At 38.9% G+C, this 212081-nt stretch overlaps 3 protein-coding genes, 1 long non-coding RNA gene and 1 pseudogene across 17 annotated transcripts; 2 read left to right on the top strand and 3 right to left on the bottom strand.

Moving 5' to 3' along the window:
* Positions 1–4857: 4857 nt before the first annotated feature.
* On the top strand, positions 4858–11643 carry LOC116590724. 2 transcript variants are annotated; one of them, XR_004285714.1, is made up of 4 exons: positions 4858–4972; positions 7429–9699; positions 10192–10375; positions 10997–11643. It is a non-coding gene; the product is annotated as an uncharacterized LOC116590724 (long non-coding RNA). The 2 variants fall into 2 exon arrangements; XR_004285713.1 differs by having other exon boundaries at positions 10192–11643.
* Positions 11644–12797: 1154 nt separating this feature from the next.
* Positions 12798–26258, bottom strand: LOC116590076 (annotated as a pseudogene).
* DENND4A (DENN domain containing 4A) lies at positions 24229–168840 on the top strand. Of its 13 annotated transcripts, none has more exons than XM_032342910.1 (35): positions 40006–40303; positions 77350–77433; positions 80223–80344; positions 84425–84757; positions 91758–92007; positions 100611–100680; positions 101239–101408; positions 102192–102433; positions 103205–103271; positions 104971–105029; positions 106993–107137; positions 107419–107594; positions 111211–111311; positions 113884–114102; positions 115405–115550; positions 126988–127121; positions 130429–130564; positions 130932–131138; positions 131231–131359; positions 131616–131757; positions 132155–132286; positions 134764–134880; positions 135612–135743; positions 141159–142258; positions 147090–147279; positions 152180–152274; positions 153787–153962; positions 154057–154203; positions 155512–155710; positions 155948–156202; positions 157339–157456; positions 157580–157606; positions 158085–158247; positions 158411–158475; positions 166267–166403. In XM_032342910.1, exons 4-35 carry the CDS (start codon positions 84447–84449, stop codon positions 166401–166403), a joined length of 5757 nt encoding a protein of 1918 aa, XP_032198801.1. In that variant the 5' UTR covers positions 40006–40303; positions 77350–77433; positions 80223–80344; positions 84425–84446. The 13 variants fall into 13 exon arrangements, with proteins under 13 accessions (XP_032198804.1, XP_032198812.1, XP_032198801.1 ...); XM_032342911.1 differs by lacking the exon at positions 80223–80344 and adding an exon at positions 80038–80170; XM_032342913.1 differs by lacking the exons at positions 40006–40303; positions 80223–80344 and adding an exon at positions 24229–24494.
* On the bottom strand, positions 64319–66949 carry LOC116590720 (condensin complex subunit 2-like). Its single transcript, XM_032342923.1, has one exon. The coding sequence runs from the start codon at positions 66892–66894 to the stop codon at positions 64714–64716; it is 2181 nt and encodes a 726-aa protein (XP_032198814.1). The 5' UTR covers positions 66895–66949; the 3' UTR covers positions 64319–64713.
* A 3929-nt stretch (positions 168841–172769) lies between the features above and the next one.
* Positions 172770–204492, bottom strand: SLC24A1 (solute carrier family 24 member 1). Its single transcript, XM_032342922.1, has 10 exons — positions 204331–204492; positions 199061–201092; positions 185592–185712; positions 181789–181875; positions 180604–180695; positions 176581–176821; positions 176069–176454; positions 175248–175337; positions 174226–174392; positions 172770–173119 (listed from the first exon to the last, which is right to left on the bottom strand). Exons 2-10 carry the CDS (start codon positions 200960–200962, stop codon positions 172870–172872), a joined length of 3336 nt encoding a protein of 1111 aa, XP_032198813.1. The 5' UTR covers positions 200963–201092; positions 204331–204492; the 3' UTR covers positions 172770–172869.
* Positions 204493–212081: the final 7589 nt, after the last annotated feature.

Here is a 212081-nt window from a genome sequence, read left to right as displayed (position 1 = left end):
TTATACAACACAGAAAAAAATCAACAAATAAACCAATGGGAAAAAGTGGACAGAGGACCTAAGTAGAAATTTTTCCAAAGAAGACAAACAGATAGCAAACAGACACATGAAAAGATGTTCAATTACCAATCATCAGGCAAATACAAATCAAATCCACAATGAGATACCACCCTAACCTGTCAGAATGGCTAATCTCAGAAAAACAAGAAAGAACAATTGTTGGTGAAGATGTGGAGAAAAGGGAACCTTCTTACATTGTGGATGGGAATATAAATTGGTGCAACCAAAGTGGGAAATACTATGGAGTTTCCTCAAAAAAACTAAAAATAGAAATACCATACAATCCAGTAATTCCACTACTGGGTATTTACCCAAAGAAAACAAAAACACTAATTGAAAAAGATACACGCACCCCTATGTTTATTGCAACATCATTTACAATAGCTAAGATAGGAAAGCAGCCCAAGCATCCACTGATAGATGGAGGGATAAAGAAGATGTGGTACACACCCATACACACCCGCCCCCCACAGAGGGATATTACTCAGACATTAGATAACTGAGATCTTGCCATTTGTGACAAAATGGATGGACCTAAAGGGTATTATGCTAAGTGAAATAAGTCAAAGAAAGACAAATGCTGTATGATTTCCTTTCCATGTGAAATCTAAAAAACAAAACAAATGAGCAAACAAACAAAAACCAGAAACAGACCCAGCAATACAGAGGACAAATGGGGGTTTTCAGAGGACGGGGTGGTGAGGATGGGCAAAATGGGTGAAGGGGAGTAGGAGGTATAAGCTTCCAGTTATGGAATGAATAAGTCATAGATAGGGATGAAAGGTGCAGTATAGAGAATATAATCAATGGTATTATAACAGCATTGCATGGTGACAGATGGTAGCTATACTTGTAAGCATAGTATAGCATACAGAGTTGTCTAATCACTATGTTTTACACTTGAAACTATGTAACATTGTGTGTTTAAAAAAAATCTTTTTTTAAAATAATTAATGTTCAAACTGAAAGCTGGAGAGATGAGTTAGGAGCTTTCCAGGAGAAAAGAGATGGAAAGAGAAAAAGATAATTCAGAGAAAACTTGCATATTCTTTTAGCATTGATGTTAGTCTAAAACATCACTAATGTTAGTTCCTTAAAGGGAAAAACTATTTGCCTTAAATTTTTAATTGAGCAATTAGTGTCTAGAAAGGAATAAAGGAATGTGAAAGCTGCTTTTCTTAGAAAGCTTTTCAGTCCAATAAACTTCACCTCTGTTCATGTAGGTTTGTTTGAATTTACACATATATTGGAGTCTCTTTTGCACCAGGCCTTCTCTTTGGAAAATCTAACTTTTATTTTTATTGATACCTGCACTTATTTACCAAGTTACACACCAAAGCAAAATACAACCACATAGGGTTTTCACTATTTGAAGTTGGTGCCCATTGTTTTAATTTGCATTTGACTTCCCAGTTACTTGAGGGCCTATGCCTTCTACTTCTTTCAAACATGTAGGGGATGCTTGATAAATGCATTATATATTTTTGCTGCCAGTGTTTTCTGTATGTACAAATTCAAGGTTTTTTAGATTCCACATATAAGTGAGGTCATACAGTATTTGTCTTTCTCTGCCTGACTTGTTTCACTTAGCATAATGCCCTCACGGTCCATTCATATTTTCACAAATGGTAGTATTTCCTTCTTTTTTATAATTGGTGAATTTTTTGATAGAAAACACTTCCCACCCATCGGTGTTTACCAAATTGTGTTTCACAGAACACTAGTACCTATTAGGCATTAGTAGAGATCAAATCAGTTTGTATATGATATCTTCGTCCTTAGATTCATGGCACATTCTAGCCTATTAGAGGCAATTCTTCAAGCAATTTCCACGAGCAGCTTTGTGTTTTCCATCATTCATTTTCCATACTCATTTTTCATGTAATACCTATTAACATCCTGAAAAACAACCCAAGCAATCCCTTTTAGAAAATGTTAATCTACAAAGATGGGTGGGCTTCTACACACTTCAAGCATTTTTCCATAAACCTAACTTCTTTCAATGAGAGATAAGACTTAAACAGCATCCAAATACAAGTATATTCTTTGGCAAAGGCCAGACAAATTAACTTGGTGTTCTGGAATATCTGGGCTTTAATGTTTTATTCTATTTTTTTAATGTGGCTATCAAAGGAGAGTCAGAGGACAGTAGCTGAGTGCACCAGAGTACGATCACAAAGACAAATCACATGCACTCTTCTGCTAATGAGGGAGATTAGGAATTTTTTACAGGCTTGCTGTGAGGGCCCAGTGAGATTACCCATGTGAAAGTGCTGTCTATACCAGAGCATCTTGCATTGGTCAAAAAATAATGCCCTGGGATACTGTTGACTGTGGGAGTAGAAGTGAGAGGGGCATCCTATTGCTCTAAACAGAAATAATCATCACGGGCCAATTGGGTAAGGGGAACGATTTGAGCTCTGACCCAACCAGGGTATGATTTTTCTTTCCAAAGGAATTCTAGAGTCCACAGAACACTCAGATTAGATATCCCAGGTCTGGAGATACGAACAAGTTGGAGGGAGGAAAGAAAACACGACCTCACAGGGTTATTATGAGGGAACAGTAACTGTACAATAAATGTTAGCTATTATCAGAGAGCTGTAAATACTCAACTGTTTGAGAAAGTACATAATGAAAGTCACAAATGCCCATCTATAGAACAGAAAGCAGGCAAAATACCCACAAAATTATCAGAAAGAAAAAAATATATATATGCCTAGGAAGCATAAAAATATAAAACAAAATAAGATGACAGGACTAAATCTTTACATAATAACTAATACATATGAATGAGATTAACTGAGAGAGAAATACTCAAACTGATCTCCCCTACCCCCCAAAAATCAGTACACAAGAGCCACATCTAAAACCAGAAATTGATAAAACCCGATGTTGGTGAGAGTGGGGCAAGGATGTTCTTAAATCCAGTGTTTGTGAGAAAATAAATTGGTATAACATTTCTGGAAGGAATTTAGACTTATGGTATCAAAATGTAAAATGTACGCACCATTGTACTGAGCTGGTCCACTTCTAGAAATTAGCCTGAGGAGAAAATTGCACAAAAGCAAAAATCTGAGCACAGGATGTTGATCATTGTGTACGTTATGTCATAAAAAAATACAAACAAACTAAATGTCTAACAATAGAAGACTGGTTGAGTAAATCATGGTTTATAAATATCCTGAATGACTGGCAAGCATTAGTAACCATGGTGTTAGTCTGTAGTTTTTGACTTGGAAATCTATCCAGTGCAAATTCTGAGTGGAAATAGCAATTACAGAATGAGAAGTGAATTATAACCCCGTGTATGTGAAACTTTAGAGAGAGCTAAGGAATAACTATGGCTGTTGTTCTGGGTGATGGGATTTGGGGATGATTTTTATGTCCTGCTGTATAGTTTATCTTGGGTAAAAACATCAGTCATGAGAACTCCCATTTTTGTGTATGCATCTAAAAAACTATAAACCTTTAAAGCCATTGGCTCAGCCTCACAAGACCCCAGATGCCTAAATGCTTCATTCCTATCATTCTCAACGATAAGTTTTAGGAAGGGGAAAACAACAGATTGCTATCAGGAAAGCCTAGACAGGCTTCCTGCCTGGAGAGATCAATAGGGACTTGTCATGTCGACCCAGCTACCAAATCACCTCTAGGGCAAGTATTTATTTATTTGTTTTATTTTTATCCATTTTATTTATTTGTCAGAGAGAGAGAGAACACAAGCACAAGAAGGGGGAGAAGCAGGCAGAGGGAGAAGCAGGCTCCCCACTGAGCAAAAAGCTGGTGCGGGACTCAATCCCAGGACCCTGGGATCATGACCTGGGCCGAAGGCAGACGCTTAACCGACTGAGCCACCCAGACGTCCCTCTAGGGCAAGTATTTATTAATTAATTTATTTATTAAAGATTTATTTATTTATTTTGGAGAGAGAGAGAGCAAGAACAGGGGTAGAGGCAGAGGGAGAGAGTAAACTCCCCGCTGAGCATGGAGTGGGGTTCAATCTCCTGACCCTGAGATCATGACCTGGGCCAAAATCAAGAGTCTGACGCCTAACCAACCAACGCCACAAAACAATGACTATTTTAAAAGTTAACGGCACAAGGGCACCTGGGTGGCCCAGTGGGTTAAGCCTTTGCCTTCGGCTCAGGTCATGATCTAAGGGTCCTGGAATGGAGTCCTACATCGGGTTCTCTGCTCAGCAGGGAGCCGCCTTCTCCCTCTTTCTCTGCCTACTTGTGATCTGTCTCTGTCTGTGTCAAGTAAATAAATAAAATCTTAAAAACAAAACAAAACAAAACAAAAAAAACCGTTAATGGCACAGAGGAGAGTGGGGTGCCTGGGTATTTAAAGCAACTGTTAGGATTAGGGTTGAAAAGTTACTGAACGCAGGCCCTTCTCTATCTGTTTGCTTGTTTGTGTGGGAGGTTTTGGCTTATAGAAATTTCTTGGTTTCTACAGTAGGGCAAGTAAGGAATTTTCCCCAGTTAGGGCACTTTCTGAGGCTGCTTCACGATTCGGACAGCGGCACAGGTGGCTGTGGGCAGCAGCGAATCAGGGTGAGCCTAGAGAGAGCTTCCTACCGCGTCTATTTTTTTAAAAAAGCATCACTTTTGTAAAAACAAAACAAACAAAAACAAAAAAAAAAACAAGAAAATAAACAGCCAAGCTATTTCGTGAAGGTTAGTGTGGTCAGCAGTGTCATAGCACGATAAGGACTGAAAAGGGTTTCCTGGATGCAGCAACAGGGCGGTAGTGAGTGACCTGGTCAAGAACAGCTTCTGTGTGTGTGGTGAGGAGGGTGGTGGGAGGGGGGTTTTAAGAGAGAAGGAGAAGAAAGGAAGTGGAGAGAGTGAATTTCGGCAATTATTTATGAAAGTTTGGCCCTGCTGAGAAGGCCGGAGACAGAGCAGTAAGTGACTGAAGGGAGAAATGGGGAATCAGGAAGAGGGATTTGATTTGTTTTATTGTGTTTTGTTTGTTTTAAGATTGAAAAGGAGCTTGCTGATAAGAAGTAGATGATTCAGCAGAGAAGGGGGATGCTCATAGTGGAGTGTCTGGAAAAGAGGAAGGGAATGAAAACCAGAGCACCAGGAAAGGAGCTGGCCTTAACACAGAATGATGAATGCTGTAACTGGTGGGGCGGGGGCGGCGGGGGGGACAGGAAAACCCACCACAGAGATCAGACCCACAAGGAGATGAGATGGCGAGCTGCCTCTCCAATGATGATAGCCACTGAAATAAAAATGGCCTTTCAGGGTCCAGCGCCACTATTTTTAAGATGGTGGTACTGCTTTTATCATATAGTTTTGATCTGGGCGCACTTAACCTAAATGTTCATTATCCTGACTATGATGCCTTCATGGGCATATACATGTTTAAACTCATCAAGTTGTACAGTTTAAATAGCACACTTTATGGTACATGAATTCTGCCTCAATAAAGCTGTAAAGAATTTTTTTTTTTCTAGTTTTAAACTGGCCTGCCTCGGTCAACAGGGGGTGTGGTTGCGCATGACAAGATGGGAAGTGGTTCTTTTCCTCGGTTTTAGTTCTATGGGTTCTGTTTTTCCTAATCTTTTCTCAGATGGCAGAGCTCTTATTTGCAGGAATTAGAAGAAAGCAATTAAATAATTATAGGCATGAGGGTATCGGCAAATGGACGTGCGAAGTTTGGATGGAGATCCAGAACTGCAGAAATGCTCTCGGTGTCTGAGTAAGCCAGCATTGACAGCCCTGGTCAGAGAAACAATGAGACAGCAGGACAAAAGCATTTCTTCACTGTCATTTGGCAAAGATTACAGTTGCTGCCTTCCAGAGAGTTTGGTTACCCATTTTTGTGAATCAGTCAATGCCAGGACAGATATCACATCGCTGGCTGACTGGAGAGGGGAACGGACAGAATTGAGAAGGGCTTCTTTGTACCAAAAGGCAGGTTTGAGGACTTTCTTGCAGTCTGGGACAGAGTGAGCGTTGGCCCCTGACCCATGGGGAGACAACTGTCTCTGGTATTAGGTCCTGGGTGTTAACATTTTGGAGCAAGTAAGTCTTTCTTTTTCTTTCTTTCTTTCTTTCTTTCTTTCTTTCTTTCTTTCTTTCTTCGTCTCTCTTTTCTTATCTGCAAAACTGAATAGTCTTTGCCTTACCTGCTGCTCAGAATAAAAGTGTAAGATCCCAATGAAAACATCAAAAAAGGGTACCTGGGTGGATCAGTGGGTTAAGCCTCTGCCCTCGGCTCAGGTCATGATCTCAGGGTCCTGGGATTGAGTCCCACATCAGGCTCTCTGCTTGGCAGGGAGCCTACTTCCTCCTTTCTCTCTCTCTCTCTGCCTGCCTCTCTGCCTACTTGTGATCTCTCTCTGTCAAATAAATAAATAAAATCTTAAAAAAGAAAGAAAGAAAGAAAACATCAAAAAAGTAAAAGGAGCTGTGAATATGAGCTCCTAATGCCACTGCCACAACTTGGCAACGCAGCTGGTAATCTAGGGGTCTCTGGTTTGGGAAAAGGTTACACATCCTCACCTCTCCCAGATACTTGTGGCGGGTTTTGTTGATTGAGTATACCAGTCAATGATTCCTTCCTTCTACCCAAACTCGCATCCCCCTTACCTATCATAACAACACCATAAGGTAGACACTAGTGGCCTCATCTTATGGTGTTAAAAAAAGGTACAGAGAGGTTAAATATCTTTCCTTGTGTTACAAACTAATAACATTGAGGAGGTGGGATTAGAAACCAGGACTCAAACACCAATGCCTGATCTCCTACTTCTCTCCGCTATTTTTGAAATGCTAGTGTCTCCAGTATAGCAGCCACTGGTCGCATGTGGCTATTTAATTTATTTATTTTATTAAAGATGTTTATTTATTTATTTTTTAATCTTTTTTTTTTTAAGATTTTATTTATTTATTTGACAGACAGAGATCACAAGTAGGCAGAGAGGCAGGCAGAGAGAGAGAGGGGAGGAAGCAGACTCCCTGCCAAGCAGAGAGCCCGATACGGGGCTCGATCCCAGGACCCTGGGATCATGACCTGAGCCGAAGGCAGAGGCTTTAACCCACTGAGCCACCCAGGCGCCCCTAAAGATGTTTATTTATTTATTTGACAGAGAGGTAGAGAGCACAAGTAAGTAGAGCAGCAGGGCAGCAGGCAGAGGGAGAAAGAGAAGTAGGCTCTCTGCCGAGCAGGGAGCCCGATGCGGGGCTCGATCCCAGGACCCTGGGATCATGACCTGAGCCGAAGGCAGCCACTTAACCAACTGAGCCACCCAGGCCCCCCGTGCATGTGGCCATTTAAATTTAAGTTAATTAAAATGAAACAAAATAAAAACTTCAATTTCTCACTAGCCACCTTTCATTTGCTCAATAGCCATGTGTCCTCACCATATTGGATGGCACAGATGCAGAACATCTCCATCACCCCAGGAAGTTCTAATGGACAGTGCTGCTGACACTTCACTGTCATGCTTCGCAAAGCTACTGTGAGACAAATGAAATACCTTTACTTGATTTTGCTCGTCTTTCATCTTTATTGTCTAATTCTAAATATTCTCTCTAATCCCCCTTGAGCACTCCACCGAGTCCCAGGAGGGTGGGCCTGGGATTGACCCCCTGGCCCTGCAGGGCACCCAGCCCACAGGACAGACACCACGACTGTGCTGACAAAGACTGATGCTGACATTCTCCCCAAGTCCAGGAGGCAGCAGCTCGGAAGCCATCTGCGGCAACAGCACCGGGGTGGGAAGTGAACAGCCTGGATCTCCAAGTCTGCTGTATTTTTGCCAGATCTGTCAGAAGTAGACAGAAGCAGAAAAGATAAAGGGATAAATCAAGAAATGAAGTGAGGGGACGAGAGTACTAAGGCTAAAGACGCTAAAAACGCGTGATGGAATTCTCTTCTAGTTCTTCCGGGCCCAAGCGGATCCTGCAAATCCACGAAGGAGAGACTTCATGTGCCATTCCCATAGTGGGAGGAATTTCGGAGTCACTCACTCTCTTCAAACACCCACCAGGCATGAATTTATAATCCTGGATCGGATTATGTGTTAAAACGACATCCTCCTGATGACGAACGCTCTAGAATAAGTGGTGGAATCAGGTGTGGCTTTAAAGAAGAAAAGGAGAAGAAAAAGAAATGGGAAAAAAAGGAAGAGGCCATGGGTGACTCTCTCCTCATTTGGTCCTATGAATACCTCCTCCTTTGTCCTCATGCTCGATATTTAGAAGCCCCTACTCTAGTACTTATCCTTCCTCAGGATTCCTATATGCCTACAGGAGTTCTGTGAGGACCCATACAACTTTTGGCATTCATTCTGACCTCACACCCATCGAGGCCACCAAATTTCCACACCATCTAAATGTAACAAGTTTGACCTGCACAGCTTTTCTGCCCATGTTTCTCCAGCTCTTTGTGTAATTTAGGAAGTAAAATCTTCAGAACATTATAAAATACTCAGGTGATTCAGAGGTACAGTTTTGCAAGGCCTGGCTTACCTCATATGAGCATTATATTAAAGTACGGGCTCTGAACTCTTGGTCTTTAATTTGAAACTTTTGTAGCAGCTTCAACGCCTCCTTCCCAGAAAGAATGGTGGCCTTGCTCCAAACTACACTATATGTCTTCTAAGTATCCAGGATTGTTTTGGTTTCCTACAGCTGAGGGGCCACTCTGTGAACTGCTGTTGGCCAAGCCTGCTGTGAGGAAAACAGGATTCAGCCTCTGGGGTACCACAAAAAGGGCCAAGGAGCTTGAAAGCCACTTAGAGAAGAGGCTCGGTGAAAAGTGGCAGGCCTCCCTGAGATTCCTGGTCCTTCCCTATTGGGACACAAATGATATTGGAAGCCTGTGCTTAGAGTTTCTCAGGGGCCTGGCACTCTGTTCTGTCATCCCAGTGACTCACATGATAATTTCCCAGGCCTTCAAACTGGGTCAACAAGCTTTGTTTGTCTAGAGAGCTCCCCTGGGAGGCCACTCTAAGAAAAGCAGGCGGAATGGGGATGTTTGGCCAGGTGATTCTTTTTGCTGGCTTTCCGCCTGAGGAAATATTACCAGTATTCAGGCCAGGAGTTGGGAGAATTAAAAGCTGCCCAACATCTGGGTTGGATCAACAGTCACCGGTGTTATTAGTTAAGAGTTAACCACGCTGCTAATGGTGGTTCTCGCCATGAGAGAAACTTAGGAAGGTTCTTCTAGGTAAAAAAGACAGCAAGCTGGCACGATGAAGCTGGTCGTAGAAGAGAAGCTTCCATTAACTCTGTGAATGTCACCTGACCAGTTTCTTTCTATAGTCAAGTGTGGAGTCAGCCTGGGTCAGTACTTCTCAAATTTGAGCTGTCACAGACCCCAACAATGTATCTGAAGACTTAACAGACCTGAATTTTTTAACTTAGAATGAAAAGTTTCTCAAAGCAGCGTTGTTCATAATGGCTAGGAAGTGGGAACGAAATCAAATGTCCATCACCTGATGAATGGATAAGCAAGGGGATACAATGAAAAAATGTTCCATCTTGCAAAAGAACAAAGTGTTGATATATGTCACAGCAGATGAATCTTGAAAATGTCATAAATGAAAGAGGACAGACACAAGAGGCCATTCCATTTATGTGCAATGTCCAGAAGAGGGAAATCCAAAGAGACAAAGTAAGTTAGTAATTATCGGGGGCTGGAGGGAGAGGGAAATAGGTAAGGACTGCTAATGGGAATAGGGATTTGGCGGGGGCAGGGAAATGAAAATGTTCTGGAATTAAATAATCATGGTCATTGTACAATCTGTGAATATCTTAAAAACCAGTGAATTGCACAGTGTAAAAGGATTAATTTTATGGTATGTTAATTATATCTCAATAAAAAGTTATATGATATTATTTTAGTTGACTACTGGGTCCCAAGATAAATACTTTCTGTGGGACAGTGAATCCCTGTGTCTAGATTCACTTATGAGGTAGCTAGCCAGATGGTCCAGAAAGCATTTATGTTAACTTTGAATGGTCATAGAAGGACATCTAAAATTGAAGATATTCACAGCTAACTTGTAGACCCTGAAAATTCATCAGTGAAAACTCCAAGGATCCATAAACCTGGGTTTTAGAAACCTTGACCCAGATAATCTCACAGGATTTGTTCCCCTTTCAGGTGATGTATGGTGAGGACTTTTCAATAAGGTACTTTCCAAAGACAAAGCCTAACCAGGAACACCTTGGGATTTGCTTGTGTCAAATTACTCCATCTATACTCCAGGTAGTTGATAAAATATGGGCCCTTTGAGGATGAAAATGCACAAGCCCCAGGATGGGATGAAAATGGAGTTCAATACCAGGTAATCTAACATGGAAAATCCTCTGAGGAAGGCCTCCACTGGAGTCTTAATTGGGGCATGGATTGACCACCCCTGCTTTACACACTGTGACCTTCCATTAAGGGTTTCTAGCAATGGAATAAATGCTGCTTATATGAGAGGGGAAGGCCAGTGGGTATTTATGAGAGCAAGGGGACTTACCTATAGTCTGCTTGGACATGGGCAAAAGTGAAGGGTTATAGGGTATGGTTCATAGTGAACCAGATGAATTCAGTTCATCAAATCTTTACCAAGCACCTCTTCCCTACACATTATACAGTGAGCTGGTTCTGGAAAGTGTGACCCCTGCCTTTGGGGAGCCAACAGCCTGGTAGGGGAGACTGTTATGCTGAGTGTCGTGGGAAGAAACTTTATGTTTAAAGGACTTTGATAATTATTGAGTGTTAGAAAAACATATGGTAATAATCTATCCTGATTATCCAATATGCATGAATAGTTGGTCTGATTCCTGGCTCTGGGTATTTGTCTAATAAGAATATTTTTGTAGAATTAAGCATTAAGGCACTTACTGGATATCATTTACATGAATACTGACTGAATTTACCATCTCCCATAAGGACATTTTTGTGTTGTGCCCACTAGGTGTCTCATTATTTTGCAAGAAAATGGAAAACACAATGTTTCTTCCTGTGTCAGGAGTCAGCTACAGAAAACATCCAGCTCACTGGGCTAAAATCTCAGCCCCATGCTAAAGCAACCACTGTATAAAATGCCCACTGTGTAGTCGCCTCTCATTTGAGAAGAAGGAATGGAAGATGTCTCTGTGGATTCTCTTTCTCATAAGCCATGTACCTACAAACTGCTCTCCTAAAAAAGCCAGGACTAATAATATGAAGTAGGAATTCTTCCGCAAAGTGGACACTGAGACCTACAGGCTGTAGCACTATTATTTCCACCGGTTTCCTGGGCTAGAGTTTAGCTGTCATCTGCAGGTAAACTGACACCCCCAAACCACATCAGACTGTGTGCCCAGGCAGGTGTGTTCTTCCCTATTCATTGGTGTCAAAGAAATTGTTTTCGCAATAAAATCCAGGGTCTCTTCCGGCACTGGAAATTTCAAGTTTGTAAATGATATACAAGTGTTTATCCCAATATTTTCGCCTTTGTCGTGAATGACTTTTCTTTCAATGGTCTATGGCAGCACACTTTGCCTCTGAGTGACATCAGAGAGAAAAAGGCACCAGAAAACAAATAGGAAACCGAATGCCTTCAAAATTCGACTGCAACTTAAAGAGCTCATCTCATCAGGGTTTCACACTCTTCCAATGGGAGTGGAGATGGGTATAAACTTTCTGCCATGCAATTTGGCAATATCTACCAAGAATGCATTTCAGAAGTTGATATTCTTTTACCCTATGTCTGTCAGGATCCCAAGAGGAAAGGGGTTTCACCAGGATGGTTCAAAGGAAGAGACTTTAATAAATAAAGACTACTTAGCAACAGGCAGGCCAAGTTAAAGGAGTAAACAAAGGATGTCGAGGCACCTAAACAAAAGCAATAGTGGGAAGCTGTTACCATTTCTAGAGCTAAAGGATCGAGGGAGAAAATAATCTTGGAATAGAATCCAGTGGTAAGAGCTAGAACAGGGGCACCTGGGTGGCTCAGTGGGTTAAAGCCTCTGCCTTCGGCTCAGGTCATGATCCCAGGGTTCTGGGATTGAGCCCCGCATTGGGCTCTCTGCTCAACAGGGAGCCTGCTTCCTCCTCTCTCTGCCTGCCTCTCTGCCTACTTGTGATCTCTGTCTGTCAAATAAATAAAATCTTTAAAAAAAAAAAAAAAAAGAGCTAGAACAGTGGAGGGGGGACCACCAAGGAAGGGGGTTGGCTGGAGGTAGGGAGGGGCATGCAGCCACTGCCCCAAAAGTAGGGAGAGAATGAGGAGGAGATATCCTGACTTCTCTCTTTTCTTGCCCTCTGATCTCCTCTTGGTGCCACCCACTGACTGAATCCTAAAGGCGAGGAATCCTGGAGATGCTATCTATAAAGACAGAGAGCAGTATAAAGAAAGGCAGAGAAGGGAGTGGGGGATAGGAATGGAAAACAACCAGCACAGTCCTATAATCCCATTTCTAGGCATATATCCTAGGGACATAATCAAAGATGGGAGGAAAAAATTGTATGCAAGGTTGTTCTTCATAGAATTAAGTATAATAGTGAAAATAATGAAGATATTTTCTCCTACAATGGAGATGAGATATATAAATTATAGTGTGCCCACAATTTGGAATATCACTGTGCCATTGTAAACATGTTTGAAGAATCTGCGATGAATGCAGAAACACTTACCATAAAATGTTAATTGAGAAAGGGGATACAAAACTGTAGGCTTGGTATTAACTCAAATCCTTGAACACCTAGATGCAAAGGGAAAGCAATTTTTTGGTTGTCAAATGATCCTTTATTGAAATACTTTCCTTTGCAGTTAACAAGCTGGGCATTCCACTGCATGACTATTGATGTCATCTATGATGTCATGAGGGTGGCAGTCATCCACACTGCAGCCCTCACATGGGCAGTCCCCAGGATTTCTTTAACGGTTTAGAGAGTTCTCTGGCTACAGATCACTGCCGCATCTGTTGGGCAATATTGACAATCTGATCAAAAGTCATATTTCCACTGTGCTTCATGTTTTTCTGCTTCTTTCTGTCTCTTGGTGGTTCCTTGAGGGCTTCGATAAACAGGGCAGAAGGTACCACTTCAATCTGGGCCTGTCTATTCTGAATGATCAGTTTCACTGTAATCCTTAGACCCATCCAGCTGCAGGTCGCTTTGGTGATGTCATCACCAGCCTTTTTCAAAGACCAACTCAGTGGGCCAATCTCTACTCTTCAGGGATGTGACACCAACTTTGCCATGGGTGCCTCAGGTACACGACTTTGATCTCACTGGGGACGAATTGGGCTGCATGGTGGAGGTGGCTGCTATCAGATGGTTGAAGACAGTTATACTTTTGCCTCCTCTAGCTGAAAGCCAAAAGTGGAAAAACACACTTTCTTTTTCTTTTTTTAAAGATTTTATTTATTTATTTATTTTGACAGAGAGAGAGAAACAGACTGCCGCTGAGCAGGGAGCCCAATATCGGGCTTGATCCTAGGACCGTGAGATCATGACCGAGCTGAAGGCAGATGCCTAACCCACTGAGCCACCCAGGCACCCCCGAAAAAAACACTTCAAAAAAAATTTCTTTTTGGTGATGGGGTTATATTATCTTTTCTTCGAAGCTTCCAAGTTTTTATTCCTGTTCACAACAAGCATATGATACATCTGTGATCAGAGAGAAAAAAAAAAATCAATGCTGAAAAGGAGAGTTGACCTCACTGAAATGGACTCTGGTCAATTTAAAATATTGATGATGGATGCAGCAATTATTGAAGTAAATTAAAACCAATGGCATGAAGGGTGAACCTCAATCTGAATCTATTTGCTATCTGGACAAAAAGTGAAAGAAAAATCAGTCAATTACTACATAATATTAAATATCCAGGTGGATGATTTTGATTTTTTTTAAGAATTTATTTATTTATTTGACAGACAAAGATCACAAGGAGGCAGAGAGGCAGGCAGAGGGGAAGCAGGCTCCCTGCTGAGCGGAAAGCCTGATGAGATGAGATGCATGGCTTGATCCCAAGACCCTGGGATCATGACCTGAGCTGAAGGCAGATGCTTAACCCACTGAGGCACCCAGGCACCCGGATGATTTTGATTTTTGAGTACACTTTTTATTCTTCACTTGAATGGCAGGTATCATATTATTTCAGCTCTAGTTTAGGACTCTTCTTACCTTACAACTCTGGAAAACCCCCAAAGTTTCTTATACTGAAATAATAATGTTCTCTCTTTTAAATTTTATTGTTTAGTGTTCTGTATCATTTTAAAACTATATATATATATATACACATACATATATAGGTCTTTTTTTTTTTTTTACTAATTAGCCGATTAATACACAAATACATTCTTGTTTAAAGATTCAAACAATACAAAGAATAGGGAAGTTTCCCTTGGCCATCTGCTCACTTGGTCTCTTTCCCTTAGGTAACCTGTTTTTGGTTTCCTACATAATTCTTAAGACATTTGCTTATTGTTTACATGCATATATATATATATATATATATATACACGGTTTTATTTTCATTTTTTCAGTCAATAGTGTTTATATTGTACATCTTATTCTGCAACTTGATTTTTTCTTCATGTTGAAGCTCTACTTCCTTCATTTCAATGGTTACACAGTGTTCTCTGGTTTGGATATTATGTAGTTTGTCTGACCACTTCACCTGTTGATGGTTATTTAGGTTGTTTTTGGTTATCTGTTATTTCAAACAATGCTGTGGTAAACACTTTGCGCATGCCTCTGTTTGCATACATCTGAGCATCATTTCTCTAAGGGAGCAACTGAAAAATGGCATTTTGTGTTTGAAAGGAATAGGCACTTCAGTTTTTACTTGGGACTGTCCAGCAGCCTTCCAACAAGCTTTATCAATTTACGCTTCTAATATGATGAAAAGATGCCAAGCCTTGCTAATAATCAGGAAAATGAAAATTAAAATAACAATAGGACACCATTTTCACCATCTTGGGCTCACAAATTGAAAAAGGTAATACAAAATGTGAAGGAGGATAGAGATATGTATACTCACAGAAGGGTTCTTTTTACAACCAGCATCTACATATTAGGGAAAGGTCCTTGGAGACTTCGGAAAACTGATTACACTGGACTTCTTTTGATAAATAAACAAAGGACATTTCTGTTAGAGGGTCACTGACTTTTCTAAGAATGCTGTTAACAGCGCATTTGCCCGGGGCATTATTATCAGTTACTATTGTTTTGTAATCACTAATTCCTTAATTTGCTGAGTAGATAAGAACTTCTCCATTTTAATAACCACGTTGCACTTTCTCATAGGTTGCTTCAATTGTCCTCTGCTGCAGGGGACCTTGTGAGTTGTTACTTCAGATGAGGAAGTTGAGCTCGAAGAAGTTCAATGATTTCCCAAGCCAGCTAACAAGTAAAAGGGTTAGAGTCCTCCAACTCGACTCGCAGTTAAATCAGCTTCCCATTTATTCAATTGCTATTAAAACAAAGGACGGTGGAATTCCTCCCTGCTTCTTCTTTAAAGTTCAAGTCGTCTGAAGGCAACCACAGGGGGCAGCCTAGTGCAGCAGAAGATGATAAAACAGGCTGGAAGCCCAAGTAGGCGCTGTGCTCCTCCCAGCTGAGTGAACTTAACACGTCATTTCGCTTCCCTGGGTCTCCATTGCCTCTTTTAAAAAAAACTACTAGTACGGTAAGAAAGATGATGCCATGCGGTTCCTCCTTGTTGTGAGATTTTATTTAAGCCAAACTTAGACAAGTGCTCCTTCTCTGCTCATATATTTTATGAAATACCATTTTCTGCAATGGATTTTTTTTTTCTCTGCAAATATGAACCCACAGAGGAAAAACACCATGGAATGCTTTCTTTAGTGGAAGTCTGAAAATGTTCCCTGTCTCTCTTTCTCTTTCCTTCTCTCTGTCTTTTTCTTTCTTTTAGCATTATTAAGTTAAATCCTATGCCAAAGGCTAGGGAAATCCCCAGGGACAACAGCAAATGGTTTCAGGTAGCTGGCTGCATCTGAAAAGATGTTTTCCGCCTGGATCTCTTACTACTTGGCAGAACTCCAATTCCACCTACATTTTTTTGTTGCCTCTTATTACAGATTTTTAAAGCGACTTACTTTCCCATCCTATTTCTAATAATGTGAAAGCTTGACCCAGGGTTGTTCTTTATAGTTCCAACTTCCATAAACCAAAGATTCTGAGAGGGGAACGAGTCTTCAGAGATCAATTGATCCTGTCCTCTGTCTTTGAACAGATAAAATATTTTTCCGTTAACAGAAGAAGCATCTGATCCCCAGAGAGCCGGTGACTTATTTAAGGCTTCACACAGCTAGCAAGTGTCCTCCTACAGTACTTACTCCATTCTTATGGAAGGACAATTTATTGGTGATCCCAGCTCTCCCAGAAAATCACAATGGAAGTCAAAATGAGTAAACCATATGATCATTGGTTGCTTTCATTTTATCACACGTCACGAATTCTTATAGTTCTAACCATATTTTGATGCATTATTTATGAGAGCCATCTGGTCACAGGTTTGCAGAGAAAACTGTAATTTTAAAAGTGTGCTTCATTCTTCCAGGAAACACACAGCATAGCTTGGATCTAGCCTTCAACTGCCCATCAGTGATATGTGGCACAATCAGAATTGTTAACTGCATTTTTTAAAAATTGGGGTATAACGTACGCACACCCTCCAAGGTAGCCACTATTTTAACTTCTATCATCAGAAATTCGTTTTGAAGTGCAAAACCAAATGTTTTTGGACTTCATACTAATGGAATCATATAGTGTAGACTGTCTTGTGTCTCCTTTCTTTCATTCAACATTATGTCTCTTGAAACTGTTAACTACATTCTAAAATTGCAATTCACTTTCTGGCTCAAGTCCACAGGGAGTCTCTCAAAATTGGGTATATAATATGCCATCTGTGCACAGGTATTTGTAGTCTTTAAAGAAAGAAAAAAGGCAGTGGAGAAAAGAACTTTTTAGAAATGACTAGAATGATCTGTACTGCTCGTCACCTACTCTTGCACCATTAACTTTGTCTTCATCTCAGCTTTTAAATGGGCTCTGATCCATTCAAATATTCTCTTTCCTTCTCCTCATAATGGGTGAATACTTATCCATATCCAGCATTCCTCACTAGTGTTCCATAATCATTGGTCTAAAAGCTGGAACTTGCCTGAAGCTATCATCTAACACAGACCTCTCTCATTGACAAGAAAAGCATTATTATTCCCTATTTTGAGATTCAGCAGATGTTTACTGAACACATATAATCTTCAGGATGTTTTTCTAGATATTATGGGGGGAGTACAAAAATAAAGCAGGCATAGGGTTCTACCCTTATGAAACTCTACCCTCGAAGAGAAGCAGAGTAGTATGGATATCTACAAAAGAAATCATAATATAATCTATAAAACATTAAATGATACCTCTGAGTTTAAAGAAAAAAAAGTGCTGTGTGAGATCAGGGGGAAAGGTAACCTCTGGTGTCAAGGAAGCTTGGCAGGGAAATATTGGTACTAGAAGGATTATTAAGAAGTAGGATGCCATGGCTAGGTAGACTTAGTCATGCAGTGGTGGAGGAAAGCATTTTAGGTACATAACTATAAGAACAAAGACACTGAATTCGGAAATCATGCAGCAGGTACGGGGAGCAGTAATGCAGTTTGACCCAACACTACAGCAAGTGATGAAGAAACTTGGGGCCCAAGGTGGTTGAGGATTACCCAAAGCCATAGCACTAAGGAGAACCAGGATGGGGACTGAATCCCAGGGATCTTCCTTCTTTAATGTTCTTTCTATACCTTGATCAAGGCAACTTTTAGCTAATGCATACCTTCCTTACAACAACCCATTATAGATTTCCATTAATCAATTAATGGGAATTAATTAATTAATTAATTGGTTCAACGAACAAATGGACATTGTCATCTCCAAGGCTGATTTAGAATGTTTTATAAAAGTGGGAAGTAGGGCTAACATTGAGCTAAGATAACTTTCCTTTCTTTTTTTATTTATTTATTTTTTTATTCTGTTCAGTTAGCCAACATATAGTACCTCATTAGTTCTTGATGTAGCGTTCAACTTCCTTTCTCTTTAATTTCTAGAACTTTTCAAGTTATACCTCAGAGAAAATACCATAAATAACTGAGAGAATTAAATAAACCATGGAAAATTATCTCTGTATCATGTTTTCTACATGATATCCCTACACCAACTCTAAGCATTGACTCTACATGTGGTTTTTCCATAACTACTTTAACTTATTTTTGAGCAAGGGATAATACAGAAGAATCTGAAACCTTCCATTCTTGAACTAAAGTTTAAAAACATTCCTAATATTGTAGTACAACAAGACTCACTTCCTTTTAGCTTATCAACCACCAAAAGACATTTCCCCTTTGTACTTGTTATGTTTAATGTAACTATGGAGACACAATACTTTCTATGCAACGAACACACATGATTCTGGTTTAATGTACTCATTTTCTGAGAAACATTAAAAAAATGTGGTCACTATTAAACCTTTGTGCTACTTTGGTATTTCAATGTAAGTCCAGTACATATGTTAGTAAAATTCATGGGGGAATATAGTTACGAACCAATGACTATGGATTCTTTCTAATTCCACTGAACTGTTCCTATGAAAGCGTTGGTGCCAGAAAAAAAGAAAAAGGGTAATTTTTATTTGAACAAATTAGGCTATCAGATAATTTTATAAATTATAGGGTATATAAAGTTGAGTTTTGAGAATTCTATTTCTAGGCATATGACAGACTAGACATTCAGACTGCCCTTTCCACTGAAAATATTTAAATTTTTAAAAAATCCTAAACCTCTTCAAAGCACTGAAGCATAAACTAGAAACCAAGGAATTATCAGCCCAAAGGGAAGTAAAGTAGGAACCCGGACAGGTAACTGACAACATGGTTCAGGTACATAACACCAGGAGGCACCATTTATATTCTATTCACCTAAATGATGCCACTGTAATTGCTCAATTCTATGGCCTTGAAGTTGTTTTTGTCCGAACTTGTATTTGCTCAAGCTGGTGAACTTCAGCTTTGTTTTGGGTAGGGGGAGCTGGGACAGAAGATAAAGCCTAAGGCTTGGAGAATCCTATAAATAAGTCATCCTATAATAAAATAAGTATGCGGGTGCCTAGGTGGCTCGTCAGTTGAGCATCTGACTCTTGATTTTAGCTCAGGTCTTGATCTCACAGTTGTGAGTTCAAACCCCACATTAGGCTCCAGGCTGGGTGTGGAGCCTACTTAAAAAAATAAAATAAAATAAGTAGAATAAAATAAAATAATTCTATAATAAATCTTGGACACTTTAGGTGTGGGTGAAAAACCTATATACCCATAGGAAAATTCCTATTGAACTAAGCCAAACAGAGGGCCAAAAAATTCTCTTGCTGGAAGACTGTTATTTCATGATAATCTAAAATCAAGATAGATATCAAAATCCCCAGTCCATTATTATAAGTTGAGTAGGCCCCACATGCATGGAACAACAAATGCAAGTTGTTTTTAGAGGATAGTATCTCAATAAACAATTTTCTAAGGAAAATGAACAGCTCACAGCAACAAACATTAAAACCCCCCCAAAAATAAGTTATATGGGTGAAAACAGCAGAAACAATATCCAATAGAAACAACAGAAAACTCCCACAAAGATTTCAGATATTTGAATTATCAACCACAGAAAGTGAAATAACTGTTTTATTTCTTTTAAAAAATATAAAATGGAAAACACTTATTCAAAACAAGAAACAACAGAAAATAGTCTAGCAGATTTTTTAAAAATTCTAGACATGAAAAACATAGTAATGGAAATCAATAACTCAGTGGATAGGTTTAGCAGCAATTAGACACAAATGAAGAGAAAGTTAAGAACAGAAAGATATAGCAATAGAAATTATCCAGCATACACTAAAAAGAGACAAGGAAGGGGTGCCTGGATGGCTCAGTTAGCTAAGCATCAGCCTTCAGCTCTGGTCATGATCTCAGGGTCTTAGGACTGGGCCTCATGTTGGGTTTCCTGCTCAGCAAGGAATCTGCTTCTCTGCTTCTCCCCCAGCATTTCCCCCTGTTCAAGCTCACTCTCTTGTGTGCTCTCTCTCAAATAAATAAGTAAAATCTTTTTAAAAAAGAGAGAAGGAAAAAGGAAACATGAAAGCAGTTAATAGATATGTAAAATAAAGTAAGATATTCTTTAACATACATCAAACTGATTGGAGTTCTGGAAGGAGAAGAACAAGAAAATGGTACAGAGGAAATATCTGAAGAGACAGTAGCAGAGAATTTTTTAGGACCGATCTGTTTCAAAACACAGATTTAAATGCAAATTTGTTGTTAGGAGAATGATAAGACTGTTGAATGAAAAGACTAGTCATACACAGGGAGAAAATATTTGCAAATAACATTTGTCAAATGACTTGTGTCCAGAATATACATATATAAAGAATTCTCAAAATCCAACAATAAGAAAACAAACAACCTGATAAAATAATGGACAGAATTTTTAACTATATATCTCACCAAAGAAGTATCATGGGTTGCAAATAAGCTATGAAAAGTTGTTCAACATTAGTCATTACTGAAATATAAATCAAAACCACAATTAGATCCTACTACACATCTGTTAGAATAGCTAAAATAAAACAATCTGACAATACCAAGAGCTGGTAAGAACAAGAAGCAACCACATTCTCTCAAATACTCTCACATTGCAGACTTAAATAAGTACAGTTTAATGTACCGAAGTTTTGTGTACCTTATAAAACTGAAGCCTAATGGTACAGATACTCTAGAATAGAGAGTTTGGCAGTTTTTTATAAAGTTAAACATAGAATTACCACAGATGGAGCAATCTCAGTCTTGTGTATTAACCAAAGTGAAATTAAAACTTATGTTCATTCAGAAAACCTGGGCATAAATATTAATAGCTTTATTTTTAATAACCAAAAATTGGAAACAGCCCAGATTTCCACTGATGGGGCAATGAATAAACTGTAGTAGATCCATAAAGTGGTATATTACTTAGCAATAAAAAAGGAATAAATTTTTTTAAAATATTTTATTTATTTATTTGACAGACAGAGATCACAAGTAGGCAGAGAGGCAGGCAGAGAGAGAGGAGGAAGCAGGCTCCCTGCTGAGCAGAGAGCCCAATGCAGGGCTCGATCCCAGGACTCTGGGATCATGACCTGAACCGAAGGCAGAGGCTTTAACCCACTGAGCCACCCAGGCGCCCTAGGAATAAACTCTTGATACACGTAAGAACATGGATGAATCTCAAAAGCTTTTTGCTAAGTGAAATAAGCGAGACTCAAAAGATTACATATGTATGATTCCATTTACATAACATTCTGGAAAAGACAAACTATAGGAGCAGATTAGTGGTTACCTGAGGTCAAGTGTGAGGTGAGGGTCTGATCACAAGGCAGTAGCATAGAGGAATTTTGGGGGGTTGTGTTCCATATCTTGATTGTAGTGGTAGTTTTAGGACTCTACACCTTTGCCAAAGCTTATTCTTACTCTGTGTTATATATTTTTTCTAAGACCAAGATGGACAAACTGGGTAAAATACAGTAGGGTCTCTGATGATCTCTGCTGGCCAAAGGCAAACGATGCTCAAGAAAAAGTAAGGTCAATTCTTATTCTGACATGAGATTATGAACCAAACCTCATTTAAAAGTGAATAGTATTTCTAATTTTAGATTGCTAACATAGAGCAGGAAATAACCAATATACATCAGACTTAAATAAGCACAGTTTAATGTACTGTAGTTTTGTGTACCTATAAAACTGCAAAACATATGGAGACTAAGAATCAAAGAGGTTGTTGAAATTGTATGTTTGAAGAAACAAGATGAGCTCTTGAATTTTTCACATTTCAGCCAGCTGTTTTGCCATTAGAAAGCTAATTTTAGAGGGAGTAATCTTCTTATAAAATACAGTGTAATTAAGAAAAGTAGAGTTTTGGAGTTTTTTGTGGTTTGTTTTTTTTTGAGACTTCTAATTCAGAGTTGTACAGAGTGCTTGGTTTTCTGAACCAAACCAGCAAACTGAGAATATCCTGAACCATAAATCTAAGGTTAAACCAAGAAACTTAATGCTAAAGAATCATAATTAACTTCTATGAGAATTGAGTTCCAGCTCCTTTATATCAATGGACTTTAAAATTAAAAAAAAACTACAAATAATTTTTTCTTCAATCTGTGAAAAACAACATGGAAATCATAGTGTGTGAGATTACCCTTTCCCGCAAGCCAAACAACTATATTTGCTGTGTAATGCATGTAAGAGAAATGTGCTTGCCTACTCTTGCTGACGACAGTAATAGCTGCTTCCCTTGCTTTCTTTTTCTGGAAGGAATCATCAGCAACTTGGAACACACTGCCACATTTTTTGAACAATGGTATTTTAAAAAAAATGTAAGGCATCAAACCCAAAGAGTCAAACCTAAACCAAATAACTTAGACCACAAAGTCCAAACTAGTTTCCCCCATTTCTCAAAATTACTGAAACTGGGTGCACACCAAATCTCCAGTTTTTATAGTACCATGAGGACACTGCCACAAATGCAGACATTCTTTACTTTTCAGGCCAAAATTAGGCCATCCTTTTCACCCTGTTACAAAGACGAACAATGACTTTTCACAGCTAACTATTGACACAAACTAGATTAAGAGAAGACAATTTCATGAAATTCCTTACAGGTTCAAGGGCTATAGGAAGAAGGATATAAGTGTGTTGTAAGCAGTTTATTCAGTGCATGAGTTTCTATTAAATTATGTAATAAAAATCTTAAATTATAAATAATCCAACCAACTCCAGTCACTAGAGTAAGTTATTCTAACCAGCCAAGAACGCAAGAAACTTCTACAGAAAGAAAAAAAAATAACAAAACACCTAAGGAAACTAGCATCTTATACTATGCTGGAATCATGCTTTTTCTGAGGTTTTATTGTCACCTAATTATCATAAAATAGTGCACCCGGTCACACAATTAAAGCCAGTATCTACTGGCTTTACAGATCATGAGACTGCTGACTGGTGTGTGGTTAGGAAAACCATATCATTGAACTCTTGGCCACTGGCTGTGACATTTATAAGAATGTTGGCAATTTACCCACAACTACTACTGAAATTTAAAAAAGTATTTTAAACCTTTCCTTACATTTCCACGTTAAAAACGATCTTAGGTGTGTAGGAATGGAGAAAAACTGTGGAGAAATTATTCCGATCAGGCTGGTTTTGAGTGGATACATGTTTACAAAATGTTGTGAGATGGTCAGATAAGCAGTTCTAATGCATACTACACAGTTATCATGAGTCATGTGCTGCCTGAGAATTTTCAGTCTATCAGAGTGGCCCATATGTTGCTTTTTATCAAGTCAATTTCATTTCAGAATCAAAAATGAAAAAAAAAAAAAAAGAAAAAAAGAAAACTTTAAAACCCAAGCAAGTCATCTGTGGCAAGAGTGGGGCCTCTTGCAAAAACAAAACAAAACCCAGAAAACCCATACAGACTAACACATTTTTGAGAAACAGGCCTTGGTTTCAGAGCATTACTGCAGCATTTAATTCACGTGCTAAGCCTCTCAAGTACTTTTATAGTCCATTTTTAAAGAGTTTTTGTGCCTTCAGTTTTGTGCCACATTTTTTTTTTAAGATTTTTTAAAGTAATCTCTATAGCCAATGCAGGGCTCGAACTCACAACCCCTTAGGCTCCACCGACTGAATCAGCCAGGCACCCCATGATTTTACCACTTTTAGTAGAAACACTGTGGTAGTTTCCAAGCAGTAGCACTTAACTTATTTTCAGAAACTACATTTTAGCGACTAAAGCAGCACTGTGGATAAGAGGGTTATGTCCTCCTTGCAGTGCTGTGGCTGATTGTTACAGCATTTGAGAACTCTTTGATACGGACAGGGTACAGGGTCACCTAAAGAAAAACATTCTCCTAAAAAGGTGATAGCTTTCCTTATAAGAAATGACACGGAAAGTCTAACAGGCACGATTTCATTTATTTCATTTTGATTGCCTAAGTTTTCAGCGGGGCAGTATTCTATTTCAAGGCCATTCTGTTGCAAAACTTTGCTTTGTGGCTCTAACATAGCTGTGTCTGTTGTAAACCGGAGAAGACAGCCAAAAAAAAAAAAGAAAAAAGAAAAGGGAAGAAGAAGAGATCAGGGTAAAGAGTACTCCATATAATTTTTCACATGAAGTAGGTGACAGACTTTTAAAACCAAAATTTCTAAGTTTTCTGAGCTTCTACCCTAAATGACCCCTGTTTTTATTAAAGATTATGGTGATCCCTATGGAGATGCTAAAGTTTAGGACAAAAATGAGTTAAGGACAGTTAACTGTCTAAACAAATGATTGTCATCTGTATACTGTGAGAATTATGAAGACCAGAGCAGCAACAACAGTCACTCGTCATTTACTGAGGACAGATAAGGTATGTAGTCTTTTGTGATTCCTTTTGAGGTTTCAGGATTTGAGGTGGGGTTTAAGGATAAAAATGGGAGACCAAAAATTTATCAGTTAAAATAACTATCTGCATTGATGTATTTTTGGCTGATGGGGGAAAAAAAGGGAATATGTCTGTGGAATTTCTTTTTGTAAATGCCTATTTGTGTGGGTATATATAGGCGCTTGAATGTTTTTTTTCTAATGGCAATAGTTAATGATCATTCGTTCCAAATACAGAAATTGTATTAAGAACTAGGACAACTATTTTTACAAAATGAATGATAGGCAATGTGGTGAAAGATCTGAGAACTACCTCAAAAAACTGTAGACTTGATCATAAAATATTCAAAAGTAGAGAGTGGCTGAGATACAGTTGGTGTTGTGTACTTGCAGCGAAAGGGAGGTAGCTTTTTGAAGATTAAAAAGTCAGGGATTTTTCCCTAGTAGCTCCAAATCTGGACTATGATTTGTGATCTTAATAGATTCTCTGTTGTGAACGAGCTCAAACAAACAAAACTAATAACAACAACAACAACAACAACAACAAAAACAGTCCTTCCATGAGCTGCTTCATGTCTGGGCCTTTGATTCTAGTCTTGTTCTATACAAAAATTCCTTTTCTGTTCCATCTAAACTTATGTATTTTTTTAAGGACCTTACAAATTTCTCAGAGGTAGCTGCACAGTTCTTGAAAATATGAGCGTCATAACTTCCCATTCCAAGGACTTTAACTAGGTCAAAAAGGAAAAAAAATTGAGTGAGGTTTCTTATGCCCTGAATATGAAGATTTCGCTGGAACAAGAAGCTAATAATCACGGTCCAGAGACATAGTCTTTTCGCCAGCAAAACATATGTCACACACATCTCTCCTGTTCTAGTTCCAGAAATTGACAGATCTCACTTCATACTGGCTTAACATCTGGAACAAAACCTTGCTTCATAGATAGCTCATTCACTTAAGGCATAAATCTTTTTCTGACAATTCAGAGCAGTGACAGTGACAAGAACAAATTATTTTGGAAGACATTTTCTCACCTACACTAGTGAGCAGCTTTGAATGTGTCCAGTCCAGAGGATATTCTTATTGATCCAAATCAGCTTTTGATCCAGTTATTCAAATTCTCTGAATTTCTAAGTTCTGAGGACTGAGGTTAGCAATTTCATTAGCAATTCTTCCCCAAACTTTCATCTGCCATGATTTCTAATACACACTAACCTCCAAACGGGCTTGTTTAATCTTTCCTGTTGCTTTGGAAACCTCTATGTATCATCATTTAGAATCTATTTGTATTATTATAGTTCTTTATAAATAGACTCACTGTGTTCTCATCTTCAGGTATGAAGATCTGTTTTATAGTGACTGCTTTTATACATAGGACTTACTAATATTTTAAAAATTTGCTTTTCCTTAAATATATGCATTGGTTGAAGTATTAATAAAGCTTCTGTATTAGATCTTATCGATCATACTGCATCTATACAGGCAATGTGTTTCACTTTGCACATGTTCTGTAGCAAAATAAAACCAAACCTAAGTAAGTAAAATAGAGGGTCAAGTAAACAATCGAGTGGACTCTCCCAAAGCCACAACCACTTCTTTACCCTAATTTATAGTTTCATTACTGGCCACACTTTTATTCTCCTTACTTTTTTTAGTTTCTTCCTTAGATCTATCCCTTACATATGCTTTTGGATAATAACACTAACCTCTACTGAATTCCTCCTTCCAAGGCAGCTTGGCCAGTTTCATTTGAACTCTAGATGGCCCATATGATACAAAAGGCTATATCCTGAAGACCCAGGAATGTAATAGTAATGTTATTTCTATTGCCTTTTTCTCTCCTCTACTCTTTTACCTATCACCACTAAATGAAGGTACTATTAAACTAAAATGACCATACTCACATAGTCAACTAAATACCTCTCTCTGCTTGTTTTGTTTTAATATCCCCCCCCGCCTTTTTGGGGGGATTTTGGGGTTTTGGGATTTTTTGGGTTTTTTGGCTTCATAGAGTACAACTGTTTTAGAGCAGAGAAGTTGAGAGAATCCTTCCTCTATCATTTTCGGGGTAGGAAAGATGATTTAGTAATACTCCAATCTTTGACTAATTTTCCTGCTTAAAGTGTTATGATAGAGGTGAGTCTGGGTGGCTCAGTCAGGTAAGCAACTGCCTTCAGCTCAGGTCATGACTCCAGGATCCTGGGATCGAGCCCTGAGTTGGGCTTCCCACTCAGCGGGGAGCCTGATTTTCACTCTGCCTCTGCTGCTCCCCTGGTTGTGTGCTCTCTCTCTCTCTCTCTCTGCGAAATAAATTTAAAATTTAAAAAATATTACTAAAGCTTACTTAACAACATTAATCACTAGGGCAATGCAACCAAAACTACAATAAGATACCATCATACCCTTTTATGCCGATAAGAATAGATTAAAAAAAAAATTGAACAACCAAATAAATCAAAACCTGACAATACCAACTGGAGCAACTAGACCTCTTATACTGCATCACTGGTGGGAATGCAATATGGTACAGCCACATGGAGAAATAGTGTGAGAGTTTCTGATAAACAAAGTCTTATTTAAGGCCCAGCAAGTCCCCCTCCTAAGTATTTACCTAAGGAAAATGAAGACACAGGTCTACACAAAAACCCGTGTACAAACATTTAAAGGCTTTATTTGCAATCACCAAAAACTGGAAATATCCCAAGTGTCCCTCAGTTGGAAAATAGATAAACAAACTATGGCTGGACTGCTACTCAGCAACGGAAAGAAACAAACCACTGATGTATGCAACATGCAACATGGCAAATTTTAAATGCATGATGCTAAGTAAATAAATAAAAAACAAAAGTTACATATTGTATGAATCTATTTATTTGCTATCCTGGAAAAGGCAATATAATGGGAATAAAAATCCAATCAGTGGTTGCCAAGGGCATATGATGGAGAAATTGACTATGTCAGTAGAACTCAATGAAGTCGTAGAAGATTCTAGTATTGTTCTCATTACATGAAACTTAGTAGTAATGAAAACAGGGGAAGAAAAAAAAATAATGTGCAATAAATCAGCCAAACAGTTATAACTAGAATGTCTGTATCCCATGAGTCATTACCTGTGGACCAAATTTAAGAGGAAGTGACCTTGTTAGCTGTCCTTTCACTACTTCCTGATAGTAAGATAAAGTTAAAAATGCTCTGCTTTTGCATGTAGACTTTCTGCAGTAATAGTCCATTAAACAAAATTAAATTTTAAAATGTTAAGCATATAGAATAGTGAAAAAAGCCTGTGCCCATATAAATTTAATAAATGCTATAATTTTGCCGTATGTGTTTAGATGCTTCTTTAAAAAGCAATACAAGGCTACAATACAGTTGAGGTCCCAAATTTATCCAATTTCCCACATTCCTCCTCTAGAGGTAGCCACTGTCCTGAGGCTGGTATATATCCTTATATTTCAAGGATTTATCCATGTTGGTAGATGTCAGGAGATTTCACTAATTTTATTTTTTTTTAAGATTTTATTTATTTATTTGATAGACAGAGATTACAAGTAGTCAGAGAGGCAGGCAGGGAGAGAGGAGGAAGCAGGCTCCCCGCAGAGCAGAGAGCCTGGTTTGGGGCTCGATCCCAGGATGCTGAGACCATGACCTGAGCCGAAGGCAGAGGCTTTAATCCACTGAGCCACCCAGGTGCTCCAATTTTATTTTTTTCCAAATTTTTATTTAAATTCGAGCTAGTTAACATATAGTGCAATACTGGTTTCAGAAGTGGAATTTAGTGATTCATCACTTAGATAAAACGCCCAGTGTTCATTCCAATAAGTGCCCTCTTTAAAACCAACCCATCACCCATTTAGCTCACCCCCCACCTCCCTCTATCAACCTCTGTTCTCTAACGTTAAGAGTCTCTTATGGCTTGCTTCATTCTCTTTCTCTCTTTTTTCTCCTCTTCCCCTATGTTCACCTATATTCTTTCTTAAATTCCACATAGGAGTGAAATCACATGGCATTTGCCTTTCTCTGACTTATTTCTCTTAGCATAATAGACTCTAGCTCCATCCATATCATTGCAAATGGCAAGATTCCATTCTTTTTGAAGGATGGCTGAGTAATATTCCACTGTATACATATACCACATCTTTATCCCTTTATCAGTCAATGGATATTAGGGCTCTTTTCATAGTTTGGCTATTGTTGATAATGCTGCTATAAACATCGGGGTACATGTACCCCTTTGAATCTGTATTTTTGTATCCTTTGGTTAAATAGCTAGTAGCACAATTGCTGGAGTATAGGGTAGCTCTATTTTTAACTTTCTGAGGAAAGTCCATACTGTTTTCCAGAGTGGCTGCACCACTCTGAATTCCGACCAAGAGTGCAAGGGGGTTCCACTTTATCTGCATCCTCACCAAGATCTGTTGTTTCCTGTGTTGTTAATTTTAGCCATTCTGACAGGTGTGAGGTGGTATCTCATCATGGATTTGATTCGTATTTCCTTGATGATGAGTGATGTTGAGCATCTTTTCATGTGTCTGTTAGCCATCTCGATATTTTCTTTGGAGAAGTGTCTATTGATGTCTTCTGCCCATTTCTTAACTAGATTATTTGTTTTTTGGGTATTGTTTTGGGAAGTTCTTTATAGATTTTGGATATTAACCCTTTATCAGATATGTCACTTGTAAATATCTTCTCCCCTTCCATAGGCTCCCTCTTAGTTTTGTTGATTTTTCCTTACTAACTTTAATTATTGTATAATACCCCATTACATGATTATAGACATTTATAACCACTACTAGTCATCATTACTGCAAATAGTACCCCAGTGAACATCTTCATAGCATCTCCTGGGGCATATGTGTAAAAGCTTCTCTAGGTGCAGGATTTTCAAACTTTTATGGCCAATCCATATGGTGAAAAACAATTTCACATTCTATTCCATATATGCCTACGTGCATAGTATATCATCACAGGCCGAGTTGCCTAAAAGGAGATCTGTGTGACAGAAATCTGTGTGCAGGGCATTTATTGGGGAGTGTCCTGGGATCAGCACTTGTGGCAGAGTGAAAGAAGCACGAATGAGCAGAGAAAGTTTTGGGATCTAATGAAGTGGCATCAAAAGCCTCAGTTGATCCCACATTTGCTGCAGTGATCTTTCATCAGAGTAATTTTGAATTGGGACAAGGGAATCAGGACTTTATATACCTGTATTGACCAGTTACTGGATACAGCTGCACCCAGGAAGAAGGTGTGACCTTGGGCGAGTAGCTGTCTTCCTGGAAAGAGTCCTAGAGAGGGACTCAGCTAAAACTGTAGACTGCCAACCCTCCCAGAAGCTGTGTGAACTAACACTGCAGTCCTGGAGCGGGAGAATCACGGTGGCACACAAAACCATCCCTAAGCTAATATTTTCTGTTCTGTTTCGTTTATAAAAAAATGTTTATTGTAACCCTTAAATCAATTTCATAATCCACTAATGGATCATGAATCACAGTTTGGAAAAAACTGCTTTAGAGTATATACCCAGAAATGGAATTGCTGGATGGTAGGGCATATGTATTTTCAATTTTACTAAATATTGCCAAACGGCTTTCCAGAAGGATTTGGCTATTTAACATTCCCAGCACCAAAGCATAAGAGTTCCAGTTTTCCTACAGCCTCAATAACACTTGGTGTCATCAGATTTTTAAATGTTTGCCCATCTGATAGATGTATTACTGGGATAATACAGTAGAGAATCTGAAACCCATCCTTTGATGAAAGCGAAAACATTCCCAATATTGTAGGACACCAAAGACTGACTTCCTGCTGGCTTATCAACCACCAAGAGACATTTGTATTTCCCTGATAATGGGATAGCAGTTCAGTTTTTAGTCTTGCAAAATAAATCTTTTAGTCTTTTTTTTTTTTAAGATTGTATTTATTTCAGAGAGAGAAAGAGAGAGCACTCGCATGTGCAAGCATGAGCAGGGGGGAGGGGGAGGAGTAGAAGACACCCCACCAAATGAGGAGCCCTATGCAGAGTTCAATCTCTCAGGACCCTGGTTCATGAACTTGAGCCAAAGGCAGGTGCTTAACCGAATGAGCCACCCAAGTGCCCCAAATATTTTAGACTTGTAATCTGTTCTATAGCTCCTAACAAAGACGTAACATATAACAGCACAAAATACCTGTAGATCGAAGGAGAAAATTCTATGCCTTGAAACATGGCATCGAATATTTCACTTTTTTTGACTCCCCTAGGCAGTGTGGTTTGGTAGAAGCCTATTGGCTCAGAAATTGTGAGGCCTAGGCTCTGATCAAGTCCCGCCATGGGATTTGGTAAATTCACTCCACCTTGCTGTTCCTCAGTTTCTTCATCTCTACGATAAGGATTTTCCTATATATTCATGAGTTTGGAATACTGAGTTCTCACAACTGATTGATACTATGTAGCAGAGAAATCAAAGAACCGGGAATCTGGGTATATGGATTCTAGTCCTAGCTCTCCTCCCACAAGTGGATATGTATGACCTTGGACAAATGGTCACAACTTTGCAAATGGTCACTCTGGGGAAAATCAAATGGTTACAAGATGACCTCTAAGGTTCCTTCCCACTCAAAAATCCCATGTTCTGGTTCAGAGAAACATGAAGTCAGTTTATGAAAGCTGACATTCTCATAGAGCCATCATGATGTAGGTCAGTGATACATTTTAAATCCATCTCTGATTGCCTTTCCCACCTCAATTGCACTATAACCCAGTCCATTTAGCCCTACCCTCATCCAGTTGCCCCTATGCATTACCTGAACTCTTGCCCTCGAGATTTTCCCTTGCAAGCAACAACCATTTTTATTACCTTTAGTATTTCAATCCTTGCTGCTAACCTTATGGCAAACAGAGCCCCGTGCTATGTGATCATCAAGAAAATATGAAACCGAAGAATAGGTTTCTTGTCTCTTCACAGCTCCACTAATTCCCTATCACTTCTTCGCATAGAGTTTGTTTAAAACGAGCTGTATCGTTATCTACTCTCATCAGCCTGAATCAAGGATTCTGTGGCTCTCCTTTCTTCACTGTGCCATCCACGACCTTCCAGGCAGCACTGCACAGGCCAGCAGGGTTCGCCAGCACTGCCCTATTGTGCCATCTCTAAAAGCCTTTCTTCCATTTCAGTTCGAATACATTCAAATAAAAGCTTCATGCCAACTTCTTTCTGTTTCCCTTTCGGTAGAATTTAAAACTCTGTAAGTTACTATTACAACATCTAAATTCTATTAAATCAGTTAGTGATGTTTATTAAATTCAAAATGCTGATAAAATAATTACAACCAATTATGAAATCACAGGGTTATAAGCAGAGAATGTAGAAGAAGGATATCCATTTCTAGGAGACAGGACAGCAAATGGGGACTGTAAAGAGACTAAAATGGCCTAAGAAGCAGCTTTGGAGATCTTTTTGGTTTTAATTAAAATCTTTATCATTAAAAGGCCATTTTTCTCCAAATTCTGAAAAAGGTAATTGTTAGAGTTCTCCCCTTCTGGATTAACTTTGTCTTTAATATAAGTAGTTTGATATAACTGACCAGTCCATCTCTCTGTACACATTTGTAGGGGAGCCCAATCCTTATAGACGGCAGAGGCTTAAATTGTTTCTTTCAATTAAGAACCTCATGTCCTGGGGCGCCTGGGTGGCTCAGTGGGTTAAGACGCTGCCTTCGGCTCAGGTCATGATCTCAGGGTCCTGGGATTGAGCCCCGCATCGGGATCTCTGCTCAGCAGGGAGCCTGCTTCCTCCTCTCTCTGCCTGCCTCTCTGCCTGCTTGTGATCGCTCTCTGTCAAATAAATAAATAAGATCTCTAAAAAAAATTAAAAAAAAAAAAAAAAAAAAGAACCTCATGTCCTGAATCTGAAAGAATGAGAGGCTATCTCCACCATCCTGGAGAGAGGCACGGGAGAACAACGCATAGGCCGTAATGCTCCCTCCTCTTAGATATCGTCAACACTGGACAGTGACTTTTCTACCAAGAACAGAAAGAAAGGAGAGGAGGAATCTAGCAACCTCAAGCTATATCTGGATTATCATATTTCTTCTTTAGAAAGATTAGCCTGGCAACAAAAGGAAGGTAGGGTTGAAGAGGAAAAGATAAGAGATAGGGAATCCAATGAGGTGATTTCTACAACATTTCAGGTAAAACAACAACAAACAAACAAAAAACAAACCAAAAGAACCAGGAGTACAGTTTAAACTAGGTCAGTCGGAATGGAGATTGTGATGAGGAACAATAGTAACAGTACAACTGGATGTTAAAAAGGTTAATATCGGTTGGCTTTGATGATAAAGTGTTTAAGAAGGAGGGTGGAGAGAGGTGCCTGGGTGGCTCAGTCAGTTAAGTATCTACCTTCGGCTCAGGTCGTGATCTCAGGATATTGGGATAGAGCCCCAAGGCAGGCTCCCTGATCACTGGGGAGCCTGCTTTTCCCTCTCCTGCTTGCCTCTCCCTCTGCTTGCTTCTCCCCCTGCTTGTGTGCTCTCTCTTTGTCAAATAATTAAGTAAGATCTTTAAAAAAAAAAAAAAAGATGAGGGTGGGGCAGAGGAGTTGATTACTCACAGGTTTTGACTTTTGTGATTGGTACATGGTGGGTACTATTTAAGAAATTAAAGAATATAGGAGAAACAGGTTTGGGGTAAAGATAATGAATTTACCCTCAAATACATTTTGAGTTTCAGGTGAATTTGGGACCGAGCTGTCTAGAGGCAACTGAATATACATTCCCAAAGCACAGAAGAGAGATATGTTTCTGTCTCCCAGTCTGAAGAACTATACGAAAAACAGAAGTATTTTAAGTTTACTTTTTTCAGTTGCAGGTGTTTCCCCTCACCAATAAACAGGGCATCCCTGTTGTTTACTCTTGCAGAACACATGTCTGGGCCAATCAAGAAAAAAAAAAAGACTCTGTGTTGTCTGATTTGTTGAGCCTCATGTTTCCAAATATCCTAGCTGTAACAACAGTGCTGAGTCCATGAGAAAAGCTGACTCATATTTCCTGCAATTCAGCACAGATGCCCATCCTTCCAAATTATTTGAGCCTTTGGCCACTCCCAAAGAGAATCAAAGTGTAGGAACAATTTATGAGCATCTCTTTCATTTGTTGAGAAAATTCTAGTTCATCTGTTATTTTTTTCAGAGTTAAAAAAAAAAAAGCTTTTCCTGCCTTGTGCCCACCCCATCCCTATGCACCAAATAGGGGTACCCTTACCTTTTGTAGAAAGTCTAGGTTCTCTCGGGATTCATTCAAATGTTCTCTATTTGTCACCTTCCATTCCCACAATCAGAATTAATCACTCCACTCCCCCCAGTCTCCACAGCAATAGTCCCACCATTTAGTGCAGAACTTCTCATAGTGTGATTTTTATTAAAGGGAAATGCCTGGGAATATACCTTGTGGCTTAGAGGCATAAGGGGCTTATCTATCTTTGCTTTCCTTTTTTACCCAGTGTAGCACTTTGTGCATAAAATCTGACTGACACAAATTTGTCCAAAAGTTACAAAAATATGGTCTTACCATTTAAAGAAAGTCAGGAGGCATAACTGTCTATGGACAATGACAGTTTAAAAAGCCACACGCCGTATAAATGACTTTCTTTTGCAGATCATTTAAAAACTAAAAATTGAAATCAGAAGGACTTGTTGAGAAAGGTAGAAGCATTCACTTGAGGAGGGTGTTGGGAGGTGATAATTTTCAAATTTGTGAAAAAGTGCTGAGTCAAAGATGACTCCTCAGCAGGCCACCAACAGGCTAGACAGCAGTGGCTCAGACTGCTAGAGCCCTCCTGTCCCTGGACACCTCTCTCAAGGACAACATGACATTTCTCACTATTATTCTTGTGAGTTGTTCAGATAACTTGTCTTTCAAAAGTATTTCATCTGATTTGTGCTTTTAAGAAATAAGTAGATGCTGGGGCGCCTGGGTGGCTCAGTGGGTTAAGCCTCTGCCTTTGGCTCAGGTCATGATCTCAGGGTCCTGAGATTGAGCCCCACTTTGGGCTCTCTGTTCAGCAGGGAGCCTGCTTCCTCCTCTCTCTCTGCCTGCCTCTCTGCCTACTTGTGATCTCTCTCTGTCAAATAAATAAATGAAATCTTAAAAAAAAAAAAAAGAAAGAAATAAGTGGATAATTTGACTAGATTTCTACTAAATTTCAGTTTGTGGCTCAAATACACTGGAGTGTCATTCTAACACCATTGCACAATGAATAGAACTTGGTAATGTGTGCTGCTTTGTGGCACATCCAAAGAGTTTCTAAAGAATGATAAATCCCTGGTGGAAGGCTTTCTCACCCATAAGGAGGCCCCGTGGCATAGATATCAAGACCACTTTATAGAAGGCTCCAGGTTTTCACTTAAAGACATGGGAAATTTCTGGTATAGCAATTAAAGGTAAATAGATTTAACAGGTGGAGAGGATTAGGCTGTACAATAGCTTGAGCTTCCAGAGCTTTAAACTGTTATGGTTTCAGAGTTTTCCTTCATGCACCATTCAAACCATAGTATTTAAAAATAACTTTTAAGAAAAAAACCAGATACAGTTTCAGGTGTAAAAAATGGCATAATTTCAGAAATGGCATGAGGCCCAACATCTAAGCCACATTTTTCTATGTGGCCCAGGTCTGCACTGTTAGACTCCCTTGCCCAAATCACATTTAGGGTTTAAGTTTGTTTAACTGTGACTATAGTGACATATGCGTGGGATGTTGAGAGAACTCAAGATAGGACTGGTAAGGGCTCTGAGGTATTTAAAGTCACTTCCTGAGAATACAGTCAAATACTCTTATTGTTTTTCTACTGCATTTTTAAAAAAATTTTATTTATTTGACAGAGAGAAATCACAAGTAGGCAGAGAGGCAGGCAGAGAGAGAGAGAGGGGAGGAAGCAGGCTCCCCGCCACGCAGAGAGCCCAACGCGGGGCTCGATCCCAGGACCCTGGGATCATGACCCGAGCCGAAGGCAGAGGCTTTAACCCACTGAGCCACCCAGGCGCCCCTCTACTGCTTTTTAATATGTTCTTTCATAAAGTGTGTTCTTTGAAAAAAGAGTGTTCTTTGATTTAAAAAACAACCAAAACTTCAAACCTTTTCAACTTTTGAAACTTCTAAGAATCCCAGTCGGTAAACTATGCTTGTAACTATACATCCATAATATTTTCTTATTTTTTTAAAAGATATATTTATTTGAGAGAGAGAGAGTGCACAGGAGTGGGGGGAGGAGGGGAAGAGGGAGAGAGTTTGGAGCAGACTCCCTGCTGAGAAGGGAAGGAGTCCTACCTTGCAGGTTCAATCCTACCACCCATGGGATCATGACCTAAGCCAAAACCAAGAGCCTGATGCTTAACCTACTGAGCCACCCAGGTGCCCCATATGTCCATGATATTTTAATTGGCAAAGGTAGATAAAATATTTGCATTTTTTTCCTGCCAATTAAAAGAGCAATTTTTCTTTTAAAGATTTTATTTATTTGCGAGAGAGAGAGAGAACACACAGGCAGGCAGAGAGGCAGGCAGAGGCAGCAAGAGAAGCAGGCTCCCTGATGAGCAAGGAGCCCTACGTGGGACTGGATCCCAGGATCCTGGGATCATGACCTGAGCTGAAGGCAGATGCTTAACGACTGAGCCACCCAGGCACCCCTAAAAGAGTACTTTTTGTTGTGCCTCAAAGAGTAATTGACTAGATAGGTCTCACAGGGATTAAAACCCATGAAAGGCTAAATCTGCATCCAGAGAGAACGGGAGGTTTGCAATTGGATTTTTTTTTTAACAGTTTTATTGAAATATAATTGACACACAGGGGACTGCACATAGCTAAAGTGTGGAACTTGCTAAGTATGACATAGGTATACACCTATGAAACCATCATCACAGTCTAGATAGTGGACATATCTATCATCCCCCAAATTCTCTTGTGGCCCCATATACCATAATCTCTCCCTTGCAATCACTGACTGGCCTATAGCCATACCCTCACACTGGGGATAAAAACACTGTGGGTGACACAGGCACCGGGAAGAAGGAGCCAGCCTGGCAAAGATATTTAATTTTTGGTTATATGGAGTGAAAAACTCCATGCATGTAGGATATATTTAAAAATAAATGTATCGACTCAGTATTTCAAATAAAAAACCATCTTGATCTTTTGATCTTTATAACTTTATAGAATGTTTAATTATTTTAAATGTGGCAAAAACTTGCTTCCTTCTTTCTTTCCTTTTTTTTTTTACAACATTCCTCACACAAGAGTGATTTTTAAAACAAAATTTACCCAGAGCTGTAATCACTTATTTTTTAATGAAAATTAATAGTATCAATTAGACATGCACTTAGAATAGTTGAACATAAAGGGAGAGGCACATTGTCTGGGCCATTTTGGAGCAAAGGTTTACAAGACCATAGAGCATATTTTATGGTCAGAGAGCACAATTTTTCAGTGCTAAAAATTAATTGGTCCTATATTAGTACTTTTCATTATTATGTGTTAACTATCTGAGCTAAAAAGTTACACTAGTTCTTATTTCTTGGGTGGTGGTTTCTAAACTTATATGGAATGGTCCACTGAACACTTCAATGGGACCAAACAATCCTACTGATCACCAAACTCTTTTACAATTTTGGGGAGGAAACTCACCTGATACCTTAAAAAAAATACATGGTTTATAAAGTAGAATAAGAGTTATTGTTTACTGGGTAGAGTTTCAGTTTGGGATGATGAAGAAGTTCTAGTGATGGCTGCATAGCAATGTGAATATACTTAATGCCACTGAACTGTACACTTAGAAATAGTTAAAATAGTACATTTTATGTAATGTATAATTATCCAAATAAAAACATAAAAATTGATGTGATAGCAAATTTCACTAGAAAATGCACAGCTAAGCACTTAAAAATACATTTGGAACTACAACATCAATAAACTACACACTCATGGGGCACCCAGGTGGCTTCGTGGGTAGATCATTCAACTCTTGATCTCAGGGTTGTAAGTTCAAGCCCCATGCTGGGGGAAGGTATTGCTTGAAAATAAAATCTTAAAAAAAAAAACTACACACTTATAACGGTACATATTATTTTCCTTAGTAGCACATTGTACAAAAATGGTTAAGAATTGGGACGCCTGGGTGGCTCAGTTGGTTAAGCAGCTGCCTTCGGCTCAGGTCATGATCCCATTGTCCTGGGGTCGAGTCCCACATCAGGCTCCTTGCTCGGCGGGGAGCCTGCTTCTCCCTCTGCCTCTGCCGGCCATTCTGTCTGCCTGTGCTCGCTCTCTCCCTCTCTCTCTCTGACAAATAAATAAAATCTTTAAAAAAAAAAAAAATGGTTAAGAATGACTGACTGGGGGCGCCTGGGTGGCTCAGTGGGTTAAGCCGCTGCCTTCGGCTCAGGTCATGATCTCGGGGTCCTGGGATCGAGTCCTGCGTCGGGCTCTCTGCTCAGCAGGGAGCCTGCTTCTCTCTCTCTCTCTGCCTGCCTCTCTGTCTACTTGTGATCTGTCAAATAAATAAATAAATAAATCTTAAAAAAAAAAAAAAAGAATGACTGACTGGATTACCACTTGAAATAAAAAAACCCCACACCATTAAATGTACTTATTAAATAGCACTGATTAGGCAACTATAAGTTACACTAAGAAGACATACAAAACACTTAGAAACAACTTACATTATTTAACAATTTTCAGTGAAAGTAGTATTTTTCTGTATACAGTCTTATGTGATTGATGCTCATATATTTTTATAAGGAAACTGAAGATCAGAACATATAATTTGACCAGCTTAGTGTTAAATAGGCTCAACTTTAGGTTCTTTTGTTTTACTTGAAATCCAGTTCTTTGGCCCATATATTGCCCAAAATATAGACACAGATGTCATACTGCAAACTGTGCCCAACTTCCTTGCTCTAATGGCTTTCAGTTGCAATTACAGTAAAATCTGATCTTGTTTCTTATTTTCTTAGGCCCTGGGGGAATAGGCCCTCATTCACCTCTCCAGATTCATTCCAGGCTCCTCTTTATACTTTAGATTTTCCAGCACCAGACTCCACTCAGTTCTAATAGCCAAGGTCCTTATTACCACAGATCCTTTGCACAGCCATTCCCTCTGCCTTAAACAATTCCCTAGGCCATTTCTCACATTACTGACTCCTCATCCCTCAGATGAGCCTTTCCTGACACTCTGTTGTTGTTCTTTTTTAACCTATCCTGTTATTTGCTCTCCTAGGATTCTGTTCATCACCTTTGTACATGGTTTCTTCCAAAATGTGTGAAGTATTTATTGTCCCTCTTTTTCCAACCAGTCAGTTCCATGAAAGCAGACCTTTTTCAGTTTCCCTCATGGCTATTTGCATTTCCACCAATGTTTATTGACTGACCGACTGACTGAATATGATGGAAGAAATGGAGATAGGAAATAGAGCTGTAAACTTGGTTAGTAAAAGGGATAAATGGGATAAAAGGGACAAATATTCTGCACAATCAAGAAAGTTGATTTGAGGGGCGCTTGGGTGGCTCAGTGGGTGAAGACCTCTTCCTTCGGATCAGGTCATGATCCCAGGGTCCTTGGGATTGAGCCCCGTATCCGGCTCTCTGCTCAGCAGGGAGCCTGCTTCCTCCTCTCTCTCTGCCTGCCTCTCTGCCTACTTGTGATCTCTGTCTGTCAAATAAATAAATAAAATCTTAAAAAAAAAAGTTGATTTGAAACTAGAGGGACTTTTAGGGTCCTTCATTTGACCATGGAATAATATCTAACATTCATTGAGTACTTTCAGGCACTACGCTAAGCACTTCACATGTATTACACAATTTAACCTCAGAACAACCCTGTTGCTGTAATCAACCTTTATTACTCTCATTTCTCAGAGGCAATTTGCCAACAGCCACTAATGGTGGAGCCAAAGCCAGGTTTAAGTAGGCCATATCCCATCAATCCAATGTAATCAACACCCCTTCAGTCAACAATAGTAGTTTTATCAACGTACTTTCAGAGAACCCCCCTGAATTCCCCATTTTACCTGACCTTCAGAATCTTGGGACCGAAACCTACTAGGTGGTTGCTAACCCCTCAGGGGTTTTCTGGGGGAATCTGAGCGCTCCTGGTGTAGGAGCAGCCGCTCAAACGGACGCGTGATGCTCTGGCTGGGCAATGTCAGGACGGTCGGGGCTGCTGGGGAGGAAGGAGGAAGCAGGTCAGTTGGCCCAAGACGGATCCTTGACCCTCGGGGTGGTGAAAGGGGAAGGGAAGGTGTTTCTCACCCACGCCCGCCTCAGGCTCGGGATCTCCCGACCGCAGGGGGAACCAGCGCACATTTCCTCAACTACTGCTCGCGTCACTGGTCAGGGCGGCTCAGCCCCGCCCACCTTCTCCGCCCTGCTCAGCGTCAGGCGCTAGGACCCCACACAGCTCAACCCGTCCCCGCCCCGCCCCCTGGGGCTGAGCCTGGCTCGTGATTGGTGCTTGTGCGCAGCGATCCCCGCCCCCGCCCCCTCCGTCACTGCCAAGATGGCACCAGTCGCAGCCGCGGCGGCCGCGGCGGCTGGAGCCAGAGAAGGAGGCGGAGGCAGCGGCGGCTGCGAGGGGAGGGGGAGTCCCGTCTGACTGAGACGGCAGGCCTGGGCGGGCGGGGGTGCCGCGCAGGGCGGAGCGCGGGGCTGGGGATGAGCTAAGCGGGTTTAGAGCGCCGCGGCATTCAGTCCCTCGTGTCCCGCCGCCGTCTGGAAGGGACTGGGCACCACTCTCCAAGCTCGACCCGCTGCTCGCGCTGGAGCCAGCGGTGAGGTGAGTGCGGGGGTGGCGGCGCGGACAGCGGTGGCATGTGGAGCTGTCACGGCCCCGAGTGGTGACAGCCGTGGTCGCGGGAGCGGGGTCGGCCGGGCTCGGAGAGGTGGCGTGGATGGCCGCGACCTCCGCCCGGGGGCTTCTCAGAGCCGGACGGTCCTCGGCGGACTGGGTCCGCTCCGGGCTGGCGCGGCGGTATTGAGAGGAGCGCCCGCACCTCTGTGTCGGACGCGTGGGGGGCTCCGGTGTTTTCATTCCAGATTTTCTATTCCGGGCTGGTTCGGGGCTCTTGTTGTTAGGAGGTGGGGGTGGGGTGGGGGCGGGGGCGGTGAGAGGGGAGGTCCTGAGCTGGGATTTTGACAAGCTCGTTACGTAAGACGGAGGTGGCCTTCCGGAATCCCACCTGCTCGATATTTTAAACAGGCGGCCGCGGGAGCCTGGAGGGCCCCCAGAGGCCCGGTTTTCCTCTCAGGGGTCTGCTTAGCCAACCCTAGCCACCGTGGGTCGGGTTAGCGTTCAAGTTGGTCAGTTGCATTTTGTGTGTGTGTGTGTGTGTGTGTGTGTGTGTGTGTGTGCGCGCGCGCGCCCTCGCGCGCGCTCGTGTGTGTGTCTGTTTTTGCGGGGGGAAGGGGGTAAATGTTTCTGGTCGCCACCATTCCCTTTGAAGTTTATCGCTTTCGTGGGGGGCGGGGGGGGGAGGAGAAAAAGGAAAAAAGCTTGTGACCCAAAACTGGGTCGCAGCGACAGCTTTTCATTATCGTGCTTGTAAATGACAGATGTGTTGGAAGATTTTTGTTATTGTTCCAGAGTGCTTTTAATTCAAACGTATGGTTACGCCTGGAGGCTTAGAGAAGGGTTTTTGTCTTACAGGACAGTTATTTGTTGTTTGCAACAGCAGGACAGACATCAGTCAACAGGCATGTATTTATTTGAGGAGAAAACGCGTGTCAGCCAGCTAGAGACTCGTGAGGACAGAAATTGTATTACTCCGTGAATATGTTATTCTTTCAAACGCATTGTACATTAATTAAAATAATAGTCCAAGTGTGTAAAAAGCAATTTTACAAGATTGCAAGCTGTTGTTTGGTATATAGTCTCTATTTTCTGCTTGCTTTAATCTACCTCTTCTCTCCTCTTGGGGAAAGGAGGCGGAGACACCTGTAAACAGCGTAGCCCAGGTTACACTAATCTATTGTAGTACATTTGAGATCATTGTAAAAAGTAGTCTCTGGGGGACCTAAGATTAGGTGGTAAGTAAGGACTCTTGGGCAAGTTATTCAGTTTATGTTTAGAGTAGATCTGGGATCCAGCTTTTGAAAACTTAAGTATAAAGAATTTCTGAGCTATTTGAACCCTGTTTGAACTTGTAATGAAATAAAAGATTACATTTGGCTTCTCTTATGGGTACTTTGTTTTGTTTTGGCCAGAATTAAACATTCTGGACAACTTTTACTTCATTTTCACAATTTCCCTTTGAACTGCAGCTCTCAGTAGTCCAGACTACCATATATCATGCCATCATCATCATTATATATATGTTACATAATTTTTTTTTCTGAATGATCAAAGATAGACTTACTTCATTGTGGAATTTTTAAAGAATGTACTTTTTAGGAAAATTAGTTGATCTTGACACCAGCCCAATAGAAATAAAATAAGAGTAAATTTTGGCCTGAGTTTTAAATTTATGTACACAAATTTACACTTTAGAAAACTGGTGAAGCGAAATACATTTTTTGTTTGTGCAAGAGAGCCAGGAAGCTGATGCTGATTTGTTCTGAACTTTTCCACATGAATTACCACTGGCTTAAATAGTTATTGATTCTTAAGCTCCTGGAGCTGTTGGCCTATTTATGGCAGTCTGAATAATATTTAGAATAATTGGAAAGCTATAAGAAGGAATAAAGTATATGAAATTTATTAATTCATTCAAAAATAAAAATCATGGCAGAATTGTAAAAAAACACAACTTATTTTTTCATTGAGTGATACTATTTACACTACCTTTTTGTTTCCAGAATTCTTCTAAATAGTCTACCTACTATGGAAACCTAGATTTAAGCACTGATACAGATAGAGATGTATAATACAAATCTTGTATCATTCCTATTTAAATTGATGGCTCATTCCAAGTGGAAAGCAAAAGTGGCTCTAGCAGAAAAATTGACTGGTTATTCTTGTCCTCTCTGGTGTCAGAGGCTTATCTTGGGGCTTTCCTCTTTCTTACCAGATGTGGAAGATGAGACAGACTGAAGGAAAGCTGATAAAAAAAACTTCCTCTTTGTTTAATACCCTAGATTATTGATCATTGCTTAGTAGAATTTGTGAGTTGGGGAGAAATGAAGCATTCTATGCTTTATTAGTGTGTATCCTAGTTATCACTTTTGAATTCTAAAACAGCAGTGTAGAACTTTATACGTAAAAGGATTAATTTATATAGTTTTTTACTGTAGAAGGGAAAAATTTATAATAGTCAAAATGCCATATAATAGAGGAATAGTGAAACAAGTGATAATCCATGTGGTAAATGCAGTTTTTAAGGGTCCCATTTTCAGGAATATTTACTGACATGAGAAAGTACAGTATAGTGTTGAGAGAAAAGTAAGAATATAAAGAATATACTTTTGTTATTATTTATAGTATATCACATATACATGGCAAGAAAATTGGCAGGAAATAAATTTTTTTAAGATTTTATTTATTTGAGAGAGAGAGCGAGAGAAAGCATGAGCCGAGAGAGAGGCTTTTGGAGAGGGAAAGGCAGACTACTCGCTGAGCAGGGAGCCCAACACGGGGCTCCATCCCAGGACTCTGAGATGATGACCTGAGCTGAAGGTAGATGTTCAACCGACTGAGCCACCCAGGCACCTCAGAAATAAAATATTAAAAGGTGTCTGGTTGATGGGATGATAGGAAGTGTTTATATTTTGTCCTATCTTCTGAATAGTATTACTGTAGTAATGACAAGAGTGACATTAAAAGGTTTTAAGGGTCATAGGAGAAAATCCCCCAAATCCCACAAAACCACTACTCCAATGGGAAGACTATCTTACGATTCATTATTAGAAAGCTAACTCAAAGTATGGTGCTTATGCAGTATGCAATAATGGAAGGAGCTAATAATTTTAGGTGAAGGCACTCTTCTGGTTACCAGCACCAACCTCCAGTGGTTTTACATATGTAGCTGTTTCTATTAATGCACATTGTTACTCTCCAACCTCTTTTCTATTTGGATCTTACACCCAAACTGTTTTATATTGATAGTGCCACCTGTTGATGGATTGCCTGACTGAGTCTTTCCCTCTTCACCCCATCAGTCAATAGATAGCAGTCTTGGAATGTTTATGAGGTGGCAGGTATTTTGCTAGTCACTGAAGATACAGAGGTAAATGGAACATCATTTCTGTCCTGAAACTCTGGCTGAGAACCCTTTCTTCTGTGGGCCAGCAGTGCATACCGTGTACTCTGCTTTTCCTGTTCACTGCTCATGGCCTGGCACCGCAGTCAGTATCTTTTTGATGGTGCTCATATCCTCTTTTAACTTTCTTTATGGGAAAATGTTTCGAGGTCCAAACAACCAATTTACAAATAAGGTTTTGGAACATTACTTGATTGTATGTTGGAGAATCTTGTATTCAGAAGGACTGCTGTTACTGTTATTTTCAAAGTGTGTGATTCTCAGTGCCTTGTTTCCTTCTTTTAAAAAGCACAAAAAGTAGAAACCAGTAGGGAGAAGAGATAAACTATCAAGAAAAATATCAAGGGAGTTTTCCTGCTGTTGCTATACTTTATTCACTAAAAATAGTGAGTCATCAAAATGTATAGTAAGAGAAACTATTTCTGCTGTACTTTTAGTATCTCTTTGAATCCATTTAAAAATGCATTTGCCATGTATATATATACATAAATTCACAGTTTACCTGTTTTCATTTCCAAATAAAAGCTGAAATAGGAGATTGGAAATTTCTTAAATTTCTTTTTATTTTTATGGTAATATTTTATAGATGATACATTTTCTTGAAAAGCTTTAAAGATACAAAAAAAGTAGTAAGCACACATAATACTCATCATACAAAATGTTAACGTTTTTTCATTTTTGTTTCAGATATATTTTTAATATAAAAAAACTATGTATATTGGGGTGCCTGGGTGGCTCAGTCAGTTAAGCCTCTGCCTTTTGCTCAGGTCATGATCTCAGGGTGCTGGGATTGAGCCCTGCACTGGGCTCTCTGCTCAGCAGGGAGCCTACTTCCCCATCTCCTTTCTCTGCCTACTTGTGATCTCTTTCTCTATCAAATAAATGAATAAATTCTTAAAAAACAAAACAAAACTATGTATATCATAGTTATCACACTGAATGCTTAAAGAGCAGATAGAACTTTATACTGTACTTGAACATCTCTGATAAAGTTAAAGTCCTTTTTGTACTCCTCAGTTTCATCCTCCCTCCATCCCTCTTCATAGCCCCTCCCAAAGGCAATTGTTATGATAAATTTGATGTGTATCCTTCTGTTTTGCCTTTTAATAAACTTGACATATGAACAGTACAAGACATTGCCTTCAATGCTTTTGGAGAGCTGTGGACTTTGGGGCCATACTCCCTTGATTTAAACCTGGACTCTGCTACTTAATAGTTTTGTGACCTTAGGAAAATTTTTAAATCTTCCATGCCTCCTCATCTATCAGATAGGGATAATAGATCTGCCTACCTCATAAGGTTGTTGTAGAAAGCAAATGAGTCTATATAAGGTGCTTAAAACTGTGCCTGCTCCCCTCCTATTTAAAAAAGATTTATTTATTTATTTGACAGGCAGAGATCACAAGTAGGCAGAGAGGCAGGCAGAAAGAGACCGGGGAAAGCAGACTTTCCGCTGAGCAGAGAGCCTGATGCAGGGCTCATCCCAGGAGCCTGAGATCTTGACCTGAGCGGAAGACAGAGGCTTAACCCACTGAGCCACCCAGGTGCCCGCCCCCCCAACTTTTTTAAAGTGCTGGCTAATTTAAGCAGCTGCTGATAGGATTTTATCATGGTATACATATTTTGAAACTTTAAATTTTTACCCCCCTCTGCCATTCTTCTTGGCCCTTGTAGGTCTAGCTCATTTGTGTTGACTGGTGTGTAGTGTTCCACAAGAGGATATACTGCAATTTATCAAGTACTCTATTAATGAATGCTGATTGTTTTCATTTTTAATATTTTATAACAGTGCCTTGTGAACATCCTTGTATCTCCTGAAGCACACATACCAGTGTTTCTCCAGATCATGTATCTGATCATCAAGTTGCAGGGTCTTAAGATATATGTATCTTTCTCTATACAGAATATTTATATGATATTGACAGACATTTTCTCTTCCTCCATACCAACAGTTAATGTTGTCAGAATTTTTTTTTCCAATCTGATTGGTGTGAAATGGCATTTCATTTTCTATTTTTATTTCCTTTCATCTTTTCTTATATGTGAGCATTTTTGGTTGTCTCTTGAGTGATTTGCTTGTACCTGTCCTTTACGCATTTTTCTTCTCTTGGGCTGTTTTTTGTACTGCGCTGTAGGAGGTTTTTTTTTTTTTGTTTAATGTATTCAAGATATTTACAAATGTTAGTGAAGTTTGTTTGTTGGTAAAGTTTGTTTGTATTTGTGTTTTGAAGTTTCCAAATTTCTTGAACAATGACCATTATGGACCTAAGTTATTGTGAATTTTACACTATAGTATATTATTAACCAACTTTACAATGTACTTTATTAAAATATGTATCTATGTTCTTCTCTTCCTGAAACTATGAGGAAATGTAATATACTGTAAATATATTTTACCTAAAACTATTTAAACTTTTTGGACTTCAAAAGCCAGGTAGAATTTTTATTAATATAATTAGTACCACAATTTTTCTTTCATCCAAAATATGAGTCCTCTGGAGGAGAGTTTCTGCTTCAAAAGTGCTTACCAACTAAGGAATAAGAATGTGCACATATTAAATGACCATAGGCACTTACATGTACAATATGGTAAAGTATTCATCAATGTTGAGATTGTTTTGCACAGTACTAACTGTATTTCTGTTTTTGTCCAACCTACTATATGACTTAAAGGACCAAAATCAATCTGATTAAGATAATAGCTTCCCTATTATTATCATTTTAAATAAACTTAATTTGGAGTAGTTTTATATTTGTAGAAAAGTTGCAGGGAGTTACCATGTACCCTGTACCCAGTTTTCCCTGTTGTTAATATCTGACATTTCTTTGTTACATTTGTTACAACCAAGGAACCAATATTGGAACATTACTATTAACTAAAGTCCATATTTTACTTGGAATCATTAGTTTTAACTAATGTCCTTTCTGGATTCCAGAATCCTGTCCATAATCCCACGGTACATTTAGTCGTCACGTGTCCTTTGTCTCCTCTGGGCGGTACTGGCTTTTTCAATTTTCCTTATTTTGATGGCCTTGACAGTTTTGAGGAGTTTGGGTCAGATATTTTGTAAAGTGTCCCCCCGGTTTGGGTTTGCATGATATTTTTCTCAGAGTTAGACTGGGGTTTGGGTTTGGGAAAGGACGACCACAGAGGTAAAATTCTATTCTACCTATATATCTATATCTATATTTATATCTGTATCTATATCTAAATATCAAGGGTACATACTATCAATATGACTTATCAGTGATATTTTTAACTTCAGTCACCTGTGGAAGCAATGTTTGTTTCTCTACTGTAAAATTTTCCCATACTTTACTTTTTGGAAGCATATCACTAAATGGAGACCATACTTAGTGGGTGGGGAATTAAGTTCCCACTCCTTGATGGGGAAGTATCAGCAAAATTATTTGGAATTCTTCTGTAAGGGAGATTTTTCTCTTCCCTCCATTTATTTATTTATTCAGTCCATATGGAGTCAAGGATACTCATTTTATAACTTTGGGTTATAATCCTTATACTACTTAATTTTGTTGTTTAGATTGTTCTACTTCTTTCATGTTAGTTCCTGTGACCAATAGGACATACACTATTGTTTTGTGTTTTTTAGCACTTCTTTACTTTCTAGTACTATAAGGTGCTCCAAACTCATCTGCGTATTCTCTGCCTCAGTCCTGCAATCAATCTTTCTCCAAGGATCCCTGGTTTCTTATATTAGAGAATATTAGAAACCAAGATCTGGGCCCTGGATGTGCTCATTGATGCCGGAATATCATTGTTTCTTGGCCTTCTCAGGGCACAGACCCAGGAAATGTATGTATGCATCTTAATCTACATTATACAAATATACAGCTATTTTTGTATCTATCCACATGTATCTATATGAAGCTAAACATGAATTTATACTCTTAATCTTTGACTCTACTTCAGTACCATCTGGTTCATTCTAACTGTACCTCCTTGCTTATGTATAACCTCCCTCTCCAAAAGTAAGAAACCTAACTCTCACCATCTGCCATTCATTTACTTATTTGGTCAGCCAGTCCTGTCATACATGTACAAGAGAAGCAACTGTACCAACTAGAGCATTTTCATGTATAGTTCTTTTGTCTTTAGTCTTAGAGTTTCCAGTCAAAGCACTGTTTTCCACAGTTATGTAGGTCAGAACTCTTCAGAATCTTTTTTCGCTTGTCCCCCATATTTTAGTTTTACTTTTTATAACTTAGTCTAAGTTACATAGTTATTACATCTTACCAGAAATTTATCAGAAAGTTATCAGATAAAGGGCTAGTATTCCCTTGCTTAATTATGGAGTCTTTGTTCTATATGGCCTTTTCCCAACCCACTTTTGTGGTAAAAAAATAAAAATTAAAAAATAAAATAATATAAAATCCAGTCGAAAGTGGTATTTCTTGAGGTTTAGCCAGAAAGTTATTCCTTTATTTGGTTGTTTGTTGATATCTTTATGATTTGGACTGAGAGTTTTTATAGCTTCAAAAATATTTTTTAATTTTTTATTAACACATAATGTATTATTAACCCCAAGAGTACAGGTCTGTGCATCGCCAGGTTTACACACTCCACAGCACTCACCATAGCACATACCTTCCCCAGTGTCCATAACCCCACCACTCTCTCCCTACCCCCCTCCCCGCCGGCAACCGTCAGTTTGTTTTGTGAGATTAAGAGTCTCTTATGGTTTGTCTCCCTCCAGATCCCATCTTGTTTCATTTATTCTTTTCCTACCCCCCAAGCCCCCCATGTTGCCTCTCAACTTCCTCATATCAGGGAGATCATATGATAATTGTCTTTCTCTGATTGACTTATTTCGCTCAGCGTAATACCCTCTAGTTCCATCCATGTGGTCGCAAATGGCAAGATTTCATTTATTTTTATTGCTGCATAGTATTCCATTGTATATATATACCACATCTTCTTTATCCATTCATCTGTTGATGGACATCTAGGTTCTTTCCATAGTTTGGCTATTGCAGATATTGCTGCTCTAAACATCCAGGTGCACATGCCCCTTCGGATCACAACGTTTGTATCTTTAGGGTAAATACCCAGTAGTGCGATTGCTGGGTCATAGGGTAGCTCTATTTTCAACTTTTTGAGGAACCACCATGCTGTTTTCCAGAATGGTTGCGCCAGCTTGCATTCCCACCAACAGTGTAGGAGGGTTCCCCTTTCTCTGCGTCCTCGCCAGCATCTGTCATTTCCTGACTTGTTAATTTTAGCCATTCTGACTGGTGTGAGGTGGTATCTCATTGTGGTTTTGATTTGTATTTCCCTGATGTGGAGCACTTTTTCATGTGTCTGTTGGCCACTTGGATGTCTTCTTTGCAGAAATGTCCATTCATGTCCTCTGCCCATTTCTTGATTGGATTATTTGTTCTTTGGGTGTTGAGTTTGATAAGTTCTTTAAAGATTTTGGATACTAGCCCTTTATCTGATATGTCGTTTGCAAATATATTCTTCCATTCTGTCAGTTGTCTTTTGGTTTTGTTGACTGTTTCCTTTGCTGTGCAGAGGCTTTTGAACTTGATGAAGTCCCAATAGTTCATTTTTGCCCTTGCTTCCCTTGCCTTTGGCAACTTCCTAGGAAGAAGTTGCTGTGGCTGAGGTTGAAGAGGTTGCTGCCTGTGTTCTCCTCAAGGTTTTGATGGATTCCTTTCTCACGTTGAGGTCCTTCATCCATTTTGAGTCTATTTTTGTGTGTAGTGTAAGGAAATGGTCCAGTTTCATTTTTCTGCATGTGGCTGTCCAATTTTCCCAACACCATTTGTTGAGAAGACTGTCTTTTTTCCATTGGACATTCTTTCCTGATTTGTTGAAGATTAGTTGACCATAGAGTTGAGGGTTTATTTCTGGGCTTTCTATTCTGTTCCATTGATCTATGTGTTATAGCTTCAAATATTTTTAATAGTACATGTTGAGGTGTGCCATTTAGTGGAGGATTAAAGATCATTACAAGTAAGCAAATATATAATTGAGTGCTCAGAAGGTACCTGTATTCTTACAATAATTTTATATGGATTAATTCATTTAATTTCTTCAAGAAGCCTGATGGGAGGAAGTACTTTATTACTTTGCCTCTTTTAAATATGAGGAAATTAAGACACTGAGAGATGAAGCAACTTGTCCAAGGTCACATAGCTAGTCCATGGCAGAGCTAGAATTTGAATGCAGCCAGTCCAACTGTGGAGCCTGCATTCTCAATCACTTTGCTATATTACCTCTAATTAAAGAAGAGAGCTTCAAAGAGTGGTAAAAGTTATGAAGGCCCCTTGACTTCCACTGTGCTGCCCTCTTTCGTTTATTCTTCTGCCTCTCCCATTAGAAGTGGTATTCTTGGGATTGGCTGATTGCTACTTCTCAGCCTTCACATTTTCCCTAGTAAGTCACAGTACCTCTGTGGTTTAGTTACTACATATCTTCCAATTATTCACCAAACTGTTTTCCCAGCATTATTATCTTTCCAGAGCATCAGATTATCTTATACAACCACTTACTTATCTTTACCTCAAACTCCGCTGTCCGAACTGAACTTACATACCTACTTGAAGTTTTGTTTTGATCTGTTATCTTCCAAAGACGTCATAATCTACTATGTAGTTCATCATCCCAGGAATTTAGGAGTCATTCATGATGCCTCCCCCTCTTTTTCATTCCCATCCATTCATTTACTGAATTCTGCTGGCTTTACCTCCTAAATATATTCTGAATCAGTCCCTCCCCTAGCATCCCTATTCTAACCACTGTCTTGTTAGGAACTACTTCCTTACTCTGTGGCTGGTGTTCCTATCTTCACTTTCATCTCGCTGAGGTTCACCTTCTCAGAATGCTAGACAGGTGTGTCTAAAATGCAGTTTGAAGATTTTTCATTGACTCCCCATTGTCAATTGGTTAAACTTGTCATTAAGTTTGAACATGGTTTGGCCTCTGACTGGTTCTCTAATCCTAACTCCTACAATTTCTGCTTTCCATTTTCCACTCTAGCCATACGGAGCTACTTTTTGAAGATTCCCTGAATGTATAACTATGTCTGAATTGTTGACCATTTCTTATGTAGCCCTTCTTGGAATAACTTCATTCTCTCCTTCCCTTTTGCTTTTGCCTGTCTAACTCTTCTGCATCTTTTAAGACTCAGCCTAGGGGCGCCTGGGTGGCTCAGTTGGCAAAGTGTCTGCCTTCAGCTCAGGTCATGATCTTGGCCCTGGGATCAAGCACCATGTAGGGCTCCCTGCTCAGAAGGGAGTCTGATTTTCCCTCTAACTCTGTGCACACTCTCTCTTTCTCAAATAAATAAATGAAATCTTAAAAAAAAAAAAAAAAAGACCCAGCCTAACAAGCATTACTTCCTCCAGAAAGCTGCCTCGGACCCAGACTCTTGGCTAGATATCAAGTCCCTTGTGAAATAATCTGTTAGTAACTATGTTATATCTCAGACACTAGAAACAGTGCCTGGCACAGCAAAGATACTCAATAAGAATTTGTTGAGAGAATTACTGTAGTGTTGGAAAGATCGTATAAGATGATTGGCTTTGGATCCAGAATGTCTGGGAATGAAACCTGGCTTCTCTATTTAACTACCTGTGTTCTCTGTCATCTCTGTTCTTCTCCTTTAAAATAGGAATAGTGAAATCTTCATAAGATTGTTGTGAAACTTTAATTAGTTAATGCAAGTAAATGCTCAGAACAGTGTCTGGCACTTAGTAAATATTCAATAAATACCCTATATATAGCTGTTATTGCTCCTAGAATGCTCTATGTATCTGTGTCCCCTCACCAATCTGGAATTAGCAAATGAATGAACAAACCAACTAATCCTGGGTTTTAAAGTGAAAGATAAATTACTAACTTTTCAGAATATAATGGTAAGTTGACCATGAGTCTTTCTAGTAGCTCCAACATTTGGTGTTTTGTTACAAATTGAAATTGGCATTAATGATGATTAGCATTTCTTAATTATATTTAATTATTTAAATTTCAGCACACTTAAAATTTTTTTTAATTCAGTTGACAGTGCTACATTAGTTTTGAGTGTACAAATGTGATTTGATTATCTATATGTTATACTATGCTCATCACGAGTGTAGCTACCATCTGTTACCATACAATGCTATTACAGTATCATTGACTATATTCCCTGTGCTGTGCCTTTTATTCCCATGACTTATTCATTCTATAACTGGAAGCCTGGGTCTCCCTCTCCCCTTCATCCATTTTTGGCGATCCCCCTAGTCTCTCCCCTTTGGCAACCGTAAGTTTGTTCTTTTGTTGTTGTTGTTCTTTTTTTCTTTTTTTATATTATGTTAGTCACTGTATGGTACATCACTAGTTTTTGATGTAGTGTTCTATGATTCATTGTTTGCATGTAAGTTTGTTCTATTTATAGGTCTGATTCTTTTTGTTTGTTCATTTCTGTTTTTTTTAAGCTCCACATATGAGTGAAATCATATGGTATTTGCTTTTCTCAGTCTGACTTACTGTACTTAGCAAAATATCCTGTAGGTCCATCCATGTTTCCCAAATGTCACAATCGCATCCATTTTTTTTTTTTTTACATTGAGATTCAATTTAGTTAACATATAGTGTATTATTAGTTTCAAGGGTAGAATTCAGTGATTTATCAGTTGAATGTCACACCCAGTGTTCATTACATCAAGTGTCCTCCTTAATGCCAATCACCTAGTTACCCTGCCCCCCCTACTCCCCTCCAACACTCAGTTTGTTCCCAATAGTTAAAATCTCTTATGGTTTGCTTCCCTCTCTGTTTTTATCTTATTTATCCTTCCCTTCCTCTGTGTTCATTTGTTTTGTTTCTTATATTCTACATACGAGTGAAATCATATGGTATTTGTCTTTCTCTGACTGACTTCTTTCACTTAGTGTAATAGCCTCTAGTTCCATCCACATCATTGCCAATCACATCCTTTTTTATGGCTGCATGATATTTGTGTGTGTGTGTGTGTGTGTGTGTATATATAAAACACCTACACCCACATGCCCCACATCTTTCCTTATCCATTCTTCTGTAGATGGACAGTTAGGTTTAGCATACTTTTCTTATTAATTATACTGTTTAAACTCTAACAGTGCCCTTTATTTCCTCTTAATTTTCACATACCCTATACTATAGCATTTAACCAGCCTTTTCTATTATGGGTTACGGTGTGAGGATGGAAGCTCTGCTAAGGTTAGGATTTTTATTAATTTGGGAGATAAACTAAAGCATGTTGTATAGAAAGACTGAACAAGGGGACACAATGGGGAAATTAGAAAACTTCTCAACTATTGAGCCAAACCTGCACAGTATCCCTTCTGTATTTGGTTTAAAATAAATTTACAGATAAAGTACTCATAATCAAACTTAATTTCAGTAAACATTCTAGAAGCAATAAAAGTTATTAAAAATTATGAATGCCTCTGCCTTCTTCCATTATTGTAAACAATTGAGAATTGTTTGCTTCAGATCTTTTTTATGGCAATCACTGCTCAATTTTTCATAAACCCTTCCTTTGACTCTACGTTTGTCCCTCATTTTTTTCTGAATGCCACAACTGTCTACATAATCTTGGCAAATTTGATAGAAGTACTGTTTGTTTTGTTTTGTATGTTTTTATCTCTGAACTTGCTGTTACATTTGTAGATTTTCCCAGTCTTGCTTAGTTTTGATTAGGTGAAACTGGTCAGTTTTTCTTATAAAAGTATGTTTTGAATTTAGGAATAGTATGTTACTGATATTCATTGTTCTTCCCTGTCCATATGAAAGTTGTTGCTAAAGAAACTAGTTGTGATTTTTTTAAAGCCCGAGTTGCCAAAGGGAACTTTTTGCTAACAAGCTAATATCAAAGAAACATGGAAAACCGAATATAAGAGTCTTATTTTGAAAACCAGTGTGTCATGTAATAGGGGTGCTATTGGGTAATGCTTCCTTTTTTTTTTTTTTTAATTTTTTTTTATTTGTTTATTTGACAGACAGAGATTACAAGTAGACAGAGAGGCAGGCAGAGAGAGAGAGAGAGGGAAGCAGGCTCCCTGCTGAGCAGAGAGCCCGATGCGGGACTCGATCCCAGGACTCTGGGATCATGACCTGAGCCGAAGGCAGCGGCTTAACCCACTGAGCCACCCAGGCGCCCCTTTTTAAAGGGGCACAGTCTTCAACCACTAATATTTTAGTTGAGGACTCTGAAGTGGTATGTTTTTAAAAGAAATACATATACGTGGGTGGGGAAAACTATATAATGATATATAGGCTTATTAGCTAGGTCTGGCTGTTATCGCCAGAAAAGATACAACTCTCATCTATTTTGTGGTCAAAATTGTAGTAAGCAGTATTATTTTTTTTGTCCAATAATATCTAAAATAATCCCTTTCCCTTAATATCTGGGTTCTTTCCTGTACTTTGAAATAGAACTTTATTCATACTGACTCACAGCTATGCTAAAGTTACATATATAGGCTGTCGTTTGAACCTGTTATGGTTACTGAATAGTTATTTTCTTTTCTTTTTTTTAAAGATTTTATTTATTTATTTGACAGAGATCACAAGTAGGCAGAGTGGCAGGCAGAGAGAGAGGAAAGGAAGCAGGCTCCCTGCTGAGCAGAGAGCCTGCCGTGGGGCTCGATCCCAGGACCCTGGGATCATGACCTGAGCCAAAGGCAGAGGCTTAACCCACTAGCCACCCAGGTGCCCCTAGTTTTTATTTTCTTAAGCTGAGGAGTGCCTAAAGATACCAATGTGACAACCATTTTTTAACACGAACTTTTTCCCCTCCTATGATTAACTGACCCTTGTGTATTCCTACTTGACCTCTTCTTTTTTGAGGTTTTTAAAATCAATCTTCTTTTGTTTGTAACTTACAAATCAAACTGAAACTAATGTTTAAAAAAAAAAAAGGAATTAATGTTAATGGCAAGGATGCTGGGGATTTCACAGTACCTGAAGATAGAAATGCAGATAGGCTTCGTGAGGGGAGGGGAACCAGGAACTGGAAGCTCATCAGCAACTCAGGAGACTGGTGTCTTACCACCCTGGGGCAGCATGATCTCTCTGCTTCTCTCTACTTGTCCGCTTCATTTTTCTTTAGCTACGTTTTGTTTTTTTACCATTATGCATAACCGAACAAGTCTTCCTACTCTTAAATTCATACATTCACTCATGATTCTGTGACCTTGGGTTTGAGGGAGTTTGAGGCTAGTGTTTTTGTATGGTCTAATCAGCTGTGGCAGATGAAACCAAGGTTTCACGGAACACTGCAGGCCCTATTTTTATGGTAGGGGAGGAGATGCAGGGTATACAACTCTGAGAAGAGAAGTATGTAAGCTAAGTAGGTATCTTAAAGGTGGTGATTACAAAGGAACACTAAATAATGTGAAATAAAATTAACATTTTTTAAATAAAAAGGAGACCACTTACTCATTGGCTTTATATAGCAGCCAGTGTAACAAAATTATTTCATTCCCAATCCATAGGTGATTATTTTGAAAGCTATAAAACTATCTACCTTTTTCAAATAAAAAGCAATGAGAGCTAATTTTTTAGCTTCTGCATACAGAATTTGATGTTTGAGTCATGCTATTTCATGAACACAAATAACCTTATATTAATAACATCATGAATACATGCCATTCTGTCTTCAGCAAGCATTTGCTGACTGCCTGTTCTCTGCTGGAGATTGCTAAAACAGGTATTTACAGAGATAGAGATATAATATTGCCTACTCTCAAAGAATCCTAATCTCATTGCGAAGAGTACACGTTCAAAGAAACGATTATAGTATTAATGTGAAAATCATAATGGAGATATGTACAGGATGCTCTTGAGAATAACAGTCTCTCCTTGAAAAAGGGGTTGGGGAAGGCTTCAAAAGGCAGGTCTCAAATATTATGCAGACCCAGGCCATTTTAACAAGGGCATTTTGGCAGAAAGAAATGAATTTGCAAAGGTAGTGTGGAGTTTGATATGACTGAAGTAAATTTTGAGACCATTCATTTTATGAAAGTGAAATGAAACTTTTTTCCTATTTGTCTTTCACATGGTCGTGGCTACCAGTTTCTTCAAAGGAAGATTACAGATTTTTAGAATATTCAGATCATTTTGTTCTATAACTTTGGTGTCACTTTTGAGAAAGTGACATGTTACTTTCTGTCACTGATCATTGTTTTCAGCCTCCTTTATCAGATTTTTCTTAGGTTTTGGTTAGTTTGTTAGTTTACTTTTATGATGTGTGTTTTTTTTTCCTATTCAAGCATAGATGTCCATACAGTAGATGACAGAAAATGCCAGAGCTTATAAAACTAATGAAGGTCATAGTTCTTATAAGAAGTAAAGGGTGAAAATAATACATAGTATAAGTCTAATATAATTTTAAAAGGTTAAACTCTAAAAATGACCTACACCACTACTGAAATTTTAGAATTTCTGAAGAAAGAGCACACATAACATGCATACATATACACACATATGTGCTATTACGTAAACATTTTACATCAGTGTTTTCTCTGGCAGAGTTGTACCTACCATTAGGCAAAAGGAGTGTAAGCAGTTGACACAATACCCTGTGCTTCACTACTCTTATCTGTTGGTTAATACCTTTACTTCTCTTTTCAATTCCTTTATCCACTCATTCATGATTCCTATACCTCCCCCACCACAAAGAACCAACCAAAAGTCCCCCCCAAACCCCAGAACTCCTTAGTTGACTGTTCTGAGAAGTGACTGAGGTAGGTGAGAAGAGTAGAGAAGAGGAAGGTGGTTGTGAGTGGGTGAGTGTTTTAGGCATGAGGTTCATTTTCATATAGCAAGCTCAGTAATGCCATCATCGTCACCTAGGTCACAAGTTTTATGACTGTTTCTGATCCTCTTCCTCAAACCCTCCAGTCTGCCTTTTGTCATTTTTGTCCTTCAAACTCGCCTTTGATACTGTGTTAGAAGGAGGTGATGAGCAGAGGAAAGGTTGTATGTCTTTTACTTGTTGCTCCTTCTGTTTGGGGTGACCTTTCATCTCTCCTCTATTACCCTGGTCATATTTCCAGATTTACGTGACATCCCTTACTTTTCTGACTCCTCAAGCCAAAACTGTGTGTCTTTCTTGTGCTTTCTGTGATAACTCCTGTTATAGACTTACCACTTATGGTAATTGCTTGTTTACTTGCCTTCTCTGTTAACTCCTGGAAGGCGGGGCCATATCATTTGTCTTTGTGTTCCCAGTGCCCAATACAGAGCCTGGCATATGGTCATTTTACCATTTTTGATTGCAAACAACAGAAATCAACTCTGGCTCACTGAAGGAAAAGAAAAGGTATTTATTGAAAGGATATTAGTTAGCTTACAGAAATGACTGGAAGACTGGAGAATGAGACTCTGAGAACAAATAGGAAACCAACCAACCTCAGGGCTAGACCATAGTCATAGTGATGCTATAGAATTATGCTTTTCCTGTTTAAGACACCATCAACTACCCTGCAGGACGCTGGATGCCATTGCTAGAACACCACCAATGTGTGCTTTATGCTACTGCCCTAAAAATGAATTTTTAACTGTCATAGCAATGTTAGGTCTAGATTAAAATTCTGCATGAAAGCATCTAATTGACTAGTTGATATGCCTGGTCCCTAAATAGGAAAGTAACTCTGTGGCCTCTTGGGCTTATGTGGTTGATTTTAGGCCCCAGCTTCCTTTTAAGACATACATAGTAGCAGATTCTGCAAGCACAGGAAGGGAGTTCAGATGCTAGGCTGTCAAAAGTAAAACTGACACATGTCTTTTTCAATAAATATTTGATAAATATTTATTAGATGAATGAATGAGAGAATTGGAGCCATAATTTCCCATCTCTAAATATTTACGTCATCAAGCATTGAAGTGATTATGGTACCACTTAATCTAATTCACAGGAAAATCAATTCCAAGCCATAAAATAAGGAAAAGATAAGCAAAATCAGCAAAGTTCTGTTTTTTAAAATGAAACTGCATTGTTAAATCATTAATTTATAATTCACTTATAATTATATATATTATAATTAAATTATTATTAAATACAGTTATTTGAGTTAAATTTAAGGTATCTTTTTGTTTCCCTTTTTTGCAATACCTGAAGCATGTTTTTGTTTATCCCATCATCTAACATTGGATACAGCCGGGATTTGAACTTGGCCAAACTGATTCCAGAGCACTTAACTCCTGTTTTTATAGTCTTTGTATAGTTGTGTTCAGCAATGACTTAATTGAAGCAAACAACAGCAGACTAATGTTTCAGAGAGCTCAGTGAGAAGAATGTTTCTACTTGTGAAAAAAAGTTTTTATTTCAAAGTCATCTTACCCATCAAATAAAAGGTCTTCTTGCAATCATTTTATAACACTGTTTGGCATTATGTACCAAAGTCGAATATATTCATACCCTATATCCTAGAAATTTTATTCATAAGTATTTTTTTTGATGCCTGCACTTGTGCCTTAGAAATGTAGAAAACACTGTATGACTTTGTAATTATTTATAATAGCCTAATATTGGAAACAAGCCAAGAGTCTATTAATATTAGAGTGGATAAATAAAATTGTGATATATTTTCTCAAAATGAAAAACTATACAGAAATGAAAACTAACAAACTACTGCTATGTGTATGAGTATGACTGTCTCAAACACACATTGGAGAGTGAGAAAAGCTAGACCAAAGAATACATTCTGAATCCTTCTATGTTTCGTTTATGTAGAATGCAGAAACAGACAAAGCTCATCTCACATTAAAAGTCAAGATAGTGGTTCTTTTTTGGGAAGATTGGAAGGGGACAGAGGGCTTCCTGTTACTGGTAATGTTCTATTTCTTGACCCAAGAGATACTTATAATAGGTGGTATGTTCACGCTGAAAATTCATGGAGTTGTACTGTTCTGATACGAATGTTGTACTTTAATTAAAAAGTAAAAACAAAGGGGCGCCTGGTGGCTCAGTGGGTTAAAGCCTCTGCCTTAAGCTCAGGTCATGATCTCAGGGTCCTGGGATCGAGCCCCACATCAGGCTCTCTGCTCAGCGGGGAGCCTGCTTCCCCCACCCTCTCTCTGCCTACTTGTGATCTCTGTCTGTCAAATAAATAAATAAAATCTTTAAAAAAAAAAAAAGTAAAAACAAAGACAAAAAAACCAGACTTGTGTATGGACTACTTTGGGGAGCATGGCTCAGCAAACTCCCTAAAGTTGTGTGTAAAGTTTTATCTGAATATGTATGTGTTGGTGTATTTTAAGGGAGAGAAGATCCTTAGCACTAATCAGATTCTCAGAGGGGCTCATGACTTTAAAAAGGTTAAGAACCTACCTCACCAAAGCCTGAATATTCAGAAAAGGTATTGTTAAATACATTATGATGGAAAGCTTGTTTTTACAGTGAGGTGAATGAATCCTTGTCTCTGTGATCAGACCCTCTAGGTTTTACATCCCATCCTCTCACACTTTCTCCAGGCTTTTGCTTCTATAGTCATCCTCTTTCTCTACTTCATCCCCATTTTCTTTCTCTGTGGATGATTGCCATTGGCATAACCCCCGTTAATTAATTTCATTATTTTTTTTGAAGGCCTCTGTTGATTACACATCTTCTGTCAGTTGCCACTCCATTTCCCAACTCCCCTTCACATCAAAATGCCTACAGAGGGTTATGGATACTTCCTCACCTCCTCCTCCTGTTGTCTCCTCTGCTCATTCCAGTTGGGCTTTCGTTCTTACTAATAACACTCTACTGAAATGGGTCTTCTCAAGGTCACAATGATTCGAGTGTTGTTGAAACCACTGGTCAAATATCTCGAGTTGAGAGGAAGTGGGGTGAGAATACCTTAGGTATAGAGAATTGATTTAATCTTTCTCATTTCATGGTACTCTTTCATCAACTGGCCTGTGCTAAAGCAGGAGCCCTGCTTCAATTTCATCTTTCTTAATACTCCATTTTTCACTCTCATTCCCTTTTTCCCCTATAGATATCCACTTTAGTACATTTAGCATATGATCCTGAATGTATCTTTGAAAACTATAGTGCTGTTTTGAAAACATGTTTTTAATGTATATAAATGATATCTTGTTATACATTCTTTTCTCTTTCCTCCTATTTTCATTCAGTAAATTTAAAAAATTTATCGGTGTTGCTATGTACATTCATGTAATTGCTTCTAACTTCTGCATGGCATTCAGATCATGGTATCTGCCACATTTTAAAATGATTTCTTTACTTTTGGGCACCTCAGCTTGTTCATTCATTCAGCAAATATTGATCACACACTATTCTCTAGGCACTGTATTAGAAACTGGTTATATAGCAGTGACTAAAACAGAAAAATTCCTACCCTCCTTGAACTTAAAATCTTGTGGAGAGGCAAAGAAAGAGATAATAACATGAGTAAGTATAAAATGTACTGCGTTAGGTAGTGAAAAGTCATAAGGTGGGAAAATCAGAACAAGGGAAGAGAATATGAAGTGTTGGATGTGCAAGGCTGTTGACCTTTTAAATAGGGTGGCCATGGAAAGCCTCACTGAGATGGTGACCGAGAAGGGAGGGTCTGAGGAAGGTCTGGCTTGGCTGGCATCAGGGAAGGCTAGTCCAGGCACAGAGAGCAGCAAGTAGAAAAGCTCCAGAGACTGGAACATGCCTCTGTTTATTCAAGGATCCGTCAAAACACTGCCATGTTACCTCCAAGAAGCTAAGAGTTTTTCTAGTATGCTAACCTTTGCCTTATACTACTAGGATTTATTCCTGCCATCTTATTTTATCTTTTATGTTTACCGTAGTTTCTTTTCCTTTCTTCTTTTTCCTATTTTCTAAGGATAAATAAAACTTTTGGTGCCAGTTTAAAAGTTATGTATTCCAGGGGCACGTGGGTGGCTCAGTGGGTTAAAGCCTCTGCCTTCGGCTCAGGTCATGAGGATCCTGGGAGCCTCAGGTCCTGGGATCAAGCCCCACATCAGGCTCTCTGCTCAGCAGGGAGCCTGCTTCCACCTCTCTCTCTTTCTGCCTGCCTCTCTGCCTACTTGTGATCGCTGCCTGTCAAATAAAACAAACAAACAAACAAAAGTTATGTATTCTATTTTTATTCTTCTGGGGGTTACCCTTTACTTAGATTCATATTGTATTCATTTTCTTCTTTCAGTTTTTTAAAGCTTATTGATTTTTCATCATTATTCTAAGTATTTCCTCACCTCCATTTTTTTTTCCACCTCTGAAAGTCCTTTTATTTAGATGTTGACTCTAATTTTTCTAGCCTCTGTGTTTGGTAGGGGTTCAGAACTAATTCCTCAATTTTTTTCTTTTCAAATGCCCCTTATTTTTTAGAGCAGTTTTAGATTCACAGCAAAATCGAATAGAAAGTACAGAATTCCCATATAGTCCTGTCCCAACACAAGCACAGCCTCCCCAACAATAATCATCCCACACCAGAGTGGGACATTTGTTACAATTTGTGAACCTACATTGACACATATTATCACCCAAAGTCCATAGTTTACATTACAGGTCACTCTTCGTGTTGTACATTCTGTAGGTTTTGACAAATGTATAATGACATTAATAGAATGACAGATAAAGAATAGTTTCACTGCCCTAAAAATCCTCTGTACTTAGCCTATTTATCCCTCCTCTCTAACCCCTATCTTTTTTTTTTTTTAAAGATTTTATTTATTTATTTATTTATTTGACAGAGATCACAAGTAGGCAGAGAGGCAGGCAGAGAGAGAGGGGGGAGGAAGCAGGCTCCCTGCTGAGCAGAGAGCCCGACGTGGGGCTCGATCCCAGGACCCTGGAATCATGACCTGAGCCAAAGTCAGAGGCTTTAACCCACTGAGCCACCCAGGCGCCCTAACCTCTATCTTTTTATAGTCTCCAAGTTTTGTCTTTTCCAGAAGGTCTTGTAGTTGGAATCATTCAGTATGTGGTCTTTTCAGGTTGACTTTTTTCACTCAGTAATAAGCATGTGTCCTTTTGTGGCTTAATAGCTCACTTCTTTTTATAACTGAGTAGTATTCCGTTGTCTGGATGTATCGCAGTTTATCCATTCACCTACTGAAGGACACCTTAGTTCTTTCCAAATTGTGGCAATTATGAATAAAGATACTATGAACATCCACATGTAGTTTTTTATATGGACATGTTTTCAGCTCATATGTGTAAATGCCTAGAAGTATGATAGCTGGATTGTGTGGTAAGAGTATGCCTAGTTTTTGTAAGGAACTGCCAGACTGTCTTCCAGAGTGACTATGTGCCATTTGCATTCCTTACCAGCAATAAATGAGAGTTCTTGTTGCCCCACATTCTTGCCATCATTAGGTGTTCCCAATGTCCTAGATTTTGGCTATTCTAATAGGGGTTTGGTGGTATCTCATTGTTATTTTACTTTGCATTTCTCTAGTGATATATTATGTGGAACATCTTTTTATATGCTTACTTGTCTTCTATATATCTTCTTTGGTGAGCATCTGCTCTCCCAAGTCTTTTGTCCATTTTTTAATCAGGTAGTATGTTATATTGTTGAGTTTTAAGTGTTCTTTATATATTTTGGTTAAGAGTCCTATATCAGATACATCTTTTGCAAGCATTTCCTCCAGTCTGTGGGTTGTCTTCTCATTCTGTTAAGCCTGTATATTTTTAAACTTCTGTAATATATATTTTCTATTTATTTATACCTTCCTAACATCTCATCCTGATCATCTCCTTAATGATTTTATTTTTGAAGCAATTATTGTGTTATTTAGCCTGTCTTTAAATTTTTCAGTTGTTGCATTTTTTAAAATACCCAGTATCTCTAGTTGGTTCTTTATTATTCCTTATTATTTTCCTAATGTCCTACTTTAGTTTCCTGAGGATGTTTGTTATGCTTATCTAAGAAATGTGTTTGGTCTGGACTATAAATTCTGTTTCCTCTGGGATAGGTTGTTCTGGTTTTGGCCTTTTTCCCTCCACCCCTCCCTTGTACTCCTACAATATTTGTTGTGTTTTGTTTTGAAGATTTTATTTATTTATTTGACAGACAGAGATCCCAAGTAGGCAGAGAGGCAGGCAGAAGGAGAGGGGGAAGCATGCTCCCTGCTGAGCAGAGAGCCCGATGTGGGGATTTGATCCCAGGACCCTGAGACCATGACCTGAGCCCAAGAGAGAGACTTAATCCACAGAGCCACCCAGGCGCCCCTCCTGTAATGTTTTTCGTTTTTGTTTTTGTTTTTTTCCTGGAGCTCATATTCGCTTGAGAATATCAACTCCTTTGACTGATAATATGTATAGGTAAAAATCCCATGTTCAAATTTATACCCTTCCTGGTGAATTTGTAGAGTGTAAGTGTATGCATGTAAGAGAGAAGGGTGTTTATAAAGTTAGTGCAGCTTTACCAAAGAAGTAGTTTGGTTTTGGCTATTAGATATACAGGTAGAGTTATCAAGTAGGAATTTTGGGTCTCAATGACCAGTCATGGCTGTTGATATGAATTTGAAAGTGAGCAGTGGTTAATGGGACTAACACCTTTTCTTGAGAATATGAAGAAAGGGGAGATCCTGGAGGTAGGTTTAATTGCTGAAAATTTGTTAAGGGATTTTAAAGAATAGAAGATATACTTTGTCTAGGACTGGTTCTGGCCATTGGAATGTTTAGAAAGAACAATACATCATCTAATCAAGCTGATTTGCTTACGCTTGTCAATTATGGGTCATTGTTTCAGGCTTCTGTGGAATAGTTTATGTAGTATATATACAGTTGACCCTTGGATAACACCACGTTTGAACTGTGTAGGTCTACCTATATGTAGGTTTTTAAAAGTACAGTAGTGTAAATGTATTTTCCCTTATGATATTCTTAATAACATTTTCTTTTCTTTAGCTTACCTTATTGTAAGAGTACAGTATGCAATACATGTAACATACAAAGTATGTGTTAATCAACTGTTATCTGTAAGACTTCTGGTCAACAGTAGGCAAGCCGGGTCAAAAGTTATATGCATATTTTTTACTGCACCAATGGCTGATACTCCTAATCCCCACATTGTCATCTGTTGTAGTAAGAGATATGGGGTAAGGAATTTCAGGCCCTACTCTGCTACTGATGAACTGTGCTGTTTTGGGCAAATCAGATTTGCCTTTCTACATTTTAATTTCCTCATCAACAAAATGTTGAGATTGAACCAAAATACTTTTAAGGTCTTTTAAAAAAATTTTATGAGTTTTGGGGCACCTGAGTGGTTCAGTCAGGTAAGCATCTGACTTCGATTTCAGCTCAGGTCTTGGGATCATGATATTGAGCCCTGCATTGGGCTCTGCACTTGGCACAGAGTTGTCTTGAGATTTTTCTTTCTCCCCTCCTTGCTCTCTAAATAAATAAATAATAAAAATTTAAGAAATTCTATAAGTCTTTAAAGACATACAATTGTAAATCTAGACCAACAGATTAATTTTTTTATATTTTCTTGAGATGATTTCATCAGAATTGAATTAGTTGATAAGTGTACAATTTAAGTACTTGCTGGATTACTTTTCAGAACAAGTATTCTAATTCACAATGCCATTGATAATTTTTTTTTATTGTTTAGAATGATTTTATTTTAAGGCTACACAATATATATACATTTGTAAGTGCACATATGATGTGTATTATGTACAAGGGTTAGACAGCTGTTTAAAGACAGCCAGGACCTGCTGGGAAATTATTGTCTATGAAAGTGTAGAAAATAACAAAGATCAACTTAGGAGACAAAAACTAGACATGGATACAAAGTATGGATATAGGTTTTCCCAATTAAGAACAGTATCTTCACCAGCTCCTCCCTGCTAGGTGGTCACCACAGGGGGGAAAACTTTAATCAAAGACAGAGCTTCGGGGTGTTGGTTCCCCGACTGAGGGAGAGAAGGGAAGAGCAACAGACAAAACCGCCACTCTTTGGTAGTGGGCTAGGCAGCACCCAGGCCACAGACGTCCTGGTCACTGAAGGAGCAATGAACCCTGCTCTGCCAGCTTTTCTCAGGCAAACTTAATCCCCTTGCCTCACCAGAATGTCGGAAAGGTCCTCGGTTCCTTCCAGCTTTAGATTCTTTTCATTGGCTAAGTGTAGGAGACAGGCAAAGGCCAGGGGTATAGAGAGGTTCTGAGCCATGAGAGGAGGAAGGCTCTTCTGCAGGTCCCTTGTGAGCCCGCTGAGCATCTTCTCATCAGCCACCTTCACCGGGTCCTCTTTTCCAGTTTCACTGTGGTTTGTCTCTGTGTCTGCTTGCTTGGAGAACTTTGTCAGCAAACTCCACATGCTCTGCTTCAACTTCTTCATGTCCATTCTCTTGGCAGTCTTGGCATAATGAATTTCAATTTTATTTACCTTCTGAGGTTCAGCTACCAGATTTGACTCCCCATAAGTGATGATGTCTAATCCTTGGACTTCAGGCACATCACCATTCTCTTGTGCTGTCTTGGGTGGATGGCAGGATGTAAGGTCAAAGGTCCCACTTGGTCCCACAAATAAGTCATCCGACTCTTCATAGTCACTGTCAGCAGCCTGTAATCCAGGGCAAAAGTTGGAGGTGTCATTAGGGTTATTGTAATCATAGTCTCCAATTTCTTCATAATGCTCGGTTCCTGCTCTCTGGCCTTGGGCAGTCTTAAGTAACCTGGTGCCTGGTTTGAGATGCAGCCGGACAAGATGATCTGTCTCGTAGAAGAAATCTGGGGGAAGAGTGGTGGCTTTCCAATTCTGGTTCTCCAAAGTGGACTTGGCCAGAATAGTAGAAGCCTTTGTTTTTTTAAAATATACATCAAAGTCAATATCATCGTCAAAGTCAATTTCAAAATCCTTCTTTGTACTCTTCTTTTTGTTCTCTGATTTGGAGGAAGCATCATGTTTGAGTTGGGGTCTAAAGCGCCAGTGATCTGGGCCAGCCCACATTGACATGGTACGGGGACTAAAATAGGAATATTCTCCAGGTTTCGTGGATAGAAGAGGGCACATAGTCCTAATGTCTCCATCCCCAAGGGGAATCATTTCTCTCGGGCAGCTCGGAGTGCGGCAGGGCTCCTTCCAGCTCCTGAACTTGGTGCGGTCGCCGGCAGCACTGTGCTCAGGTTCATCGTTCGCATCAAAGTCGTCGTCCATGGGCCCGTCAGGGAAGTCCTCGCAGTCACTCTCCTCTACCTCGGCATTGATGTCAAACACCTGCTCGTTTTTCTTGAACTTGTCTACCAGAGCAGAGACAGACTCATTATGTGTCTCACTGTCCCATTTCGTGAACTGGAACCCGGCCAGGGAAGGGCAGATCTGGCCATCCTCTGCACACTGCTGCATGGGCGCTTTTAAATCTGTCGCTTCCACCCAACCTAAATCCGGCAGCTCCAGGGGTTCCTCGGTGGACAGAGTCTGCACATCGGAAGGGAACAGCAGCTCACTTCTGTAGTCATGGCAGTGGAGGGTAGACAGAAACACCCCAGCTGTGCTGCACTCATCGAACGAGGCCACCGTCTTCTGAAACATGGGGTCGATCTCGCACTTCCGATCTGCTTCAGAGACATTGAGGTTGTTCACATTCTGCTCGATGGTTTTATAGGAGTGCTTCTTTTTGGGCTTTTGAGCCTTTTTGGTTGTTCCTGTTTCAGTAGCGCTTCCACCTGCATCATGGCTCTCTGCTTCTTCTGGGGAGGGTGTGTCTTTGCCCAGCCCCCCAAGGACTCTGTAGACATCAGCATGGACCGCGTCCACACGCACTGCATAGATCTTTGTGCTGGCATCCAGAGTGCCAGCAGCCACTTTAAAGTTGGTCGGTTCGGTGTCTTTCTGTTTAAGAATCTCTGACATAAAATCAATCAAGTGCAAGCCAAAAGCGTTCTTGGTCGTGATTTTATTTTCAGTGGACAGTTTGATACAGGTGGAGTAATGTTCTGTAATCTGCGTGTTTGTAAACTTAGGGGTTGTGGCTGAAGTGTCAGTATTCCTGCTGGATGGGGAGGCCAGCAGGCGAGGCGAGTCCGAGCTGAACTGCAGGTCCAGCACTCGCGAGCGCCGCCGCTGCAGCCGCTCCTTCTCGTCGTCATTCTGAGGAAAGTCTTCGAGGACTGGAGTGCCAGGAGTATTGAGAGGGGCCTTCCGGGGCAGGGACGTGGAGAACGCCCGTTCTGAAGGTGAGGCGGCACTGTGGGGGTGCCCACGGATTTCTGGGCAGGGAGGTCCCATTTTGTTCGCTTTCTCTGGAGCTGGTTTTAAATCGCGCGCCGAGAAGCCCTAGTGCCGTAACCTGCCATTAATAATTTTTAATTGTGTTTATTTTCCTTACAGCTCTATCAGCATTGAACTTACTGTTCTTAATTCATGTTTGTTAATTTATTGGATATAATAGAGTACCTCAAAGTTTAATTTCCTTAATTATTTGCAAGACCAGCAATTCTTAAGCATTTTAGTATTTGGGTTTCCTGATATATGAATTGTTTGTTTATAGTCACTGATCCTGTAAGTCCTACAGATTAAAAATTTATATTAGTCATGGGGCACCTGCATGGCTCAGCAGGTTAAACCTCTGCCTTTGGCTCAGGTCATGATCTCAGAGTCCTGGGATTGAGCCCCGCATCAGGCTCTCTGCTCAACAGGAAGCCTGCTTCCTCCCCCTCTCTCTCTGTCTGCCTCTCTGCCTACTTGTGATCTCTCTCTCTGTCAGATAAATAAATAAAATCTTTAAAAAAATTATATTCATCATTATTAACTGGAAGAACAACAGAATTCTCAAAGTTTTCAGGTATTCTCAAAAGTTCTTTTCAGGTGCTTCTTATCAAATAAATGTATTACTTATTATAATTTGTAGGGAAAAGTGAAAAAGGATTTTTAAAAAGGCTTTTAAAGTGTATTTAAATAGGTGGTAAGATGAAATAAGAGTGTTTGGGGTGCTTGGGTGGCCCAGTCAGTTTATCACAGGGTTCTGGAATCAAGTCCTAAGTTAGGCTCAATGCTCACCGGGAAGTCTGCTTGAAAATTCTCTCTCTCCCTTCTCTTTCTGCCTCTCCCCCTGCTAGTGCACACACACTCTCTCTCTCTCGCTTTCTCAAATAAATAAATCTTTTAAAAAATCAAAATGTTCTACATTAATCAAATGACAGAATTATAAATCTTGTCTGCCTACTTTTCAAGAACAGTGATATTTAAATCAGGGTATCTCATGTTTTAATATATTATATAGCTGAATTTTAGATTGCTTATTTCATGTAGATGTATTTTTAATCACCCCAGTGAGTACTATTTCTTTTTTTAAGTTTTTATTTAATCAGTGTGAGTACTATTTCAAATAGCTTACATATGCCTAAGAAATAGAGAAGAAAAACCAGATATTGTATGCTTGAGAGAAACTTTTGGGAAGATTCCAGTGGAAGCAACAATTCATTTCAGATACTAGCTAACAAATGCTTATGATGATTTAAAGAGGAAGTAAGAACTTTGAGATGTGGGAGTGGTATGCATATGGGAAATTAAGTAAAAAGAGATGGTGCAAGAGACAAAATTTAAAACCAGACTTCCCTTTCATTCTAGGCTGGTATGTGCCATATATTTGCATTTCATATGCAGGGCTGAATATGAAAAGATTTTCATTACAGGATTGGTAGTTGATACTTGTTGTTATCATTAATTTGTATGGAATCTAATTTCACTGTAAGAGTGGCAAATCTCATAGGTTCCTTATGTTTAAAGAACGTAAATAGCATTAAAAATTCTCCAGATACCATTTCCTCACCCACCCCCTGCCACCGCCTTCTTTTTTAAGGTTTTATTTTTAAGTAATCTCTGCACCCATTGTGGGACTTGAACTCACAACCGCGAAACCAAATGTTGTGCTCCACCGACTGAGCCAGCCAAGCTTCCTTCCTTATCCCTTTTAACCATTTCCTACTTTTCTCCCTCCATTTCTGCACTTTTAAACTTTAATTCCTTTTATGCCTTTTTCCCCCTCATCGTTTTTACTCCTTTTCTTGCCGTTTCTCTGTTCATCTTTCTTCCTTTTCTCTTATTTTCGGTCATCTATTCTTTTTCTTACCTGCTAATTGCCTCATACTCATCAATCAGTTTAATCTATCCCACATAACTATTAACTTTTTTGTCCGTCAAAGCCCGTGTTCACTAGTAGGTCTCCCCAGGGAATTGCTTTCTTCTCTTCCATTCTTGAACTATGGTGTAGCAGAACTCCAAATTAAAAGCCATGAGAGGTGAGTCATAAACTGATGTATTTGGTCTTGGGCAAGCTGTTTAAATTTTATGTTTCAGTTTCTTCAATTATAAAGAGAAGAATTGAAACTAAATCTCCAATGGCCGTTCCTGGCTCCAAAATCCTGTGATTCTGTGGTGTCTTAACTTTCCCTCTTTTTCCCCTTCTGTGCTGACCTTACTCATCTCATAATAATTATTATAAGATGTAGGGTGTGTGTGTGTGTGTGTGTGTGTGTATACATATACACATCTAATAATAAGTATTTATAAACCTATCATACTGCTATAATTTATATGAGGGAGTAAAAAGAAATAAAGGACAGGGTTCCTGCCTTTGAATTGTTTATAGTCTGTCTGGAGAAAAAAGAGGTATCTGTATGTTAACACTCAATAATTTCCAGTCTGTTCCTGTTCTTCCCAGACTAGATCCATATTCCCAAGGGAATACAGCTATTTTAGTTCCAACCGAATTTCTGAAATAAGAGGCAGGGTTGCCCCTGAACACAGTAAATGATTCCTTTTTATGTTCTTAAACATCTAGGAATTCCTGTTGTAGTTGTTGTGTAACACTGTTTTACACTATTCACTTGATTCTAGTCTAGAATTTATTCATGATAGAAAAATTTAGAACTAAAGAGTTAAGTCTTTGTTGTACTTTAGTAGATGACCACTCTGTCCTTCTTATACTTTTTTTGTGTGTTCATATGTCTGTGCATTTATATGTTTGTATAATTATGTTCAAATATAATTTTCCAGATGGCTAAGTAAATGTGACCGGCAAGTCTTTTCACACCATATATATTTACACTTTTTTCTTTGGTTTGTTTCTGCACCTACTTTGTATGGGGGTATTGCTTTTGGAGACACTTTTTTCCTTTCTCAGTCTGTATGCATTCTCTGATAAAAACATAACCACTCCGTAGGGATTTAGGGGCAGTGGCTGAGGGAGCAGGAAGGAACTGGGCATATTTATAAAAGGTCAACTGAAGAATCCTTGTGATAAAATTGTTCTGTATCTTGACCTTGGTGATGAATACATGAAGCTACACGTGTGATAAAAGTGCATAGAACTAAATATACCCACATGCACACATGCACATGCATACATGAATACAAGTCAAATTGAGGAAATCAAAACAAGATAGGTAAATTCATCAATGCAGTATTCCAACTGTGATATTGTATTACAGTTTTGTAAGATGTTGTCATTGGGAGAAACTAGGTAGGTGTGCCAGATCTTTATTATGTCTTTGAACTGAATGAGAATATATTATTATCTGAAACTAAAAGGTTTGACTAAAAATAATAGCAATTTATGGGAGTCTGCTGAAAGATAATGTAACATGGAATGTAGCTACAGGAAGTACATTGACATACCATACTGGGCATGAATTCTGTAAAACTGCTGGATACAAAATCAGTATAACAAATCTGTTGTAGGGACGCCTGGGTGGCTCAGTTGGTTAAGCAGCTGCCTTCGGCTCAGGTCATGTTCCCAGCGTCCTGGGATCGAGTCCCGCATCAGGCTCCTTGCTCCGCAGGGAGCCTGCTTCTCCCTCTTGACTCTGCCTTCCACTCTGTCTGCCTGTGCTCGCTCTCGCTCTCTCTCTGACAAATAAATAAATAAAATCTTAAAAAAAAAAACCCAAATCTGTTGTATTTCCATACACTAATAACAAACTACCAGAGAAATTAAGAAAATCAGTTTACAATTACATTGAAAATAATAAAATACCTAGGAATAAATTTAACCAAGGAGGTGAAAGACCTGTACCCTAAAAACTGTTAAGACATTGGTGAATGAAATTGATGAAAGAAGACACAAATAAATGGAAATATATTCCATGGATTGAAAAATTTAATGTTAAAATGTCCATAGTACCCAAACCAATCTCAGATTCCATACAATCTCTATCAAAGTTCCAGTGGCATTTTTCATAGAAATAGAACAATCCTAAAATTTATGTGGAACCATAAAAGACTATGAGTAGCCAAAGCAATCTTGAGAAAGAAGGACAAAGCTGGAGGAATCACACTTCCTGATTTCAAACTATATTACAAAGCTAGAGTAATCAAAATAGTATGATACTGCCATAAAAACAGACCCATAGATCAATGGAACAGAATAGAGAGCCCAGAAATAAACCTACGTTTACATAGCTAATTAATCAATGGCAAGGGAGATAAGAATATACAGTGGGAATGGAGAGTCTCTTCAATAAACAGTGATGGGCAAGTTGGACAGCCACATGTAGAAGAATGAAACTGGATCACTGTCTTTCACCACACACAAAAATTAACCCAAAATAGATTAAAGACTCATGTGTAAGACGTGAAACCATAAAACTTCTGGAAGAAAACTTAGTAACCTCCTAGACATTGGTCTTGGTGATGATTTTTTGGAATTTGACACCAGAATTGAAGGTAACAACAGCAAAAACAAATAAGTTGGGACTACATCAAACTAAAAAGATATGCAGATCAAAGGAAACCATTAACAAAATGAAAAGGCAACCTACTGAATAGGAGAAAATATTTGTGAATTATATATCTGACAAGGGGTTAATACCCAAAATACATAAAGGATTTGTATAACTCAATAACAAAAACCCAAGTGATCCAATTAAAAAAATGGGCTGAGGATTTTTTTTGCAATTATTATTATTTTTTTTAAATTTTTTTTTATAAACATATATTTTTATCCCCAGGGGTACAGGTCTGTGAATCGCCAGTGGGCTGAGGATTTAAATAGACATTTCTTTCCAAAGAAGACACACAGATGGCCAACAGGTACATGAGGAGATGCTCAACATCACGAAATCATTAGGGAAGTGCAAATAAAAAACACAATGAGATTGCCTCACACCTGTTAGAAGTGCTGTTATCAAATGACAATAAATAATATCTGTTGGCAATGATGTGGAGAAAAGGGAACCCTCATGCACTGCTGGTAGGAAAGTAAATTGGCACAGCCACTGTGGGAAACAATGTGGAGGTTCCCCCCAAAATTAAAAATGGAACTACCATACATTCTAGCAGTTCCACTTCTGAGTGTTTATCCACAGAAAATAAAACCACCAATTCAAAAAGATATATGCACCTACCCACGTGTTCATTACAGCATTGTTTACAGTAGTCAAGATATAGAAGCATCCTAACTATCCCTAAATAGATGAATGGATAAAGAAGATGTTGGGGGGGGTATGTGTGTATACATATATACAATGGAACTCACCCATAAAAAGAATAAAATCTTCCCATTTGTGACAACACAGATGGACCTTGAGGGCATCTAAGTTAAAGAAGTCAGAGAAAAACAAATATGATTTCACTTATATGTAGCATATAAAATACTAAACAAAACAGAATTTTCTAGTTTTCCTAATTAATTTCTGGTTTCATACCATTGGAAAAGATATTTGATATGATTTTAATCCTCTTAAATATATTACTACTTATTTTGTGGCCTAGCCTATGATCTGTCTTGGAAAATGTTGGATGTGAAATTGAGAATTGAACTTGAACTTGAGAGTTGAACTTATTCTGGGGCACCTGGGTGGCTCAGTCAGTTAAGCATCTGCCTTTAGCTCAGTTCAAGATCCAAGGGTCTCAGGACTGAGCCCCATGTCTGGCTCCCTGCTCAGTGGGAAACATGCTTCTCCCTTTCTCTGCCCTTCACCCTGCTTGTGCTCTCTCGCTCTCTCTCTGTGTCAAATTTTAAAAAATAATAAAATCTTTATTTAAGAAAAAGAGAAGAGTGTGTATTCTTGTTGCTTTTGGATGGAAATTCTGTAAATATATGTTAAGTCCCTCTGATCTAATGTGTCATGTAAGTCTGATTTTTCCTGTTGATTTTTTGTCTGGGTGAGGTATTAGGGTTCCCTACTATCATTATATTGCTCTGTTTTTCTTTTTAGATCTGTTAAATTTTCCCTTAATATTATTAAACAGTAGGTGCTTCTATTAAATAATTTAGGTGCTTCTGTGTTGGGTGAATAGATATTTACAAATGTTACATCCTTGGGGGCACCTTGGTGGCTCAGTTGGTTAAGCATCTGACTCTTGATTTTGGCTCAGGTCCTGGGGATCATGCTGTGCACTGGGCTCTGCACTGAGCAAGGAGTCTACTTGTTCTTTACCCCTCATCCCACTCATACTCACTCTCTCTCTCTCTCAAATAAATAAAATCTTTTGAAAAATGTCGTATCCTCTTTATCATTATGTAACCCCCTTCTTTGTCTCTCATTATTGCCTTTGTTTTGAAGTTTGTTTTGTCTAATATAAGTATAGCTATTCTGGCTTTCTTTTGGTTTCCATTTCCATGGAATATCTTTTTTCCGTCTCTTCACTTTCTTCTTCCATCCATTCACTTTCTTTTCTTTCTCTCTCCTTCTTTTTTTAAAAAGATTTTCTTTATTCCAGATAGAGTAGCAGTGGGAAAGGAGATGCAGAGGGAGAGGAACAGGCAGGCTCCATGCTCAGGGCTTGATCTAGGGACCCTGAATTCACGACCTGAGCTGAAACCAAGAATCAGACACTCAGCTGAGTGAGCCACTAGGAGTTCCCATACCCTCACTTTCAGTTTGTTTGTGCCTTTTACATCTAAAGTGTGTTCTTATGGGCAGCATATAGATGTGTCTTTGTTTAATCCATTCAGCTACTCTGTGTTGGAATTTAGTCCATTTACATTTAAAGTAATTGTTGATAGTTATGTGCTTACTGACATTTTGTTTTACCTTCTGCTTTTATAGTTTCTCTCTTTTCCTTCTTTGCTCTCTTCCTTTGTGGTTTGATGACTTTTTAAAAAGATTTATTTATTTATTTTAGAGAGAGAAAGAGAGAGACAGTGCCTGATGGGAGGTGGGGGGGAGAAAGGGACAGAGGGAGGAGAGAGTCTCAGGCAGACTCCCCACTGAGTTAGGAGCCTGACGCAGTGTTGAGCTCATGATCCTGAGATCATGACCTGAGCCAAAATCAAGAGTCAGATGCTTAACTGACTGAGCTACCCAGGTGCCTTTGAGGACTTGCTGTAGTGGAATGGTTATATTCCTTTCTCCTTATTTTTTGTGTTATTTACTATAGGTTTTTGCTTTGTGGTTACCATGAAGCTTACATATAACATCCTGTACCTCTAGCAGTCTGTTTTAAGTCAATAACAACTTAAGTTTGTTCCTGTTCTAAAGCTTAATATTTATACTCTCCTTCTACACATTTTATGTTTTAATATCACATTTTTGTGTATCCTTTAATTAATATCTCAATCATAATTATTTTTACTATTTTTGTATTTTAACCTTCATATTAGCTTTATAAGTATATGATCTACTACCTTTGCTTTATATTTAATTTTCCAGTGAGACTTTTTCTTTCATGTGCTTTTGTTACTAATGAAAGAAGTTCCCTTAACTTTTCTTATAAGGCCAGTTTAGTGGTGATAAACTCCTTTAGCTTTTTCTTATCTGGAAAACTATCTGTCCTTCAATTCTGAATGATAATTTTCTGGGTAGAGTATACTGGTTGTAAGTATTTTTCTTTCAGCACTTCGAATATCATGCCACTGCCTTCTGGCCTGAAAAGTTGGTTCTGGGAAATCCACTGATAGTATTATGGGGGATTCCTTTGTAAATAACAAGTTGTTTTCCTCTTGCTTTTAATATGTTGTCTTTAGCTTTAACTCATGACATTTTATTTTTTTAAGTCCATTTATTTATTTATATGAGAGAGAAAATGAAAGAGAGTGAGCATGAGAGGGGGAAGGTCAAAGGGAGAAGCAGATCCCCATATGAGCAGGGAACCCGATGCAGGACTCGATCCTGGGACTGCAGGATCATGACCTGAGCTGAAGACAGTCACTCAACCAACTGAGCCACCCAGGTGCCCTAACTTTTGACATTTTAATTACAGTGTGTTTTGATGTGGGTTTCTTTGGGTTTCTCATATCTGGAACTGGTTAGGTTTCCTGAATCTGAGTGTTTTTTTTTCCTGCTCCAAGTTAGGGAAGTTTTCTGCCATTATTTATTAAACAAGATTTCTGCCTCTTTTTCTCTTTCTTCTTCTGAGAGTCCTATAATGCAAATGGTAGTTCATTTGATAGCCCATAAGTCCCACTGTCTCTTTCCTGTCTTCTTGCAATAAGATTTTAGAAATATTCAAAAAATATATATGCCACTCCATATTTACTGACTGAAGTTTTTCAGTGAGTCTGAAGTGGAGTGATGTCTTAGTTTTTGAAACACATATATCTATCCTGACCATTTTTTGCAGTTCAAAATACAATAAGGTTGTTCTTATGTTATTTCTTATTCATTATTTTTATCCTTCATTCCATTCTAAGACATTTTATCAAATTTTGACTCAAACACTTTTGGTCCTTTCCCCCTTTCTCTTCTACTTCCCACAAACATCTGTATCAAGTATCACTGGCTTAGGTAAATCCAATGTCTTTTGCTGTTACTTCCCTCTTATTAGTAGATACTCCATGTTGGTTAGAGCTGTGGTTTCTTCCTCTTGATGTGCTTGTGACTACTGTGTTTCAATTTGCTTTCCTGCAAAAGCTTTGACCCTAAATGAAACTCATATGCAGATGTGTGTGTGTGTGTGTGTGTGTGTGTGTGTATGTGTTCAACATTATAAAGATAACATAAAATAAGTTGATGCAATACAGTTGGATTGACTATACTCTAAGACTTAAGCAGTGGCATTGTCTCTTCATTTGTTGTTTAAAATTACTAATAACTACAACCTACTCAAATGCTCAATTTTAAGAAAATATGGTGATGACATATTGAATTCCATAATACACATTGCTTATTATCTTGGTCAGAAGACCTGCATTCCCTGATATCCCATCTGTGTCTTGTCAAGGAGTTGATAAAACTGATGCTATTTAAATGGTATTTTAAAATCTGTAATAGCCCAGTGGAAAACACAGGGAGAAACCTCTTTGACCTCAGCCATAGCAATTTCTTACTAGACACATCACCACAGGCAAGGGTAACAAAAGCAAAAATGAACTATTGGGACTTAAGATAAAAACCTTCTGCATGGCAAAGGAAACAATCAACAAAACTAAAAGGCAGCCTATGGAATGAGAAAAATTATTTGCAAGTGACATATCTGATAAATGGTTTAGTATCCAAAATCTGTAAAGAACTTCTCAAACTCAACACCCCCAAAACAAATAATCCAATTAAGAAATGGGCAGAAGACATCAGTAGACACTTTTCCAAAGAAAACATCCAGATCGCTAACAGATACACAAAAAGATGCTCAATATCACTCATCATCAGGGAAATACAAATCAAAACCACAATAAGATACCATTTGACACCTGTCAGGATGGCTAAAATTAATAACACAAGAAACAACAAGTGTTATCAAGAATACAGAGAAAGGAGAACCTCCTTGCACCATTGGTGGGAATGCAAACTGGTACAGCCACTCTAGAAAACAGTATGGAGGTTCCTCTAAATGTTAAAAATAGAACTACCCTATGCTCTAGTAATTGCACTACTAGGTATTTACCCAAAGAATATAAAACTACAGTTGCAAAGGGATACTTGCACTGTGATGTTTATAGCAACATTATCAACAATAAGCAAATTGTGGAAAGAGCCCAAATGTCCATCAACTGAAAATGAATAAAGAAGATGTGGTATATGTATACAATGGAATATTACTCCATTTTGATAGCCATCAAAATGAATTAAATCTTGCCATTTCCAATGAAATGGATGGAGCTAGAGTATATTATGCTAAATGATATAAGTCAGAGAAGAACAAGCACCATATGATCTCACGTATAAGTGGAATTTAAGAAAGAAGATAGATGAACATACGTAAAGGGGAAAAGAAAAGACAGAGGGAAACAAGCCATAAAAGACTCTTAATGCTAGAGAACAAACTGAGGTTTGATGAAGGGACTTGAGTGGGGATGGGCTAGATGGGTGATGGGTATTAGGGAGGGCACTTGTTATGATGAGCACTGGGTATTTTAAGAGGTGAATCACTAAATTCTACTCTGGAAACCAATATTGTAGTGTATGTTAACTACCTAAAATTTAAATTAAAGAAAAACACAAAATCTGTAATAAAGGGAAAATACTATACATCATGCCCCAGAAATAGGCATTTTTTTCATACTCCTTTCTCCTGTACACATTTATCCTTTTGTGTCATTAATTATTATTTTATTTTTTCTCCATCATTCTCCCCATTATTTGCTTTTTTTCCCCTTTAATGTATAGCTCTTCTTAACTGAAATGTGTTTAAGGAAGAGCTGGTGTTTGAAAATGACTTACTGGGTCTTAAGCATGTGGAAAAGATATATGCAATCATTTTCTTTGAAAATTGTCATTGTTAACAGAACTTAAGTATCTACAGGCATCTTAGTGGGAAATATTTCATTGGAATTAATTTAAGTTCAATTTTTATTCTTTCCAGTACAGTTTTTCTCAAACTCTGAGGCTTGCAGAATTCACAAACTGAGATCTGGCATCATTTTCAAAGAAAGACCTTCAGTGATGTGTAAGTAGCTTTTTTCATTTTGATTTGTTTCTATTAGTTGTTTTCTGTATTAAATACTGAAAAGTTATTTTACCATTCTCTGGAGAGAATTTGGCATATATTCACCATAAAATGATTAACAAGTAACACAATATATCTTATTGAAAGATGTCTTATGATGTGCCCTGGGTCACTATAATTGACTGTGAGGAGAGGCAACATCCTCAAGTATAAAGAATACTGGATTAAAGGACTTACCTTGTCTGCCACTAACTAGCTACATCCTTAAGTGAGCCATCTTCTGAATTTTAGTTTCTTTGGCTATATAATGAGGAATTAGACTAGGATTAGTAATAAAATCCTTTCCCCTGGAAATGTCTGTTATTCCCAGCTTTACTTTTTTTCTTTTTATAATAAATCAAAGGTTAGTAATCATCTAAAAGGGAGCTCTCAAATTACATAGTTTTGAGTTTTTGTATTGATTTTTGCTTGGAAATAAATATTGGGAGAGGATGACTAGGAGACTAGGAGACAAGTAAGCTCCTACCCTTCCCAGCCCCCCCCCCCACTCCTGCTCATGAAATTTGCCTCACATAGTCCATTAATTTAGGTTAATTAAGCTTGTTTTTTAAAAAAGTCACGTTTGCCTTGGTTGGGTTGAACCTTTTTAAAAGGATCGCACCCTACTTTTAAGTATGATATACAAATAAGATTTCTTTCAATATTTCCATACAGTGCTGATCCTGAAGGAGTGCCAGTTTTCAAGGAGATGGGAGAAAGGGACAATAAAGTGGGGGTCACATCTATGCATGGGGCTTTTGTGGGGACAATGGTAGGGAAACTAGGCAGGCTGAAGGGCAGTAGTTGGAACCTGGAAGGGAGATAGGAGAAGAGAGAGCTTGAGGTGGAATAAAAGAATAGACAAAGATGTGGGAAAGTAGAACTGGACAGGAAACTTCTTTGAAGGCAGAGACTATGGCTTTCATCAATATTGTCTAACACCAACTCCTAGAATAGTGTCAGATCTTAATAAGTATTTATGAAAAATGCATTGAATGAATGAATCACTCAATATATTTCTAATTTTGCCTAAGGTTGTGATGGTTTTGGTTATTGGTTACTAGACTCAAAGCATCTAGGTTATCTCTGGCTGCTCTACATTCAATAACTACAGACAGGTAGTTAAGTTGAGACAGGTAATTGAGGTTCAGAAAATTGATTCTGAATCACAGAAGAAAGGTCTTACACTTGAGGGTTATAAAGTGAACTATTAATTCATTTAACAAATATTATTTTAAGCAGCTACCTACCATACTTAGGGTACTAGCTGGGAATGGAAAAATGGGGTAGTGGTTATAGTGTATAGTTCTATTTGATGGAATATTATGTAGGCACTTAGTGTAATTATGAAGATTATAGCAGTTTGGGAAAATGCTTACTAAAGAAATATAAAATATGTATATTCTATCTTATATTGTTCATGAGGACTAGTAGGATGTTTTTTTCTCTCAAAGAAGACTAGGAAACATTGTTAAATAGAAAGCCGATTTATTATTGGGAATAGAATAGTTGAATTTCTTTTCCTTTCTTTTATTTTGTACAATTCACAAAGTTTAAATGAAAATCCAAATAAACTCAAGTTTTAAAACAAATATGATGAATATGTATTGACCAGAAAAAGGAAATACTGTTTTGTCAAAGAGGAAGAAAACAAAACTAAATTTGTAGGGCAGGATGGGTTACCTTGGTTAGAAGAAAAATTAGAGATGAAGTTTAGAAAAGATGGAAATGAGAGTCTCTGGTTTAGTTTTAGTAATATAGGAAAGGATGGCTAGATTACATTCTTAATGTGGGATTACTTTTTTAAAAATTTCTGATATGAGGAATTTGAAAGGCAGGGCAAGGGCTTGGGGGGTAGGGAAGGAAAAAATGAAACAAGATGGGATTGAGAGGGAGACATACCATAAGAGACTCTCTTTTTTTTTTTTTTTTTTAAAGATTTTATTTATTTATTTGACAGAGAGAGATCACAAGTAGGCAGAGAGGCAGGCAGAGAGAGAGAGGAGGAAGCAGGCTCCCTGCTGAGCAGAGAGCCCAATGCGGGACTCGATCCCAGGACCCTGAGATCATGACCTGAGCCGAAGGCAGTGGCTTAACCCACTGAGCCACCCAGGCGCCCGAGACTCTTAATCTCACAAAACAAACTGAGGGTTGCTGGGGGGTGGGAGATAGGGAGAGGGTGGTTGGGTTATGGACATTGGGAGGGTATGTACTATGGTGAGTGGTGTGAAATGTGTAAGCCTGATGATTCATAGACCTATACTCCCAGGGCATATAATGCGTTATATGTTAATAAAGATAATTTAAAAATTTAAAAAAATAAAGTAATATGGCACTCTTAAAGAAAGAAAGAAAATTTCTTCTAGCCTATTTATTTAAGTGAACTGGAGTGAGGGATATTCGAACAAGTCCATTGTGTTATCGATGATTTTTACATATAGGTCTTAAGTTTTTGACTGTTTGTCATTCTCTGTTTGAAAGATTTTTGCAAAACCCCTATGCTCAGATTTTTTGTTTTTCATATATCTTTAAAATGTTACCTTTCCACTCTTTTCTTATCCTTAGAGTTAGCCTACATAGCAAATACTTAAGGACTTTGACCTACTGGAGTGATAGTAGCAATATGAAAGAATCTGAATTGATTGGGTAGATATTGAAAGGGAGGAAAACAAAGGATTCTCCATTAATTTGTGAATGGGTAAGAGCTTTCTTATAACGATTTATTAATTTTGTTCTCATAAACCTTTTAGAACTACAGAGCTCATTCTTCTTGTTTTTCTATTCTCAAAGAAAAATAGATGTACTTTGAAATGAAATACTAGCTAAGCAGGTATCTGAAATTTTAAGAAGATGCCTATCAATATTTTATAAGGTAACTCCTTAAGTTATCTACATCATGTTGAACAAAGAAGAATTAAAAAACAGTGGTTAATGATGTAGTATTATCATTAACACTAGCTTGTATAAACTTGTGTTGGAGTTTTATATTACTGTGATTATTTACAGAACTGTTGGATCGATTGCTTGTTTTGTGTAGCCCCCAGTTTAAATGAACTCAAAGAAACTTACATCCAAAAAAAAAAAAGAGAAAGAAAGAAAGAAAGAAAAGAAATTTACCTATGTACCTCCTAATTGTTTAGGGGTTTTTGCTGTCATGTACTACACTAAAAGTCCAAGTTTTGTGTGAGACGAGGAATGCTTTCCTCAAATGCTCTTTCCAAGGAATTGTTGGTAGTTCTTCCCAATGCAAGGCATTTTATCTTAATGTATATGTAGTATTTTTCACGAGGATTGTAATTTTCATACCCCAGTGTAAGTCTCTTGGCTAAATGGAATTGTTAGAAAATACTGTTGTTCATTTCTATATAAAAGATTTTCAGTATTTTCTTTGCCTTATAAATTTTAACAATATCTTTCCCCTAAAGATATTCTTCTAGTATGTAAATATTATCTAAATATCTAGTAACCATAATATTTAGATAGTATGATATTTAATATCTAATATCTAAAGATGTTCTTCTAAAACTCAAACTTATTTTAAAAACAGTTGAATTAAAATAAAAAGTAGAGGTGCATTTTCAGTATTTTCTGAATGGATTAAAGGGCACTTAGATCTTATAAGAAGTCACCTGGAACGTTGCCAGCTGTATTCTTGGCATTACATACTTGATCAGCAGTGCCTTAAGACATCTTGTTTACCTTCCTAACCACTTTCTGCCCTCAAATGAATAAATGGAAAACAACATCAAGGTGAGAGAACTGGAGTGATATATAATTTATTTTCTTGTCAATAAACTGTGAGAAGATTTTATCACCACTTTAAAATTATTTTCTTATATGTATTGATGAAGAACAGTAATTTTTTCTCCTTTAATAGTGATATACCGTAGTCAGTTGTAAATGAGATCAAGTTATTAAACTTTGTCAATCAGGAAGATGTAACAAAATGAATTTCACATACAAATTTCTCCCAAATATCTCCTTATTAGTATAATAGTTGTTTATTTCCAATGGCTAAGGTAGTAGCTTTCAAAAGAATGTATTAAATATATATATATGTTTTCGTGATAATACTGTTCTCATTCTCTCCCTTCTTTCTGCATAGCAATATGTAAGACTACATAGTATGCAATAGTGACAATATGCTATAGTTTAAATAACATGAAGTTAGAGGGGCACTTGGCTGGCTCAGTTGGAAGAGTATGCGACTCTTGATCTGAGAGTTGTGAGTTCAAGCCCACGCTGGGTGTAATTATTTAAGTAATTACTACTTAATAAATAAATAAATAAATAAACTTAAATAACATGAAGTTACAGTCTAGGAAAAATGAGAATATTTAAATGTCTTAATTATAATGACAGTGTTTTACCAAGATTTTTTTTTTTTTTTTTTTTTTTTTTATTTGTCAGAGAGAGAGAGAGCGTGAACACAGGCAGACAGAATGGCAGGCAGAGGCAGAGGGAGAAGCAGACTCCCTGCCGAGCAAGGAGCCCGATGTGGGACTCGATCCCAGGACGCTGGGATCATGACCTGAGCCGAAGGCAGCTGCCCAACCAACTGAGCCACCCAGGCGTCCCGATTACCAAGATATTTTTAAGATTTTTATCAATCAAGAGCTTATAGCTTCAAATTCATGCACACATAAAAGCAAATAAACACATATGGAGGCTTGGTTAATGACCTGCCAATTCTACTTTAATAAATTTTTTTTGAAGAAATAATAGGATTTGTAGCCATAGGTTTATGTTCAAGATTATTCATCCTGGCATTAAAAAATATCAACAAAGTTAGTAGAAGTACATTCAACAATAAAGAAATAGATCAATAATGTTATGTCCATAAAATAAAATACTATGGAGCCATTAAGATATATTTTCAAAGACTATGTAATGAAATGAAGAAAAAGGTTAAATACAAAAGTACTTTTAAAAAAGGTACTTTTAAACAAAACAAAACAAAATTTAAAAATTTTTAAATAAAAAATGTGCTTTCGTCCTCCTACATTTTAGAAATGGATAGATGATCATCAGGGTAAAACTACTTGTTTTTTTGTGAAACACCTGTTACATGTAGTCAGCTGAGAGTGACGACTGTTTAACAGTCTTCCCAGGAGACAGCTTATTACTTTCTCTTTACTGTCAGGCTAGGGGCCATTTCTGAAAAGTTTAATCCCTTTATTTTGTGCAGAAATCTTATATGTAAGGGAGTTGCTAATTGGAGTCATATACATATAAATAAAAGAAGTAGAAACATTTGACCCTTCTTTAGGTTTGTTTTCTAAGCAAACAGTGGGAATATTTAGAGTATATTTAAGCAATGGATACAGATTCTGCAAAATGTGGCATGAATTCTGAAACGTCATTATGTTAGAAAATTTATTACGTTAGCAATAAAGAAATTTCAACAAGTTTTGGGATTATGATGAAAATGGTGACAGTTATATTACAAACAAGTATACTCCATAAAAATTTGTTTGCCCTCAGTTACTTTATAGTCTACAAAGTTCATTTACTTTGAACTAGCATTTTCTAAAGCATCTTTTAGAGGTTTTTTTTCTAGTTTTTAAGTGGGAAAATAGGGTTCATTGTTCAAATAGACTTGGAAAATCTTGGACTAGTAAGCAAAGTTAAAGTTACCTTTATCAAAGGACGGCTGATGCTTTCATATTTTTATATATTTTATTATAAATATACAAAAGAGGCATATTGTGTGTGTGTGTGTGTGTGTGTGTGTAGTTTATTTGTCCTTTTTTTCATTTATAGGAACTAAATTTAGTATGACACATGTTGGAAAGTATCTGTTTGAAATTAAACTTTTTTCCCGTAACTGTTATATAAGGAATGACCATACTGTAGAAGGTGTATTCTCCTCGTTAAACAAATAAAGTTGAAATAACACCTGAAGGGAATTTTGCTATCAAAGTGTTTGCAAATACATAATGGGATTCTACTTTATGTATTTTTTCTTTGAATTTATTATAAGCATGCATTACTGTTCTAATCTCTGCCCCACTTTTGTTATTTGAAGTTCCTCTGTTTGTTGTATCTGCTGAGACTCACTCATGGTGGGTTTTTCTTTGGATGTTTTTGTAGTTTTGGAGTATGAGGTCATCTTTCGCTGGGCTTTATCTGTGGAGAACCTGGGTTAAGGGTATTCCCTTCTAGAACTGTTCTGTATTTGCTTCCCCCAGGGTATCACTAGCCTGGGAACAGTTACTGCTAATATCTGTTTGGAGCTTCTTGGGACTATGCAGATGGCTTATGGTCAAACATCATATCCAAGTCTGTGTAGGCCTGTTGTTATACATTCACAGAGGAGACTTTTTACCAGTCCCCACTCCCCGCAAAGCTGGGACCAGATTGAGGCAATCTATAATCTCCCTGTACCAGTGGATGGATTTTTAAAATCCACTCTTTAACTAGGGATATAGGCCTTTGAGGCTTTTGGTTTTATACAGATGTCTCAGTTCTAATTCCCTATCTTATGTGGTTCCAAAGCCTTGTCTCCTGTCCCTGTGATGCCTTTTAAAACACAAACCCCTTGAGTACTAAAGAGATCAGCAAATTTCCCCAACCCATTATCAGCTTATACTGCACTCTGGTCTTCGGTTCCTCGGTGTTTTGGGGCCCTGGGGATTTCATTTTTACAGGTTAGTCTGTGCATTTACAAGGACGTGTTTTGTTGTTTTTGTCATCTACTTAGGTAATCCAGGCTTCCATGTTGTAAAAAATGGAAATTCATGCATTACTTTCATATTCAGAAAATGATGCTAAATATATTCCCATTTTTTAAAACACATGCATTTTACATATTGAAATGAAATGCATAATAGTGCTGTTTATCAGAGAAGTAGTATTCTTTCTATAGTTTTTCATTCTTATTTATGCACAAAGCACTTCTATTTATTTGACTTATTAGAGGAGACTACTAAGTCTTTCACTTTCCTTTTAGATGTAACCTTCTGTAATGGAAGATGATTGAAGATAAGGGGCCTCGTGTTGCTGACTACTTTGTTGTAGCAGGATTAACTGACGTTTCAAAGCCTCTTGAAGAAGAAATTCAGTTCAATGATGCCTGTCATAAAGTAGCTAAACCAAAAGAACCTATCACAGATGTTTCAGTGATTATTAAATCTCTTGGGGAGGAAGTGCCACGGGATTATATCTGTATTGATGTTACCCCAACTGGATTGTCAGCTGATCTCAATAATGGAAGTCTTGTGGGGCCACAGATTTACCTTTGCTACAGAAGAGGAAGAGATAAGCCTCCACTTACAGATCTAGGGTAAGTTGTTTTTTCTTTTAATTGTTGCTATTGATCAAAATAATGTGCCTTGTAGATTTTGAAGTTCACTGTTCAATTTGTTTATTAATAAATACATGGCAGCTTTAGAAAAATAGACACATATTTAGAATCCTGGGTTCTCTTTCTGTGTTCCTTATAACCATTTGATTATCCCTTTGTTTCCAGCACTTTCTTCTTGTCAGAGCTTCTTTTTGTTAAAGGGAGAGACTTTGAAAACTTCTACAGCAAAGTACCAGAAAACTAGGGTATTGTCCTGACCACAAGAATTTTAATAATTTTAAAAGTGCTAGAAAAGGATGACTTTTGAGCATCAGTCATATGATCATTGTAGATAAATGCTTAAGGCTATAAACATCAAACAAGGATCTTTGGGTAAATTAGTGCTTTACTTCGGATACTATATTAAACTTAGGGCTCCTTTTTTCTGTATCAGCTTTATTGAGATAGGTTTTGCCTACCATGTAGTTTACCTATTTAAGTGTACAATCTGTGGTTTTTAGTGTCTGTAGAGTTGTGTAGCCATCACCACAATAAATTTTAGAACATTTTTATTATGCTGGAAAGAAACCTCATACTCATTTTAATTGTTGTCCAGTTCTTCCTAATCCCCTCAGCTCTAGCAGTGCTTATTCTTTCTGTCTCTATGAATTTGCCTATTCAGGACATTTTACATAAATAGAATCATACTCTAGGGCAAAAAAAGAATACTTTTTGTGCCTGGCTTTTTTGACTCAGCATTATGTTTTCCAGGTCTATTCATGTTGTAGTATGTGTCAGTACTTTATTCTTTTACATGGCTGAATAATATTCCATTTTAATGGATGTACCTTTATTTATTTATTTTCACAATTTATTTATCTGTTCATCAGTTTGGTGGACATGGAGGTTGTTTCCACCTTTTGGCCATTATAAATAATGCTGCTGGAAATAATCATTTATAAATTTTTGTATTGGTGTATGTTTTCATTTCTCTTCCATATATATTTAGGAGTGTAATTGCTGGGTGTTATGATAACTCTGTGTTTAATCTTTTGAGGAACTGCCAGACTGTCTCCCAAAGTAGCCACTCTACTTTGCATTCCTGCTGGCAGTGTATGAAGGTTCCAATTTCTCTATATCCTAGCCAACATTTTGTATTGTCATTTTGATTATAGCTTCCCTAGTCGTATCTCATTTTGGTCTTTTTGCATTTGCTTGATGGTTAATGATGTTGAACATCTTTTCATGAACTTGTTGGCCACATGAAAATCTTTTGAGAAATGTCTATTCAGAATCCTTTACCCATTTTTTAATTGGCTTGTCTTTTTATTATTGAACTTTAATAGTTCTTTACATATTCTAGATGCAAGTCCCTTTTTAGATATATGATTTATAAATGTTTTTCCCCATTCTGTGGGTTGTCTTTTTGCTTGCTTTATGGCATCCTTCAAGGCTAAAAAGTTTTTAATTTTGATGAAGTCTGATCTATTTTTTCTTTTGTTGCTTGTTTTTTGGCATCATATCTAAGAAGGTTTTTACTAATCCAAGGTCATGGGGATTTACACCTAAGTTTTTGTCTAGGAGTTTTGTAGATTCAGCCTTTATATTCAGGTCTTTGATCTGTTTTGAGTTCATTTTTGTATATGGTTGAGTAAGGGGTCCAACATCACTATTTTGCTTGTTGATACCCAGTTGTTCTAGCAACAACTGTTGAGAATATTCTTTTCCCATTTTCAAAAATTAATAGGCCATGAATGTATGGTTTTATTTCTGGACTCTCAATTCTATTTTATTTGTCTACATGTCTTATCTTTGTGCCAGTACTACACCGTTTTGATTGCTATAGCTCTGTAGTAAGTTTTTACATTGGAAGTGTAAGTCTTCAAACTTTGTTCTTTTTTGAGATTGGCTATTCTGTCTGGTCCTTGAATTTCTGTATGAATTTTAGGATCAGCTCATCCAATTTTTTTTATTGCCTATCAGATTTTTTTGGTAATTTAAATTCAATTAATTAACATATATTGTTAGATTCAGAAGTAGAGTTTATTGATTCATCAGTTGTTGGTCACACCCAGTGCTCATTAAATCCAACGTCCTCCTCACCCAGTTACCCCATACCCCATTCTCCTACCCATCTCTCCTCCAGCAACTCTCAATTTGTTTCATAGCTATAGTTCAGAGTGTCTTATGGTTTGTCTCCCTCTCTGATTTCATCTTTTTAAATTTTTCCCTCCCTTCCCCTGTGATGCTTTGTTTTGTTTAATTATACATATGAGTGAAATCATATGATAATTGTTCTCTGATTTACTTATTTCTCTTTGCATAATACCCTCTAGTTCTATCCACCTCATTGCAAATGGTAAGATTTCTTTTTTTTCAATGGCTAAGTAATATTCCTTTGTGTATGTGTTTGTGTGTGTGTGTGTCACATCTTCTTTATCCACTCAGCTGTCAGTGTACATCTGGGCTTTTTCCATATTTTGGCTACTGTGGACATTGCTGCTATAAACATGGGGGTGCAGGTGCCCCTTCGGACCACTATGTTTGTATCCTTTGGGTAGATACCTAGTATCTAGTTGCTGGGTCATAGGGTAGTACTATTTTTAACTTTTTGAGGAACCTCTGTACCATTTTCCAGAGTGGCTGTACCAGCTTGCATTCCTACAAGCAGTGTAAGAGGGTTCCCCTTTCTTCATAACCTCACCAATATCTATTGTTTCCTGACTTATTTATTTTAGCCATTCTGACTGGTGTGAGGTGGTATCTCACTGTAGTTTTGATTTGTATTACCCTGATTCTGAGTGATATTGAATATCATTTCATGTGTCTGTTGACCATCTGGATGTCTTCTTTGCAAAAGTGTCTCTTCATGTCTTCTGCCCATTTCTTGACTGGACTATTTATTTTTTTGGGTGTTGAGTTTGATAAGTTCTTTATAGATTTTGAGTACTCAGCTTGTCAATCTTTGCAAAGATCAGGGATCTTTTTAAAAGATGAATATGTATATGGATATGTGTTTATCTTTACATTGATGTACCTCTCCTTTATATATATGTATCCTTACATTCATTTATTTCTCTTACATATATATGTAATATATATTCATCTTTTTAAAAAGAACCCCAGGGGCACCTGGGTGGCTCAGTGGGTTAAAACCTCTGCCTTCAGATCAGGTCATGATCTCAGGGTCCTGGGATTGAGCCCCACATCGGGCTCTCTGCTCAGCGGGGAGCCTGCTTCCTCCTCTCTCTCTCTGCCTGCCTCTCTGCCTGCTTGTGATCTGTCAAATAAATAAATAAAATCTTTAAGAAAAAAATATAAATAAATAAATAAAAAGAACCCAATCTTTGCAGAAATTGGCATCATATATACATTATATAATATATATTATATATGCAAAAGGAGAATATATAAATAAAAATATATATATGATATAGGTATATCCATATATATGGAACAAAAGAGGAACAAAATTTCAAAGATCGTGAAATAAGTTCCCACTGAAAAACTGAAAGAAAAAGACTAAAGGAAAGCTACAAGTAGCTCTAATACTGTCTTCAAAATAGTTTATAAGAAATATAAATTAGCCTTCTTGTTTTCATTGCTCAGTTGCAAAAGAGCATGTACTTGAGCAATTTTTGAGTTAAAAATAATGAAGATATCAATATCCCTACTTATGTTCCCAGAAGGGACCATAAAATTTCCATCTCCTATTATATTAAGTCTGAAAGGGTACAGTCATGTTTACTAATGCCTTAGGGGAGATAGAATGAATTGGAAAAGTTCCTGAAATTTCTTCTACTTTAAAATTTCTATCATCTAATGTTTGGTGTCAAAAAGTTTTATCAAAAATCAATTTTTATTCTCTTAATTCATGAAGGAATTATAATTTAAAGTTGGTTTCAGAACAGCTATTATATTGCCTCTTTTTTTCTAAGATTTTTAATTTATTTGTCAGAGAGAGAGAAAAAGAGAGAGGACAAGCAGGGGGAATGACAGGCAAAGAGAGAAGCAGACTCTCAGTTGAGCAGGGAGCCCAATGTATGACTCAATCCCAGGACCCTGGGATCATGACCTGAGCCAAAGACAGATGCTTAACCAACTGAGCTACCCAGGGACCCTACTATATTGCTTCTTGTAAAGCTTATGTATTTAGTAAATGACTTGGGAAAGTAAGCCAGCTTTTAGATCTTTTATTTGTTTCAAGTTTTTATTTATTTATTTAAGATTTATTTATTTATTTGAAAGAGAGAGACACAGAGAAAGAAAGCAAAGAGAGAAGGAGACAAGCACACTCCCTCCTGAGTGGGGAACCTGACGTGGGGCTTGAACCCAGGACCCTGAGATCATGACCTGAGCCAAAGTCAAGAGTCTGATGCTTAATAGACCAAGCCTCCCAGGCACTCCTCAAATTTTTATTTAAATTCTAGTTAGTTGACTATAGTGTAATATTGGTTTCAGGAGTAGAATTTAATGATTCATCCTTAATCACTTCATCTAGCCCATCCCCTGCGTACCTCCCCTCCAGTAACCCTCAGTTTGTTCTCTATAGTAAGAGTCTGTTACAGATCTTCTTTTCAGAAGATCAGGTAATTTGCTCCTATGACAACTTGATCATCCTCAGAATTATAGAGTGTGGATGAAATGAAGGGAATGTTGCAGATTCTTATTAGGGTGTTGGAGTTTCCTAATTTAGAGATGAGGAATTTTCCAAGTATAGGAAGGATTCTCCACTAGCAAAGAGCTTAAACTAGAATGAATAATTTAACCACTCTTATAAATATTCCCCTTGTTTGTCATTGTGGAGGCTAGGGCAACATTTTTAAGAGCCTTTGAAAAGCTTAGTTTAGTTAGACAAGAAAAGTTCCTAACAATATAAAAATAAAAAATAATAACATAAGTAATGTATATATAATAGCATAATACCTGATTAAAGAAAACAGGTATCTTATGTTTCAGATATATTTATATTCCATATCTTTAAGAAATTCAAGGTAGTAAATGATGGTATGTTGTTTTGTGTTATATTTTTGTTTTCTTGTTTTCAATTGAGAATCTGTTTTCCAGGCACTATTTTAGAGGACTTACTTATACTCTCATCTAATTCTCTTAAGATCCTATGGGTTAAATTTTTTTTTTAATTTTAAGATTTTATTTATTTATTTGACAGAGAGAGAGAGAGAGAGAGAGAGCGCACAGAAGAGAGCCCAAGCAGGGGGAGTGGCAGAGGGAGAGGGAGAAGCAGACTCCCTGCTGAGTAGGGAGCCTGATGAGGGACTTGATCCCAGGACCCTGGGATCATAACCTGAGTGGAAGGCATATACTTAACTGACTGAATGACCCACCCATCCCTAGGTTTTTAAATGTTATAGCTGAGTAGTATAAGGCTCAGAGAGATTAAATATTTGCCTAAGAGAATACAGCTAGTAACAGGTAGTAGAAATTTGAATTGAGATGTGTCTAACTTCTCTCTGTTACAATGCCTTTTTTTTTTTTAAGATTTTATTTATTTGACAGACAGAGATCACATATAGGCAGAGAGGCAGGCAGAGAGAGAGAGAGAGGAGGAAGCAGGCTCCCCGCGGAGCAGAGAGCCCCGTGCGGGGCTCGATCCCAGGACCCTGGGATCATGACCTGAGCTGAAGGCAGAGGCTTAACCTGCTGAGCCACCCAGGTAGCCCTACAATGCCTTTTTTTAAAGATTAAAAAAAAAAAAAAAACAGAAAAGCAAGATCAAAAAGAGAAGGAGGAATCAGCATTTAAGCTAACATTAGGATAAACATAGTTGCTATGATTAAGCATCAAATTTAGCTCTAAATTTTCAAAATAAAAGTTGAAAGAAAAATTTGTTTGCTGACAGCCACGACAAAAAGGGAAATTAAAAATAATATTAGAAAGAAATATTTTGACCAATTTTTGGCACTTAATTTTATTTGAATAATGAGATTTTATAAAAGGAAATACTCACTGATGTTGAGGATATTGCCTGTTATAACAGTTTTTTAAAACTTTTTTTAAAAAAATTTATTTGACAGAGAGAGAGAGATTGAGAGAGATCACAAGTAGGCAGAGAGGCAGGCAGAGGGGGAGGAGGAAGCAGGCTCCCTGTTGAGCAGAGAGCCTGATGCGGGGCTCGATCCCAGAACCCTGAGATCATGACCTGAGCTGAAGGCAGAGGCTTAACCCACTGAGCAACCCAGGTGCCCCTCTGTTATATAACAGTTTTTATAGCAAATGCAGAAACACACTTACTATAGCAGAGCTTTGTATTTTATTTTTTTTATTTTTATTTTTTTGGCTCATGTCAGGGAGTTAGCAGTAAAATACAAATCAGTGAATTCTCTGAGGGAATAGACTAATATTATTCCAGTAAGACGTTTTCCTTGTATCCCCAAGTACTTTTTGGAAGATGTAAGGAATGGGTGGCTGGCCTGACCGTTAATGAAAGCCTACCATTTTCCCACAGTAAAGAAAAAGAAGAAGAAAAAGCCTATGTTTTTCACCCATCTTTGATTAAAGATGGGTTGAGGTTATTTTCTCTTTTGAAAAACCTAGAAGCTGTCTCTTAAATTTGAGGGAGTATAAGAAGTAAAAGCATACAGGCAGGTTCTATACTATTTGGCAAGGAGGCTTTTGTAAAATTTTAACTTTGGTTAAAATATAAAGTTGCTTTTTCAAAAGAAGATGCTTAGTTTTAGAGACAAAAATAAATAAGTAAATCTATTAAATGGAATGCTAAAACAGTTGCCTCTGCAGTTGTTGCCATTATGTGATTTATGCCAACAAACACAAAAGATAAACTGAGTTTTCCTTACATTATTTTAATTTTGGTGGGGAAACCACTATCCTGTACTTTTAAATGGGACTGTGCAATTCAAACTTGTAGTAAGATTGGAATATCTGCTACACTTAAAGGTTGGCTTATGATACCTGACAATATTACCTATCCTATTTGAAGATGTTTTGCATTTATGTAGTTATTTATGTATTTTTCTTTTAGGGTTTTGTATGACTGGAAAGAAAGATTGAAACAGGGATGTGAAATTATTCAGACTACTCCCTACGGACGCCCCGCAAATATTAGTGGCAGTACCTCATCACAAAAAATTTATATCACTTTCCGAAGAGCCTCTGAAAACATGACTCAGAATACGTTGGCTGTCACAGACATATGTATTATTGTACCCAGTAAAGGAGAAAGCCCACCACACACGTTTTGCAAAGTCGACAAGAATCTCAATAACAGTATGGTAAGTGACTCTTTCGTACCGATAAAATTAGCCACTGATGAAAAGAGCATAATTTAAAATCTCTGAAAAGCAGTATATTATAATAAGTGAATTAAAAAATACATTGTTGGGGTGGTTTTTTTGGGGGGGGGTAGAGAGAGAGAGAGAGCGAGCACGTAGGGGGAAGGGGGAAGGGGAGAGGGAGAAGCAGACTCCTTACTGAGCAGGGAGCCAGACAGGCTTGATCCCAGGAGCCTGAGATCATGACCTGAGCCAAAGGCAGATGCTTAACCGACTGAGCCTCCCAGGTATACCTAAAAATATGTTTTTAAAGATGTTGGATATTTTATTTGGGGGGAAGTATTTTAGTTGTACTTTCAAAAGGAGTTGTACAAAAAGTTTGCTTGCTTGCTTTTTAATTAAAATAATATTTTTTCCCTTACTGGAATAGTAGTACTAGCCAAGGGTAATCCCTGCACCTAGATGCCATAAACTTGTGTATTTGAGGACATGGCTTCCCTACGTTTTTGGGAATCATCAGTCTTTCTCTATTGGATTATTTCCTCCAGCATGCAAAGCATGTTGCAGTATAGCCCATCTTTACAAAACTCCTTGACCTCTATGTCCACTTCCATCCATTGCCTCATTTTATTGTTCTCCTTTACAATAAAACATCTCAGATGAGGGGACTATATTCTGTCCGCTTCCTCACTTGGACTCTCTAACTATAGAAAGCCTAACTATAGGCTTTTGTCCCTATCATTCCACCAAGATTGCACTTGTTGAATCCAGTGGTCTTGATTTGTAATTTTTCAATAGGTTTTAACACAGCTGATCACTTCTTCCTTCTTTAAACAATGGCAGGAAGATAAGGTGTATTCTCTTTCTATGTACTTTCTTACTTTTTCCTCCTACCTTGCCCCATTCCCCTTCTGCCTTTGCTAATCCCTAACCACTACACAGTGCAGTGCCACAGGCTCAGAGGGCCCAGACCATTTATCTTTATCATCTGAACTCAATCCCTTGATGATTTAATCATTTAAATACAAGTTAAATACAAGTGGTTGGCTTCTAAATTTATGTGTCTAGCTTGGACCTATGTAATTCATCTCTCCTTGAATATCTTATAGAATAAATCATTGCAAATTTAACATGTCTAAAACTCACTTCTTGTGTGCCTATCCCAGCCTATTTAGCCCGTGGTCCTCCTCATCTAGTAAATGGAAGTTCCACTCTTCTAGTTGCTCAGGCTAAAAACCTTGCAGTAATCCGTAACCTTTCTCTTCTACTTTTCATTCACGTCTTCTGTGAATTCTGTTGACTCTAATCTCAAAATGTATCTGAAACCTGACTACTACTCACCCTATCCATTGCTTCAATGCTGGTCCAAGCCATAATGGTCTTTTAACAGGACTGTTGCTATAGTTTTCTAATTTAGGAAACAGGCAAATTTTCATATAAAGGGCTAACTAATAAGTTTTGCAGGTCATACATAGTCTCTGTCACATTCTCTTTCTCTCTCTCTCTCTTTTTAAAAACAATCCTTTAAAAATGTAAAAACCTGGGTGGCTCAATGGGTTAAGCCTCTGCCTTCGGCTCAGGTCATGATCTCAGGGTCCTGGGATCGAGCCCCGCATCAGGCTCTCTGCTCAGCGGGGAGCCTGCTTCCCCCTCTATCTCTGCCTGCTTGTGATATCTCTCTCTCTGTCAAATAAATAAATAAAATCTTTTTTAAAAAATTAAAAATAAATAAAAATGTAAAAAACAGTCTTAGCTCAGTGTACAAAGCAGGTCTTGGGTCAGATGCAGGCCATAGTTTGCCAGATCCCTGGTCTAACTGATCAAGGCATCCATTTTTCTTCCTACAACCTATTCTTGAAGCAGCAAGAGCGATCCTTTTAAAACATAAATTAGACCATATCACTCCTGGGCTTACAACCTTTAATGGCTTCCCATTTCACTCTTAGTAAAAGCCAAAGTCCTTTCAGTAGCCTTAAGGCTATGTATAGTCTGTAATTGTCTTGGTCCCATTTTGCTATTTTAAATTTTAAAGAAAAAGAATTTTGTGCCCCCCTTCCCACCCCCAGAGTGAGAGGAGAAGCAAATTTTAGATCTTTGAAATGGAAGTTCTTGTTCTTATTACTTGTTCCTACTTATATCTTTTGTAATCCCTTTCCAGAATTACTAATTACAATTTGTCCTATGTCCTTTCAGACCTTTTTGTGTGCATATGTGTGGACATATATAAAATGTGAATAAATTTATCCTCTATTTTTCAAAAACTGGAAATTTTTATATATTCTGATGTAAACTTTTTTCCACTATTTGCCTTCACTTGATAATAACTCTCTATTTAATTCTTGTAATAATTGTATAATATTTCAGAATATAAAAGTGAGGAATGATGATTACAAATTATTTCCAGTTTTTCCCATTACTAATAATTATGCTACTTTGATCTGTGCCTTTTTCTTTGTATATTTATTGAAGTGTCTTTGGAAGAATAAATAATTATAAGTGGAATTGATGGGTCCCAGGGTATGCTGCACATTCTGGAAATTGTTGACACACTGCTCTGAAAGGTCTGTGGAACTTTGTACTTTCATTAGGAAGACCCTTTCCCAGGGTGCCTGCGTGGTTCAGTCAGTTAAGCATCTGCCTTCAACACAAATCATGATCCTGGGATCCTGGAATTGAGCCCTACATCATTGAACTTCCTGCTCAGTGGGGAGTATGCTTATCTCTCTCCCTCTGACAACCCCCTCACTTCCCCCCCATGTGCTCCCTCTCTCTCTCTCCAATAGACAAATGAAATCTTTGAGGGGAGGAAAAAAAAAGGTTAAACCAATTTATATCCTACTAACAAAATATAATAAAAGTTTGGGTTTTTTAAAAAAATAACTGTCAACAGTTGGATTTTTTAACCACAGATTTTTCAAACTTAATTTTTATTTATTTATTTATTTATTCATTCATTCATTCATTCATTCATTCATTTTTTTTTTATTATGTTCAGTTAGCCAGCATAAGCACTGGGTGTTATACACAACTAATGAATCATTGAATGCTACTTCAAACTTTATTTCTTAATGATCCTAGAGCAGATATGTCCTGTTATAACCATGTAAATGAATACTTTGCTAAGTTTTAAAAGATTTATACATATCTCATTTATTAAGTTTTATGGGAAGCAGATTTTTTAAAATTATTATTTATTTTCTCTTCTGTTAAACGAGCAGCGTTAGAAATACCGAAGGTTTAGATAAAGCTAGAAGAGGAAGAACTGAAATGTATTGACATGTGGCTGGATACAGTGCAGATTTTGTAACCCTGAAAAATGTTTTGAACTCCCTCAGTAAGATAGTAAAGTAGATTTGTGTTGTAGTGGTTAAGGTCAGTATGGCCAAGTGGTTCAGAGTGCAGACTCTGGAGCCAGAGTGTCTGAATATGCATCCTAATTCTGATATTTACTGGCTCTGTGACCTTGGGTAAGTAACTTAGTCTCTCTATGCATCAATTTCACAATTGTAAAATGAGGTTAATATCATCTAACTCATAAGGTATTGTGATGATTACATGAATTTAGAATTGTGTCCCAGTACATATACGAAAGTACTAAATGTGTGTTATCATGTTATCTGTAAGCATCTTCCAATTCCAGATTTTCTTTAAGAAAAATCTGCAACTTTACGTAGCAGCAGTATTTATGTAAAATCTTTAAATAGAGGGATGCCTGAGTGGCTCAGCTGGTTAAGCATCTGCCTTCTGCACAGGTCATGATCCTAGAGTCCCAGGATCAAGTCCCAGGAACTCCCTGCTCAGCGGGGAGTCTGCTTCTCTCTCTGCTCCTCACCCCACTTGAGCTCTCTGTCTCACTGTCTTTCTTTTTGTCTCTCAAATAATAAAGTCCTAAATAAAGTCTTTAAATAGGTAATTCAAAAAATGGATATTTGACAGTATCTAACTTGTATCCTAAACAAATTATCTGCAGCAGTGTGACTCCTAATTGGGTGACCATTTTTTGTCAATAGCCATTCACATATAAAATGCCCCATCCTTTCATGCCATCCTTCCCTCGTATTTTGCCTTGGTGATGACAGGTGAGAGTTGGAGAAAGTATGCTGGAGAAAAAAGATCATGGTAGCAAACAAGAGTTTTACAGGCCTTATGTGTTACTGAGAGTGATGGCAAGAAGGGCTTTTGAACTTCCATGATGTGATGTGCATCTTATCATTTTAGATTTGATCTGGTATTTTAGCAATATTGTGCAGGCTCACAGGTACTTCCCACTTCCCCATTGGTGAATTTTCCATTTATTTTGTGGATGTGTTCGTTTTTGATTCAAAGTAAATCGACAGTGTCATCAAAACCATTTCCAGGTTTTATTAGTTAATCAGTGTGTTCAAGGTAGAGTTACTGCATTGAAACTGAAACCAGAGATAGGAGTTTCTGTTTTTCCTTATCCTGAAACATTGGTCCCAGTATTGTCAGAGAGCATTTATTCTCTCCTAAAAGAAGAAAGAGGAATGTAACATCATGTGAACAGAAATAGTCTCCATCTAAACTATTGGATTTGAACTCCAGATTATGTGTAACAATTTAGGATAGCATCTGGTACACAGTAAGTGCTATATAAATGGTAGTTATACATTAGGTTAACTCTGCTTCAAAAGTCCCTATTATGTGTATTTAATGTCTGAAGGAAATCTTTTCTTTTTCTCAGTTGTATTGGGTTGTGGTTTATATCTATTAACAATCTTTGTTTCCATCAACTATAAGGTAATAAAAGCAAATTTTGTTCTTTGGAGCAGATATATAATGACTTCTTACTCTTTCAGAAAATTTAAAATAGGCATGCAATATAGGAAAGCTATGTTCATATCTAATGTATATATAAAGAATCAGGAAATGGTTGGGATTAAATTATTGATGTGTTGATAATACCCAGCAATAGTTATGTAGCTGACTCTTGTTTTTGAAGATTGGGTAGCTTGAGTGAAAGTCATCTACTAGGTTTCTAAACCAGGGAAACAAAGAAAAACCAATCTAATGGACATGAGATCTATGTTGAAACTTTCCTCAAATTCCTGCATGATTTGTGTATCAGTCATACAGCTTTGGCCTCAAAAAGAATCTCCCCCACCCTCCCATTAAGCTTGTAGAAGCTTCTAGAAAGAGTTTTCAAGAATTATTAGTTTTTAAACTTTGGACTGTAAGCCTTAAATGACTTGAACTTTGAATGATTTAGAGTAGAAGTATATTTTAGAGCCAAAAGAGAACTTAAAAGGTGTTTCAAAAATGCTAGTCAGGTGCTTTGATTCACAAAGCTAATTTTTGGCAAATTTGGGACCATCTACTCCATTTTTGACTCACTGAGAGTATTTTTTTATACTCTATCCAAATGGTTCTTGTTTTACAACCTTTTATGAATGTCTGTATTTTAAAAAGTAGAATTATAGGGATCCCTAGGTGTCTTAGTCGGTTAAGTGTCTACCTTCAGCTCAGGTCATGATCCCAGGGTCCTGGGATCGAGTCCCACATCAGGCTCCTTGCTCACTAGGAGCCCTGCTTCTCCTCTCTCAGCTGCTTCCCCTGCTTGTGTTTGCACTCTTACTCTCTTTCTACCTGACAAATAAATAAATAAAATCTTTTTTTAAAAAAAGAGTAGAATTATTAACTAAGTAATTAAATCATGTACCTAATTCCCTGCGTCACAAAAAAAGGTATCTGAAACAATGTTTTTGTCATGTAAATCACAATATGGGTAATTTATTTAGAAGTTAAACATTTCTAGAATAGTGATTCCTCCTACTTTCTTTTTCACTGAACTGTGTATGCAAAAAAAAAACTTCAGAAAACCCTCTTTTAGTATGGTTCTTTTCCTTTGGAACTCCATATCTTTTACTGTCATTTTTAAGTCCGTTTTTTATTTTAGAATGTTCCTCTTGGTTTCTACCATATCCAAATGGTCATGTAGTTCCCTTCTGATCATCACAAAGGTTATCATTGAGGGCTTTTTGTTATCTTTACAAATTGGCTATTGAGAACTGGAGTTAGGACCTATCAGTAGAAGGTCCTTTATTTATATGTTTGTACACACCTTCAGAAACTGTAAGTCTAGTTTACCTACATTCATAATATCCACTTGACTTCTATATACATCCATTCTTTTTTTTTTTTTAAGATTTATTTATTTATTTGAAAGAGTGTGTGTGCAAGCAGGGGGAGGGGCATAGAGAGAGGGAGAGAGAATCTCATGCAAACCCTGTGCCGAGTGTGGAGCCTGACATGGGGCTCGATCCCATGACCCTGAGATCATGACTTGAGCCAAAAACAAGAGTCAATCCCTCAACTGGCTAAGCCACCCAGGTGCCTATATATATCCATTCTTTGATGCTAAAGTATTAAAACATTTATAAAAACAAAATGCCAACATAGCAATGAGCATAATTTAATGTCCTAAGCATAATTTAACGTACTAGTTTGCTGGAGACCCTTGAAAAATGTTTAACAAGAAAAATTTCTAGATGAGGAGTCAACATACTGCTTCATTGTTTATAATAACCCCTCCTCCCCAAAAGGAAATAATCCAAGTGTCTGTCAGTATAGGAATGACTGTGGTGGTTTATTTATTAATGAAATAATACCCAGCAGTTCAGATGAAGAAATTAGATCTCTATAACTTTACTAATTATTAAAAACATACTAAAGAGTTTTTTTTAAAAAAAGCAAGCTCTAAAAGCATATATTCAGCATCTCACCATTTATGTTAGATTATAAAGTACACAAAAGAATAATATATATATTTACAGATGTATGGTAGAAAGTTTTTGAATGCATATGAATGAAATGCACTAACCTCAAGCTAGTAGTTAACTCTGGAGGACAGAAAGGGGTGGAAGACTAGGCTTTAGCTAAACCTATAATTTTTTTCTTTATAAATTAAAACATTTGAAGCAAATATATTAAATTATTAACATATTTTGTTTAATCTAGGATGATTATATAGGTGTTTGTTTTAACAGTCGCTTAGTAATTAAAAATATTTCTTGGGGTGCCTGGGTGGCTCAGGCAGTTAAGCATCCAACTCTTGATTTCTGCTCAGGTTGTGATCTTAGGGTTGTAGGTCAAGCCCTGTATCCGGCTCTACACGTAGCTTTAGATTTCCTCTCTCTTCTCCCTCTGCCCCTCCCCATGCACATTTGCTCGCTCTGTCTCTCTCTCTAAAATCTTTTTAATAAGATTTCTTAAAGTAAGTTATTTTCCTCTATATATTGTCTTCGGTGCTGTGAATCTGTCCCCACACATTGGCTTTAGGGGCACGCCATCATGTGTGCACCAACACATCCTTTCACTTTCATTCAACAAATATTTTTTAAACATTTCTACGTAATAGGCACTGTTTTCAGTACTACAGATAGAGCAATGAACAAAATAAAGCCCTTACCATCATGGAACCTATAATCTAGTGGTGGGAAGCAGATAATAAGAAAATATACAATATGCCACATGGTAGTAAGTGCTATGGAGGGAAAAAAAGCAAGATGGGATGATCAGGGGAACTGGGTAGGGTAGAGGGATGATTGCTATTGCATTAGATGATGAAGAAAGGGCTCTCTAAGGGGGGTGAGGAGTATGCTGTGTGCATGTATCTATCACCATCTGATGTCAAGTAGTGAATCTCCCAAGTTACATCTCCATTTCAGACCTCTTGCCTTATCTGCATTTGATTCTTCACTTTGGTTGTCTAATAGATATTTCAAACCTATCATGTCTAAAAGTGAATGCCTTTTCTTCACCCCCAGTTTCCTTTACCCACGTCTTCCCCATCTCAGCTGCGCTGGGACTAGAAATTTGAGACTCCTTTGGGAGAAGTTGTTACAGAAAACAATGGGACTGAATGTATGAGATCATTTACAGAAAGAAAAGGAGAGATCACATTCAATGATCAGGAAAAGAGGAAGGAGGAGACTGAGGAGGGGCCAGAGATTTTGGTGGGGAGGTGCCCACAGAATGTGATGCCTCAAAAGGCGAGAACATGTTTCAGGGAGTCATTAGTAGTGTCCGTATCTGCTGAGGTTAAATGAGATATAGACTAGGAAACAACTGTTAGACTTAGCGTCATTAAAGTTGTTAAAGTGTTCTTTTAAGGAATGGTGTGACTAAAACTTGATTGGGAATTGATTCAGGAGAAAATGGGAAACAGGAAATGGATATAGCAAGCTACAACTCTTCAATTTTGGTATAAAGAGCTGCAGAAAGATCTGGCAATATTGGAAAGAGGTTGTAGAATCCAAAGGTAGTTATACCCATGAGTAGATATTTCTTGATCATTTCTGCCCAAAGTTTGGAGTTAGAATAAAATCTAAATTGTTATGGCTTAGTTATTTTAAAGGGTCATGTTATCACTATTACAAGGACAAAGCAACATTAAATATCACCTCGAGAGAAAAGTGGGAAAAACTGCAATAAAATGCTGGCAAAACAACCAACTAGAATTAGCTTACAGAAAACTTACTACATTTTAGATAATGTATACTGGAGATATCAAAGAGATTTCATTTTATTAAGTTACTGCCTTTTAAAAATTAAATGATATTTCCTTTTTTTTTTTTTTAATTCAGTGGGGATCTGCAGTGTACTTATGTTATAAAAAATCAGTGGCAAAGACTAACACTATATCCTACAAAGCTGGTAAGTGTAATTTTTCATGGAATACTTAACATATATTATGAGGCCAGTAAACTTTAAGGAAAAAAAACCCTATCTTATGATGCGCTAGTGTCAGGACTGGGACCACAACCCATGTCTTTTTTTTTTCTCCTGTTTTATCTTATCTTTATGTTTATTGAATACTTAATGGAAGACTCATTTTAAAGGAGCTGGGGTAACCATGCTAAATATTCCAAAAAACTAGTATATGCATATGCTTCAAGGTAGTGGGACCACAAACTGAAGTTTTAGGATTGTGTTCATATTTGTGTATGTTGCTTCAGAATAATCTTTTCTTGTTTGTCTTACTTAGCCTTCATGGATGAAGCATGATAAATATTAATTAGTTATTATAAATATTTACAGTGTTTGAGGATTAAAATCTAGATGTATCCTACTGAAGCATTCAGTTATTTGATGAGTATATATGTGTTGTAATGTTACTAAATATGTTAAATAATAAAGCATTTTAGCATCATTCATATTATGAGCACCTAAATTCAAGAGCTGATGACTTAATATTTATTACTGTTTTTATAGGTCTAATTTGTAGATATCCTCAAGAAGATTATGAATCTTTCTCACTCCCAGAATCTGTCCCCTTATTTTGTTTACCAATGGGTGCAACTATTGAATGTTGGCCACCCAACAGCAAATACCCTCTCCCTGTGTTTTCTACATTTGTGTTAACTGGAGCCTCAGCTGAAAAGGTACTATGTGTTTTAACTAGTATTATCAAGTCTTAAGTTCTATATAATATAGGCAACAGTAGCAATAACTGGTTAAATTGAATCTATTGTACATACTTCTTCCACTTGATTAAAATAACTATATACAGAGGTAAAGGAAAAGATAATTTTCATTCTGCCCCATACACCCCAATGCTTTTTTGTGAATATGGTGAAAGATTTCTTCATCATCAGATGATGGTCCTTTACTGCTTCACTTTCTGTGATAAAGTTTTGAGAGTAATACAAAAGACATTAAGTATGCAAAACTATTTGGAATTATAGACTATTACAGTTGGAAACGACTTTGGAAATCATCTATTCTAACATCCTCATTTTATAGATTGCAAAACTGAGGTCCAGAGAAATTTAATGAATCGTCTGAAGCTGGAATATATATTCCCTTATCTGACATTCTGTCCCACTGTCTACTAAATAATTATTTTCAGTTAATTTCTTATAGAGAATATTGATAAGTTGCTTTCACTCTTCAGAAAACAAACTCAATTAAAAAGAGTAGCACTGTGAAGTTGTGTGTGTGTGTGTGTGTGTGTGTGTGTGTGTGTGTGTGTTAATGTACTTCAAGAAAGCAACAGTGATGTTTGCTCACTTCTGTGTTCCTGGTACCTGGCACCTTGCCTGGCTCTTGGGCATAAATGGCTCATAATGGTCTAGCTTATAATGGCCCATGCATTACATATTTAATGATGTGATTTGAATAAATGATATAAGGAGTATTTATTAAATATATTACTTGTTTTCCAGGTCTATGGTGCTGCTATTCAGTTTTATGAACCACACTCTGAGGAAAATCTTACAGAAAAACAGAGACTTCTTTTGGGTTTAGCATCATCAGCAGATGGGAAATCTGATAGTTCCAAAACAATTCACACTAATAAATGCATCTGTCTTCTTTCTCACTGGCCTTTTTTTGATGCATTCAGGAAGTTTTTGACTTTTCTGTATCGTTATTCTATCTCTGGACCTCACGTTCTTCCAATTGAGAAGTAAGTTAGAGAAGTATTCTTCAGTCAAAATTTGGTAGATCTTTCCATTATGTGTGGTATGTTTGTAATGGTAATTCAATACATTTTATGTGGAAACTAGGTTTTTCAAGAGTTATTTGGAAAAAAAAGTTTGGTTATTTCAATCAGGTAGTATTTCTCTGTTATACTTTTACAGTCATGGTACTTTATTTTCATTTTGTTTTAAAGTTTACTTATATATTTAGTGATCTCTGCACCCAACATGGGGCTCAAACTCCTGACCCCGAGATTCAGACTGAGCCATCCAGGTGTCCCACATCATGTTATTTTAAATGATTTTATCTCTTAACAAAATGAAATGAATGTTTCATTTTTGATGCTCTTGCGACGTTTGGAGAACCTAATTGGCATTTTTTAATTAGGATCTTAGGATTTTTTTATTAGTTTTGTAATTCTTATTTTTCAAATAATTTGGGTTTATTATGAACTTTTAAAAATATTCCCTACTATCTTTAGATATCATGAATTTAAAGGAAAATTAGATAAACACATTCTTTATTCTATTGAATAATGTTTTATGCAGTAAAATTTGTTGCAAGTGAGATCTAAAGATCTTCATTGTCTATTTGATAATTGTTTATACCATCTGTTACTTAAACTCTTGTATTCTTAAGCAAGGAATTTCAAAGTACACAGAGCATTTGACTCAACTCAGACTTGTGACATGTTGACCTTTATAGTATATGGTATTCACTTTGGAATCAATTGGGTTCTTGTCTGTTTGTTTTTAAGGCATATTTCTCATTTTATGCATAAAGTTCCTTTTCCATCTCCTCAGAGACCACGGATTTTAGTCCAGGTAAGATTTTCTTGATTTAAGTGCCCTATTAAATCATTATTGGCTCTGTCAAAATGTACCATAAGAATAACAATTATAAATGGAGGAAAAGAACAAATACTATCTAAAGAATCAGATAGTAGTTCATGTTGGAATTTGGGCCCTTAGTGTTTTATTAACTGCCTCCCAGGCAGACATCGAATGTTTCCCCTGAGGTAAAAGTTCGAAGAGTTAAAGCAGTTGGCAGTAGACATTTTGCTTTTTTTTTTTTTTTTTTAAAGATTTTATTTATTTATTTGACAGACAACACAAGTAGGCAGAGAGGCAGGCAGAGAGAGAGGAGGAAGCAGGCTCCCTGCCGAGCAGAGAGCCCGATGCGGGACTCGATCCCAGGACCCTGAGATCATGACCTGAGCTGAAGGCAGCGGCTTAACCCACTGAGCCACCCAGGCGCCCGGCAGTAGACATTTTGAACATACAAAAAGGAATTTCTTTCCCCTAACCTTTGGCATTTATTCCTGAAGTTAAATATATTAGAGTAGATATAAGGAAAAGTTGTGTGTTTTATATATATTATGTAGGAAGGAAGGTTCATAGCTTTGTGATGGGAAAGTTCAAAATGAACATAAATTATTTTCCCTATAGCTTGTCCCAAATGACTGTATCTTTTCTCTTTTGTTTACATTTCTTTTTTTGTTTGTGCTCTTGATCTGTAAGATGTCTGCTTATTTAATCACCATTTACAAAGCAATTTCTATAAAGAAAATATTATTATGTGTTATCACTATATGTGCTTTACTGTATTTATCACAGCCCTTAATGGAGGTGGGGTATCATTCAAAATTACAAGTATTTGGCAAATAGGTATTTAGAGATTTGTGGAAACATGCCTAAATATGCATAAATTTAAAAATGTAGATAAAACAATTGTACTATTGATACAGATAAAATGTCTAGAAAAAATATCATTTTTATAATCTTCATGATCAGTCTGTATATCCACATGTCTTCTTGGTATTTAGTGCCAGAATATATGTGTGTGTGTGTGTGTGTGTGTGTGTGTGTATGTATATGTATATGTGAATGTGTGTGTGTATATATATATACACACATATATATATGACTCAGTTTGAATACACATAAAAGATTTGTTTTATGACAGAAGGTGGTAACTTTTTTTCTGTTGAGGACCAAACAGTAAATATTTTAGTCTTTATAGGCCATGCTATCTCTGTCAAAACTACTCAGCTCCTACTGTGAAAAAACAGCTATAGATCATACCTAAACAAATGAGCAGTGCTACTGTTCTAATAAAACTTTATTTGTAAAAACAGGTGGCCTAAAACAAACAAACAAACAAACAAACAAACAAACAAAACAGGTGGCCTGTGGATTTGCCCTGGAGGCCGTAGGGTTGCTAACCCTGATTTTGTGGTATTAAATGAATAATTTGGTCTTTCAATAAAATTTTATTAAATTTGCATTAGGGGAAAAGAGAATTCAGAATAGGAAAAGTTAGTAGTTAGAAGAGGTCAGTGGTTAGGAAATGCTTTTCAGGATCTTAATAAGTGACATAAACAATTCATATACTGGTTAATGTATATATTGAAACTTCGTGGACATCATTATTAGCCTACTTTTTTTTTTTTTCTTTACCAGAAAGTAGTGTTTTAAAGCTCATCTTTATATTTCAAACACTTTATTGTAAATTTTCTTCTAGTTATCACCACATGATAATCTGATTCTCAGTCAACCTGTTTCTTCACCTCTTCCACTAAGGCAAGTAAAACTTCCTTTTTACTTGTGTTTCTTCAAATCTAGTGTGAGCTAAAGTGACATTCAAATATTTTTTTTTCCCTAGGTAAAATTTCAGATACTGATAGAAATACTTCTCATTTAACTGTTTCTTACCTAAATTCCTTTTACTTAAAGGAAAAAGAAAAACCTTTATAATAGTTTGGTATTTTATGTATCCATTATTTATCAAGTACTTACTGTTACATAAATAGGTATATATGTATATAGAATTTGAGTATGAAAACAGCTATTTTTAGCTTTAAATATCTTCTGAAGAGCATTCAAATGCAATTAATTTTAAATTTAATCCACAAATAAAAAAGATACTCCTAAATACTAACCATGGAATAAAACAAGGTATTTCCTCACTCAGAGAGTTAAGAGAAATTATGAAATATATTTTCAAAAGTATCACTTCCTGAAATGTAATTAGCTATGTAATTTTCTAGCAGAGAAATAGTTAACGATATAATTAAGTTATTTTGTAGCACGTACCTAAGGGAGACCAGCTGCCATCTTTGACATTAATTTTGTAAGAATTGCAGGTTATTTCATCACTAGGTCTTGGTCCAGAGTGACCAGTGTTTTCTTAACCTTTGTTTGAGCTGAAATAAACTAAAATACTGACTGACTGAGACTTTAAATAAAATGATCCTAAATTACCCAAGACAATTTTTTTTTAGAACAGCGTTATCGATATGATTCACATGCCATATAATTCACCCAGTTAAATTGTACGATTCAGTGGTTATATTCACTCTGTAAGTATAGAGATTTAGAGAGGTCATTATAATCAATTTTAGACCATTTGTGTCACTCTAAAGGAGAACCCCTGTGCCCTTTCAGTTACCTTCCCTCCCATTTCTCCCATTTCTACACGCACAAACACACACACACATACACATACACACTCCCCAGCCCAGGGCAACCATGAATCTTTCTGTCTCTACAGATTCAACCAGATTTGCCTATTCCGGATATTTCATATAAATGGAATCATATAATATGTGACCTTTTGGTTTTAGCTTCTTTTACATATAATAAATTGTCCAAAATTCATCCATGTTGTATCATCATTACTTTATTGCTTTCTGTTTCCAACAAATATACCATTATATAGATAGACCACATTTTAGTTATTCATTTATCAGTTGATGGACATTTGGCTTGTTTCTGCTTTTTGGCTATAATAAATAATGCTGCTCTGAACATGCACCGAGTTTTAGTGGACATGTTTTCATTTCTCCAAGAGACTTGTTATTAGTTCTGCTTTATTTAAAAAAAGTTAATTTGGTGAAGCCAGTTATTTAGCATTATAAGGGCAACATACTGATTGGCTTACTGAATTACTTACTTTGTCAGTTCAGTATTTATTATCACACAGAATGTCTCAGTTTAGGTTATTTATTTGCTTTTTATGTGTATACCATTGCTCGACTTGGTAGCTGTCGATATCACATTACTCTTACCATTATATCACCAAAGATAGTCTGTTTGTAAATCCAAATTTTAATAGGCATATTTACCTTAAGAGAAGTAGACCTGTAAGTCATGCATTTTTCTGATAATTTCCATGAAAGATGAGCCACTAAAAAACAAACTTCCATAAAACAAATATGCTTTCAACCAAAATATCCCTTTTATAGATTGAATTCTTTACTTGGACATTATCTGCATAACAGATCTTTTTCTGAAAAGAAAAAAACGACTTTTCATTTTCTATATTGAATACAATGCACAATAATTAAATAATTCTGAAACCTCAGAAAACTTCATTGTTTTCATAATGTGTTTCTGGTGACATATTTCCACACATAAGGGAGCAGTCACATTTAAAGTTGAATAAATAATATAATCCTATACTAATCATGACTTTTTTTCACTATTTTGGATAATGAGGTATTTGAATTTTTTTTTAATTGTGTATTTTTGTTTGTATTGACAGTGGTGGCAAGTTTTCAACACTACTTCAAAATTTAGGTCCTGAAAATGCTGTGACACTACTGGTGTTTGCAGTAACAGAACATAAGATTCTCATCCATTCCTTAAGGCCTTCCGTGCTTACTAGTGTGACAGAAGCATTAGTGTCTGTGAGTATCAAAGTTCTTATTGGCAATCAATTTCATTCTAGACCTAATTTATTCATTTAATTTAAAGCTACTTTGAGACTTAACTAAAATTCAGGGAGTAATGAATTTTTATGTTGTGAAAAAATGTTAATTTTCTGACCATTAATATTATAATTATTTAATTTATTATCAAATGCTAGACTTTAGGTATGAATATTTAAAAGACAGTTTTTTGTGTATGCTGATAAATTATGCTTCATTGTCAAACAGCTGAATATTCTCCTGTCTTTTGTTTATCCAAGATGATTTTCCCTTTCCACTGGCCATGCCCGTATGTTCCTCTCTGCCCATTGGCTTTAGCAGATGTCTTGAGTGCACCATGTCCATTCATAGTAGGAATTGATTCAAGATACTTTGATCTCTATGATCCTCCACCAGATGTTAGTTGTGTTGACCTAGATACCAACACCATTTCTCAGTAAGTACATTGTAGTGATTTTATACCCAATCAATTACAACTTCATAGTGTACGTATGTAATTGTGTATTTTTGAATGCTAATTAGAATTCTTTTGAACTATATTGTAACCAAAGATGGTTATTACCATCTTTGAATCAACTCATACTATTCTTTTTTTTCCCAGATTTTATTTATTTTAGAGAGAGAGAATGAGAGTGTGAGAACTGGGGAAGGGACAGGAGTAGAGGGAGAGAATCTCAAGCAGACTCCATGCTGAACCCAGAGCCCAGCATGGAGCTGGATCTTACCACCCTGTGATCATGACCTGAACCAAAATCAAGAGTCACATACTTAACCAACTGAACCACCCAGACTCCCCCAACTTATAGTGTTCAGTGGGATAGATTAGGGTATTAGGTTTTACTGTAAAGAAAGTATATATTTAATCCTCAGATCTTTAAATATTTAAGAAACATTATTATAATCTTATACTTAGAAATTTAGCAGAAGTGAAATTGAGCTTAAAAACAGAAGAATTTATTTTCCATTTTCCAAATAAGTATGGGTAAAATCACAAATTGAATTGGAGTACTATACCCTGATATTTCAATTCTAAGTCTTGTGTAATACTATTAGAATGCTAAAACTTCAAGAAAAATTTATATACTGCTTTAAATTTTTAAAATAACTTTTAAATTATACATGATTTTATCACCTTTATACTTTAGGAATATTAGGACTTTGTAAGTTTCCTTTTTTTATTGGAATAATATTTAAGTTGTAACTACTGGAGCTCTATTTTTATAGTTTTTTTTTTTATAATTCTGTTGTTCTCTTGTACCCTTTATTTTCAATTTAATCATACTTAGGCTATTCAGGGAAGAGGAAATTGAAGCAATGACCACATTGCATTCACAGGACATACTTAAAATAACTATGAGTTAGTCTATCAGTAAAGCCCAAAAGCTGGTGCACCTTTTACAACTTAAATATGTGTATGTGCAATAGGTTTTACTCCATTTTTAATAAGCAAGCATATTTCATATTAAAGCCTTTTGATTTAATTCTATAATCATATGTTAATTCTAATCTTGTTGTATGTTGAAACCTCAAGTGCCTAAACCACTAGAAAAAAATGGCTTTTTATTATAGGAAAAATAATATATAATATAAAAAATATGTAAAATGATAAATAATATATTATAGCAAGAGAATACTTTTCTGTTATAAAGCATATACACTGTCAAAAATTCAACGCTTAACCAAGAAAATATGGAATATACTTTATGCATAAAAGCCATTTTTTATATGGGTTTTCAGAATCAAAGATTCTTTACGAGGAACATGTCATTCACTACCAGGAATATTTAATTCTTTAAATATTAAAGTAATATCTCTTTTCTTTGCCAGTTGCTACATGACACAATGTTTTTAAAAATTGAAATGAAGGGTGATAAATTAGTATATACTGTATTTATTATGGTAATAAGTTACATTTACCCTCTTTTATACTTTCCAGTCTGTTAAAAGAATTTTTTTAACTTTATGTTTTTGTTTTGATCACTATTGAGTTAAAGAATGAAAGAAAACATGGGTCATTTGCACTCATAAGCAGTCTTCCTTCTTGTTATTATTGTGTATAGAAGGACTAAACTAGTGAACTAACAGCTTTCTACTTTCCTTCATCCAGAATTTCTGGAACCTCAGTCTGAAATTTGAAAGAAAAACAGGTTCTGAATATGCAATTTTGGTTTCTTTTGCCCTCTCTTAGATACATAGAATACAAAGTATGTTATGCATGTCAATAAATTTTTGAAGAAAGGGAAATTAATAGCTGTACTGGGCATAAAGCTATATACATAACCTATGTTATTTCATCTTATTCTTTGTATTTTGTGAGGTAGCTTTTATTAACTCCTCTGACAGGTAAGGAAACCAAAGCTTAGATTTTTAAGTAATTTATCAGAAGGCTCATAGATAATATCTACTGCCAGCTGGATTTTGAAACCATTACTGTCCAGCTCTAAAACCAGTACCTCTGCCGCTAATTATTGGCTATTTATGTAACAGTAATCTTGTAAGTGGAAGTCACCATGAATAAAAATGCAGAAGGCTATCATAGACTCAAACTCAGGAACTAAATTAAGACTCTCCTACCCAGCCAAGTTTTAGAGCGACGACATCAAGGGCAAGAGGAGGAAGCTATGTGAATAAATTATAGAAATTAGATGCAATGCACAGATACCAACATTCTGCTCATTTATACTGCAGATATATCTTGAATTCCCTTTTTTGCTAGGCACTGGGAATAAAAAGGCAAACCAATTACACTCCTTTCTCCTGTTGCTCATAATCTAGTTTATAAAGCAGGCACTCACACAATGAACAAGGTACAGTGGGAGTGCTGTGTTGCAAAGTTTTACCAAGATAAAATAATATAAAAAGTGTTCTACATTGTATTCTCTCCCTGTAATGCAAGATTCCATGTCCCTGGTCACATTATAAATGAAATATAACCTTCACTGTAGGACATCTGCAATTGACTCTCTGTTTTTATCCTCATTTGTGGAAAGATAGGGTAGAATCCAAGACAGTGATTCTTTGTCAACCTAAGCTTTCCCATCCATTCTTTTTTCTTTGTTTAGTTTCCAAGGTGATAATTTTGCCCTTTTTGTTCTGTGGGAAGTACAGAGAACATAAAAAAAAAATTCAACTTCCACTGTACACCTGGACTTTATTATTGTCTTTAGAACATGAGTGATTTACTTTTCTTCTTTTTCTTTCCACTTCTCAAGTTTTCTTAAAAAAAAAAAAAAAAGGTATTCATAGCTTTTAAAGTATAAAAAGATTTAATAAAGAATGAAATCAACAAAGCTATAGTTAAGTCTGAAAGCTTTATGGTGTTTTATCACTGTCTCTTTTCTTCTCTCACCCCTTGTATAGTTTGAAGAATAACCATGTTACAATAATTGTCATAAAGGAGAGTGTAGGAGTACAAAGCTACCACTTTTAAGCAGATATCCTCTTTTATAGTTATAAAAGTATTTTGGAATGTTATCCTTTATCCAAATAATTTAATTTTATAGATTAAAGAAAGAAACAAAAACAAATATTACTTTTCTGAAAGAAACAAAAACAAATTTTACTTGTAGAAAACTAAGAAACTCAATATTTAAATATACTCAAGAATTTTGATAAGCTTTCTGGATCATCAGTTCATTTTTTCTGTAGGAGTTCAAGTTTTCCACAGTGCCTTTTCTTATAGTCTGTAAGAAAGAAAACCTCTCATTGGTAGGATTTTCCCAATATTTAGGTATCTAAATTCTCTTAAATGGGGTTTTGAGTAATGACCACCATATTAAGTGTGTAGTGATTGGCATAATAATGCAAGTGGAATTTACTCAGTACTGACATAATTATAAATTTTTGAGCTATATTTAATACAGGGCTCTTCCCTCGTGTGAATTAATCTTTAAATATTCTGCATCCCAGCTTAACCTGAGTATTTTTCTCCTATTAATTAGAATTTTTTGCATGTTTTATTTTTTGTTCAATGTATTTCCTCTTTTCCCTTTTTTATGTATAGCAAAAAAAGTCCTCCTAACAAATATATTATTGTTGTCATTTAATCTCAGAACTGGTGACAAGAAAAATGTAGCCTGGAAGATACTTCCAAAGAAACCATGTAAAAATCTGATGAACACTCTGAATAATTTGCACCAGCAGTTGGCAAAATGTAAGTGTATAACTTAATTAAAGGAAGTAATTTAATCTGAAAAAGGACTCCAATTACTTTGCCTTACTTGTAAAAGGATACTGTTTATTTTATCTGAGGGGAATTTTTTTATAATCTTAAGGGCAAATGAACATTAAAGCAAAATTTGTTAGAAGCTGAATAGGAAATTTATAAAATTTATATTTTATATCTACTACGTTTTCATAGAACCATTTTAGAATAATAAAATTGAAAAAGAGGTTAAGGTCACTGTTTTCTTTAATTTTACCATTATTGAAATGCCAGGGGAAAAATAAGTGTTTCCTCTTGTATATTTTCTTCATACATAGAATAGAAGTTTAGTTTTGAAAATTTAAGACAGATGGTTTAAATTAGAAAATGCTGATGATTTTGATGGGGTGAGAGCTGGGTCATATCCTTTTCGCCTTTCATGGATTAATGCTATGGCTTACCTCAAATAATTTGAAAATAGAAGCTTGCCAAATGCATTAAGAAATTAATCAAAATGAAAATTGATTAGGATATGGAATACTTCAGTAAAAAGCTTATATAAGAATACCTTGTCAGTGATCCAGAAATACTGATAAGAAGAATTAAAACTTCATTTCTTTAATCCTCTTGGTATTTTATAACAATGGCTCATTCAGGGCCCATAAATTAAAACTTATTGTATGAAAAATGGTCAGTGATGGTGTAGCAATATTTGAGGTTCTCATTCATGTATTTATCATTTATCTAATCCTCTTGGTATTTTATAACAACAGCCCAATCAGGACCCATAATTTAATACTTACTAAATTATTGTGTGAAAAAATATTTGAGGTTTTCATTTATGTATTAAGTGAAATGTAAACATAGGAAGGGGACTATATCCTTGAGGGTTCAAAGTGCCTGAATATTTGGAAATAGGCATGGAAGAAGACAATGTTTCCAAAGCAAACCTTAAAATAAACAGTTGATTTGGAAGCAGTTTATAAGGACTGGGTTATGGTGACATCCCAATAGAACAACATTTTATCTTATAGAACAAATAAATTATGTATAGAACTTTAGTTAAGCTAACTACTTCATTGCTCTCTAACAAGGCACGTACTTCTTTTAAGTGGCTGAGAAGTCCAGCAGCTTTTGCAGCAATATTTAAAATATTATTAAATTCAGTGAAATAGCCCATCCAGCTCAACTGAAGGGCAGAATCTTAAAACTATAAGCTTTTAAACAGTACTGGTAGTTAAGGATTGTGTAACACTTTACAGTGGGCACTTTCACATATAGAAGTTGAGGGAGGTGAAATAGCTTGTCAGAGATCAGACAGTTAACAAGGACGAAGTTAGGATTAAAATCTAGGCCTTCTGTATCAATGCCCACATTCTTCCTAGTACTGTTACTTTTTTGGACAATAACAACTCCAGAAAGAAGAAAAAAAAACTCTCTAAGGTAATTTATTGTTCCTCATATTTTAAAAAGTGTTTAAATTTTGAAACAATCACAGATATTTCTCTGACCTTTGAGAATAGATGTCCCATTACTTCCAAATGGAATATATTTCCTACCAAAAAACATATTCTTCTGTATCAGTACAATATAACCATGAAAATCAGGAAATTATCATTGAGCGTTACTGTCATCTTTATCCACAGACCAGATTCTAGTTTCATCAGTTATCATAATAATGTTCTTTATAGCAAAGTCATCTATTTCCAAATCAGGTGTTATAATTTAGTTTAAGTCTATTTAGTCTCCTTTTCTCTAAACAGTTCCTTGATTTTTCCTTCTTCTTCTTGATTCTTTTGAAGATGATACTTCCTATCATAGAATGGTCCATGATGTGGGTTTTCCTCATGGTAAATACAGGTCAGATGTCTTTGGCAAGACTATCGTAGAAGTGACACTATGTTCCTTTCCTAGCATCCTTACCTAGGATCCTTACAACATCCTTACCATATGTCCCATAATTTATGATGATGTCTACTTTGTGCACTTAAGGTGGTGTCTACCAGGCCTCTCTATTGTGAATTTTTTATTTTACTACTAATGGCTTTAGCACTGAATTGTTCAGGAAGAGGAAGAGCTGTTTTTCACATTTTAATCCTCATGTGTTTTTCCTGTAGGCACTTATATTTTTTAAAAGGAGTGGGAAGTGGGCAGAGATAGGACTAATGCATTTACCCCTGTATCCTGCTGATATGGTTGCTATGATTTTCATTTCTTAGTTTATATATAGTTGCTTCAGAACATGAATTTTTTTGATGGTTGTCAGATAAACAAATAATTTTATATTTACTTTGGTTGAAATATATGCAGCAGAGCCTAAAAAATGATGTAGCAAGCTTTGCCAGGGTTTACCTGTTATGAAGTTGTAAAAACACAGAGTTCAGGTAGCTTGAGACCTTTTGAATACAGCACATGTAGTTCTTTCAATTTTATTGAGATATAATTGACATACAGGACTGTATAAGTTTAAGTTATACAGCAGAATCACTTGACTTACCTATATAATGAATTTATATTGATATCATTTTGAACATTGGTTTCAACAGTTTGGAAAAACCACTCAAACTCATTTTCTTCACAGTGCAGCAGAGACCAAGAGACGATGGACTAATGGACTTAACAATGAATGACTATGATTTTAATTCTGGAAAAAGGTTGCATATGATAGATCTGGAAATCCAAGAGGCATTTTTGTATTTCATGGCCTCTATTTTAAAAGGTTATAGATCATACTTAAGACCAATAACACAGGCCCCGTCTGAGACAGCCACAGATGCCTCCTCTCTTTTTGCGCTACAAGGTGAGTGATTGTATAGTTTTATACTTTTCATTTTATTGAATTTAACCTTGTGATGATTCAGTTGCCTTATGTGTTAATTAATAGCTCATGTTTATAAAAACACGTACCTATTTTGGGAATATGTGAAGATCGACTTTGTTGGTACTCCATCTCCACAAAACTAGTTACTTCTTGGGCACATTAGTTCTAATCCCATTAGCTAAATATTTGAAAAGCACAGTGCTTCCTAACCATGTAGAAATGTTGTGTCATAGATGTGTTGTGATACTGATATTTTTAGCTTTCAGAGCAGCTGGGCAATATCGGACACTCAGAGGAGCCCCTGGGATGGCCACCTCCAGGCATGGGCAGCCTCATTCATTTTACTTCAGTGTGCTCTATAAATATTACTTTCTGTTTGTGCCCTGAAGCAAAAGAAGTTGGAGAGCCCTGGAGTGCAATTTCTCTCATAATACATATGTATTTTTCTTTTGTGGTATATAACATTTGCAAGAGAAATTCATTTAATAAGCATATATTGAGTTTCTCTAAATGCTAAGTATATAGTGGTATGCAGAAGACACATGGTCACAAAAAGAGAGAGAGAAACATGGTCACTTCTCCCATTGAGCTTATAGGCAAGAAGATAAGCAATTTGAAAATAATATGAATGAACACTTTATTTCAAAACTTAAAATCACAGAAATCCCTTCCAAGGAATTTATGTCTGAGCCATGGTCTTACGGATGAGTAGAAATTAGCCACACAAAAGAAAAGTAGAAGACAGTTTTAAGCAGAGAGAACAGATGGAAATAAATTGAGTTTATGGGCCCCCAAAAAAGGCCCAAATGTACTGTAACTGACCACAGCGAGCAACATGGAGCATGAAATCAGGAAGTAAATTTTTACTCTGTTTCAGTAAGACACAGACATAAGCAAATACTAGAAGAAATGTAACTGGGGCTTTGAGAAAGCCAAATACATGGATAAAGAGCATGTCATGAGCATAGAGCATGCAACACCTGCTCGAGGAAAAAAGGAATTTTAAGCATGCTTTCAGATTTGCTACTTTATGTGTAATCTTCAAGGTAGTCAGGGGACCACAGAGACAATTCTGGGTGAGGATTTGAAAGATCTGGATTGAAGCTCCCTTCCTGTTGCTGTCTTTTTCAGGTCATGTCCCTTCTCAGGAGTCTTCGTTTCTTTTTCTTCAAAGTGGTGGGTTGAGGGGGTATGTGGTTAATCAAGTTTCTCCTGGCTTAAAATTTAATGAATCTTTGAATGGTGCTATATTTTGTGACATTATGAATTTATGTTGAACAGCTTTCTTAAGAAGCCGGGACCGGTCACATCAAAAATTCTATAGCATGATGACCAAAACACAAATGTTCATTCGCTTCATTGAGGAATGTTCTTTTGTCAGTGATAAAGATGCAAGCCTGGCATTTTTTGATGATTGTGTAGATAAAGTAAGTAATAGTATGTCTACAGTGCCCTGACTTATTTTGTGTGATTGTTTTAAATGTTGAGTTATATTTCTATTTAACTTTTATCAGCTTTTAACAAAATCTAAGTTCATTCCATTTCATCATTGACTCTTTATTATGGAAGTTCTGTTGGGCCTACTAGATACTAAAGAGCACCTCTTAGAAGTACCTTGCAGGATTTTACTGAATGATCAGTTCTATTTTAGCACTCAGGTGTGTAATCTTGCCTGCCCACTTACAGACTATAGGAGTTTCTCCAAGTGTGTGGACCTCAACTTGAACATCCTTAATTTTCACCTTTCCTTTTTGAGGACTGCCATATGCTGAGAGTAGGTGTAGAGCATAATGAATATTTTACTTGAATATATTTACAATTTGGAAGTGAGTTTGTAGCTTAAATTAAGTGAATTAATTGTGGTATTTTAAATTCGTGTGTGAAACCTTCCCTTCCCCTTCAGTCCTAATATTATTAGGTGGGATGGAGCAAGGTAGGTATCCCTACTGAACAGAGAGGAATTTGGGAACAGTGGCCAGAAGGGGGGTGTCAAAACATGAATGGGGTGAAGAAGGAAGAGCATCCTAGCATTGGGTATTGGAGCCCAAGAAAGGTGAAGACAACATCCATGCAAGGGTGACCTAGCACAGAGAAAAATCAGAGGATGAGAGAATAAAAAGAGTGTCCATGCCAGGGGAAGGATGAGAAGAGTATCTGTGCAGAAACAGCATGGAGTATCAAAGTCTGAGCAAGGTAAGGAGAGTATCTCTACTGAGTAGGGGCAGCTAATGGGGTATCAGAGTTTGATATGGATGAGGAAGATGCCAGCTTGATGGGGGTAAGGGGTTGGTCTGGAAGTAGTTGTTGAAGCCAAATTAGGGTGAAGAAGTCATATATGTGGGGAAGGGTAGTGGTGGAGATGGGAGAATATAGCATATGGGGAAATGGATCAAGTAAGTAAATATGTTAGGAACAATGAAGTTACTCACTGTCAGAGAAGGGAGTAAGTAATACAGAAAAGGAGAAAACCTGAATGAACCCTGAGGTATTAGAATGAAATTGAGGCTTGATGTATCATTGGTATTCAATATGTACAGAAAAAAATAGAAATAAATATAGATATAAGTGTGTGTGTCTTTGTGTGAACATATACTCCCTATCTCTGTACAATAGGACCTAGGGGCAGCCATCTCCAATAGCAATGAGTACACCAAATGCACAGATTTTGGCTTCTAAATACCGTTCTCCATTAAAAGGAATTAGGACTCCTTGGAGAGATGATTGGGTCTAGGGCAAGGAAAGTACAAAATGAGCCCTGAAATATCTTGTGCTGGAAAATAAGAAATCACTCCAATAATGGAGATGTGTTTTTTAAAACAACACCACACATATACAGGTGGATGCTTGTGCATGTGTGTGCTCATGCGTGCGTGCGCACACACACACACACATGCAGACAAGCCAGTTTGAGGGACTCCCACTGATTACATCTGGAACAACTTAAACATTAAATGTTAGTAAGAGATCATAACCCATTGAAAAAAATAGGAAACTATGAGTCTATACAAATATCAATCAAGAGTGATGAGAAACAGGACTTTAATTTCAAAGTACCTCTGCACAAAATATGTATTCATTACAAAAGGGGAAAGAAAGAGTAACTTTATGGTGGAACAGAAAGCCTGGCAGACCCCACTTTTATCTAATCAAAGTGAATGTCATCAGTAGTGGAACAAATCAGCATCATACGCTTATAATAGGCCACAGTGAGAATACAACAACTCTATGATATTTCTGCCAAGATGCATATAACCTGCATAATCTCAAGGAAATTTCACACAAACTCAAATTAAGTGACATTCTACAAAATACCTATTCTGTAATCCATGAACTGTCAGGGTTAAAAAAATAAAGGAAAAATTGAGAAACTGTTCAAAGACACTTGAACTTGACGGAAGAGACTTGACAAGCAAATACAATATATAGTTCAGAATTGGATGCTTTAGGCAGAACATTATTAATGTAATCATTAAAATATGTATGTAGTTTGAGGATTAGACTGTAGTAGTGTAACATGTTAATTTCTACATTTTCATGCTGTGTTATGGTTAGATAAGAGAATGTCATCGTTTGTAGGAAGTACACACTAAAGCATTCAGGGGTGGTGGGTCATCAGGCCCGCAATTTACTCTGTAAAGATGAAAGGGGAAGAGTTGAAAGGTTCCTATACTTGAAACTCTCATATAAATTTGTGACTAGATGTACATAATGTTCATGATTTTATGCCCATGACAATAGAAGAAGGGGAGAGAGCAAAGCTTTGTCATATATTTACTCAATAGGTTATACTTGTAAGGTTGTTTAAAGAAGTCCATCATGTTCAAATTTATGTGACTGAAAGAAAATTAGTGATTTTTGAGGGCAGGGGGCATAACAGCCAAAATACAGCTCATCCTTCAGTATTCAGAAATTGGCTCAGTTCTGAGTTGGACTCGAAAGTGTTTTTTACTATTAAACCAGTACCAAATATGTCTTTTAAAAATGAGAAATGATTCTAACTATATCAGATGTAATAGGAAAAACACTGCCTTGAGAATAAGGACTACTTGAGTCTCAGCTCTTATACTTGTGATTTGAGACAAGTCATCTAGTCTTTCTGTGTTGTTTTCTCACCTATGTTTAAAATACATTGTGAGGAGAGATCACTTTGCATATTTCCCAGTGTTCAAAGTAGTATTGGATGAACTAAAAAGTAGAAAACTCTTTTTCTATTGATTATTTTTTATATTTTACCAATTTTTGATTTTTTTTTTTTTCTGGTTGCCCTTTTATTTTTATTTTTTTTTTTATTAATTTTTTTTTTATTTGGACTCCAATTTTTGATTTTATAGAATGGCCATTCATTTGGTTTTATCATTTCACGACATACAAATGTTTGACTTTTGAATGACTTATGCATATGAAGAACAAGAACAAGTTAAGATCCTTCCATTTAGAACACTTGATAGATGAATGATGTAGAGAAATACTGTTGCTTGTGCTGATAGAGAATGTTAAGGTGCCTAGAAATGATCACCCTAGTTCTTGAAATGCTTTGGAGTTGGGGAAAAAAATGGATATATGCCATTATCCACTTAGAACTCATAATTCATTTTTTTCATAGAAATGTATGTAAATGATGATTAGCTGTGGTTCAAATGGTGCCCCTAGGACATGTTTTAAAAAACAAAGTTTATTGAGATATAATATACACATAGTAAATTGCACCTCTGAAATGTACAGTTTGATGAGTTTTGGCAAATAAGATTTCCATGTGGGGGCACCTGGGTGGCTCAGTGGGTTAAAGCCCCTGCCTTCGGCTCAGGTCATGATCTCAGGGTCCTGGGATTGAGCCCCGCATCAGGCTCTCTGCTCAGCAGGGAGCCTGCTTCCCTGTCTCTCTCTGCCTGCCTCTCTGTCTACTTGTGATCTCTGTCTGTCAAATAAATAAATAAATAAATCTTTAAAAAAAAAAAATAGATTTCCATGTGACCATGACTCCAAAACATAGACCATTTCTATCAACCTGATTTTGAATACTCTATTTAGAAGTGGACTTTTAGAACCCTGCCTTCTTTGTAGGTTGAACTCTGCTTATATAGAGCTTCAAAATCCTGTTTATTTTGAGAGGTAGCTCCTTGACAGTTTTATTTACATTGAAGCATTGTGCCAAGAATTTGACTTTCACTTGTCTTAGCCAAATCTGTAGGTTTGCTTTATTTGGTGCTTAATAGAAAGAGTAAATAAATAGAAAATGCGTGGCAAACAGAAAAGTGTGCTTTAAAACATAATTTCTCTATCCTTTTTTATAGGAATAATTGCTTGGTTTTATGTAAAAAATTATGTTTCTGGGGGTGTCTAGCTGGCTGAGGAGGTAGAGCACGTGACTCTTAATCTGAGGGTCATGAGTTCAAGCCCCATGTTGGGCGTAGAGCCTATTTTTAAAAAGAGAGAGATGTTTCTTACACCATTATGCACTTTGGTGGAAGTTTTCCCCTGTGGTACGGACTTCCAGTGGTCATCCATATATGCTCATTGAGCTTGCCTTGTGAACAGTGACACACATTCATGTAATAGTTTGTTCCTCTGCCAAGCTAACTAATCATAAGGTACTGAACTAGTGATCAGAGTTTTGCTAATAGCATACTTAAGCCACTACATTGATTAATCCAAATGGGAACACTGAATTTGTTGTGCGAATCCAATTAACGATGCAGAAGACAAGAAATCTTGTTCTCTTTTTCTTCTCATTTTATGGACCCTGTTCACAAGTTTGTGTTTTAGCTAAGAATTCATATACAGTAATGTGAGTATCACATGGTTTTTAAAATACTCATTAATATTGTAAGACATATAACACTTCTGCTAGGTACCTAGGGCATCATGTTCTAAGAAGGATATTTTATCACTGATAATTACTAGATTATATTGTCTAAGAATTTCTGAAAGTAGGTCACCTCCTATTTACTTTGAGTCAGTGCAGGACTTGATGAGAATAATCGCTTAAAGAATATACATTCTGTCCAAAAAAAGCCAATCCTGTTTCATGTGTAACCACTGTTTCTAGACAGATTATTTTCCTGAAATTCTATTTACCTACTCAAAATCTAGATCCAACAAAGGATCACTTATATATAATGGAATCATGTTGCACTTAAAAATTTTAGTGACTAAGAAAATTAAAACTGAAAATTAACTGACTAAAGCATAGTTACCTGGTTGTGCTTTATTATAATTCAAGATCTTTATTAGAGAAAATAATAAAATGTCACAAGATCCAAAATACATCTTAATAACCTTCATATGCAGTTAGAGGTTAATTGTATTCCTAGTTTTGTTAAGCAGAACTGTCTGAAATAGTAAATAATTATACAGTACTGGTAGTACCTTTTTTAATACCACAGTTTAAGTATGCTTAGTAAAGCAAGTGAGTACTTGCTTTTAATCTGCAAATGTTATATGAATATCAATAATACTTTAAAATAATCATTTATGTGGGTTTTTTCTTAGTTGGGTGACTTTTAATCATGTAAGTGAACAGATACTCTTGCCTCTGGTAATTTAGCTATGGGAAATAAGTAATATTTATATATAAATTACATATTATATATTTATATATAGATATTTTTATATAAATTATATATAAATAATATTATATATACATTAACTGAGTCAATCCATGACAAAGAATGAATAGGAATTAGACATATTCCTCTTTCAACCTCTGCATATTCAAACAGAAAACATTTGCCCAATTTTAGGAAACTAGAGTGGGTAATACTGAATAGGACTATGAAAAACAATGTATGAGAATTATTTGAGCTTCATTTATGACTAATTTAAGAACCATGTGTTCTTGTTCTTCATATGATTATGTTTTAAATCCTTACAATCTGTTCCTATAGGAGGGTTCTTAACTAAGGGCAGTTTTGTTTAACAGATAGTCTGGTAAGATTTTTCTTAGTCTCCCAAGCATCCCTCTGCAGTGTTTGCTAAGTATATTAATGTCTTATGGAAAAAATATGAAGAGAATATGAAAATTATTTTAATTTTATCCTGTCGTGGGTGTTGGATTTCTTTTTCTTCCAATGGGCAGATGTCACTGTGCTTTCCAAGACAGAAATGGCCAACTGATAAATGTAGGATGTATATAGCATGACTGTTTTTATAATGTTGAAATGCGATTTCATTGGTATACAGGTTAAGGGAAATATCTTTTCCCAGGGTACTGAATCTGCAAAGTATTTTAATAGACTTTATAGTGCTGAGAATTAGAGCAGCTGTCCTTATACAGGTTTTTTTCTATGTGATCAAAGTGACTGGAAATTTAGGAGTGCCTGGGTGGCTTGGTCGGTTAAGTGTCTGTCTGCCTTGGGCTCAGGTCATGTTCCCAGGATCCTGCCCCCGCCCCAACCCCCGCCCCAACCCCCGCCCCGCACCCAACCCGCAGGCTCCCTGCTCAGAGACTCCTGGCTTCTCCCACTTCTCTAGCTTCTCCCTCTGCCCCTCCCCCACACATGTTCTCTCTGGCTCTCTCTGCTCTCTCTCTCTCTCTGTGACAAATTTTTAAAGAATAAATAACAAGTAAACAAAAAAGTAAAAACATCTATTGTTCATAGACAAGCATTTTGCTCTCATAATGTTCAATCCTGGACACAGGAGTAGTTTCCACCTTTCTTTCCAGTGACCTTGGGTATTTAACTATCTCTTCGTCTTCATTATCATTGCTGCTCTTACAATTAGATCAACCACATTTCATCTGCATCAAATGTTTGTGCGTAGAGCTTCTCATTGTTCTTGGGTTGCCCCTGAAAACTGTATCCTATTGGGTTACCTATGATTTGAGTTATCATTAACATATTCCTAATGCTGTTGTTTTAAAAATACTGCTCAGTTTGCTGATAATGGCTCAGGTGTTCTCTGTTTTTATTGAAAGTTTTAATTTTTAACAATATTATTAAATGACTAGCAGAACAGGGAGTGTGGAAAATGAAAGAGAGAAAAAAACTTTGTAAAGCCCAGTGCCCTTTACTTTCAGTGTTTTTTTACATAATTATAATTATAATCATATATTTATATAATTATGTAATTATAAATATATAATTATAAAATGATTATAAAATAATTATAAAAATAAATATATAATTATAAGTTTCCCAATTTTTTATACAACCAGATCTTATAGGCATTTTTAATATCATTGTCAAATCTCATAAAAGGAAATATTCATTTTTCCTACAGTAAAACATAACAATTTAAAAAGTCAAATAATTTTCCAAGGCTTTGGTCTCATTCCTTCCTGCCCCTAGTTTTTACTCCCCAAAGGCAACTACTTTCATCCATTTCTTTCCATCTCTTTCATCCAGTTCTTCAGCTTTTCCCTTAAGATTTCCAAATAACATGTTTTTATTGCTGCTGATTGTTTTATGAATTATCCATTAATTATCCATTAATGTTTTATGTATTATCCATTAATGTCATACCTACCATACCACCTGAATTCTCCCAGTGTCATTATAAGGAATTTTGCTCAAATTGTTGTTCGGTGTTAATATTATTATCACTTTGCATATCATCCCAGCTAGGCCACATATATATATATTAATTAGATTTCCTTTCATGCATGGATTTTGTTTTCTCCGAAGTTAATAATTACTGTATTTTCTTGTTTTGTGTCTATTAACTCATCTCCAAACTTTTCTACAAAAGTGGAAAATCTAAAAATCTCAGTTTTTCCAACATATCAGGTAATCTATCCATTTGATTTATTTTTTTAATTTTTGCTGGAAGTTTCCATGTGTATTGCAGTCTGAACTGATAGCTTGCTACTCTGTCATCCTGATTTTTTCCTTCACCATCATCTTGGGACTTATATTGACTTCTCTCCAGAGTTGGATCCCCTGCTTTCTGGCTTTAGTAACTTCTTTCTTAGTGTATTTCCTTTTGATGGAGCACATCTCCCAATAGCTTAGTGAGAGAGCGTACATGAGAGATAAACATTTTTTGATGCCTTACCTGTCTATAAATGTCTTTATTCTCTCCCAATACTTTTTTTAAAAAATTTATTTATTTATTTGACAGACAGAGATCACAAGTAGGCAGAGAGAGAGGAAGGGAAGCAGGCTTCCCACTGAGCAGAGAGCCCGATGAGGGGCTCGATCCCAGGATTCTGGGATCATGACCAGAGCCAAAGGCAGAGGCATTAACCCACTGAGCCACCCAGGTGCCCCCTCTCCCAATACTTGATTGCTAATTTGGCTGATGTAAAAAAAATTTTTTTTTGAAAGTTATGTAAAGCTTTATTCTCTGCCAAGCATTAGAAGTCAGACTGACTGACCAGGGCCGCCTCCGAAGAGAGCGATGCCCCTTGGTCTTACAGGCTAGTTTTTTGATGTAAAATTTTTAAGTCTTCTAGCTCCAAATGTAATTGTTGAGAATACCATTTGGTCTAATGTTCTGTTGATTTCTGACCTTTTGTACCTGATTTTTTCTTCTCTCTGAAAGCATTTAAGATCCTTGATATTCTAAAGTTTCATAAGGATATGCCTAGTTGAGGCCATCTTTTCTTCGTTGAGTTGAATACGTGCAGGCCCTTTTACTCTATGGACTCATTTTCTTCAGATTCAGGGCAATTTTCCTGCATCCCATTCTTTCTTTACTCCATTTCTTCAGTTCTCTTTTTCTGAAGTATGTATTACTTGGACACTGGCCTTCCTATCCTGATACTCCTAACTTTTTTCATCCCATGTTCTCTCTGTTTTTCATCTCCACTTTCTGGGAGATTTCTTCAAGTTTATTTTTCCGACTTTTGTAGTATAATTTTGACTTCTTTCACATTTATAATTTCTCTAAGTCTCTTTTTTTATAGCATCTTCTTATCATGGATATAGGCTTATTCGTTTTAGTTATTTTGAACAGTTTTTTCCCTCTGCATTGTCTCTGCTGCTTTTTTTCCCCAATGGCATTTTTAAAATTTATTAATTATTTTTATTAACATATAATGTATTATTTGCCCCAGGGGTACAGGTCTGTGAATCCTCAGGCTTACACACTTCACAGCACTCACCATTTCACATACCCTCCCCAATGTCCATAATCCCAACCACCCTCTCCATATCCCCTGTCTCTGCTTCTTCTTACTCACGTGTTGCTTTTAATATTTGTTTGTTTTATTCTTCTTCAAGTTATTAGTTTTCCTTGTGTGATCTTTGTTCAGTATTTCAAGAATGAGGCACAAGAACTCACTGGAGCTTTAATGGGAAGGTGAGGCTTGGAGTTTCCTTAGGTATGAGATTGATGGGCATAAAAGAACTCACCTATTTCATTAGAGTCCCTGTTTGATCAGTGTCTATAATTCTTTTCTTTTAGGCTGCTTAATTTCCCCAAGAGGTTATCTCCAGTCTTTAGCCTGAGGAGTATAAGACTGGTTGCCAGTGTTCTCACAGCAGAATGGGGAAGGTAGCTGAGGGCATTCCCTTGTATCGTGTAGGTTTTTACTCACTTCACCTGTTTTTATTAACCTCCTTCATCTGCCACAGCTCTGCTTGGTGTCCTCAAGTCTAGAGTCCCTCTGGGTCACACAGAAAGACCCAACCTCATCTATGGCCACGGTGTGAAGAGGTAGTGCCCTAATACTGAGTTGGGTTAGGGATCTGGGAGTCCTTAACTGGCTTTTAACCAGTTCTCCTGCTTCAGCAACGTGTCCATTCCCATCTTCAAGGTCATTCGAGCACTTTTCATTCCTGATCTTTCTGGGACTCTCTGGAGCAAAATGGCTAGATTTTTGGCTTTTTCTCCTTTATCCCCTCCCCAGTGCCATATCTGTGGCTTTCCCCTTTCACAGGTCACATCAATCTACTTTGCAGCTTCTAAAATGTTTTTCCAGCTGTGCTATTGTCCTCTCTCCAGTTCATTTTATCTTTGTGGGTCATTGTTTTGTGTGTGTGTGTGTGTGTGTGTGTGTGTGTGTGTGTGTTTCCAATCCCCTTACTTCTCAGTTTGGTGAGATTTCAGGAGGGATTGAAAGTAAATTGTTGTGTTTAATTTGTCTTGTTCAACCAGGATTGTGTGTGATCTTTATTACTTTAATTTTTAATGATTGTATACTTCATCTATTTATCATACTTTACCTGTTTTTTTGAAATATGGGTGACTTCCAGTGTATTGCTATTGCAATCCTGAAAAAAAAAACAAAACATTTTTCATGCTGATAGATGTTTTTCATGTTAGATTATTTTCTTAGAATAAGAATAAGGCAGATGTGTTTAAATATATCTTGCTTTCTAAAGAAGACTTTACCTATTTTGAGTACCAGCAGGGTATGTGATTATCTAGTTTACTGTATCTTTGCTAATTTCACTATATAAAAGTTCTTTTTTGACAGGCTAGAAAGAAAGGTATCCTTTTTTAATACTGATTTTTAACTATCCTTCAACAGAATTTAAATACTTATTCTAAAACCAATATATTCTACTTTGCCTAAATTTTTATTATTAAATTTTATTTGCTTAAACTGTTATTCTGAAGATTGATTACTTTTATAATTTGTGGAAAAACCAATAAAGCTAATACATATTATTTTTTGATTGGAAAATAACAATATAAGGAAAAGACGAGCAGTAATACCATTACCCAGAGGTAACATTTTGATAAGAGTATACATGTGTGAAAGAGAAAAACACAAGTATATATATGTGTATAGATACACATATGTATATATGGCATACATATTCACTCTTTTAAAAAATTAGAATCAAAATATATGTAAAATGGATTTTTGTCATTTATCATTACTTTGTGAACATTTTTTCATGTCATTAATTATTCTGAAACATCTTTATTGTTTTCTAGCTCACTATATGGATATATCATTAAAAACATTCTTTAATCTTGGGGATTATAGCATGTAGTTCTGTGAAATTATAAGTGACAATTTATGTAAGAACACTCTGAGTGTCCATTTTTTTTTTAATAAGAATTAAAAAATTTTTAAAGCTATCCTTGGCCTTTTTTGGTATATTGTGCCTTAAATCCTTATCTTAAAGAGTTAACTTTTTATAATTCTTGTTCACCCATTTATTTCCAACTGGTAATGTGATATACTCTCTAACTTAATAAAGTGCTGTGGGTTAAATTTTGTCATATGTATGATATCTTGTTGTGGTTTTTTGTTTGTTTTTAATTAATGCCAGTGTTGTGCTTTTTAGCTTATGAGCTCTTTTTAGGCATTTTGGAGTCTGTTAAGTTTTCACTTTTTGTGAATATTACCTTGCCATAGAGTATCTAGAAGAGATTGTACTATTCAAGTGCTTTCAATACTGATGTGATTGGAATTTTAACTCAAATCTGCTTCTAGGTAAACTGGAAAAACTTAGAGAAGTATCTTATATTTAGTAAAAATGAAACCTAGAACAAGGTATTCTCAACACATACATACACTTGGGTTTGTGCATTTTTTTTAAATATTACTTTTTGAGTACATTCTCATTATTCAAAATGCAAAATAATATGAAAAGGTATACATTGGGAAATCTGGGTCCTATCTCATCCTTTATTCCGTTCATCACCCCTTCCCCATATGGGAAGTTACTTTTCATAGTATTCTTTAGTATATCTTTATGTGAATACAAGCAAAAAATGAGTGTGTGTTTTTATTTTTCTCTCTTTTTTACTCAAAAGATAATATACTGTATACACTGTCCTGTACCTTGTTATGTTTACTTAATTATCTTAGAAATCTTTTTTAATGGTACATAGATTTGCTCATTTTTTTAAATAGTTCTTTAATATCCAGCTATATAAATGTTTTATTTAACCATTCCCCATAGACAAATTCTAGGCTAACCAATGTATTTTTCTTAATGTATGTTTTTTAAACTTTTTCAGGTGGATATGGACAAGAGTGGTGAAATGCGACTTATAGAACTGGATGAATCTTTCAAAAGTGAACATACTGTTTTTGTAACACCACCTGAGATCCCCCATCTACCCAATGGTGAAGAACCCCCTTTACAGTACAGGTATTCAAGAGGCAGAATGTTTGAGATTGAAAGAGAGAAGCAATCCATCATCTGTGACGTAGCTTTCTAAGGACTGTGGTATTTTCAAAAATCCAAACTTTACAGATTCCTAATTTTTAGGTGGTAAGCAAGCTTATCCCACATCCATTACTAAGTTTTGAGGTATAAAAAGCAAAGAGTTGTAATTTTGCATAATGTAGACTTGGTTAGCTCTCTATATGTATATAAGTATCTGTTCTCATAAATGTTGATTAAACTTAGTTAGGACCTCACCCCACCAAAATGCAGCACTTTTATTACAGATTTTGATTTTTGTTTCTCGTTTTAGCTGATTCTCTCACTTTCATACCCTTTCCCACACACATAGTGATTAATGTAACCCTGGTTTACAACAGGATTAAATCTAAGTTAGTCAATATTTGTGGCCTTAATTTTAATAACATAATTTTGGGGGCTATTTTTCTGTGAGTTTTTATTTAAGTTGTGGAAATTCAGAACTACTGGGAATCAATCAGTTAACTTAGGAAATTTGGTCAGATCCTGCAGTAAGTGTTTGGTATATAGGTTTGAATGATACATTGTTCCTGCTTTCAAGTCTAGTGGGAAAGAGAAAAGTTCTGAGCATAGTGAAATAAGGTTGTCATAAAGGTAGATTTATTATACATCTGGATATCTATCCAGATGTGTATTATACACATACATTTGTTACCTACTAGAGGTAGTTTCCAGTATGCATTTATTTTTACTTAAAATGGCACTTCCTTTTAGATTTTAAATGATTTCTTTCTCTGGTAATACTTCCTTACTTTAAAGATTTTAAAACCATTTCACATCTATCATTCATTAGTTCACAGTTTATTTTCATTGAAAAAGGATTTTTCAGGACACCCTCATTTATAACTTGGATTAAATTCTTCTTTTTACAGATGAAAAAGTGGTGCAACAGGTGTTTATGAATGTTGTTGATTAATTCATAGGCCACTCAGTTCCTGCCCTTACTTTTCATCTATTGATGATGTTGCTCAGATCACTTTTTAGAAATCTGGGTTTTGTCAGAGGTGTTTAAAATCTCCTAATCTCTCTTCCTCACTTCTTTTTCTTTCTAAACAAGATCTCATTTCTTTGATCTGTTTGTACATTACACTTCTAAGACTGTCTTAGGAACAGGTTTCACTAATATAGTTTTGTTTTTCTTTTTATGCTTTGACTTTAACTTTTTTTTCTTTTTTTTTAATTTATTTTTTATTTTCAGCATAACAGTATTCATTATTTTTGCAATTTTACTTTTAGATTTAGTCCTCTAATTTAAAAAAAAATTACTTAGCTTAGAAAGTTCCCGAGTCTTAAAGAATCTAAGTCACTTCTTATGTTGAGACTAACAATATAATTTTGCAATCATACACATCATTGGAAATACAACTTAAATGTCTTCAGTGAGCACAGTGTGTCCTCTTAGTGAGAGGTTACTCATATTCAACATTGTCTGTGTGAAATGATAGAGTAGTAAGTTTCCATAAGATACACAGAATGGACATCAGTTAGAATGGCAAAAATCAACAAGGCAAGAAACAAGTATTGGAGAAGTTGTGGAGAAAGGGGAACCCTCTTATACTGTTGGTGGGAATGCAGATTGGTGCAGCCACTTTGGAAAGCAGTGTGGAGGTTCCTCAAAAAATTAAAAATAGAGATACCCTATGACCCAGCAATTGCATTACTGGGTATTTACCTCAGAGATACAGATGTGGTGAAAAGAAGGGCCATATGCACCCTGATGTTCATAGCAGCAATGTCCACAATAGCCAAAATGTGGAAAGAGCCAAGATGCCCTTCAACAGATGAATGGATAAAGATGTGGTCCTTATACACAGTGGAATATTACTTGGCCATCAGAAAGGATGAATACCTAACTTTTACATCAACTTGGATGGGACTGAAGGAGATTATGCCAAGTGAAATAAGTCAAACAGAGAAAGTCAGTTATCATATGGTCTCTTACTTATGGAACATAAGGAATAACATGGAGGACATTAGGAGAAGGGAAAAACAAAGGGGGAGAAATCGGAGTGGGAGATGAACCATGAAAGACTATGGACTCTGGGAAACAAACGGAAAGTTTTAGAAGGAGTGGGGTGGGAAGACAGGTGGGCCTGGTGATGGGTATTAAGGAGGCACAGATTGCATGGAGCACTGGGTGTTGTACGTAAACAATGGATCATGGAATGCTATACCAAAAACCAATGATGTACTGTATGGTGACTAACACACACACACACACACACACACACACACACAAAAGATACACAGAATAGTCTTATTATCACACCATGTACATATAATGAACTTTTTACAGGTTGTAATTTTCCTGAACTTCTTTGCTATTTTATTCCTACTTAACATTTAATATTTATTTTTTCACTTTACTGAATTTGCCTGTGGTAATGTATAACAGATACAGTTTACCATCTTTTGTTATAGCTGATTTTCTTCTCAGTTAATTGAAACTACTGTTATACCTTTAGGAAGGCTATAAAGTAGGTTCAGTTTGATGCTCAGGGGCTTCTTCTGTTTTAGCATGGCTCTTTCCTAGCTGCAGCTACCTTTCACATTCCCAATAGGGCCATTCATTCTAATCTTTTTGCTGCCCCCGTCTTTTTCTTTGTCTTCATCTTCATCTTCTTCGTTGTCATCGTCGTCGTCGTTGTCGTCGTCGTCTTCTTCTTCTTCTTCTTCTTCTTCTTCTTCTTCTTCTTCTTCTTCTTCTTCTTCTTCTTTTTCTACCTTTTCGATTTTCTTTCTGACAAATGAGAGCCAGAACCTGCTTAGCTAACCGGATAAACCAATTCATGATAATATAAGAGTTTGTCCTGGAGTGTGTTAATACGTTATTTGTATCTTTTGAAGAGGACGGTTCTGTGGTAATATCTTAATCTAAAGCAATAATACTAATGACTGTCCTGTCTGAAAGAGTATTGATTTGGGGCCCTTTACCAGCTGTCATATTATCTGCTGTATATTTACGTGAATACTAACTTACAAAGTTCACGTGTTTTTGACAAATTCAGCAAAATTTAAATCTTTCACTTTCCTACCTCTAAAATATATACTTGAGTTCGTATTTGGCTGCTACATGATAGCAAGAAAGGCAATATTAACACGAATATTTGTTGAGTGTATATCATAGTCTGGTGGAGAAAGATAATTAAAATAGACTCTAAGTTAAGATGTTATTGGTCAGGTTTTTTTTTTAGATTGTGACCAGTATGATCATCTATGTGTGCTTGAGATTTTTTTTTCTTTTCAAAAACAGCTATAATGGATTTCCAGTTCTTAGAAACAATTTATTTGAGAGACCTGAAGGATTTCTACAAACACGAAAGAACAAATTGCCTTCAAAATCAAGTAGTCCTAGTAGCCCTTCTCCCATGTTCAGAAGAACAAAACAGGTGCTTTGACAATTTTGCATTCTTCATGTAATCAAGTGTTAGAACAAAAATAAATATGACACTCATCCTCCCTTAATATATTTTACTACCCCATATATATGGCTAGATTATTATGCTCCTCAAAACATCCCCCAAATAATTTAGAGTAATGTGACTTCAAAAAATTAACTAGTTTTCTTATCTTGGAACTTTATTTCACATATTTTATAATACAGATTCAAGCACAGGCTTGAATATGTATTAATTATAGACAGATTTTGTTAGGGAAGTATATAAAAGCATATGACTTACACTTGTTCATGATTCAGTTAAATAAGGATGCTTAAGTGTGACATTCTATTAATGAGACCCTTGCATTTTTTTCTAGGAAATTAAATCAGCCCATAAAATTGCCAAGAGGTACTCTTCCATTCCTCAAATGTGGTCTAGGTGTCTCCTGCGCCATTGTTATGGACTGTGGTTTATTTGTCTGCCAGCTTATGTGAAAGTGTGTCACTCAAAAGTCAGGGCCCTGAAAACAGCTTATGATGTCCTTAAAAAAATGCAGTCAAAAAAGATGGATCCACCTGATGAGGTAACGATTCTTTTTAAAAATGCACTATTTTATTCTAGATCTAAGTTCATAGATACCTTGTTTCCAAACACTTCTGAACTATGTGTTTTCAGGTGTGCTACCGCATTCTTATGCAGCTTTGTGGGCAGTATGATCAGCCGGTGCTTGCAGTTCGAGTGCTTTTTGAAATGCAGAAAGCTGGTATTGACCCCAATGCCATCACTTATGGTTATTATAATAAGGTAATTACTTTGAGTTAATGGAGAAACGAGTATAACTTCTGTGATTGTACAACCTTAATTTAATGGCAGAAATTATTGACTCAGGTTTTATTTGGCATTGATTTTGGAGTATTAAAATATATTCTGTAAATCAAGTAAGTTTTTTGTTCCATTTTGTTGTTATACAACGTAGATATTCTTGGCTTGACTATAAAGCTGATGTGCATTCACTGATACATATTGTTTTACTAATTATTTTATTTTGTTGAACGAATAGGCTGTTTTGGAAAGTACCTGGCCTTCAAGAAGTCGTAGTGGCTATTTTCTTTGGACAAAAGTAAGGAACGTTGTTTTAGGAGTAGCACAGTTCAAAAGAGCTTTAAAGAAACACACACACTTATCACAAACCACTCTCTCAGGTAATTAAAGGTTCTTAAGAGATGTACTTATTTTACTTTGTAAAAAAGAAATTAATTGACTAGTTATAATTTACATTTCTTAGAAATTTTAAATGGTTTCAAAATATTTAATGATTTCTAATTTTTATTGCCATTAAACAAATTCTAATATTATTTTCCCATTTAAAAAATACCTTAAGTCACTTTTTTTCTTTAACTGTTAAATTATCACTCTTTGGTGATCTTGTTTTAGTATCCATTAATAATTCATAGTAGTTATAATTGTCATAGTTGTAATTTGCTAATTATGTGGCACGTTCATGTTCAGTATGAGTGGATTATTAGCTTGAGCAACAAACTAATGTGTATTTTTGGTATCTGCCTGAGTAGTAAAATGCTGTCAAATTGTGTTCTTAAGCAGATGGCAGTGACCTGGATGCTGTTAGTCATGGCAGCATGGATAGTGGTCATGGGACACACACTGTGGAGCAGGCACCTTTTAATACGGGTTTAATCAAAGTATATGCTACTGATGATAGATCTAGTACAGGTTTGTGTGTGCTTATGTATACATTTATTACAGTACATTTAAAAAAATAAAGTTGCTAGCCTGTCTTTTTGAGATTTTAATTCTCAGTGATGTATTTAGGTTAACTGTCATTTTTTAATTGTATATGTTAGGTACTTGGTTTGATATTGTGTCTAATAACTATATGCTATTTTATTCATTCTTTATTAGAATAGATAAAAGTTTAAGAGAGTTTATTCAAGTATTTAGTCCATGGTAATCCAATTAACTCTGGATGGCACACAGATCTATGTATCTTGTCACTTTCCTAGGGTAAATTCTTGTTCGTAATTATGAAAATGTTATTAGAGTTTTTTAAAAAGGAAACTTAATAGCCCTGATCAGAGTTACTAATACATATCAACATCAACTTCCTGGTTTTAACAGTGTGTTATGTTTCTTGTAAGATAATATTATTGACAGGAGCTGGGTGAAGAGTACACAGGAACTCTCTGTACTGTATTATTTTTGCAATTTCTTGTGAGTCTTAAACTATATTAAAAAGGTATAATAAAAAACTTGCAAATACATATAAAAGTTATAGCATTCTAGCACTGAAGATACTATTAATTTCATTAAAATAACAGATTTGTACGTAAGTTTTCTCTAAGAATTAAAACTGACACAATTTCTTGAATGATTTTGTCCTTTCCATTAGTACATTTTTAAAAAGACACATGACTTTTTTTTTTCTTTTTTTCAAGAGAGAACTTAAGTGGTGGGGAGAGGGGGGAGCAGAGAGAGAAGGAGAAGCAGACTCCTTGCTGAGCAGGAAGCCTGACTCAGGGCGCAATCTCAGGACCCCAAGATCATGACCTGAGCCAAAGGCAGACAGTTAACTGATTGAGCCACCCAGGCATCCCATGACTTTTGAACAGAGTGTAAGAGACACCTCTTAACAGACAGAAATTTTAAATTTAAAAATCCAAGCATAAATAATGAAATATGAAGTTTCTGTCTCTACAAATGGTAACATTATCTTGGTCTGTCTCTCCTTTTGCCTACTTTGAAGAGTAATAAATGTAAACAAATTGTGTTGAAATGTAATTTTCATAGTTCTTCCTTGGCTAGTTTTAGTTTTTTATCATGCAATGTGAATTTAATCAGAGTTATAGTAGTCATCCTCAGGCATTCACTCTTAAAAATGAAGAAATCAGGGACACCTGGGTGGCTCAGTCCGTTGGGCGTCTGCCTTCAGCTCAGATCATGATCCCAGGGTCCTGGGCTTGAGTCCCACATCGGGCTCCTTGCTCAGTGGGGAAACTGCTTCTCCCTCTGCCTGCTTCTGCTCTCTCTCTCTGACAAATGAATAAATAAAATCTTTTTAAAAAATGAAGAAATCAATTTTTTTCAGTCTCATTTTTATTTCAGTAATCTCTGCTCCCCATTTGGGGCTCAAACTCACAGCCCCAACATCAGGAGTCACACACTTTTCAAACTGAGCCAGCCAGGTGCCCCCTATCTTTTGTTTTTAATTATGGACTTTAAAAAGTCTATTTTAAAGCAGTACAGAATCTAATAAAAGCATGAATTTCATCAAGATTGTCTTCATATTTTTAAATTTTATTTTCTGTTGAAACAGAGCCAAAAGTTTGATTAGAAAAAATACAAACTCAAAATCATAACAGATATTAAAGTAAATATCTAGTGATAATATAAATTTCTTTATACAGTTCATTACCAGTTTATAAAGCTGTTCCATATATAGTCTCTCTCATATAATCATAACCATGCTCTGTGTGTTAGAAATCTGGGGACTTGAAATCTAAACCAAAAGGTTAAGTGGTTTACTTAAAATTATGTCTCCTAAGATGGAGAACTAGGATTTAAAACCTTATGTTTTGATGCTAATCTAGTGAAAACAATTTGAAACTACAGAGGGCCTTTTTTCTTATATCAGTGCAATGTTTGCCTAATTTTTTTCTCATTCCTGTGTATTTATACTCAGGTACAATTCAATAATTATCCAACTGAATTTTCAGAGAAAGTAACTACCTATCAATAAATTTAAATAAACTCATTTTCTTTGGTAGAATCATTTAGACATTTGGCTCCAGTGATCTATGTGTGAATGTTCTGTTATGAATTCTCTGCAGATTTTTCTTCTGCATTGCTTAGTTGGAACTTTGACTTTCACCTAGAAACGTCATAGGCCTAAAGAATGTCTGGTCTGTCTGTAACTTTAGAAGCCCAGATAGTAGTGTGAATGTACATAATCACTTTTGACTGCAGTATGGAGCCAAAAACAAATTACTTTGAGATCATCTTTTTCTTGCATTAATAGTGATGGGGGAGGAGAGCTAACAAAAGAATGCTTTCAATTGGATGTTATCCAGAAAATTTCTCATAAGTAAACCTGGACACCAATATGTTGCTTCTAATTCCAGCTGTTCTCACTAAAGAAGTTTATGATAAACAGCATAGGGGTTTTGTTTCTTTTTTTTTCTTTTTTTTCCTAGGTGGCCAGTCTGATCTTGGATATAATTCATTATCTAAGGATGAAGTTAGAAGAGGAGATATATCTACTGAGGAAATTCAAGAAGAAAAAGATAAGAAAGGGAGTGATTCTAGTTCCTGTAGGTATTTCTTAAGTTGATATTGAATAAATTTGTGAACCTTTTTTGTTTTAAAGATTTATTTATTTATTTTAGAAAAAGAGCACAGGGAGGAAGGGTAGGGCAGAAGGAGAAGGAAAGAGAATCTTAAGCAGACTCCGTGCTGAGCGTGGAGCCTGACACAAGACTCCATCTCACAACCCTGAGATCTCAGCCTAAACTGAAACCAAGAGTCCGATGCCAACCAACTGCACCACCCAGGCATACTTACTGTGTGACATGTACAGCCTCAGTCACACAACACTGTCTGATCAATTACTACGCTTCTTATAGTAGAAATATATATGTATTTCTTCAAACAGTGACTCTTTTCTAAGGTTTAACAATATTTTTATTTAGTGATTGTGTTAATGGTCTGCAACTCATATTCCCTCCCTTGCCTACCTCCATCAAAAGCAGTGTTTCACGACCAAAGAAGAAATGTAAAATGTATGTGTGGACCTCACGCATGACCAGTACTTAGTAAGTTGAAACACTTTAAGGCCTCAAATAAGTTTAATCATTTATTTGTGATCAGCAAATAGAGAGGTATTTGGTATTTTCTTATCACTTATTATCAGATAGAAATATTTACAACTAAAAGCTACTTCTCTTTATTCCTTCTGTAATAGTATAATAGCTAAATAAATAAAAGCTAACTAGCTTCTTTATAGCTTTTATTGTTATTAACACTTCCATTTTAATCTTTGCAGTGTCAGAGAGCGAGAGTACCAAAGGAAGTGCTGATTGTCTTCCTAAGCTCAATTATCAAAGTTCTTCCAGTATAGTTCGCTCCAGTGGTACAAATAACAATGGTGCTGATAAAATATCAGGAGAAAGCACAGGTGAGTTGAATAGTATACCTCTTTTATATGCAGAATATCTTGTAGCTGTATTTCTAGTGAATTTTTTTAAGTCTTTATAAATCTCTAGGATTATTTTTTATATATTTGCATAGCCTCTCACTGTATAGCTTAGTAGCTTGAATTCTATATTTTATAATATATTTTGTTCAAGCTTTTGTTTTAACAAAGTATAAGGGCAAACCTACAAGCCACATACCATCATTTGAGTTTAGACTATTGGGACTTTCTGGAAGGGGGAAATGGGAGCAGGTGAGATGATCCATCTGAGGGTAACTTACACCCCCAATTTTTAAATGAAGCATAGAGTTCTCTAATCTTCATTATTGTCCATACTTTTTTCAGAAGCAAAAGGATAGTCCTCAAAATAGTTTAGATAACAATACCTATTTTTTCTCTTCAAAGTGCTTTTTGGGACACCTGGGAGGCTCAGTCAATTGGACATCCAGCTCTTGATATCAGCTCAGGTCATGATCTCAGGGTCATGGGATCAAGCCCGAGTCAGGCTTCACACTCAGCGGGGAGTCTGGTTGAGATTCTCTCTCCCCCTCTCTCTGCCCCTCCCCCCCGCTTCATGCTCTCTCTCTCTCTCTCTCTCTAAAACAGATATAAATTTTTTTTTAAAGTGCTTTCTAGGGGCACCTCAGTGGCTCAGTGGATTAAACCCTCTGCCTTTGGCTCAGGTCATGATCCCAGGGTCCTGGGATTGAGCCCTGCATCAGGCTCTCTGCTGAGCAGGGATCCTGCTTCCCCCTCTCTCTCTGCCTGCCTCTCTGCCTACTTGTGATCTCTCTCTGTCAAATAAAGTAAAAATCCTTTTTTAAAAAAAGTGCTTTCCAGGGGCGCCTGGGTGGCTTAGTGGGTTAAGCCTCTGCCTTCAGCTCAGGTCATGATCCCAGGGTCCTGGGATTGAGCCCCACATCGGGCTCTCTGCTCAGCGGGAAGCCTGCTTCCTCCTCTCTCTCTCTGCCTGCCTCTCTGCCTACTGCCTACTTGTGATCTCTCTCTCTGTCAAATAAATAAATAAAAATCTTAAAAAAAATTTTTTTAAAGTGCTTTCTATATATTATTTCATGTTTACTAATACAGCAATGCTTATATTCATGAAGGGATATTAGCACTATTTTAATGAGAAAATTAAGGCATAATCTGGCTGTTGGCAGGTCATGTAAATTATCAACTAGTTAATGAAAAGGTCGGTTTTAGATTTGAGAGAATGCTTGGTCTCACAAATTTTTCATCAGAGCGGTTTTGGGGGGCTTAAATAGACATAGCATTCAAAGCTCCTAGTGTTACAAGCCTGCTATTTTATGTGCTATTTTATGTTGGTATTAGCTCAGTTCTGTATCACATGGGATCTAAACAGATCTTGAAGGACTGAGCTATCAAGGCTGTAAGCTCTCTGTTTATACATGGCCTTGCTACAGTGATCCTTGTTCTGTAGCATAGTGAGATATGCCTCCAGCTCAGGGGTAGGCAGACTATGGCCCATGGGCCACACTGGGCCTGCAGCCTGTTTATACAAGCCCATGAACTAAGAACGGCTTTTACATTTTTAAATTATTGAAGAAATTAGAAAAAGAATAGTATTTGTGACTCATGATAATTAACATGAAAGGCGAGCATCAGTGTTCACAAACAAAGGTTTATTGGAGCACAACGACAACTCACTCATTTTTGTACAGTCTGGTTGCTTTTGCAGTCCATCAGCAGGGCTGTGTAGTTGCCACAGAGACTGTGTGGCCTCCAAAGACTGAAACATTTACTGTCTGGCCCTCGATAGAAAAAGTGTGCTGACTCACCTGCTCTAGCTCTTTAAAAAAAAAAAAAAAGTTAAATGCTCTGTAACTTTCTTTGCATTTCTTTCTTAGATCATTGTTACAACTCAAACATTAAAATTTGTTTTCTTGGTATCATGGAATTGCCTCACAACCTAGTCATTGTCTAATTATAACCCATAATAACTTGCCTTTGGTAGCCTTTGCCTTATTGTTCTTTCATTACTGTCTATTCATGCTCGCCTTTTTCTGAAGATCTGCTTTTATGACCCCTGTTTTAATATGATTGTAAACCATCCTTTGATCATGGCATTTTTAAAAATTTTTTTATTTTTTATAAACATATAATATATTTTTATCCCCAGGGGTACAGGTCTGTGAATCGCCTTTGATCTTGGCATTTTGTTATAGTATTCAGCATCTGACTCATCATCTGTCTTTGGTTACCCTTTATGCTTAACAAGTCAGGTTTTAAAAGCCTATAATAGAGGTTTCCTAGGTGTGAATTAGAGTTATTAGTTCATCTTTGAGATTTTGGGCTTGAAAGCATTCCCATCTGTTAAATTCTATGGATTTATCACTACTGTATATGGGATTTATAGAAATACTTATTTTTCAATAATACTTTTCTTATATACTAGTACATGCAAGGAGTCAAAGGATTTTTTAGGTTTATGTTTTGTAGTACAACATATGGATATTTTATATAACTGTATAATATGAATAGCTATATATATATGAATAGCTATGTATCTGATAGCTTCTAAAAGATACTGGAGTGAAAGAGATATCTTCATGTTTAACTCAATATTGAAATAAAATCATCACTCTATAGTTACTTCAGGATTACATTGAGAATTTAACATTTTGATAAATGTATATTGAATAACTGAGCGTTGAACCACAAGAAAATTTATTCTGAAATAAAACCTACTCAGGGATGTTTTTCTAAGCCTAATTCTGGTTGCTATTTAACTTTTTATCATTAGCTACGATATTTAGCTATAGTATGTTGTATTATAATACGTTATACTGTGTCATATTCTGGGGTGGTCTGTTTGACAGTTGTTTTCCAGCAGACAGTGTTCATTCACTAATTATTCCTTGAACTCCTGCTATATGTAACCAGATGTTGGGTGTTTCTGGGGATATGATAAGGAACAGCAAAAAAAATAAATAAATAAAACCATGGTCCAGTCCCTTAGGCCTTCATGGAGAAAGCAGGTGGGAGAGATGGGAAAACATTAATCAAATAATCAAGTAAATGTAAAAAGGCTCTGAGCTTAAATACTGTGAAGAAGGGCTGTAAGTTTCTACAAGAACATAAAATAAATGGATGTGTCCTGGGGTTGGGGGTGGGTCGTTGGTCATGGAAGACTTCCTTAGCAAATATGAAGTCTGAGTCAACAACAAATCAGAACAGGGCTTGCAAAGGAGGAATTGAGAGATTTCCAGGCAGAGGGAAGCAATGTGTGAAAGGCTATGTGGTAGGAAGGGATTATAGAACGTTCTAAATCTGAAAAGGGGCTAGTATTTCAGCTAGGAATTCTTTCAGCTTAAGACTCAGGAAATATGATTAGCAGTCACTTACACACATCAAGGGTTTTCTCCTCAATTAAGAAATTCAAAGGTAAACAGTTGCTCAAGATGTTAATTCCAGGGCTTCGCCATCAGTTCTCTGGACCTGACCATATTTATAATAGGAGCACTGGCAACTTCATGCATCACCTGTCTGTGTGAGGCAGAAAAAAAATGGGGAAGGGAACCACATCTATCCCCTTTTATCAGGAAAACAAAAATTTTCCAGAAACCTTCAGTAATTACCACTTTAACACTACTGGCCAGAATTATGTCATAGAACCGCCTGACTCAAGGAATTGAAATCGTTTTTGGCTCTGTCTTAGAGGCATGCAGCACCCTGCATAGTCTGGTGGAATTAGCATGTGTGTGAACCTGAGATTTGACTAACTTAACTGTACATGGCCAGATAGTATTTTAGGCCTTGTAGACCACATACTGTTCTGTTACCTGTTCTTCTTTGTAGTATGTGACTGTCAATGTAAAATCCTTTGTGTCTGTACAAAAACAGTCCACAGGCCAGATTTGGCTCAGAACCATAGTTTGGCAACCCCTGGTATAGTTGGATAACCAGCTTTATTTGTCTTCAGGCCGTAACATGGTTTTGACTTTGCAAGGGGATCCCCTGCCCACCGATTTAAGTGCAATCCCAGTGTACTGTTTTAGGATTATAAGCTCCCTCCACATCTTTGATGATATTTAATCGTCAAGCAGAGAGGTTTCCTAGAATGTTCCAAGAAAGTATACTTTTGGTTTCTCATGCCCTTAGTCGTAGGTGATAAAGAGACAAAGAATAGACTTTACCTTTCTGCTTTGCTATTTTCCTTGTTAATGGTATATGCTTATTACATTACTAGTTTGTAGGCTCTTATGGTCTCCAGTATTCCCTTTTACGGCCTATCCTGTTACCTAAATGCATCACATGGCAGGAAAAAGGCACATTTTTAGTAATTGCCTTGTTATAGCACCCTAGTTCTGTTGGATAAGCATATAAAAAGAATAGTTGGCAATACCATACCTAGACTAATGCTTTAGAAGACTCCCACAAAATAAGGACAATTAAAGTGATCAGAAATCTGACTTGCTGCTTTCAGCATTAGTTCCTGAGTAATTTGGCAAAAAGCAGTGAAATGTTTCTGAGTAGAAAATAGCCATTCACATTTAACTGGTATAAATTTGCAAACCATATATAAAATAAAGGTAAAATTATTTAGCAACATCTATAGTCATAAGATTTAGAGTTTTAAAATAATCCTTATATATGGATAAAGCGAACATAGCCGCCTTTTATTTGGTTTAGTTTAGCGTTTTTGGTTTTGTTTTTCATTTTTATAGGTAGAAGATTCAGAATCTAAAGGTCATCTAGTTTAACCACAATTGTATAACCATTGTCTAATCAATTTAGTGGAATTAATATAAATGTATTATTATTATTAAATAAGAAAGGTACATTAAAAATTTTTTTAATATAAGAAAGGTACATTAAAAAATTTTTTTGAGTACAGACAGTGTTACATTAGTTTCAGCGTACGGAACAGTGATTCAGCTTTTCTCTACGTATGCTGTCCTCGCCACAGTTGTAGCTGCCATCTGTCACTATATAATGCTATTACAATCTCACTGACCATATTCCCCCTGCTATGCCTTTTATTCCCGTGACGTATTTCTTCTCTGAAAGCCTGTATCTCCCATTCTAATAAAGGTAAATATTAATCTTAATTTAAAAGTTTTAAAAAGCAGTACATGCTTATGTCTCAGCACATACCCTTTATATTTGAATCCCACTTCCATCACTTACAGACTGGGTAACTTCCGGCTAGCTAATTCATCTGTCTGAGTGTCAGTTTCCCCTCATCCCATAAGGATGTTGGCATGATTACAGTAGATAATGTAAGTCAAGTGCCTAGTTATAGTGTCTGTCAAATAGCAGGCACTCCGCGAGTACTTGCTATTTTCATTTTCATTCCTAGTATTTTAAATATTTAAGATATATCTGCACATTACATTTTTCATCGCTAAAAACACTCTTCTTCTTTTTCAGAAAGTACATCTGAGCTGCTGTTACTGTCATCTTTTGAAGGTACAAATGAAACAGGAAACAGTCAAAGTAGGTGCTTCAGGAAAAGGCATAAAAGTGACAACGAACCTAATTTGCAGCAGCAACTGTCCTGGGGAAGCAGAAACCGCAATCTTAGTGGAGGAGTGCTGATGGGACTCATGCTCAATAGAATCAACCAGGAGGCAAACCCTGGAGATATGGTCGAAAAACTAGGAGCTGATGCAAAAATTCTTTCAAACGTTATCTCAAAAAGCACAAGACCAACTAGTCTTGATATTGGGAAGCCACCTGTAAGATCAAAAAGAGACAGTCTAGAAAAGGAATTTAGTGATGACGATACACCTTTTGATGGTTCTCATTGTTTGGCAGATAAAGTGGATTCTCCTGTTATTTTTGATTTGGAAGACTTAGACAGTGAGACAGATGGGTCAAAAGTGAGTTACCCTGCTTTGCAAAACCCCAAGAGGATTCAGCGTATGAGCAGCAGCTTTTCAGTAAAACCTTCTGAAAAAACGGATGTTGCCACAGGATTTGATCCCCTCTCTCTTTTGGTTGCTGAGACTGAACAGCAGCAAAAAGAGGAGGAAGAAGAGGATGACGAAGATAGCAGAAGCGTTTCAACACCATCCGCCAGGCGTGACTTAGCCGAAGAGATTGTGATGTATATGAATAACATGAGCAGTCCTTTGACCAGCCGTACCCCAAGCATCGATTTACAACGGGCATGTGATGACAAATCAACCAGTAAGAAAAGTCCAACATTGGTCAAGGCGTGCAGAAGATCTAGCCTGCCTCCCCATTCTCCAAGGCCAATGAGACTTACCAAATCTAAAAGTTATACAAAAACTGAGGAGAGACCACGGGACAGACTCTGGTCTTCTCCAGCCTTTTCACCTTCTTGCCCATTTAGGGAAGAATCTCAAGATGCATTAACTCATTCATCACCTTCATTTAATTTAGATACGCTGCTGGTACCTAAACTAGATGTTCTAAGGAACAGTATGTTCACTGCTGGGAAAGGAGTTGCAGAGAAAGCCAGCAAATGGTATTCAAGATTCACCATGTATACCACGTCATCTAAAGTAAGTTTTCTACTTTCCCTTTTGCCTTCCTCCACTACCAAAGTACCTTTCTTGCAAAAATGTCCGTTTTTACCATGTTCCTTGAACACAACTTTACCAAAAAGACTGAACACATAAAGTTTGTAAGTATCACAACTTGAACTTGGATAATAAGGAATGAAAATTCATTAAGGTTATGTTACAAACATATTATAAGTACAGTTTTAAAAGAAAATGACTTGTAGCTGGAGTAAAAATCAGTGTCATATGAAAATGCTTACTGAGCTTTATTATTTCCTTCAAAATGCAGATTTTTTTTTTCAGGTAGTGTCTAGCATGCCTTCAAAAATTACTGGCTGACATAGGATTTTTCCTCCTAGTTCAGATGGAGTAGCTTGTGATAGACCTATATACACATCTCCCAAGAGCAAAGAGCTAAATGAAATATAAAAAATCTGTTTAATCAGAGAATTGCTAAAGCAAATAGAAAGTAGAGGTACAAGATTCTAGCCAGAATTACAGAGATGAGCCCAAAGTTCTAGAGCTGCTTCCCCCTAATGGTGTTTGTTGAGAGCAAGGGGTTGCAAATCCAGGTTTTGCCTTAAAGGACTGAGGAGAGCTGGTGGGGGACCTAGAGCTTTTGGATCTTGTGGAACTGGATAGACAAAAATGGAGGCTTGAGGGTCCTCAGGTTCACTGGTTTTTTTCCTTCAAGACTTTTTCCAAATACTGATACTGCATGAGGCAGGAGACTAAAAAGGTAAGCAGAAAGTCTCTGACAAAGAAGAGTTTTCAGCAGTTCGTGGTGCTGGGAATAGCCACAAAGAGTTCATAAATTTTAGGGGCAGGTGGAGGAGATAGAAGCCGGAAGAGCTTTGGCAACCACACCAAGCCCTTTGTTGGAAGTCCTGCAGAGCCATGCCTTAGGAGTATTGGCAAACCAGAGTTGGACTGCACCTGACCAAAACTGCAGCCTAGGCTTGACTCATGTCAGCCTGTGATTGGACTGTCAGACTATCTGACACATGAAAAACTGTGTCCTTTTGGGAGGAACAGAATATCATCTGGAGTCCTTATAGTTTTTTATATTATTTAATTAAAAATAGCCGTACCCAGAGATAGTATCATAACTTAAAAAACAAAAGAAAAATGCAGGTGATCCTAGTATTTAAATAAGAGGCTTTGAAATAATTCTAATATGTTTGAGAAAATCAAGGGAAAGCTGAAGAAAAACAGCTGCAAAGGTAGAAAATTTCACCAGATAATTAACTATTTTAAAAAATCAAGTATAAACTTGAGAACCGAAAAAGACATGAAATTAAAAATGCAGTAGTTGGATTTAACAGCAGACAAAATACAGAAAAAGAAAGTTCGTAAACTAGCTGGAAACTCAGTAGAAAATATCCACTCTGAAGCAGATTGGAAATCAAACGGAAAATTAAAAAAACGAATATAGGATTTAGTGAAAACGTCTAACACTGATGTAATTGAGTTCCAGAAGAGGACAGAATGAGATAGAAGGAACATTTAAAAAGTGAATTGCCAAAAATTTTCCCGAAGTGATTAAAGATGGCAACTCACATATTTAGAAGATCTACAAATGTCAAGCAGAATAAATGCAAAGAAAACCATACTTATGTGTCTAATTTTAAGACAGATGGAAATGGAATACAAAGAGGAAATCTTAAAAGTAGTCAAAGAGCTATCTTACCTTCAAATGGAAAAACAGTAAGAAACTGCCACTTGTGTTCTGAACAAAGAAGCCTCTTGCTAATTTAAATACTAGGATCACCTGAATTTTTCTTTGATATCAGGACACCCTGGAAAGATTCCTTCTGAGCACTGAAGGACAATAGCCGTCACCCTATTTTCCTACACCCAGCAAATATCATCTTTAAAAATGAGGGTGAGGGGCGCCTGGGTGGCTCAGTCAGTTGAGCTTCATCAGACCCTTGGTTTCAGCTCTGGTCATGATCTCAGGGTTGTGGGATCAGGCTCTGAGCTCAGTGGGGAATCTGCCTTAAGATTCTCTCCTTCTGCCCCTCTCATGGGGGGCGGGGTGTCAGAGTGTACGTGTGTATGTGTGTGTGTGTGTGTGTGTGTGTGTGTGTGTTGTGGGTTCTCTTTTTCTCTCTCTCAAATAAATAAATAAATCTTTTTTAAAAAAATCAAAATGGGGAGCCTGGGTGGCTCAGTGGGTTAAAGCCTCTGCCTTCAGCTCAGGTCATGGTCCTGGGGTCCTGAGATCAAGCCCTGCATCAGGCTGTCTGCTCAGCAGGGAGTTAGCCTCCCCCTCTCTCTCTGCCTGCCTCTCTGCCTACTTGTGATCTCTGTCTGTCAAATAAATAAATAAAATCTTTTTTAAAAAATCAAAATAAAAGTGAGGGTGATAGTCCTACCTCCACTGGAGACATAAAGCTGCTAAAGCCCATCCCTCCCACTGATTATAACTGAAAACCCCAGAAAAAATGCAAAAAAAAAAAAAAAAAATCTAAGGGTTCTGAAGAACCAGGCAGATTGTAGGGGGGACACAGATAGATGTGAATCCCCCATTTTCTTTTCTTATGCATCTCTACCCCAAGAGCAGGCTCCAGTCACAGTGTGGTGTGACACCTCTGGCAGATGAAAATTCAAGAGAAAACCCCTGGTTCCTGGACAGAGGAGCCAGAGAAGTGGACATCTGTGAGCTGGAGAGTTTGAGGGGAATCTGAGAGAAGGGGATTCCCAGATTCTGTGAATGGCCAACATGAGTATCAAGCCTAGTTCTTGAGCTGCACATAACATAGGATAAAAGTGAACCAGCAGAGACGAGTCTTACAGAAGTGACTAAGAATTAAGTCACTGTCTACAAAAATTGAAACACAAATTACAGTCTGAACATAACTGAACATAACTCAGTAACAAATCCTGCTTAACAAAAGCATCAGTGTTCTCCAAGATATTATAACAGTACCCAACCACACAGCATAACATTCACAATGCCAAAATAAAATCCAGAATTACTTGATTTATCAAGTAATTGGTTAATTGATAAAACCAGTTCTCAAGGGAAAGACAACCCTGAGATGACCCAGATGTTGGAATTATCCTGACAGAAACTCTGAAGTCGCTATCATAACTAGGTTCCCTGAAGTTAAAGAAAAACACATTCAAAATAAATGAAAAGGAAGGAATTGTCAGCAAGAAATAGAAACTATTTCTTTAAAGCACATTTTATAACTAAAAAAAAAAAAAAAAAAACTCTGAAGTCATTGAATGGGTTAAGTAGCAGAATGGAGAAGATAGAGGAAAAAATCCACTGAACATGAAGACTGAGTAATAGAAGTTATCCAATTAGAAGAACAGAGAGAGAAAAACCTTTTGCAGAATGAACGGAACCTCAGAGACTTGTGGGACAGTATTAAAAGGAATAACATATAATTGGGGTTCCAGAAGTATGAGAGGAAAAGATTGTGGTAGAAAAGATACCTGAAGAAATAAATAATGAAGAAACAAGTAAATAAGAAATAACTTCTCAAATTTGGTGAAGGATTTAGATTTACAAATAAAAGAAGCTCAGTAAACTATAGACAGAATAAACACAAGGAAAACCACTTGTACACACACATAAGCAAACTGCTAAAAAGCGAAAATGCCCATCTGCTAATAAAATGGCTGCTGGGAAGAAAAAATTTAAAAACTTGAAAACTGTTAAAGAAAAATGACACAGAGGAATAAGGATTTGAAAAACCATATATTTTTTACCACAATCCGTGAACCAAAGAATACATGCGAACACCTTGTAATTGTTAAAAGAACTGTCAACCCAGAATTTTATATCCAGTGAAAATATCCTTCAGGGGGAAAGGTGAAATAAAAACATTTTCAGATAAAAGAAGAGAATCCTGGCCAGCAGACCTCTTATGTGAGCTAGGCTAAAGGAAGTTCTTCAGGCTGAAGAAAAATAATACCACAGAGAAAACTGGACCTGCAGGAATGAAGGAGAAATAGAATATGTGGTAAATAGTTAATATAAAAGACTGCTTTTGTTCCTCTTAAGTAATTGCCCAAAACAAAAATTATGACATTATCTTATGGAATATTCAATATATGTCATGTCTTACGGTGATAAAGGGATTCACTCTGCTGATAGTCACTATAGTTACTATATACCAAGTGGTACAGTATAACTTTAAGTAGACTGTAAATGACTGGATGTGTATGATTCCTAGAGTACCTGCTTTTTAAAATATAATGAGATATAGTGGAAAAGCCAATATAGATATTCACATAATCCTAAAAATAACAACTCAACACACACTCAACATGACTAGAAAAAAATAAGTTGTATTATCTGGGCAATAGAATTGTAGATACTTAAATTTTTTTTTCTTTATACAAAAATTCATATTGACTAGATTTTCTTAATGTATGGTTGGTATAACCAGAAAAACATTGAACTTACAGTTTGGTGTTCTCAAGAATGAAAACTGGAAATACATCTCCTTGAAACCTAGATTATTATGGAAAATAATAAAATGTAAATATACATGAAATTTTAAAAGAATAAAATTCAGTTCTAATGGTATCATCCTGGGAGGAAAATGAACAGTAAACAAAGCTTCAAAATCAGCAAGATTATCTAACCAACAGGTCTCTCTACTTCATGTAACTAAAAATGCTATCTAAATGATTTCCCACCTGTGTTTGTCCAAATTAATAGCCCTTGTAAAATTGGTGGTTTTATTTCTATAGACTTAATGTTGATTAACTGATCATTTGGGTGATTAAACATTTCCTCTGCCTTAGGAGTGACATTTTAAATAATTAAATTTAAATATGAAGGAAATTAAGCTTATAATTATGTCCTTAGGATCAAAGTTCTGATCGTACCAGTCTTTCTTCAGTGGGAGCCCAGGATTCCGAATCTACCTCTTTAACAGATGAAGATGTTTGCCATGAATTGGAAGGAGCCACTTCCTCCCAAGAGAGCAGTGCCATTTCAGGGACTAAGGGAATTGATTTCAGCAGAACAAGCCTGGAAAGTTCTGCCTCCTTAGAAGGTTTGTCCAGTTTGGTCCTACTGCATTTATATGTCATGTCTTTACCTTTTTTCCTTGTTTTAATTTTGCAAAAGATTTACATGGCTCCAAAGTCAAAACAGTAAGAACCAGGGCACTTGTAGAACGAGCTCTGCTGTCCATCTCCACCCCTGCATCTTGTTTTCTCCCTGTGCCTAGAAGTAACCATTTTTATTCATTTTGATTTATCCTTCCATTGTTGTTTCTTTAAAAATATAAGGATATCTTCTTACTCAAAAAGTAATGTACCTTCCCATTCTTTGTGTTTTTCATTTAACAGTATATCCTAAAGATCATTCCATATCATCACATTGCATTGTTCCTTACTCATTTTTACGGTTGCATAGTTAATAATCTGTGGATATATCAGAGTTTATTTTAATCACTTCCCTACTGATGGATATTAAGTATCTAGTCTTTGACTATTATAAATAATGCTATGATGCATATATGTCATTATATTTTTGCAAGGGTATCTTTGAAAGATACAAATTCTTCCTTGAAGTGATGCTGCCAAAGTTGCCTTCCCCAGGGGTGTATACTAGTTAGCATTCCCAGTGGCAGTATATAAGAATACCTATTTCCTCACAGCATGTCAACAAAATATGTTGGCAGACTTTGGGATTTTTGCCACCTGATCAATGAAGACTGTATTTCAGTTTAGTTTTCATTTATATTCCTCTTGTAAGTTGAGTAACTATTTATATGTTTAAGGACTATTTGTATTTCTTTTTCTGTGGACTGCCTTTGTCACTTGTTGGCCCTTTTTTTAAAAAAGTTTTATTAGTTCTTATATAGCAATATATAGTCTCATATAATTGCCAGATACTTTCTCCAATTTTGTCAAGTTTTTGTGCGTTGTTTTTTTTTGTTGTTGTTTGGGGTTTTTTGGGGGGGAGGGGTTTGCCACACAGAAATTTTTAATTTTATGTCATCAAATTTATCAGTACTTCCCTCCTGCTTCTGGATTTGGAGATATTAGGAAAAATGTCCCCTTCTCTAGGCTCACCAGTGCTTTCTTCTGACACTTCTTTGGTTTTCTTTTTAGCATTTTCTGAGATCAATAAACTTCCTGTGAAAAGGACTGTATCTTAAATATTTTAGGTTTTGTGGGCCACACACCTCTCTGTCACATATTCTTTGTTATCATTTTCTTTTTCTAACTAATGTAAAAACCATTCTTAGCTTCCGTACACAAGTGCATTTGACTCCCGATTTAGATATTTAATCCATTTGAAATGTATCCTAGGATATGGTATGAGGAATGGATTCACTATAATATTTTTTGATGTGCACCTTTGTACTTTCAAAAAGCTTTTATTGGGGCACCTGGGTGGCTCAGTCATTAAGCTTCATGACCTTCAGCTCAGGTCATGATCCCAGGCCGGGTCCTGGGATCTAGCAGTGCATCTGGCTCCCTACTTGGTGGGAAGCCTGATTCTCCCTCTCTCGCTGCATCTCTTTCTCTCTCTGTCAAATAAATAGATAAAAATCTTTAAAAAAAAAAGCCTTTATTGTAGGGACTTTCAAATGTACACAGAAGTGGAAAGAATAGCCTAATGAGCCCCCATTTGCCCTTTACCCAATTGCAACGGTTATCAACAAATGGCCAATCTTGTTTAATCTTTCCCTCTCCTATAGTCCCACTATTTTTTCCTTGCCCAGTGGATTATTTTAAAGTAAATACCAGACAGCATATAATTTTATTCATCAGTACTTCCATATGTAACTCTAAAATATAAGGACTTTAATGTTTTATATTGTTTAAAAAATGGAATTCAACCAAATAAATTTGAAGATCTAACTAGCTTTACTAACAATTGATGAAACAGGCAGCATCCCAAGAGGGGAGCCCCAAGAACTGTACAAAATGGAAGGTTTTTATAGAAGAAGGATGAGGTAAGAAAGTTATTAGCAAAAGAGAAAGATTTTCCAGGCAAAGTCACTTTCCCTTAGGGGGAAATGCAGGGGGCCTTATCATGCAGATTGCTTCATCTTACTTTGCATGATGGAGGGATGCATGTGGCAGACTCCCAGGCACTGGCCAGAAAATTCCTGACTGACTAAGACCACACTCTGAGCAAGTTGAAACTGCAGTTAGATTAGGTGTTAAGCCCCAGTTGGGAACTCAGCCTGAGTGATGTCATTGTGGGTCAGTGGTTTTTCAAAAAAAAATTTTAACAATTTAAAAAAATTACGTATTTGATAAACTTACTTTTAATTTTATTAATGTTACGCATGTAATGTGTACACTTTTATGTATGTAAATACATTTCAGAAATTGAGGACATCTGAGTAACCAGCACTTAGATCAAAAAACAGAATGCTGACAATATCCAGAACCTCCTCTCATGCACACATCTGGTCACTGCCCCCTCATGGATAAACATTCTCTTCTAACACTATGTGTTAGCATGTTCTGTTTGGAACATGTACAGTATATATCCTTTGTGACTCATTCATATTTTTAAAACATAATTGTAATGCTATTACATTTTTTAATGTTTTGATCAATATAAAATTTCATATCAAATATTTAATTTAAATTTTCACAGTTATCTCATAAATCTCCTTTTATAGGTGGCTTATTCAGTTGGGATCCTGATAAGGTCCACTTGTTGCATTTGGCTAATATGTCTGTTAACTTCCTCTTTGTTCTCTCTTTTTCTCCCTCTTGTCATCCATTCATGAAGAAATCAGGTGATTAGCTCCCTCACCCCTTTTTTAAACTTACAAGAACAATTTGTTGTGCTAAGAAATAAACCTCATAACCTGATTCATATTTATTAAAGTGAATATTCTGTGCTCCAGATTGTGAAAGGGAGGCTCCCCACATAAATGATTTCATTAGTCAAGGCTGATAGAAGGTACAAGAAAGCAATTCTGAACTAGCTTTAGCAGAGAAGGATTACAGAGGGTTGTGGGGAACCATCCAGGGAAGGTACTGCAGTTCGACCAGCTGTAAGCAGATTACAGGTTGTTGGAGGCTTCAGCCCTCTCTGTCCCTCTCAACCCATCTGTGAAGCCGGCCTAGGACCATTGGTGGTCCTCTAGAGCTATCTTCTTTTCCCATTGTCATTTATTTACTGAAGCAATCAGGGCATTCCTCCGGATCATGCTGATTGCATCCCTATGATTGTTAAGAGGGAGAGCTAGGTTCCTTTCTCACGAGTTGAAGAATGAATCTTGTGGACAAAAGGGAGTGAGTAAAGTGATAAAAAGTTTTATTAAGCGGTTATACAAAAAAAGCTCTCAGGAATGAGGTGGGTCCCGCCAGGTTTGCCAGTATGGGCCTCCGCTAACATGCCTTAACATTCTTGTGACATCTCGGTTTGAATAAGGACTAGTGATAACATCTTTAATGGCTTACTTCTTCTTTGGGCTCTGGTTATTCTTGTTCACAATGTTACTGCCATTAAAGACCTCACCTCTGATGCCCAGGACAGGGTGGTCTGGTTTGTTCCCTTATCTCTGGTTTCCTTATGCCTCAGCATTTCTGGGATTACTGTGAGCCTGATCACATAGCCCCCTGCCTATCTCTCCCTACCTAGCCCCTCCTGTCCCTTACTCAGTGAGACCCTTCAGATGTGTATCAGTGGGTCATATACTTGGGGGATAATTGCCAACATGTATCTGGGGGCTGGGGGAGAGATAAAGGAAGTTTCTAAAGGAATTTTTGTATGTTAATGTAGACTTACAGGATGGGGTGGGGGGCTGTGGGTCAGGTGGGATTGCCTTTTGCCCTAGCAAAGTGTCACCATCCAGGAAGTTGAGTCCTTAGAGGAATGTCACTCTGCCCACCTCAAGGACTTGTCAATGGGCTGCAAGTAGTAAGGAAATTTGATCATTTTTCTTCTGCCTTGTTTCCCACACACATTGGTGTTGAGCATGCTTTTTCCTGTCTTCTTTATTTCTTGTGGACTGGCAATTTATCCCATTACTTACTTTTCTTACCCTTACTTTATAAAAATATAAGTGTTCATTCGTAACATTTAGTAACTCTGAGAAAAAAGAGAAAGAAAAAGTATAGGTTACCTCCCAGTTTTATTAACAAGATATAGCCACTGTCAACAATCGATTTGACCACAGAACTCCCCTTACTTATTGTTGTTGCCGTCGTTTTAATACCTACTAATATCCATTACTCTTAAGAATATATCTGGAAATTCCTCATGTTTCAGAACAAGATTGCTGTACCACATCTTAAAAGATCGTGAAAACACAGAGAATTGCCAGTAAATCTTTTTATGATTGGAACTGAAATTAGCTATTTTATATGTTTTAGACCTTAGAACTAAATACATTCTTATATTTTAAACATGGAAAAAGAGAAACTGCAAATTAGTAATTAAAAATAACTGGAATGCCTTGTAGCCTGTACCCACAAAGTACTTCATAAGTGAGTAGCCTGTACCCAAGACTATTTCATAAGTGAGTAATGAGGCTAGGGTTTCCCGCCCCCTCGCATGTGGGAAGCCGTAGAATCAGAGCACATTTCCTTGAGTTTGTACTCAGAACAAAAATGCATGCCTTTTTTGTTTTTCCCCTAAATTACCTTTGCTATTTTGAGTAGAACAGTTGGACATTTTGTCAGAGAATTTACAGAGGTAGAAAAGATTTTCATGGGGCACCTGGGTGGCTCAGTGGGTTAAAGCCTCTGCCTCCGGCTCAGGTCATGATCCCAGGTCCTGGGATCAAGCCCTGAGCCCTACATCGGGCTCTTTGCCCAGCAGGGAGCCTGCTTCCTCCACTCTCTCTGCCCGCCTCTCTGTCTACTTGTGATCTCTGTCAAATAAATAAATAAAATCCTTTTTAAAAAAAAGATTTTCATATCCTTTCTCATTAATTGTAATGGTTTTGCTTGTTTTCTAATAATGAACAGGATCCCTGTCAAAGTTTGCCTTACCTGGGAAAGCAGAAGTGGCATCTTCCTGCAACACAAGTAATACAAATATCTTCCAGAACTATGCAATGGAGGTACGGTTTTAATCCAAAGAGCGTCTTCCTTTATTACTTACGCTACTCCCTCCCTCCTAGAACTTACATTCCCTAAGTATTCACGGTCAGGGGCAAAGTAATAAAAAGTTAAATATGTAGCATCTGAAAATGTCAGAATGTATATTGTAGCTGAATAAATTTAAAATCTCCAGTATTTCAGAATACTGAAGTCATACTACTTCATCTCTGTTTAGGAAAGTCCCATGCTTCTTCTGGGATTTATCAACGTACAAAAGCATTTTCCATTTTCAGTATTTCTAGTTTCCCTTATTATCTCTGTGTTCTTTTTGAACTTTTATTTCACATTTGAACCTCTTAAAAACCAATTCTGCTATGCAGACACGCTTTTGTGATGAGAGGACATGGAGTGTTCTGGCATTTATGTCCCCATTTCCCATCATGTTTTTCATTTCTTGTGTCAGTTTGATGTGGTTATCTGCTGGAGATGCTGCTGTGTATCTTTTTTTCTCACAATGAAAAAGTTATGTTTTTACAGTTTAAAAGTTTTCCCTAACTTTTGTATAGAAATTGCTTCCAGGGGCGCCTAGGTGGCTCAGTCATTAAGCGTCTGCGTCCGGCTCAGGTCATGATCCCAGGGTGCTGGGATAGGGTCCTGTATCAGGCTCCCTGCTCCAAAGGGAGTCTGCTTTTCCGTCTCCCACTCCCCCTGTTTGTGTTCCCTCTCTCACTTTGTCTCTCTCTGTCAAATAAATAAAATCTTAAAAAAAAAAAAAAAGAAATTGCTTCCAAATACATTTTTGAGTGTTGTTGCTTCTTCAGACCAGTTTGCCTAAATTTGGAAAATAGATTTGCATGTAGCTGGGAAATAACTATGAGCACAGATATTACAATTGACCCACGTTTCTCATGGCTTCAGGAATTTCTGTATTTTATTCATGTAATGACAGCATTTACATTCATCTATAGCAACACTTCTTAAACTGTCTTTAGTGACAAACCATGGTTTTGTTGGGGTTTTTAATTTCCAATCTGTCCTGGTTGCTACTCTTGTGAAAATGTGTCTTGATCACAAACTTAGATATTGCAGCAATGACCAATTTCTTTAAGGGTTTCTAAGTCCTCTTCTCAATTTCTTTACTTAACACAAATCAAAAAGAGTTTGTGGACCCACACTTGTCTGGTGACCACACTATGAGTAGCACACAGACCCATAATATGTAATTACAAATACCTATTTTGGGTATTAGTAAATTAATGCTTGGATTTGCTTTTTCACTAATAAAACCATGGCAGGTTTTATAGTAATTATAATAGTAAGGTTCCCTTTCTTAAGTGCAAGTTTCCCTTTCAGGTAAAAACTTTGAAATCAGTTTAGCTGAATGTAATCTATTTTTGTTTGTTTATTTGTTTGTTTGTAAATTCTGAATCCTTCTGACTTACAGTTTTCTAATAGACTTATGGATTGAAGTGGTTTTTAATTCATAATATCTCCAACAGGCTCACTTTGTAAAGTATTGTTTTCTCCCATAGGTTCTTATCTCAAGTTGCTCTCGGTGTAGAACATGTGATTGTCTTGTCCATGATGAGGAAATCATGGCTGGCTGGACAGCAGATGATTCAAATCTCAATACTACATGCCCATTTTGTGGCAATCTTTTCTTGCCCTTTCTGAATATTGAAATAAGAGATTTAAGACGGCCTGGAAGGTAATGATTTGTGCTTTCTTTTTCCTTCATGTTTAAGGATCGTATTTACTAGAATATCTCTTTTCTCAAAAACTTCCTTTAATTCACATTGCAGATACTTTCTGAAGTCAAGCCCATCTACAGAAAATATGCATTTTCCATCCTCTTTTTCAACTCAGACAAGGCAGTCTTGTATCTCAACATCAGCATCTGGTCTTGACACATCTGTTATTTCTGTTCAAGGGAATTTTGATCTCAATAGGTAATTATAATTCTGTGGAATGGTGTTTTAACATGTATTGCACATGTTTCTGAAAATAACAGAAAAATCAGCTGACCATTTAAAATTTCTAGTCTCGCCCGGGTGGCTCAGTTGGTTAAGCTTCCGATTCTTGATTTCGGCTGAGCCCGTGATCTCGGTGTCATAGGGTTGAGCCCCACATCAGGCTCTGCACTGGGCCGTGGAGTCTGCTTGTGATTCTCTCTCTCCCTTTCCCTCTGCCTTGCTTGCACGCACATGTGCTCTCTCAAATTTCCATGTATAATAAACTTATAATCTGAATTTATTTCCCTAATTAAAATAGTATTAAAATTCTCTAATAACCTAAATGTTTAAACAGTTACAGTTTATGCTTTATGAATCCCCAGAGTTTAAGCTGTATAATTCTTATAGGATAATGTTTACTACTGTTTTAAAAGTAAAAATAACACCTGGAACACCTGGACTGGCTCAGTGGGTAGAGCATGTGACTCTTGATCTCAGGGTCATGAGTTCAAGCCCCACGTTGAATGTGGAACCTACTTTAAAAAAAAAAAAAAGTAAATTTTCTATATAGAACACTTGAAGTTCACCGTGAACATTTTTTTCTCATCCCTGTCTCTTTAGAACTTAAGTCAATCCTAACTTACTTCTACTTTGGAATATCTAATAATCTGAGAAGGCATTTAAAGTGATAGAGGAACTGTAAAGTCAAAGTAAGACTTTACAGTAAGCCTAGTATAAGTGAATTTACACTTAAAACAAATGCAGAAATTGACTCCATTTTGGAGAAATGCCAGAGACACCACATTCATAATGGGGCAGGTGAAGTCAAAATGGTAACTGCATGTGCAGGAAAATATCCGAGGTACAGGCCAGCTGGTATGCCCTACCTGTTTGATCCTGAGTGCCTAGGCAGCACAGCTGTAAATCTGTGTGATGGTAGGTTTAGTGGAGCCCTTTCTCTGGCTGGGTCCACTAGCTTGTGACTCCTGAAGGAAGAGGTGCCTCTTTTCTCTGCTTTGTATCCCCTGGGCCTACTGGAGTTCCTGACACATAAACTGTTGTCCATTAACTGTTTTGATAAATGAATGACTTTGGAATACTTAAAGTTCACTGGATAAATAGGAAATTTAACATGATTAGACTACTTAAAAATATATCCTGTTCCCCAGCCAACTTCTGATGAACATCTTCATTTGATTTACTTTGGTATGCATCCAGCTCTGAGTCTAAAGAGCTGGATGTTCTGGATGAAATAAAGTAAATCTAGACAATGATATGCTTTTTTTCCTTTTTTCAATGCCCAAGCAAATCTAAACTGCTGGAAAATACGTGTGCCCGAAGCATTCAGATACCTGCTGATAGATCAAAAACAGCTGTGTCAAAATGTCCAATATTTCCAATGGCCAGGAGTGTTAGTACTTACGGCCCCTTGGATAAGGAAGACACTAGAGGCCAGAAGCTCATTCCTACAGGCAGCCTGCCAACTACTTTACAAGGAGCTACTGTATGTATTTTGGTGTTTTTTTAAATTTGAACATTGATGATTTACATTTGATTCTGTTCCTGTTGTCCTATATAGTCTTATGAGCTTTGATATTATAATGCATCAAGAAGAGTTTCTAGGGCCATGATACAATTCTAGTATTTTCTATTTATATGGAAATCATTGACAGGAATTTTAAAAATTGATTTAGTATAATCAATCTTGTGTTTTCCATTTTTTTTTTTTATTATTCAACAGGATTCTTTAGGATTAGAGTGGCACCTCCCCAGTCCAGATCCTATCACTGTTCCATATCTTAGTCCTTTAGTGGTGTGGAAGGAGCTTGAAAGCTTACTGGAAAATGAAGGCGACCATGCAATAACAGTGGCAGACTTTGTGGACCACCATCCAATCGTGTTTTGGAACCTGGTGTGGTATTTTAGACGTCTTGACTTACCCAGTAACTTACCCGGACTGATTCTTTCTTCCGAGCATTGTAACAAGTATTCAAAGGTATGAAAATAAAAATTAACTAAAAGGCAATGCTACTGTCACCATTGTAATATTTGCATATTCTAAATGACAAAAAAGTAATTTTTATACTAGGTTTTTAAAATAACCATCTGAATCATTAGATCAATAAAATTATTTTCTTTGCATTTACAGATAGTTTTTCTTCTTACAGCCTAGCAGTAAGATAAAATCATGTTTTGTGGCCTTCTTGTAAAATTGACACAAAATGGGCTGTGTTTTGGTTATAATCTCAAGAAGAAACTGTCAATGACTTTAATGAGAAGAGTTTGTGCTTTGGCCCCACTCATGTCTCATACCTCTTTCAAAACAAGCCTTACACATTTTTAGGAGGATGTCTATAATTCCTAGCTCAGTCATGTGCTACCATTCTCCTCAGTCCTTTTCTCTGAGTTTTTGCTTAACATCTAGATAGGTTATTATGTTTACTTGTATTTTTGATCCATTGTTCTATAAAAGTGTTTATTTCTTCATATGTATCACCACCACTAAATTGCAACATCTCCGAGTTCAGGAACTTTTTGTGCCTATTTGTACTCATGTCTGTGATTGTGCATGAGGTTTGGGATTTTCCGCACATGTCCGATGTTTGACCAAGAGGTTAACTCAGTGAGTTATCTAGGGTAGGGTCTTGGTCTGATGTAGAATGAGGCTCCTGGATTCATGGTGCCCTTTTAACTGATCTAAGTATTTGATTAAACCTGCTGCTTCAGAGGGGGCACCTGGATGGCTCAGTTGGTGGTTACATGTCTGCCTTCAGCTTGGGTTATGATCCCAGGGTCCTGGGACTGACCCCCGCATCGAGCTCTCTGCTCTGCACGCAGGGAGTCTGCTTCTCCCTCTCCCTCTGGCACTCCCCCTGCTTGTGCTCTCTCTCTCTTTCAAATAAATGAATAAAATCTTAAAAAAAAAATCTACTTCAGAGATCATTAGCTTCTCAATTCAGCCCATCTTCCTTCAGTAGAGATAAAATGCATACAAACCAGTCATTTTCTGTTCTCCTTTTTCTCTTGTACACATATATCCTAAAAATATATTTATAAGGATCTTTATAAGATATTTACAAAATCTTATCAGGTAAGGGTCATTAATGAATATCTCTTTGTTCTTTAACACAGATTCCTCGCCACTGTATGTCTGAGGATAGTAAATATGTTTTAATACAAATGTTATGGGACAATATGAAATTACATCAAGATCCGGGACAACCCTTATACATCCTCTGGAATGCCCACAGTGAGTGCTCTCATAGAATGCTGACTTCACGTGTGTAAGAGTAATCTCTGCCTGCTTTATTTAGCAATAGTAAACTCATGTATAACTAACTTCTATTTTACTTTACTACTTTTTGTCTTACAGGTCAAAATCGTACTCTTTTGTTTGAGAGTGAGTGTTAAGTTTGATGTTTTTAGTGCAATCTTCCATGGAGGCCAAGGGGTTTTTTGTGGGGGTTTTTTTGTTTTGTTTTGTTTGAGTGGTGCTGTGTATGTGCTGGAGGGGGTTATGTTTTGTGGAGTTCGCTTTTAGCCCATTGCTTGTCCTGGTTTCTTCTTTTTACATATTTGTTTGTTCCCATCCCAGGCTGCTGATTGAGAATTTCCTCCACGGGCTGTCTTAAGGAAAACTGCATTTTTAGTTTTTGTCTGTTTGACGCCACAGAAAACTTTAAGTCTGTTTTCATCATTATTTGTCTTATTTTTTTCCCTTTTTTCCTTTCTCATTCTTAGATTTCTGTTCCTTTATCTGTTGCCCTTAATTTGCTTTTAGTGCTTTGTAACTTCTTGAATAATATCAGTTGCTGCTTAATTTTCTGTCCTTTATACATAGAACATTTCCCTTCATCTGTTCTTTTGTTCTTTCACAGCCCAAAAGTATCCAATGGTCCATTTATTGCAAAAAGGTGATAATTCATTTAACCAGGAACTATTGAAAAATATGGTAAAGAGCATTAAAATGAATGATGTTTATGGACCAATGAGTCAAATTTTAGAGACATTGAATAAATGTCCTCATTTTAAAAGACAGAGGTAAGTCTGCCTTAAATGAATATATTGTTCCTCTAAGCAGATACATATTATTGGCTTAGTAATTTGTTTGATTACTTCATGCTTTTATTAGCATCAGTATTTTTGTACAGAATATAGAGATTATATGAATAGTAATATCTTCTCCACTCCTTTCCCCCCCTAGGAGTTTGTATAGAGAAATACTATTTCTCTCGCTTGTAGCCCTGGGAAGAGAAAACATTGATATAGGTAATCTACTGTAATATCTAACATGTAATGTTTATATGTCATGGTATTATTTTCAAAGTATTTTTGTATTGGTAGTCTTTAGTATTATTTTAATATTATTATTATTTTAATATTATATTAATGTATTAGAAGAATTCTTTCTTTGGTTTTTTTAATTTAATGTAATAGATACTTTGGTCATATTAGTAATAGTAATGATAAATGATAAAAGCTAACATTTTTTGAAGCCTACTGTGTGTCTGACACTGTAGCAAGTATTTCCCAAGTATTATCTCCTGTAATTCTCCCAAAAGTCCTATGAGTTAGGGACTGCTGTCATTTCAGAAGGGATGTAAGGTAGCTATCTATTTCAAGAGACCCCAGACTATTTTGATTGGTCATCTCCTTCTCCCAGTGATTGTGCTGGGCTCCGTTTAAGTTGCCACTTCTAAGTCTCAGGAAAGGGCAGGAATAGCCCCTGATAGAAAGGAAAGAAGAAAGGGGTGGCTGTTAGACATTGAGAGATTGGAGCAGAGTTTAGGCATTTTATCTGAAAATGTAATTTATAATGTAAATAAGTTGATGAAAGTGACAATGATACATATTTAAGTCCTCTGACGTTGAGTGGTACCTTACGTGGGTGCCCTGCTTAAGTAAACCCACTCCCAGTTAAAGAGAGAATATGTAATCAGCCATAGTTTTTAGGTGATTGTATACTGTCTTAACAAAAACATATCTGGTTATTTAGCGCTAGTCAACACTTTGGTTGGCTTTTTTTTCTTTCTTCTTCTTCTTCTTCTTTTTTTTTTTTTTTAGATTTTTAAAGATTTATTTACTTATTTGAAAGAGAGAAATCTCACAGAGGGGCAGAGGGAGAGGGAGGGAAATAGATTCCCAAATGAGCATGAAACAGGACACAGGGCTTGATCCCAGGACCCTGAGCTCATGACCTGAGCTGAAACTGAGAGAGTCAGACCCTCAACCGACCCAGGCGCCCCTCACAATGATGACAGTATGTAATAAGCTTATGTGCCCTGTTACAAGTCGCTCAGCCAGACCATATGGAACATGAATAGGGAACAAGGGCACTCCCTGTGGTGCTGGCTTCCCAACAAGTTCATTAGCAGGTGGGAAAGAGTAAGAGTTAGTGAGGGAATTAGAGGGCTTAGAGCAGCCATCCCTAACTGGGAATCTCAAGGGGTATCAGGTGCCTTCTGACCAATGGTGACCTGTGTCACTGGGACTTGTCAGTCTTGATGCCAAAAGAGAGCTTGTAGAATCCAGAAGCAATGATATGTGTGGGTGAGATGGCAAGCATCTTACAGAATGGAACTACTAGGTAAGGGGTAGTATTTTTTATATACCCATTATCTAAAACGGTTAACCTTTTCTGAGCACATTTTACAGAAAAGTCAAATTTAGTTAAACTTTAGAATAAATGTCCTGGGTGCCTGGGTTGTTCGGATGGTTAAGTGACTGCCTTCATCTCAGGTCATGATCCCAGAGTCCTAGGATTGAGTCCCGCATCGGGCTCTCAGCTCCATGGGGAGTCTGCTTCTCCCTCTGACCTTCTCCCCTCTCATGTTCTCTGTCTCTCTCTCTCAAATAAATAAATAAAAATCTTTTAAAAAATAAAATAATGTCCTGACCCCCTAAAATAATGGTGAGAGAGGGAAAGTATAAAAGGGTTTCTTTTATCTCAGGAATCTGTTATTCACTTTGCTCTAGCCGAAACAAGCATCACATGCCCCCTGAGTGGTGCTGTGAATTTCCTCATCATTGCACCCCTTCCCCAACCAGAGCCAAATTTACAAATACACTTCTTTCCTGACCCTAAATCCCATGCAAAATTTTACTCCTCCTCTATTAGAACTGCTTGGAGATTATTATATAGGTACTATTTACTGATACCTTAAAGGAGTTTGCCATTTCATGAGTCTGAGAGCCCTTTTCCTCTGACTTGTTGAAGACAGACCTGATAGTAACTTCCTTTGCCAATTCTTTGAAGGTTTCTGGAAACATCTGAGTTCTTAGGACCTGTCCTTTTTGGTCTTCTCTGGGTGCAAAGCTCTGGACAGTCTGTATATGTTGGCTGCCCTCAGAAAACTATCACTTCCTGTGTAGCCCCAGAGTGGATGCCCAGGGAGAATTTAGAAACCCAAGAAGGCAAGATTTCATTTCTTTTGATGGCTGCATAGTATTCCATTGTGTATATATACCACATCTTCTTTATCCATTCATCTGTTGATGGACATCTAGGTTCTTTCCATAGTTTGGCTATTGTAGACATTGCTGCTATAAGCACTCAGGTGCACGTGCCCCTTTGAATCACTACATTTGTATCTTTAGGGTAAATACCCAGTAGTGCAATTGCTGGGTCGTAGGATAGTTCTATTTTCAACAGTTTGAGGAACCTCCATGCTGTTTTCCAGAGTGGCTGCACCAGCTTGCATTCCCACCAACAGTGTAGGAGGGTTCTCCTTTCTCCACATCCTTGCCAGCATCTATCATTTCCTGACTTGTTAATTTTAACCATTCTGACTGGTGTGAGGTGATATCTCATTGTGGTTTTGATTTCCCTGATGCCGAGTGATATGGAGAACTTTTTCATGTGTCTGTTGGCCATCTGGATGTCTTCTTTGCAGAAATGTCTGTTCATGTCTTCTGCCCATTTCTTGATTGGATTATTTGTTCTTTGGGTATTGAGTTTGCTAAGTTCTTTATAGATTTTGGACACTAGCCCTTTATCTTATATGTCATTTGCAAATATCTTCTCCCATTCCGTTAGTTGTCTTTTGGTTTTGTTAACTGTTTCCTTTGCTGTGCAGAAGCTTTTGATCTTGATAAAATCCCAATAGTTCATTTTTGCCCTTGCTTCCCTTGCCTTTGGTGATTTTGGAGATGCAACATGTGGGGTTAAAGGGGTAGGAGAAGAATAAATGAAACAAGATGGGATTGGGAGGGAGACAAACCATAAGTGACTCTTAATGTCACAAAACAAACTGAGGGTGCTGGGGGGAGGGGGATTGGGAAAAGGGGGTGGGGTTATGGACATTGGGGAGGGTATGTGCTACAGTGAGTGCTATGAAGTGTGTAAACCTGGCGATTCACAGACCTGTACCCCTGGGGAAAAAATATATTACATATTTATCAAAAAAAAAAAATTAAATAAAAAAAAAAAAGAAATCCAAGAAGGATTGGAGACTAGAACAGTAATAGGATGGGGAGGGGGAAGCAACTTGAAAACAAATATAAATGAGTAAATAATTGGAATTAGGATGGACTGATGGAGGGAGAAGCTGGATGTTAAAAGGTTTATTTCTGGAGGCTTCTGCTGAGAGGCAGACCAGACTATAGGGTATAAAGTACATTGTGACCAGGAGAGAGAGTGGAGAATGTGTCTGGAAACAAAGTCTAAGGGACCTCAGGGCCAGAGAAGTTTAAAAGTAAGTTTAAAAATAAGGAAGGCTTCAGAGGAAATGGCACTAAGTTGAGAATTTAGCCAGAATATGAGTGGGGGAGAAAACAAACAAACTTTGAAGTTTGCAAGAAGACCCTGAAGTGAAGAGTCTAGCATTTTTGAGTAGCTGAAAGGCCAGGGAAGACAGGATTCAAAGAGAAAAGGTGGAGTGTGGAGTGAAATGGGCCCAGAGAAGCAGGCGGGGACTAAATCATACCATCTAACAGGTGCTGCCAGGTTTTTTGGATAGAATCCTCAGTGCAGTGGGAAACATCTGGGGGATTCTTTTTTTTTTTTTTTTAAGATTTTATTTATTTGACAGACAGAGATCACAAGTAGGCAGAGAGGCAGGCAGAGGGGGACTGGGAGACAGGCTCCCAGCTGAGCAGATATTCCCAATGCGGGACTCCATCCCAGGACCCTGGGATCATGACCTTAGCCAAAGGCAGAGGCTTTAACCCACTGAGCCACCCAGGTGCTACCATCTGGGGGATTCTTAAGCAGGAGAGAGACATGATGGAATATATGTTTTATCAGGATTTCTAATCTATAGAGAATAAATTGGGTGGGAACCCAGTGGATAGTGAAAAGGACAATTAAGAAGCTAATGCAATAATACAAGTGAAACCGGGTGGTGGCTTAGGTGTGATATTTTAAACAAAACTAACATTTATTTATTTATTTATTTATTTATTTATTTTTAAAGATTTTTTCTTTATTTATCTGACAGAGATCACAAGTAGGCAGAGAGGCAGGCAGAGAGAGAGGAGGAAGCAGGCTCCCTGCAGAGCAGAGAGCCCGATGTGGGGCTCGATCCCAGGACCCTGGGATCATGACCTGAGCCGAAGGCAGAGGCTTAACCCACTGAGCCACCCAGGTGCCCCCAAAACTAACATTTAAAGAACAAAGAGGGACTCCTGGCTGGCTGGGTGGGAAGAGCATGTGACATTTGATCTTCGGGGTCATGATTTCAAGCCCCCACATTGGATGTAGAGATTACTAAAAAGTAAGTAGATAAACTAAAAATTTAAAAAAAAAAAAAAAAAGGAAAAAGAGACTGATTTGATTAGGAAGAAAATAAATCTGCTCATTTAAGAGTTAGGAATTGGAAATTGGCCTTACACTAAAATGGCTTTTAAAAATTTTAGCTATAAATCTGAGCCCAGTAGAGATGTGTGTTTGGTATCTTTGTTTGAAAATATATATATGTATATGGCCTAGAGAAATACAACCAAGGAACATTGTACTCAGAAGTTACCTTAAGCCATAGATTTCCTAGTTGAAATAAAGTTGGAAAAGTCTGGACAAGTTCCAGTAAGAAAGGTAAAACTTACTTAGAAGTAAGGACTATTAGATAGAGAAGGCTAATGGAAGCGTAAGTGTGTTTAACCTGTAATTTTGTTTGTAAATAAATACTGTATGAATGTGTTGAGCTGCCCTTTCTATTAAAAAGCGGAAAACAATGAATGGGTTCAAACTGCAACCAGAGGGCTTTGAGCAGAATGTTGTAAATGTTTGTGCTTTTTTGGTTTTGGGGTTTTTCTTTTTTCAGGTTGTTTTTTTTTTTTTTTTTTGGTGTTTTTTTGGTTTTTCGGTTTTTTAGAGAGAGAGCACGTGCCTGTGCGTGGATGGGGGCCAGGGCAGAGGGAGGGAGAGAGACTCTTAAGCAGGCTCCACACCCAATGCAGAGATGGAATTGGGGCTGAGTCTCGTGGCCCTGAGGTCATGACCTGAGCCAAAATCAAGAGTCAGATGCTTAAACCAATTCAGCCACCCAGAGGCCCTGAATATTTGTTCTTTAACTGTAATGGTTGTGAAACACTAGAAACTATTAAAAATAAGAAACTTGCCTAATGATTTTAATGTTCGACTGGAAAATTAATCATGTAGGAACTTATATGTAGATACCTACGTAACCTTCTACCTGATGAAACAGAAAAAGAAGAGCAAACTGAACCCAAAGCAAGCAGAAGAAAAGAAATAATAAATATTACAGCTAAAATAAATGAAATAGAGAAAAATAGGGAAAACTATTTTTAAAGATAGAGAAACTCATCAGAATCAAAGTTGGTTCTTTGAAAAGATTGATAAAATTGATCTTCATTTAGACTAAGAGAAAAAGAGAGAAGACTCAAATTAATGAAGTCAGGAATGAAAGAAGGGATATTCCTACTGCCCTTCCATTAACAAAAAGAATTATAAGGTAGTATAAATAATCATATGCCAATAAATTCAATAACCAGAAGAGATAGGCAAATTCCTGCAAAGACATAAACTACAAAACTGACTCTAGAATAGAAAACCTTAACAGAGCTGTAACAGTAGAGTGAATTGGTAATCAGAAAGCTCCCCAGAAAGAAAAAACGAGGGCCAGATGGTGAGTTCTGTCAAACGTTTAAAGAAAGGTTAACACTAATTGTGATGGACTTCATGTTTGTGCCCTATCTCATGTGTAGCCCTGATGTAATGGCATCTGGAAGTAGGCCCTTGGGAAGCAATAACATCATTTGGTTGGAGCCCCCCAAAATGGGATTAATAGAGAGAGCCATCTCTCTTTCTCTGCCATATAAGGATACAGGGAGAAGAGAGCTATCTGAAAACCAGAAAGAGTGCTCTCATCAGACACCAGATATGGTACCATGGCCTTGATCTTGGATGTTCCAGCCTCAAGAGCTGTGAGAAATAAATGTTCATCATTTAAGCCACCCAGGCTCTGGTATTCTGTTGTAGCAGCCTGAACTAAAACATTAATCCTTCATAAACTCTTACAAAAGTAGAAGAAAAAGGAGCACCTCCTAACTCATTCTATAAGCCAGTATTACCAAAGATGTCACAAGAAAGGAAAACTACAGAGCAATATCCCTTATTGACAGTTCTCAACACAATGCTAGCAAACCAAATCCAGCAATGTTTAGGAAGGTTTATATTCCACGACCAACTGGTATTTATCCCAGGAATGTAATGTTGGTTCAATGTACAAAACTCAGTCACCACAATATATCATATTAATAGAATAAAAGACACACGTATCTCTGGGGTACCTGGCTGGCTCACTCAGAGCATGCGATTCTTGATTTCAGGGTTGTGAGTTCAAGCCCCACGTTGGGTGTAAAGATTACTTAAAAATAGAATCTTAAAAAAGAAAAAGACAACACATACCTCAGAAGATGCAGAAAAAGCATTTAGCAAAATCAACAAACTAGGAATAGAAGGGAATATCCTTAATTTGATAAAGAGCATTTATGAAAAAAAAAAAAAACAAATTAACACCATACTCAATGGACTCCCTTAAAAAATTAAAAATAGAATTTTCATATCATCCAGCAATTACATTTCTGGTTATATACCCCAGAGAATTAAAAGCAGGATCTGGATGAGATATTTGTACATCCATGTTCATAACAACATTATTCATAATAGCTAAAATGTAGAAACAATTCCTGTGTTCATTGAAGGATGAATGAGTAAGCATAAAATGTGGTCTATACATACAATGGAATATTATACAGCCTTTAAAAAAGAAGGAACTTCTGGCACATACTACAACATGGATGAACCTTGAGGGCATGATGTTAAATGAAATAAGCCAGTCACAAGAAGACAATCATACAGTTATTAGAGTAGTCAAAATCATAGAGACAGAAGTAGAATGGTAATTGACAGGGTGGGGAGGGGAGAATGGAGAATTATCCTTTAATGGATATAAGGTTTCAGTTTTACAGGAGGAAAAGAGTTACGGAGATGGAAGGTGGTGATGGTTGTACATTATGAAGGTTTGTAATACCACCAACCTGTAAAAATTGTTAAGATGCTAAATTTTATATGTATTTTACCACAATTTTTAAATTTGGAAAAGAATCTTAAAAAGAAGGCATCTTAAAACTTGAAATTTCATTGGTCTGTGTAATCTAACTCTAGAATGCTAAGGCCTGGGGCACCTGGGTGGCTCAGTTGGTTAAGCGTCTGCCATCAGCTCAGGTCATGATTCCAGGGTCATGAATCGAGTTCTACATCCAGCTCCCTCCCTGTTCAGCAGCAAGTCTGCTTCTCCCTCTCCGTCTGTCTCTCCCCTCCACTTGTGCGCTCACTAGCTCTCTCTCTCTCTCTGTCTCTCTGTCAAATAAATAAAATCTTTAAAAAATTAAAATGTTCTTTCTAAAAAAATAAAAATAAAATCCTAAGGACTCTAAGGTCCCTGTTTAAGCTTCTGTAGTCCTTTAGTTGGCAGAAATGACCTAGGGATTCCTTCTTGGCCTCCAATTTTATAGTTCTGTAATATTACAAAAACTTGATTGTTGTTAGTATTGAGTATAAATTGCTGAATGCCCTTATTTCCTTATGAATTTTTGCAGATGCATTTGATAAAGAGTACAAGATGGCATATGATCGCCTCACACCTAGTCAAGTCAAGAGTACACACAACTGTGACAGACCGCCAAGTACAGGGGTGATGGAATGTCGAAAAACCTTTGGAGAACCTTATCTTTAAGACATGCACGTGTGTGTATACTTTCAATATGTATTGTATAGTCCATGTATAAAATAACATTTGAAGACTCTAAACTCTTTTTCTTCAATTTTTGAAAATGCATTTGTAAATGGTTCAGAAAGTCCAGATAGCTTATGTACAGAATGTTTTCAAAAGAGAAGAGTGACAAGTGAGGAGAAAGCCATTTTGTTTCCCATTTCTTTTTTTTTTCCTTTACTTCTCCTATAATAAGTGATTAAGTATTTTTGTGACGAGGAAATCCCTAAACAAAATTACTTCTCAAAATAAGATAACCGTTTCATGGTTTCTTTTGGAAGACACGTTGAAAAATCATGTATGGAACTTAAACAAATGTAAGATCAAAGTATTTCCTGTTTTCATAGATTATTCAAATGTTTTGACCATGAAGTTGTATTATACATATTTTAAATTGTTTATAGTAAGTTGATATTTTTTTAATTTTTAAACTTAATATAGCAAACAAAATGAACTTAAACTTATGAAGCAAGCAATTAAGTGCTTATTTTCCTTGTCTGCTGCTATTTGACGTAATTAGTACAGCTGCGGATCTCTATATGTATATCTATCTATCTATCTATCTATATTTTTTATTACCTGGAGGAATGATTCAGAAATGTCAGTGTTATGCTAGGATTGCATGTTAGTACATCTAAGCCTGACCGCAGTGAGTAAATGAAAGCTAAGGTGTGCACTGCCCAGACTGACTTATTGAGCCTTGTGGAAGGAGAGCTGGAGAGGTTCCAAGTCTGCTTCTGCCAAATCAGGTTCAATATACCATGATTTGAAAATTTTCTCTATCACTAACAGATGCATACAGTACACAGGGAGCGCTTACAAAACCAAATATTAATTTAAATTTTAATATGCTACATGAACACGTACGCTGGGAAATATGTCAGACAACTTATTCTAAATTTTACCCTTATTTTAATATCTAAAATATTGGGGATGATGTAGATTGTGTCATATTTATCTGGAATATGACATATTGGAGTATTCTGTTAATATTATAAATATATATACATATATATAAAAATATTCAAAATATTTTTTCAAAAGTAGAAAAATAATAACTCTCAAAGTATAGCCAGATAGAATTTCCCATATTGAGGAACTTGGCTTTTTCAACAAGCCTTCAGAATCTGAAGTCTATGGAATCTAAAATCCAGAAATATCCAGAAATCAGACAATAAATAGAATGTTTAAGCACCTATGGTATTAAAGAGACTCTAAAAAAATATTTTTAGTTCCATTATTGCAAAAACCACTTTATTTGGGTAATTTCCGATAAAAAGTATTCTTTGACTATTAGAATTATGTATAGATTATCAGTATGTGTGTGTGTGCATGGTTGCACACATTGTCATGAATGAAGGAATTCTCTAGACACTTTCAAAGAAGAAAAAATGGATGGTTCCAAATTTGGTCTGGAAAGCCAGTGGAGTCCAGCACACTTGTACTGGGGGTATCTGAGACTTTGAATCAATTTAGCTGCAGAAAAACTACCTTTTGCATTCACACCATTAGTGAATAGCATCAAGCTGACACATTTCACAGCTTTTGACTGGGGAAGTAATTGGGAGAGTTTACAAATGTGAAATTTTGATTCAGATTAGTTTGATGCTGAACTTGCTTACTTGAAAAATCTGGTGCTATGCACATATATATGCCTTTCCTTTGTAAATACAACTCCAGTCTTCTACTTCACTATTCATATCCAGTTTCACATTCTGATGGAGTCTTTTGTTCCCTAAATCACTTGAAAATTGTCAAATGAGAGAAATGTTTAGTAAGTGAGGCTTTGGGCATTGGCAACAAACATCCCTCCCAATAGGGTTCTGGGGTTCTATTCTGGTTTTTTGATGCATGTTTTACTTTCCCTTAGAAGAACAGCTTTTACTGTTCGTGGAAGTTGTTTAACTTTTCTTTAACACAAACTATATGTAAAAATTATAGTTGATGGATTTCAAATCGCTGACCCAAAAAAGTGAGGTAAAGCCCATCCTTTCTGTTCAAACTCAGATGGAAAAGTGAGTATAATTTTTACCCCCCCACTGCCCTGCCCTCACCACCCCCTACAAAGTTTTGTTTTTGCTTTTGGTTGGGTTTTATTTCTACTTTTAATTCCCAGGAAATACTATTTGTAGAAATTTAGTCTTTAAAAATAAAACCCAAAACATGAATAGAAAGTGGTAAACCCTGCTCGAAAGAAAATTAAAATCTAGATCATCCTTTAAGATAACTCTATATAAACTTTTCTTCCATTTTGTCTCTGTTGAGGATACATTTTGAAGAATCATGGCCAATCCTGTTGGAGAGAAATACATTTTTGCTACATTATCTGTCTCTTGTTTTCTTACTCTTAGTTTTGTTTATATGTTTAATAGTGGAAAATAAACCATGCTGTGTCCTGGTATAACTTATTTACTACTTCCTCCCATGGTGTTTTGAATGTCATACATTTGTATTTTGTATCTAATTTTGATATTCAACTTTTTCTTCCTACTGCCAGGTAAGGAATTATACAGCCTGCTCATACTCTGATTTTTGTCTTTTTTTTCTCCTGATTTCTCTTTTGGACAATGGTGGGGAGGGAGGGAATGCTTTAAAACTCTAACACTACCAGCTTATTTGATTCTAAGTTTTTCTAATATGCTTTTACATTTTTGTATATAGAGAAATGGCCCCAGAAAATGTTGGTTCAGCATTTTATGTGATACATACTTATTGTATTTTACGCTGGTAACTACTCTAATACTTCAGTGCAACTAGCAAGTGTTGACCTGTACAGAGAAGGCTGTGATGTTTTATTTCTAAATACATTGTAAGTACACAGTTAGAAGAGACCTGTGTGTATGGTAATGTCAGATGGCCCAGTTATTTTTATTTCTCCCACTAGAACTTGAAAGCTGCTGTTAGACACTTTATTCCAGACCAGCAAAGGAAAGGGCAGGCTGCTTCTTTCAGAGAGCCCTGGGCCCCCTCTTCTGCTAGAGTTAGCCGCTCTGCCCTTCCTGTTTGGATATCAGACTAAGTTTTCTTTCAGAATTGCGTTCGTTGACAGCAGCACACCAGTCAGTTTACTTTCATATTCTCAGACTTATTCTTCTCATCCCTTTATACTGGCCTCTTCCTCTGGCTCCAAAGCAAGTACATTTGCTGGCTGAATTATTTTTGTTTACAAAAGTTAGCTGTTCACAAATTAATATAGGAATTTGTCTCTTACACAAAAAGTCTGTGCTTGTGCTTATCCTCCATGATGCTGCCAGGCTCTACTGATGAAGTCTCGGCGGCCTCTCCCTGGTTGCTGTCATTTGCGTGGCTCCCTCCTTTTGTCTGTATAGATTTTTTTTTTTCAAACATTGTGCTGTGATGAAACCACTAGAGCAACTGCCAGGCTTTTCTATAAATGAAATTCTTCAGGTTTTGCCTGCTCGTCACAGTGAGGGGCCTGAAGACCCAAAGCATGCCTTTGGCTATGAAGGCAGCCTGAGACCAGGGTGTGCCACTGGGCTCTCTCTAGTGACCCCCACTCCCTGCACTGGCAGAGACAGCTCTGATCACGACCTCTCTTTGTATCTTCTGTGGTGACCAGTCCCCAAACGCATTGCAAGTGACACCTGGGGTGGGGAGGGGCCGCCCACAAAAAAGGAATCAGACCCCAAGGGTATTCGTTGGCAAGGAAGGCCAGCCAGTTCTTCAGATGTACCTACCGGGCTGTGCTGTAAATACTAAAGTCCGGTTCCCACCCTCTTTGGTACTCAATCTTTAAAGAAGTGATAATTAAAATATAAACAGTGGCATAAAAGGCCAAGCCTGTAAATTTGATAAAAGCATTTTTAGATCGATTGATGGAAGAACCATTTTACTATGTAAACATTTAAAGAGAACACCATTTTTCAAAAATATGGATGGTATTTTTTTTTCTTTCAATACTATATAGAATTTTAACCCATTAAGTCAGGGAGAGGCTCACATTTTTAGAAATCGGGTCTAAATCTATCACCAGGGTCACCAAGGAAATGCAACCTCCAGAGGGATGAAACCGTCACCTGGGTAGCCACTGTCCTCCAACTGAGAAGCTCCAGTGGGACAGTTCATGCATCCTAATGCTGAATAAGTAACCTGGGATTTGTCCCCTGTGACTAGATAGGTCACTTTGCCTATCCCATGAGAGGACCATCTCACCATTATCTTGACATTTTAAGATGATCCTTCATGCTAAACAGTATAATTTTAATAAATTATAGATTTATAAACATATAACAAAAAATTTCATTTCCAAACAGAACAAATTGATCTTTTAAAAATTGTATAAGTTTTCCATCTCCCTGAAGTCTCCTTCCTCCCTCCCACCCCAGTGACTTCTTATACATCCATCAACACCCAGCTTTCATTTCACTTGACCCTTTCTGTCATAGTGTGATGTGATCAGACCTTCCTCTCCGAGCAAAGGGAAATGCCAGACATCAGTTTGCTGACCATGAATGGGATGTTAGATCATTAGAGTTGACTTTAATCATGAAATGTCTGTCCAGCACTTTCTCATAACAAAATGTTTCACTGTCCAGTACTCCTCATCCATTCTGGGGAAAATATTGGAACCCAGGCTCTCGGGTGATGTCCCTGAGTTGGCTGGAATTGGCTGCAGATGTGCACAGTTTGGCATTGGAATCACCCTTCTGACTCGTTCTGTCCTCCTGTTCTTGGGCCATGCCATATGGAGAGCAGGCAATGCAACAGTACCAATGAGGATAACTAAGAATATGGAATGACTATGTTTCCATCATTATCTTCTCAAGCATTCCAACCAAGTGACCCAAAGATACAGATTAACTCATCCATGTTTGCAGAATAAAATACCATTAGGACTCACAATTTATTGAAATTTAATAAAAGTCATTTCCAAAGAATGTGAATCCTGGGGCAGGGAGGCAATTAATTAATTAATCAGCCCATCCTAAGAGATGAATTATGGACTGAAGTATTTTGAACACCAAAAGGTTTGATTTTTTTTTTTTTTACATCACATCTGTCCTGCTATCTTCTAATCTTCAATGAAGCCTCTCATGTTCATAATTAAAGCTGTATTTACCATCATAATCTATAGTCACCTGAGCTCCTTCTGCTCTGAAACTAGGGACACAGAACTGTTTCATTTCTAATGTGTCCCTTAAATCAATGCTTGTAAAAGCAGCAAGCAGTGGTTTTTAATATGCAAGCACTTCAAATTCCACATGCAATGTTTAAATAGTGACACAATTTGTACAAACACAAAAGTCCTTTAACTAGTGGAAGCAGTAATACTCTCTATCTCACCATGTTGTCATCATGTTAAACATTTTTGGAATTTCTCCTTTATAACTGCCTGGAGATCCACTTAAAAGCCACACAGGAAATCAGTCGTCTTGCTTTATAATCCTATCTAGGGTGACACAAAAATAGCATTACCCCACAGGATCTCTTACTTTATAAATCAGACTTGGCTCTACTGATTTTGGGATCTCTTTAAAATTACTCCTTTTCTTACTCACTAGTAGCTGCTGTCACTGTTAGGCGAGAATATGCTGGAGGAGCAAAGCCAGGACTGCTTTTGTATGACTGTCTAATCCCTCAAGGTGACCACTTGGCGGAGACAATACTAACTTGGATTTTCTAGTAAGTACATATGTTTAAATAGCCCTTAGAGTAGTTTTCCTTCCCTAACACTCCCACTTCCGATTCAAGGGTGATGAATAAATTTTAATTTCTTGGGCTACTTACTTTAATTTCAGTTTTGAGAAATGCAGCTGTAAGAGCTAAGGTAGTCCTTTTAAGCTATAAAATACTGGTATACATTTTACTGGACTATGATGTATAATGTAATTGATTCCTATTACACATTTTTTTCTATAGTCTTAGTTCCTTAAACCCACCAATAATTAGACCTGTAATATTTACAAATCTGATTTAAAAAACAAGCCACATTTTAAACAGAAAAAGAGAGGACAGCAAATTGCAGCATGTGCTTGGGCCAGAGGCCCGGGGATGCAGTGTAGACCACATCTGCATCTTCGGATCAACAGCCCTTCAGGAATGATCAGGGACTGTGGGCATGGGGGCTTGCCTTACTGCTACTGTGCCTGTCCCAGCCCTCACCCCCAAGTTATCTCTCATTCAGAAAACCCTCTGGCTCCAGAGGTCCTTCTACAGGCCTCTACATGATAGCTGCCAACAGCAGTCAGGGGCAGGAGCTCCATCCCTCTAGAGGGGAGATTGTTAATCCACAATGAGCTGCAGGTGCTTCCAAGGATAATGTTCAGATGACATTCCCATCAGAGGCTCTTGGCCACTCCAGTCACTCTCCTGGACCATGTTCATTCTTTCATTAATGTGACAAGAAGTACAGTAGCTTCTGGCATGGTTTTTCTGATCCATGTCCATTGTGAGCAACAGTGACTCTGACTCAGACAGATACGGGACAGGAAATGATTCGATCTTCTAACATCACGCTGATTATCAGGAATATAAAGTAAAGGAGGAACATCGTGAAGCCCAGGATCTTGTTCATTCTCCATTTGCATGAGGCAATTGAAGAGATCACAAACAAGAGCATGAGAAAAAGCAAAACAATTGCACAAAACAAGCCATTGCTGCTGACTGGAACAGGCTGTAATCCATTGATGAGAGAGAAGAGCAACCAAGGGGCAGGCAGGCTGCAAGATTGAAGAGAAAAAAGTGAATATTCTTAATTTATAATAATCCTACATATAATAACCCCACATATGTAAATACTTTTATAATTTATAGTGTTTTATAATTCATATAAATATATAATTTATAACATTTACATTTTATAATGCATTTTCTAATAAAACAATTTATAAATTTATATAATTTATATACTTACAAACCTTTTATAATTTATAATTTAAAAGCACTTATTTTTACACACACACATACACACAAAGCCTATGAAACAGAACAGAAAAGATTAGCCCCATTTCACAGATGAGGAAACAAGTTCAGGGAAATTGAAATTACATGCCCAAGGACTCACAGCTAGTAACTAGAAGACCCTAGATTAAAACTGAAATTTTCTGGGTCCAAGTGGGGTTTTTTCTCCATAATTCATGACGTGCGTATGAGAAACCCAGATGGGTTGATGTTTGACTCTTTAATCTCACAATTTTTATAAGCACTATCTGAGGCTAACATGTTTTTAAATTCTTCAGTGATTGGGGCTCTCCTATGCCCCACCCCTCCATACACACACATACACAAATTCATATTAAAGAAACAAAAGTCCCTTCCCAAAACTAGGTTATGCCTCCGAAAATGAAAATAGCCCAGAGGTTCTGTTCTGACAAGTTGGGAGGAGGGGAAGGAGAGTGGGTATAGGAGGGTGCTGCATTTGCTTGTTTAGACAAAATGCTTTTAGAGCCTCTGAGCTGGCAGGACCCCAAATGCCAAGGAGCAGAAATATCAGGAGGTGAAACTGAGTCACTGCTCCTTCCAACCCCACTTCGACGGAGGTCAGTGAGCAGAGCATTTGACTGTATTTGGTAATGAATTTGATGGACTTTGTTTTTCAACTCATTTATAAATTCTACTTGGTTACATTTCAGGCAGCATTTTTGTCCTATTATCCCATCTGGCCGTGATGAATGAGGGGAGGACACTTTGCTGCCTTGTAGATACTAATAATATAAATGCCCTATTATTCCACGTGTAAATAATGAAGCAGAAAACCAGCGAACAGAGCCGACACAGTGTTTCCCAGTCATACTTGATAAGCCTTCAAAAGCAACTTTGCACTCACCCCACGGTGATATCAAATATGTTACTGCCCACAGAGCTTGACACGGCCATGTCTCCCAGGCCTTTCCGAGCGACAATCACACTGGTGATGAGGTCAGGAATGGACGTGCCTGCTGCTAGGATCGTCAAACCCATTATCTCTTCAGAAATCCCTACTGTTTCACCAACCTGGTAAAAAGTTACAGTGATAGGAAAGCACAGCAACAGCAAGGGGAAAACCTGAGGCTCTTCAAAGCACCAACCACATGCTATTTCGTGCAAGCCCAACCCCTTTCCACAGAGCTCAGCACTCTCCTTTAGCCTGGGAGAGATGGGCCACGCAGAGAAAGAGCAGGGCCCCTGCTCAAGGCTTCAGAGAATGACGCAGCTCTTGTCTAAATTGGACTACAAGTCTATCTTTAATACCACCTCTCACTGTCATTTCAGCTCCAACACCTCCAGCTTCCCAAAAGAACTGCCCCTCCAAAGACTTGTTCATTTCATGTTTCCATTTCCAGAACAACCATGGACACCTGCTGTGGGCCAGGAACTAAGTTAGAGGCCAGAGATAAAAGTATGAGCATCACAACACTGACCCTACTCCCAGCCTAGTGAAAGAGAAAAACTTATAACCAGCGATCCCAGGTAGAAGAGAAAAGCCACGGGCACTCGGAGGAAGACTGACGAAATGCCCAGCAGAAGGCAAAACTGAGCTTGCTCTCACAAGTGTGCACAGCGTCACCAAGTGGAGGGGAGCAGGGCATGCGTGACAGAGAAAGCCTGGAAGAAGGCTAATAAGCAATGGTTAGCTGGATCAGCCCCTGAATGGCCTTCTATGTCAGGCTGCAGCGTGACTGTAAGACAAGACCTACACTTGAATATACTACACTCACCAGAATAAAGAGTCAACTTTTGAGCCTTTACAAACAATGTAGGACCTACAAATTCACTTGAGCCTCACCATTGCCTGGGTACTGGACCTTCACCCTGAAGGGGAGAAAAAGTGCCCTTGGGCCCTGATGATGCAGGATTTAGTTCACTCACCTGGTGAGCCCACCATACCATGAGGTATGAGAACATGGCAATCCACACGACAGATCCCAGGAAGGTAAGAACAAAAAACTTCTTAGACTCCTATTAGCAAAAAGGAAGAGAAATAAGTCGCAGAGGCTAAAGGTCTTTGACCCCTCCGAGGGAGCCCCAGAATCACTGACAGGATCTGCTGGGGGAGTGGTGGAGAGGATCTGGAGATGGTCAGCTGAGATCTGGGTCTCCAGTGAGGACCCTGAGATGTCTGGGGAAGGAAGGAGATGGCGGCCCACTGGGCGTCCGGCGAGCAGGGCATTCAGCAGTCACCAAACTGTGAAGGGAACTATTTGCTTGCCCTAGAACCAGACTGGTCTAGGCGTGCCGTGTGGTATCTACAACCTCCTGCTGCTCTCCTCACCTTCGGACCCCGAGGTAGAGTATGGACAGCCTTTGGGTAGGGCCTGTTAGTCAAGAGCTTTCCCTATAGATGAGAATTCTGGGTAGAAATAATACTTTCCCCCTAAGTTTTCAGAATATCCCTGGGACATATTGGTTGGGGGAAGGGGGAACTTGGCATTATTCCCATATTAAAGTCAAGAAACTAGGAATTGTACTAGTTCACACACTTATAGTGATGGAAACAAGCCCATTTTAGGGCCTCCCAAGCCTACCGGTATGTCCCCCTAGGCATGGGGTCCCTTCTGGAGCTGCAAGGTGCATCCCAGATACTTTCTGTGGTTGAGCCCTGCCAAGCCAGTTTGCCCCATCTTCTCACCTCTTGCATGAGAGGCCTAAAGACTCCACAGACTCCCTGGGATACAGCAGGGCGAACTCACCAGCCTCCGAACGTCGGGCACTGTCAGCCACAGTGGGAACACAATGGGCAGGAGGAACAGGTAAATGGCCTGCTTCTTCCTCGTCTCGGGCCACTCCAGGGACAAAGGCTCCTCATTTGCCTCCTCGTCTTCCTCGTCTTCCTCCTCCTCCTCCTCCTCCTCCTCTTCCTCCTCCTCCTCCTCCTCATCTTCCTCTTCCTCCTCTTCCTCCTCTTCCTCCTCTTCTTCCTCCTTTTCATCTTCACTTCCATGTCCTTCTCCTCCCCCTTCAGCATCTCTATCTTTCTCATCACTTTTGGCTTCACTTTTACGTTCAGCATTGAGTTCCTGCTCCTCATTTTCACCCTCGTCAGCTTTCATTTCACCATCTTCTGCCTGGAGTTCACCTCCACCGTCATCAACTGCTTCTCCTTCCACCTGGAGTTCACCTCCACCGTCATCAACTGCTTCTCCTTCCACCTGGAGTTCACCTCCACCGTCATCAACTGCTTCTCCTTCCACCTGGAGTTCACCTCCGCCGTCATCAACTGCTTCTCCTTCTGCCTGGAGTTCACCTCCAGGATCACATTCATTGGCGCATTTTCCTTCTTCGATTTCACCTTCATGTTCACTTTCTCCTTCTGCTTCAATTTCATCTTCACCTTCCAGTTGAGTTTCACCTCCGCCTTGTTGTCCATTTTCACCTCTACCAGGAGCTTCAGCCTCTTCACCTGTCACTTCACCTGTGCTCTCAGCCTCAGCCACCTCTCCTTCCTGCAAGCCAAAGTCAACAGATTAGTGTGGAAATAACTGCTCGGCTTGTTCTCCTTCCCAGTGTTTCCCCATTTTTGTTATTGTTGTTCTCAGAATGGATCTACAGACTTGAGTATGAGGAGAAAACTAGTGCAGTCATTCAGCAAAATTCTCTTCCCAGCATTCCCACCCGGTGGTTGTCCTGTCTATACTCGATCATTTTCAGGGATGGAAAACTCACCACCTCAGGTGGCTTCTGCCTCTTGACAACTCTGATTAAAGTTCTTATTTATGATAAGGTTCTACACTCTGTGTGTAGGTTGACTCTTTGAAGCTACACAGAACAAAGCTAATCACCCTTCCACAAGATAGCTTTTTATCCTGAGTTAGAGATTCCCAGGTTCTTCCATCTTTCTATGCTATTGCCCAGAGCCTCCTGCCCATGTTAGTGAACTCGCTCTAGTTAAGTTTATACCCCAGGAGGAAGCTTCGAAAACTGAACACAGAATGCCACAGAGTGGAATAGGACTATCACCTCCTTTTCTTAGAAATGTGCTTCCATTAATGTTGTCTAATATAGCTTATCTTTTGGTGGTTACATGGCTGAGTCTACTAAAACTCCTAAATTGTCATATATCTTGTATGTATGAAATGATGATAATAATACCTACTTACTGGGGGGTTTTTATGTGCCAGGCACTATGCTAAGTGGCTTAGATAATAATAGCACTTAGTGTGCTTCATGAGTCAATTAGTTTATAGTACAGACAGAATTAAATCCATCTAACAGATGGAGAAACCAGGGTATAGAGTAGTTAAATAATATACCCATGGTTCACATAGTAAGTGATAAAGTTGGGCTTTGTAATATGGACAGTCCAACTCTCGGCCTCTTAACCACAAAGCTGTCCTGCTTTGCAGTTGCCAAGGCTGAAAGAGATCTTTCAAAGCTGAGTAGCTTGGGGAGCTTAGTAGAAACACAGATTTGCAAAATAAGTGAATAAAATCAAAGAAATACAGATGTCCTGGCCCCATGTGGACCAACTGAATTAGAATCTCTGCGATGAGAAGCCAGGAATCTATTCTAACGTGCTCACAAGTGCTCCTAATACATCCGCTTGCAGACCAGTGTTTGGCCACAAGGGACTGACTCCATATGTAATCCAAAAGCCACTAATTCTGAGTGTCCACAGATTAGACACCCAACTGCCCTATAACAGCATGCCTGGCCAGTCCCTCGAGCAAATGACCTGAACTGTGTGCCCACAGGAGTATGTCATCTATAAAAATTTCATGACACAGCCAGCCTCCAAGGGATGCTCAGTGAGTCTCGACTCTGCTGCATATTCAAATCACAGGGAGGCCTTAAAAACTTTCATGCCCAAGGACCCACCCCAAATACTCTAACTTAATTGCGCATTTTTTAAAGTTCCTCAAATTATTCTAATACGAAACCCGAGTTGTAAACCTCTGATGTAGTGGTCAAATATTAATATTCATGGGGCCTGGGCTGTGAATTGGAAATGAACAATGAGAAGATTTTAGTCTGGAATAAGTCCTGCCCTCCCTCCCGCACCTCTACCAGGAGAGAAGGTTTCCTGGAGGAGATAACAAGTCATTTAAATCCATAGGTATCGGAGTATCTGCCCAGCCTGCACCCTTTTCTCTGAGAACTATCACGCCTCACACCCTCTGAGCCAATGGCTCTTTTTTTTTTCTGTGTTGGAGTCAAAACACCCCACCACTCCCTGCCACAGTTGATTGGACACAGACTGGATCCCTGACCTGGGACCTGGTTTGAAGAATCCAGTATCTTCTGATACTGGAAGCCAGTCATTGGTTGATCCCCCTGTGGACTGGAGGCTCCACGTGGGGGATTAGGGCTCTGTGTGCCCATAAGAAAGCAAATGAAGCCGGGCTGCCAGGCGAAGCTGAGTGATAAAGCCTGCACACAGAGAAGGGGACCTGAAGGAGAGCAAGACAGAGAGCAAGAAGCCACTAGGGTCACAGATCTCTGCTCAGGACTTGGTACAGTTCTTTGTGAGACTGATCTTTCCCTGGGATTCCAAGAGACACCTCTGTAGCTTCTTAATCCCTTTCTTTTTTTTTTTAATATAATTTTTAAATTTTTTAAATTAACATATAATGTATTATAAGCCCCAGGGGTACAGGTCTGTGAATCGCCAGGTTTACACACTTCACAGCCTTTCCCATACACATACCTTCCCCAATCAATGTCCATAACCCCACCTCTCTCTCCCTACCCCCCTACCCCCCCCCAAGCCTCAGTTTGTTTTGTGAGATTAGGAGTCACTTATTGTCTGTCTCCCTCCCGATCCCATCTTGTTTCGTTTATTCTTTTCCTAACCCCAAACTCCCTGCCCTGCCTCTCAAATTCCTCATATCAGGGAGATCATATGATAATTATCTTTCTCTGATTGACTTACTTCATTCAGCATAATACCCTCTAGTTCCATCCATGTCGTCACAAATGGCAAGATTTCATTTCTTTTGATGGCTGCATAGTACTCCATTGTGTATATACACCAAATCTTCTTTATCCATTCATCTGTTGATGGACATCTAGGTTCTTTCCATAGTTTTGCTGTGGTGGACATTGCTGCTCTAAACATTTGGGTGCACGTGCCCCTTCGGATCACTACGCTTGTATCTTTAGGGTAAATACCCAGTAGTGCAATTGCTGGGTCATAGGGTAGCTCTATTTTCAACTTTTTGAGGAACCTCCATGCTGTTTTCCAGAGTGGTTGCACCAGCTGGCATTCCCACCAACAGTGTAGGAGGGTTCCCCTTTCTCCACATCCTCACCAGCATCTGGCATTTCCTGACTTGTTAATTTTCTTAATCCCTTTCACTTGAGCTGGCCATAATGGGTCTACTCAGGACACTCATGATGCCATCAAGATGTCTTAGACACTGAATGCAAAACTGCTGGCTTAAGGATGATACAATTGACTGTTTCTGGGTGTTAAACAGAAAAAAAAAAAAAAAACAGGGATGGAACTTGTCAACTAAATGCTTATTTACTGTCATTACTCAACCCTAACTGAGCATAACTGTGCCTACCAGGCATTGCCTCTCTGTGGAAGAGACAGACAGCTCAGATTGTGCATCCTGCCCTCAGGAACCTCACCACCTAGCAGAAGAACTAAGACTCCTAAACAGAGTATGGGGAAGGCTGTGCTAGGAGCCCTGAGACAGGGACCAAGTACAATAGGCGTTCATTCATCTGGCGGGAGGTGGAGGAGGTCAGGGAAGCTTGATGGCCATGGAGGCATATACAGTGGCCTGGAGAGGTGGATGAGATTGAGAGGAAGGTGGAGGGGAGGAAACCAAGGCCCGGAGGTAGAAAAAGCATGGAGATAAGGAATCCAGTTGGCTGGAGCCTGGCAGAAGAAGAGGCTTTGTGGCCATAAAGACAGCGGCGGCAAGACTCTGGAAGCCCTGTGGATAAACCTCAGGGGGTTCCAAAGGCATCCAGAAACCCTCCCCGCCACATGTCTTACTGCCCCCTAGTTTCTGACAGACACCCTGAGAGTCACCCTTATGTTCCTATGGCATGTGACAGTTGGCAACACATTCTCATATATGGCATCTCATACTGAGGTGTTAATGTGAAGTAACTGACCCCATGAGGTACGTGATATTCACAGAAACAGCAGGCTTACCTCAGAGGAATGAACCTCCAATAGAATTTCAGACCTGCAGGAAGGAAGGATTTGGGGCCAGCAAGTCCTTCCTTGGTCCTCTTAAACTCCACCACCAAGGAAGAGGCTGGTGCCTACCTGACCACCGGGATCCTCCTCCTGATCTCCCTTGACTTCTGGAGCAGGGGCTGGCGTGACCGTGGCCCCAGGAAGCTGGGCTGGCTCCTCCTCTTTAAAGGATAAACATGGAATAGGTCAGAAACGTGTGCCAGGTTCCAAGGGCGGCTGTCAGAGGCTAGTATGAGGGGCTCTGGGCTACTGGACTTGTCTACCTCAGCATTTCAGAAAGTCTGGGGAATTTCTTGTCGATAGGAAAAGCAACATGATGTGACATGAACTGTTACTGCCCCATCCACAGGGATAGCTGCGGATAAGAGGACAGCTGGGAGTGGCCATCCTTGCTCCCCCTGTATTCACAAGCATCTAATCCTGACCAGTGTGGCCAAAGATCCTAGGAACAGCTTGGGCAACAGAGAGAGACAGCAAAGTCCCAGCCCTCAAGGTCTAACCTTTCCTCTTACCCCTTACACGGAAAGGGTTCTGGTGACTTCAAAGACAACAGCTTGGAAGCCTTGGAATAGTATTGCCGGGAAGAGAGACTCCGAAAACCTGGAGAGCCAGGTTTAGGAAGAGGCCCTCACTTCTTGGCTCTGCAGCTTTAGGTAAGTCACTCGACCTCTCAGCTGGTGTTTCCTTGTCTGTTGAATGGGGAGAATGGCTGCTGCTCTCCCTCCCTCAAGGATGGCTGCGTGCATTAGGCAGGCCTGGTGTGCGGTGCAGCACCCACAGGCCAAGAGCTCTCGTACTCTCTCTACCCCCGCTGCCACAGGGATGCTGCTCTTCTGTATTATCAGACCCCTGGTGTCCTTCCCTCCTGGGGTTGCTGGTCTTGGACCAATCCCTAATAGCACTGTCCTTGTGTAGAAGTGACAGGAAGAAGAAATGGAGCCCAATAGAGTCTCCTCTGGGACAACATTTAGTGAAAAAGAATCTCACACACACACACACACACACACACACACACACACACGCAGCTTGGCCTGGCCTGTCAGAGGAGAGTTTGCACAGAGCTGTCCAGGGCCTCCCTCAGGACAGCAATCCTTGCAGAAAGGGAAGACCCCGGGAGGAGGAGGCTGACATGCGGCACCAGATCATCGCTCCAGTTGACTGGCTCCCAGAGGCCAAGAGGCATGTCTCAGCCCTGGGCCACTGGGACAGAGGAAGGTGGCAGGAGGAAACCTAGTGGTCTGGCCGTCCTCTCACCTTCTGGTTTGTTCTCTGCTTTAGCATGAGGCTTGGCTTTGGCCTGCTTACTCAAGCTCTCCTCCTCCTTATCCTTGGAGTGGCGGGCTGCAAATGAGAAAGGGAACACATCTTATCTGGGACCCTTCAGTTAGGCTGATGAGTGGAGCGGCCAATGCTGCTGAAGCGGATGGGAAGAGGCTGGCCTGGGAGTTGGGGTCTGGATGCTGGTCTTACTAGGCTCACTCATGCCACCCAATTCCCAGACTTTCACCCTAAATCCCCTGCATCATTACGAACTGGCTGTGACCTTAGGCAAGTCACTTCTTCTCTCTAACCCTCTCTCTTTTCTGGTAAAATGACATGGTTGGACTCCGAGGCAACAAACAGGATTTATTTCCATCGTGAGTTCAAGTGCTGGCTGTTAGAGCGCGAGACTGAGGAGGACTCTGATCCAGGGTGGGGAGGAGGTGACCGTGACTCGTCAGTGATGTGTGCAGGGAGTAGACCAAAAATAGCAGAGAGATATTTTTGCCATCCTTGAACAAGATTATCTCTTTGGTCCTTAGCAGCTCACTTTCCACGAATCTACCAGAAGCTCTATTGTACTGGTCACTACTGGTGACCGTGTTCATGAGACTTCCTTTTCTGGTCAGAAAAGCTGACCTTTTCCGGTCAGCTGACCGCCAAGCTCCCTGCCATGTACTTTCTAACCCCAGGTACCTGGAGCCCAGGGAGGGCCTCCTTCCACATCCCTGCGTACACTCTTGGCCAGCAGCCCACAGAGCACTCCGTGCACAATAGTGCTGCTCTGACATCGAAGAAAAATGAGGAGGGCAACCTCCTTCAATGTGACGGTGTCGTGGGCAACATGCAAAGCACTTTACCCGTGTGGTTCAAGGTGGGAGACACGGAGACTGAGGCGCAGGGGCTCACGAGGTCCTCCTCACGGCTGTGTGGCCCGGGAGGGTGAGCTCAATGGCACATGTGATCAGGCAGCCTGGTGCCGTGGAGTCTGTTCTGGAGTCCAGGCTGGCTTCCCCCACGAGCGCTGGGCCACCTCAGGAAGCTTGCACACCCTTGCCAAGGCTCAGTGTCCCCCTCTAAGAAGTCAACATCATGAGACACACAGCTCTGATGGGAGGGTCCATGAGACAAAATAAATAAAAATATTATTAACTGGTATGATTAAATTTTGCTGTGTTAGCTGGAGTTCTGGAGCCACAGAGCCTGGGTTTGTATCCTGGTGCTGCCACTTGCCAGTTGAGGGCCTAGTCAACTGATTCCTTACCCTCTCTGAACCTCAGACTCTTCCTCTGTAAACTCTCACAGGGTTGTTAAAGGAATACATAAACTGATCCATGAATGTGCTTAAAACAGGACCTGGTATCCAGAAAGCCCCGTATAAGCATGAGCTGCAACAAGGATGAAGTGAGTAGTTGAGAGCATCATCCTTCCCAGGAAGCAACTCTGCAGGGGGTCTGAGTTAGAAGGGACCCTGGAGATCCTCTGGTTCATGACACAGACAGATGGAGGAGGTGCAGTGCAGAAAGCTGCAGGGACCAAACGCTGCCTGCGTCCGGGATGGGCAAGAAAAATAAACAGGTCTGAATTTCCTCCTTTCCGCCTGTCTCCTACACGCTCTGAGTTGGTTCATCTGTAGCTATGTCTGGCAAGAGGCTCCATCCTGCGGGGCCACCCCTCGGGCACAGGAGGCCCTTCCAAGAGTCCCGGTGGGCGGGCCCTGCAGCTCCGCGCCAGAGCCGAGATGTCAGGAAGCCGGCATACTACAGCCTCCCTCATCCACACAGCTTCGGTGCCCCCATGGCACAGATGGAGCACTGCCATCTTCTGCCGAGCAGCACAGAGTTGCTGTTATCCCAGGAGAGCTCCTTGGGTTGCAGTGCTGGCACTGAGAACATCTGCTGACTGTGGGCTAGAGGGGCTGGCAAGGAAAATCAAGTCCTCGTGTTTCCTTCTGAACTCTCCTTGAATACCCTAACCTCTCATCTCCCATGGCCCTGAGGAGGCAGGTCAGTTGCAGGGCCTCTTTCTGGTCCCCTCTCCCTCTCTCTCTCATGCACACACACACATCTAAGTGAAATCACCATAAAAGGCATGGGATCCCAGAGAATAGAAGCCCTTTCCCACGGTAGGGGAGAGCTCAGACCACACATCAGCTCTGTGGAAAGAGCTGGAACACCTGGAAAGGGTGGAAACATCTGGACAGCCATTTGGAACCAGCAGATGGAAACACAAATATGTTATCTGGAAAGTCTTGGGAACAAAGGCCTTCATCACTGCTCTGCAAGGTCCCAACGCCTCCTGGATGAGGTCTCGGGGTGTAGAATCAGAGCAGAACTTCATCCCACATTGTATCACATCCCATCACCTGCCATGAGGCCCCTTCCAATGTACCAAGCCTGTTTGTCTTGCTGGGGCTGACTGTCCCTGGCTCGCCCAGAGCTCGTTTCCTCAAATGGCCTCTCTGCTTTCAGCGCAGCCAGATCATCTCCTACTTAGTATCAATCTCCTCTGACCTCGGCGGGGCCGGGCCATCACATAATCTTGTTAGTACAAGTAGGTCAGCTGCTGGTCAAGGGAGTGGCCCAGGCAGGGGGGCCTGTGGTCCCATTCAGCAGATCTTTATCTTCAGGCTCCTGCTAGAGTCGGTGATTCCACAAGGAGTGGCCAAGCATAGCCCCGAGATAGGGCTTCCTTCAGAGCCCCAAGCCAGGTGTGCCTCCAGCACTGATCACCCACAGGCTGCTGGGTGCTGCAAACTCCACTCTCAAAGCTCCCAGGGTACTGATACTGGGGGGGGGGGGGGGGGGGTGGAGAAGGCTTTTGCAATGTCTGTTGAGGCTCACCCTAAGGATTTTCAAAGGAAGGTTTGATCATCTCGTCTTTGTCTCTACTTCTCCCCGTCCAATACCCTTTTAAATACCCAACTCAATACTGTATCTGTAGGGGATACTTCAGGGCCTGAGAACATTCTGAGCACACCGCCCCCTCACCCCCCACACCCCCACACCCTGGCCAACATTTGTCCCTGAATCAGAAATGTAAGTCAGGAGGCTTCCTGATGCTTATGAGTCAGTCTCCAGGGTCATAGTCAGCTCAGGCCTCTGGGGAAGGGGCCCAGAAGGCAGGGCTTGGTAAGATGGATGGTGAGAAGCTCAGCTACTCCCATCACTTGTCAAGTTGGACCCCAGGCCCCACTTTACTTTGAACCCCTACCACCCCCAGAAGTGGTCCTGGCAGCTCCTATGGCATTCCTGGCTGGAGAGGGGTTAGCAGTTTTCATGGGACTCCAGAGCTCAACACGGAGCACAGAGGGGTACCACTCAGAGGTTCCAGGCTGTGGGGTCCTACAGGAGGTACTCCCAGGAGTGGCCCTGACTAGTCAGCCTGGGATAAGCTGCCTGGCTGGAGATTCTGTGGGATACTGGAGCCGACTTGTGGGTGGTAGGCCTTGTAGGGAAGTCACTGAAGGCAACCCCAACATAGACTGGAGCAGGGCACACAGCACTCTTGGCCTCACCAACTACAGAAAAACTCTTTTACAGGAAGCCACACGGAGACAGGGAAGTCGTGGGATGCGGATACCTAAGGACCTTAGCTCCTGTTGAGTCCTGTGCCTTCGCTCTGCCCTGACTCCCAGACTGCTGACTTCATCCCCCCATCTCTCCTCTGCTCTTGATTCCCCACTCTGCCCTCATCCCACCCACTGCCTCCTAGTTTGGCAGGTCCCTGTTCTTGTCCAGCTGCAGGAGGGAGGGAGCGGACAAGAGACCGCGCAGGTCTGGGGAGGCCTTACTTACCTTCTCCCAGAGGGTCCAGGCTGTGGAGCATGAGCTGGAAGATGGGGCTGCGGATGGTACTGTTGTGCAGAGAGGCCAAGCTCCTCTCTCGTGTCAGCACTGCTGGGAGCACTGCCGGGAGCTGAGCAGAGAAGAAGAGGGCCTCAGTGGGCCCTGCCCAAGCTAGGGAAGGAGCCACATGCACGAGGGCCTCACTATCCCTGCCCCCCTCCATTGGAGGGCAGAACAAAGCACAGGAGCCTTATCCCGGCCTCCCCCTCCCTTCACCTCCGTCAGGAGCATTAACACTGCTTTCTTTCCCAGCCTCCCCTCACTCTTCCATGACTGGATAATTCTACGTACTGAATAATTCTCCAAGGTCTCAACAGGGAGCAGACAATGTGCACGACACATAACGCATTACCTAGGGTCTGTCCTTCCCTGAAGATTCACTCTCACAGAAACACGCTCACCCCCACACGCAGACCCCCTGTGCCTGGGTTCACTTCACGGTCCCCAGAGCATCATCCGGCTTTATCATTGCCCCAGCCCCAGATAAGCAAGACCGTGATCGCCTTCTACAGAAAAGGAAATGGAAAGTGAACGAGGCTAGGTGGTGTATCCAAGGTCCGGTGGGGAGGAAATGAAAGACTTGATACTAGCGCTCAGGACTTTCAATTCCCAGTTCTGTTCCCTTTTTTCTACCCACAGATGCTCAGGAGACCTTCACAGGCACACACATACTCACACCTATGTGCACAGATACCCAGATGTGACACACATAGAAATATCATCTGATTTGCAAAGGAGCATCGAAGACAGACCCACGCTTGCTCAGGCCCTCGCACCCCCCACCCCCATTCCCATCTCTCCGGAGCTGAACTCCTCTGCCATCTAGTGGCTGTGGTAACACAGTACTCCACAGCAGGCCTAGGGATTTTCTTAGGTTAGGACGATTTCATTCAGGCCCCAGCCTCTCTCCTCTCCAGGAATCCCATAATTCTTTCCAAATATCCCACCACCCAAAGGCAGCTAAGATACCAGAAACCTCAGACTCCCCTGCTTCCAGTGCCCCTCCTGTGTTTCTCTTATTTCTGGAGCATTCCAAATCCACTGGTACTTTTTAGATCAATTCTAAACGTTGGGGCTTGAGTTCGTCTAGTCCACAGTCATTTTACAGATGCAAAAGCTCACACAGCAAGCCAGGGGCAGAGCAAACAGGGGCATTCTGGATTTAGCTCCCTAATGAGCATCTCCTCCCAGGCCACCTTGGAGGTGACAGTCCCTCTAGCAAAGGAGCTGGCTCCTTCCCTGGCTTGCCCTGGGAGCACTCCCAGGAGCTTCCCAAGCCTGAACCCCACCTAGGACCCTCGGCATCAGGGCCACAGTGCCTAAGTTCTATGGCTGTCCTCCGAGACCCTGCGGTGTCCCCCTGGGCAGACGCCACATGGCACCCACCTTGACCCTCTTGTTTTCCTGTAGCTCATCCACCATGACTGCCCCATGGCTGGGCTGCAAACGGGGACTGGAGCTATGGGATGTTTGGAGAGACGCTTGCTCTCCCTCCCTACTTCTCTCTCTCTTCGGGGAAACCTCAGGTGGGAACACAGAAACACACCCAAAAATAACCTGCTCTCAGGAGATGTTTTACCATATCCAAACCCCAGCCTGGCCTTTCACGGTCTGGCTTCCGCCTGCACACAGTAGGCCCAGTCAAATGTGTCCACTGTCTACACTCCAGTAACACCAACTGTCTTTCAGCCTCTCAAAGGCAACATCCTCTTTACCCACTCTGAAACCCTCATCGCGGGACCTCTCTCCCAAGCTTGGCACCCTCCTTCCTTCCCTCACTCCCCATATTTCAGGTCTCCATTTACATGCCACCTTCCTCTGGGGAGCTGAGGTGTTGCCTCATTCTCTTTTATAGATCCCTGTTCTTCTCCTCCATAGCGCTTTCCTCAATTTATTTGTGTGTTAACAAACATTGCTAACGTTGTTAACAAACATACAAATAAATTAACTGCCCCCCCCAGCATCTTTTTTTTAAGATTTTGCTTATTTACTTGTCAGAGAGAGAGCATAAGCAGAGGGAGAAGCACGCTCCCCACTGAGCAAGGAGTCCAACGCTGGACTCGATGCCAGGACCCTGAGATCATGACCTGAGCGGAAGGTAGATGCTTAGCCGACTGAGCCACCCAGGTGCCCCCCACCACCACCCCCTACCCCCAACATCTTGAAGAAAGATTGCTTATTTCATTCACCACTATGTGTCCAGCAGAAAAACACTCTTGGGCACTTCGCATAAGTTCAATAAACACTTGTTGCATGATGTGTGAATGAACTGTCCTCTAACTGTCCCCAACCCATTCCAACTCCTGGGGCCTTGTTCGTGACTCTTGTCTCTGCTTAAGACGCCTTCTCCATTCCTCCACATCTACCAGTTTCTCAGAAAATTCAGGGTGAATTTTTCTATAAAGTTTTCCTGAATGGCCCCTCCTACTCCCCCCGCCCCCCGCTGGCTCCAGCTCCCCGTGATCCCTCTCTCCTCAAAAGCTGTATAACAGGGAACATATTTTGTGTTACCAAAATCTGGCTCTGTGATCGAGGGTAAGCGCTCGGGTCCTCCGGAAGCTGCATGGCAGCCAGCTAGGAAAAGAGACAGCCCTAGAAAAATCTAAGACGGAGGATCACTAAACGCACAGTACTTATTGTCTGCACCACTAGCCTGCTGCCTTGCATTTACCGCTTTATAATGCCATTTTAACTTTTAAAAGAATTATGTTTTAACTATTGACATATGTGAGTTGTCTACCCAGCTAGGCGCAATTTTTTTTTCGAAGTGACAATACAATCATCTCTGTTCTCCTAACCCGGAGCACAGTGTCTTGTACATAGTAGGTGCTCATTAAAGGTGAGCCGACTGAGTAGCTATTCCTAAGGAGCTTCTAGTGCTATCTTCAGACAACATGGTCACCAACGGTTGCCCCCAATACCTATCATCACCTCCCCACTGCTGGCCTCTATGGCCAAAACTAGAACTGGACTTGCTACCGTCTCTGTTTCAACGCAGAAAATAAAATAGTGCCTGAGCCAGGGTGCTTCACACCCCCCCCCCAATCCTCCCAATTTGTTCATTCGTTCAGTTCTTATTTCCTGAGTACCTGCTGCTTACAGGTCAGTGTGCTAGTGCTGTCAGGACGCAAAGATGTCGAGGACACAGGTTCTATGTCCAGAAAGGAACTGGAACCAATACTGACAAAGTAGGGGCGCCTGGGTGGCTCAATGGGTTAAAGCCTCTGCCTTCAGCTCAGGTCATGGTCCCAGGGTCCTGGGATGGAGCCCCGCGTGGGGCTCTCTGCTCAGCGGGGAGCCTGCTTCTCTCTCTGCCTCTCTGCCTACTTGTGATTTCTGTCTGTCGGATAAACAAATAACATCTTTAAAAAAAAAAAAAAAAGTACTGACAAAGCAGAAAGTGGCGCAAGAAATGAGAAGCGTAGATGAAGCCGCAGTGGTGGGAAGGACAAGAAGGTTCCTGAAGTAGGCAGAATTCGAGTGAGCTTTGAAGGATGGGGGAGGTTTGAATGCTGGACATAGATGACTGAATGAATTGAATGAATGGATGGATGAACCAATGAATTTGCAAACGAGTGAAACAGAGCAGAAATAACCAATCTGCATATGAAGGGAGCACTTCGAATTTCTGAGCAAATCCCCTGACTCTTTCATGACACACGGTAGGTTTACTGGCATGGTAAGTACGCCTGCTGGCCCAGCCTTCTCACTTTTATCCTGTCCAACCTTCACCCAGTGAGTTTCTGGAGGCAAAAAACCAGGAGGAGCCAGGGTGCCCTTTGGGGTAGCTAGTTCTGTCCACAGAGGGGCAGGAGAGATTGACTTCTGCCCCGTGATGCATGTGCCTAATGATTTTTCTGCCATTCAGATTTACCCCAAATATTTCTGAGTTCATCGTTCTTTGCACATATCAATACCTTCTGAGATCAGCATGTACTTCCAATTTTCTGAAGCCCTTCATATCCACTTTCTCATCCAGGACTACTAACTCCACGAAGCACACAAGGTCAGTATTATGACTGCTCTCTGACAGATGAGAAAACAGAGATGCGGGAAGAGTGTGGCACTTGCCCACACTCACAAAGTCAGGGTCAGAACTCTGACCCCCTGATCCGCATTAGAAGTATGTTGTTGCTGTTGTCCTTTACTAGCTCGCATTTCTTTGCCCAGGCAAAAATAAGATAATGAGGCAAAATCTCCATTCCCTAGCGGCTTTGTTCCAAATTATTGACATTTTAGGTAAGTGGACACGAATGCTCTTCTCCATTTAGATGTGGATGATGGGTCTATTATGGGTAGCAGTCCTGGCAAGTAGGTGCTTTCAGAATATGCTCTTGGTACAAACACATTTCATATCCACCTCTGACACCAATCCATCGCCCCTCCCCTCTCTTCAGCCTCATTACCCCACCTTCTCCTTCTCCTCATGAAAATTAGCAAAGGGAGCGGACCGAAGAGGATGTCTTCATGCCAGCCAAACCCCCCAGCACCTGTAATGCATCTTGCTGAGGCTGAGCAGTGGGATCCCTTGTAGCTGCTCCTGAAACCCTCAGGGGGCTCTGCCTCCTGACTTCTGATTTCTATCTCCCACTAATACGGCAGTTAATCATTGGCTTCTCCCCTCCTAGACCATCCAGGACACATTCCCTGAACCATGTATTTTAGTCTGTGATTTTTTTAAAAAGATTTTATTTATTTATTTGACACAGAGAGGGAGAGATCACAAGTAGGCAGAGCATCAGGCAGAGAGAGAGGAGGAAGCAGCCCCCCCGCTGAGCAGAGAGCCCGACACGGGGCTCCATTCCAGGACTCTGAGATCACAACCTGAGCTGAAGGCAGAAGTTTAAACCACTGAGCCACCCAGGCGCCCCTGTGATTTTTTTTTTTTTTAATATTCATTAGACAAGTGTTTTTACTGAATTCTTGGTCTGAGTCCTGCCTTTACCCAAGTTACACTCCAGTAGGAGACCCTTCACTCTAGCCTTTTTCTGCGTACAGTCTTGCGCTCTGATCCACTCATTTTTTCTAAGCTGGAAACCCAGAAGTCTACCCAAATTCCTCCCTCTCCTTCATAGCCCACATCCAATCAGCTGTCAGACCTAGTTCCTAAAAGTCCTCAAATTTAGCTGCATCTCTCCTGCCTACAGTCCTGTAAAACCCTCCTGATTCCTGATCTGTTCCTCTTCCAGTTCATTCTCCATCCTTCAGCCAGAGTGATAATCTGAACAAAGCACAAATCGCGTCCCTCCCCCCGAGGAGCTTACTGTCCTCAAAAGGGAGTCCAGACTCCTTAGCTGAGCACCTACTAGCCTCTTATCTCCAGTCCAGCACTGTCCAATAGAAATAGAATGCAAGTCACATACATAACTTTAACTATTTTAGTAGCCACTTTTTTTTTTTTTTAGTAGCCACTTTTTTTTTATTAACACACAATGTATTATTTCCCCCAGGGGTACAGGTCTGTGAATCATCAGGTAGTAGCCACATTTTTTAATGTAAAAGGAACGTATGAAATTAATTTTAATAATATACTTAAAATATAATATACATATATATATACTCAAATATACTAAAAATATCATAATTCAACATGTAATTAATATAAAAAGATCAATGAGCTATTTTGCCCTTTTTTTTCATACCAAGCCTTTGAAGCCCAGTGTATATTTTATACTTACAGCATCTCTCAGTCCGGATTTGCCCCATTTCAAGAGCTGAGTGGCTCCATGTAGCTAGACTTACATGCTTTTTCTTAAAAAGTGTCAGGCCCCAGAAAATTTGGATCAATTCCCACTCTGCTTGGCCGAGCTCATCAAGGACTTGGGACTGTGCCTTTTTTGTCACTGTAACCCCAGACCCTACACGGGCCTCATATAAAGGGATTCAATAAATGTTTGCTGAATGAATGAGCATTGGAGCTTTTTATGGCACAGACCTAGGGCCTCCCCCTCCCCCTCCCACTCCCTCTCTCAGGCGGTCCTCGATTTTAATTACCACACGTTGTCAGTGATTCACAAATTTCTAGCCCAGACCTTGCTCCTGAGCTTCAGGCCCATGTGGGTAACTGCCTCCCAGACATACCCACTTGGAGGTGCCGTAGGCACCCAAACTCATCACTCCTGACTGGAAACTCTTGAGTTGCCCTAACCCTGTCCATCCTCGAGTCTTCCCTTTTTCACTGGGTGGGACCACCATCTACCCCGCTGCTCAAGGCGAAAACCTGGCAGCATCCTTGACTTCTCTGGCTGTGGCACCCTCCCACCCACTTCATCACCAGTCCAGATGATTCTGCCTTTAAGACATCTCTCAAAGATACACACGTTGGATGCCCACATCAGCCTCCCAACTGGACTCCCTGTTTTTACCCTCGCACACCTACGGTTCATTTTCTACACAGCGGTTAGGACCGACCTCTTAATATGGCTCCTTGTCACTTCCTTCCCTGCTGAGCATCAGTTAAAATCCAAAGTCCATATCTGACCCATAAGGCCCGGCAGGAAGCCACTCCCACCTCTCCAGCGTTATCTTGCTCTACTCTCCCCTCACTCACGGACCACACTGGCCTCCATTTCTTTATTCCAATGTACTGAGCTCCTTCTGGGCTCCAAGCCTTTGCAGATGTTATTTCCTCTTCCAGAATTCTTCCCCATGGAGCACGGGGTGGTTTCCCTTCTCATTCTGCAGATCTCTGTTTAGACCTTTCTCCCTCCAAGAGGCTTCTCCTGCTCTCCCTCACAAGAGGGGGCCGCACCTCCAGTCCCTCTCCACCACAGGCACGCTTAACTTCACCGCCCTTGTCACTCTCTGAAATTACCTTTTTTTTTTTTTTTTTTACTTGTTTAGCATCTATATGCCCACTCCCCACACTAAATAAGGTTAGTTTTATGTTTCCAACCTATTCAGGTGGCAGAGTATCTAGAAACCATGCTGTTATTTGTAGAACACCACCAATATCTAATTTCATACTTAATCCCATCATATACACTAAGAGAAAATATTACTGTGTAGCAAGAATGCATGTAAAATCTCATTTACATGTACACATGCCTCCATGGAAACCACAAGCTGTTGGACCAGGCACAATCAGGTATTTGAATTTTTCTATTCCTATTTGTTTGTTTCTCATTCATTCATTTTGTCATCTTCTAGCACCGACTAGCAGGTGAACACTAAAAAAAATGTTATGAGGAAAAGAAGCCTTAAAACTGAGAATTCTACTTTTGTCATCTTTTTCTGACAACGGGGAGGAAGCTAACTATTCCCAAAGGAGGGAACCCTTGGACAGTTAAAGGAGGGAACCCTGGGTGGCTCAGAGCATGCAACTCTTGATCTTAGGGCTGTGAGTTCAAGCTGCATGATGGGTGTGGGGCCTACTTAAGAAAAAATAAAAATAAAATTAAAATGTGTGAATATTATCTTGAAAGAGAGAGAGAGAGAAAGCTGGGAACACCTCAGCCCAAGCTAGGAGGGGCTCTTTGGGAGCTAAGTGGATTCCCTGAAGCCTAGCATGAGTGGGGTCCACAGAGCTGGAGAAGTCTTCCTGTCCATAGGGCTTCCTGTCCATAGTCCTGCTGTCTCCACAGCAGACAGCTGGCTATACCGGCCACTGATAGAAGCCCTTGGAATAAACATCAACCTCGACAAGGGGAGGACTGGCCCCCTTAGGAGGCACCTGGTTTGTCTGCTTAGGGGGTCATGTTCATTGCTTTAATTCAAAACCCTTGCCAGGAAAAACAAACAAACAAACAAACAAAAAAACATAAAACAGTCCCCAATGCATTTAAGAAAAGAGTGGCAGACTTTTCCCCAGAGTTTCACATTCTGAAGTATTCTTGAAGGCATAGTGTGTGGACAGGGACCCAAAAGGACCCAAAATAGCTTGTTCCCCTCCCACCTTGGATTCCTTTTTACCACTGGTGCCCCTCAGGCCATATTGCCAATCAGCATCTCGTGCAGATGGCTGGTCCTTGCTAGCTAAGTTGGGAGCTCGCAAATCTCTCTATGGAGAAAGGCCCGTGGCGCTTCCAAGCACAAATAGATAAAGCTTTTTTTTTTTTTTTTAAGATTTTATTTATTGGGTCACCTGGGTGGCTCAGTGGGTTAAGCCTCTGCCTTCAGCTTGGGTCGTGATCTCAGGGTCCTGGGATCAGGCCCCACATCGGGCTCTCTGCTCAGTGGGGAGCCTGCTTCTCCCTCTCTCTCTGCCTGCCTGTCTGTCTACTTGTGATTTCTCTCTCTGCCAAATAAATAAAAAATCTTAAAAAAAAAAAGATTTTTATTTATTTATTTATTTAGGGAGAACTAATTACCATCTTCCTACTGAATAAGATTACTAAGAAAAGTAAATAGATAAAGCTTTTTAAGCCAGGTAGATGCATCAGCTTTGCTGTTTGTTGGCCTTCTGTGACTATGCATGGTCACCACAAGTCAGGTATTTATCATTTCAGGCTAGTATAAATACACTGCGGGGGGGTATAGTTTGTACTCAGGTATAGAGCTTCAGAGCAAGCGAAGTTAGACTGTATCAATAACAGGGATCATAAAAGGCATCCCAAACCAAACCAACTAAATGCCGGTTTGACCAATATTGTCTAAAGTGTCTTAGCTTTTATTTCTTTCTCAGCCAGTGTCAAAAGAGAGACTCTAAAATTTTTACTATGTGTCTGTGTCCGACGCTACACCCTTTATTTTTTTCTAGAAATGCTCTTAAGTGAATTCTTTTTTTTTTTTTAAGATTTTTATTTATTTATTTGACAGGCAGAGATCACAAGTAGGCAGAGAGGCAGGCAAAGAGAGGAGGAAGCAGGCTCCCCGCTGAGCAGAGAGCCTGATGCGGGGCTCAATCCCAGGACCCTGGGATCATGACCTGAGCCAAAGGCAGAGGCTTAACCCACTGAGCCACCCAGGTGCCCCTCTTAAATGAATTCTGATAGGATTATCCCCTCCCCACCCCCAGAAAACCCCTTTACCCCAATTCTAAGTTGTCAGGTTGTCAGAGCAGGATAAAAAGTAAAGCGAAAGGCCCTCCAGCTCAGAAACTCTACAGATATCAGCTGGGTAAATATCCAGCAAGAAAACAAATCATTCTCTGCTGATCTCGTCTCCAGGCTGCTCAGGAAGAAGACCCACAAGTATGTTGGACTTGGGGAAGCAGCGTGTGGCCGCTCCCGTTTGTCACTGTATTGTCTGTGGCAGCTTTCATGCTACAGCAGAGCTGAGTAGTTGTGACAGAGACTGCACGGCCTGCAAGGCCCGAACGATTTACTGTCTGGCCCTTTACAGTAGCAGTCTGCCAACCCCTGCATGAGATCGTCATCCCACTCACTTTATAGATCAGCAATCTAAGTCCTGGTGGGAAAGCAAAGTGACTTCCTAGCACTTTGTATAGTGTTCCTTCCATGACAGTTACTCTTGTCTGTGCTGGTGCTTCTCATTGAAGCGCTTACAGATAAAGGTTTGTTGAATGGCACTGACTTGCCCAGAGCAACAGGGGCAGTTTGCAGCAGAGCCTGAGTTAAAACCCAGAAATACAGTTTCACGCACCCGTGGTGAGAACCACCACGAGCTACGGAACGGGCTGAGTTAATGATCCTCTCTGAGACTCAGTTTCCTCATCTGCAAAATGGAGGCTGCCATCTATCCTTGCAGGGCTTTCGTGAGAAATCGTTGAGATCATGTACATACGGAATAGGCCCTCCATAAGCAAGGATCCCTCCCCACTCTTCTCTCTCTCTACCCTGGAACCCCTGAATTGTTAGGGTTTCCTGAGGAAACGGAACCACCTACTTAGCACCTCCTGCTAGAGACGAGAGCCCGGGCTTGCCTCTTTGGGGGATAAAAAGATTGTTCCCCCATGCACTGGCAACGATGAGTCTGATGATGTAGCCACCCTCTCCGCACCTCGCCCCAGGCTGGCAAGAGAGGAAGGGAGGGGCCCAGATGTCTTTCCTGTTCCTGTTTCTCTCCAAAGGGAGCTGGATCACTCTGCCCTCCATTTCTCTTCCTGCTGCTTAGACTTCGCGACCACCTGTGGCTCTGACCTTGCCTGCCCAGCCTCCCTCCTTGGCTCCTTACTCCTCTGTCTGGTCGTCCCCCACTTCTCTCCAGCTTCTTCAGTTTGGAGCTTGGCTGATGGAATAAGCCACTTCCCTGGTCCCCTGCTTTCCTGGGGTGATGCTCAGAGAAGGGAACCATTAGTCAGGGAGAGGTGTGAGTCAATAGGTCAACAGGAGTGAGACAGTAAGGCATGCTTATTTTCATGTTGAAGAGAAAGAGTTTACAGGGGTAAGGACACCCTCTTGCATAAACCGCAAAAACGAATGCCAACACAGTTTACTAGATCAATGATTGGATTTCCAGAAAATTGTTTCATGAATTCAAAACTGAATGGCTTGCTCCTAGTCTATCAGTGAAGTTCAGGATAATCTCTCTCTCTCTGACCGGATCATAGGTTTCAGCTACCCAAACATGGACATAAAGATAGAAGTAAAGACAGTTCCCACTCTTTCTTTCCCTCTCTCTCTTTCTCTCCCTCTCTCCTTCTTTTTGGCTTTTAGACATCTAAGGTGAAATCCAAGTCCACATGTTTTAAAAACCATTTCAAAATAGCCATAGTTGTGCTCACTTCGGCAGTACATATACAAAATAGTCATACTCCAGGATTCCTGGGTGGTTCAGTCAGTCATCTGCCTTCAGCTCAGGTAATGATCCCAGGGTCCTGGGATGGAGCCCCGCATTGGGCTCCCTGCTCAGCAGGGAGTCTGCTTCTCCCTTTCCTTCTGCCCCCTCCTTGTGCTCTCTCTCTCTCTCACTCTATATCAAATGAATAAAATTTATTTTAAAAATAGTCATAGTTCTTGTTATTTTGACTAATTTTTAGTGAGGAGTTGTTAATACTGCAAAGTACTAACTATAGGTTTTTTATTTTATTTTATTTTTTTAAAGATTTTATTTATGGGGCACCTGGGTGGCTCAGTGGGTTAAAGCCTCTGCCTTCGGCTCTGGTCGTGATCCCAGGGTCCTGGGATCGAGCCCCGAGTCTGGCTCTCTGCTCCGTGGAGAGCTTGCTTCCTCCTTTCCCTCCCTACCTGCCTCTCTGACTACTTGTGATCTCTGTCAAATAAATAAATACAATCTTTAAAAAAAAAAAAAAGATTTTATTTATTTATTTATTTGTCAGAGAGAGCGGGCAGTGTACAAGCAGGGGCAGCAGCAGGCAGAGAAAGAAGCTGAGCAGGGAGTCCCACATTGGGCTCTGGGATCATGACCTGAGCTGAAGGCAGATGCTTAACCAACTGAGCCACCCAGGGGTCACTCAAAGATTTTATTTTTAAACAATCTCTACACCCAGCATGGGGCTCAAACTGACAACCCCAAGACCAAGAGTCACATGTTCCACTGACTGAGCCAGCCAGGCACCCCTAGATTTTATTTTAAATAAATACAGATTGACTTTCAAGTATAACCAGTAATTCAACCTGTTGTTGTTGTTGTTGTTGTTTTTTAATGCTGTTAATTAAGATTCATTCTGGATTTGCTTGAGCAAATAAGAACAGAGTTGTGATTGGCACCACGCTCACTGGTTGGCAAAGAGCTGCTAGTACCGCCCTAGAAGTCTCTTAAGTAGGTTACAAATTCTCCTTTGAAATCATGACTATGCTTCACAAGATCTGCTTTGATGGTCTTGCCCTCGCAAAATGGAAAATTCAGAATCTGTAGAGCTTAAATGAAAACAGAACTACTGATAAGGACTGGGAGGCCATTCAGAGGCATTTTGAAAACAGCCTGATGTATACCAAGGCATTTGATGCTTTTCTCAGGGAAGAGTGCCAGGCTTCTGGCCACCCTCAGCAAGGCATGCCCTGAGGATTGCAGTAGGAGGGAGGCCCCTGTTTCTTCATATTAAATGTAATGCTCTGAGCCTCCCTTTCTTTTTTAAGCTTCATGGAGCAGTAAACTGACAGGCAATAGCACTGAATAGGGAGTTCGGATACTGGGTTCCCATTCTGATTCTGATACCTGCTGGCTATATAACCTTGAGTAGGACATTTCTTTTTGGGGGGTCATCTGCAAATACGGCAGCTGGAGCTCAGTTGACCAGACCAGACAAATAACCACTGTGCAGGGCCAGCCAGAATTAAACTCACCTGGACAATGATCATTAGACAGGACCTTTTTGGTAACTCGTTGGACTCTTACAATTTCTTCCAGAGAAGGGAAGGGAAGGGAGGGGCTGGTCCAAGGTCACACAGGTAGTTAGAAGCAGAATCAGATTAGAATCCAGATTTCCTGACTCCTACTTCTGTGCTCTGGCCAGAATACTCCATCATCTCAAATATCCTAATGGAAGTACATTTCATCTCTGTTGCATCATGTGTCTCCCAGACATGCTACTGAATTTGGTCTCCATCCTGCCCACTCATCAAAACTGCTCTGGATTAAAGAGCTAAGTCCTTGCACTCTTGCACGCAAAATTCTGCTTGCACCAGTGGCTTTTCTGAAACCTGAAAGAGGCAGGCTGAGAGCCAACCTTTGCCTAAACCCACCCTTTAGGAACAGGAAAGAACCAGGGTCTGTGTTCCCTAAGGCACCTCACCTTGGAGTCAAGGAACAAAAACTTTGAGATGAATTTTCAGAGATAACGTCCCCACCTTAATCTCATCTTCCAGGTTATTGAACCACACACTGAACTTAGAAGGAAGGTCCTTCGCAAGGGCGAAGAAATTCTTAAGAAAGAATCTTGGAGCCAAGAGAAAGCCTTGGGGTTGGAGCTCTGGTATCTGGTCTCCACTTGATAAGAGAGAGGGCCCTGCACCCAATGCTGGCTTGTCAGTGGATGAGCGGAGCTCTCATCTGAACCAATATATCAAAAACAAAACAAAAACAAAAACAAAAAACCTCCCCCTTGTCAGACCCTATCCAAGCCACTAGCTCCAAACCCAGAATGTGAACAAACAGGATTAAACGAAAGTGAAGGTGCTTGACAAACCATAAACAGCATGCACTTGGAAGAGATTATCATTTTTCCCTGTCTGATATCTCCTTGGATATTCTCCAAAGCCCAGCTGAAATGTCATTTCCAAAGACCCAGTCAGATCAACCCAAGTTCACATCTTGGCTCCACTGCCTATTTGCTCTGTGACCTTGAAGAGTGGTTTAACTTCAACAGTCCTCAGTGTCTTCCCCTGCCAATGGTGGACCGTAATAATAACCACTGGGTGACTGGGAGCTGAGCCAAGGTCACTCTTGCCAACTGCCTGGCAAAGTATAGGACTTTAAGTGTCTATTGACTAGCAAAGGGAACCAAAGCACCCATCCCTTGAGGTCTGACCCAGCAATTTCCACTCCTCAGTCACTGGCTTCTCCTCATCTTTTTTGTCCCAAAGGGGCTACAGAAACTTGAGCCAGCCTGTCCTTACCTTGCTGAGGTCCCCTAGGGCCATGACCTTGGCCACTGGCCTCCTGCTGAGCTGCTCCTTCACCCAGACCTCGACCTGCTTATTCCACTTCATGGTGAACACATAGAAAGCATAGCCCAGCAGCAGCAGCAGGCTTTCCCACCAGGCAATGAGGCTGTCCAGGAAGAAGATAATGAGCATTATCAGGTCAAGGATGTAGAAAGAGACATCACGGAATAAGGGCCACCATGTGAGATTGAGGATCTCCCGGGAGAAGAGGGCACAGGTGCCAATGACAAAGAGGATGTTGAACACAGCAGAGCCCACGATGGTACCAATGCCCACGTTGCTGTGGGAGATGAAGACGCCAATGAGGGAGGTGAAGAGCTCAGGGGCAGAGCCTCCAGCAGCCATGAAGGTGGCACCCGCCACATCATCAGAGATCTGTAGTTTATCTGTGATGACACCCAGGGCTGGGACAAAGTACTCATCGCACACGATGGCCAAGGCCACAAACACGTACATCATGCCAAAGATGTGCAGGACCACCCAGCCCTGTTGCCGCTGCTCTATGCTGAACAAGTCTGGGGGGTACTCTCCCTTGGTGTGAAGGTCTGGCCAGCCAGGAGGCAGTGCTGAGGGACTGGAACTGGGCACCTCTGGGATCATAGCTGTTGTCAGGCTGGGGGAGGCGGCAGGGGGCACCACTGGGGCTGGCTCCACAACCACACAGTGATGGACCTGGATGGTTGGATTTGCCCTGGCCTCGGAGGATGCTGAGGGCCTTGGTGCCGTGGAAAGTCTCTTTGACAGCCCCCAGAAGGTGGTGGAAGAAATTCCAGTGGTCGATGCACTGGTTCTAGACAACAGATTACTAATACTCCAGGTAGCGGTAGAGGCTTTGGTTTCTGTTGGGCTACTGCCTGTTGTGGTGCGTATTGTCACTTGCCCCTCAGAGATGACTGTGGTGTCCTCCAGGACCGTTTCCAGAGGAGGTGTCAGCTTGTTCTTTCTCGCTAACCCCCGGGGCTTGGTTGATCTATTATTGTCCACTCTTCTGGTGGTAGTCAGGATGTTCTCTTCTGTCATACTCCTTGGAGAAGTCAAGATGTTTGTTTCTATGTCATTTACCAGGAAAGTTGGGGTTGTATGAATTTCTCCCTTGAGAGTAGTTGGGGTGGTTTCCTCTACCATTCTCTTAGTAGAGTTGGTCTTCAATATTTTGGTGGTTGTCATAGCTTCACTGTCTTTCACTGTTGTTCTGGGGGTGATCCCATGGCTCTTTGTCATTGTCATGAGTGGGAATGGGGAATAATTGCCTACTATTCTACCAAGTGGAGATGGGGTGTATTTCTTCACCTTTCTCCCAGCCTGAGTTGGGTGGTAGCTCTGCATTTCTCTGCTGGGTGGTGTTGCTGAGGTATGATTCTTTACTGTTGGTCTGCTTGAAGTTGGGGTGTAGTGATTCAGTACTGTGCTGGGTGTGGTTGTGGTGTCTTCCTCCATTCTTTCTGTGTCTGCTGCTGTTAGGTTATAGTTATTCTTGAGTGGTGTTGGAGTGGTGTTGGCTGTCCTTCTGGGTGGATAGGGAGTATTCTCCATTGTTATGCCAGGTGTTTCTTCACCCCTATCAACTGTAGCTTGGGGCACCAGTGTATCACCTGCCATTTCAGAGCTAGCTCTTGGAGGGTCACTGCTCACCATCATCATATCATTGTTAGAGAGGTCACGGCTGGCCAGTTTTACAGGGTGTTGGGAAGACACTGCTGCCCACAATGAGGGGAGGCCCTGGGAGCTCCTCAGGTGCTGGTAGGTGGAACCAATGATCAACGTTCCCAACAGGAAGAGGAGGCGACTCCAATGAAGCCGTTTTGGCCGGAGAAACCGCCTCTCCCGTGTTCCCATTCTGATCAATTTCCCCATGATGGCCAGTTATGCCTGGTTACAGAAGACCTCTCATTCTGTCCGTGAAAAGATGGGGTCTATTCTGGCGTTCAGGTTGGTGATCAGTGAAGATTTCTCCATGAAGCCCAGCCAGGGGGTATCCACAAACCTAGAGGGTTTAAAAAAAAAAAAAAAAGTGGTTATTTGCCCCTAAGAGGAAAGCTGGGATCCATCAAACCCCTAGAAAAGAGTGATGACAATTCATGTAGGGGCCTTTATGCTAGGACGCAGTTGTTTCTGCTGAAACAAAACTACCCCTACTGCCTGTCCCAGAGAAAAAAGCATTAGTGGTCCTCTGTGTTGTGTAGGCATGCCAACATCCCAGGTTCCTGAGCTGGGTCTACCTAACCCTCTTTGGGATCCCTACAAGAGGCCTACCAGCACCCCTCAAGTCCAAACCTGAGTTGCTGGCAGCTCAGTCATCCATAGTTCATAGCCCAGGCCACAGATCTCACCTGGTCCGTGGCAGGAGGAAGATAAGGAGACATGATTTTAAGCTTTAGACAAAAACAGGCAGCAGTGGAAGGCAATGTTGGGAACTTCAAGGCTGTGCGTGGGTGTTTTTTGTTTTTTTTTGGTTTTTTTTTTTTATGTTTTGGACCCATCTAAATCAATTCCACGGTATCACCCAAAGAGGGCAAAGCTAATGTGATGATGCTTCCCAAACAGTGTGATGTGGTGGGAAGAACATGGAGAATGGAGTCAAAGTCCTGGATTTCCAGCCCTACTGCTTTCCAGCTGTGCCACTCTGGACAGGCTGAACCTCACTGCCTCATCTGTGAAATAGGCATGATAATAGATGTGAGTGATAATAGATGTGTCAGGGAAACTGACATCAGGAGTCCAAGGAAGACTTGTTTTTCAGTATACCCTGATGTTCAGTGTAACTGTTTAACATTTTTACCCTGTGCCATCTCATGATACTTTAAATTTAAATTTAATTTAATAGAAATAACAATAGTAACAATAATACCCATCACGGGAATGTTGAGAGTAAAAACACATAAGTTCTATAAAAAGCATTGTACAGGGGCACCTGGATGGCTCAGTGGGTTGAACCTCTGCCTTTGGTTTGGGTCATGGTCTCAGGGTCCTGGGATTGAGCCCTGCGTTGGGCTCTCTGCTCGGTGGGGAGCCTGCTTCCTCCTCTCTCTCTGCCTGTCTCTCTGCCTCCTTATGAGCTCTCTCCCTCTGTCAAATAAATAAATAAATAAAATCTTTGAAAAAGCATTTATACAGAATCAAGTGCTACATAAGGGTTGATTTTATTTAAAATTTTAATTTTGTAGTTTTATTTTTTTTTTAAGATTTTATTTATTTATTTGACAGACAGAAATCACAAGTAGGCAGAGAGGCAGGCAGAGAGAGGCAGGGGAAATAGGCTCCCTGCCGAGTGGAGAGCCCAATGCGGGGCCCCATGCAGGGCTCCATGCGGGGCTCCATCCCAGAACCCTGAGATCATGACCTGAGCCGAAGGCAGAGGCTTTAACCCACTGCGCCACCCAGGCACCCCTGTAGTTTTATATAAAGGTTTGATTCTATATTCTTCAGGAGGGGAAGAAGAACATGAAGGGCTCTGAAAAAGTCCTCAGTTTATAAATTAAGTAAATATTTATTAAATCTCTAGTTAGTGTCTACAGATTATTATAAAACATTAACTAGAAGTGGTTGGCTTTGCATTTAAAGGAATATATTTAAAGTGAGATGAGTAACTCAGAGAGTCTTAGGTCACTTAAGGTAAGAGGAATTACAGACACTAGTTAGCGCAACTCCCCATTTGAGACATGCAGAAGCTGAGATTCAGAGAGGAGCTCCACTTGCTCAGCATGGCACAGCTCCTGAGTGACGGTGCAGGTGAGCCTTCTAATGCCCCAATCTTCCCAGCAGGCCACACAAATTAGAGACGCAAATGCATTTGTCTTTTAAAGGAAAAAAGGAACAAGCAAAAGAAGAAGTACAGAATAAGTACATTTCCTTCTCTGGTCCTTGATCCTATAACCGTCTTTCCACCATCTCCCTGCAGCTGCCGTCCCATGCCCTAAATTCAACTCTGTAGCAAGCCTGCTTGACTCTCCTAAAGAAACTCTGGAGAAGGTCTTTCTTTCTGGTGTGCTGGTGTTGTCTAACAGAGCTGAGCCGACACCCCAGCTGACCCCTCCTATCTAATCACATCATTTACCTTCAAACTTGGACATCTGCGTATCTTCTTAGTTCTGGAAACTTGTCAGAATCCAGGGTCTCAAAGAGTGAGTCTGAAGCTGGACAGCAGAAAACACCCCATTCTTCTGTCCCCAGCTCCCCTACGGAATTCTAATTCAAGGCAGGGTCGGGTGTGAAGGGCATCTCAGGGGAAGAATATCCAATCCCTGCTAATACCTGCCTCTAAGAAGCTTATCAGGGCATTGTACAAGCTCTGGGTCCCAGTGCCTCTGCTAGAGCCTGAGAGGGTGGGCCTTCCACGGGGAAACAGATGGGCTCTCCGCGGCCCCCTGTGGTCAACAGGCAAACGGGAAACTTCTCAAATTTGGCTCTAAGCTCTAGGAATGAGAGATGGTGCAGGGTTCCCATGCTTAGGGGGAAGAAAGATCTGGAAAGATTCAGAAGGTGCTCTGAGGGAACCAGGAGAAAGTGCTTGGGGCTTAAGAGATCAGAAGACCTCAGTTAACACCAGGCTCTGTTTGCTACTGTGTGATTCTAATTGTAATCTAACTGTACGTGTGGAGATAGTAATACCAGATCTTCCTCTTTGTAGGGTGGGTATGAGAATCAAAATTAAAAATCAGGAAATATCTGCTCAATTTCACGGTGAACTTAAAACTGCTCTAAGAAATAGTTTATTTTAAAACATGGTCCATTCAGAAACATGAGGGAATGTGGGGAAAGTACTCTAAACTTTGAAACATTTGGCACTTGAAAAATATTTTATTAGGCCTAAGGGAAATCCTCTGTGGAAAGAGCACTGACAGATCTCCGGAGAGCAAGAGGGGACATCCCAAGATACCCAAGGAATTATGCCCCTAGCTCAGGACTGGAGGTGTTGAAATGAAGGTGGGGCAAGGCAGTGGGAACTTATGACCCTTACCCACTGACCTGGAACCCACTTTAATCACCTAGCTCTGCCTGATCTTTATTGACTGCTCCTTCCACCCCTCCCTGTTTCCCCCAGGGATAGAGATCACATGCAGTTTTGATTGTCCTCCTCTGAAATAGCAGGTAATCCCTCACCGCTTCACCCCTTGCCCTGCGTTATCCAGAGTGGCCTATAAGGTAAGAAGGTGCCCAGGTCCCCCTGCTGAAGCACACAAGGGTACCCACCCCCTGCAGAAACACCGAGAAGGGGGGCTGACCTCTGCCAGTCACCACGTCCTTGTCTTTAGGCTGCTGCAGGCAGAACCAGATCTAGTTACTTCCCGTCTCACCCCAGCTGTCTAACAGCCTCAACATGGCCCAGAAAGATGGAAAGAAGAGGGGTGCCAGAGTGATTCAGTCGGTGAAGCATCTGATTCTTCATCTTGGGTTCATGAGTTCAAGACCCACATTTGGCTTTAAAAAAAAAAAAAAAAAAAAAAGATAGAAAAAGGAACCAAATTCACAAGGTAGAATTATGAGAGATCTTTTTTTTTTTTTCCCCTAGAATAATTCCTCTAATTTTTACAATGCTATTTGTGCCATACAGGAAATTCAGGGGAGAAGCAAATTCCCAGAAAAGGAATATTCCTTTTCTCATATACTTATAACTGCTGCCAAGGAGTTCTTTCTAGTATGTAACCTAAATCTCCCCTGCTGGAGTTGAGCCTGGTTCCTCCTGTCTTGTTCTCAGGGATTGTGGCACACTTGAAATCCAGGCTGTAGAGAGGTCTGCAACTCAACCAAGAGTGGAAGTATGGCCCGGACTGGCAGGGTGAGCGCGGGCAAGTTATTTAACTTCTCAGTGGCTGTAAATCTCTCCTGTACAATGAGGATGATGATACACTATCTGCTTTGTAGGCTCGCTGTGAAGAGAAAATATATTAATATGTAAAACATACCAACAGGGTCTGGTATTGTTGTTGTTATTCCACTTGTGGAGACCATAGCCTGCTAGGGGCAGCAGGTCCCAGAGCAGTCCACTGTGACAACACCGTACCGTGTACTTACTAGTGTGGTCGCCTGACTCGTGTCTGCATCTCTTACTAGTCAGGGAGCTCCAAGAGGACAGGGACCTTGCCTGTATATTCATGACTGAGTCCCCAGAGTCTGAAACAGTGTCTGACACCCAATAAATATATTGTGGATGAAATGAAAAGGGACATCCCAGTGAGGAGATGCTCTGAGACAGGGTGCCTGAGATACAGACTGGGGTGGGAAGGTGGGGAGGAAATGCCCACTCACTGAGGTTCATGACCATTCAGAAACAAAGTGCTGGAGAAAGACCAGTACCACTGAGGAGGGAAAGATGATCTGCTTTGTTCTACCACGTCATCTCATGTTATAATCTCCCTCCAACAGGGTGGCAGGACAGGTAGGAAAGTATGGGCTCTGACCCTCATGGTAATATTGCTAATATCAGGTCTGAGGAAGGCAGGGTATAGAAATTATGCAAGTCAGCAAGGAGGCCTTTTCCTCCCCTGCTCAAGGCCTTTCCCATTAGAATAGGAGAAAGAGTGAATGAGATTTTTTGCCCAATGGCAAAGGGTTTGTGGCTAAGGCTAGTTTATTTCTGGGCCCACATCTGGAATTGAGGTTTGACCCTACAGCTGCAGAGTAGAAAGGAGATGAGATTTGGCAGGGGTTTGCAAAATCAAATGCCTTCAGGGCCTGGGTGAATAAAATTAAATTAAATTAGCTCTACTCAAAGTCAGCAGAGAGTAATGAGGGCTGTGTCTAGACAGAGAAAGAATGACCCATCAGTAGTCATTCCACTGTTAAAACCATTTAAAAACATTAAAAGGTAGACAAAATGAGCTGAATTACCTACAGGTACTACTTTGCAACATCTAATAAAGTAACAAGTCCAATCAGGAGCAAGTCTCCTAAGGTCTCTCGGAGTCTGGCCCCTCATTTATACAACCAGAAAAGCAGAGCTTCTGGTTGGGAAGATGGAAGAGGTACAGTGTGAGCCTGTAGGAAAGTACTTGGATCTGTCAGGCATGGAACTGTCACAGCCCAAGACCTTTTGCTGGTATTGTTTTCATTGTTCATATTATATTGTTTATGGGATACTTTTTTTTAAAGATTTATTTATTTACCCATTTATTTATTTTAGAGAGACAGCACCAGTGGGGCGAGGGGCAGAGGGACAGAAGCAGACTCCCCGCTGCGGGTGGAGTCTAAGGCCTTAGATCTCACGCCCCTGAGATCATGACCTGAGCCAAAATCAAGAGTTGGATGCTCGACCAACTGAGCCACCCAGGCACCCCTATAGAGTGTGGCTACACTTCTGTCACTGGTGGGAATAAGCCAAGTAAGCCCCCACACATCCCACAACACTTCATCCCTCTAAGGCAATGGCTGGAGCCATACCTGAGGCAGGGAGCTGCAGGGTCAGAGTCAGGGTTTGGCCTTCTTAGTCAGGTACCCACCTGGAGGGGCCTGGGGCCTACAGGAGAGGTCAAACAGGCCCTATCAGAGGCTTCAATGTGCCCACACAGAAATCCCCACAGCACCAGTAAAATGAACAACTCCCCTCTAAGTAAAACTTGCCTCGTCAGTCTGATTTTACAAAGGAATACCAACTGAAGCAACAGTGAGATTTTTTTTTTTCTTATCAGTTGACAAAGGCTAAAAAAAGTAATATCCAGTGCTGATGATAATACTGTGAGTTATCAATCTGATACAGTAGCAAAAGAGACCTTGTTAAACTGGAAGTCAGGTCATGTCCCTCCTCTACTCCAAACTTTCCAGGGCTTTCCCCCCTCAGTCAGAGGAAAAGCCCTCGCCACATCTACAAGGCCTATTCTGACGTTGCTTGTATGAGCAAAAATTGAAATCTATTGAAATGGCAATGGACAGGCACTTGGGTGGCTCAGTGGGTAAAGCCTCCAACTCTTGGTCTCAGCTCAGGTTTTGATCTCAGGGTCGTGCATTTAAGTTCTGCCTTGAACTAAAAAAAGTAAATGTCAATGGAAAACTTGTACATAAATGGTGTCCTAACTTTCCAATAATCAATTATATAGCAGTTCAAAACAATGAAGATGATGCCCAAGATACACTGATATACTAGTAATAATAAAAACAAGATATAAAGGAGAAACCACCAAGGTTTTTATACACCTTGCAGCCTCCTATTCTTCTAATACTGACTTTAGTGTCAGCCTCGTCCCAGGTCTCACTTCCATTCCAAAGGGGAAAGTGTTCATCCTCTCCAACCCTCTACTTCCAACTCAGGCTTGGTCTTTGGCCCAGGCTTCAAGTGTGGGCCTCTCTTGGAGGGAAGGGCTGGGGAGGATAAAGGGTGGAGTCCCACTTCCACTTACCAAATCCTTATTTAGGCCACTGCATTGTTTATAAACACACACACACACACACACACACACACACACACACGCATGCTCCCAAGCACTCTAGCTTTGAATAGAGCCCTTTGGGGAGGGGGAGACTTAAAGGCAGTTTGTGGTGTGGGGAAATAAGTGTCGAAAGAAAGATGAGGAGTTGTGATTCTCCCATTCCCTGCCCTTCCACTCTTCTAACCCCTTAGTCCCCACCACACACACATCCAGTTTGGAAGGAGCCTCCTTCCAACCTACAGACTCTTGATTTTGGAGCAGGTCATGATCTCAAGATTTTGAGATCAAGCTGAGTGCAGCTCCGCACTCAGCAGGAAGTCTGCCTGAGATTCTGTCTCTCCCTCTGCTCCTTCCCCTACAAATGTGCTCTCTCTAAAATAACTTTAAAAAATGAAAGAATGGAAGGAAGGAAGGAAGGAAGGAAACTAGTTTTGTTTGCTTTATCTGCTTTTTCACTGGAAGATGCTACCAAAGTTTTAAGAGGGTGAGGGGTGAGCCTGGGAAGAAAGATGCAGGCCCAGATCATGAGGCACCTTTAAAAATTTAGTTTGTAGGGGCGCCTGGGTGGCTCAGCGGGTTAAAGCCTCTGCCTTCGGCTCCGGTCATGATCTCAGGGTCCTGGGATTGAGTCCCGGATCGGGCTGGCTGCACAGCAGGGAGTCTGCTTCCTCCTCTCTCTCTGTCTGCCTCTCTGCCTACTTGTGATCTGTCTGTCAAATAAATGAATAAATAAATGAATAAATAAATAAATAAAAATTTAGTTTGTAATGCTTTTCAAAGAAGAGGGTGTCCTAAATAAAGAAGTTCCGTTCTACTTTCTTAGACAAATGTAGTATCAAATTATCTCTCTTTCCTGCTTTGAGTTTGTTGTTGTTGTTGTTTTCAAATAGTCTCTTACTTCCTTCTTATCTTCTTTACACAAATGCATACCCAATGTTAAATACCAGACCCTTGGGAACCAGTGGTGGGTAAGCCTCACCCTTTAATTTAGAGTGGAGATGAACTGGTATTGTGTAAAATCCCTACTTTGTTCAGTGAGTTTTTCTATTATTTTAGCATAGAGAGAAGTTTTGTGGTTTTCTCAAATGTTGTGGAAAGATTGAGGAGGATTGAGAGCAATTAAAAGAGGGGAGATCACAGTTTCTTCATGAAAAGCACACAAGGGAAAAAAGACATGGAGGGAGAAGCTACAGATGACAAGAGACTTCAGAGACTGCATGTCTGGATCTTACTTGGTTCCTGACTCAAACAACCAAAGTAAAAAAAATAAAATTTAGGGGCACCTGGGTGGCTCAAGGAGTTAAGTGTCCAAATCTTGGTTTCAGCTAGGGTCAAAATCACAGGGATCAAGCCCCACAGCGGGCTCCACATTCCACATAGAGTCTGCTTGAGATCCTCTCCCTCTCCCTCTGTTCTGCCCCCTCCTCACTCATGCTCACATTCTCTCTCTCTTTCTCTGAAAAAAAAAAAAAAAAAAAGAATAAGTTTTTAAAAAATTTTTTAGTTTAGGGGCACCTTGGTGGCTCAATGTGTTAAGCCACTGCCTTCAGCTCGGATCATGATCTCAGGGTCCTGGGATCAAGCCCCATATTGGGCTCTTTGCTCAGGGGGGAGCCTGCTTCTCTCTCTCTCTGACTGCCTTCTCTGCCTACTTGTGATCTTTCTCTGTCAAATAAAGAAATGAAATCTTAAAAAAATTTTTTTTAATTTTTTAGTTTAAAAATTAAAAAAAAATTTTTAAGTAAAATTTATGATATTTTTGAGATACCTGGGTATTTGAGAAGTGGTATTTGATGATATTAGGGACTCATTTTTAATTATTTTTAATTTGATAATGGTATTATAATTATTGGGTTTTTGTTTTAATTTTTTTTAAGTCTCTCACTGTCATGAGAATGCAAAGACAAACTCCACAGACTGGGAGAAAATACTTGCAAAATACATAACCGATAAATGAATGTTATCCAAAATACACAAACAACACTTAAAATGCAACAGTAAAAAAAGAAACAATCTGATTTTTAAAAGTGCAAAAGACCTGAACAGAACAGACCCTTCACCAAAGAAGATATATGGATGGAAAGTAAGCACATGAAAATATGTTCAACATCTTATGTCATTAGGGAATTGCAAATTAAAACAACAGTGAGGGGGCGCCTGGGTGGCTCAGTGGGTTACAGCCTCTGCCTTCGGCTCAGGTCATGATCTCAGGGTCCTGAGATCGAGCCCCACTTTGGGCTCTCTGCTGGGCAGGGAGCCTGCTTCGTCCTTTCTCTGCCTGTATCTCTGCCTCCTTGTGATCTCTCTCTGTCAAATAAATAAATAAAATCTTTTTTTTTTTTAAGATTTATTTATTTATTTATTTGACAGAGAGAGAGAACAAGTAGGCAGACAGGCAGGCAGAGAGAGAGAGAGGAGGAAGCAGGCTCCCTGCCGAGCAGAGAGCCCGATGCGGGACTCGATCCCAGGATCCTGAGATCATGACCTGAGCCGAAGGCAGCGGCTTAACCCACTGAGCCACCCAGGTGCCCAATAAATAAAATCTTTTAAAAAAATAAATAAAAATAAAGCAACAGTGAGAAGCGTCTACCCACCTATTAAAAGAGCCAAAATCGAGAACACTGACAACACCAGTGCCGCTGGGGAGCAGCAGGAACTCTCATTTATTGCTGCTGGGAACGCAAAATGGTACAGTCACTTCAAAAGACAACTTTTTCACAAAAGTCTAGTTTCTCACAAAACTAAAAAGCTCTCGCCATATGACCCAGCAGTCTCTTTCCTTGGTATTTATTCAAATGAATTGAAAACCTATGTCCACACAAAACCGTCACAATGGTGTTTATAGCAGCCTTATTCATAATTGTCAAAACTTGGAAGGAACCAATATGTCCTTCAGCAAATGGTGGTACCTCCAGACAGTGGAATATTTATTATTCAGCACTAAAAAGAAATGAGCCATTAAGCCATTAAGCCATAAACAAACACGACAAAAACTTCAGTGGGAATTACTAAGCAAAAGAAGCCAATCTGGAAAGGCTACATACATTCAGGGAAAAGCAAAACTATGGACACAATAAAAAGATTAATAGTCACTGGGAGTCGGTGGGGGGTGGGGATAAAAGGGCAGAACACAGAGAATTTTTAGAGCAGTGAAAATACGCTGAATGATACGAAAAGGGTGGCTATCCGAATCCCCCTCTGAGCCCCAGTACCTAGCACCTATGAGTGGCATAGAATTTCTGTCACTAACCTTTGCTTTTGCCAGACCAGAGACCAAACCACTCTGCCTTTCAAAAGCCTCTGTTGATGTGGTCCACTGTTTCAAAGCAAAAATAAATAAATAAATAAATAAATAATGATAGATTATGCAAAGGAAGTTATTTATTGATTCTCTCTAATGTGTGTGTGGAAACATGCAAATGAAGGTCTCTGGAGTGAGAAAAAGAAATTCATTAGCCATCTATGCCTTGAAAAACAGCTCCTGAAGAACTTCTAACTCTTTGTGCTAGTGTTCTCTGATTATATTTTCACTGAACAACCTTCCGATTTTTCATGGGATTCTAAGACTTTACAAATAAAAACAAAAGACTTAACAGTTGCCTTAAGTGACGCAGTCCCCTTGGCAGTTACATTTTACTGTTCCATCTTAATAAATCGCTCTTTTGCTTCCCTAATCTCCTGAAAGCCTATATTCAGAACAAGGTTACTAAAATCTGATCACCCATCAGCAAACTAATAAACTTAAGCTTCAGAACTGGGGAGGGAAGGACGCCTGGGTGGCTCAGTTTGTTGGGCAACTGCCTTCGGCTCAGGTTGTGATCCCGGAGTCCTGGGGTCAAGTCCCACATTGGGCTCCCAGCTCCATGGGGAGTCTACTCCTCCCTCTGACCATTTCCCCTCTCGTGCTGCCTCTCTCTAATAAATAAATAAAATCTTAAAAGAAATAAAGTAAGAAAAGAAAAGAACTGAGGAAAGTAAGTCCATGGAGCTAGGCTGGAACTACCAGGAGAACTGCGACCCTCTGGCTGAGTCATCACCACTTTAGGGGTAACTAGACAAGTCCCATGTCCACACATTCTTGGCCACATCCCTCCCAGGAGGGAAAGAGTTAGAAACTGTGACCAAGTAATCAGGATGCAGCCTTACTTACCTAGATCCCATTATGTTCAAGCATAATAAGGTTTTGAGACAGCAAGGTTAACCAAGTTGGGGAAAGGAGTTCTGAAGCAAAAAGGACAATCTGCAGCTCCCCAGGCCCTGATGCTGGCAGAGAAAGTCTCAGGGACTAACTCTCATCCCTTGGCCACCTTGGACATCAGGAGGAGTCGGGGAAAGAACAACAAACAACTGGAACCTTCACTCTCCCACAGAACAAGCTGTGAAAAGTCAGACAGATTGGGATGTTCAGTTCAAAGCATCCTCCCTCCTTGCCTCACCCCCAGGAGGACCTCACCCCATCCCATCAACTAAAGGAAAAAGAGGCAGAGGTCTTTTTCTGTTCTCACTTGTAATCTGTGTGGTACAACAGGATTCTTTGAACCACAATTACCCAGGCCTGCTTCTCCCTGACATTTCCTGGCTCCCTACGTGGTTAGAAGGTTACTTCTTGCCCC

This window comes from Mustela erminea, chromosome 5 (genome assembly GCF_009829155.1).
Source record: "Mustela erminea isolate mMusErm1 chromosome 5, mMusErm1.Pri, whole genome shotgun sequence".
Taxonomy (NCBI): domain Eukaryota; kingdom Metazoa; phylum Chordata; class Mammalia; order Carnivora; family Mustelidae; genus Mustela; species Mustela erminea.
The sequence above is the reverse complement of the archived record's forward strand: the minus strand, read 5'-3'. Positions and strand labels throughout refer to the sequence as shown.

Coding starts and splice junctions, on each gene's coding strand:
- DENND4A (XM_032342914.1), top strand. CDS start 84,447: ATGATTGAAGATAAGGGGCCTCGTGTTGCTGACTACTTTGTTGTAGCA. Junction 111,312..113,883: donor GCACCAGCAGTTGGCAAAAT/GTAAGTGTATAA, acceptor TTTTCTTCACAG/TGCAGCAGAGACCAAGAGAC. Junction 154,204..155,511: donor GGGAATTTTGATCTCAATAG/GTAATTATAATT, acceptor TCAATGCCCAAG/CAAATCTAAACTGCTGGAAA.
- SLC24A1 (XM_032342922.1), bottom strand. CDS start 200,962: ATGGGGAAATTGATCAGAATGGGAACACGGGAGAGGCGGTTTCTCCGG. Junction 176,455..176,580: donor AGCAGTTGATGACGGCGGAG/GTGAACTCCAGG, acceptor ATGACGGTGGAG/GTGAACTCCAGGCAGAAGAT. Junction 173,120..174,225: donor ATATTTGATATCACCGTGGG/GTGAGTGCAAAG, acceptor TCAATCTTGCAG/CCTGCCTGCCCCTTGGTTGC.
- LOC116590720 (XM_032342923.1), bottom strand. CDS start 66,894: ATGGGACCTCCCTGCCCAGAAATCCGTGGGCACCCCCACAGTGCCGCC.